The 288358-nt window shown below is 40.5% G+C and overlaps 2 protein-coding genes across 2 annotated transcripts; both read right to left on the reverse strand.

Moving 5' to 3' along the window:
* Positions 1–7599: 7599 nt before the first annotated feature.
* Positions 7600–144668, reverse strand: lypd6b (LY6/PLAUR domain containing 6B). Its single transcript, XM_052026849.1, has 7 exons — positions 144617–144668; positions 144136–144533; positions 141607–141739; positions 16126–16277; positions 13427–13525; positions 9611–9741; positions 7600–7782 (listed from the first exon to the last, which is right to left on the reverse strand). The coding sequence occupies exons 4-7, from the start codon at positions 16253–16255 to the stop codon at positions 7612–7614; spliced, it is 531 nt and encodes a 176-aa protein (XP_051882809.1). The 5' UTR covers positions 16256–16277; positions 141607–141739; positions 144136–144533; positions 144617–144668; the 3' UTR covers positions 7600–7611.
* An 11504-nt stretch (positions 144669–156172) lies between these two features.
* Positions 156173–272325, reverse strand: LOC127576242 (kinesin heavy chain-like). Its single transcript, XM_052026728.1, is given in 27 exon segments — positions 156173–159201; positions 172370–172487; positions 173426–173642; positions 176711–176815; positions 178967–179038; positions 179859–179919; positions 180751–180852; positions 183097–183206; positions 184093–184169; positions 185873–185990; positions 188512–188700; positions 192277–192423; positions 194190–194396; positions 194694–194762; positions 197072–197244; positions 204663–204786; positions 204789–204813; positions 206388–206536; positions 209420–209524; positions 212827–212951; positions 216770–216857; positions 220336–220391; positions 222508–222556; positions 224044–224148; positions 227553–227626; positions 230648–230738; positions 271805–272325. Coding segments are annotated over 27 exon segments (2886 nt in total). The 5' UTR covers positions 271934–272325; the 3' UTR covers positions 156173–159200.
* Positions 272326–288358: the final 16033 nt, after the last annotated feature.

A 288358-nucleotide genomic window follows, 5' to 3' on the forward strand; every position in this document is an offset into this window, starting at 1 on the left:
TTTGCAGGAAATACCAAATTTGGGGGAGGTAGTCAGTGCTCAGGAGGATCACAACAAAATATGGGAGGGAAAATGACAATTAAAAAACTGCAGATGTTGGAAATCTGAAATAAAAAGAGCTGAAAATTCAGCAGGTCAAGCAGCACCTGTATACAACATCTGTATAACTTACAGGACGACTTCTGGAGGATGGGCAAATAATTGGCATATGAAGTTAAACACATAAATGCGACACAGTTCACTTTTGCAGATGGAACAGTGAGGACGCATTACTTGGAAGGTGGAAGTCCGGCTTAGATAGAGGAACAAAGAAAGGGATCTAAGAGTATAAAAACACCAATTACTAAAACCAATGGAAGTGTTGACTCTGTTTCTCTTTGCACACATGCAGCTTGACCTGCTGAGTATTTCCAGTATTTTCTATTTTTGTTACCAATTACTAAAGGTTGGCCACATCATTAAAAACAGCAATCCAAGCACTCAGGTTTATTTCTAGAGGGATGTAATGAAAAGTAGGGAAGTTGTGCTAAGTACATATTGAACTCATGAGAAAAGATGACACTACAGAACTGTTTCTGATAGATTTTGATGGAATAGATGCAGGGAAAATGTCTCCACTTGTGAAAAGAGGATAATTAGAAGCCATCAGTAGAAGATAGCAACCAAGAAATCTGATTGGGAAATCAGAAGAAAATTCTTTATCCAAAGAGCAGATAGGATGTGGAACTACAGGGAGCAGTTGAACGGAACAGTATGTATGGATGCAAGGGAAGACTGGACAAGTATATGAGGGAGTGGATAATAGGTTTATGCTTATAGATTTCATGAGAAAGGACAGGAGGAGACTTGAGTGGAGTATAAATGCAGAACTGGACTGGTTGAGTTCAATACCCTGGTTCTGCACCATCTATCCTATGTAATAAGCTATTCTCTTATACCTGGTTGTACCTTCTTGCAAGTATGCTACAGTAATGAACTACGTGATAGTGTTTTAGAGGGTTATTTGCCAAAGTGTTGAGCTAGATCTTCATTCCTCTGCCCTTCTATCTCATGTCCAGCTCTGAATCATTTTCCCTTCAAATAGGCCTGACATGACAAAATAACAAAGGTCATTGCTTCTCTTAATTCTTGGCAAACCTTTGAAGTTTTTGTCCTCTGTGAGATACTCTCCTTTAATTGCCTGCATCTTTTTAAATATAATTTACCAACAATATTCTTCCCCTACCAACCAAATCATTGCTCGAGTTCATTCCTGGGGAAGTGAATTATTGTACTCATTGAAATTGATTCCTACTCAGTTTTATAAAAACAGTAGGATTAAATCATACCTTGTCCTGTTGTCAACGTAAAACTGTTGCCTGTTAAGAAGACAAAGTCTCTTATGAAGGACCTTCAATCTGAAATGTTAACTCTGTTTTTCTTTCCAAAGATGCCACTTGACGTGCTGAGTGTTTGCAGAATTTTCAGCATTTGTTTCAGATTTCCAGCATCTGCAGTTTATTGATTTCAAAGCTAAACTAACGTTATCCAATGAGAGGATGAGATCCATAAAATTCAAGTTCTTCTTTAGTGAGGAAAAATGGCAGATTAGGAGCATCTTGCAAAACTCAAAATGTATTTTAGGGTAGAATAAAACATTGAAACAATCAGCAAATAATCTAACTCCAATATCAATTAAATTTTTCATCATTGAGAGGATTTTTCAATATACAGCAAATAACTCTTTCACTTTTAAAACGTTATAGAATTTTCATATTGGCACATATATTCATCAAAATGCACAGATGTGTATAGATAATACACAAACATGCAACACAAATATGCATACATTTTCCATGTTTCATCAAATTTCCACTTGTCCTGCTCAAAGTGCGGGAATACACCATGTAATAAGGATCTCAGTTATATTACATAAATCATAATGTATGATCCTGGAAAGTGTAGATGTGCATTTCTCGAGGGCCACAAATTCAAATAGAATTTTACAATGCTGTTGGGGTTCAGAGTTAATTGAAAAACAAATTGAATTGAATAATGTGAAACAAATCACCAGAATAAAAAGTCTTTAAAATTCAAACCCTGCTTAACCTATTTGCTTAAATAAAAACAGAAAATGCTGGGAATATTCAGCAGGTCAAGCACCATCAGATGAAGTTCTGATGAAATGTCATCATCCTGACACACAGAAGCAGTCAATCGCTGCAGATTCTGCCTGACCAGCTGAATATTCTCATAATTTTCTGATTTTATTTCAGATTGCAGGTTGTTACTTTTTAATCATTTATTCTCCTGCCTTAAAGAGATGATCTGGTTTTTCATTTGCTTGATTTTTTTGATATGTTATCTATTCCATAATCTATTTGTCAGCCTTTGAGTTTCTCAGGTCACTGGTATAGTTTTCCAGTCAGCACACATTCTAATATTAGGCGACCATTTAAGAATTCATCAGTTGTGGGAGAGTCGCACACTATACTTCTAATATCTTAGAAAGCTAGAGAAATGCACATAAAATACAACCACTAATTCAAGCATGGTCAGTAGTAATATAAATTTCCTCACAGCGCTCTGAAAGTGAAGGTCTCACCCAATGCATGGAAAAATAACTTAGTTTTTGTTTGCCTTAGCCCTCCCATACATCTTGAACTTAGGGCTCCACAGGCAATGACAGTTGTAAATCCAGGATAAAGCTTTTGTTCCTGGCAGGCTTCTCATCCCAGTGTCTGTTGTCTGTGTCACGATAATCTTGTTCAACAATATCTCCCACTAGGATGGGATCATCCGTGACCCAAAGGGAAAATCTCCATGCTTTAATTGGCACAGACAAGAGTATTTTCCTTCTATCATACAATGTTGTTACCCTTATCTTTGGACTGAAGACCACAATTGAAGAGATTATTTTAATTGCTGCTTCTGAGAAAGGTCATGTATACTGATAGAAGTGACACTAATGTGATCTCGTAGATGTCAAAGATCTCATAGCAGCACATAAAGCAGGACTGGAGCTCAATATTGTATCCTCAAGCTCTTGAACCAATATTTTTATGGGTTATCAGTTTGCATGGTATACCTTCATGGAAACAATGGGTGCATAACTTGTCTAAGTGATTACATCACCCAGTCCAAATACAATTTAATGTGTAAAATGCTACTGAATGTGCTTTAAACCAGCTTCCCCTCCATGGACTCTGTCTACATTTCTCACTGCCTCAGTAAAGCAGCCAACATAATCAAAGACACCTCTCACCCCGGACATTCTCTTTTCTCCCCCCTCCCACTGGGCAGAAGATACAAAAGCCTGAAAGCACATACCACCAGGCTTAAGGACAACTTCCATCTAACTGTTATAAGACTACAGAGCAGATCTCTTGTACGATAAGATGGACAATCTACCTTGTCATGGCCTCACACCTTATTGTCTGCCTACATTGCACTTTCTCTGTAAATGTTACACTTTATTCTGCATTCTGTTCTTGCTTTTCCCTTGTACTACCTCGATGTACTGATGTGATGAAATGATCTGTATCCATGGCATGCAAAACAAAGTTTTTCACTGTACCTGTGACATATGACAATAATAATAAACCGATTTTAACCAATTTACCAATTTAAAACCAATATTCTTCCTATGTATCTATCATCAGATACAAACTTAACTTTTAAGTATAATTGCTGGAATTATAATTGAAGCCTTTGGTCAACTCCAGCCATGGTTCTTACATTGTTTAGCTACATCCCCAATCTTCCTTCAATTATAACATATTGTCAAGAAAATTATTAGTCTCAGTTAACTGGTTATAAAGGTTATTGCTTTTGAGTCTTTTGTATCGCCAAAAGAAATTTACTACTATCCAACAAATTCTTGCTATCGAAATATATTGTGATCAGTTCTGAGCAAATTGAACAAAATTGAATAATAGAACTGGAAATGCATGTACAAATACCAGAAAATAATTGCTCCGATGATCTGTGACCAAATAGTTTGCAGACATGCATCACCAAGGTGCATGCACAAATTATAACTGGGTGTCAGAAAGCAATGTCACCATAATGTTTACCATGCAAACAAAGCACCATTTTCAACAAAGGAAGCAAGGTAATTGGGACCTTTTTTGGGGGAGGTATGACCTATTCACTAAGGATGGGTTACACCTAAACTCCAAGGGGTCCAATATCCTGGCGGGAATATTTAATTTAGCTGTTGGGGAGGGTTTAAACTAATCTGGCAGGGGGATGGAAACCAGGATGTTAGGATACAAGATGTTAGGGTAGAGGAGGAGGTTTATAGAAACAAGTCCAAGATAGTGTGCAGTGAGGATGGTAAGAAGGACAGGCAGGTGAAAAGTCAGGATAATTTGCTGAACATTAGAAGTACATCAAAATCAATAGCAGATACTGGACTAAATGTACTATATTTGAATGCACGTAGCATTAGGAACCTAGTGGCACAACTACAGATTAATAAATACGACATTGTGGCAATCACCAAGTCATGGCTTTATGATGGATGTGATTGGGAACTAAATGTCCAGGGGTTGTGTATAGGAAGGATAGGCGGGTAGGCAGAGGGGGTGGTGTGGCCTTGATGGTTAGTAATGATATAAAATCAATAGGAAGGAAGGACATTGGGTCAGAAGAAGTGGAATCCTTATGGGTGGAGCTAAGAAATAGCAAGGGTAAAAGGACAATAGTAACAGTTATATATAGGCCCCCTAATAGCAGTCAGGATGTGGACTATAAGTTGCAGTTAGAAATAGAAAAAGCGTGTCAGAGTGACAACGTTAAGATAATTATGGGGGATTTTAACATGAAGGTGGATTGGGAAACCCAGCAAGGCAGTAGATCTCAGGAGAGTGAGTTTGTAGAATATCTACGGGACGGCTTTTTGGAGCAACTTGTTGATGAGCCCACCAGGGGATCGGCTGTTTTGGATTGGGTGCTGTGTAACAATCCGGAGGTGATTAGGGAACTAAAGGTAAAGGAACCATTAGCAAATAGTGATCACAATATGATTGAGTTCAATTTCAAATTTGAGAAGGAGAAGCTGATGACTGGTGTATCGATATTTCAGTGGAACAAAGGAAATCACAGTGGCATGAGAGAGGAGCTGGCCCAAATTGATTGGAAGAGTAAGCTAGTTGGAGGGACGGCAGATCAGAAATGGATGGAATTTCTACAAGAAATAAGGAAAATGCAGGATAGATATATTCCAAGAAAAAAGGTTTTGAATGGAAAAAAGGCACAAATGTGGATAACGAGAGAGATGAAGGCTAAAATAAGAGCAAAAGGGAGGGCATACAAGGAAGCAAGAATTAGTGGGAAAACAGAAGACTGGGAAACTTTTAAAAACCTGCAGAAAGAAACTAAGAAGGTCATTAGGAAAGAAAAGATGAATTATGAAAGGAAGTTGGCAGATAACATTCGAAAGGATACTAAGAGTTTTTTTAAATATATGAGGAGTAAAAGAGAGACACGGGTTGATATAGGACCAATCGATAACGGTGCAGGAGAGATTATAATAGATGATAAAGAGATGACAGAGGAACTAAATGAGTATTTTGCATCAGTCTTCACTGTGGAGGACATCAGCAATATACCGGATAGTCAGGGGTCTCAAGGAATGGAACTGAGTTCAGTTAAGATTATTAGAGAGAAGGTGCTAGGAAAGCTAAATGGACTAAAGACAGATAAGTCTCCTGGACCGGATGAGGTGCATCCCTGGGTTCTGAAGGAGGTGGCTTTAGAGATTGCAGAGGTACTGGTGATAATTTTCCAGGAATCGATAGACTCCGGCATGGTTCCGGAGGACTGGAGGGTCGCAAATGTAGTTCCACTGTATAAGAAAGGTGGGAGGCAGCATAAAGGAAATTACAGACCTATTAGTCTGACATCGGTGGTGGGAAAGTTATTAGAATCAATCCTCAAGGATGAGGTTATGGAATATCTAGAGGTGCAAGGCAAGATAGGTCCAAGCGAGCAGGGTTTCGTGAAGGGAAGATCCTGCCTGACCAACCTATTGGAGTTTTTTGAGGAAATCTCAGGTAGGGTGGATAAGGGAGAAGCTGTAGATGTTGTGTATTTAGACTTTCAAAAGGCCTTCAACAAGGTCCCGAACAAGAGGCTGATTAATAAGATGAGAGGTCATGGAATTACAGGTAGGATATTGGAATGGGTGGAGCATTGGCTGGTAGGCAGAAAGCAAAGGGTGGGAATAAAAAGATCCTGTTCTAGTTGGCTACCGGTTACTAGTAGTGTTCCACAAGGGTCGATGTTGGGGCCACTTCTTTTTACTTTGTACATTAAAGATTTGGATGATGGAGTAAATGGTTTTGTGGCTAAGTTTGCAGACGACACCAAGATAGGTGGAGGAGTAGGGAGCATTGAGGAGACAGGAAGGTTGCAGAGACACCTAGATAGTTCAGAATGGGCAAGGAAATAGCAGATGAGATTCAATGTTGAGAAATATGCAGTTGTACACTTTGGAAACAGAAACAAACAGGCAGATTATTATCTAGAAGGGGAGAAAATTCAAAGTACAGAAGTACAAAGGGACTTGGGGGTACTCGTGCAGGATACCCTAAAGGTTAACCACCAGGTCGGATCGGCAGTAAGGAAAGCGAATGCTATGTTGGCATTCATTTCGAGAGGTAAAGTGTATAAAAGTAGGGAGGTGTTGATGAGGCTCTATGAGTGACTAGTGAGGCCTCATTTGGAATACTGTGTGCAGTTTTGGGCCCCATGTCTTCGGAAGGATGTGCTAATGTTGGAGAGGGTTCAGAGGAGATTTACGAAGATGATTCCCGGAATGAAAGGGTTTACAATATGATGAGCGTTTGTCGGCTCTTGGACTGTACTCACTGGAGTACAGAAGAATGAGAGGGGACCTCATAGAAACATTTAGAATGTTGAAAGAACTGGACAGAATAGATGCGACCAAGCTGTTTCCCTTGGTGGGTGAGTCCAGGACCAGAGGGCAAAATCTTAGAATTAGAGGGTACAGGTTTAAAACAGAGTTGAGGAGAAATTTCTTTAGTCAGAGGGTAGTGAATTTATGGAATTCTTTGCCACGTACAGCAGTGGAGGCCCGATCATTGGAGGCGTTTAAGGGGGAGATAGATAGTTATCTAATTAGTCAAGGTATCAAGGGATATGGGAATAAGGCCAGAAATTGGGGCTAGAAAGGAATAGTTTTTTTTTGCTCATGAACATTCCCCCATTTTTCATTTCTCTTTTCTTTTTCCCTTTCTCTTCTTTGGAGCAGACTCGATGGGCCGAATGGCCTACTTCTGCTCCCTTGTCTTGTGATCTTGTGAAAAAAAGAGATTTAATGCAACAAAAAGGAATCTGTATTTATCACTTCCATTGAATATCCTCTGTCCTTCCTCATTTGGCGATTAGGAGTCAGGGTCCGTCAGGACAGCAGTTTCTCCCATTAGATCAGTGCCATCCAGTCTTTGAATGATGTTAAGCATACAAGATGACGTCGCATCCCATCAGCACCCAGGTGCAAATGCCTAAGAATATTTTGAAGATAGCACTTTCTTTCTGCAGCTGGCAGCAGACAATGTGGCTAATGTATTTAAAGAACTGAGTTAGACCTGACTTTCCGTGGCATCATACCAGCAGAAGAACTGGAAGAGGTGCTGTGATCCAGATTATGTTCTGCATCCTAATGCTGGCAGATGAGGGCAACCTGTGCTGCTGTTTAACCATAAATACTGCATTTGTGTGGTTCGTTGGCACTTCAATGTTGCAGATCATCCCTTCACAACAGGAAATGCACTCCTGAAACAAAAACAAAGTACATCCTGATTAAGTATTCCCATTGAAGTCACACTCCTCTCCAGTGCATATGGGATCAGTACAGGAAAATGATGCTGAGGTAAAAGATTAGCCACAATCTTATTGAATAGTGGAGAAGACAATGAGGGGAAATAGCCTACTTCTGCTTCTATTTTTCAGAATCCCATAGCACAGGAGACCATTCAGCCCAAACCACATGTTCCTACCTCACTATCGCCAGCACGTTACTTGTGCGCATATTGCCCTTACCTCTGCTGACTCTTTTAACTCTCCTGCAAACCGCCAAAGCACAACACATACATGCCAACACAATTAGGCTCTACTGAGAAAATGCACAGAATCCAATTGATCTCATTTTAATTGCATCTATTTAAAACTGGTCAAAGAGTTTGTGCATATTTCTGGCAATATCTGATTAGAAAAGGCAAGTTAATAAGTTGGAGAATGTTTTGTAAAAAGGGTTGTCACCAGGTGTAGACAATGACTGAATTTTTGGCTGTCTCATCTTTCAGGCTGTGCTCAAGTCCGGGTTAAAGGGAGGGGAAAGTGCAAGGAGAAAGCTGAACAACCCATTGATAATGTGGCCCACCACATTATAAAAGCAGTTACAAGAGACAAGAGCAAATTCTTTATTCCTTAAATCTTGCACAGGGCAACTAAAGTCAAAAGGAGGATGTGAAGAAAGCCATTAACTGTAGAGTCTAAACTGAAGTACATCAGTGACCACTGTAGGAAAATAATAAAAAATAAGTCTTATTTGGCAATCATAATCACAGATACGGCTATAGTGGTGCATATGAGAGATTTGCCAATGATAACAATAAAATTGAACTTGAGCTTGTATCAAGGGCAAAGAAGAAAGAATTTTACTGTGTACCTAAATAAGCATCATTCTGTTTTCAAGCATCAATGTTCTTAGATAAAGAGAGAACATAACATCATCCTTTACTTCCAATTCTTTGGGGACAAATTTTCCTCTCTAATATTTATGATAGAGTACATGTGAGCAAAAAAGTGACCCTGCTTCATAGTTGTTCTAAATTTCAGACTAAAATTAGGATATGGAGAAAAATATCACTCTGGCCACATGAAAGGGATCTTCATTAGGCCCCAGAGCATCAAATGTATTAAATTACAGCTAGGATTTGTTACAGTTAAGTATGTTTGAAAGGGATGGGATTAGGAACACATCCCATGCATAAGTGTCCATTTAACAGTGTGACACTCTACCAGGACATCAATACCATTTTGCACCATTTTAAACATATTGCTTTTTCTTTCCAGATGTTGGTGAAATTTATTTCTGGTTGTATTGATTCGTTACATAACAAGGAACACTGGCAGGCCTATTCCTTATATTGACTTGAGCACAAAAATCTAAGATGACAGTCCAGTGTAGTGCTGAGGGAACGTTTCGTTGTTAGATGAGACATTAAAATCAAGGCTCATCTGCTCTCTCATGGGTTCAAGATAATCCCATGGCAATACTCAAAGAAGGGCTGGGGAGCAATCCAATACTTATTGCCGATGGCATTTCTGGACGGATTATTATTCATTATTAGACTGCTGTCTTTGGAAATTGCTATATATGTATTAGCCACCTTGTTGGCTACATTACAGCTGTGACTACAATTCAAAAATATTTTACTGGCTCTAAACCAGTATAGCATGTTACAAGAAGGTGTGAAAGGTGCTATATAAATGCAGATCTTTCCTCAGTTAATGCATGGCGCTATTGGTTACATATGTCATTATATCCCATAGCACAGAAAGAGGCCATTCAACCCAAAGTGGCTATCCCACGACTTACCATATAACCAAATTTCCTGAAATGATGGCATCCCACAGAATGGCATTCCTCCTTTGAAACACATCTCTTTGAAACTGATTCACTCCTGCCGTGACTTGTAAATCTGTGCACCGTAAGGCAATACTCTGTGTCTGTGCCATAAAAACACAACAATGTTGTAAGACTTCTTTGCAAATCACTCTGAAACCCATAAAAACAGGTTGTCCATTTTTTTTCCCCCTGGAATTCCTTCTCTCTATATAAATATTATCCTGTCCATAAAAGAAGGCATTTAGTTGCTCACAATTTTTAAATTTGGTCCTTTTAGCCAAATAAAGGGGAGCCTAAAACACAAGTGGAATGACAATTATACCTTAACACCTGACTAAGGCTGTTACAATGTCACCAAGTCACATACCTTCATTCTTTGGTCGTGACATTTTCTGCATTTTTCTTCATAAAGTCTTTATTTTATGAAAACAAACTCCCTGTCTCTTGACAATTTTAATGGAAGCACTTTAAAATATAATGATAAGTTCCAAGCGAGGAACATGATGTGACAGCATTAGACCCTTACTGCTATATTACCAACAGTAGCTTGGGTTCTGTAGTGAAAATGAGACCTTTGGGTGGGGTGCTATCTACTTTGTGGTAAGTTTCTTATTATAACATTTGCTTTTAAAGGCTTGGTATAAAATTGCACCCAAGAACATCTTTTCTTCTGAATATTTATGCACCTTTTCTATAAAGATTGTATGGATTTTGCTTTTACAGCTGTTTCTGGGTAGGCAATTTGGAATGGTTTTTTTACGGGTTTAGCATTACCAGTATGCACTGCAGAGATGAAGCTAATTGCATGTCTTGGGAGGCCCACCAATATTAAAGAACATGAGAAATAGTTTCAACCAGATGTGTTTCAAGAAAGGAATGCCATACTGTGGGCTGCTATCACATCAGGAGTTTGATTATGCATTAAGTCCCAGCGCAGTCACTTTGGGTTGAATGGTCTCTTTCTGTGCTCTGGGATACTAAAAAATAGCAGAAGTAGGCTATTTGGCCCCTCATGCCTTCTCCAGCATTCAATGATTATGACTCATCTTTTACCTCAGTGTCCTGCATTGATCCCATAGCCTTCGATCCCCTTAATATCTAGAAATCTTAATGTCTATCATGAAGGAAACTTCACTAGCATCTACCTTGATCTGACTCTAATGTCCACAGCTATTCACCAAGGGCAAAGAAAAATAATTCTAAAAACTATTAATTCCACTCGGAGTCAGGATTTTAAAAAAAACTGAAACAACAGTGGCGCCGTTAGAGGAGCTGCTGTCTCACAGCACCTGAGGCCTGAGTTTGATCCTGACCACCGACGCTGTCTGTGCGGAGTTTGCACGTCCTCTCTGTAACTGTGTAGGTTTTCTCTGGGTGCTTCAGTTTCCTTCCATATCCCAAAGATATGTGGGTTTGTAGGTTAATTGGCCTTTGTAAATAGCCCTTAGTTTGTAGTGAGTAGTAGAATCTGGGAGAAGTTGAAGGGAGAATGGGGAGAATAACATGGGATTAGTGTTGGATTACTGTAAATGGATGCTTGGTGGTCAGCATGGACTCAGTGGGCTAAAGGGCCTGTGTCCATGCTGTTTGACTCTAGATTCCATATACATTGAATGGTCTGTCCTCTGGCGTAACTTTGTCTCAGGTAATGTAACTCTGTCTCAGGTCTTCGCTCACGTTAGCTCCCCTGACTTGGAGCTTAGGGCATGCGACATGAAACAAAGCAAAATCCTGGTGGAAGCAGGTTGTGCCTGGTTCTGCTCAACCCCCACCACTGGACCCAACTGGAGAACCATGCCCATTACCCATCAGACAGTCCCCGTGCTAATTTTAACATGATTTTTTTATGGTTAATCAGACACATTTAATCTTGCGGAGACATGAAAAATGCATTGGTTAAGGTTTCTGAGAGGATGATTTCTGTGTGAATTTTAACACCACAATTCTGAAATCAGAATTTCCGATGTTAATTTCTAATTTAGAGTGAACAGAAATCTTTGGCTGCAACTTTTAATTACTTTGCCAAAAATAATTACTTAAATATACTAATTATTAAATGCACCAAACATTTAAATAATTTTTAGTTTCACCATCAAGGAAAACTAAATAAAGTAGATTAAAGTATTGTCCAATATGCACTGGTTCCCTTCTCCGTTCTAACAACTAAGCAGCTATCAAAGCATCCAATTCTTGGCTTTACGCATCAATATCTTTGCCACCCCTCCAGCCTTACTAGCCTCTGAGATCATCTGCTTTCCTTTAATTTAGGTCTTTTGATCAGTTCCTATTTAATCACTCCACTATTAGAGGCTGCGACTTCAGTTGCCAGTGCAAAGCTTTGAGATTCCCTTTCTGAACCTTTCTGCTTCTGTACTTCTCTTTCTTCCCTTACGATGCTCCTCAAACCTATCCCTTTGACCAAGAAATTGGCCATTTGTCTTAATAGCTCATGCTTGAAATACTCAGCAGGTCAAGCGGCTTCAGTGGGGAGAGAAATAGAGTCTGACAAAGGGTCCTTGACCCAAAATATTAGAGTCATAGAATAATATGGCATGGAAACAGGCCCTTCGGCCCAACACATCCACTAGGCTAGTCGCGTTTGCCCATGTTTGGCCCATATCCCCCTAAATCCCTCCTATCCATATATTTATCCAAATGTCTTTTAAATGTTGTTATTGTACCTGCCTCTGTACTTGACTCTGTTTCTTTCCTCACTTATGCTACATTACCTACTGAGTGCTTCTAGCATTCTCTGTTTGCATTCTGGATGTCCAACACCTGCAGTTTTGTTTTGCTCCAGTGCCAATGAGCAACTTGTGTGACTCGGTGTCAAGTTTTATTTAATTATGTTCCTGTGAATGACTGGGATGATCTTTTACATTGATAGTACTATGTAAATTGTTCTTATTGTTGTATAACAATAACATGCTATACATGCTACTACAGAGAGCTCTGTAGTGGGACAAGATCACTGGTTGGGCACATAAAACAATTCAAGTTCCCTTGAAGAATTGCAACATTTTCACCGATTCCTGGGAATCTCTGACAGCCAGCAAACCTGGATCAGACTGCTCAAAGTGGAGAAGGAGCATTCGGATGATATTGAGAACCTTGGGAGCACACAGAAGCCCTATGTAAGTCCTATGGAAGAAATGTACCATCTTAAAAATTACCCACTCACCCATCCCATCAGCTACCTCCTGCCCCATCTGTGGAAGAACCTGTGGTTCCCACTTTAGCCTCATTAATCACCTCAGAACCCACAAAATCATAGTGGAACCAAGTTATCCTCAATTCCAAGGATTGCCTAAGAAGAAAATGAGAGTTGAAGCAATGAGGTAAGTTGTTTAACCTGCCTAACCCGTCCTCCTAACACAGGGTTAAAACTGCAAAAGAAGCCAATGGTAAAAATAAACAATCACACTTTATAATTAGAGAAACATAGAGATAATTATTTTTGAATGGCCCAAACAAATATTGTGGTAACATTTGTCACAGATGGTTCAATGCAAGTCTTTAAACACTGAGAGAAATAAAGGGGTAAAGGACAGAACCATACTTTATTCTTTGATTTATATCCCAAATACTATGTAAAATTAAAGCACCCAGACATACTGACTGACCTTTTACAGCTTTTTCAATTGTTCAAAGTAAAACAAGAGTAAAACAGTCAACCCTATTGAAAAGGTCTGTTTACAAAGAAGCCTTCACACCATAAGCTGTAAATTTCACATAAAAAGCCTGTTGAATTGAGCAACTACATCCCTTTGGCTATAGGGTACTCACACTGAGGGCACCATTTATCTTCAGCCCATCTGTTACACTCATAATTGTCCAAAGCATTGTCGCAAGTGAAGCACTTGAAGCTGTTTGGAAATGGAGTTGCTGTAAATAGAGAGAAAAGGCTCAGGAAATGAGGACCAGCTAATCATTCCATCGAACTGACGAGGTAGCTAGGGCACTGCATGAGAGAATCATAGATTTGTTGCAGCATGGAAGGAGTCCACATCGGCTGCCTGTACTGCTGTCTATTCAATCCCAATCCCCCACTCTTTCCCCAAAGCCCTATAAATGTTGTTCCCTCGTGCTTATCCAATTCTCCTTTTCACTGAGATGATCAATAAATTTTTATATTACGGTGATATAAGTATAGATTGAATAGCACGTACCAATGTTTCCTAGCACTAAGTTTATTTGAAAAAATACATTCTTAACACTACAGTCGCAAGTTAAATGGGAAGTGCTGTGCATTCACATCACAACTTCCTTCAGAACTGGGTTGAGGTAGTTTCTTTTGCATTGTCATAGCTGTGGTATAATTGAAGCCTGAATCTAGAACAAAGGCCTGAACCAACACTAAAGCTATGGACAGTGACATTTCCAGCAGGAGTCCATCTCTTTCTGGCAGTGTCCAGTTTTGATAGGCAAAAATGAATTGACTCTAGGAATGTCCTTGCAGCAGCTGATCATGTAGTATCATAAAATAAAAAAAACAGAAGATACTCAGCGGGTCAGACAGCATCTGTGGAAAGAGAAACAGTTAATGTTTCAAGTCCAAACCGTTTCGTCAGAACTGGGAAAGAAATTTCTGAATTTACAGCATCAGCAGTTTTTTGATTTAAATTTACGATTGACAACTCTGTTTCCCAGTTCAGGTGGTGTTCAACCTAAAACAGTAGCTCAGATTCCCTTTTCATAGATGTCCCCTGTCCCTGCTGAGAGTTTTGTATTTTCATTTTAGATTTCCAGCATCTGCAGTTTTTTTTTTGATTTTTGAACATGTAGTCACCTCTTCTGTCGCGTTCAGCAGGTTAAGGCATGAGTTTCACTGTTAAGCAAAGATTATCATAGTGAATGAGGTGCAGAGAATAGAAAGTGAACATTCATTGAGGACATTATCAAAAAACATTCACCAATATCATGGCGTTATTGCACCCAAGATTACACAGAATTCACATGTTCCTTCCTCGCAGAGTTCTTGAATACATTGATCTGCATTTTCTGCTTGATTTCATCCATGTTTGGCAGTTGTACACCTCATGACATCCCAGGTTGGTGCAGTGCAAGTTTCTACCACTGCCTGCAGAAATAGGAGTTTCTGGGAGCTACCTAAAACTTACACTGTTACCTCATGGAGAAATTAGGAACACATGGGGATCAGAAACGAGACAGCACTGTCACATCAATGTTTTACAGACAGAATCTGCCAGTCTTGGTGTTCAATGGGCAGCATTATGGAAATTAATTCACTAGACCTCCCTTCACTGATCACAATCTCTTTTAACTGAATCTATTGTGAGATGCGTCCTGTGATCTCTGACTTCCTATCAGCTCACACCAGATGGTAACATAGAGCTTGGAATTGCTCAGTCCAAATGATCAAGTGCAGGATACCCACATGCACTGGAGTGTACCACCCACCTCGCATTGTCCCTCTTCTCCATGACAGTCTCTGGATGAGTTGGGTCAAAGGGCCTGTTTCCAATGCTATATAACTCTTTTCTATCACTGAACTGTGGCTGCCATGTGCAAGGTTCTTAGGCACTGACGCACTTCCCAATGGCCAGTGTGGTAACCTTTACATACAGCTCCTGACAGGAGCCACAGTGTTTCAGTGCATGAACTGGTGTGCTCCATTGCTCAATTTCATGACCTTGTCATGAGATCAGACTGGCTGTTAGCCTATGCGTATCACATGTTTAGCACACAGAAGAGGGAGAAATTCAATTTCTAGGAAACTGTGCAAGAAACAGGCCCCACCCTTTCAATATGGTCATGACCCCAGGGCCAATTAATTGCCATTGGGAGTTCCTGCTAATTTTTGGGTGCTGTGTAGGTTTCAAATATTTTCCTAGTACTTTTGGGTGCAAGGACACTAAAAGGTATGTTTTGATATTTTCTGCTTAGATTCACTAGGGAACCGAATGGCCCAATTAGGTTGAACATAAATTTATAATATTTTTAGAAGTCATCTTCAGTACTTTAACATTAGGGGGATTGACAGTGATTAAAGGTGCCTCATTTCTACAATAATCCCACTTACAGCTACACTGATGAAACTTTATTAAAATACCAATCTTAAAGAGAGCAAGGAATTTTTCTAAAGCAATTGCCTCAGTTCATGGTAGACTTTGGGCAGGGTAAGTTTGAGTAGAAATTCAGAGAAATGTTTTGATCTGGATCCAAATTGGAAACTCCACCCAACTACTTAATAAATCCTGGTCAAGATAAATGGTATTCCATTGTAATTGATATCAAAAGATTAATAGTGGTTTCATGGTTTCCTGCACTCCTGCTTCATATCAGTAAAAAGTAATGCTTTGTGAACATGTTAATTCCAACAAGAGTACATGCTGCTAATGAACCTCAGCCACTTGACACAAGTGCACATTGTAATGCAGTAAGAGATGACGAGCAGTAATTTACAACATACAGAGAATAACAACAGGAACAGTTGTCTATGTGTGATCGTTAGATTTACTTACGAGACATTGGCGGCCTCACGTTATGAAAGTTGACATTTTTGCTGAGCCCACAATCTACTATAAGGATGAGGAGCTGGAAGAGGACAAGTGCTGCAGGATGGTGAGCTACAGGCATAGTATCTGGCAACATTAAGGATCAGCACCAGCTGCACCTAAAGGAGCAAGAAAGCAGCATTTTAATGGAGAAGTTTATTATCGTAAATAACATATTCAGTTTTCAAAGAGTTACCAGCGCTTTTTTTAAATTGTTAATTCCTATGTGAAGCAGTCTGTGCCAGGTAAACTCATCCCATCAAATACATGAAGCAAGCTGCACATGCCAAATCCAGCCACCCATGATGGCAGATTGCTAAATAGCTTTCTCTCAATAGCCAAGGCACAGGGTATGATGAGAGCTTATGCTCAAGCTTTATAAGATATTGGTTAGGCCACAGCTGGAGTTCTGTGCATGGTTCTGGTAACCACACAATAAATGCACTGGAGATTCACAAGCTAGTACAGAGGAGATTCACAAGCACGTTTCCTGGAACAGACCATTTTCAATTATGAGGAGAGATCAGACAGGCGAGGTTTGTTTGGAGTGAAAGAGACTGAAGGGGGACCTAAGTGAGACAGTACGAAATTATGAGGTACATGGACAGGGTAAATGGTAGGAAACTTTTTCCCATAACAGAAATGTCAATAACTAGAGGACTTAGGTTTAGGATAAGGGGACACAGCTTTGGAAGGGACCTGAGGAGGAGTTTTTTCAATGAAAGAGTGCATGGAATCTGAGAGGGCAGATACTCACACATCATTTAAGAAGTATTCAGATGAGCACTTGGATTGCCAAAGCACAGCAGGCTATAGACCAAGTGCTGGTAAATGGGATAGTGTGGATGGATAACTGATGGTCAGCATGGCCATGGTGGGCCATGGAATTATGGAGTTATAGAGGGATACAGCATGGAAACAGGCCCTTCATCCCACCAACCATCAACTATTCACTTACACTAATCCTGCATTACTCCCATTTTGTTTATTCTCATCAACTCCCTCAAGATTCTACCACTAACCTACACACTAGCAACAATTTACAGTGGCCAATTAACCTACCAACCCACAAGTTTTTGGGATGTGGGAGGAAACCAGAGCAACTGGAAGAAATCCATGTGGTCACAGGGAGAATATACAAACTCCACACAGTCAACACCCGAGGTGAGGATTGAACCTGGGTCTCTGGTGTTGTGAGGCAGTGATTCTACTAAGGTATGCCCAAAGGCCTATTTCTATGGGCCAGAGTTCCCCAGGAGTCAGTGGGGATGTTGCACTTCTAGGAAGATTTGAGCACATTTTTGAATTGTTTGCTCCTCACACAACAGAGCTTGGAATAGAGTGTCTATATCAGGAATGTGGTATTGGGCATATGAGTGACGTGGCCTGCCCAAGGTAGCTGATTGAGAGTAATTAGGGCCTCATTGCTGGGATATAAACCTGGGAGAAGATGTTGACATTGTTCAATTATCCTTCCAATGAATTTGGAGGCTCTTGTGGAACTCTGGTAAGACTGTACTTGGAATATTGTGTACAAATCTGGTCTCCCTACCGAACAAAGGATCTAGTTTCCATAGAAGGAATGCATTGAAGGTTCCCCAGGTTGGTTATAATTAGGAAAGTTTAAGCACTCTGCACCTAAACTCTTCTGCACACTTAAATACAGGACAGATGTTCTGGATTGAAAATATATTCAGGGGGTTGGACTAATTGATTGCTCATTTCATTTGTCAAATGAAAGAAACCTATTTCATTTGTTTACATGTCATTAGCCAATTTTCAAGCATGTTACAGAAAGCACGGTGGTGTATAAGTCATTGCACTTCAAGAATTGAAAGTACAGGCAATAAAACACCTTGGGGTAGCACAAAAGATACGGCATCACTGGAGCAAAGTAGGTGGAGGAGACCCTCTACGCTGGAAGCGATCAGCAACCCAGTGCAAGTTTCACCCAGCCTTGCTGAATTCCTAGTGTAGGGTTATGGTTTAAGTTTCTGCTTATGCTCTTTTGTCTCATATGTATAATTGCCCATAAATAACAGAAAATGTAATAGTTTATTTGTCACTCTATATTTAGGAGTGAGACTTTAAAACGTTAAACAAAATATATTGGACCATTTACTAGTTTTAATCATGCAGATCAATCAGCTTCTTAGTTTTTCCTCTGAGTAAAAGTAATCATTTTTAATATTTAAGAAGGTGCCTTTTAGTGCCCTTGCTCAATTTTGAAATTAATTGATTTAATTGGAGGGGTGGCCAGGTTTGCAGAACTGGGCGGACTTCCAGCTTTTTAGAATCACCACAAGATTGCAGAAGCTCAATTTACATTCACCACAACTTGTCACTTACGATTTTTCATTATTTTGCACTGGCTCGGCCATTTCAAGCGGATTGCACTCATAAGACTGGCACTAACTTATGGAACTCTCTTGCAATATGTTGGTTTTACTGCATTTTGAGTCTGGCTACCTACAGTGGCATGCAAAAGTTTGGGCACCCCTGGTCAAAATCTCTGTTACAGTGAATAGCTAAGCGAGTAAAAGATGACCTGATTTCCAAAAGGCATAAAGTTAAAGATGACACATTCCTTTAACATTTTAAGCAAAATTACTTTTTTATTTCCATCTTTTACAATTTCAAAATAACAGAAAAGGAAAAGGGCCCGAAGCAAAAGTTTGGGCACCCTGCATGGTCAGTACTTAGTAACACCCTCTTTGGCAAGTATCACAGCTTGTAAACGCTTTCTGTAGTCAGCTAAGAGTCTTTCATTTCTTGTTTGGGGGATTTCCACTCATTCTTCCTCGCAAAAGCCTTCTAGTTCTGTGAGATTCTTGGGCCGTCTTGCATGCACTGCTCTTTTGAGGTCTATCCACAGATTTTCAATGAGGTTTAGGTCGTGGGACTGTGAGGGCCATGGCAAAACCTTCAGCTTGTGCCTCTTGAGGTAGTCCATTGTGGATTTTGAGGTGTGTTTAGGATCCTTATCCTATTGTAGAAGCCGTCCTCTTTTCATCCTCAGCTTTTTTTACAGACGGTGTGATGTTTGCTTCCAGAATTTGCTGGTATTTAATTGAATTCATTCTTCTCTCTACCAGTGAAATGTTCCCCGTGCCACTGGCTGCAACACAAGCCCGAAGCATGATCGATCCACCCCCGTGCTTAACAGTTGGAGAGGTGTTCTTTTCATGAAATTCTGCACCCTTTTTTCTCCAAACATACCTTTGCTCATTGCGGCCAAAAAGTTCTATTTCAACTTCATCAGTCCACAGGACTTGTTTCCAAAATGCATCAGGCTTGTTTAGATGTTCCTTTGCAAACTTCTGACGCTGAATTTTGTGGTGAGGATGCAGGAAAGTTTGGAGAAAAAAGGGTGCAGAATTTCCGTCATGGGAAAAAGATATTGCTTGTCCACCCTATCTATGCCCCTCATAATTTTATACATACAATAACTGATGATAGAATTGGCAAGCCTGAATGATTGGGTGGCAAAAACAAAATCCGTATTCATTTTCAATTAGGTTGAGATATATAGCACTCAATAATTAAAGTTTTTGGCCGAATATCCCAGTTCAACTCTCCTCCCCCACTTCAATGTAGTCATAGAACATCAGGCTCAGACAATGCACCAGGCACCATGACTCAAATACTGTCAGCATAATATAACCTCACTCTTGTTTACAATGCAAGTTGCTTATTACAGGGTGGTATGTGCGTGCCTGGCCAATTTATCCCTGTTGTGATCAGTGGCAGCTGTGTAGCGGGGAAAAGGCACACGCAAACCTGAACAATTGGCATTAAAAATGTGTTTAGGCACCCTGATCAGCTGCAGAAAGCCTGTGGCACACAGCCTGTTGAACTCTGGCAACTTTTCAAACACATCACAGCTGGTCATAGAACCCCGCTACATACAGCGAATATTCATTGCTCAACTAAAACAGAATTTACAAATATTAAGTAATTTTAAAAAACCCTACTGGCTTGAGATTCAAATTCTTATACATTTTAGTGAGTTTATTTTTCCCCACGTGTGTGTTGGATGTGAGTTAACTATACCTTAAATTCTGTTGAATATTTTGGACTTTTTAAAACAATATTTGAAAAGAAAAGTGACCCTTGCTTCAACTTGGGAAATCTGTGAGTGAAGGAGACTTGGGTCGAGAGAACAGTGGATGTAACGAGCAAGTCAGGTGACCAATGGGTCCGATGGTTGGATTGGCAAACTGGGTGTCTGGTTTGGTGATTGTTGGGGAAACAGGTGGATCAGTTCAGATTCAGGAGCTTGTGGTGGGGAGCACAGGGATGGAGTTAGGCAGTGGAGGGGTCAGTCAACATCATGGGTAAAAGGGAACCTGCATGAGTCAGGTTCTCAGAACCAACCTTGAAACCCGCTCAGGGAAGACTCCGTTAAGTCGCTCAGAAGCAGGTTTGGCAGACACTGTGAAAACTTGTTCTGCTTGAATAGCCTGCAGATGGCACAGCCTATTCTAACCATGAACAAAAATACCATATGGGTTGGCTCTGCTGTGCATGTCCAGGGTCCACTGTTCACTGAGAGAAACTGAACAGAAAAACTGTGGACTTCACAATCCATGCTATAATGCCTTGATATTCACTCACGTTTTATTTCTTCTAGAAACTGAAACATGTAGCACATAAAAACACAGCATGATGTGATCAAGCCCCAGATCTTTGATGTTATCAAAACAATCTCAGCAGGTTAGAGACCCAGAATCCCACAGTTGACAGGATAAAGCTCCATCTGCCCCTAAGGTAGAATAGTTTAATAAGGCAATGTTGAGAATGACTTGATTATTGACATCATTTTTTAAAAAATTCTTTCATAAAATCAGCAGATAATAGAGTCAAAGTCTAGTATTAAATCAAGAAGTTCTAATGATGGTCTCATGCAGGTATGCAAAACTGTCAAATCTGGCCAACTCAGAGAAACAGGTAAATAAAAAGTAATAAGACTATAATATTAATATTAGGTGTGGGTTTATGTGAAATCAGAAGTGTAATGTTAGGAAAGTCAGCAATATCAGGTAAAAGAGAAAAGAGTAAAGTAAAAGAGAAATAAATATTAGTGTGACAACTGAAGAAACAATAATAAAAGCAATGGTTTTCTCAGCAGCAATATATATGGATGTGAAAGAGGAATACGTTCAATTTATGTGAAATGTGGAGCTAGGGAACATTGCTCAAAATCTCACAGACAGCAAAAAGAATCAACTATCAATAAAGCCAACTTGTTCTCTTGAAAATTATATCTTTTGGAAAATGATGTGGACAAGCAACAACATACAAGCAAAGATCAAGATTTGATAAATGGATGGATAAAGAAAGACAGTAAAGAAGGTGGATAAATGGGATCAAGGAAGCCAAGAGGATGTCTTTGCAGCAGCTTCCAGGTATAGATGGAGATTGGGGAGAGCTGGTCTGTTGGGCCATTGGGTCTCCTGGAATCAACACCTTGATAGCATTTGTTTCATACACAACTACGTGCAGGTGTGATATAATAAAAAAAAGTTCACTCTGCTTCAGTAAATACTATGAGGGCTATAATTTAAATATATTTTAACCATACAATCACAAAAAAGTAGGCCATTCAAATTACTATTCTTTTGTTGGGTCTTTGAAATACAATTAGTTTCACTCCCGTTTGCTTTCTCACAGCCCAGGCATCAAAAGTTTCCCCTTGAAAACTGCTAGTGAGTCTGCTTTATACTGTCCATTCTGAAAGTATACTCCAGGTTATAAAAACTCTCTTCTCTAGCTTTTGTCATCAATTACATTAAATCAAATAAAAATGAGTGGCAGAAGAAAAAAGATAAAAAGTCATCACATTATTTTTGGGAGTTAATTATCAGTTTTTACTGGACTTTATTTTTATGAGAAAGGGAAAACGTTTTTAACAAGCAAACAAAAATGTTGGGCAACTGCTTAAGTTGACAGGATGGAACCTGAAATAATATGGGCACCCCAAATGCATTCTTGTTTCCTTGACTCACTGGTGAAGAAATTGCAACATATTCCAACTGTTTTCTAAGCTCAAAATGCAGTCAAAAGCTTTAATTTTGTTGGACCTTCCTGATTATTTTGGGTTGCATGGCTGTAACTTAATGGGGTGCCACAGGAAGTACTGATGAGTGGCAGCGTGGATTGTGAGGAGGATGCAGTGAGACTTCAGAAGGATATAACAGACTCAACGAACTAGTGAGAACATGGCGAATGGAATACAATGTGGGAAAAACCTGAGGCCATCCAATTTGGTAGAAAAATAGAAAAGTGAGGCATTCTTCCCACCATTGACCACCCCCCTGAAAGTTGCGGCACCCTCCACGTCAACCCCGTGATTTCCACTGAGCCTAGAGTCATGGCCTAACCCTTTGTCAGAACTGGGCAAAGGTAAATTTCTTCTGGGGCTTGTCAGGTTGGATGGAGGGATGATATTTCCCCTGGCTGGTGTGTCCAGTGTCAGGGGAGTCACTCTTTCAAAATAAGGGGCTGCAAATCAGGACTAAGATGAGAAGAAAATTAGTGAGTAATGAACCTTTGCAATTCTTTCCACAAGACGGAGGTTGATAGATCGAGTCACAGAGTCAGAGTTGTACAGCATACAAACAGGCACTTAACCACTTTGCACTACAATGGACTTCTTTTTGTTCTAATTGTGTTCTTTCTTATAGAATTTTGTATAATTTATGTTTTCCTTGTGAATGTTGTGTCTCTAATGCTATGTGCCTGTGATGTTACTGCAAGTAAGTTTTTCAGTGCACCTGTGCACACATGTACTTGTGCATGAGACAATAAACTCAATTTGACTTGACTTCTCTTCAGACCACCACATCTATGCCGATCATCATGCTATCTCTACTAATCCCATTTGTGTGCATTAGTTCCATACCCCTCCATGCCCTGCTCATTCAAGTACCGCTCAAGATGCCTCTTAAATGTTGTTACTGTTCCTGTTTCCACTACCACCTCTGGCAGCTCATTCCAGATACCAACTCCTTGTGTGAAAAATTTTCCCCTTAGGTCTTCTTTAAATCTCCTCCTCCTCACCTTGAAGCTGTGTCCTCTAGTTTTAGAGCGCCCTACCATCCCTAACCTGTCAGTAGCTACCTACCCTATCTATGCCTCTCATCATTTTATTATGTATTGTAAATACGGGATTGGGGTAGCACCCTAGGGGGCCACACAAGTGGCATCGGTGCTGTGCTTTTTATATAAGAAGGTAACACTAATGATTGATCTGAACATGAATGTAAAGGTTTGCACTGTTTTATTGTTGTATATAGTTTGTTTTTTATGATGAATAAGGTTTATTTTGGAATAAAAAAAATATATACCTCTATCACGTCACCTCTCAGCATTCTTTGCTCTGGGAAAACAGACCCAGCCTTTCCAATCTCTTCTTATAACACAAGCCCTCTTGATAGATTTTTAGATATTTTATGGGGTTACTGCCAGAAAGTGGCACAAAGATGAAATATTAGCCATCATCGTATTGAATGGCAATACAGGCATGAGGGGCTGAATGGCCTATCCTTGTTTCATATGTGTTTATGTTTTTATGACATGTTCCACAGCGGAACAGTGCCTGAAGGTTATCTGATTCCAAAATTGCTTGTGCAGACACTTCAGGATGATAGGCAACCACCAAAACAAAAGCATCTGATCTTTGGAGCACGCTCACGAGATCCCATCTTCATCCTGTTCTGAAATATGAAACAATGAATACACTAAATACTGGGCATGATCTATCTAGTCCTTCAGTAGCTAAAATTAAGCTGTGAAACAAACAGTGGATTTTTACTTATTTACTTAGCTTGAAGAGGAGCTAAGGGGGATTAGAGTTTGGGCATGTCTGAACACTTCATCCTGCCAGAGGTACGAACACAGTTGGACCAAATTAGTTAGCAATAAATAAGCAAGTTGCTTTTGAATAGCAAATTGTCTCATCCCAAACTCTTTGGAATCATTCAAATAAGGTGTGGGGCCAAAGTGGGGCAAGCATCTGCCCTCTGATGTGTACTGAATCCACCAATCCCTAAAACCCTACCACCTTTGTACAGTGAATGTTTTATTTTTACTTATTTATTATGTCTATCAATGCAGAAAGAAACTACACCATCCCAGCACTGTAAAGCATCATATTAGCCATGTGATTGGAACATGACTCAAATATTCATGAATTGATTTTACAAAATATTTGTGAGAATCACCAAAAAAAATGAAACAGTGCAAGACTAAGAACAGCAATGAGGGGATTGCTTCCAGCAGTCTCTGAGCAATCCCTATTTTCCAGAATTGTGTTATTTCCCATCCCCAGAGTAAACAGCATTGATGCCTTCAGTCAGCTGGCAAATTAATGGTGCAGATTTTAAGCTTCTTTAGCAGATTTACTGGTGACTCGGTATCTTGTCACATTATGTTACATCTTCCTTCGCCAAGCTGGTTAAGTATCTTGAAAAGCCTTTTTCTATCTGACAGCGCTGCCCCCACTGGTCATTAAGTGTCACATTCATGACTGAGCTTTAAGTTTGCATGAATGATAAGGCACCAAGTCAAAGCTACTTTTAACAATGAGCATTAAGAAAGGGTCAAACATTACCTGTGAGTCAGATTTAATCCAGGTGCAGTTAAGGTGTTCTGACCTCAAAGAATACAGTTGTTAATTGACCCTTGTGAAAGTTTTTCCATGGATTACACTTTGAAACCACTATGATTTAAACAGCAACAATACTGCTGATAAATGAATCCCATTTGATTACACTTTCCTTCTTTAGTGTGAAACCAAATAAAGTTATACCCAATCCAATACATCTCTTGTAAGCATATAGTCATAGAGAAATACAGCAAGGAAACAGGATCTTCGGCCCACCGAGTCTGTGCTGACCATCAAGCTCATAATTACACTGATCCTATTTTATTCTCCCACATTCCCAGAGATTCTGCCACTCATCTATAGACGAATAGTAATTTTACAATGGCCAATTAACCTACCAATCGGCATGTCTTTGGGATGTGAGAAGAAACTGGAGCACCCAGGGGAAATCCATGAAAGGATAATGTGCAAATTCTTCTCAGCCAGCACTGGAGGTCAGGATTGAAGCCAGGTCCATGGAGCTGTGAGGCAGTGAGGCAACAGCTCCACTACCTGTACCACCGTGCTGCCATAAAATGGGCAAAATCATGTTGAATCTGAGCTGCTGCCTGGACATGCCACCTGGGCTCTCCAGATATGTTGGTGGAATCCCTGTGTTGGGTGGTGTCAACGGTGAGTAGGTGACAGGCAAAATACAACTGAGACTCAGCCCTCCAATAGGCCTTGACAGAAGGCAAAACTTGGACCAGGGTTTTGCCTTGTGTAAAGTTGTCAAAAAATCTAACAATTTCAATGAGTCTGATATTGAGACTCAAAGACATAAAATTACTATAAATTACAAAATAAATACAACTACAAATTCTGTAAATAATAAAAAAACAGGCAGAAAACATCATACATTAAAACACATAATATCGCTTGCAAATTATTAAGAACAGTAAACTGAAGTAAAATATATTTTTTTAATTTTTAAAAAAATTTTTATTTACAGCGTGGTAACAGGCCCTTCCGGCCCAACAAGTCCGCACCGCCCATTTTAAACCCAAGTTAACCTACCCTTACATCTTTGCAATGTGGGAGGAAACCGGAGCACCTGGAGAAACCCACACAGACACGGGAGAACGTACAAACTCCTTACAGACAGCGACGGGAATCGAACCCCGATCACTGGCGCTGTAATAGCGTCGCGCTAACCGCTAAGCTACAGTGCCTTCCTTATTCCACAGGATGAGAATCCTCATTAAAATGATTCTACACCAAATCGATCTCACATATGCATCGGTCACTTAGTAAATTTGAACTAATAGAGATCTATGTAAATCCGGGACATATTCCAGTGCAGAAAGTAGCTGTTTCAAAGGCGACCTGTACAAATCAGCCCATTAACTAAACACTATTCCTTAATATAAATTGGTTTCAAAAGATGAATTACTCAATTTCACTATGTTTTATAATAATAGCCTATTTTTGCATTCTAATCGTCATAAAAATCAACCACTTCATTCCCTTGATATGGTACCAAAATCACCATATTGAGATACCACCAAAGATAATAAGTAACCCACACTGTGAAATTTAAAAAGAATAAAAAGACATAATGGTTACAGCTAAATTCTTCAGTTTGGAAATTTAAAAACTATTATTGGAGCACAGTTATAACAAAAAATGTTAGAAGCACACAAATGGCCAGACCGTCATGGTTAATAATAATGGCTTTCTTTTTTGACACTATTAATGCTATTTCGGCATTTTTTATTTATACGATTTATGGGAGGCACAAACAAGTTTCATCAGGTATGGACAAAAATGAACCAAATGGGATTTTATAAAGAAACTCATTAATTGTTTTGAACTATTTTTAATTGATGCATGGGAATACAATCATCTCAATGATTCCCTCCTCATCACACACAATCCAACTGGCAATCCAGCGGCATTCCTGCTCTGGTACAAGGTCAGAATCCTGGAAATCACCTCCTAACAGCATTATCAGATCACCTGCGGCATACCAAATGCAGCATTTAATGGCAGCTAGAGTTTGGCATGAAACAGCCGTCTTAAAGGACCTCTCACTTCTCAAGAATGAGTTTAAAGAATAACATAGATTTGGATCATTATTGCACAACTAGTTTACAGGTAGGTGGGTTGAACCTCACAAATGAAAAGTGGGAGAACAGCTTTCTCTGAGAGACTCATGCTGCAATATAAGAGCAGCTTTAATGTCACAATTCCAGGCTTTCCTTGTAAACTTCGGGTAATGACAGGTCATTCACTCTTATTTAATTGTGAGAAGGGACCTTAAATGGTAGGCAGCAATTTATTGTGCATGTAAAAGGAATGGGTGCCTTTGAAATAGAGTACCTTTCTCAGAAGGAATGAATATTTGATTCACAATTCCTTGTAAAATCAAATTTAGGGACCAACATAAAATTAAAAGTTCTTACAACATGTGGCAGGAATCCTGCTTTTAAGATTCAGAGTGTTGACTGATGTTGTTAAATGTTGCACTTTACTAATTTGTAAGGATCAGAAGACACAGGCTTACATTACAGACAAGTTTTATTACATGTTCCAGATTACTTTCCACTCTTACATGTTAATTAATCCTTTAAATTTCCGGGGACTGACAGTGGATTTGAAAAGACAATCGTATAGAAATTGGATTGCACCCATTTTTGGTGAACTAAATGCCAGGAAGTGGACTCAGGCTAGAGAAACAAAGGACTGCAGATGCTGGAAGCTAGATGAAAAACACAATGATGCTGGAGGAACTCAGCAGGCCAGGCAGCATCCCTGTAGAAAAGCAGGCGGTCAATGTTTCAGGTCACAAAATGTTGACTGCCTGCTTTTCTCCACGGATGCTGCCTGGCCTGCTGAGTTCCTCCAGCATCATTGTGTTTTTCTTCATGTGGACTCAAGCTACCTTGGAGGTGAGGTCAAATGGAGTGGGGATGGAAGAATGTGGAGGGAGGGTAGGGAACAGCGCAAGCATCTTCTGGAGAAGACCCCTTTTGAGCATGGAGTAAGGCCAATTGGATCCCATGACTGCAGGTATATGAAGACCCCATGATCAGTGGCAGCCATCTGGTCACAGATGGAGGAATTTTTGGGCTGCAGTAATCAAAATGCAGAAGACGGAAACTGTACCCAAGGCCTGTCTACAACCACGTTTCTTAGAAGTAAAAGTTATAGGAGATAAATTTCAACACATGAAAACTACATCCCAGTTTTTGAGGTGCATTATGGAAGGGCAGTTGTTGATTGCCATAATTTCACTGCTTTCAGTATGATGCATTAATTATTAGACATTTTATTAAAAGCACAAGCCATAATTCATAACCTTTTAATCCAATTTCTGCCATTAAGTACATTATACATGCTGCATGCAGGGAAATGATGTCAGCATTAATGTTGGACATCGAGCCTCAATGTGTCCAGTCCAACTTCCCGATGCATGGGAATTCACAATGTGTGCAAATGCTTCAAAAAAAAAATCAGCCTAATTCATACAGTATACATTATTTACACATAAAAACAAATGCAAATGAATTTTCTCTTATTCAATTTCCATAAAAGGTTATGGACAACTTACCATTTGCATCAATTAAATGGTATAACTGGACTGTGGTGTATTCGTTAGTGCAATTTAATTTTCACAGGCACCAGAGAGAAAATAGTATCATGGTGATAAATTTCTCCACTGTTACTACATTGCTCATTCTCTCAGTTTAGTTTTCTGTTTGTGTATGGGGGGGGGGAGGTGATGATGGGAGATACTTTTAATTTGTTTGCAATTACGCAACAAGGTGGTTTGCAATTATGCAACACAGGCTTAACGTATGAGGGTCTGTACTCGATGAAGTTCAGATTGGATGGGGGGGGGCAGGAATCTCATTGAAACCTACCAAATACTGAAAAGCCTGGATAGACTGGATGTGGAAAGGATGTTTCCATTAGTAGGAGAGTCTAGGATCTGAGGGCACAGACTCAGATTAAAGGGACGTCCCTTTAAAACTGAGATGAGGAGGAAAATCTTCAGCCACAGGGTGGTGAATCTTTGGAATTCATTGCCACAGGGGGCTGTGGAGCCCAAGTTATTGGGTGTATTTAAGGAAGAGATTGATAGATTCTTGATTGGTAAGGGGGTTAAGGGTTACGGGGAGAAGGTGGAAGAATGGGGTTGAGAAAAATAAATCAGCCATGATTGAATGGCGGAGCAGACTCAATGCGCCAAATGGCCTAATCCCACTCCTATATCTTATGGATGTTCCTAATATTGGCAAACAACATTAAATTACTTCACATGACACTGCTCCATCAGAAAGAGGGACTGGAGAAACATGCATTGAATGTGTTTAATTTTTCATCATCTTTATAAGGGAAAGTAAATTTCCAGGCTAAATTTATCCTTTTAATTTAATAACGAACTGTTTCTCTGATGTTTTTCTTATTTCCCCAACCAAATAATATCATACACAGGCCTTAAGGAGCCTTGGATTCGTGTCCTAATTCTCTGCTAATAAGTGGGATGGTGATCCCATTGGGAATGTAGGTCACAGATTGGCCAGTGGCATTCTAAGTATTGTTCCACTAAGCCAATGCTCATTGTATGTTTGGGTCCCCTATGGGAGTGAGCAACATTTCTCTACTGTGTCACTTCAAACCAGAAGATTTTTGTGTAGGAGAAAACCGTGCATTGATGTTTGGTTTATTATTTAATAGAAAGGCACTTAGCAAGTGATTTCCATGGAAACAGAGTTCAGAATTATATAGCTCACTTACAGTTCTTTGCAACCAGAGTTATAATTCAAATGGTCAAAGTAAATAGCATTGAAAAGCAAAAAAATAATTTCAGATGCAGAATTTGAAATTAAAACAGAAAGTAGCACAGGCGGCACGGTAGCATATTGGTTAGCGCGACGCTATTACAGCGCCAGCGATTGGGGTTCGATTCCTGTCGCTGTCTGTAAGGAGTTTGTACGTTCTCCCGTGTCTGCGTGGGTTTCCTCCGGGTGCTCCGATTTCCTCCCACATTGCAAGGACATACGGGTAGGTTAATTTGGGTTTAAAATGGGCGGCGCGGACTCATTGGGCCGGAAGGGCCTGTTACCACGCTGTAAATAAAATTTAAATTTAATTTAAAATTCTCAGCAGGTCAGGCAGCAGCTGTGGAGAGAGAAACAGATGTCAGCAAGACCAAAGAATTGATTGTGGACTTCAGGAAGGGTAGGTCGGGAGAACACACAATAGTCTTCATTGAGGGGTCAGCGGTGGAAAGGGTGAGCAGATTCAAGTTCCTGGGCATCAACATCTCAGTTGATCTATTCTGGGCCCAACACATTGATGCAATCATGAAGAAGGCATGCCAGCAGCTCTACTTAATTAGGAAAAGAGGCAGCAGAGGGCTGTAGACTCAGCCAGCTCCGTAACAGGCACAACCCGCCCAGCCATCAAGGACATTTTCAAGAGGCGGTGCCTCAAGAAGGCAGCATCCAACATTAAGGACCCTCACTACCCGGGACACGCCCTCATCACGTTATTACCATCAGGGAGGAGGTACAGGAGCCTGAAGGCCCACACTCAACATTTTAAGAACAGCTCCTTCCTCTTCGCCATCAGATTTCTGAACAGTCCATGAACACTAGCTCGTTATTCCTCTTTTGCATTATATACTTATTTTTGTGACATAGTAATCTTTATGTCTTACACTGTGCTGCTGCCACAAAACAACAAATTTCACAAGATATGTCAGTGATAATAAACCTGATTCTGATTCTGAGGCTCCATGGTCTTCAACCTAAAACGTTAACTCTGTTTCTCTCTTCAGAACTGCTGCCTAATCTGCTGAGCACTTCCAATGTTTTGCTTTAATTTATATACTATAGAGCCCATTTAATGGAAGTGACCTTTTTTTGGTAAGTTGGCTTCTTGTATCTTCTAGCCAAGAGGCATTTCGGTGTAAGTCACAAGCTTCTACTCAATAACAAAAGTTGAGCAACAGTAAAGTGGCAAAGGTAGTATGGCTTAATTTTACCAGGGGTGGAAAACAGAACTAATACTTGCTTTTAAAAATCCCTGACCAGTTTTCTTCTCAAATGAGTTAAATGGGGGAGAAACATCAGAATTGAAAGTCAGTTGAGGCATATAACAGGCATCAGATCTGATGCTGCTAAATTTCTACCCCCATTAAAGTAAAAATTACCGTCAGAAACTCAACAATGTACAATCCAATGGACAATCCACTTAAGAGACAGAAGAAGGCCATTCAACCCATTGAGTCTATTCCAGCTCCCAGCAGTGCCATTCCTCCTTTCCTTATTTCCTTGTAGCCCTGCAACTTATTCTCTCTCATGTGCTCACTAACTCCCCTTTGATTCTTTTTATCACCTATGATTCACAGTAACCAGTTAACCTACCAGTGCATCTTTAGGATGTCGGAGGAAACTAGAGCAACTGGCAGAAATCCACAGTCATGGGAGATCATGCAAACGCCACACAGACAGCATTCCAGGCCAGGAATGAACTGGGATCCCTGGAATTGTATGGCAGCAGCACTAACTGCACCACTACTGTGTCATTCCTGCTCCTGAGGTGGTTAGTGTTGACTCACGTTGAAGTGCATAACTTTTGCAGTTCTGCCAAATTCCCAAAAACAAAAAGTGAAGGTGTCGAAATTTGTTTTTCCCTCCCATTATTTCAGTGGGACTCTGTGCAGTCAGAGTTGAAAGCTAATTAACTTTTTGGGAACAATGTAAAGCCTGAACAAAAGCATACAAAATGTGCTTAAGAAACTCAGAAATTTTGGATTGAAATACTTAACTTGGGATTCCTGCAAGTGAATCAGAAAAGGTGGGTATATACTACATAGTTTAGTATTATCATGATGAGGAGTTGCAATAAAATTTAATTGAGAATGTTTCAATTGATGATTAATGCAGCAGTAATGTGAACCTATTGCAGTACTAAATGATGATTAATATCGTCCCTTATAGACTTCAGTACAATGATGTCTGCCTTTGCAAGAAGGTTTGGTTGCCTTAGCAACATGGGAATCTCATGCCAATGGCAGAATAGAAAGAGCAAAAGCTGTCATCCATTGTCAAACTCAGTTTTTGTGAGTTAATCCAGGTTTAGGTATAGAAAGCCCAAAGACAGGACAAATACAACTATAAACAGGTTCAAGTGTCTCTGGAATCTCTCAAAGTGCTTTAGCTGCTAGGATGACTTCATTTGCTGAATTCCTATGAAATCTTTTTATTATTTGATGTAGCTTACAGACACGTATGTGATTTTTGGGTCTCTTCCCTTCAACAGCAGACCTTCAAATTCAAATTCAATCGAAGTAAACCTGTAATGAGCAACTGCCAGTACAATATTCATTCCAGCTAGTTTGCAGATAGGTCAATCCTCAATCAGCACCCCTCACCAAACCGCAGCTGCATAGTATTCTTAGTTCCCCACCACAGCGTATCTGGAATTTATTACAGCTATTATTACTTGATCTGTTTTCTCTGGAGCATCGGAGGCTGACGGGAGACCTGACAGAACTTTATAAAATTATGAGCAGCATAGATACAGAGTCTTTCTCCCCCAGGGTAGAAATGTCAAATAATGGAGGATATTCATTGAAGATGAGGGGGAAAGCTTAAAGGAGATGTGCGGGACAATTTTTTTACACTGAGAGTGCCTGGAACGGGCTACTACGGGTAGTGGTGGAAGCAGATATGATAGTAGCGTTTAAGAGGCTTTTAGATAGACACATGAATACACAGGGAATGGAGGGATATGGATCACATGCAGGTAAAAGAGATTTAGTTTAATTTGACATTGTGTTCAGCACAGATATCGTGGGCTGAAGGGCCTGTTCCTGTGCTGATGGTTGGATAATCCCTCACAGATCCACCCCTCCCTGTTCTATGTTCTATTATAGCTTGAAGATAAAAAGTAATTTCTATTAAAAAATGGGAGAATATTGATTTTTCTCTTCTTTTAACAAATTTGTTGAATGTATAGGCTTTGACATTCCCGAGAATGAAATATCATTAATTAGTCATTCAAGTCACTAATTAAAAGTCATTCTCTGTTTCTTTCATTCTTTCAAGAACTCTTTTGTGGATCCTTAACAAAGCCAAGTTCCTAATGTTCAACTCATTTTACATAACAACACATTAATACTTACCTGAACCATCCTAGCACTTGATACAACTGTTAAAATTATTTACTATGCCACAATACACACACAAATATATTCTATTCAAATCTAAAAATGGAGCTTTCCTGCCCAGTCAATGGTTGTCTGATGGTTGGATAATCCTTCACAGATCCACCCCTCCCTGTCTTTACAAGGTTTCCACATACCTTCAATTTTGGCCTTATACAAATGCCTAGTTTTGTTCACTATATCATTAATTTTACCACTCTAACCACTGCTAATTTTGCCTCCAACTCTGGAATTCCCTCCCTAGACCTCTTATTCTTTAATTAATTTCTTAAAATTTATAACCTAAATCATCTTACCCTAATATCCCTGTTATGTGGCTTGAAGCCAAATTTTATTTTATAACTGCACCAGTGGAACATATTGGGACATTTACATGTTAAAGATGATCTATAAAGGCAAGTTGTTGATATCACATATTTAAAATGCTTGTTCTGGGAGAAGTATGCCATGATGTTCTTGACTATCTAACAGGATACAGTAACTTCCTAATTATCCAACTTCACCACACCAAATCTAGATTCTGATTGGATACATCTAAAGTCCATTGATCTCAAGGAACCTCATAACAATATTATAATGAGTCTATCATCTTTGTTACAGTGAGGGTATTTTGAACAGGTCAAGCAGTATGGTCTACACTTGCATCTTCAAGTTCCACAGGGGGTATCCCAATCCATGGTTCAGCTCAATCCATGATGGAAAGCAGTAAGAAAATCACAGCTGACTCTTATATCTCCTCCTGAAATTTCTACGGGATCTCAGTAACTATTATGCAAATTCCTCCTTACAGTATTTCAGCTCCTCAGCCACAGGAGAAGGCCATCTAACGTGTCTCATCTGTCCTAGCTCCATGACGTGAACTATAGAGTTCTGTACGTGCCATTTGCTACTGCTTGTCGGAAAGATCTGAATTTGGCAATTGCCTGGGCAAAGCTGTTGGTACAGAAATACTAGTTTAGGCCTCCTGATCTATCCATTAATAAAATGATTTTAATGACTGGAAACTTAGGACTCCTGCCCTTCTTTTCATCTGCACATCCAACAGGCTCTGAAGTCGCCCGAGCCTCACCTTGTAAAATGCATCACTGCATAAGTATAAATAGTATTTGAGTCTCACGAAACCCCCATTTTACATCTTCTATGAAACTTTGGGAAAATCTTCAACTGCGAATGAAAATAATTTAAAAACTTGAAATATTAGCTCTGCTTTTCTTTCCACAGATTGTGCCTGACCTGTTATGTGGCTAAGTGTTTCCTGCAACTACATAAACCTTGGCAGCTGAGAATACTTGACATACAAGTGGAAAATTAAAAACTCTCCAATATGCAACTGTGTCACACTGAGAACAGACTGAGGAAGATTTAACTACTCAATCTTCCACTTGCAATTTACATCTTAAATAGGGCCTTCATAGTCAGCTACTTCTTATGTAGCTATCTGACCTAACCTAGAGCCAACAGTACAATGGGAGACACTAGAGACTACAGATGCTGGAATCTGGAGCAAAAACAAACTGCTGGAAGAACTCAGCGTGCCAAGTAGCATCTGTGGAGGCAAAGGAATAGTTGGGACACTGCATCAGTACAGGGTCCCAACATGAAACAACAACTATTCCTTTACCTTTACAGATGCTAATTGACCCCCTGAGATCCTCCAGCAGTTGGTTTTTCGCTGCAGTACAACAGGAGTGTGTTCAGCAGAAGGCAGCTTGCTACCCAACTTCTCAAAGACAAATCAGTTGGACAATAAATACAGGTCTTGTCAGCAGCACCCATATCGCATGTGAAAAAATACTCACTCAATTATAAAATTAGAATGTTTGCCCTACATCTACATCAGCCTTAAGGTAAGATTGGTGAGCTGTCCTCTGTACGTGTGGTTAAGGAACAGAATAAAATACTGATTGAGCACTGTAGGTATTAGGATCAAACCAACCTGTGATACAACCATGTCATAAGTTAACAGTCTTCATTCTTTACATCTCAGCAAACTGCATACCCAGAGATACAAATGATGATGTAGAATACACAATTATTTTGTCTGGTTTTTAAAAAACTCTAAATCAGTCCTAATCTGATGTCAGGAGAGCAAAGCCTTCCTAAAAGCTTAGACTGAGTTCATTCATTTTAAGATCATGGTTTTGTGATGATGCATCACACTAGGAGTAGCATTATTGCTCCAAACTAGTGCATGTCAAATGAGCTGGCATCCAATATTTGTTTTTTTTATGCGTTCGCACCATGTTCAGTGCTTCCTTTTAGCCTTGTGTGAGACTGTATCTGAATCAGCTCTCTACTTTTCAGGGAAATTGAGACGACTGGCAGATCTGAAACCCCAGTGACAGATTGTTGAAGGGTTTGTGCATTACCTCTATAGATTTACTGACCTTCTGAGAGCTACAATATCAGCTTTGTATTGCACCATTGAATATGATGAAAGAAACTATAAACAACTGACTAATGTCCCTCATCTGTTTTAAGGCAATATTGTAACTGATAAAAATTACCTAGTTTTCGATATTCAGAGAAAATTTTGCCTCTTAATGGTCCTATATTGGTACCGAACTTCCAATAAATTATTTTTCTGATGCACATTATACAGCAATTATTAGAAAGATGCAATTTAATGGATATATATTTTCTTGTATTTTCAAGAATCATTATCCTGGCTATTATTTATATGCCTAAAGGTACCTCTTTCATACTTGGAGTCATATATTCAAATCTTTTGGTCATGTCTTTTAAGACTATAAAGTCATTTCTAATCTGCATAAAAAATAGCAAAGGAGTATATCTTCTAATGTGTAAGATATCCTATGACATTTAAACCTTGAACCTACAGGATGTTACAGTGATTAGAACATTGAAGTAACAGGCCAGATGACATACATCTCCCCCTTAACAACAAAATAGCAGATTCTATAAACATAATGTGTAGAAAGTTCCTGTACTTACATTTAAAGACTTCCATAAGCAAGATCACAGGAAATTATCTAACCTTACTTAAGAAACTATTTTTGAAGTATTTTACTCTTGATATTTCTTTGTGTTGTTGCCTTGTTACTAAGGAGGGAGGGAGGGAGGAAAGAGAGAGAGGGAGAGAGAGAAAGGGAGGAGAGAGAGAGAGACAGACAGACAAACGGAGACGTAGTCATAGTGTGTAGCTAATGGGATCCATTGATAACAAGCAAGCGCCAGCCTTCAACCTAATTCTATTGTGTCCTTTATTGATATCACAGAACCCCAATCTTCTATTGATATTACAAGCAATCATCAGCAATTGAACTCATCAGAATACACTTGTACCAACAAAGATCGCTATCGATTAGAATGACAGCTGAAGGACATTTATGTGGGCTAAAGTACTCGACACTTGACAGACGTACGTTAGCGGCACAGTAGTTTAATTATCAGACTGTTAATCCAAAGGCCTGGACTAACGATCTGATTTCAAATCCCACCAACGCAGCTATGGAATTTGAGAAAAAAAAACACTAGTAATTGGGAACAATGTCATTAAAAAAAGCATCTGGTTCACTGATGCCCTTACCTGGTCTGGCCTACATGGCTTCAGAGCTACAACAATGTGGTTGACTCTTGAAGATCCTCTGAAATGACCTAACAAACAACTCTGTTCAGGGGCAATCAAGGATAGACAATAAATACTGGCTTTGTCAGCAATAGCGACATCCTCAAAAAAATCTGTTCTCAAAAGTAATCGTGGTAAACATTCAAAAGTTCCAGTGAATGAAATCCCATTCTTCCAAGTGTATAATGTTTACAGATATTCAGTATTTCAACAGACAACAAATGCAATATGACCACGGGGCATTCTGGGATATTTGGCCTAATGTACAAGGAACATATTTGACCACATTGAGAGAGATGAGATAAATGGCTGAGTTAACAGGAATCCACATCAACACTTTGAGAGGTGCATTGAATCCCTTCGCCAGGAAAGACTGTTGAGATGAGATGTGGGAAATAACAGGTGTGAAATATATAGGTGGTTAAGAACACCCATTGACAAGAAGCAGACCAAGTATGAATGATGCGGGCAGTAGGAGCACAACCCACTTGAGAACTAAGATATCTGGCATTATTGTAACATGAAACTACCAAGAGGGACCCTGAGGTGAAAACTTATGCACAGAGCTGTGTGAGGTCCCAGTTAGCTGTCCGGTCCATCAGCTTCACCAAATAATGGCTACGGTCACACATAATGGGCTGTGAACCACCCAGGACACATTAACTCTCCAAAATGCATTGAAAAGAATGTATTTTAATTCTCAGGTAGACTCTCTGACCTGCATCACCTATCTGCACATTTGTGCGGAGATTAAATAAAGGTTTGTTGCATCTACTTCTGTAGTCCTTGAGAGGTTGTTCAGCCACAACACCTGGTTCATCCAAGGTTAAGTTCAATGTCAGACTTAAGGAAAATGAATTAAAGTGCTGGAGTGAATTATCAGAGATAAGGAACAAGTAGTCTGACTGCCTTTCCTTGTGACATTAATTCTTGATTGTATGCACAACAACGACACAATGTTTTACTTTCCAAATCCTGTTTTTTTTTCAGTGCTGGGTCAAATCACGGTCTATGGCTGAAGATATCAAATTGAAGCCTCTAGCAATCAGCCAATCAAACTGAAAGATGTCCCAGTTCCCTACTCAAGAACACCATGGGAGTACTTTCACCTGGAGTTCAAGAAGGTGGATCACCACCACTTTCTCCAGGTCAGTTAGGAATTGGCCTTAAAAGCTGGCCTTGCCAGTAATGCTGCAAAAGAATTTAAGAAAAAAAATTGAGTACATGCACTCTGAAACACAAAAGTTTGGGAATGGCTGATGGATTCAGGGAATTATTATTCGGTTCCTATGCCAATTCAGACCAAGAAGAGGATCTAAATGGGGTATGTAGGGCCCAGGTGTTGGAGGCCATGGAGAAGGCAAGTTATTTCTTCAAAAATTATTTCACATTCCGTTAATGTTTTCAAACTGATGTTATGCATTTTAGTTAACTTTATGTCTTTAGTTTATTGAAACAAAATACAGGTATTGTTTTAATGTCAACTTTTTAAATATCTCTGAATGACAGGGGTGTATCAGGGGCAGTACCTTGAAACGGTGCCACCCATATTCGAGTCAACTCTGGATGACCAGATGCGGAGGACCAACATGTTTGTTCCTCCTGATGTCCAGGTAATCATGGACATCCAGAGCCACAATGAATGATTCCAGGCAGATGATGGGGTCAATACAACCTGGCTCACTATTAACACAAACATGTAAATAGCATTGTGCAAGATGCACTTAAGATCGTAACTTCAAAATTACCCCTGGTGTTAAAAATGTATATTAACTTCAGCATGTCCTGAAGTGCTTAACAAGCAATGATTTAATTTTGAAATGTAGTCATTATTTTATATAAGAACAATTAGGGCAGAACTGATGCTAGTGGAAGTGTTCACCAAACCATGTCAATTGCCCCCTTTTTTAAATAGCATTGTACATTTATTTACAGAACTATAGCAACCAATTTCTAAACTTATCCAAATCCACCATCCTAAGAACAAAGATTTGTAAAATCAAAGGAATCTTTGAAACTCGACAAGGCTTAATTGGTCTGAAATTACTGGACACAAACTTGATATGCTGGTCATGAAAGGAGCTTTGTTGTCATATCTGAGACTTTCTGACAGGTTTAGTTCCTAGAGTAGGTTGTTATCGGCAACATGTTAAAAGTGCTGTGTAGGGTGTCTGTACAAGTTGACAAATCAATAATGAAGTGAATAGCTGTGGACTTAACTTTTTTTTAGTAATGTTTAATAAAGTTAGCAAATACTGTTTAATAATTTAGTTCTTGGTGATCTATTCATTATGTTGGTTCTTTTCCTGTATGCAATTTCACAGAATTGGGATACTTTTTTATCCATGAATTAATGTCTACAGTGTAACATCATCCAAGTGCTTATATCTCACAGTGTAATTTCAAGTATTCCAAAAAAAGGTTAATGGGCTACACTGCTGCTTTCTATAGTTGATTAGTACTTGTAACTCAAGGAGGAACACCTTCAATGGTTCCATGCATGGTGTATGTCTTCTGAAACATTTTTATACAGCAACAAATATGGGAACGGTTGAAGGGAGTAAAAATAGAAAGACCATCCTAGCCATCATAATGTAAAGTGAACTACAATGGCCTTCTTAGCTAACAAGAAATTCTTGATTTTGGATATACTGGGCAAATCTCAGTTACCAGCTTGAATTTAACAGGGTGCATATTGGACCTGAGTGGCAATGGTGCTTGGTACATAAATGTGTGCTAACACTACTAATGTATAGAACCAATAACACTGTGAATCTATAGAATGAACAACATTGCAAATGTAAAGAAGCATGCACTGTGCTTTTCTCTTGTACTTGTATACATTTTTTTATCATGACTAAAGTTTATTTTAGAAAAAATACAGGATGAATAGTGCACAAAAGGATGGCTTGTACCAAAAGGCAACCTGGCCTAAAATCTCTACATGGTATTGACATGAGGTCTTCTCATTCTTCTTGGGCAGTCTGTTGGCTTGCTTTCACTCCAATTCGATGGGTTCTGTGACGACTGATGAGATCAATGGTGGGACCCACAAACTCTGTGAGGTGGTTGACGGGGTGGGTAGGTAGGTAGTTTGTGTGCAGATTGTTCCTTTCTTTATTTACACAGTACTTCTGTGTGCTCCAGATACATGGACTCAAGGTGCCATCCCATATGTTCCATCATCACTATGAGTCTCCATGGAAGTGGATTCCCAAGAGTAGATGGGGATATTGCAATTTTTCACGGATGCTTTAATATCACCTTCTCCCCTATTCTTCTGGCATCTCTTGCTATGACAGATGTCAGAACAAAGTGTCTGTTTCAGAACTCTGGTGTCGGGCATGCCCAACAGAACGAAGTGAGTGCAATTAGTGCCTTAATGCTGGGGATGCTGGCCTGAGCGAAGACGTTGGCATTCGTTCAATTATCCTACCAGTGGGTTTGGAGGAATTTGCAGAAACACCAATTATGGTACCTCCTCAGTGCTTTGACCTATTTGCTGAAAGTAATCCGACACTCAGAAGCAGTTAGGTTTAACTACTGGATGGACCCCTGTAATTACGTTAACCTTTCAGAAAGCTCCAAGACTTTTGTTATTCCCTTCAAACTATTGCTGAATAAATACTCTCCTCAAAAACATATATTTTTGAGGAGAACGCAGGCTGCTTCCCTGTCACGTTGGGATGTGAATGAACTGCCCACAAGACACACAGAACTTCCAGCACATCTCTCATCAAGGCCTGTTTAAACAGAGATACATCTCTTAAACTGAGTGCATTGCCTGCTTTGATTTTTGTTTCTCCAACAAAAAAAGGAATGTTGACACCAAAATGTGTTGAAAGGTTGTTCCCTTGACCTTGGCAACAATTCTTTTACCCTCCTTCCCCTACTGCTCCCAGCAATTCTCTCCCCCTCTATCAGATCCTTCATCACACACTGCCACACCTCTGCTTCTCACTGTAAACATTCAATTCTTTCCGGCTAAAAAATAATCCCACTATTTTTTTCACATGCCATGTCATCCAGCATTCCCACACCACATCACTTTACTCACTCTCGGCAGTACATTCATCACCCCCCCAGCCACACCCACTACCCTGATACCATTATGCTTCTTTTGCATTTATTTACACAAGCTCCAAACACCTTTGCTTAACTTTTTAAGAGCCACTCACGAACTCTCACCCTCCCTTCCAGCAAGGCAAGACTACACAAGGAGAGGCCCAAGACGGGAGGCGGAGACACCAACATCAACCCTTTCACTCAAGCAGAGGAAGACGCCTTGCAGATCTGTGCCTCCCACAGGCCCACAAGCTTCTGCGAAGGGGAGGCAGCTGCCCATCTCAGCAGGGCGTCTGGGTGTGGAATTTAACATTTAGCAAATATACAGAAAAATTCCTAAATGAAAGTTGCCGGCAGTTCCACATTCATCTGAACCTAGACACTCTTCACTTTCTTCAACATGAATGACAGAAAAATAGGTGGCTATGTGGGAGGGAAGGGTTAGGTAGATCTTGGAGCAGGATAAAACGTCAGCACAACATTGTGGGCCAAAGGGCCTGTACTGTGCTGTAGTGTTCTATGTTCTAAGTTGCAAGAGGTGACTGCAGGGGAAACCTCAGAGGTGGACAATCTCCCCGCGGATGCACTTTCAGTCACTCCTCCCTCCCGACAACAGCAACTTGCATTTATATAGCGTTTATGTTAATGTAGAAACTCCCGACGATAAGGCCAAGACAACTGGAGGCAATAATGAAGTGAAGAAAATCAGCGATGCGCAGGAACAGACCAGAGATTTTGGAGGGTTGTAGGGCTGGAAGGAATAAAGAGATGGGGCTGGAGAATCTCTGAAGGGTTGCTAAAACACAAGAACACAAGAAAATAGGAGCAGGAGTAGTTCACCAAGCCCCTCAAGGCTGATCCGTCATTCAACATGATCATGGCTGATCTATGCTGGCCTCTTCTGTGCCAATACCTCATAACCCTCAATTCCTCTACTTTTCAAATATTTATAAAATATAGAACAGTACAGCACAGGAATGGGCCCTTCAGTCCACCATGTCTGTGCTGACCATGTTGCCAAGTTAAACTAATCCCATCTCATGGAGTCCCTTCAGCCTGACTCATCCATGCCAACCAAGATGCCTCTCCACGTTAATCTGATTTTCTGCATTTGGCCCATATTTCTCTATTCCTATTATGTAATTGTCTAAACATTATTTAGTATTAGTTTTCTTTAGTCATTGGTTACCTTTGGCTTCAAAGTTTTTTTTTAATTTTCTGGACTGATTTCATTCAGAAATGACAGGTAAATGGGAACTGTTAAAATTGAAGCCTGCACATGTCTGAGTGACAGTAAATTTCACTGAGATGGGCTTCAGCGGAAACCAAGAGTGAGGCAAAGACTGGATCTGTGGGATTGTAGCAGACTAACAATCACAAAGTGACCAGAGAAAGTGAAGAAAGAGAAACAACTCTTTTGGCAGAGTTGGCCTCAGAACCTGCAGATCACAGATTCCAAGTGGTGAGCAAAAGAATCAGGAGTGAAAAAGGAAAACTTGCCACATAGCAGTGAGTTAAGATCTGGAATTCACCAAAAAGGTTCAATCAGAGATTTTGGAGGGGAGTGCGATAAATATCAGAAGGGAATAAAATTGCAGGGCCAGAGGAAAATTGCTGTGGAATGGGACTGACTGGATTATTCTTGCAGAGAGCCAGCATCCACTCAATGAGTTGACTAGCCTCCTTCCATGCTGTGATAATTCTAAGTCCAAGACCCTTAACGAGACAAAGATGCATACATTTGAGAGAAAAGGCCTTGAAGGACAGCTTTCTACAATATCATGATGAGGAATTAAACAGGGATTGCGTAAGTGGCTGAAAGACATTTTCTTCAGTATTTTAATTATTTGTATTTGGTTCTCCTGTTTCTGGTTGGTTGCTTTCTTGTTAGTCATGAAATCTGACCTTGTCCAAATACCTCACACTTTGCACATAGATATACCTTGCATGAGTGCTGTAATTGGATGATGCAGAGTACATTCCGTTACTGTGATTGTGTTGCAGAAAAATCTAACAGTTTCTCCATAAATCTTGAAGGCACAACCTTGATGGTGTGTTTTCACTTGGGGTCTGTAAAACCTTTCCCCAGAAATCCTTGAATCCTTACACTTCCAAGCGTGATCACATTTACAATGGAATCTCTTCCACAACCAGCAGTTAGCCATTTGTCCACAGTAAATCATGTAGTTAAGTATGTTCAGAAACAACAAAAACCTGGTAAAATGCATAACAGAAGTAGGCTTTCATGTGTTTAATTTAGTATGGACACAATCATCCTCAGCTTTACTAACTGTATTCTAACTCAAACCCAGGGTTGTTCACCTAAACCCTTCTGCTTACTGACATGCACTGATTTCTACTTCAGTAAGAATACAATTTAAAGTTCTCATCCTTTTCAAATTCCTGCCCAATCTCTATAACCTCATCTGGTCCTGCATACTGTGGGATGCCTGGGATCCTTGAATTCTGGTCCCCCTCATTCCCAAGTTTAATCAGTCTACAAACAGTGGGCTTATCTTCAGCTGCCAGGGCCCTAGACTTTGTAATTCATTTCCCAAAACCTTATTACCCCTTTACCTCTCGTTCCTCTTGCCACTTTGACCAAACCTTTGATTATAAGCCTCTAAGTATCCCAATGTGTGTTGATGCCAATTTCTTTCTTGATCTCTCTTCTTAAGTAGTCTGTCAGGATTGAGGATGATCTGCTTCTACTCCAGATGCATAGGTTCTGATGTGGCTGATGAAGCCAGTGTGGGATCTGCAGTTTCTGTCACTCATGGGACAGAGGGTGTTTGACCTTTGACGGGTGAGGGGAGGTCGGGTGGTGGGGGGGGGGGGGGGGGGAGGATGGGGGAAGGAGGTTGGTGAACAGTATAGAAGTCAGTCAGGAGCTGCAGCTGGACATACTTCCCACAGGTATAGTCACCAGGCATACTGGAAGTTTCCCTGAATGTAGCGGTTCGCTTCACACTTTACAGCACCAGCGACCCGGGTTTAATTCCAGCCGCTGTCTGTAAGGAGTTTGTATGTTCTCCCCAGGTCTGTGTGGGTTTCCTCCGGGTGCTCCGGTTTCCTCCCACATTCCAAAGACGTACGTGTTAGGAAGTTGTGGGCATGCTATGTTGGCCCCGGAAGTGTGGTGACACTTGCGGGCTGACCCCAGAACACTCTACACAGAAGATGCATTTCACTGTGTGCTTCGATGTACATGTGACTAATAAAGATATCTTATCTTATCCTGCAGGAAGAGCATACTACTGCCCTGACTGCCATCTCTAAACCACCAAGACCACAGAGGAAAGTAAAAGGTGTTCCCTTACCTTACCACTGCTCAGACTCCAAGCCAAAGACTCCCAAGACAAAGCCTCAGCACTTATACCTGGAACACAGCACTTCAACCTCAAAACAGCCACTCTCAAAACTGGTCAATGGCCCTTCATCAGAACTGGAAATGTGGGAAAACAAACGTGTGAAGTTGCAGAGAGTGAGAGGACAGAGGGAAGCAAAGTGGTGATGTTAACAATTACTTTTAAAAAAACAGCAGTTGAAGGCAGAAAAGAAAGAATGAAACAACTTTGAACAGACAGGTACAGCCAATTCAGTGGAGAGAGAAAAAATTCCAATTTTTTTCCCAAGTCTTACTTCTTCATGATGCTACTGTTTCCAATATTGTAACAGTGCTTCAAAAGTACATAATTAGTTGTAAAGCATCTCGAATGTCCAGAAAAAAATACAGAAGCAGATGTGGGCAGATACACAACTGTATCATGGCATTTTACTTGAATGTATCACCAGTGCCAAAAGCATGACAGGGACTGCAAATGTGTTTATTGCCATGTTTCTATTACCCAATTTTAAAAGAAGTGTGATTTCCTATTCATTTTAGATGCCCATTGTGTTATGTGATTTGAGTGTCACATGAATAACAAACAATGTCTATCAAACTGTAGTTAACCTCGGTGTTAAAACATTATTTTCACTGCTCTGACATGGTGCCAAGTTGGCCGAGTTCAACAAATTTGTTCTTTATCCTTTATTGCCAAACATTGACAAGTGAATTTAATTTAAGAGAGTTTTAGACTTTGACCATTTAAAGAGTTCAACCTGCACAATTTCTCTGACATCAATGTAACTGCTCCAACAGTTTTTGGACTTTTAATTGCCAGCTTTGTTCAGTGCAGTTCAAATTTCTGCATTAGTTTTAGAGATACAAGGATGGACCAGGTCCTGCTGACAAACAAGGCCACACTTCTCAGGGTAAGTCAGTCATAATGTCTAATTACACTTCATTTACAGACCTGCAGGGTGGCTCTAACAATTGGCTAGGATCTTTTGAGAAGAGCCTTAATACATTTTACTAAGGAACCCTAATCCAACAAGAAAATAGTCTTGCATGTATTTAAAAGGCTTATTCAGCAATTTTCAGTATAGTTCCTCAGAGTGCATTGAGTCTGATTTGATGTGGCTATTTTTTGTGACAAAACCTGATGTGTAAACAGTGGAAGATCACTTTCAATGGAAGGAGAAGTTAAGGGTGCAAGTTAGCGAGAGCATCATTCTCCAAAACAGCAGCGTTGGCAAGAAATCACTGCATTCCCATCAGCATCATGATCCACTGATGAGCAAACCTCCTGATGGTGTTCAAAGCCCTGTGTGATTCATCTCATGAACATGCACACAACATTTTGGTGCACTAAGGGTGCTAGAGATACCCAAAAAACAGGTAGTCATGAGCTAAATTTCTCACCGGACCTCATCAAATGAGCTTTTGGTCAGAGGTTTCAGTACCTCATTATGTTGCCCTGTGCTAAATTTTGTTCACAAAGCTTGTGATGAAGCAAATAATACCGGATTACTTAGATCACTTTGCAAAGCCCATATTAAAGAGCTCAGCCAAATGCCGACCCACTGGTTTTGTTAAATGCTTTGGAAGTACTCCAATTGACCAAATGACATTACAAATTCTTAACAGCACTTGTCATATTTTCCTTAAAAGGATTGCTGAAGCAGTACCAGTAAGTAATGCTGACTGAGGGATAAGCATCAGGCTCTGGGATGGAATAGTTTTTTGTTATCCACTTGAGAGAGCAGAGGAGAATCTTTCACAATGCAATACTCAGTTAATACTCACTCCTCTTAGCATTGAGGATGATTTCCATCCATGGGGATGTTGCAATTTTTCAAGGAGACTTTGAGCATGTCCTTGAATCTTTTCCTCTGTCCTTCGGCTAATCTCTTCCCATGGCAGTGCTGGGAACAGAGGGTCTATTTTGGGAACCTATTGTCGGACACATGAAAGGTGTGGCCTGCACAAAGTAGCAACTGTGTGTAACTAGGGCCTAAATACTGGGAATGTTGACCTGGGAGGGGACAATAACGATGATTTGCTTATCTTTCCAGTGAATTTGGATGATTTTGTGGAGGCAGTGTTGGTGATATTTATCTAGTGCCTTGAGATGTCTGTTGTAAATAGATCAAATCTCAGATGCATATGGGAGGGTGGGGATCATTGCTGGACCATCAGTTTTGTGTAGGTTCTAAGATCTTAATCTTCAAATACCCCTTTTCCTCAATTGACCAAAGGCTGTGCTGGTTCATTGAAGGCAACGCAGAATCTCATGTCCCACTCCTCCCCTTACCTCTTCACGTTGGCTATCTCCCCTCTACTATTTCAGTCCAGATGAAAGGTCTTGACTCAAAACATCGACTGTCCATTTCCCTCCACAGATGCTGCCTGACCCGCCAAGTTCCTCCAGCAGCTCATTTTTTGCTCCAAATTCCTGCATCTGCAGTCTCTTGTGTCTCCATTTCATCATCGATGTCTGCTTTCATTGAGAGGGGAGTCCTAAGACAGGAGAAGTGGTCCACGTTTTTCCAAAGCCTCACCATGGACATTTTTTCAGAGAGCGATGTTGTACACTAGAGGCAATTTGGCAAAGATCTTTGTCTTGCATATATTAAGTGTGTGGTCCATTTGATGAAGAATGTTCAGGAGTGAAGTTGCCATAGGTTGAATACCTTCCCATTAGATCCAAAGATTAGCTCCATTCCAGCAAGGTTTGTTGGAAGTAAGGTGCTGCATTATAGTGAGCAAAACTGAGAAGTGTCCAGGCAATGACAGGGCCTTGTTTGACTCTGGCCTTCACTGAGAATGGTTCTACCATAGATCTATGGGATCATGCTTACATAGAGTCATAAAGCAAGCATAAGGTGGAGACAAATTTCTGTGGGAAGCATCCTGTCTAGTGTGCCTCTAGATGGACAGAATCCACATTGTGATTTAGGGAGCAGCTCTTCGTCCACTGCAATGAATTTCCCCATGACAGACAGCAGGGAGACTCCTCTGCAGTTAGACATCTCCTTTCTTGAAGATGGTCATCATTATGGCAGCCCTGAAGTCCCCAGGTACATCCCCCTCTTCGCAGATCTTGACCATGAATTTGTGACTGAAGCTCCACACTGCCGAGTTTCAGGACTTTAACACAGGTATAATCTGCTCCAAAACCTTATTTTTCATTTGGGGTATGGCCTTTTTCAACTTCTTGTTGAACAGGGTTGGTGGCAAGGCTGAATCAAATAGGCTGTTATAAGATGGAGTCAACGGCACCCTTATCTAGGGCAGAATCTCAGTTGAGGAGCTCTGTGAACTTTTTCTTCCAATGGGCACTTAATGCTTGTCTGTCCTTGATATGCTTACCTCTGTTTTTGGTTCTTGATGGGGTGGGGCCCTGAGTCCTTGACAGTGCTGTAGAACCCACATATGTCATTGCTATCAGGAGATTCTGAACCATCTTCACTCTTTCCATTTGCCACCTGCCCTCAGTACTACACTGCAGAGTTCGTCCAGATTAAAGTCATAGAGTCATACAGCATAAAAACAGGCCTTTTGGTCCGCTGAGTCTGTGCCAATCATCAAGCACCCACTCACACCAATCCTGCACTAATCCCATTCATTGTATTTTCACCACATTCTTATCAACTATCTCCAGATTCTATCAGCCACCTCCACACTAGGGGCAATTTACAGCGGAAAATTAAACTACCAACCAGCATGTCTTTCTTTGGGGGTGTGGGAGGAAACAGGACACCTTAAGGAAACCTAAATGGTCAGAGTGAAAATGTGCAAGCTCCACACAGACAGCACCAGAGGTCAGGATTGAACCAAGGTCACTGGAGCTGTGAGGCAGCAGCTCTACCAGCCGCACCAGATAACTCCAAGAAAAGCTTATACAAACTCAGAATACCCCATAGGATTTTATAACGAACTGCTTTCGAACTATAGACTGTTGTGGGATGCCAGAATGTCAAATAGTCCATTGCAGGATCTCACAAGACACAATATAATAATGTCCAGAAAATCTGTTTTGAGGAGACTGATAATAAAACATTAAATGAGGCTTAGTCTGCCCTCTCAGGTGGACATAAAGTATCCCATGGAATTTTTCCAAATAGGAGCAAGGGAGTTTATCCTAACCTCCTGGCTAATAATCATCCCTTAACAGCATCTGAGTCCATTTTGGACTTTTGCCTTTCCATACATATGCATGTAAGTCTGAGACATGTTGGTGTTCAAGCAGATGATAGCCAGGCTAGAACTTCAAAACTACTGAACTAGCCAGTTTCAAGCACTTTTGGAATTGGTTTATTATAGTCACATGTACTGAGGTACAGTGAAAAACTTGTCTTGCATACCGTTCATACAGATCAATTCATTACACAGTGCATTGAGGTCGTACACGATAAAATAACAGAATGCAGAATAAAGTGTCACAGATACAGAGAAAGTGCAGTGCAGGTAGACAATAAGGTGCAAGGTCATAACAAGATAGATTCTGAGGTCAAGAGCCCATCTGATTGTACTAGGGAACTTTGCTCCTAAGGTAAGACCAAACTTTGACGATCAGTGTGAACTTATGAATTAGCCTGTCTAGCTTTGTACATGAGGAAACACAGCTGTATGGGTGTAGTGTGGGTGTTGGTACCTTTTTATTTTTCAACATTCTCTTCCTCTTTATCAGTACCCTCCAATAGCTCTCCCCTATCCCTTTACCCTTCTCTAGCCCTCAACTTTCTGATCTCTGGCTGACTTCAGTTTAGTCCAATTTTTCATCTCTAATTCCCTTTGCACTTGCCTTCACAATAGTGGCTATGTTTGGGCTGCACAGGTTCTAAGTTGGGCATTCCATAAAAAGTGGGATGAACGTAGGATTAATGTAAATGGGTGGTTGATGGTCAGCGCAGGCCGAGTGTTTCCACACAGTATCTCTCCATGATTCTATGACTCTGTAAGCAAAAAAAGTTTGGAGAGTCTGTAGAAGCAGCATATCTACTTACAATCCTGTGGCCCAGTTATTTAAAAAAACAAATGTTTAATGACAGGAACGTAGACTTTACAGCATTTTCTCACAGCTTTTCTCTGCTGCTCTTAACTGAAAATCCCATTTTATTTGCGTACAGGATTCTAATTCACGACAAACAGAAATTACTTCCACACAAATTACTAAGGAAATGCTCTGGTGTTGTTGTGTTACTTGACAATATATGCCCTGCTGTGATTTAACAATAATCCACTAAATCTTAAGTGCCTTCAGCCAGTCAACAGCTGCAGTCTGCAGGCCAACCTGAGCTACAGTACCAGACTTTATCCAAGAGTCGACAAATAAATGGAGTTTGAAATCTGCTTGCTGGTTTGAAAATAAATATTAAAGTCCTTTGCAGGTGCTGAACCTAAAAGAGTAAAATGCTGGAAATACTCAGGGATAAATATGAAGAGGTAAGAGGTTTAAGAGGGATCTCAGAGGAAGAATTTTTTCACCCAGAGGGTGGCTGGAATCTGAAATGCACTGCCTGAAGGGGTGGTGGAGACAGACTCTCACAACATTTAAGAAGTATTTAGACAAACTAATGAATCACTAATGCATAGAAGGCTACAGACCAACTGATGGTAAATGGGATTAGTATAGATAAATGGATTAGCATGGAGTGTTGGGGCCAAAGGGCCTGTTTCTGAGCTGAATAACTCTATGTGCCTACGACTCTATGACTCAACAGCTGAATCAACATCTATCGAAAGAAACAGTGTGTTTTAAGTGAAGCTTTCACCTAAACTGCCCACTGAATGCTCAGCTTTGTCCTTCAAAATGGACACTGAAGCACAAGGGAAAAGTGCACAAAGATTTACAAGGGAATGACTGCATAAACTGTTTTGGCAAAGAGAAAGATGAGACTGGATAGAGGTATTTAAGGGGGTTGACAAAATGTATCCAAGTGTCCAGAACGTGGAGATTATTAATGTGGAAGCCAGTAATAGATCAAATTAAGTAATTGTGGTGAAATTTAGAACATAAGCATAGAACATAGAATAGTGCAGCACAGGAACAGGCCCTTCAGGCCACAATATTCTGCCGAACTGTTTAAACTAATGACACCTAATCCTTTCTGCCTCCACAAGGTCCATATCTTTCCATTCTCTGCCTATTCATGTGCCTATCTAAGAGCCTCTTAATCACCTCTAACTAATGAGACCTAATCCTTTCTGCCTCCACAAGGTCCATATCTTTCCATTCTCTGCCTATTCATGTGCCTATCTAAGAGCCTCTTAATCACCTCTATCATATCCGCCTCCACTGCCACCCCAGGCAGCGTATTCCAGCCACCCACCACTCTCCGTGTAAAAAATTTGCCCCACACATCTCCTTTGAACTTTCCCCCTCATCTTAAATACATTTCTTCAGAGTGGTGAGAATGTGGAACTCTGCACTGCATGAATGGGTTGAAGCATCATTGCTGCACTTAAGGAGAGACTTTGATCTATAGATGACAGAGAAGGAAATATACTAGAGGGATGTGGGGTGGGGGAGAGGTAATTAGAATTGTGTGGAGTTTAACCACCACCATAAAACCAGTTTAGCCAAATAACCTGTTTATCTGGAATCTATGGAATTCTGTGAAATACTACAATATCCTTTGTAGTTTATTAGATGTGGAAAAGATCTAGCCTAGAAATTTAATCATGCAGCAAATTTAAGTCTCTATAAAGAGGGACCCTTGTTGCAAATCACCACAATAGTTCATGATAATAACCATCAGAATCAACAGGAAACCTACCCATTTCCCACTGACATTCAACAGTACTACCACAGGAATATCTTGGGGGAGGGGTGATCACCATTGACCAAAATATTAACTGAACCAGGTTACTGTGGCTGTAACAGCATGAAGGAGGCTGTGAACATCACCTTAAGGAATCAAGCTCCTTATCTTACAATCCATGTTCCACCATCTGAATACCTGAAGTCTCTACATTCCCAGAAACACTGAAACACTTTTCTAAATCATTGTTAGTTAAACAGGGAGGCAGGCAAGTTTAGATTAGCTTTGTGTGCTCAAGCTAGTTGAGCATTAGATTATTTAAAAAGGAGGATAAGGTTATGTAAAAAAGAAAGAAGCATTTATTTAGCTCTTTTTTTACAACTTCAGGATATCCCAAAATAGTCCCAAGGACCTTTGAACAGTGGTCACTACTATAGTGTAGGATATGACTTAGGGTGGTTAGGTACTTAAGTTAGCTAGATGGATAGTTAGGATAAGTAGGTAGGTACATAATTTTAACTACAGGCTGAGATCCAAGGAAAGGCAGGAAAATAAAAGGCAAAACAAAATCTTTGATGGACTATTATCAACAAGCCAGAATGGTGAGTGAACAGCTGCCAATCAACGAAATACTCCCTCCCTGTTCAGTCCTTCAAAAGGAAGAATACAATTTCAACAAGACAGAAGAAAAAGTGCCAGTTGTTACTGGGCTTATCTGCAAATTCTTGTACTCAATCCCTACCATTAAACACGATCCTGGAGTTTTTCCTCAAACTCAGCTGGTGGCAAAATGCTTGCAAATACTTGTCAATAATTTGGCAACAGTTTGTGATTTTGCCAAAGAACAAAATCATTCTCCAGCTATCTGGCCATTTAAATATGTTAACAAGCAAAGTGGCGTCATACACAGGAGATGGGGAAAACATGATTAAATATAGCAACAGCATAGAATAGTCAGCCAGATCCTTCAACTGAAGGGCTGAAGTATTCCAGTACCACACACCTTCTCAGAGAAATCTTGGCATGAAAATTTGACTTTCTTTGAAGATTTTCTTCCATTTGCTCTCTACTCTCTACCTCTCTTGCTTTCCAATACTCTGTAACCCATAATAAAACATAATGGCTTTCAAAATAGAGAGTATCTCCAAAATGTTTAGTTCTCCCATATTGATATACATTTGTTTTTAAAAAAAATTGTTCCCATTATTCAAACTTTCCATCAGGGTCAGTGGGCTACAGACAGAAAGGAGCCACACTCACTCAAAATGATTTATTTTGGAAACAATCCACTGTATTTCTGCCGTGTATGTCATTTTAGATTGGCTTCCCTGTCCTGCAGGTCCACAGCTTGCAGCACATTAGAGAAGCAAGTCATACATTTTAAACTGGAAATAAAATTTCACAGGTCATGCAAGACAAAATAGCAGTATAAATGGACCCAGATAATTTGTTTTTTTTCTGTCTGCTTTATTTTGAACTTTCATTAAGCACAATCATTGAGCATAACATAGAGTTAATGTGTTACAGTATTCCCGCTACCCTACTGCTGGAAAGAAATGAGCCAAAGTATACAGCTGTGTTTATCATAAAGATCTCAGCCAAAATAGGTGGTATTATAAAGGGACCAGGCAGCAATCAGAAACAATAAATGAAGCATCTGATTGTCTGTAGCATTAACAAAACTCTGCGAGCGTTAGCATCTGTCAGAATCAGCCATGTGTTTCTCATAGGTTACCAGCAGGACATTGTGAACATTACTTACAAAGCTGGTATTTTTATTATCCATCCTTGATTGCCCTCCAGGCTATTGCAGAATCACATACCGGGCAAGGATGGTTGATTTTATTTCCTGAAGGAGATTATTGAAGTGGATGGGCTTATACAACAATTTTCATCTATATTTAGATCATATTTATGCAGCCATTTAGAATGGAAGTATCCATGCATGGAAATACACCCACCTTCAGAAAAAGTACTGAGACACATGACCATAACTCTGTATGTTTGCAAGTTATTATGAAGCAGAATAAGGATAAACCATACATTAAAGTCTTGGAGGGTGGTGGGGGTGGGGGGAGGAGGCTGATTGCAACATTACAAGATGGCACCTGTCAAAGTGAACTACTTGCAGGTAGGTCTACATGTGGCAAGCAGGAGTCATTCAAAAATGAAACAGAAGGAGTTCAGGGTCAATGTGATCCTATAATGGTGGAAGGTAAGGCCAATAAACTTAAGGAATCCTGGATGTCAAGGGATATTGAGAGTTAGATAAAGGAGAAAAAGCAGATAAGGCAGGTTTAGAGAACTGAAACATGGGAAACTTTACAACAATATAGAATGTGTAATGGAGGATACTTAAAAATGGTTAGGAGAGCAAAAAGGAACATGAAATGGCACACATGGGCCAGATTAAAGAAAATCACAAAGTATTTTATAAGTATATTAAGGGTAAAAGAGTAATCGGGGAAAGAGTAAGAACTATTAAGAACCAAATGAACAATGTGTGTGTGGAGCCAGAGAACGTGGGTGAGATCTTGAATGAATAGTTTGTATCATCCTTCACCGTGGAGAAGGATGATGTAGTTGCAGAATTCACCAAAGGGCTTCTGGAATTCTAGAACAATTTATCACTAAAAAATAAAGCATTAGATGTCTTAGTGGGCTTAAAAGTGGATAAATGCCCAGGACCTAATGAGATGTCTCCCAGACTGCTATGGAAAGCAAGGGAGGAGATTGCTGGGACCCTGACAGATTTTTAAAATATTTGTTGGCCAGAAGCGAGGTGCCAGATGACTAGAGGACAGCAAATGTGATTGCCTTTACTCAGGAAGGGCAACAGGGATTAGCCAGGTAATTAATTATAGGCCAGTGAGTCTAACATCAATGGTAGGAAATTACTGGAAAAAGGTCTGAGGAATAGGATTAATTTGTACTTGTAAAAGCAGGGATTGATTAGAGATGGTCAGCATGGGTTTGTTAATGGGGATTCCTGAATTACTAATTTGATTAAATTTTTCAACTCTATGATCAAATACAAGATAAGAAAAGATATCTTTATTAATCAACCGTACATCGAAACTCCCAATGAAATGCATCTTTTGCGTAGAGTGTTCTGGGGGCAGCCTGCAAGTGTCGCCAACAGAGCATGCCCACAACTTCCTATCCCGTATGTCTTTGGAATGTGGGAGGAAACCGGAGCACCCGGAGGAAACCCATGCATGTACAGGGAGAACATACAAACTCCTTACAGGCAGTGGCCAGAATTGAACCCGGATCAGAAATGAACCTAGTGCAGTAATGTGTTGTGCTGTTGATCTAGTCCACATGGATTTCAGTAAGGTCTTTGACAAGTTTCCATATGGGAAGCGAGTCCAAAAGGAAAGAGCCCATGTGATCCAGGGCAATTTGGCAAATTGGATCCAAAATTGGCTTAATGATAGGGTGAAGTCAAAAGTTGTTTTTGTGATTGGAAGCTTCTGATCACAGGAATCATTGTTAGGATTCTTGTAGTTTGTTATATACAATAATAATCTAGATATGAATGTAGGAGTTATGATTAATAAATTCACCGATGACACCAAGATTATTGGTGTTATTGAAAGTGAGGAAAGTATTCAGCTTGACCCACTGAGTTCTTCTAGCAGATTGTTTGTTGCTCCAGGTTCCAGCATCTGCATCTCTTATGTCTCCATTGTGCTTCTCACACATCTTCTTTTGTTAAGGCAGCTTGAGAACACATACCACCAGATTCAAGGACATCTTCTATCCTGCTGTTATAAAACCCTTGAATGGACCTCTTGGACGATAAAGATGAACTCTTGATCTCTCAATCTACCTCATCATGGCCTTTGCAGCTTATTTGACTACCTGCAGTGCACTTTCTCTGTAATTGTAATGCTATATACTGCATTCTGTTATTGTTTTTCTTTTGCACTACCTCAATGTACTCATATATGGAATGATCTGTTTGGATGGCATGCAAACAAAACTTTTCACTGTATCTTGTAGATGTGACAATAATAAACCAATTACCTAACATCAATATGCATTTGAATTGCACCTTTAACCTTAAATTATCCAAAGCTGTTTTACTAAGATGTTAGAAAAAGATGGACACTCAATGCAAGCCGAGATATGAAAAACCTTTGTCAAAAGAGTGGATTTTAAGAAGGGTCTTAAAGGAGAAGAAAAAGGAGGAGATCCAGAGGGCTTATGGAGGGAATTTTAAAGCTTGGAGCTTACGTTCTCAATGGTGAAACAAAGCAATTAGGGACGTGCAGAGACCAAGAAGTTCAGAACTTGGACAAGGGAAATTGTTATCCTGGAAAAGGCAAGAGAGGGTGCCGCAGTGCTATGCTAAGTTAAACACAGGGTTGAGAATTTTTAACTCATGGGTGTGGAATTTACACAGAGGAGAAAGACTTGGAATGGCACTGTAGGTTACCGGTGGAGTTTCGGATCAGTCTAAGTTTTGAACAATAGGAAACTGGAATCAAGCCATTTTTGTGGTAGAGGGGAAGTGGGGATCAGCAGTTCAGTTTAGGGTCAAATTAGAGTCACCAAAGTTGAGAACAGTCTGCTCAATACAGTACTGTTAGTAAAGCTGATTCAGGGAAACCTGCCAAATCAATGTAAGTAAGCCAATAAAAGGGGGTAAATAATTGCAGTATGCTGATGATCTTAGCTACCGTGTGAGGAAATTCTCCAGGAACTCGTGACTATTCCTGCTACAGCTTTAGCTTCCCTGCATGACTTAAAACTAAGGGTTAATGCTTTAGGAAAAAATATATAACGTACAATTACAGAAAGAAATGGGTGACTGTTCAGAAATTATCAACCATATCGGTTTGATAATTACTGGTCTCCAGTCGTCATGGCGCCCCTTCCAAATGATGAACACTTTGGTCTGTCAGTGCTGTGTGGTAGCTAGTGTGCAACACCTACCCCACATTAGAAGAGACCGGGCACAGGCACATTCCACTCCCAACACCAGACTCCCAAAACAGACACTCCACTCTGAGCTCTGTCATGGGAAAGGAATACCAAGGCAGAGAGAGAAAAAGATTCAAGGATGTGCTTAATGCATTCCTTGAAAAAATTCAGCATCCCAACTTAGCCTTGGGGATCCCTGGCCCACACAAACTGTTCTAAGTGGAGATTATAAAATGTATAGCAGTTACACAAAAATCATAGAATTTAAAGCTGCAACAACAAAGGCAATGTCATAAAGGAACAAATTGTCCTGGATCACACTGTACTTAATTCCAAAATATTTCTTTAAACATACGAAACAAAATAAGGCATGGAATAGGAGGATGGTAAGATAAGATACCTTTATGCGTCACATGTACATCGAAACACACAGTGAAACGCATCTTTTGCGTAGTGTTCTGGGGGCAGCCTGCAAGCGTCACCTTGCTTCCAGTGCCAATGTAGCATGCCCACAACTTCCTAACCTGTACATCTTTGGAATGTGGGAGGAAACCGGAGCACCCAGAGGGAACCCATGCAGACACGGGGAGAATGTACAAACTCCTTACAGACAGTAGCCGGAATTGAACCCGGGTTGCTGGCGCTGTAATAGTGTTATGCTAACTGCTACACTACCATGCCTGCACAATGCAGGGTGCATTGACAATGAAATAAATTGCATCATATGAGGAAGAGACTGTTGTGTTAATCAGGAAGACAAGATCAGGATATGCTGAGTCTGCACTGGAAGCATCCAGAAGTTCAATGGAAACAGGAGAGCACCACCTGACAAATGAACCACCCCGCAGCCCACCCCATCAGGCACCTCCTGTGAGAGAGTTTGCAGTTCACACATCAGATGCCTCAGGACTATTCAACAAGGACTGTAGTCCAATTAATGGGAATCTAGTTACAAAGTGAAAATGGGATTAGTGTAGGATTAGTGTGAATGGGTGCTTGATGGTCGGCACTGACTCAGTGGGCTGAAGGGCCTGATTCTGTGCTTTATGACTCTGTGACTATGATTCTACAGCAGAGCTACCTACCATTACACTGTCACGATAGCAAGTATATTCTTTTTTAAGTAAGGAATCCAAAACTGCACACAATACACCAGGTGCAATATCATCAAGCCTCTGTAAAATTATGGTAAGATATCTTTATTATTACAAAAAAGATCAATATATCATTTGTCTTCCTAATTGCCTAAGAACCTGCAACTTAGCTTGTAGTGACTTATGTTCAAGGATGCCCAAATTCTTTTGAACATCAAAATTTCCAGCATTTAAAAAAAAACTGAATATCTCTGTTTTCCCTTCAAAATGCATAACCTCACAACTTTCCACAATACAGTTAATCTATTAAGTTATTACCCATGCACCCATATTGTCTGCATCCCCTTGAAACCTCTTTCCATCCTTGTCACTATTAACATTCATACTTGGTTTTGTGTCATCAGGAAATGTTACTTTTGGTCCCCTCAACCAAATAATTGAAATTAATTTTGAATCATTGGACCACAAGTACCGACTCCTGAGGTTCTCCATCAGTAACATTCTGCCAACCTGAGAAAGACCCATGTATTCCCTATTTCGTGTTCTCTATTTGCAAACCAACTCCCGATCCATACTTGAATATTCTTTGCATTTCCAGCTGCCTGTTCATCACCTCCAGTGTGGGACTTTACCAAAAGCCTCTGAAAATCCAAATAGACCACATCTATCATTTCCTCTGATCTATTCTAGTCAATACTCCTTCAAAGAACACCAATTTGAATAAATATATGGTTAGGAAAGATATAGAGAGATACTGGTCAAATATGGGCAAGTGGGACTAGCTTAGGTGGGTCTGACAGTGGGGAGGAGCTGGGGCAGTTGGCGATCACATTATGGAGGGTGGCAGAGGCTGTCAGGCAGAGATTAGTGTGGAAGACATTTGGATAAGTAAATGGATAGGAAAGGTTTAGAGGGATACGGGCCAAATGGTCAGCATGGACAAGTTGGACCAAAGGGCCAGTTTCTGTGCTGTATTACTATATGACAATATATTGGTCAAACATGATTTCCCTTTCATAAACCCATGTTGACTCTGTTTAATCAATCATTTTATGATTTTCCAAGAGTGTTGATTTCTTTTTTTTAATTATAGGTTCCAGCATTTTCCCAGCTATTGACCTCGGGCTAACAGTTCAGCAGTTCCTTGTTTTCTCTCGCTCCTTCCTTAAATAGTGAGGTCACATTTGCGACCATCTGATATGCAGGAATAATCTCAGAATCATCACATTTTGGAAGATGATAACCAGAGCATCCTCTGTGTCTATAAGCATTTCTTTGAAAACTCTGGATGTAAATCATCAGGTCCTTGGGATCTATCAGCTTTCAGGTTCAGGCAACAGCAACAACATTCGCACATTGGCTCTTAGGAGATGGGTCAGCACGGTTAAAGTGATCGCAGAGGGACAGGGGTTGGTGGGGTGAAAAACAAAATCACAAAAAATCAGGGTGCGAGGAGATAACGCCACATGGGTCTCCCTGGAGAGATCGCTGGGCATGGAGTGGGTCGATCAGAGTCTATGACGATGGGCAGTCCCATCACCCCATACCTTGCCAGCAGCCATGAGTCCATACCCAGTGTTTTCTAGTCATAAAACTTACAAGGGGTAATTTTCAAGCTGGGAAACTGGTATTCCAGGACACTAAGATAAGATTTCTTTATTAGTCGCATGTACATCGAAACACACAGTGAAATACATCTTTTGCGTAGAGTGTTCTGGGGGCCAGCCCGCAAGTGTCACCACACTTCTGGCACCAACATAGCATGCCCACAACTTCCTAACCTGTACATCTTTGAAATGTGGGAGGAAACCAGAGCACCCAGAAGAAACCCACGCAGACATGGGGAGTACGTACAAACTCCTTACAGAAAGTGGCCAGAATTGAAGCCAGCTCACTGGAGCTGTAATAACATTACACTAACCGCTACATTACTGTGCCTATTTTGAATTACAAAGATTTCATTGGTTTCAGTTTGTTATAATTATTGTTCAACTTTTCAGTTAATTACAAAGGTCATTGATCGCAATTATTGATCCAATTTCTGTCATTATATAAATACTCAGTGTCATAGACACTGACAACATCATCACATGTGGGAAATACAATGGCAAATTGAATCCACACTGGGGCAAGTTGTGCTTGGTGCAATATTCCAGTGGTTCTCTTTTCTTTTAGAAAGATAAGGTTGAGAGTTGACCTATGGGAATACTTAACATTTCTGAACATCCCTGGCTAGACCAGGGATGTCCCAACTACTGGAGATCGATATTCCACCAGGCATGTTGACCAAAGTGTGATTTGATGAAATGCAGGCCCTAACTCCACAACCTCCTGCCACTGCAGAGATTCTTGAGGGTGCAAATTGAGGAAAGGACTACTGAGAAAGAGGGAGATAGGGGAGGGAAATTGAGCAAGGTTGTGGGAAGGAGGTGGGGCCGTTGGCAATCACACTACGGAGGGGGGCAGTGGGGTTGGCTCAGTGATGGGGAGGGGAGGGTAGAGGTTGTCAGGCAGGAGGTTAGCATGGAAATTTAAACAAGACATTTAAACTCTCCAGCAATAGCCCAGGTAAGGTGTATCCCTCTTTAACTCTCATCAAAGCAGGTCTCAGTTAAGACCCTAACACACAGAACTCTGGGCAAGTGCCCTCAAATGACAGCTGTAAGCCAATTGACCACTGTGAGTTGGTGCAACATGCACATGAGGCTTTCTCACTCTTGCATGGTGGAATATTATTGCCTTCAATGGTCCGGGCGTCCCTGGTCATTAAGATCTCTAGTAGTCCATCTCTCAGCCAGCGATGTGTTGGCTTTCCAGTCATCTGCTGCAAACTGAATGAGCCACCACAGCCTGGGATGGACACGGAGGGAGTATTCATCTCCACTTATGAGGATAATTAAAACTAAGGCTAGCAAAATAAGACAGTCACCAATAAATCAAATGAGGAATTCAAAAGATTTGTCTTCAACCAAGAAGCTGAAGGAGGGAATTTTTGAATATGGGTCTCAAGCTATAGAAAGTAGTTGAGACAGATAATAGAGATGCAGATAAGGGGAAGCTGAATATACAAAAAAGACAAAAAAAAAACGGATTATACTGAGAGAATTAGATGAGGAAGTGTGGAAGGAGGTTCAAGTGGAGCATTATTGCTGTCATGGACCATTTGGGCCAAATGGCCTATTTCTGTTTAGTCCAGTTCTGTGTATTCACTGCAATTACCTTAATCTGAGTAAGCTTGAGCATTCATGCCAGGCACTGCTCAAAGCTCAGGTGTATTAAATGGACATACCAAGTCTCAAATTTCAGTTCAAGTCCTCAGGAGATTCTTTAGATACTCAATGAATAAATAAACCTCTGGTATGGTATTAGTACAAGCAGATTTGTGAAGAAACCACTTTCATCCTCAGCCTTTGCAAGGATGACTTACTTTGGCTAAGGTAGTGAAAGGCACACAATCATTGTGATTTTGCTTGAAGGCACTGAAGCTTATCATTCAGGTCTTGAACAGTATATGAGCTGGCAGAGCAAACTCAATTGAATTATTCTGCTGCAATAAAACATTAACCCTCACCACCTGGGATCATGTGTGAAGATAACTGCTCTTTATTTTTTTGTAGTGATGACTACAGAGAAATATCCAAACTACTTTATGAGTGAGACCCCTTTTTTGACATTGGTCTGGAATGTGAATGGGTGACAACAAATTGTAACAAATGCCTGTTTGATGTTGGTTGTGAAAGCTAACCTGATTTTTTTTAATTCCAATGACCTGTTCTGTTCTCAGAAATGCCTACATTTCCTACAATTAATTGAAGTTAAACACTTGTTCAATCCTGCCTTCCAACCTCCGTAAAGACTGCATCTCCTGAGTTTACTGCTAAAACAAATTGCTTTTAATACACATGCTAATTAGCTCTTGCATGCTCAAGTGAAACCTCTTGAATGACATACGAGATTCCTCCCTTAATGTAATTTGCTCCTGTTTGCTAACAACTGCTTCATTGCACAAAGAGAAATTATGTGTACAAACTCAGAATTAATGTTGGATTAAGGACATCTGGCACTGACAGTGCTTCAGGATTGGAACTATAAACTGTAATGCTCGGCACAGCAGTACAGCTAGTAGAAATGTTGTTGCCTCATGGCTCCGGTGACCTGGGTCAGTCCTGACCTCCTGTGCTGTCAGTGTTGAGTTTCCACTTTCTCCCTGTGACCACGTGGGTTTCTTCCAGGTGCTCCGGTACCTGGAGGAAACCCAAAGCCACATATGTTCAAAACACTAAGGTGCTGGAGGAAATCAGAAGGTCAGGTAGCATTTATGGAGGGAAATGGACAGTCGACATTTTGGGTGGAGACCCTTCATCTGGACTGGAAAGAGGGGAGTTAGCTAGTATCAAAAAGGGGAGTCTCGACCTGAAACATTGACTGTCCATTTCCTTCCATTGATGCTGCCTGACCTGGTGAGTTCCTCCAGCACCTTTGTGTGTTGCTCCAGATTTCCAGCATTTGCAGTCTCTTGTGTCTCTAGTTTGGTAGGTTAATTAACTACTGTAAATTGTCCCTAGTGTGTAGGTGAGCAATAGAATCTGGAGAGAGTCAATGAGAATGTGCAAAGAATAAAATAGGATTAAGTGCAGAATTAGTGTAAACAGATAATTGATGGTTGGCGCAGACTCTGAGCTGAGGAACCTGCTTCCATGCTGTATGACTCTACCACACTCTCTGATCTTACCATGGAAACCAACTTGGGCCAGTTCATGCAGTAAGCGGGGATAATAAAAAATGGGATTAATGCAAGATTAGTGCAAATGGGTGCTTGATGTTTGGTGTGGACTCGCTGGGCCAAAGGGCCTGTTTCCATGCTGTGTCACTCTACGACTCTGAATTGACCTTCAGCTAACATTTACATAGAGAACTAGCAGCTAACTTCCGTGAACAGGCCAGCTCTTTCCAAATTTGTACTACAAATGGTCGGAAACAAGCTGGAGGTCAGATGCCAGTGTGTCTAACCTTCAGTCTATTGCTGGACTCAGCACCGTCCAAGGACAGAACATGATTGTCCCAAACTGTGAGCCAAATGCACTTCACTGATATTCTGTGGATGAATAAATTAAACAAATAAATAATCACTGCCAACCACTCTGTCACTCAAAATTAAAAATCAAAGGGATGATTTTAATTTCTCTATCAGTTAGAAATGCAAGACTTTTATTATCATAGGAGTGATGATCTACCTCTCGGGCAAAAGGTTCAAACCAGCTCTCGACAGTCCCACCAGGTGGCCATAGCACCTGAATTCTGGCTTGACACTTATGGTGTGAGAGGCCTACCTCCATGATATGGATATTAACCAGCTTGCTGACATTCAACGTGCAACCTGTCGGATAATTAAGCAGTCTGTGGATGTCAGCTCTGACTCAAAAAGCAAACTGCTGGAGAATTCAGCTGGTCAAGCAGCATCTGTGCAGGCAAGGGATAGTCAAACGTTTCGGGTCGAGACCATGCAGGGCCTTGACCCAAAATGTCGACTATCCCTTTGCCTCCACAGATGCTGCTTGACCCGCTGAGTTCCTCCTGATGTTTGTTTTTTGCTTCCAGATTCTAGCAGCTGCAGTCCCACTTGTGTATGCTCTGGTTCAGTTGCACTTGAGTCAAAATTTGTTGGTTCAAGTTTCATTCTGAGATTTGAGAACAACAATCTAGGTGGACACTACCACTGAGTATTGTGGTGTACTGCAGTGCCAAATGCACTGCTCTTTGATTGAGGTGTTAAACTAACATCCCATTTGCTCTATGAGGTGATTGGCAAAGATCCTCAGAGAGGTGTAGGGAGTTTTTCTGGTGTTCCGTATATTTCCCCTTCACTCATCATGAGTGAAAGATATCTGGTCATTCTCACATTGTTGCTTGTGCGAGACATCTGTGTACAAATTGGTCTATGTGCTTCCTATATTACAGCAGGGCTTGCACTTCAAAAGTACTCTATTGGCTAGAAAACACGTTGGATGTCTTGAATAAGGCATGAGAGACACCACATTGATAAACATCTGTCATTTGTTTTGTAAATCTTTCCATTATTATTCAGTGGAAAAATGTGAAGTTGCATAAATAATAATTAAACAGTGTGATATTTTTCAGCCTACCTAGCCTCTCCTGGTAGCAACAACCTCTAATTAACTTAACAGTGATGCATACTTCACCCAATTTACTTTGCCTCCTCATTGACAACTGCCTGCTAACTAGGTCCTGGTCTCAGGAAGTCACTCTCTTAACCTCAGAACTCCAAAGATTCACAACCCTCTGAAAGAAGAAATTCCTCATCACCTCTTTCAAATGGGAGATCCCTTATTCTTAAACCATGCCCTTTAGTTCTATTACAACCCCAAACCCTCCACAAGTCCTCACAGAATCGACCCTGTCAAGCCCCCTCAGAACCTTATAGGTTTCAGTAAGATCACCTCTCATTCTTCCAAACTTCAGTGAATATAGGCTAAATTTGTTCAACCTTTCCTCATAAAACAATCTGTTTATTCCAGCAATTAATCTGGTAAATTTTCTCTGAAGGACCTGCAATGGGAGTCCGTATCTCCTCATAACCCAAGTGTGTGTTAAAAGGTTTGAACATTTCATTTAACTTCCATTTATATAAAGTAGTAATGTTTTATGATAAAGAACTAGATTTCCCCATTTTTAATTATTTAACCATTTTGGTTATGAACTACACATATTAATTAGCAATAATAGAAAAAGTGCAGCAGCCAATTACAACACATTTGTAATGCATTTAAAATAATGATCATTTAATGCTTTCATGTCAATCAGTGAGTTACTTCGTGCAAAGATCAAAGCAGTTGTAGATAATGGATCATCACTCAACAGCAGCCTAAGAAATTGCATGTTCATGGTAATCTCTGCAATGGGTTGTTGGTCACGCACCTGAGGGTTGAGGAATATCCCGTGATCGAGTATAGGAAATTGTTCACTGATTGAATAAACTTGGTGTGACTTACTGCCCAAAAGATCCACCATCAATTATGTAAAATAGAAAGCAAAGCACAAAGGTGGAATGTAACCATTAGTGTGATGCAGCTGCACAGGATATATATGTGATTGAAAATAATTTTTTAAGAGACAGTCCATGCAAAACGTATAGTAGTTACACAAAAATCATATAATTTAAAGCTGTAATGACAAAGGCAATGTCGTAAAGGAAGGAATTGTCCTGGATCACACTGTACTTAATTCCCAATTTTTTTTAAACAGAAAACAAGACATGGAATAGTAGGATGGTGCATTGACAATGAAATAACTTGCATCATATGAGGAAGAGACTGTTGTCTTCATCAGAAAGATAAGATCAGATCAGGATGTGCTGAGATGGAGACTGAAGGGTTGCACAGAATAATGTAGTTTACCATATTAATCATCCATGTTATGTTATCCATCATCATGCAATAATGCAAACCACATTACAATGCAGCACTTATTCTGCTAACCATTAAGCTGACCAAGCTCTCCCATTGCCTACCCTCAAAATTCACTCTTAACCGCAGTGAGTTCCTAGATACAGTTCTCCCCTAAGAAACTATCTCTTGACTGATTGGCAATGCCTAGCATAATACAGGGCCTTTGCAGTGTAAGGACCAGGTCCCACCTCCAGAATTGCTTTGATTGCATGCTAAACCAAGCTTATTGTTGGAACTGCTGGCTTTAAATTGGAAGATATGGGCCAATATGTTAGTACTGGGCGCTCAGTTAAGTAGAAATCTCTTCAGTCCTGATTTCTTTCCCCAGTTAAACCCTTAACTTTTCTTTATCCCCTTTCTGTGCAGTATTGAATATGAAAGGTTGTTTGTAAGGAGTTTGCATGTTCTCCCCATGTCTGTGTGGGTTTACTCCGGGGGCTCCGGTTCCTCCCACATTCCAAAGACACACGGGTTAGGAAGTTGTGGGCATGCTATGTTGGCGCCGGAGGTGTGGTGACACTTGCGGGCTGCCCCCAGAACATTCTATGTAAAAGATGTATTTCACTGTACATGTGACTAATAAAGATATCTTATTATCCATGTGTTAAGTATCTATTTGTAAATTACTTTGAGCACCTAATACAACAACCTTTCATATTCAATACTGCACTGAAAAGGGATAAAGAAAAGTCAAGGGTTTAATTGGGGAAAAAGAAATCAAACAATTTACAACAAAGTAGGGAGCTGAGCCAATTTTAAAATGGAAAGAAAAACTGGCAAATCGATATATCAGTAAGTATGTAAAGAGCAGAAAGAAATTACATAAATCAATGCCAAACAGTAAAAGGAAAAAGACTATCAAAGTTATTACTTTTGAATCATTTCTTTTTAAATAATAACCTATGATACCTGTTCTTCTCCATCTGTTAATTCCATTATAGTAATATCCACCTCTAATGCCAAATTCAGCAATACATCATTTGATCCAATTTTCAGGGCTGGAAGCAATTTACTTCTCTATCCTTCATGGAAGAATGGCCAACTCAGTAATCACTATAAATGAAACAGCTACAGTTAATGAGTATGTGTGGTAATGTATAATGCAAGTCACAGAGCACTACAGCGTTCATCCTCCTGCCTTTCTGGGGAGGATATGTGGGATATAGCCACAGAACGGAAAAGATTTTCTGTTCATTTCCTTGGCTAGCCACAACTATCTAGACATCAACACACAAAAGCATACTCTGCTGAGTATATTCAAGGCTGAGATTGATAGGTGTTATGATGTTAAGGAAATCAGAAGGCAATGGGATCAAGTGGGAATAATGATTTGAGGTATAGGATCAAACACTGAACAGCTGGGCAGTTCCAAGGGCCACATGACCTACTTTGCTCCTAATTCTTAGGTTCTCATACATTGGATCAGAGGATACAATGAATCACACAAGAGTGATTCAACAAAAACATCTTAAAAAAAAGGTAAGTTCATTTTGAATCTAATGAATTCAAACCAATATGGAATTCAGATTGAAGACACAAGAGACTGCAGATGCTGGAAATCTGGAGCAACACACAAGGTGCTGGAGGAACTCAATGGGTCAGGCAGCATCAATGGAGGGAAATGGACAGTCGATGTTTCAGGTCTAGACCCTTCATCAAGACTGGGAATTCAGATTTGCTTGATGCCTAAATCATAGATGAATTCTATCCAATTTGTAGCTCAGCTTCAGTATTCAGCTCCCTGCTTCTAATGTCACATGAAAAAGTTAAAGATACCCAGAGTGTAAAAATATTGCATTAATAGTTATTGTCACAGGCCCACAATTACATGTTCTGAAATTCCAATGGCATGGCATCAATATCTTGAAGAATCTATGTCGTCACTGACTTATGTTGAAACCATTTTTCAAACACTCCAATTCAAATTTCCATTCACTGGCTTAAATCCCTTTATGGTTTAAAGGCCATCTCTGTAACCTCCCAACATCCAACCCTTCCACTATTTCCCTGGCTCCAAAGTTCATTGACCAAGCCTTTGATCATCCATATCCAATACTCCTTGTCCATATCAACACAAGTCTGATTTGGTCTCACTTAACTATCTGAGTTCAACAAGGCTGGATAAGCAATCCATCAATCTCCCTTATGGAAAGGGGCATTTTAGATCCTTAGGAGGTTAAAGAGGTTCAGCTTGTCACCGAAAACTCTAACAAGCTTCTACAGATGTACTGTTGAAAGTATCCTGACTGGTTGCATCATGGTTTGGTATGATAATTCGAATGTGCATTTCTGCAGGAAGCTGCAGAGCATTGTGGACTCTGTCCAATACATCATAGGCACATCCCTCCCCACCATCAGTAATATCTACATGAGGCTCTGCCTCAAGAAGGCAACATCCATCATCAAAAATCCCCACCATCCAGGCCATGTTATCTTCTCCCAGCTACCATCAGGCAGGAGGTACAGAATCCTGAAGTCCTACACCACCAGCTTCAAGAACAGCTACTTCCCTTCAACCATTCAGTTCTTGAACCAACCGGCACAACCCTAATCGCTATAGTTTAGCAACACTATGACCACTTGATCACTTTGCACCAAAATGAACTTTGTTATTTAAGATATCTTTATTAGTCACATGTACATCGAAACACACAGTGAAATGCATCTTCTGCGTAGAGTGCTCTGGGGGCAGCCCGCAAGTGTCGCCACACTTCTGGCGCCAACATAGCATGCCTACAACTTCCTAACCTGTACATCTTTGGAAAGTGGAAGGAAACCGGAGCACCCAGAAGAAACCCACACAGACACAGGGAGAACGTACAAACTCCTTACAGACAGTGGCCGGAATTGAACCTGGGTCGCTGGCGCTGTAATAGCATTACGCTAACCGCTATACTACTGAGCCTGCCATTTTTTTGTTCTAATTGTATTCTTTCTTGTAAAAATTGTGTATAATTTATGTTTTTTCATGTGATTGCTGCTTATATAATGCTATGTGCCTGTGATGCCGCTGCAAGTAAGTTTTTCATTGTACCTGTGCATATGACAATAAACATACATGCACTTGCGCATTTGAGAATAAACTCGACTTTGAGAAATTGTCCAGGAGAATGAACTCAGAATCATGGGAGCTGATGGTTTAAATAATTCTGTGTAGCCCAATGATTTCAAACTGTGCCATTGGTATACTATTTCCTTTATTAACATGATCCTATTACTATGAATAAAGAAGAGCACTTTGGGTGCATTTCCACATCCTGCCATTACTTTTATCACTAATCAGCAGTTGGTTAAAGTTGTCAGTTGCTGGCCTACATTCACAGCATTTCAGAATTATCCTAAGTGAGATCTTGAAACTGCACCTTGAACAAACATTGTTTGCACAGAGGCTGGTCTGTTATAATCATTTTATTTTCAGAAGAAGCTCTGACTGGGTGGGATGTTCTCCACTCCAAGAATTAAAGGAAACCACTTTTTACAATAACAGTATTAGGAATGATTTTATCTTCCTGGATTCATGCAACAATGGACCCCTGGTTTTTAAAGGTCAACTACTGGTCATAAAAAGACAGGGATCTTAAAAGCACTATCCAAGCTTTTGCTGGATTATTTATTCAGCATGTAAGAATGTACTGCTGCAAAATATTTTTCCAGTCATTCATTGACATCTTATGAGCATTTACAAAGTGGACAGTAGATATATGAGGAACTTTCAACCCCAGGTATTTATTTATCACTGAAGCTGAACACTTAAAACAATCCTCTCTGCCTTCATCTGAATTCAACCTCCAGCAAAAACCCTGCTCTGTGCCTTTGTCACCATAACACCTAATTTGTCCAAAACTTGGCAGACTGCATCATCTCCCAACAAATAGCTCAAGTTCACCTATCTCTGCTCTTTAATCTCCAATATGGCAAATACAGAATCCTTCATTCTGCCCTAGATTTGCAATACTCTCCATCAACTGTGGTCTCCTGTACTTCTAGCACTCCTTGCTTGCTCCTGGAGCATTCGATTGCCTGGTTCCACTTTCTGGAACACACTCACTTTTCCTTTGCCTTTACATGGCTCAAAACATACCTTTTTGACTGTCAGTTGATCTGCTGCCACTCAAGTCTGTTCTCTCATAAGTGTGGGACCCCAGGGCATTGTATTCAATTAAAGGAATACGCCAACATAAGTTGTAGTAATGATTAATAACTCAGCAGCATTGTCATTAACACATATTCCATCTGAAACCTGTTGCAACAGCAAATCACAATAAAGCTTGCATAATTATTGATTTAAAGCACAAAGACATTATTAATCTTTTTGATGCAAGGAAAGCAACAGAACTTACTGCATTAAATTTTCCATCAGAGTTCCTTAACATGTAGTTGTTAATATTTCAATAATATTAAGTCACTATCTCACAACTCTATCTGTACAAGAAGACTACCTTTAAAAACAAATGTACCACCTTTGGTCCCAAAACAACCTCTAAATGGTAATATCCGTGGGAAATGTCAATACACTGTTAGCTGAGTCAGCTCTACGCTAACTAGGTTGGATGCATTCCTGAAGCTTTCACCACATGACCTCCGTCTCCACACTCCTGCCTTTGGCTGCTCTACATGCTCATCTTCATTTTTCCCCACAAAGAGTGGAAAACAGAGTCTTCTGCACCAAAAAGAATGATTTTATTTAAAAGTCAGCCTTTTTGCCAATCTCCCATTCTATTCTAAGTAATAAACAGTTCAACATAAATTAAATAAAGCCCTGAATATTTATCTCCTGGATTAAACAAAGCAGTGACTACGATATTAAGCTTTAATTCCTAGAAATGCCAGGACAATTCCAGAGGTTGGCAGCCCCTAATATTAATTGTGAGCATTTACTGTTATTGTAATCCGTTGCAGCACAAGGGTATATCCTAAAACTCTAAGTATTTGGATTACTAAAGTGCTTCAATCATACTTATTTTGTTTAAAACCTTAACAGGATTTCAGTATTAATAAATAAAATGCAATTCTGATTCCTACCAGTTCATTTATTAGAAATGTGTTACAGGTCTTCATGTCTAACCAGCATTTCATAATGGAAGATTGGAGATGGCATGTTAATTTCTCTCACTATTTTAATACACCAATAGTAATACTGACTCAAGTCTACTATCCAGATCTAATTAAGAAAATAATGAAACCATTAGAGATTGTCATCTGTTGTGATGACAGCCATATGCCTGAAATGCCACACACCATTTCTCTTAATAGTAACTGACTTACGTGTTACGTATTCTCATATTTTTCAGAAATTTCATAATGGCGGTCTTGGAAACTTCTACCAGTTTGCTTCCCATGGAAATGCCTTTGACTTCTTTAATTTCTTCCTCTACAACAAATCAACAGCTACAACACATGTTAGTATCCCAGCTTTAAAGTCCCAGCCACCATCCTTGCTGATTTATGTCAGACTATTTCTTAGACAGTCCAATTCAAAATTTACATTTAAATCCCTTCAAAAATCCATTCCAACCTCTAAGTCCCAATCCTCCAACCCTTCCACTCTCCCCATTATTCCAAAGTTCATTGAATTAGCCTTTGGTCATCAATTTTCAATATTCTTTGACTCACTCTCAATTTAAATCTGATTTGGTCCCTCTATTGTATCAGAGGAATTGGGGCTCAACCACCAAGACTAAATGTTTGATAAGGAATCTAATGGGATAGAAGCTGTGGAGGAGTTGAGAGAATTAATGGCAAGTACTATGGCCTATTTTGTTGTAAAGAGTTGGAATCTGACCTAATCATTTGGATGTCTTCGCTAAAGAATGGCATGAAGCAGACATTGGAATGATTATTTCAGGACAATGATGTGGGTTGGGTGAAAGAGAGAAGCCAATGCTCGAGAATGCACTAAATGCCACTGATAACAGAATAGTCAGACCAAGCAGGAGGACTGCAACCAACCAGAAAACCAAAGAGCCATCAGAGGGCAACAGTGTGGTCAACTAAGAGAAAGGCTGGTCAAGAGGAGGTCACAAACAATAAAGAAAGATGCTGTACCATGATCAGTTATTTGTGCCTTTGATTTGGGTTCTTTCAATGCTGCAGTAGGAGAGAAACTGGTTAGACAGATTCAAATAGGGAGTTAAAGGAAAGACAGACATGACAACACCCAGCTCAAGGGTTTAGAGAGGAAACGAAGGCCAAAGATGGGGGCTGTAGTTTGCAAAATGGGTTAAAGACAGGTCTTCTTTTGAGGAGGGGTTGATGACTCTATTTAAATAGAGGAACCTATTCAGTTAATGCATTATCTTATTTGCAGTTTGGAAAGCAAAATTATAACTAGATTGTAATCAGTCAACAATGCAACATTGAATTTTAAATGGAGACAAATCCATAATCCTGACATGCAACATCAGATGTAGTGTGCTGGAAACAAACTCATGGCAGTCAATCCCCAATCCACCTGACCTCACTCCCTCATTCTGATTTCAATATCTTTTAGTCAAAATTATTTGAGACAAAGGTTTTGCATGATCTCATATTTGCAGATACAGTAATGACCAGCATGAAATTACTGAAAACCAGCATTACTTGATAAATAAAGTTCAGACAATTAATAGGATAGGTTCTCTTTCCAATGTTGCTTTCAGAAGTCTTTCCCAAAACAAGTAATTTTAAAGAGCATGTCATTTGTACAAACTCTCCAGAATAATGAATCAATGGCAATAAAAATAGGAGAGTACCGTGTCCTAAGAAAATACAGCTCTCTGAATATTGAATTCCATTTTTTTTAAAATGTCAAATTATATCTATATTTCCTTTCACTGTTGCCAGGAGGATCATTAGATAGATTTAGCACTCCGCCTCACTACTGGATGTACTCTGGATATTGTCTGTCATGGAAATTCCATAGGAAATGGTCATCAATTAAACAAAGTATTTTTTCCCCTTGAAGGGTGTCACATGGCTTGTGATAGTTAAAGTTTACATCCTAACATATAGGTGGCTCCTGAAGTAAAAGTGTGGCATTTTCACATAATTACAATAAGGTTTCTTTCCTTAGAAACAAATCTGTTACAAACTCCTTTGGCTTAGCTGTAAAATTTAATCAAACCTCAGTCATTCTTTTTTCTAAATTCTCTGTTGTATCACTGATTAAGTAATGCAGCTGCCCTCAATGTCTCAAGTAGTGCCTCATCATAAAGAACAGAAATTTTAATAATTAGCAATGTAAAAATATGGTGTAATACATGATGTGTGTATTTTGATTTTAGACAGGAACACAGTAAACAATTTGATCTGAAATTATTGAAGCGCAGAATTCACTGATCCTAATTCAATATCCAGATGTAGAAATGTGTGCAACATCCCAAAAATAAAGAGTATTACACATACAAAAATCACATTAACGTGGATTTCACCGATTTTACACACATTTCTAAGGGACTCAACCTCAGCAAGACCAAGGAATTGATAGTGGACTTCAGGAAGGGGAAGTCAGGGGAAAACACACCAGTCTTCATTGAAGGTTCAGCAGTGGGAAGGGTAAGCAGCTTCAAGTTCCTGGGCACCAACATCTCAGAGGATCTATACTGGGCCTAACAAATTGATGCAATCACAAAGAAGGCATGCCAGTGGCTCTACTTTGTTAGGAGTTTGAGGAGATTTGGTATGTCATCAAAGACCCTTGCAAGTTTCTACGAATGTATGGTGGAGAGCATTCTGACTGGTTGCAACACCACCTGGAATGGAGGCTCCAATGCGCAGGACCGAAAGAGGCTGCAGAGGGTTGTAGACTCAGCCAGCTCCATCAGGGTACAACCCTCCCTGCCATCGAGGACGTCTTCAAGCCGCAGTGCCTCAAGAAGGTGCCATCCATCATTAAGGATGCAATCAGTGAGGATAGGCAGCAATACCTCTGGCATGATTATTCTCAACACTGATGCCCCACAAGGCTGCGTCCTCAGCCCTCTACTCTACTCCCTATACACTCATGACTATGTGGCCAGATTCTGCTCTAACTCCATCTACAAGGTTGCAGATGATACCACCATTGTAGGCTGTATCTCAAACAGCGATGAGTCGGAGTACAGGAAGGAGATAGGGAGCTTAGTGGAATGGTGTCATGACAACAACCTTTCCTTCAATGTCAACGAAACAAAAGAGTTGGTCATTGACTTCAGGAAAGGGGGCGGTGAACATGCACCTGTCTACATCAATGGTGCTGAGGTTGAGAGGGTTGAGAGCTTCAAGTTCCTGGAAGTGAACATCACCAACAGCCTGTCCTGGTCAAATCACGTAGATGCCACAGCCAAGAAAGCTCACCAGCGCCTCTACTTCCTCAGGAGGCTAAAGAAATTTGGTTTGTCCCCTTTGACTCACCAACTTTTACTGATGCACCACAGAAAGCATCCTATCTGGACGTATCACGGCTTGGTACGGCAACTACCCTGCCCAGGACCGCAAGAAACTGCAGAGAGATGTGGACACAGCCCAGCGCATCACAGACACCAGCCTCTCCTCCTTTGACTCTGTCTTTACCTCTCGTTGTCTTGGTGAAGCAGCCAGCATAATCAAAGACCCCACCCACCCAGGACATTCTCTCTTCTCTCCTCTTCCATCGGGTAGAAGATACAGGAGCCTGAGGGCATGTACCACCAGACTTAAGGATAGCTTCTACCCCACTGTGATAAGACTACTGAACAGTTCCCTTATACAATGAGATGGACTATGACCTCATGATTTACCTTGTTGTGACCTTGCACCTTATTGCACTGCACTTTCTCTGTAGCTGTGACACTTTACTCTGCACTGTTATTGTTTTTACCTGTACTACATCAATGCACTCTGTACTATCTCGATGTAACTGCATTGTGTAATGAATTGACCTGTACGATCGGTTTACAAGACAAGTTTTTCACTGTACCTCAGTACAAGTGACAATAATAAACCAATACCAATACCACCCGTGACACACCCTCTTCATGTTACCACGATCGGGCAGGAGGTACAGGAGCCTGAATACACACACTCAGCGTTTGAGGAACAGCTTCTTCCCCTCCGCCCTCAGATTTCTGAATGGTCCATGAGCCCATGAACACTACCTCGTTGTTCCTCTTTTGCATTATTTATTTATTTTTATAACTTATAGTAATTTTTATGTCTTAGTCTTGCACTGTACTGCTGCCCCAAAACAACAAATTTCACAACATATGTCAGTGATAATAAAACTGATTCTGAGTTATTGCCAGTTGTTAATAAGATAGAGACATTTTGGAGGCAGACTTGTGTAAGCCCGAATGGCATCAACCACAGTGCAATACCCAGAAGTGCTTCTGGTGAGATTTTCAACCACATAGGTCTGCAGCACCATTGGCAGTTCTCTCACAGAGAGAAAAAAAAATCAACTTCGAGCAACTCTGAAGGCTCAAACTGAGTGTTACTTACAACATCAAGCGCAAATCTCCCTCAGTTACAAGCTGAGTGCTTCACAACTCCCTGCCTGACCAAACTCAAGTACATTGACCAAATTAGTGAATTCCACAAATTCCCACTCAAAATTAAGTGGCTGGATATGCTGGAATAAATCTTTTCTACAAGTGGCTCCAGGTATAACATATCAGCAATGAGTAAAATACATCAGAAAGATATCAGACGAAAGAGGTGATACTCATGATGGGAAGTTACTAGGGATTTGTCTGGTAAGGGTATGGGTGCCCTCTTGAGATACTACATTTTTGGGAGACTTGCACTGCAGCCAAATGTCTATTCCAGTTCTAAATGCAAAATTTGCATCTGTTCAAAATGTACGATTACCTAATTTACCGATGGAGCTTATTGAGATTTCTACAAGTCTGCAGTGAGCAACAAAGTGACATATGTAGCATTTCTTAGGAGTGACTGCCTGCAAGAATTCTGAGGGAAGGTTTCTGAGAGCAAGTGTGACGATTACCTTGCCTTTGAAAGCTGTGCAGGTAACTCTTTGTTTCCTTGCTGTTCCAGAGCGGTGGTACACAAAGCAGCCCGTTGGTACTATTTTGGAATAGGCACAAACAAATTTCACAATTCCGTGTTGAGTTTTTTCAAATAATATTAGAGAGATTGCTAATGCTGCTTTAACACTGGAAAATTGGCACAAGCAGACTTCAAGGCCTAACTGATGTATTTGGAAAGCTGGAAGAGTGATTTACCATCTTCTAGTGAACATAGAATCATAAGCCTCACGAGTTTATAGATAATTTAAAATTGCCATAAAAAGCTTAGAAGGTGTTCCTCACTCCCTTCCACTAGTTCCACATTGTGAAACACTGGACAGTTCATTGAAGAACTGTAATGCTGACATCCCAACAACCATCCCAAGAAGAGAAAAGCAAAATACTGCTAACCTAAAGCAAAAAGAGACAACTGAAACATATAGTCGGTTCCTCAACTTGGGAAGGAAAAAGGCAAGCCAATATTTTGGACTGGGCCCATCTTTTAGAAATGAAGATGGACCCAAAAACAGGCCGACACCTGCAAATTGCTATAATAAGTGATCTGTAAGAGAAGCTATACCTAGAAAAGCCACCTACGCCTGGTTCTACATTGAAGATACCAAGATGACAAACTAATTAGTCATATATCTGAAAGGGATAAGGTGATCTTAAAAATGGATTCCGGTTCTCTTGTAACTCGTCAATATTTTTCCCATGCATTTTTGTTTCTGGACATTGTTTCACTTGTCAATTGATCTGGAAATGTGCTATTCATATTTGGATTAACAAAGGACAAAATGGGGCTCCTACATATTGTCAATTAAGTAGTTATCTATGATTGAGTTTGACTGATAGGCCAGACAACACTAATTCATATGTGGAATATAGATATGGGTTTAAATCTGAAGCAGATCTCAGACTGTTCAAACTACCAGGCTGATGTGCAGAAGGAGGGATAAGAGTAAGGTGGGAAGTCTGAACAAGTGGTTTATTTCTTGCTGTACATTTCCATGCAAATTCACTGATTAGGCTTGGAACGGTGGTGGGAATGTTGATGCACAGTATGCTAATCGAAGCCTGGCAAGACCTTCAGCTAATAATTCACTATCAAATTTAATTATCCAAAATATAACCACTGTATGAATTAACAAAATTGAACTAGTTAGAGTGAAGATTCTACCTTGGTTTTCAAATGAAAAGATCTTATGTTTCAACTCACCATTTGTATCACTGAGGAATGTCGATTAGCATAATGTAACTCCGCAATTAACTTCCAGTAATGGCACAGAGTTGTAATTGATAAGAAAATTAAAGCTTCAAAATTGGCACTCCCCAAAAGATCAAAAGACTGAGCCATATATTCAGATACAAAACATAAAAGCACTTTTAATATTACTCTACACTGTGGCATCATGTGAGCTGGCAGTGTTTTAATGAGGCAGATAAGTTTCATCCACAAAGACAACTGTTGAAATCATGACACTGCGAGAAAATGATTTCTAATAGTGAGCTGTCATATTCTTGGTGATTTCATGAAATGCTTCATATCTTCGATTATGCCATCCACCTACCACGCTTCATGTATGCATTTCTTCCCAGCAAGACAGATTTTTCCCAGTATTTATTCAATATTTATATACATTCAAATAAATGAACTGATGAAAAATTATACCAACACTTTTAAAAACTCTGCTTATCTTCAATTCTCAGAGACCCAATGTACAGACATTTTCCAACCACATAGATTCTGATGTACATTTTAAAACAGCCTGCAAAACATTTACAAATGATGAAATGTAACTGTAAGATTTGGATGCGTTTATCACTTCAATAGTCAATTGAATGCCACAATTTACTTCTTAAAATAATGCAACAGTACTACTTCCTCAGGAGGCTAAAGAAATTTGGTTTGTCCCCTTTGACTCTCACCAACTTTTACTGATGCACCACAGAAAGTATCCTACTTGAATGTATCACGGCTTGGTACGGCAACTGCTCTGCCCAAGACCGCAAGAAGCTGCAGAGAGTTGTGGGCACAGCCCATCGCATCACAGACACCAGCCTCTCCTCCTTGGACTCTGTTTTTACCTCTCGTTGTCTTGGTGTAGCAGCCAGCATAATTAAAGACCCTGCCCACCCGGGACATTCTCTCTTCTCTCCTCTTCCATCGTGTAGAAGATACAGGAGCCTGAGGGCACGTACCATCAGACTTAAGGACAGCTTCTACCCCACTGTGATAAGACTATTGAACGGTTCCCTTATACAATGAGATGGACTATGACCTCACGATCTACCTTGTTGTGACCTTACACCTTATTGCACTGCACTTTCTCTGTAGCTGTGACACTTTACTCTGTACTGTTATTGTTTTTACTTGTACTACATCAATGCACTCTGTACTAACTCAATGTAACTGCACTGTGTAATGAATTGACCTGTACGATCGGTTTGTAAGACAAGCTTTTCACTGTACCTCGGTACAAGTGACAATAATAAACCAATAATGTCTAGCCACAGATAGGTTTATGTCAATGTTATGTAATTTGTAAGACAAACAGCCTATAATTGTTAATATTTTACAATATATACAATCCAACCAGCAAGGAGATTTGGAGGCACACAAGTAACCTTGAACAGTTACATCTTAACATAAAAATAAGGAGAAGGCTGAGTTTTATCCTTTAGAAAGTTTATTTATTCTCGTCAAATCTGCTGAGTGCACATGTTGGCAAACACACCCTTACAGATGTCAACCAAAATGGCACCTGCCAAAGATCAAAACTCCCAAAACATCATGATCCCTGTTAGCATGGAGGAGAATAATTATTATATTTTTGCTCCACCCCTAAACAAATCCAACATTATTTAACAAAATCTTTCAAATACACTGGAGATCTCCTCCCTCTGGTGAGACTTCACTTGAAGCAATACAAGATATTTTGCTGTCTGCTGTCTGAGTTGCACAGTACTCATGGGCAGAGTATCCAGATGATCCAATATTAGCACCTGGTCATTCATTCATCAACAGTTGTCTCTGGAACTGGAAGATTACTGAGAGTATTTGCATTTCCATGATGTCTGTTTTGAAAACAACAGTATATTGGTATTGGTTTATCATTGTCACTTGTACCAAGGTACAGTGAAAAACTTGTCTTGCATACCATTCGTACAGATCAATTCACTACACAGTGCATTATACATATGTTCTCAAGAATAAAGCTGATCTCTGAACTTTTGGGGAAACCATGTGAAGCACTCTTCAAGGAACAGAGAAATCAGAGATTTGTGATCTGTGCAGATGATAAATGGTGTCCGTAACTGCAATTATGGAACCACTGCACTTCAAACATGATGGCTAAATCTTCTTTGTCCAGCTGAGAGTATCTCATCACTGCTACTATCAGCATTCCTGCCATAAACCCAATCGGTTTTTCTGAATCATTTTCCATCTGATGGGCAACACCAACATCATATGGTGACATGCGACAAGATTAACTCTCTGCCTCTGAATAGTGGACCAGCACATCAGAAGATTGTAGCAAATCTTCTGAAGGCACAAAAGCTTCAGTCCATCTCCACTTCATACCTTTTCACAGCATTTAGTGTAAAGATAAGATCGTTGCTAGATTTGTCAATTTATTATAATAATTCAATACCAGAAATGCCTTCAGCTAGGTACATTAGTTGGGGCAAGAGCATTGGTAATCACTTTAACCTTCTGATGAACTGGGTGTAGTTCTTTAGTATTCATGGAGTATCCCAGGGACAGTACTTAATTCACCTGGAATGTACATTTACTTCTCTTTAACTGTCTTTTCCAGTCTGCTCAATATTTCTTCCAGATTCTGCAGGTGTCCATCCCTCAAGGCTTCTGTAACCAGGGTATCTTCCAAGCATAAAACAATCCTGGGAATGCCCTGCAGGAACCTCTTCATGTTCTCTGCAAAATAGCTGGTGCGGTTGAAACTCCGAACGGTAGTGGTCTGTGTGAGTAAGCCCTTGTATGTGTTGACAGCCAAAATCTGCTGAGACTGCTCCTCTAACACTATTTGTTGATAGGTATGACTTATACCCACGTTAATGAACTACTGTCCTCCAGGCTTCTATTCTAGGAATGGGATACCGTTCCAGAGATGTGACTTGATTTACAGTCAGCTTGTAATCCTCACAAATCCTAATGTGATAGTGTTAAAGCCCGATTCATCAGGCTTTAACACTATCACAAGAATGTTGCCCATTGAGAACATTTAACAGGTTTAATTATTTTCTCTCTGAGAAATCTGTCAACTTCTTCCTCCAATTTTGCTTTCATTGTGTAAGGCACTTAACTTGGCTTGAAGAAATATGGTGGTGTGTCGGGAACAACGTGAATTTTAGCTCATCAGTACACTTAGGTTATCTTTGGAAACATCTTCATACCTCCCTAGTGCCTCCTGCAATGTTCCAGCCTCAAGAAATCTCAATGTAATTAATGATCCTTCAATCCAGAGGAACATTTATCACCCAGCCCCTTCCCAGAGTCTACAACAAGGGAGAAGAGGAAGGTGGTAGTGAAAAGGGACTCAATAGTCAGGGAAACAGACAGGAGGTTCTGTGGCAGTAAGCATGAATCCCGGATGGTTTGTTGCCTCCCAGGTGCCAGGGTCCGGGATGTCACTGATCGGGTCCACAGGATTCTAGAGCGGGAGGGAGAACAGCCAGAAGTCGTGGTTCATGTTGGTACCAACGACATAGGTGGGAAGAGGGATGAGGTCCTGAAAAGTGAGTTTAGCGAGCTAGGCAGAAGGCTGAAGGACAGGACCTCGAGGGTAGCGATCTCGGGATTGCTGCCAGTGCCACACGATAGTGAAGGTATTAATAGGAGGAGATGGCAGATAAATGCGTGGCTGAGAAGTTGGTGCAGGAGGGAGGGTTTTAGATTTTTGGATCATTGGGATTTCTTCTGGGGAAGGTGGGACCTGTACAGAGAGGACGGGTTACACCCGAACTTGAGGAGGTCGATATCCTTGTGGCCAGGTTTGCTAGGGTGGTTCAGGAGGGTTTAAATTAGATTGTGAGGGGGAAGGGAACTGGAGGAGTAGGTCAGAGGAAGAAGGGGATGGGGAAAGGTCAGATCTAACAGGTAGAGAGGCTTTGAGGAAGGAGAAGCAGAGTACAGGCTACAAAAGTAGTAAGGTGGATGGGCTAAAGTGCATTTATTTGAATGCGAGAAGCATCAGGAATAAGGGAGATGAACTGAGAGCTTGGATAAGTACATGGGACTATGATACTATGGCTATTACAGAGACATGGTTGACATCGGAGCAGGAATGGATATTGAATATTCCTGGTTTTCAGTGTTTTAAAAGGGATAGGGAGGGGGGGAGAAGAGGAGGAGGGTTGGTGATACTGGTCAGGGACACAGTTACAGCTGCAGGAAGGGTAGATAATGTAGAAGGATCCTCTCTAGAGTCAATATGGGTGGAAGTTAGGAATAAGAAAGGGGCAGTTACCCTCCTGGGAGTATTCTATTGGCCACCCCGGTAGCAGTAGGGATACTGAGGAGCAGATTGGGAGGCAGTTTTTAGAGAGATGCGAAAATAACAGGGTTATTATAATGGGAGACTTCAATTATCCAAATATTGATTGGCACCTACTTAGTGCCAAAGGTTTAGACGGGGCGCAGTTTGTTAAGTGTGTCCAGGATGGATTCATGATGCAGTATGTTGACAGGCCGACTAGAGGGAATGCCATATTAGATCTAGTCTTAAGTAATGGACTGGGTCAGGTGACAGATCTATCGGTGGGTGAGCATTTGGGGGACAGTGACCATTGCTCCATAACCTTCAGAATTGTCATGGACAGGGATACGAGCAAAGAGGACAGGAAGATATTTAATTGGGGGAAGGCGAATTATGAGGCTATAAGGTGAGAACTTGGGAGTGTAAATTGGGGTGACATTTTTGAAGGGAAATGTACTATGGAGATGTGGTCGATGTTCAGGGATCTTTTGCAGGATGTTAGGGATAAATTTGTCCCAGTGAAGCAGAGAAGGAATGGTAGGGTGAAGGAACCGTGGGTGACGAGAGAGGTGGAACGACTAGTTAGGAAGAAGAGGGCAGCATACATAAGGTGTAAGCAGCAAGGATCGGACAGGGCCCGTGAGGAATATAGAGTAACAAGGAAGGAGCTTAAGAAAGGGCTGAGGAGAGCAAGAAGGGGACATGAAAAGGCTTTGGCAAGTTGGGTTAAGGAGAATCCTAAGGCTTTTTTCTCGTACGTAAAGAGCAGAAGGATGGCTAGGGTAAAGGTAGGTCCGATTAAAGACAAAGGTGGGAGGATGTGCCTGGAAACTGTGGAAGTGGGTGAGGTTCTCAATGAATACTTCTCTTCAGTATTCATCAAGGAGAGGGGTCTTGATGATGCTGAGAACAGTGTAGGTGAGGGTAATGTTCTAGAGTAGGTAGATATCAAGAGAGAGGATGTGTTGAAGTTGTTAGAAAATATTAGGACAGATGAGTCCCCGGGGCCTGACGGAATATTCCCCAGGCTGCTTCGTGAGGCAAGGGAGGAGATTGCTGAACCGTTGGTTAGGATCTTTGAGTCTTCGTTGTCAACGGGGATGGTACCGGAGGATTGGAGGGTGGCAAATGTTGTCCCCTTATTCAAAAAAGGTAGTAGGGATAGTCCAGGGAATCATAGACTGGTGAGCTTTACGTCTGTGTTGGGTAAGCTGTTGGAAAGGATTCTAAGAGATAGGATCTACGAGCATTTGGAGAAACATGGACTGATTAGGGACAGCCAGCATGGCTTTGTGAAGGGAAGATCTTGCCTCACAAGCCTGATAGGGTTCTTTGAGGAGGTGACCAGGAAGATTGATGAGGGTAGTACAGTGGATGTGATCTACATGGAGTTTAGTAAGGCGTTTGACAAGGTTCCACATGGTAGGCTTCTTCAGAAGGTCAGAGGCCAAGGGATCCAGGGAGGCTTGGCAGTGTGGATTCAGAATTGGCTTGCCTGTAGAAAGCAGAGGGTTGTGGTGGAGGGAGTGCATTCGGATTGGAGGGCTGTGACGAGTGGTGTCCCACAGGGATCGGTTCTGGGACCTCTACTTTTTGTGATATTCATTAATGACTTAGATGAGGGGGTAGAAGGGTGGGTTAGCAAGTTTGCAGATGACACAAAGATCGGTGGTGTTGTGAATAGTGTGGAGGGCTGTCAAAGCTTGAAGAGGGATATTGATAGGATGCAGAGCTGGGCTGACAAGTGGCAGATGGAGTTCAATCCGGAGAAGTGTGAGGTGGTACACTTTGGAAGGCTGAGTACAAGGTAAATAGCAGGATTCTGGGCAGTGTAGAGGAGCAGAGGGATCTGGGGTTCATATCCACAGATCACTGAAAGTTGCCTCGCAGGTGGATAGGGTAGTTAAGAAAGCTTATGGGATGTTAGTTTTCATAAATCGGGGGATTGAGTTTAAGAGCCGCGAAGCGATGATGCAGCTTTACAAAACTCTGGTTAGGCCACACTTAGAGTACTCTGTCCGGTTCTGGTCGCCTCATTATAGGAAGGATGTGGAGGCGTTGGAAAGGGTGCAGAGGAGATTTACCAGGATGCTGCCTGGATTAGAGAGTGTGGATTATGAGGAGAGACTAAAGGAGCTAGGGCTGTTCTCATTGGAGAGGAGGAGGATGAGGGGAGACATGATAGACGTATACAAGATATTGAGAGGAATAGATAGAGCGGACAGCCAGCGCCTCTTTCCCAAGGCACCAATGCTCAATACAAGAGGACATAGCTTTAAGGTATTGGGTGGGAAGTTCAAGGGTGATGTCAGAGGGAGGTTTTTCACCCAGAGAGTGGTTGGTGCATGGAATACGCTGCCTGGGGTGGTGGTGGAGGCTGATACATTGGACAAGTTCAAGAGGTTGTTAGATAAGCATATGGAGGAATTTAAGTTAGAGGGATATGTGGGAAGAAGGGGTTAGATAGTCTTAGGTGTCGTTTGAAGGGCAGCACTACATGGTGGGCCAAAGGGCCTGTATTATGCCGTATTGTTCTATGGTAACTACCAATCACATTTTAACCCGCCTTTGGCATTTTACTGCTAAGCCATCAATGGTTTCACCTGTATTGGATTTCTGCTTCAGCTGTGCCTTTTTAAGTCCAGATGTAACATTTTCTTATCACCAAGCTGCATATTCAGCCTGATCCATCAGTATAATGCTGCACCCAGTGCACAAACTCAAATGTTAAGTCTCTGTCGTTTACCTTTATGACAACAGTGTGGGATTTTTTTTAAGTCAGCCCCTTTCTCATTAAACATTGTATGCACTCCCTTTATATCACAGTCTTCACTTGGAAACCAGAAATTTTGAGTGCCTTCCTTTAAATTCTTATTTTCATTTTTTCTGTTCAACTTTATGACCATAAGGCTGAAAGAAGTCGGAACAGGAGTAGGCCAATCAGCCCCTCAAGCCTGCTCCGCTACTTAGTGGGGCCAATGCAAACCCAACGTTCCTCGGGTCCACCTTTCTATCCTTTCCCCATAACTCCAGATTCCTTCACAGATTATACCACCGTAGCTCCTCAGCAGTCTTCTACGTTTCAATAAAATTGCCAGTTCTTCCAAACTTCAATGAGTAGAGTCCCAACCGGTCTAACCTTTCCTTTGTTGGACAACCCCTCCATACTGGGGTTCAAGTGAACATTTTCTGAACCACATCCAAAGAAATAATATCTTTCCTTAAACAGAGGACCAGAATCATCAACAGTACTTTAGATGTTGTTGCACTTCCGTCTGGCTTAGTTGCAATAAGACTTCCCTACTTTTATACTCCAAACTCGTTGAAATAAAGGCCAACATTCCATTAGCCTTCCCTATTACCTGCTGCACTTGTGTGCTGGCTTTCTGTGTTTCATGCACATGGACTCTCAGATCCCTTTGTGCTGCAGCTTTCTGCATTTAAATAATATTCTTTTGTTCTTCCTTCCAAAATTAACAACTTCACATTTTCACTCATTATACTCCATTTGCCAAATCTTGCCCACTCATCTAACCTATCAATATTTCTCTGTAAACTGTTTGTAGCCTCCTTGCAACTTGCCATCTCAACTATTTTTTTACCATCTGCACATTTGCCAACTGTATATTTACTTCTTTCCTTAATATATTGATTTTCGGATACGTGGGAAGCTTATCATCGTGCACAATGACAGGAGTGCAGTCCCAGCACTGATCCCTGCAGCACCACATTGGTCACCCATCGCCAACATGAAAATGTCCAACTTGTCCCTATTTGCTGCTTCCAGCCTGTCAGCCACTTCTCTATCCCACTCCCACTCTGATCTATCTCTAGCGTTCTGCACTGTTACAATGAAACCCAATGCAAGCTTGAGAAACAACAACTCATCTTCCATCTCAGCATGTTGCAGCCTTCCAGACTTAATATCAAATTTCCTAACTCAAGGTAACTCACTTTTTCTTTCTGTCAGTCTCAGAACTGACCATTTCTGCCCATCATCCATCTAGTCAAATCAAGTCGGTTTTATTGTCATGTGCACAAGTATGGTGAGGTGCAGTACAATGAAAAACTTGCTTGCAGCAGCATCATAAGCACGTAGGCACAGACAACACACAGAATGTAAATTACACCATGCAGTACAAAAAGAAGAGTGCAAAAAAAATCTATGATTTAGACTCAATTTTTCTCTGCTTATTGGTGTAGCGTGGACTGTTGGGCATAACCCACAGCTCTACTGTTAACAACATGTACCACATACATAGAAACATAATGTACTTCTAACTGCTACACTGTTACTTGGTCTCTCCTTACCAGAGATGCCTCCCCCACCTTCCCTGGTACTGAAAACTAACCTGTTTTCTCTCTTTCTCAGTTCTGACAAAGCATCTAGAATCTGAAATGCTAACTCTGTTTCTCTTTCCACAGATGCTGCCTGACCTGCAGAGTGCTTCCATTATTTTTGGTTTATTTTCTACCCATGCTAATGTATTACGTCCAAACACATGGGCTCTTGTGACTTATCTTTTTGTGAGGCACCGTGTCGAAGTCCTAACACAATACGGCTACTGGTTGCTCACCATATATTCTGGTCAACACTTTCTCATAAACCATCCGTTAAATTTAATTCCAATTTAGTTGCACAACTGGGTTTGTGTCCTGCTTCAACATCATACTAATCCATTGGATGCAGTAGAATTTCTAGGTATAGACCATCCCGAGTAATGAACGGGATTCATTTTTACAGACGTGCTCAAGTCGATTTTGTCCATAAGTCAGAAAATACAAAAAAAGTCACTAGATATTGTTGCCATACCTCCACAGTATTTTGATGAATAACGTCAAAAATACATAAGACTGATAAGAAAGAACAACTACTAAAATAGGGAGAGAGAGAGACAGAGAGAAAACTAGTTCTGCCATTTGAAGGAACAAACATAAGTACGTACTTTTGACTTCTGAATTTAATAATATTATACGAGCTCATTCATACGTAGGTGTACTCTTAAGTCAGGCATTCATAAACCAGGGACAACCTGTCTCTCTGTCTCTGAAACTGGCTCCCTCTGTTGGGCCCACATACAGTTACATAACTTCAGCAAAGGAAAGAAAATATTTCAAATCTGGTCGATGGAATTCAATGTGAAAAATTGTGAAGTCATCCACTTGTGACCCTAGGAGATCCCTCTGAGTAATTACTAAATGGTAAGGGGCTGGGAAATTTGGATTTTAATACAAATATCTAAAAAGCTAACAGGTTAAAAAAAATTGAATGGTAATGTTGACCTGATCTAGTAGTGCTAGAATACAAAGGGGTAGAGGTATGCACCAGAGCTCTAGTGAAATCCCTTTTGGGAGGTGTGTATTCAGTTCTGAGTGTTGCACCTCAAGTATGTGATGTCAATCATGACTGGGCTGCAAGTTGGACATGTTGTGATATCAGGGCTGAAAGGGTTAAATGCTGAGCTCTATTTGCAAAGACCAGGTTAATATTATCTTGACTATTGAAGATTAAGAGGGTAATCTAATTCAAGTGTTTAGAAAAGAGCAGATAGAGACCAACTATTTCCTCAGATAAGACACCTTACAGTTCAGGAGTTAGAAAGGAGAGTGGGATCAAAACACCTTCCCCCAAAAAGCTGCTGCAATTCAAACAGGGGGAAATTTCAAAATGAGATTGATAGACTTTTGTTGGGCAATAGTCTTAAAAAATATGGCACCAAAGCAGGTAGATGGGGTTAAGATATTCACAACCTAACTGAATGGGGGAATAGGTTCAAGGGACTGAAGAGCCTTCTTCCTGCTTCATTGTTTCATCTTTTAGTTTTACATTCCCATGCATATCTGAAGCAAAATAACAAAGGAGAACTTTCAAGATTGTCACATTTCTTCTGCATATCAAGAAGTATTTGCATTCCCTGCAACAGCAACTAATAAATCTTTATGCTCTGTTTATCAAAGGCTGGAAAGTCAACAAGAAGTGTTTGAATAAAGTTTGTAGGAAAAGTAATTGATCAGAACCATACATAGAGACAACTTTAAACACAGATGCAGGGAATATTTCTCCACATGAAAAAAAATCAGGAGAAAGTAGCTTTTATTTTAAACTCAACATTTCAAGCCAAGGATTGTCAACGTTAAACTATTTTCTTACAGACTTAATGTTTGAAATATGCAATTTTGTGCAACTTCACACTTTTGCTTCTCCAAATGAGGTCAAGTGTTTGTTGGTTTAAACCTAAATTGTTATGGAATGAGAAAAGAACAAGGTAGAACTCGGTATTATTTGTGTCAGTTATTCAGGCTTAACCCTGGGCAGTAATGGTGAATTTAGCAGCAGGATAATTCACACCCAATGTGCTTTCATGTTGTCCTACTGACCACCTAACTCAGGTGTCAGGCTCCTTATCGATGTAAATGAGGAACCTAACATCTAGGCTGTAGGGTTGTGGGGAAGTAAACAAAGGAATAGTTTATTTTTAGTAGTTGTGTCTTATTTTATGTTTTTAATTATCTAAATGTTTTAGCTGATTTTTAAAAAATCATAACTTTCACTTTAAGTTATCAAAGCAATTCAAAAACATTTAAAAACCCTGACACTTAATGACCAGCAGTCAAAGGTCTCCAGGGGAGTTTTGGGGTACTTTTTCAGTGCACCATTTGAAATTCTGTTGGCGCTTGAAGCTCTTTCTTGAAATCTGGGACACTACAGGCCAACAAGATAGGGGCAGTGTATCCAGACCAGATAAATTCAGGCATGTGGTGAGCACAGGTTGCAAATATAGCAGCAGGCCCCTGCCAACGAAATGTGGTCAATCAATGTCCATTTTTGCAAGAACTTACATTATGAGTTGCAACACAGAAAAAGGCCAAATACCTCTGTTAGATGGTAAGCTTGGAACACTGCAGCTATAAAAAAAGGACCATTTAGAGGCTTTATTTTGCAACTTTAACATATTTCAGTGCTCCTCTCCCACTCTGCACAAGGCAAAGAAGTGGCCCTGGTAAAAGGCATACAATTCCACGTTTCTACTTCACAAGCAGGTCCATGCAGTCATTCACTAATCCACACTGCGACTGGAATATAAATTCCAACCGGGAACAGTACTGAGACTGGTTATCTGATGTGATGGAAGTTTGATCTAATCTGTGAAGCAGTTCACTGCACACACATAATGCAAGCTGCAATTAAAGCTCCAAGTGTTAAGGATTATGTAATCGGAGTCTGGGACAGATGGATTCAGCAACATCATTACAAGAAGCGAAGAACCAAGGGTCAAAGCATTTAGAAGCCAAGGTTGCATGCACTTTGGCCCTTACTGGAGGTCCTGGTATCAGATCATTTTTTGGTGCTGTGGAGTATGGGGTTTCTTTCAACAAAGTGCTTTGTGCAAACCTGACAAAAAAATGTAGCTTGCTCAATTCTATTATGGCTGAAGCAAACACAAAAGGCTCAGGTATCACTGCTGAAATACCAGTGCCAGAAAGAAGCTTTATTGCCTCTGGTGGCATTTTTCCAGGTACTATAATGAGAGCCAATGGTGGCATTCACTATCAAACTATTGAGCACAGACCAATGTACGGATGAGAACACTACCATAATCCACTACACAAAGTTCCCCACCAAAATAATCTCTGTGCCACATGACATTCCATTGAAGGCACATATCTGAACAGAGATTGGTTATTTAAGCTTTGTCTGACTTTGTACCCTTCCACGTGATCCGTATTAAACAATGGACAATAAACCTCTCTTGGTTACAAGGAAATAAAGCCATGAATGAGGGCCAAAGCAAAGCGGAGAAATAGGATAAAGCCAATGCAGATGTAGCCATAGATCTTAACAAAAAATAACAATGCTCAATAGTACAGGGTCACTTTTAGTAAATAGGACTGAGAGATAAACCCTTTAGCTACGAGAACAAACTAGGCCATTCATGCTACTGCACACCTGATGCAAAGATTAGGTTGTACAGTGACAAAAACCTTACTTAAAAACAGTGAATATGATTCGACAACACACCTGTGTTAACACAGGAAGGATAAATGCATTGTCAAACTTAATTCAAGGAATATCTTTGTACTAAAATACACCTTGAGAAAAGATCTTACTTATGTGAGGTAAACTACAACATACAATTTTTTGGAAAGGAGACTTGCCTATTTGCAGATCTTCCCTGTGTTCCATTGGTAACATTCTCAAATCTAAGTGAAAAGTTTGGGGGTTCAATTCTCATTCCTGAAACTAGAACACAAAAATCAAGTCTGGCACTTCCATGCAATATTGCAGGAGTGTTGAATTATTGGGAATGAATAATAAACCAAGGACTGTTCTACTCTCTCAATTGGACATAAAGGAACCTGTGGCACTATTTCAAAGAAGAGCAGATAAGTCACCTCCAGTATTTATTGCCCAATATTTATTTCCCAACCAACAGATGGCACAGCAGTTACTGCTGCTGCCTTACAGCTCCAGGGAGCCAGGCTCGATCCTGACTTCAGGTGCTGTTTGTATGGTGTTTGCACATTCTTCGTGTTTTACCTCACAGCTCCAGTTCAAACCTGACCACAGGTGGTCTATGTGGAGTTTGCAGGTTCTCTCTGTGACCGCATGGATTTCTTCTGGATGTTCCAGTTTCCTCCCCGCAACCCAAAGATATGTTAGTAGGTTAATTGGCAACTATAAAAATACCACTTCCTGCAGTTTAATGGTTAAAGAAAAAGGATTCAAAGTGGAGTTGATGGGGCGTGTGTGAGTGAGAATAAATTGTAGAGGTAAAGGGAAATAAAAAGAGGAATGAGACTGATGGGATTGCTCCCCTGAAAGCCAAAATGAATCTGATGGGCTAAATGGCCTCCTTCTACATCATTATACTTAAGATACACTAGTGGGGCCCATGTGACACCACCCAAGCTTCTCTTCATTCTGGCACCATAGCACTTCTCTTGTGAGGCACTGCCATCCTTGTTTTGACTGACATGGTATGTACAATTGTACTCTGGATGGCTAGTAACAACGCTCATTAACACAACCTTATCTCTATCTACCTGCAAATGTTAGGGCTTTGTCCAGCTCATGGATTATAAGTAGTATTCCCAAAGGGATTCTCAACCTTCCAAGATCTGGCCTTTTGCAAATACCTGATTTTCATGAGTACATCAGCTACCTATGCCCTGAGCTGTGGTACTCCTTCCCTCAGTTACTCATTTCTGCTTTGTTGTTGTTATTAACTAGATCTTCTGTATCTGTGATGATGACAGTTGTGTTAGAAAACAATTGCAAAGAGTATGATTGATATCAGATATAGTAAAAAGTACGGCAATCATTACCAGCAGCCGTCATTTCAAAAATGAAAATAACTTCCCAATGCCAGAAATCCGAAATATTTTTTAAAAGTTTTCTTTCCAGAAAGGATTGATTTCCAGAAAGCAAATAAAAACTGACCTACGTAGAATGTTTTTTTGATCACAACACTGTGTAAAGTACCATGCAAAAGTTTTACAAAATAGCACTCAAAATCTCTATTTCTAAACATTAATGACACAATATTTTTTGATATCGATGCAAATAGGTTATCACAACTGAGATACATCTGTAATAAGTTACCTTCTTTCTGGGTACAGTTTTAACTGTCAGGTTACTGAAAGTTAGGAAGTTTCAAAAATAGTGATATTTTTCAAAAATAGTCCTTCAGGGTTTGATGCAGTAACAGGCCAACATCAAATCAATTAACAGATCAGGTCCATATACCTCAAGCTATCAAGCTGAATCCTATTAAGACCCGTGAATCATTACACATTGAGTGTCAATTCTTGTGCTGTTTAGTGAGATATCCTGCTTCAGGGAGAAATCTTATGCTAGTTGAAACAAAAACAGCAATTTCATCTATCCATCACTGCACAATAATATTATTCTTGAACCTGTAACAAGCAAGCAAGTCTGAATATCCTACATGGCATTACATCTTCAAGTTCTAGTGTACCTGGGCATGGTGTTAACCTGCAGTTCCCAACTATAGGAAAGCTGTAGGTGGGCATTGTCGAAAAACAAGCGTATTATGCAAAGGCACTTTCAGAATTTGAAGCAATAGTCACCTGCAAAGGCAGTCAAAAAGGTGTGAGAACAGGCAGAATATTCCCTTGTTATCATTCACCAGATGTGAAATTATGATGGACTAATATAAACTGCTCTTGTCATAAATCTGCTGTGAAATTTTTGTAGCTATAAACTAATATCCCTGCACATTAGTCAAATCTAAACTGGCCTCAACAAAATCCACTGAGAGCACATTATAGAATTAACACAGCAAGTTGAGCAAGTTAACAACACCAGTGGTAGATTTTCCTCTCTCTGTATACAAGATTGAATTTTAGTTTTATCCATGTTGAGTGGCACTTCTAGTGCTGCTTAGTGAGATGACTCTGACTGAACATCTCTTCCGAAAGGCAGAACTCTCAGTCTGTGGCACACAGGCATTGTCAGCTGATACAAAAGATACTCATCTCTGGAGTGGAACTTGAATTTACTGCTGATTGAAAGACAAGAATGTGACAATTGGACCAAGGCTGACATTCAATTTAAGCAACATATAATTTTAAAAAATAGGTTGTTACCACAACGTCAACCATAGAGATCACACTCAAAGATTATATGGACATAAAATCCCAGCACTGCTGGGATTTAACACACCGTTCATACAAAGGCTTTCGAAAATAGCAAACATAAAATTGTAAATAATTGCAGAGCCATTACTTTATCTCTATTTTCTTTCAAAGTTGTGTTGCCATCTCACCTCACCCTAGGCCCATTCCACAATGTCAATGATCTGAGTGACCACTAATCAGCCAACAGGTGTAATCTATGACTCTCCACTCTTCAATGTAGTACATAGAACACTACAGCAAAGGCCCTTCGGCCCACAATGTTGTGCTGACATTTTATCCTGCTCTAATATCTATCTAACCCTTCCCTCCCATTTCTCTATCATTCATGTGGCTATCTAAGAGACTCCTAAATGTCCCTAATGTATCTGCCTCCACAACCTCTACTGGCAGTGCATTACACACACCCACCACTCTCTGTGTAAAAAATTTACCTCTGACATCCCCCTTGTATCTTCCTCCAATCACCTTAAAATTATACCCCTTCATGTTGGCCATTTTCGCCCTGGGAAAAAGTCTCTGACTGTCCACTCGATCTATGCATCTTATCATCTTGTACACCTCTATCAAGTCACCTCTCATCCTCCTCCTCTCCAAAGAGAAAAGCCCTAACTCACTCAACCTATCCTCATAAGACATGCTCACCAATCCAGGCAGCATCCTGGTAAATCTCCTCTGCACCCTCTCAAAGTTTCCACATCCTTCCTATAATGAGGTGACCAGAACTGAACACAATACTCCAAGTATGGTTTGACCAGAGTTCTGTAGAGCTGCAACACTGAACTCAGTCTTGAACTCAATACCCCGACTAATGAAGCCCAACACACCATGCGCCTTCTTAACAACCCTAGTAACCTGCGCAGCAACCTTGAGGGATCTATGGACGTGGACCCCAAGATCCCTCCATTCCTCCACACTGCTAAGAGTCCTGCCATTAATCTTGTATTCTGCCTTCAAATTCGACCTTCTGAGGTGTATCACTTTGCACTTATCCGGGCTGAACTCCATCTGCCATTTCTCAGCCCAGGTTTGCATCCTATCAATGTCCTGTTGTAATCTACAGCAACCTTCTATTGGTATTGGTATTGGTTTATTATTGTCACTTGTACCGATGTACAGTGAAAAGGTTGTCTTACAAACCGATCGTACAGGTCAATTCATTACACAGTGCAGTTACATTGAGTCAGTACAGAGTGCCTTGATGTAGTACAGGTAAAAACAATAACAGTACAGAATAAAGTGTCACAGCTACACGATGCACAACATCACCAACCTTCGTGTCATCAGCAAACTTACTAGCCCACCCTTCCATATCCTCATCCAAGTCATTTATAAAAATCACAAAGAGCAGGGGTCCCAGAACAGATCCCTGCGGAGCACGACTAGTCACTGACCTCCAGACAGAATACGCTCCATCTACCACCGCCCTCTGCTTTCTATGGGCGAGTCAATTCTGAATCCAATTCTGATGCACATCACTGAATTGCTACTTTTTGACTCTTGACAGAACCTGTGACACAATTGGCAAATGCCACAAGAATCCATAATTCAAAATGCAACAGCGATTTAAAGTTAGAACAGAATGGTGAAATTGTTTGCAGAAAAATCTTATTTTTCTAGTAGTGGAAATCAGAAGCAGAGAAGTTACGGTAAAGCTTTTAAAACTATAATTAGACCATTGTTGAAGTACTGCATGCAGTTCTGATTATCACACTACAGGAAAGATGTGATTGCACTGGAAAGGCTGGAGAGGAGATTCACCAGGATGTTGCCCAGAATGGAGCATTCAATTATGAGGAGGAACTGGATAGGTGTTTTTTTTTGGAGCAGAGGAGACTGAGGGGGGACCTGATTGAGGACAAAGTTATGAGGAGTATAGAAAGACTAGATAGTAGGAAGCTTTCCACCACAGCAGAGGTGCAAGAGGCACAGGTTTAGGGTAAGTGGGAAGAGATTTAGAGGGGATCTGAGGAAGAATTTTTTTTTCAGGCAGAAGGTGATTGAAATCTGTTACTCACTGCCCAAGGAGGTAGTTGAGGCAGAGACTCTCACAACATTTAAGAAGTATCTAGATGAGCACTTAAATCACCAAAGCATAGAAGGCTATGGACAAAGTGCTGGTTAATGGGAATAGCAGAGATGGGTACTTGATTGTCAGCAAGGACACGGTGACCTTAAGTCCTGTTTTTGTGCTGTTTGACTCTGTGACTTTTAGGACTCCTAATGGGTATTTGTCCATCGGCTTTCATTCAGTAAGTTGTAACCAATTCTTGTAGCTGTGCCCTATTTCACATTGAGCTGGATCATGTTGGCTGATAGCTAACAGTTCCAAAGGGAATAGCATCTATGGATATCTCGGACAGGTGCACATCCAGAGCCAAATGCAGATGTCTGAAATGTCTTGAAGGTCAAATGCCAGTGCATATAACTGTCCACTCTATCACAGGACTCATCTTTGAGCCTAGCAGTGCAATATTAGCATGAAGGCATGAACCCACTTTGCACATAGCACTCAGCTTCATGCCAGCGTTTGATGGCGTACAGACAGCAACCCCTCTCACTTGAAAGTTGCTGACTCTGTGAAAACAGCTAAGAGCATGTAAGTGCATGACTTATTTGTTTTACTTTCATATTTTATTTGTTTTTTAGTGAATTTAATTAACTTTACATTAGATCATAAAAGTGTTATTCATGGGAAATATCAAAGGAAATTCAATTAGAATACAGAATCCACTGAAAATACCTCTCCATGAAACATGTACATAGGCTGCTGAATTACAGAAAGCAAGTTCATTACAAACCCCTTCCCCACCACCTTCCCCAGCTAAACAAGATTTGCATTAATACAGGTCCTCCCCAGCTTACGAACACCAGGCTGATGTACGGCCTGAACAAACAAACAAGTGTTTGGGAGACCAGTGGTATGGATTTCCAGGCTGGTGTGGGGCTGCAGGCATCCTGGAAATCCATACCACCTGGGAACTTGGTTCATGGCCACTTTTCAGGCGTCTCGAGGCATTTTGCACTGACTGAAATCCTCGTAAATTGTAGTCACCGTGGTAGTGCAAGAAATTTGCCACAGCAATGTGATACAGACTGATCAATCTATTTTTGATCAGTCATGTTGGGTGAGGAATAAATATTAGCTAGGTCACCAGGGATAACACCCTGATGCCTTTACTCCTCCACCACCCCTACCCAAACCCCAGGGTCCTGATCCTTAGGCCATTAAACTGCACTGCCTTTCCATCAGGATCTGATTTAAATCCCATTTTCACAGATCTGAATGAAGGGTTATGTAGGGTGTATAACTATGTTGTAGATAACACTTTCAGTATAACTCCATAACTTGCATATATACTCAACAAAGCCAAAAGAATCCATCTGTCCATTCTACAGTTTTATACATCACCCTCATCACTGTTCATCCTTCAGCTAGCTATAATAAGTCTGACTGATTGTATAAGGTCCAATTGGATCATCAATGATGGCTGAATCATTTACGTGGGTCTCTGTAAGGACTATGATCATAAAAGTGAGGTCATTTAAATGTTGGCACACTATCCTGGTGTTTAAACGAATCATTAAATACTTAGGGTCTGAAATTAAAATTTGAAGAATGTTGATCTTCTCATTGTAAACAATGAATGTATAATTTTTGCTAATATGTCAATGGATTTCCCCTGCAGTTCAGGGTGCTTTAAATTTCTCCTCTGGGGTACAATAAGGAGTTCTAGGTTGTGCTGCTCAGTGTGGCTTGACTAGTTTTAGTCCACCTGGACAGATTCAGACCAAAATCTTAAGAGCAGCCGTGAGTGCACCTACAGTGCAGGGAGATAAGCCAGTGCTCAATGGAAAATAATATTTTTTTTAATAAGGTGAAAGATGAGTAAACATTGACACTTTCTAAGATTTGGTAGTCCTTGTTTAATCGAAGAATATTAACACATGTAAACTAAACCATAAGGAAGGCAAATGGTAGATATGTAAACGTTTATTGCTAGGGTTGATGATTATAAAGTTATTGGCCTGAAAGGTTAACTCTGCTTCTCTTGCCACAGATGCTGCATGACCCAATGAGTATCTCCAGCATTTTCTGTTTTGTTTATTGCATGGGGGTTGCAGTAAAGAAATCTTGCTACAATTATACAAGACTACAGCAAAACAAACTGAGTGCAGCCTTGGGGACACTTAACCTAGAAGGATGGAATCAAAGTTAACTATATTGAATCCTGGTGTGAAAGGGGTATCCTCTGGGGAAAGATTCATAGAATAAGTAGGATATATTCATTGTAAAATAAAAATATATACATTTCTTAAGAGAGCATGTCAAGGGAAGTGCTGAAAGGCTGTTTTGTCTGCTGGGAGAGATGAGAAGTCAGTCACTGAGGGATAAAATGAGATGAAATGTTTTCACTCAGAGATTATGATCTTTGGAATTCTTCAATCCAGAAGGCTGTGGTGGTTCAGTAAAGGCAAGAAGAAGGATTATAGATTTATGGGCGTTAAGTGAAACCCTGGCTTATGGGAATAGGGCAGGCCAGTAGAGGTGATGTGTAAGCAGACAAGTTCTTATTGAATGGTTTATGGCCTTGATGGATCAGATGCTGACTTCCACTCCAGTTCCGTTTTTATTATCTACCATAAAACATAGCTTCCTTTTGTGGAAAATAGAAAATCAAGATAGTTCAATATCTATTCTGGCATGTTTGTTAGTGCCTACAGTGGCAAAAATAGTCAAAGAACCAAAAGAAACAGTTTTATTCATTAAGTAAAGGGATTAAAATATCAGTGACAATCAACCATTTGACATTGCCTCAGGTGAGTCTTTCCTCTGCAAAACTCTTGTCAGATGAATCAGGAGATAAATAATTACTGGTTGCATTGTGGCATTTTCCACTGTGATTGGCAATCTCAATCACAGATTGACTGTTGCCTTTCTAACATCTTTCCAGCCTGTGTCAGTCCTGAAATACATTTGGTCTGGAGCAGAGAGGGCAACAATGAAGGGCTTCTCATAGGGAGTGCTCAGATATGTTAAATGCTGCTTTTACACTGCTGCACTAACTGCTTACAGTTAGCAATAATATCAGAGGCAACTTCCAAATTTCTTAAAGCTTCCACCTGGAAAACTCCAAACCAGTATTTGAGAAAGCAACTTACAAGTTCAGTTTGTCACTTAACTCTCTAACAAACTTCTACAGATGTACTGTTGAAGGTATCCTGACTGGTTCCCTTATGGTCTGGTACAGCAATTCTAATGCACAGGAATGCAAGAAGCTGCAGAGAGTAGTGGACTCTGCCCAATACATCACGGGCACATCCCTCCCCACCACATAGTAGCATCTACAGGAGGCACTGTTTCAAGAAGGCAACACCCATCATCAAAGATCCCCACTGTCCAGGCCATACTATCTTCTCACAGCTACCATCAGGCAGGAGGTACAGAATCCTGAAGTCCCACACCATCAGGTTCAAGAACAGTTACTTCCCTTCAACCATTCGGTTCTTGAACCAACTGGCACAACTCTAATCACTAGAGTTTAGCAACACTATGACCACTTTGATCACTTTGCACTAAAACCGATTTTGTTTATTTTTTGTTCTAATTGTGTCCTTTCTTGTAAAAATTATGTATAATTTATGTTTAATTTACGTTTTTCTTGTGAATGCTGCTTATATGATGTTATGTGCCTATAATACAGTTGCAAGTAAGTTTTTCATTGCACCTATGCATACATGTACTTGTGCACATGACAATAACCTCAACTTTTACTTTGACTTTAGATATAGACCATTGGATAAAGACCAGTTGGAAATATGGGCAGAGAAATGGCAGATAGAGTTTAATCCAGACAAGTCTGAGGTGTACTTTGGGAGGTCTTATGTAAGAGGAAAGTATACAGAGAGTAGCAGGATCCTTAAGAGCATTGACGTACAGAGGTATCTTGGGGTGCAAGACCACAAGTCCCTGAAAGTGGCAACACAAGTAGGTAGGGTGATAAAGAAGGCATATGGCATGCTTGCACTTATCGGTCAGGGCACTGAGTATAAAAGTCAAGAACTCATGTTGTATAAGCAACTGTATAAAACTTTGGTTAGGCCTAAAATGGAGTACTATGCGCAGTTCTGGTCGCCACATTACAGGAAGTATGTGGAGGCTTTGGAGAGTGTGCTGTAGAGGCTCACCAGGATGTTGCCTGGATTGGAGAGTATTAGCTATAAGGAGAGGTTGGACAAACTTGGATTGTTTTCTGTGGAGCATCAGAGGCTGAGGGGCGATCTGATAAAAGTATATAAAATTATGAGAGGCATAGGCAGGCTAGATAAGCAGTCTTTTTCTGGGGGGTGGAAATGTCAAATACTAGAGGGCATAGATTTAAGTTGAGACAGAGAAAGTTTCAAGGAGGCTTATCAGGCAAGTACATCTTTATTACACAGAGAGCGGTAGGTGCCTAGAACGCACTGGCAGGGGAAGTGGTGGAAGCAGATACAATAGCAACAATTAAGAGGCAATTAGAGGGATGCATGAACAGGCAGGGAATTGAGTTTAAATTGGCATCATGGTTGGCACAGGCATTGTAGGCCAAAGGGCCTGTTCCTGTGCTGTACTGTCCCATGTTTTATGTTCTAGATTAAATAGGACCTAACCAATAACCAATTTTAAAATCATTTGTTCCAAATTTCAGTCAACATTAACCAACAATGAACTCAAGATCCTGCATGCTGGAACATTCACATTTCCTTACACCATAGAAGGAGGCCATTTTGCCCATCGAGTCAGGGAGAATGTGCAAACTCCACACAGACAGCATCAGAGCTCAGGACTGAACTCAGACTGCTGGAGCTGCAAGGCAGCAGCTCTACCTGCTGCATTACTGTGCCACCCAGATCAAGAAAAACAGATGCCTCAAAGGACCTTGCTAATGGGAAAGGGCTGCAGTGGATATCACGTCTGGGGAAAGGTCAGAAAACAAGCAGCCAGGACAAGTACTGAAGCCTTGGAGGGAAGAGAAAAGGTGGAGCAAATTGGAAGCATGACAGCAACAAAATGCTATAGAGGAGGTCTGTAATACAGGACTGTTCTTTTTTTTTTGCAGAATCATAGGAATTCATTCAGCCCAACATACTGGTCAAATCAACTCTTTGTCGATTAATTTCCTTTTAACCAGAAGTAAGTTTTGCTTTTATATAAACACAGCTCAAGAAGCTCATCCCAAAAATTCACAGGCAATAAGGCATTGAAGTATACTTACCTTTGTAATGTGGCGGCTAGTTTTCATAACGTTCATATTAGGCAGTCCCTTGGGATCAAGGATCACACCGTTTTAAGGAGGGTTCTGATGAGGCCAATGAAGTGGCTGCAGATTATTCCAGAGATGGGGCAGGAAGTGTCCGATGAGGTGGGTGAGATGATGCAGGTTTCTTTGTGTATCCAGTGCATAGCACAAGGTTCCCAGTCCCGACCCAAAATACTCCTTCTCCACTTTGAGTGGTCACAGGCCAGAGATTCCCAGGAGTCCGTGAGGATGTTGCAGTTTTCAAGAAGGCTTTGAACAAATCCTTGAACCTTTTCTTGTCTGCCTGATCATCTCTTCCAATGACAGACTTCGAAATGTCATGTCTGTTTAGGGAGAATCAGACAGCAAGAAAACAGGCCCTCCAGCCCATCACGACCACGCCAGTGATCAATCAGTTTGCAGTGACTACACCCTAATCTTGCAATTATGTCTCTTCATTAATGACTTTCCCACTAGTGGAAGCATCTCGACATCTACCCTGTCATGCCCCCTCAGGAAGCGAGTTGTGCACCATCCTACCTTGGAAGTATATGATATCTTTATTGGTCACATATACTTCGAAACACACAGTCAAATACATCTTTTTGCGTAGAGTGTTCTGGGGGCAGCCCACAAGTGTCGCCACTCTTCCGGTGCCAACATAGCATGCCCACAATTTCCTAACCTGTACGTCTTTGGAATGAGGGAAGAAACCAGAGAACCTGGAGGAAACCCATGCAGACAGGGGGAGAATGTACAAACTCCTTACAGACAGCGGCGGGAATTGAGCCCGGGTCGCTGGCATTGTAATAGTGTTATGCTAACCGCTACACTATTGTGCCACCCATATATTACCATTCCTTCTTCATCACTGGGTCGAAATCATGTTCTCCAACAACGCTGTGGAAATATTTTCACCAGAAAGACTGGAGCAGTTCAAGGCAGTACCTCACACCACCTGCTGAAGAGTAATTGGGGTGAGCAATAAATGCTGACCTTGCTAGCAACACCCATATCCCAGAGATCAATTTAAAAGAAGTTGGTTGAGCACCCAATTACATTAAGTAATACTCTCAGCATTTATTCAACATTCAGTATGTTCTATTAAGATCACCCCTCATTCTTTTAAATTCCACAGAATATGGATCCAATTTCCTAAACTGTTCATGATAGGACAATCCTGTCATCCCAGGAATTAGTCTGGGGAATCTCTTTTGGACTGCCTCCAATGGCAGTATGCCATTTCCTACATAAGGGGACCAAAACTGTACATAGTAGTCCTGGCATGACCTCACCTGCACACTGTTGACATAACCAACAACCCATTTTATTGGAGGAGCAAGCACAAGATCTCATGGCAACCACTGGGCTGAGCACTGGCACCTGATAGATTATATAACTGTCCAAGTGTGGGACAACAAAGATGTCTGCATCACCCACGCCATGGCAGGTACTGATGACTGTTGCAGTGGTCATCGTCTAATCTGCTCTACAAAGCTGTCAACGATTCCATAAAGGAAGAACCTCAGAGACAACTCAATCAACAGGAGCCACAAAGTGTCCACAGCACATGTTTTAGAAATGAGAGTTATACAGCACAGAAACAGGCCTTTTGGCCCAACTGGTCCATGCCGACCAAGATTCCCCTCTAAACTAGTCCCATTTGCCCATGAATGGCTCATATCCCTCTAAACCTTTCCTATCCATGTACCTGTCCAAGTGTCTTTTAAATGTTGTAAATGTACCTGCCTCAACCACTTCCTATGGCAGCTCATTTCATATATTGAACATCCTCTGGGTGAAAATGTTACCCCTCAGGCTCATATTAAATCTTCTCCCCCTCACTTAAAACCTATGCCCTCTAGTTCTTGACTACCCAACCCTGGGAAAAAGACTGTGCACATTCACCCCATCTATGCCACTCCTGATTTTATACACCTCTATAAGATCATCCCTCATTCTCCTATACTACAATGAAAAACATCCCAACCTGCTCAACCTCTCTCCATATCTCAGTCTCTCAAGTCCTGCCTTCATCCTCATAAATCTCCTCTGCACTCTTTCCAGCTTAATGGCATCTTTCCTATATGTTCATTTACGGATATTCAAAACACAGCAAACGTCATAATGTCATTAATTGGCCATTTTCTGCTGGAGAACAAAACAACACTCACTTTCATGGGGGGATATATCTGCAGAATTCTTGACAAAGATAAGATTGAGAGGCACATTTGAGCCTTGTCATCAAATTTGGTTTCTAAAGTAGAACTGTAGCAGTTGTCAAAAATGTCACACTAATCAGAGAGAATGGAGTTTCAAGCAAAATGAGGGTGTTCTTGTTCTTAGCCCGCCAAGCAAATGAGAGACACGAACCAATCCAGAGGGTTGCAGAAGCATGTGATATTTGATTGAAACTAGGGATAGAATTTGAGGTGTTTGTGTGGATCATATGGTTTCTGCTAGAGATTAACCAAGTCCGGATGTTGAAAGACTTGATGGTGAAGTTGCGTCCAAGTTGGAGCCAGTGCATACTTCAGGAAGTGATGTACCAAATCCAAAGTGATGAAACAAACTAACTTTGAGATCAGATCCAGAACCCAACAGTCCAAAAGTTAGTTCAACAGCAAAAGTTGTAAGAAAAATCAGGAAGACCCCGAATACTAGATACCAGACCAAATTTATAGTTGCTGTTCATTAATTGCAAATGATATTGTAGCGACTGCTACCATGATGTGAAAGCAAGACACTAGTCGGTGGGCTGCAGAGCAAAAACTGATTTATTTTCCCGCCTTGCGTGGGCCTTTTAAGAGGAATGGTTCCCGCCCACCGAAAACGGAAATGACATATGCGTTACGTCAAACTTTTCCCACGCGCGGGTTCTCCTCGTAGCTTGGGGAAGACGAAGGCCCAACGCCATGTTGGGCCTCGCCCCTCCAACAATGCGCGACCTGACTGCCGTGCGGGTTCGCTTGCTTGGACGGTGAGTCGCTACACAACCACCACCCCCCCCCCCCCAGAACCAGCAATATGGTCCCCAAGGTTCGCAGGCTGTGCTAGCCGTTGCTTAGGAGGTCGGCCTCTGCATTGCAGTGTTGAGATCTCGACAGGTTGTTGTAGATCTAAATGGGCCAGTTTGAGGCGGTCTGTCGTGAAGACCTCTTCCTTGCCCCCAATGTCCAAAATAAAGGTGGATCCGTTATTCCTGATGACCTGGAATGGCCCCTCGTATGGTCGTTGCAACGGTGCCCGGGGTCTGCCCCTGCGAACGAAAACTAACTTACAGTCTCGTAGTTCCCTGGGCTCACAGGATGGGGCTTGACCATGCCGCAGTGGGAATCGGTGCCAAGCTGCCAAGCCTCTTGCGCAGTTTTTCCAGGACTACCGTGGGTTGTTCCTCTTGGCCCCAAAGGGCGGGTATGAAATCCCTTGGGACGATCAGGGGCGCACTGTACACGAGTTCAGTTGATGAAGTGTGGAGATATTCCTTGGGGGCAGTGCGTATGCCAAGCAGGACCCAAGGCAGTTCGTCGACCCAGTTAGGACCTTTCAGGCGGGCCATCAGGGCTCATTTCAGATGGCGGTGGAAACGTTCCACCAAGCCGTTTGATTGAGGGCGGTATGCCGTGGTGTGCAGCTGTGTCCCTAGCATGTTCGCTCATGCAGACCAGAGGCTGGAGGTAAACTGGGTGCCCCTGTCTGAAGTGGTGTGGGCCGGAACACCAAAACGTGGGATCTAAGTTGTGAGCAGCGCCCGGGCGCAGGAATCAGTTGTGATGTCGGATAGAGGGGTTGCCTCTGGCCACCTCGTGAACCGGTCCACGATGGTAATGAGGTACTGGGCTCCTCTTGAAACTGGCAGAGGACCAACGAGGTTGACGTGGATGTGGTCGAACCTTCTACAGGTAGGCTCAAACTGCTGTGGCGGGACCTTGGTGTGTTGTTGGATTTTTGATGTCTGGACCACTCACTGACCTGTTTGCGCGGGCCATGCCATACAAACTTGCTGGCGACCAGTTGAACAGTTGATCTGACGGACAGGTGCACCAACCCATGTACCGAGTTGAAAACGCGTTTCCGCCAGGCTGCAGGAACTATAGGGCGGGGTTGACCTGTTGCAAAGGAGGGTCTGCTGACCTGGACCGACTAAGAAATCTTGGAGCTGCAGGCCCGAGACTGCGGTTCTGTAGCTGGGCAGCTCGTCGTCGGCTTGCTATGCGTCAGCCAGGGCTGTGTAGTCAATACCCAGGGACAGGCTGTGGATGGTAGGTCCGGAAAGCGCGTCAGCAACGACATTGTCCTTTCCAGAGACGTGTTGGATATCCGTTGTGAATTCGGAAATGTGGGACAAATGTCGCTGCTGACGAGCTGACCAGGGATCGGAGACCTTGGAGAAGGTGAAGGACAAAGGCTTATGGTCAGTGAAAGCGGTGAAAGGCCTGCCTTCTAAAAAGTACCGGAAATGCTGGACCGCCAGGTACAGCGCTAGAAGTTCCTGATCAAAAGCGCTGTATTTCAGTTCGGGTGGTCTTAAGGTGCCTGCTGAAAAATGGCAAGGGTTGCCAACGGCCTTCAATTAGTTGTTCCAGTACTCCACCAACCGCGGTGTTGGATGTGTCCACCGTGAGGGCAGTTGGGACGTCTGTCCTAGGGTGTACCAGCATCGCAGCGTCTGCCAGGGCGTCCTTGGCCTTAACGAATGCAGCCACAGTCTCATCGTTCCAGGCGATGTCCTTGCCCTTGCCAGACATCAGCGAGAACAAAGGGCGCATGATAAGGGCTGCTGCAGGGATAAACCGATGGTAAAAGTTGACCATCCCCAGGAATTCTTGCAGGCCTTTGACCGTGTTGGGACAGGCAAAATGGCGGATAGCGTCTACCTTGGCAGGTAGGGGTGTTGCTCCTTCGCTGGTGATGCCGTGGCCCAGGAAATCGATAGAGTCGTCGGAATTGGCACTCGGCCAGGTTGATAGTGAGGCCGAAATCATGGAGACGGGAGTACAGTTGGCAGAGGTGGGAAAGGTGTTCTTGGCGGTCACAGCTGGCGATTAGTATGTCATCTAAGTAAATGAACATGAAGTCCAGGTCTCGGCCTACCGCATTCATCAGCCGCTGGAAAGTCTGCGCGGCGTTCTTAAGGCCGAACGGCATTCGAAGGAATTCGAAGAGGCCGAATGGAGTGATAAGCGCAGTTTTGGGGATGTCGTCAGGGTGGACCAGGATTTGGTGGTATCCCCGGACGAGGTCCACCTTGGAGAAGATGTAGGCCCCGTGTAGGTTCACGGTGAAGTCCTGGATGTGAGGGATGGGGTAGCGGTCCGAGGTGGCGGCCTCATTCAGCCTGCAGTAGTTGCCGCAGAGCCTCCACCTGCTGGTGGCTTTGGGGACCATGTGCAGGGGGGAGGCCCAGGGCCTGTCTGACCTGCAAATGATCCCCAGCTCCTCCATGCAGCGGAACTCTTCCTTTGCCAGGCGGAGCTTGTCTGGAGGTAGTCGTCGTGCTCGGGCATGAAGGGGTGGCCCTGTGGTAATGATGTGGTGCTGCACCCTGTGTTTGGGCATCGAATTTGTAAACTGAGGTGCCAAAACCGATGGGAACTCAGCTAGGAGCTTGGTGAACTCGTTTCCAGACAGGGAAACGGAGTCCAGGCGCGGGGCTGGTAAGCTGGCTTCTCCCGGGGGTAGGTTTGGAAAGTTCTGGAGTGCACTAGCCGCTTCCCTCGCAGGTCGACTAACAGGCTGTGGGCCCGAAGGAAATCGGCTCCCAGGAGTGGCCCGGCGATGGCGGCAAGGGTAAAGTCCCAGGTAAAATGGCTGTCGCTGAATTGTAATTGAACTGTACGGGTAACGAAAGTCCATATTGTTGTGCCGTTTGCAGCATTGAGTACAGGACCTTGTTGCCTGTTACGAGTGTCGCAGCCGGTCGGGGGCAAAATACTGACCTCTGCTCCAGTATCAACGAGGAAACGACACCCAGACTGCTTGTCCCGAACGAATAGGAGGCTGTGTTGGCGGCCAGCCGTCGTAGCCATCAGCGGCGGCTGGCCCTGGCATTTCCCTGAAACTTGCAGGGTGGGCGGCATCGACGGGCCTCTGCGCCCCACCTCTGATGGTAGAAACACAGCTGGTCGCCAGTGTCGTCGTCTGTGTTTCTGGGGTGTGGTCGCTTGGTTGCTGGGACTGGTTTAGGTAGGCGTTGGGCTCGCAGCCTGGCGATTTGGCCGACGGACGACCCACTCTCGCGTTTGGCCTTCCACAGGACATCTGCCTGGGCAGCTACCTCATGTGGGTTGCTGAAATCGGCATCGGCCAACAGCAGCTGAATGTCATCGGGTAGTTGTTCGAGGAAGGCCTGTTCGAACATTAGGCAAGGCTTGTGTCCCTCAGCCAAGGCCAGCATCTCGTTCATTAGGACCATTGGGGATCTGTCCCCCAGGCCATCGAGATGAAGCAGGCGGGCGGCGCGCTCGCAACTGGAGAGGCCGAAGGTCCAAATAAGTAGGTCTTCGAAAGCCGGGTACTTATCCTCCTCCAGAGGAGACTGGATGAAGTCTCCGACCTGGGCGGCTGTCTCCTGGTCCAGAGAGCTGACCACGTGGTAGTACTTTGTGGAGTCGGAGGTGATCTGCCGAAGTTGGAATTGGGCTTCAGCCTGGTCGAACCAGACGCTTGGCCAAAGCATCCAAAAGGTAGGCAGCTTGAGTGCCACTGCGTTGGCTGCTGCATTGTCGTCCATTATGCAGGTCCAAAATCCGTTTGGACAGTCGGGGTCACCAATGTAGCGGCTGCTTCCATGATGTGAAAGCAAGACACTAGTCAGTAGGCTGCAGAACAAAAACTGATTTATTTTCCCGCCTTGTGCGGGCCTTTTAAGAGGAACGGTTCCCGCCCACCGAAAATGGAAATGACGTGTGCGCTATGTCATCAAACTTTTCCCACGCACGGGTTCTCCCCATTGCTCGGGGAAGACGAAGGCCCAACGCCACCTTGGGCCTCGCTGCTCCGACAACGCGCAACCCGACCACCGAGCCGGTTCACTTGCTCGGACGGTGAGTTGCTACAATGTTAGATTTCAAGGTGGCTTTTTTGAAAAAAGGGAAGCGGACTGCAGTGCACCTTTAAACATGGATTATACCATTTTCTCTGTATCTCTGCCTGTTTACTTTGCAATTCTATTGTCACATGGTGTGCCCACTTCTCAAACAATGAAAGTTTCACAGTCAGTCTAAAACATTCAATTTGTAGCAAGTTTTAAAGTCTCAGCATGTTAATAGCTAGTGTGATGCCTTCCAAACAAACACTACCTCTTTGAATATGCATTCTGAAGATTTGGCATCACATTGTTCATCTGAGCTATGATGAAATATTGTACTCACATGTGCCACCTCCTACCCCCCCTCCCCCCCATCCCTGATTGCAGGTTATTCTGTGATATTCAAAGCTAATTTTGGTACAGTTCTTCAGGAACATGGGCCTGGACTTTCCGTTCATTCAGCAGCCAAGACAAAAGTCACTGATCTTTTGCTTCAAGTTGTATGCATTCCATGGGCGCTCTGCTGCATAGTTGTGGTTTGGCAAGGAATGGTGAAAAATATTTGCCATGAAAGGAAGGTTCCCAACAATAATAACACAGTTCTGGTAGCCTTGTACAGAGAATGTGGAGTAACAAGCTGAATAGACAAGACACCAAGTCCAAGGATGATCAAAATCTTTGAAACATCCCAGACCACCTTTCAATACAATTAGTACAGGGACAGAATCAAGTCATACACTGAGGCTTAGCCAGAAACACTCCAAGAAAAGCAGAATTTATTTGAATTGATATGCCAGGATTTTGAGCTTTGAGTTTGGTTGCTTGCGGTGGTTTGGAAATAGCCCTGTAAATCAATTCTATTATCGTGACTAGAAAAAAAACACACACACACATTAATGAGTGACTGATGGGGACAATGTTCTAAATGTTACATAGAGATGAGAATGAAAATAAGATAGAACCAGCACCATCTGCACTAAAATTGGGGAGTCGAGCATTGATGGGGATCTTTCAGTCAGCAGCGAGGCAATGGTGCTCTCCAGTGACCACAAATTGAGTGTCCTGTAAATATCTAGCAACCTTTGTGACACAAACCCCTTTTTAAGATGCTCTACCAGTCCAATGTCTGACCAACAGGATCTCTGGTTACAAGTAGCTATAATGTCACTGAGGTGTTCAGGTACTGTGTTTCCCGCAATGACTAACCCACCTCTCAACTCTCCAAACTATCCATAAATCAGGAGTGTGATGGAATACACCTCCCTTGCCTGGATGAATGCACCTCCAACAATCACTGCAACAGGGCAGAGTAACCCACTTGATCTGCACCCCATCCACTACCCTAAGTAATCATTCCCTGCACCACAGGTGCTATATGCACCATTTATAAAATACAATGCAGTTACAACCCAAGGCTACTTCAATAGCACCTCCTGAATTTAATTTTCTATCAAAAGGAAAACAAAGACAGTTAACACATAGAGACACAAAAGATTCTGCAGATGCTAGAATCTGGAGCAACACACACAAAATGCTGGAGGAACTCAGCAGGTCTGGCAGCATCTATGGAGGGAAATGAACAGTCGGCATTTTGGTTTGAGACTCTTCATCAAGATTCAACACAGGGACATCAAGGTTCTTCTGCAACTTGTGCACCATACTACCTTGGAAATATATTACCATTCCTTCATCATCACTGGGACTAAGTCATGTAATTCCCTCCTCCAACAACACTGTGGAAATATCTTCACCAGAAAGATTGGAGCAGTTCAAGGCAGTACCTCACACCACCTTCTGAAGAGTAATTGGTGGGGGGGGGGGGGGTGGGGGGGTGATAAATGCTGACCTTGCTAGCAATACCCATATCCCAGAGATCAATTTAAAAGAAGTTGGTTGAGCACCCAATTACATTAAATAATACTCTCAGCATTCATTCGACAAGCTATAGTATTTTCACAGTGAATAATAAAGTTAAAGTTCTCAGCAATTTGCAGATTCTACTTAGTTACATCAGATAGAGGATCATCAAAAAATACTGGACCATTCCTTCAGCCCTCTTGTTGTGTGTATTTGCCCACATATTTTAATAGTCTATGCTAATGATCTAAATACAAAGACCCCTCGCCTCTCCCGGTCTCTGCCTCTGCATCCTTCGGAGCAGGAAGCTGCTGATGGGCAGGTAGACAGGAATACAGAGTTGAAGTTACAATCAGATCAGTCATGGTCTTTAGAATGGCAGAATAGGTTTGAGGGGTTAAGTAGCCTTACTTCTGCTTGCAAGTCCTGTGTTTGTATGTTTATATAACTGCAATTTCTCAATTTCCACCTTTAACTACATACACAGTCAAGAAGTAGCTATCATTTTCAAAGAGTAATGACTGTTAAACAGCAACTGTTTTGCTGTCACAAATTCTAGTCCTATGACTCACATTAAACAACACCCAGTGAGCCAATCCTTGGCTTTGATCCTTGGCTCCTTTTGCAATGTCTTGCTTTCCAGAGCAAATTACAGTAGCTAAAAGCAAAAACACTTTGTTCTTCAAGTAAACCTTTGAATCTATAGAAATAAATACAAGAATAATTCTGTAGTGCTTAAGTCAGCTAAATATCCAAAGCATAGTTAAAACAAAATCAGCAGCAACATCAAATGATTAAAGAAATTGAACAACTCAACTGGGATTTTTCAGTGTTTACACACAACAGTAGTTTGAACCAGAGTCATCTTCTGCCATTGCCTGGTCTTCGATTATAGAAGCAAGATAACAAAATAGATGGCAGTGCTACAACCCTACAGTCACAGACATGTCTAAGTACAGTAGGCCCACACTAGACACAACATTAGGATAATTCTGCCTCACCTGGTTACTCACTTTTTCAATGTTTAAGCCTGAGGCTTCAGTTCAAAACATGCTGCTGCATATCTGTGCTCCTCTGTTAAAATGAGAAATAGTATGCTTAATTGGTATTTTTACATTAAGTATATTTCTGAGTAAGTGACCATCAACATTTATTGTCCATCTCCAGCTACCCTAAGAAAACAGTGGCTTGAGGTGCTTAAGCACCCCACTGGGCTTCTTCAGAAGATAGTTACGAAAAGACTAAGGGTAGGACTGGAGCCACTAATGAATAGTGATTAAGTTACTGCTCAAGCATCCAAAGACCTGGACTATTAATCCAGAGGCATCAGTTTAAATGCCGTCATGGCTAAGGAATTTAAATTCAAGCAATTAAGTAAATTATTTGTGAGGGTGACCAAGAAACTACCAGACTGTCACACAAAAAAAAATCACTAAGTGTTCAGGGAAGGAAAAATGCCGATATGTGACTCCAGACCCACCACTGTGGTTCACTTTTGACAGTGCTCTGGCTTGCGAGGACACCACTCAGTTCAGGGCCTATCAAGGATAGCAAATAAATGCCAGTGGCATACACATCTGCTGAAATAATAAAAAAAAGCATATCAGTCATATCAGGTAAGGAAAACAGTTTTCTTCATGGAAATTACCAATTAATCAGTTGGGTTTTTACAACTGTCAGACAGTTTTGTAGTCACATACAATGAAGCTAATTTTTGAAGTGTTACATTATTAAAAACTACATTCAGTTTTCAAAAACTGCCCTGCTGGCATTTGAACATGATCTACTGGACTATTTTGCCCAGTAACATAAGCAATGTATACAATATATACACAGATAACTTAAATAAAAGCCTTTCAACTGGAAGATAAATGAAGGGTTAACCATTTCTTTCCTGTTAAAGGAGATATTCAGGCCTGGGTTGTCAAACTGTGTTCTTCTTTAATCACAAGATGTCAAACCAATTTTCAAAAGCTCTGACTAACTTCATCAAATAAAGAGATAGCTAGAAGCAACTGGAATAACCATCACCGTTTGCTCCAGATTACCAGACTGACATGTTGAGTCTCAGGGGTGAATTTATCCAAAGATGCTCATTATATTGAAAGCCTCAGGCCCCAACAATGTCACTCTCTGAAATATCCATTATTCTTCTTTAAGCTGTCTGGAATCTGTTTGACATGTACTGACAAATTCTTTCAGGAGTTAATTCATCCACATATGTTTTTTAAAATGTTGGTGTCCAGTGGGTACCACAAAATAAATGGGCAGAATATTCTGAAACGGCAGCCAGGAATAAGCTGTGGGATGGCACTACTGGTGTTGATGTATAATGGAAACTCACCTACATTCAAGTAATAAACCCATTTACTATATGGAAGAAAGGCAGCAAAACTGAGCCGACAGAGACAATTTGTACAGAGACAACTTTGTCTTCAACTAGACAGTGATGGTGTGTATTTATGTCAATTTTTAAAAAAAAACATTCTAGCAATAAAGCACTACACAAACCATACACATTCAGACTTAAAATAGATATACCATCCAAATGTCAAAAATGGAATAGGTTGACAAATGTATTAATATTTAGGTGAGTGAGTAACAGTGTGGAGATTTTATTTGTTAATTAAGAGGCAGTGGAATCTCTCTAGAGCACAACAGGGGAACAATAATAAGGGAGTTGACTGCCGATGTCCTGATAGCAGCAATAAATTAGCAGGATGATTAAATCTGGAAATGGGATCATAGAATCATATACCACAGAAGAGAGCCATTTATCCCACTGTTGCCTGCACCAGTCAAGAAAAGTGCTAGCCAGTTTATTCCCACCTTCCCAGAGTCCGTAACCCTGCAGATCATTGTAATTCGAGTGCTTATCCCAGTACCTTTTAAAAACGAGGGTTTCTGCTTTACCATCCTTTTAGGCCGTAAATTTTATTCCCCTAGCAGTCTCTAGGTGAAAAAACTTTTCTTTATCTTTCCTCTAGTCCTTCTACCTATTCCTTAATTCTCTGTCCCCTGATTTTTGACAATTCTACCAAGAGGAATAGACATTTATAATTTTATACACCTCAATTAAGTCATACAAATGACACCAACAACTTCTCTTATTGGCCCTTTCTGTTATTTCATTAAAAAATGCTATCAAGTCAATTAGACCTGATTTATCTTTAACAAATCGATGCTGGCTTTCCCTAATCAACCCACACTTGTCAAAGTGACGACCAACTCTGTCCCTGATTATAGTTTATAGAACTTTCTCCACCACCAAGGTTAAACTGACTAATCTGTAATTACCAACCAAAAACTTCACCAAAATTCACCATGCTTCCATCTCCAGCCTTTTACTCATTTGATCATCCTCTCTCCCACCATAGTCTGTGAAGTATAATGGGTATGGTCTATCTAAAGCTTTGCATAGGAGGTATGTGTTCTTGACCTCTACATCACTGTTTGTCAAACCCAGTGCTGTGTTGTGGAATACTAGACACCGAGTTGCTTGGATGTTTGAATGGAAATTGGCATAAGGGTCGGTGTTGCAGTAGAGAAAGCTTGAGGATCGGTGGCAGAGGAGACAAGGTGTTACAACCTGACCTTACCTCCTTGAACCTGTAGTGGAGAAGGTGGGGTTTGGCAGCACTGAGCCCATCTATCCGCAGACAGCAATATCCAAAGCTTCTCTGGCTCAGAAGCAGAGACCCAGTGTAGGGGCCAAAGGATCTCAGTAAGCAAGGAGCAGAGCTTATGAATGCTCGTCCAGATCTTCGGTCACCCAGGATGTGAGCATCACTGGCAACACCAACAGTTATTGTCTATCCCTAGCTGCTCCAGAATTAAGGAGATAATTAAGGATCAGCTGTATTGGTAGGTCTGGAGTCACATATAAACCAGACTGGAGAAGGATAGCAGATTTCTTTAACTGAAGGACACTAGTGAAACAGATGTTCTTTTTTACTAAAATCCATTTGTTTATGGTTTTCAGCACTCAGACCAGCTTTCTTCTTGTAATGATAGATTTTATTTAATTGCTTATGTTGCCTCATTGTTAACCACTTAACTGGACAGACACCTGGGATTCTAGAACTAAGGCTGAGATCCAGCCTTGTGCTAGGCTAGGTGTTGACTCAGATATATCTACACACCTTTCCTCAGATGTCCCAGTTATTAGACCCATTGAAATCAGTAGGAAGAAACAGCTGCCACAGAATGGTAAGTATATCTAACTACATTTGTGTGTATGTGAGTGTATGTTTTTCTAAACTTCTTTTATAATTTGTAATTTTGGTAATGGCATTTTTATTTTTAAGTGGCTGTCGAATCTATTATTGGGCCAGAACAACACTTGCACTCAGAGAGGCTGTGAACTACACTGTGTTACAGACTCAGTGAAAGTCCCTTTAAGATAGAGAGTGTGTGTGTATGTGTGTGTGGGGCGTGCTTACGTCAATAGAAGATAAAGGACGTAATGACGTTGTTGAAGAAGTCAGAAGAAGAAGAAGAAGGAGAGAGAGAGAGAGAAGGGAGAGAGACACCAGCCTGCTTGTTTTCTCTATCGATGGATGAGAAACAATAACTGTGTTTGCCACTGAAATCCATGTATGGAAGTTGGAAGTAATCCGGTGGAGTTCACTTTGTTGCTGACCTGTAGAAGGAAACAGGTATTTGTGTGTGGACGACCACGATTCGGATGCTTTTCGGGGTGAGGAAGTCACTACCGAGTAAACACTGAAGTGTCGTTTGGGGTTCCATCGTGGAACATTTGGATTTCGTATGTACTCTCTCTCTGTTTCTCTACATCTACGTCTTATCTTCAGACAACGGTGGTTGTTGAAGAAGCCCTTGCTCATGTTTCACCTTATGGCTTGCGGAACTGAACTTTAAGAACCATTCCGGAACTGGGAGTTTTGGACTTTGCCACACACACACACACACGACGAGTTTAGTTTTGGGGTTAACGTTCGAGGTTTAACATTTTTGAATTCTAACATACTAACATTTTTACTTTTATTTTACATATTATCATAAGTAGTAATTAATAAAATAGTTTTTAACACTGAATCATGCTCAGTGTGTTTCTTTTGTTGCTGGTTCGTGACAACTGTGTCCCCCAATCAACTGAGACTACACGGAAGAAAGAGTAGGCTCCAAGGTCGATGACCAGTGACCTTGACCACCTTGCCAGCCAGAAGAAGATTCAGCCACCTCACACCCCTCGCACCAAATTCTGCTTACATTTCTCTCCCACCTTTGCTACCTCATCCTGGCTCCCTATCCCAAGTGCCTCCAAATTAAAATTCTCCTGGTCACAGTTTAAATCCCTTCATGGACTTGCCCCTCCACCTAAAACTTTGCCAAAACTCTTTATTCTTCCACTTCCAGTCTTTTGCCCAATTGTTCATCCCATTATGTAGGTCCACCTTAGAAACAGTCTTATTCCAGGTATACCTCTATGTTCAGTAGGAAAGGGTCACTGACCTGTGGTGCTCGTCTGTGTGGAGCATGCGCATTCTCCATTCAGTTAGACTGTGCTGGACTACCTGCCCCTTTTTTGTAAACTTCCTTCAGAAAGAAGCCATCGGGCAATGGTGAGCACAGAACATCCTGCAGGCCCTGTGGGAGAAGGCCATGATGGACCCTGTGTGATGGTTTCCTGAGCATACTGTCATAGTCATTTGGCAGAATGCCTTATCGCCAGATGCCACCAACAAAATCTAACTTGTTGAGAGAGAGGACTGTCCTGTCAGATCCTGCCTTCACGGCCAGAGTCTCACTCCCAATGTGACAGCTGCAATGAGGATGAGATTATTGTCCAGTACTTTGTAGACACTGCAGTTGCTAAGAAGATCTGGAAAAGGATGCAAGGGTCCTTGTCAAGGTTCATCCCCAGCAGCTGCACAAGAGAAGACTCTCTGATCTGCATGGGCTGTTGATAACCTTCCAGTTGCATGTTTGCATACCAAGACAAACATCAACTGCAACTGGTAGGTTATCAACTCGATGAAAAAAAGCACTTCGATCTGCCCAAAACTCGCTGGTCTTCCTGTGCAACAAGATATCCATATGGGAATGCTGCTGACTAGCAAATTCTAGGCTGCAGGAATACGTGCTAAGAGACACACTAAAGCTTGGTGCAGCCAATGCAAAGGCTTTGCAGGAAAGGACTACAATCCAAGGTCCTACTACTACTGGACAGTGAGGGGCTAGATCCTGTGTAACAGCCTCTCAAACACCTGATGGGTGTATTGTTCAAAGAGGCCATATGGCTGGCATTGATGCTTTGTAAATAGAATGTATTACCTTGATTACACTATGAATGTATTGAATTTGTGACACTATATATGTAACTAAAGACATGTACTCGGTTGTCTGTTGGTAGCGCTCGATGGACTAAGTCACAATTTGGCTTTGGTCCAGGCACTTTTCAATCTATTATTTACCACCCTTTAATAAGTCTTTTACAATACTGGCACAAGTTTAATCTTGATTTTTAACTGTTAAAATGACCACCAGATCTAAAGCCCCTGCTAATGGTAAAGGTATTGGAGACCAACCTACTTTGGAAGCTATTTCTAATCTGGATAGAAAGTTCAATCGGAGCTTTGCCGAATTGAAGTCTATCTTAAAAGACTTTGAAGACAAACAAGATACTCTTATCCAGGAGAATGCCAAACAAATGCAATTAATTGCTGAACTCGACCAAGCTGGTAAAGAGAGAGATGCCAAACTCCATTCACTTGAAAAAGCCTTAATTACAACCAAGCAAAACCTGGAAAAGCAACAACAGAGGATCATCAACCTGGAAGGACGCAGCAGGAGGAAAAATTTAAGGATCAGTTTTCCAGAGAACACCGAGATTGGTAACCTTACGGAATTCTTTTCTAACCTTTTGGTCAATGTGTTTGGTTCTGAAATGTTCCCTGTTCAGCCCATTCTGGATAGGGCTCACAGAGCATTAAGATCTAAACCTGCTCCGGATCAAAAACCTCGGCCAGTAATACTGAAATTCCATTATGTCAGTGTCAAGGAACTCCTGATTCATACCGCTCATAGACGTGGAATGATTCAACTTAAACAAGGGAAGTTTCGAATAGTTGAAGATTACACCCCAGAAGTTATGAAAGAAAGGCTGACCTACAAACCAATTATGGCTCGTCTCTATCAAAGCAATTATCATCCTGCATTATTGTTCCCAGCAAGGCTGAGAATTTCATTACCTGATAAATCTCGCAAATGGTTTAACTCATTTTCTTTTGAATTAGCTATTAATTTTAGAAGCTAAGAAATGCGGAAGAGACACAGTTTTTCCTTTGATTTACTACCTACTTGTTTTATTATCCAATTAATTTTTAGATTTAAACCTTTCTTTTTTCTTCTTTTAATATTTTTAATGTTTTGTTTTAATAATAATTAAGAATTTAACAAAATGACTGATCGTTTGCTTTCTTTTCAAAATAATTATTAAACTGTATTTTTTAAATTGTCGGCTGTTAACGCCCTTTGGCTCTGTTTCAATCTCACAACTATGTTGTGAGTTCGATATCTCTGTTTGTATTATGTTGTTCATTTTTAGACAAAACATGGGTGGTTTATATATTTTTTCAATTTGGACTACTGCCACCAATAGAACTGGGGTTAGTTCAATTAGAGGGTAGCTTTCTGGCTGCCTATTGGCCAGTTTTCGGGCTGTTGGGGGAGGGGGTGGGGTTGTTTTTAGTTTTTTCTCTTCTGGGCTAAACTACAAATTTTTCTAAATTGTCGTCACATCCGTTTCCTCTTTGAATTTTTTTTACTTCTTCCTGTTGGTAAGACTCAGATATACTAAGATTAACCCTTTACATAACATATGTTTTTTAATCTGTTAAAATGGATAAGACTATTAAATTTTATTTCATGGAATGTTAACGGCTTAAATAATTTGCTTAAGCACAATAAGATCTTTAAATTTTTTCATAGATTAAATGCTCAGATTATTTTCGTTCAGGAGACTCACATCAGGAAGAAAGATAATCGTTTTTTTAGATTTTGGAGGGGTCAACAGTTCCATTCAAATTCACAAGCAAAGGTGAAAGGAGTTTAAACTTTTATAGACTCCTCAATTTCGTTTGTCCATCATGAGACAATATCAGACCCAAATGGTAGATTTTTATTAATTACTGGTCTGCTTTATAATAAAAAAGTTGTTATGGTTAAATGTTTATGCACCCAATGTAGGTCACCCTGAATTTTTTAAACATCTGTTTGCATTTTTTCCTAATTTAAATGAATACACTGTGATTATGGGTGGAGATTTTAACTGCTGTCTAAACCCTTCAATGGATAGATGTGTGTCAAATCCTGCACTTCCAAACAAATCCACTGTCTTTATTAATTCTTTTTTAGTTGAATCCGGAATTTTAGATGTTTGGAGATTTCTACACCCATATGATAAAGAATTTTCATTCTTTTCTCATGTCTACCATAACTACTCGAGGATTGATTATTTTTTTTATTGATGCTAGATTAGCTCCACTTACTATGGACTGTAAATACAATGCAATTGCCATTTTTGATCATGCACCACTGACTTTATCAATTAAATTACCAGATGTATCCTTTGATGACAGACAATGGCGATTTAACACTTCTTCTTTATTACAAGACTCAGATTTTGTCCAATTTATTAAAGAACAGATTTCATTTTTCTTTTTAACTAATTTTACTGAAGAAATTTCCAGTGGGATAATATGGGATACTTTTAAAGCATATATCCGTGGTCAAATTATTTCATATTCCACTGGATTGAAAATACGAACTAATAATGAAATATGTATATTGGTTGACAAGATTAAAGAAATTGATAAAAAATATTCTGATACTCTGAATCTGGAGCTTTTTAAAAAGAGAACAGAACTCCAATTACAATAGTTTATTATTAACATCTTCAATTGAAAATCTACTACTTAAAAACAAAAGTCAATTCTACATACATGGTGACAAATCCGGTAAATTATTGGCCAACCAATTGAAAGCTACTTTACCTAAACGTCAGATTAATAAAATTCGTAAACCAGATGGTATCTACACGATAGATCATGTTCAAATCAACAAATCCTTTCAAGAATTTTATTCTTCTTTATGCCAATCAGAATCCCCTGAGGCTCCTACATTAATGTATGAATTTTTAAGAAATCTTCAGAAAGATTCCCCAACTATCTTTAAATGAATGTTCTATATTAGATGCTCACATTTTGGAGGAAGAAATAAAGAAAGTAATATTTTCAATGAACTCGGGTAAAGCACCCGACCCTGACGGATATACAGCTGAATTTTTTAAATCCTTTTCTGATATTCTTGTTCCCTGGTTAGCCAAAATTTTTAAAGATGCCCTATCAGTGGGTAAACTACCACAATCTTTCTATGAAGCAACTATTTCTTTAATTCTTAAAAAGGATAAAGATCCCACTGATTGTGCATCTAATAGACCTATTTCTTTATTAAATGTAGATTCAAAAATATTTTCCAAAATATTGGCCTTTAGACTGGAAAAGGTTCTCCCACAAATTATCTCTGAAGACCAGACAGGATTTATTCAGAATCATTATTTACCTTTTAATATTAGAAGATTAATGAATATTATATATACCCCTTCATCCCAAATCCCAGAATGTGTTGTTTCACTAGATGCTGAAAAGGCGTTTGACGGAGTCGAATGGGAATATCTATTCACTACACTTCAAAAATTTAATTTTAGCCCTAAATTTATATCTGCCATTAAAATGATTTATTACACACCTATGGCTTCAATACTTACTAATAATCAAAGATCTCCTTTGTTTAGGCTTTTTCGAGGTACTAGACAAGGTTGCCCGTTAAGCCCTTTATTATTTGATATTGCTTTAGAACCCTTGGCTATTGCACTCTGGGACTCTTCAAGTGTATGTGGCATTACTCGCGGACAGAAGATTCATAAGATATCTCTCTACGCAGATAACCTGTTACTTTATATTTCTAATCCGGATGAATCTATCCCCGCAGTACTATCACTACTAGATCAGTTTAGTGTTTTTTCTGGCTATAGATTAAATCTTAATAAGAGCGAACTTTGAACATTGAATATGCAAACACCAATTTATAGCCAATTACATAAAATAGTCAGTTACCAATCTAAAAGGTATTTAGGTGTTAAAATTACCAAGAAACATAAGGACTTATTTAAAGCTAATCTATTGCCTTTAATTGACCATGTTAACCAATTATTTACTAAGTGGTCTCCACTGTCTTTATCATTGGTAGGCCGAATTAATGCGATTAAGATGAATATTTTACCAAAATTTTTATATTTATTTCAAGCGATTCCAACTTTTGTCCCGAAATCTTTTTTTGATACTATTGATTCTAAAATTCTTTCATATATTTGGCAGAATAAAAACCCAAGGTTAATTAAGAAATATTTACAAAAACTAAAAAAGGATGGTGCTATGGCCTTGCCCAACTTTAGATTATTATTGGGCAATTAATATCAGATATTTAATTTTTTGGATACAAGATTTAGATGTAATTCAATGCCCCAAATGGGTACACCTTGAGCACCAATCAGTACTTGAATTTTCATTAGTTTCTATTTTAGGAGCTTCACTCCCTTTTGCAAATACCAAATTAAGTAAGCATATGAGTAACCCAATTGTTAAACATACAATACGAATATGGTTTCAATTTTGTAAATTTTTTGGTTTGAATAAATTTAACTTGTCAAGTCCCATTCAATCTAATTTTTTCTTTCATCCATCAGAGTTGACTCAGCTTTTTCCATATGGAAAAGGAAGGGAATAGTATGTTTTCGTGATCTATTCATTGATAACTGTTTTTCATCTTCTGAACAATTGTCTAACAAATACAGTTTGCCTAGATCACACTTTTCTCAATATTTGCAGATTAGAAATTTTTTGAAAGCTACTATACCCTCTTTTCTGACACCTCACAAAACTAAAACTACGGAAAAATTTTTAGGTCTTAACCCTTATCAGAAGGGCTTGATAGCAATAATCTATGATTTAATTATGAAAATACACCCAGAATCATTGGATAAAATTAAGAATGAATGGGAAAGTGAACTCCAGACATCTACACCTACAGAGACTTGGAAGAAAATTCTTCATTTAGTTACTACATCTTCAATGTGTGCCAGACACTCGTTGATACAGTTTAAGGTAGTTCACAGGACCCACATGTCCAAAGATAAGCTAGCTCGTTTTTATAACCATATAAATCCTATATGTGATAGATGTAAATTGAATGTGGCTTCTTTGACACATTTGTTTTGGTCCTGTCCTCTTTTGGAAAAATATTGGAAAGACGTTTTTAACATTATTTCAAATGTACTGAAGATTGATTTATAACCTCACCCTATCACTGCAATTTTTGGATTACCAAGGATAGAGTCTGGCCATTTATCTGCCTCCACTAACCATATGATTGCTTTTGTTACATTAACAGCCAAACAATCCATTTTGCTTAAATGGAAGGATCCAATACCCCCTACTACTTTTCAATGGTTTTCTCAAACTATATCATGTTTAAACTTGGAAAAAATTAGGAGTGGTACTGTTGATCCTTCACTTAAATTTGAAGATATTTGGAGTCCATTTATTCAATATTTTCACATGACGTAGATCCCCTTTCAATAAGTTTCCAACTTAGAGGAATGGAGTTGATGACATAATGTTGCTCTGTTTCTACGGAGAAATTTTGGCCCAGTCTTTTTTTTCTTTTTTTGTTGTTTTTTAAATTTTTCTGTTTAGTTTAGTTTATATTGTTTATAATTTTTCTTATTGATTTGTTTTTTTTCCTTTTAAAATTTATATAATAAATCTTTTTCTTTCCTTTCTTTCAAATTATATTCATTTACTAAGAGATCGTTGAATCTACAGATTGTTTTATACTTTATTGTTCTCTATGATTATCTAGGCCATGATTGTTATCCTGATCTCTTTGTATTACATGCATAAACATTGATGCTATATATCAACCTGTATTAATTTGAAAACTAATAAAGATTGAAAAAGAAAGATGTACTGATTGTATAGTATTTCCTGCATATATTTTTGAATAACGTTTATTTTTGAAATGAAAAAAATAAAACAGAGGACTCTCTGATCTTCTGCTGTTCCAAAGGGATGCAAACTGAGACAAATATCAATGCCGCTGGAAGATCATCAACTTGGCGAAAGAAGCACTTTGGTCTGCCCAAAACTTGTTGGTCTTCCAGTGTGATAAGATGACCCTAAGTGAATGTGTGAATGTTGCCACCTGGCACATTCTAGGCTGCAGGAATGTGCTGAAGAACACCAAAGCTTAGTCCAGCCACTGCAAAGGCTTTGTGGGGAAAAGCCATAGGCTAGGGTCCTGCTGCTGCTGGACACGAAGGGACTGGGTCCCATGTAACAGCCTCTCAAACACTTTGTGGGTATATTGTTCAAAGAGGAAACATGAGTGGCATTGGTGTTTTATAAGACCATGGACAGGTTTGATGGCACAATGAATGTATTGGTCTTATGGGGCAATGAATGAAAAGATAGACATATTGTATTTCTTACATATATTTTTATGAATAAAGCATATTTTTTAAAATGAAGACTAAAAATTTCTTTCATTGTTAAATCTTAGTGTGTTGCATGATATGATAATCCTATTGCTCTGAGACAGTAATATCACAGAAACTTTGTATGTTTGAATCTCATTTTGAGCAATATCACTGAATGTCAACCAGAAACACACAATAAAGAAATACTGAACTGTCCAGTTTGAAGCACAACAAATAAAAAAAATCTGCATTTTCCTGTTAAATCTGTCAATGCAACAAACAAACACTTGGTGTGGAGATTGTTTGAGGATATCAATTGGCATTCATAGACTCTGCAAGATTAATATAACTTCAGTAGTATAGCTTCCCTTTGATAGGCAAGACAGGCTAATAGAATGTAAAAATGGCAATTATGAACTATGACTGATGGGATCTAGGCAGGTATTCTCTAATACCAGTGGGAAAAGTGGCCATTTGATCTCTGGTGCGTTCCAAATTTCTCCACAAAATACATAAATGGAAAGCTCTTTGTGTTTTGCTTTGTTTTTTGTTTCTCAAAAAGTTTTTTTCTGTAGTTTTGACACTGCAACCAATTCATCATAAAAGCTCGCTGACACAGTGCTTTGAATCTGTTTCTTTAGATTTTGAAAACTTCATCCATTAGCCACCAATCTCACCATCTGTCAAGTATTTGATCTCAAATGTAAGCAGAAGCCACACTGGAAACAATAGAGCTCTTTTGTCACTCTGATGGGTCATTCATCATTCCTTGATTTGCATAAATTTTCTCTGGTACTTTGGAGGATCCAGTGTTAACTTCCCATTTTCACATAGTAGAGTCAGAGAAAAAACATTGTAAATTAACTGTGATTTTGGCATGTCAGTTTCTGGTATTCCAGAAAGATATGAATGTCTATCAGGCTTAGTACAGATATAATATAATTTCTATCTGCTATTAAAATGAGGAAATAGAACAGTACAGCACAGGAACAGGCCCTGCAGCCCACAATGTCTGCACTGAACACGATACCAAATTAAACTAAATCTCTTCTGCCTGTACATGGTCTATCTCTCTCGCACATTCATGTATCTATCTAACAGCTGCTTAAACTTTACTATCATATCTGCTTCTACCACCACCCCAGCAGCCTGTTCCAGGCACCTACCACTCTCTGTGTAAAAAAAAACTTGCCCCACACATCTCCTTTAAACTTTCTCCCTCTCACCTTAAATGCATGTCCTCTAGTATTTGATATTTCTACCTTGGGAAACAGATTATGTCTACCCTAGCTAAGACTCATAATTTTATAAGCTTCTATCAGTTCTTCCCTTAGCCTCTGATGCTCCAGATAAAACACGTTTGTCCAACTTCTTCTTATATCAGGTACCCTCTAAATCATGCAATATTCTTTTAAAAATTGACACAGAATTGGCAGATGGGAAGTTTTCAACTAATGAAGGTACATAAAGAACCCAATTTTCCTATCCATTAAGTCATGGGAAAACCAACTGTTTATTTAACATAAACATAACTGCATAAGAAATAGGAGCATGAAAAGGCTATTTAGCTCCTTGAGCCTAGTCCACCTTTCAACAAGATCATTGCTGACCTTCAACCTCAACACCATTTTCCTCCCTTATTCCCAAACGATCATGTTTTATGCTCCATTTTACATTTAAATTCCACCCATCTCCACTTATCTGACCCATAAAACCCTGCGGGCAAGTTACTAGTAGAAAGGAGGTGGATAACTTTCAGAAGTACTTCAACCAATTAGACAAATGGGCAGAGAGTAATGAAAAATAGAGGATAAGAGGCATAGATACTGATGGCAATAACATACACATAACATGAAAGGGTCTTATTTTAATGTAGGTCAATGGAACTGTTGAACTGGGCTTAACTTAAAAGATCTTAATTAACTTACAGCCCACCCAGATTGTTATTTTTAACAAATAAACCTGGAGTATATAACATGCAGTGTAGGGGCCACATTCAGTCCACATCTGGGCCTGTCCAGCCAACAATTGGCATCCAAAGGGTATCCAAAGCCAGGCTTGGTCTCCCAGGGCCCACCTGACAACAGTTCAGGGAGCATGGACCCAGATACTATGTCAGGCGCAATCAAATCTTCTGGTCCACAAGTACAAATCTGTATTCATTCTTCCCTTATGTAGGAGACCATTTCTGTCCATCAAGACAATGGCGGCTCACAGAAAAATCTGATTCTCCAACTACTTTTCCCTGTAATTTAATCTCCCCACGTTCCCATCAACTCTCACAAAATTCTACTACTCAGCCTCAGTGGGGGCAATTTGCAATGGCTAATTAACTTATCAATCCACACAGCTCTGGGATTTGAGAGGAAACCAAAGCACCTGGGCAAAACGCCACACAGCGACAGGGAGAATGCGCATGCTCCACACAGACGGGCACCACAGGTCAGGACTGAACACAATCTCTGAAGCTCAGACAGCAATTCTACTAGGTGTACCACTCTGCCACTTATATTCAGCTCTAAACCCAAGGCGGCCCAAAGCATAGAATAGGTGCAATACAGGTGGGTACAAGTTTGTCACTGTATAACAATGGGGTAATTAGTAATTGGTTTATTAATGTCATATGTAGCAAGGTACAGTACTGGTAGGCACAGGTCTGGCAAAGTGGAAAGCAGCATTAGAAATATAGTGAGCAGACCAGCAAGGGGTAATGAGTAGGACAGCAAGAGAGCATCAAGGAAGCAAAAGGTTGAGCAGTGAGTGAGGAAGCAAAAGGTTGAGCAGTGAAGCGAAGCTGTGAGCAAGCAGTGACTGCAGCAGCAAGAATTATAACACTATCTTTATGCACGAGTAAAAATAATTGGTACAGTGGCATGCAAAAGTTTGGGCACCCCAGTCAAAATTTCTGTTACTGTAAATAGTTGAGTAGAAGATGAACTGATCTCCAAAAGTCATAAAGTTAAAGATGAAACATTCTTTTCAACATTTTAAGCAAGATTAGTGTATTATTTTTGTTTTGTACAATTTTAGAGTGAAAAAAGGAAAGGAGGACCATGCAAAGGTTTGGGCACCCCAAGAGATTTAAGCTCTCAGATAACTTTTACCAAGGTCTCAGACCTTCATTAGCTTTTTAGGGCTATGGCTTGTTCACAGTCATCGTTAGGAAAGGCCAGGTGATGCAAATTTCAAAGCTTTATAAATACCCTGACTCCTCAAACCTTGTCCCAACAATCAGCAGCCATGGGCTCCTCTAAGCAGCTGCCCAACACTCTGAAAGTTAAAATAAGTGATGCCCACAAAGCAGGAGAAGGCTATAAGAAGACAGCAAAGTGTTTTCAGGTAGCCGTTTCCTCAGTTCCTAATGTAATTCAGAAATGGCAGTTAACAGGAACGGTGGTGGTCAAGTTGAGGTCTGGAAGACCACGAAAACTTTATGAGAGAACTGCTTGTAGGATTGTTAGAAAGGCAAATCAAAACCCCTGTTTGACTGCAAAAGACCTTCAGGAAGATTTAGCGGAGTCTGGAGTGGTGGTGCACTGTTCTACTGTGCAGTGACACCTGCACAAATATGACCTTCATGGAAGAGTCATCAGAAGAAAACCTTTCCTGTGTCCTCACCACAAAATTCAGCGTCAGAAGTTTGCAAAGGAACATCTAAACAAGACTGATGCATTTTGGAAACAAGTCCTGTGGACTGATGAAGTTGAAATAGAACTTTTTGGCCGCAATGAGCAAAGGTATGTTTGGAGAAAAAAGGGTACAGAATTTCATGAAAAGAACGCCTCTCCAACTGTTAAGCGCGGGGGTGGATCGATCATGCTTTGGGCTTGGGTTGCAGCCAGTGGCACGGGGAACATTTCACTGGTAGAGAGAAGAATGAATTCAATTAAATACCAGCAAATTCTGGAAGCAAACATCACACTGTCTGTAAAAAAAAAGGACGGCTTCTACAACAGGATAACAATCCTAAACACACCTCAAAATCCATAATGGACTATCTCAAGAGGCACAAACTGAAGGTTTTGCCATGGCCCTCACAGTCCCCCAACCTAAACATCATCGAAAATCTGTGGATAGACCTCAAAAGAGCAATGCATGCAAGACGGCCCAAGAATCTCACAGAACTAGAAGCCTTTTTGCAAGGAAGAATGGGCAAAAATCCCCCAAACAAGAATTGAAAGATTCTTAGCTGGCTACAGAAAGTGTTTACAAGCTGTGATACTTGCCAAAGGGGGTGTTACTAAGTACTGACCATGCAGGGTGCCCAAACTTTTGCTTCAGGCCCTTTTCCTTTTTTGTTATTTTAAAATTGTAAAAGATGGAAATAAAAAAGTAACCTTGCTTAAAATATTAAAGAAATGTGTCATCTTTAACTTTATGCCTTTTGGAAATCAGATCATCTTTTACTCGCGTAGCTATTCACAGTGACAGAAATTTTGACCGGGGTGCCCATACTTTTGCATGCCACTGTACCTGATTATGTACAGATGAAACAGAATATGTTTCTCATGAGTGGCCCTCAGAAGTGGTTTTAATTGCAACTCTGGCTTTTCACCAAAAAGGCTGTGGTTACATATGATGTTTAAATGCAGATTCTCAAGCTACCAAATAAGAAAAATAAGCACAGATAGAATTCTGCCGCTTAGGCTTCACGGCCTGGATTGGCAATGTACCTTCAGCCTTGTGCAAGCCCCTAGTTAAAAGTATAAAATAAAAGCAGAAAATCTTTGAAACACTCAACAGTACCTGTGGAAAGTCAAACAGAGTTTCAGTTCAGAGATGGGAAATTAGGTAGGCTCTGTTTGAAAGATGAAGGAGCTTCAACCTGAAACATTAACTCTGTTCTTCTTTCCATAGATGCTGCCGGATCTGCTGTGTTTCCAGCATTTTGTTCTTATTCCAATTTCTAGCACCTGCAGATTTTTGCAATTACCCCAGTATAAGATAGTGGTTATATCTGATGTTGGAGTGCTCTGCATAGTTAATGTCAGGCAATAATGGAAGGATATTTTTATCTTTCAAGCGATAGATGTATGGATTGTAACAAAATACTATGAATCAGGTATTTCTTTTTGGGCAAAGTATGCATTCAGAGTCAGAGTAATAGAGCATGGAAACAGGCCCTTCAGTCCAACTCGTCCATGCCAACCATAGTTCCCTCCAAGCTGGTCCCATTTGTCCATGTTTGGCCCATATCCCTCTAAACCCCTCCTATCCATGACTTATCCAAATGTCTTTTGAATGTTGTTATTTATTTACTTCTGAAAAGAGACTTCTTGATCTGTGGCCCAATTAAAAGTTTGAGAGACAGTGAAGATAAAGGTAAATTTTCAAGATCAGGATTTGGTCCAGGCAAATTGTTCAGCATTATAAGTGAGGGTTAGGATGAAGAGGAGGGAATGAGAAAAAAATTGTCAACCAAAGGTCTGTTATATAGAATGACAATGAATGCATAGCACAAAAAAGCCATTCAACCCAACTCATGCAGGCTGGTGTTTGTGTCCTCTCCAAGCCTTCCTCTAATCCCATCAGCATACCTTTCCATTCCTTCTCCATCATGTTTACCTTGCTTCCCCTTCTTGCTTTGTATGATATGAAAAGCCTTACACTTGAATATCCAGTTGATTAAAGTGGTCAGGCATTAAGGTATCTCCAGTCTCAGATCCCAATGGCAGGCAGATGTGTTCCATCATTTTGGACTCCTGGCCACAATGGCATTTTGAGTTGGCTAGTATCTTGTATTCATGGAGCAGGTAGCCACATTGTATATGGCCCCTGTCTATTCTCTGGAGGGCTGACCACTGCCTTCGAGGTCGAAGTGTGGGATTTCAAATATGGGGTCAGCAATATGGTTTTTTTTTCTCCGATTTGAATTAGAAGCTGGCTACCTGACACAAGCCCAACAGAACCTGATTAGGAGTGGGTTAGGTATGAAAAAAGCAGCAAATCTTCAAGCTTGTGTAAGATCGATCCAGTCCTTCAGAGGTTAAAGACATTCATCATGAAATATTGATCCTTTGTAAAACAAAGGGTGATTAAAAAAGAAAATCAAATTGAACCATCACTTCGAATGACCTCCCACCCTCGTCCTCACTCCCACTTGCCCGAGAAGGTCCCATGCAACTCAAGCCTCCACTGCAGAGTAACATTTGTGCTTATTTTTATTTGGTAGCTTGGCAAAGGCATAGGACCCAGCCAGAATGTCCTTCTTTCAGCTTATTGGTCCACTGGGTCAAGAAGTAGTGCCAAAAGCGAGGCCAGTTCCTATTATGGGGTGGTCAAATGAAAATCAAAAACTGCAGATTCTGGAAATATGGAATAATGCTGGAAACACTCAGCAAATCAGGCGGCATCTGTGGAAAAAGAAGCAGGAATAATGTTTCAGGTCAAAGAAGTTCTGAAGAAGTCGTCAATCCAAAATGTTAACTCTGTTTCTCTTTCCAGAGATATTGTCTGACCTGCTGAGTATTTCCAGCATTTTCTGTTTATGACTCAAGGTGGTCAGGTAGCAGGGCTAAGTAGTGACGTGTCATTGGTTCATTTCTCTGCTCTCTTTCCTCCTGCCTCTATACTTGCTTAAACGTAGTTAACACTTGACAGAAGATTTTAACCATGTTTCACCATCTGCAGATGTTCAGTCTTCTGTTTTCGTTTCAGATTTCTAGGATCTGCAGTACTTTATTAAGCCAGAAACATGCAGAGATAAAATTAATATACTGTATTCCCATTTGTATTGTTAAAGGAATTCATCTCAGTTATAGGTAGACACAAAGCCCAGTGAGATATTGCATGCTGTTGCCACTGTACATTTGGTCACTGCTTCACTTCACCTGGCACTTTGCTTCACAGGCATGTAATAAAGCAGCTGTCAGCCATGCTGGAGTTCTGATTAGCTGAGAACAGCTAATAACCTTCTGAGTGCAGTGGTGGATTGGCAGGGAATCCCCATGTTGTCACTATAGTGATGCAGCGACCGACTAGATCGAAGCCTGGCCTGGGAGTTCAGAATAGAATGTTGCCTGGGGATTGGCACCTGGAATCAATGCGCAAGACACTGCAGTGCTCCCAAGGCTGAGTGGAGGATGCTTATCCTTTGACACACACCAGCAACACTGTCACATTCTCAGATATTACTTTGGTGTACAAGAGTGACTGCGTATTTTTGAATATCGCTATTACTGTCACTCTAACCTATATCTGTTTGTCTATGCTTATTCCTCACACAACTGCAATAGAAATTATAAACTGTATGAGGAATAAGCAGTGACGAGTTTACATAAAGGTCCCACATATGAGGTTAGGATACAAATTTAAAGCACATTTGACTGGGGGCAAGTTGCTGATGTGGATAAAGAACTGACTGACTGACAAGAAACAGAGTAGGAGTAAATGGGTCTTTTTCCAAATGGCAGACAGTGAGTAGTCAAGTAACATGGGGATCAGTGCTGGGAATTCAGCTGGTCACAATATACGTTAATGATTTGGATGAGGGAATTAAATACAATATCTCCAAGTTTGCACATGACACAGATCTGGGTGGGAGGATAAGGCTCGAGGAGGAAGCAGAGAAGCTGCAGGTTGATTTGGACAGATTAAGCAAGTGAACAGATACATGACAGATGCAGCATAATGTAGATAATTGTGAGGTTATCCACTTTGGTGGCAATGACCAGAAGGGACATTGTTAGCTGAATGACGACACAAGAGACCGATGATGCTGGAGTCTGAACCAACAAACAAACTGCTGAGGAACAGTGTGTCTAGCAGCATCTAGGGAGACATAGGGATAGTTGATGTTTTGGGTCAAGACCCTGAATCAGGACTGAGAGCATGGAGGGAAGATAGCCAGTATAAAGAGGTGACAGGGAAGGGTGAGTCAGGACCAGTAGGCGATAGGATGAACCAGGTGAGGTGGGAAATGATGGGCAGATGTAGCCAAATGGGGGAGGGGGAGTTTTGAGACAGAGGCTGGTGAGTGATAGATGGAAACAAGCAAGGAAAAACAGCTTGGGCAGATGGAGCCAGGTAGGAGGAGGGGAGGGGAGGGGAGGGGGAAGGCAGAGACGGAGGCTGGAAGGTGGCAAGTGGAACGAGATAGGGGAGGAATGCAATGCAGATGGAACCAGATGGGAAAGGGGATAGAAGAGAGAGGCCAAGGGGGAAGAAACCCAGGTGGATGGGTGTGTGGGTAATGGACAGATGGAACCAGGTGGGGGAGGCTGACGTGAATGGCATTAGATAGGGAAAGGGGGAGTTACAATGACACCTTGGCATGCATCTGGCATTGGAGGCAAGTATGCATGTGTGGCAGGTGAATAAGAAAGCAATTTGTATGCTGATCTTCATAGGGAGAGGATTTGAATATAGGGATATCTTACTGAATATTTCATGGCACCTTCAGTAATGTGTGCAGTTTTAGTCTTCTTATCTGAGGAAGGATGTTCTTCATGTAGAAGGTTCACCAGACTGATTCCGAGGATAGCAGGAATGATATATTGAGAAAAATTGGGTCAGTTAGATTTAGAGTTCAAAAAATGGAGATGGAATCTCACAGAAACATACAAAATTCTAAAAGAACTGAACAAATTAGAAGCAGGAAGGATAATTCTGATGGCCATAGGACCAAGACCAGGGGTACACTATTTAAGATGAGATGAAACTGCTTCTCTAAGGGAGCAGTGAACCTGTAGAATTCTCTGACAGAGAAAGCAGAAGCCAAATCATTAAATATTTTGAAGTGGACTTTAGTGCTAGAGGGATCAAGGGATACGAGGAGAAAGCAGGAAAAGGGCACTGAACTTGGATGATCAACCATGATTGTGTTGAGTAGCAGGCCAGGTTCAAAAGGGTCAAACAGCGTACTCTTGTTCCTATTTTTTGTATTTTTATGCTTAAGATACACACAGTATTTATTTTAATGACTGCAGCAGTGAAAATGTACTTCTGTGGCCTATGCACTGTTGAGACAACTTTAACATAGAGCTTGACGACCCGACCCAAGATCGACGGAAATGTTTATTGATCCGACCTTATCTGGACAGTAAAGTTACAAGTCCTTGGGCTTGGATTGTGCTCATCAGGTTTTAATTTTATACCCGAGCAGATCTCTAGAGTAAATGCATGCTACAGTTCCTTCCGACTAGAAAGCGCCCATATCCATAGCACAGATGGTGGCTGTTGTCTCTCAGAAAAGCCTGCATGATTTTAAATACTTTAGTGGTGCTTTTATCAAGTCTTTGCAAGCAAGGTTGTTCATAAATGCTCCTTAAGTACCTGCATTCTATTCACCTTAATTACTCCATACATTAGCAAGTTCCACATTCAAACCATCTGCATAGAATTATGGAGGCATAGAGGACGGAAATAGGTCTTTTGGCCCACAGACTGTGCTGAACATCAACCATCCATTTACAGTAACCTCATTTTATTCTCCCCACATTCCCATCAATACTCCACCTACACACTGGGAGCAATCTACAGTAGTCAATCAACCTACCAACCCGCATATCTTTGGGATGTGGGAGGAAGCCCATGCAGTCATAGGGAGAACATTCAAACTCAACACAGACAGCACCCAAAGTCAGGATTGAATCCAGGTGGCTGGATCTGCAAGCAATAGTTTACTAATTGCACCATTGTGCCGCCCATTTCTCTGGATAAAAGACTTCTCGTGGCTTCAGTGGTGCTACTCAGTTCTTTATGCAGGCTGACAGCAAATCAAAACAAAACCAGACAAGCTTTGATTAAAGTCTTTTTGCTTATCAAAATTCTGAATCTTCCATTCAGAATAGCAATCCAAACCTAGTTTCCAGATCAACTTGTCTCTGTGCATTGTTGCTCACTGTTCGGTTAACCTACTCCACATTTCACTATTTCCATAGGCTGGTGTCATTTTTACAAGGGCAATGTCTTGCAAAGTTTTATTGCTGGTTAAACTGTGATCCACTTCAGTGGAAAAATGAGGAGAGAAGACAAGCAGTGAACAAAATACAAAACGGCAGGGTGCTAACTTTTAATTCTAAGGGAAGTAAGCAATTAAGAAAGTTGTGCTTTTATTGCCCATTTCCTGAAGTACAGTTCACGCTTGAAATGATTCAGCACCCACAGTGATTGTTTTGTGGGCAGGTCAACTACAAAATCTTAAAATGCTGTAAAGTGAAAACCCATCCTTTGTAAGTCAACTTGCTTAAAGCTGAAGTAATCTTTACTCTAGAACACCATTCCAGTACAACCTTACAAGCATTTGGGAGATGAAGAGTAAAAACTGGCAAAAAGGATATAAATGAAATGGAAATGAGGGAAAATTAGGAAATGGGTGAGTCAGCAACTTAATGGATTCACATAAGTTTCTTAAGAGTTAAGACTGGATGCAGTAAACTTTAGATTCAATCAAATTTCTTCAGGAACCTAGAGACATCTGTGGACAGATGAAGAAACTCAAAACACAGAATAGTCAAAATGTATGGAAGCACTAGAAATGAGAAGAGCTGCTGCAATTCTACTTATGAAGTGATACAAATTGTGAAATTGTAAACTATTTATCCTAACACTGCTACTTCAGAACAAGCACAAAAACTATCAGTGTTCCCTTACACATAAGCAATAGGTAATGTCTCCCTAATCTTCTGCAGTTGCACAGAATGTAACTAAATTAGTCAGCAGCTACTCAGCAGAAAATTTAGTTGAATTTTCACCAAGTATCTGATAAGGTTCCACACTTGTAACTTTTAAAAGGGTCAAAGGCAAACATTGTTAATGATAAATTACCTCTGTAGCCGAAATGCTAACATGACAACAGAAAACTCCAGGTAATAAGGAAGAAATTTGCTTTGAGTGGACTTCAATGAATTGTTGATAATGGATACAGAGATGGGCATTTTTACCACTAACAGCATTAAGCACATAGCCAGTAAATTGGAGCCTGATAACAAGGGTTTATAGCGTTGTTCAGAAAACCTCCAACCACTTGGATAGCAACATCAGAGATATCTTGTGTTTCCTCTCACACCCTTCATGAGATAATTCTTTATCCCCAGTCCCAGCAATTCACACCATTTTCCTTCCTTCGATGCTGACATTCTCCTCCACTGCTGGCTCCTCTCTGATCTTGCTGCTACTTGGCAAGATCTCACTCAGCTGTCTTGCTTCCTTATTGAGCTGTAAATTTTTGATTCTTTAAACAGAAGTAACCATATCACTGTGCAGGAAATAGATTCAGCCATGGAGGAGGGAGAAGTGAAGCACAGCAGAACCACCAGGAGGCTATCAGAAAGGTCCACTTCAGGGAAAGTTGCTCTTCTGCACCCCCCCCCCCCCCCCCACACTCTTTTCTCCAGTTTAATTGCAAACACTGATTTAAAAAATTTTGATTTTATGATTCCTAAATCTTCTACTTTGAAGCTGTACATGTGCAATAATCCCAAAGTTGCTGTGAGTTTCACAGAATAATGGTAGTAAATGCCAGACATTTTTGACACGAATACTAGCACAGAACCTGGGCAATATCTATGCAGTTGGGTTATTATTCTGTGAAACTCACAGCAACTTTGGGATTATTGCACATGTACAGCTTAAGAGAAAGATCTGAAGGTCACTGTCAGTGATCCAATACCCCTTCACAGACTGCATTGTTTGCTGCCTTCTCCACTGCAACTAAGTTGAACACACTTTGGCTCAGAAGAATTTAAGCTTTTCGTTTTACAGTCAAGTTACAAAATACCCTGAAAATCTTATACTTAATCACTAAGTGCAAGCAGATTTTTAATGAAGTACCAAGCATAATTACTGTACACAGAAATCTCCCTGCCAAAACATTAATTTTATATGATATATATTTATAAACTACAACATGAAAAATGTATATTATTTAAAGTTTAACTTTAAACTGATGTTCTAATCTTTATTTAGAAGTTAATTAAAATATAGCCCTTAGTTTCCTGTCTTTAATGTGATCAGCTTCTATGCCAGCCAATGACATCACAGCTGCCCGGACTCCAGGGATCCTTTTGGATTGATATCGGATAGGAGCAGACATCTGAAAAGGGAACTTCCACCACAGAGATTGTTAGATTGTTGTGGGGAATTTTTTTTTGTTACCAGCGGGAAGCATCATTGCTTAGCCACAAGCAGCAAATTCTGGACATTTGCTGTAATGCCTGCAATGCTTAAAAAGAGCAGCAAAGATGAACAGCAGCCCAACTATTCACATCAAAATATAACTTTATTTAGCAGCTCCTCTGATTTCTTAATTCTTATTGATCAACTGAACTTTATATCCAAAGTTTTGAGGCATTAATAGCTGCTCTTATTAAATAATCTAATATTTCTCACATTATGGGATTCCGGCCCTAATTTTGACCTCGTCGCGATGCTTCATCATTTGCAAATCAAGACAAGAGTCAATTGCATTAATGCCATAGATTTTCTTCCACACAGCATTTCCCTTCAGATCATTTAAACCCACCTCATGCTGCAATGACTGTGCCAATGCACCCTAGGCACTATCATTAGCATCTTGTGTTTAACAAGTGATGGAGTCATAGAGTCAATGACTCATGCAGTACAGAAATAGGCCCTTCAGCCCAACTGGTCCATTCCGACCAAGATGCCCATCTAAGCTGGACCCGTTTGCCCGTGTTTGACCCACATCCCTCTAAACCTTTCCTATCCATGTACCTGTCTATGTGCCTTTTGAATATTATTAATGTACCTGCCTCAAACACTTTCTCTGGCAAAACATTCCACATACTGACCACTCTGTGTGAAAAAGTTGCCTCACAGGTTCCAATTAAAGCTCTCTCCTCTCACCTTAAATCTATGCCCTCTAGTTCTTGATTCCCCAACCCTGGGAAGAAGACTGTGTGTAATCACCCTATCTATGCCCCTCATGACTTTTATACACCTCTATAAGATCACCCCTCATTCTCCTATGTTCCAATGAATAAAGTTCTAACCTGCTCAACCTCTCTCTGTAACAGTTCCTTGAGTTATGGCAACATCCTCGTAAATCTTTTCTCCACTCTTTCTAGCTTAATGGTATCTCTCCTATAGCAGGGTGACCAATACTTCAAATGCAGCCTCACAATTCACAAGATCACAAGGCAAGGGAGCAGAAGCAGGCCATTCGGCCCATCGAGTCTGCTCCAATTACACAAGTTAGTAACAGTTAGAAAGACACTGGCCAATAGGTGAAAGATACAAATTAATGACATACCCTTTGCCTTCATGGCTTCGCATTCTTTGGTCTATGAACCTTTAAGGTGACTGGCAGCATTAACAATGAAATCAATCTGAGCATTAAAGCATTTCACAACATTTGTCCGTTTCTTACTACAAACAAGATAAGTTATCTTCTACCTAGACCAAAGCAAATGAATGCTAAGCTACCAGTCTTTGCACTGGTACCAAAACCAGTTTCCGTGGGTGCCAGCATTAGTTACTGCAGGTACAAATATCATCAGGATCATATCTCACTCTGAACGCAACATTAATTACAATTACGCAGCTTAGATAAGGAAAGAATACCAGGTCGGGCAAACGTGTGCGAGCTGAATCCAAATGATGCCCACAACATACCATTGTCCCCAGGTGCTACATCTACATCCAATCTGTTTACTCCTTTCTTAAGTATATTCAGCATTTTAGGGAGATGAGCAGACTCCCAAAATAATTCATTCTCTCTGAGATCATGGTCAGATTTGTTAATGCAAAAGATTGTATAAATTAGAGTTGTGCTGAATGTAATCAGTGCTTTTGAACCGGATGCACCAAGTTCAGGTGAATGGCATGAAAACTTCATCCCCAGAAGATGAATTTTGTGAGAAGAATCAGCACAGTGCAACTCTCTGGAATTGTAATTACCATTAATATAGCCACAGAAAGACAGACTTCCATATATATAAGTATAGGCAATGATGTATAAAACTATGCAACATAGGAATGATCAGAATGTATCTCAAGATTAAAAAAATAGACAAGCCTGAATTCACATTACCTTGGAAGTTAAACATTACAAAAGGTCATGGTACTGTGCTATATATTTCACTTGAAACCCTCAAATTTAAGCAGAACTTACAACCAAAGCACTTTAAACACATTGGACAAACATGAAGCGTATTATCACAGCTGTGCTAAGCAATAATGAGTCACTAAAGTCATTAGAATGTAAATCTGTGGGTTTACTACCAAGCTTCAAATAAATTTACCAACTGCTATCTCCTGTACATATCCAGCTGCAAGTAAGTCAGCTGGAACACAACCAATCAGGGGCTCCCAAACTAAAATAATGCCAGACCTGCTTCCAGAATCAAGGTGCAAAACACATTTACAAATTCAACAAATAAGAAGCACAAAGTGATATTATTTCATCCGGTGAATGGTGCATTAACATTGAGAGGTTATTAGATACTTTCGCTCCATTCCTCTGCCTCAACTCTATTTCAGCATTCTGCTGTGTCATTGACCTAAAGCAGTAACCCTGTTTCTCTCCCTATAGATGCTACATGACCACTCTTTGTATTTCTGTTTCAGCATTCCTCAGTTAGGTAGAGCACAAAATGCAAATCAAAACATCCTCCCAATTTGTCTAAAAAATGTATGCTATCCACAATGAGAGAACATGCTAGAATATTTTCTTTATTCACCACGTGCTTCTGCGAGTTCCCTTACATAAGCCTGTCAATTTAAGAGTGTACTACATGGACTGAATAAATTTGTTGCAAATTCCATAAAGAGAGATAACTCTCAGCCCATTAATTTTGAGCTGGATATAGTTTTATATCCCAGAGGCCAAAGGATAAAGCAAGATGCCACTAGGTGCTCAGTGGCCGTAGCATCCAATATATTCCTAACACACACCACTGAAGAACAAAACACATTTAAATTTCCAGTCACCAGTATCTTGGCCACTATATGTATTACAACAATAGGTCTCACACAAGAAATAGCAAGTTCAAATCCCAAAGGCTATTCAGTTGAATCTTTTCCACAGGAGCTTGAGTGGACAGTAAGTTTTCCACAGGGGGTGTACATGAGAGAAAAAAATTATAACAAATCAATTAACCTGTGTTCATTTAACACTTGTATGCTCTTGGTGTAGAAAGTTGCCTTTATTTTGTTTAATTTCCAGATTAGCTTATTTTTAGCTTCCATCTGCTAAGGTCAAAGAAGAAAGTTTGTATCTGGATTAATTCAAATCATAACTAAACATACCATCAAGACTGATGTGATAATAAATTATTACTTATATCTTCAGCCTATGTCTTGCACAATTGAAAACAATGATTCCCAAAAGATCAGTAATCAAAGTATTAGCAATTCCTGACTGCATTTTGACTGTCCTGAAGAAATGTTAGTTAACCAGAAGAAAGGAACACTCAATGTAGGAGGGATGCATTAACTTAAAGAATCCACAGAGAATTAAGCACCAGAGGTTGTACTGGGACTTTGCAGTGACCTTGCAAAAGATCCTGGACCTCAGCTGAAGCTGTGATAGTCCCATGGGGGACAGAGGCCATGACTTTAAAAGAAGCTGAGGGCGGTATAACAGCATCAGCAGAGGTCCATGCACTTTCATCTCACATCTCCAGGGGTGTTTGGGGCCATCATGTGTGCTGAAAGATGACAACAGCCCAGTGAAATGTTCCTTCTCCAACAAGATGATTCTGCCTCCTTCTTAAAAACAAAATGTGTGTCAAGACCCACCAACCCACTCAAAGAGGAATAGGAGAATGCCATCTCCTGACATCAAGCAGCTCTGGGAAAGCAGGTGAAGATTCTCACAAGGTGGAGAGGTTCAGGGTGGGAATGTCTGGGCTCAGCCGCAGGTCTCACGTGGCATGGCTACCAAGACCTGGGGTGGGGGAGATAGCGGTGGTCCTGATGACTGGGAGAGGCTGCAGTCAGGGGACAGCCTCACTCTGGAATAGACTGAGCAGCCAACAGCTAGAGGATGGAGAAAGTAAAGAGAGGGTGGCAGGGAAAGGGAAGGAGTCATGTGTAAGGAGCAGAAAGGGAGAGTAACCAACATGGGGTGGGAGGCTGACAGTTAAGGAAGGGCAAGAGTTGGGAGACCAAGAGAGGGTGGAAGCCAAGGAAGAGGGTGTGGACAAGATCACGTATGCGTGTGTGTGCGCGTGCACGCACATGACCACGCATGTGTATACATAGAACATTACAGCACAGTACAGGCCCTTCAGCCCATGATGTTGTACTGACCACTTAACCTACTCTAGGATCAATCTAACCACTCCCTCCCACATAACCTTCCATTTTTCTATCATCCATATGCCTATCTAAGAGTCTCTTAAATGTCCCTAATGTATCTGCCTCTATCAGCACCCCTGGCAGCGCATTCTACACACCCACCACTCTGTGTAAAAAACTTACCTCTGACACAAATCTGAGAAGATTTGAGAGGATATTGCCAGGACTCGAGGGACTGGGTTATGGGGAGAGGTTGGGACTTTAGTCACTGGAGTGTAGGAGAATGAGGAGTGATCTTATGGAGGTGTATAAAAGTCATGAGGGACATAGGTGGATGGATGCACTCAGTCTTTTTCCCAGGATTGGGGAATCAGGAACTGGAAACCGTGGGTTTGCGGTGAGACAGGAGGAATTTGATGGGAACCCAAGGGGCAACTTTTTCACCCAGTGGTCCGTATATGGAACGAGCTGCCAGAGGAAGTGGTTAAGGCAGGTACATTAACAACATTTAAAAGACACTTGGACAGGTACATGGATCAGAAAGGTTCAGAGTGATATGGGTCAAAAGTGGACAAATGGGACTAGTTTAGATTGGTTGGCATGAACCAGTTGGGCCAAAGGGCCTGTTTTCATGCTGTATGACTATGATGATTCCCCCCTGTACTTTCCTCCAATCACCTTAAAATTATGCCCTCTTGTGTTAGCCATCTCCACCCTGGGAAAATGTCTCTGGCTGTCCACTCAATCTATGCCTCTTATCATCTTGTACACCTCCATCAGGTCACCTCCTTTGCTCCAAAGAAAAAAGCCCTAGCTTGCTCAACCTATCCTCATAAGACATACTCCCCAATCCAGGTAGCATCCTGGTAAATCTCCTCTGCACCCTTTCTAAAGCCTCCACATCCTTCCTATAGTGAGGTAACCAGACTGAACACAATATTCTAAGTGTGGTCTAACCAGAGTTCCATAGAGCTGCAACATTACCTCGCGGCTCTTGAACTCAATCCCCTGACTAAAGAAGGCCAACACGCCATATGCCTTCTTAACAACCCTATCAACTTGCTCGGCAACTTTGAGGGATTTATGGACTTGGACCACAAGATCCCTCTGTTCCTCCACACTGCTAAGAATCCTGCTATTAACCTTGTATTCTGCCTTCAAATTTGACCTTTCAAAGTGAATTACTTCACATTTTTCCAGGTTGAACTCCATCTGCCACTTCTCCGCCCTGCTTTGCATCCTATCAATGTCCTGTTGTAACCCTCGACAACCTTCTACACTATCCACAACACCACCAACTTTCGTGTCATCTGCAAACTTACTAACCCACCCTTTCACTTCCTCATCCAAGTCATTTATGTGTGCCAAGTCCTTGTAGCAGAGCGCAGTCTTCAACCATCTTGGCCCTTCTTCCCATTGGAAGAAGACCTCAGTCTATCAAGACCACATTGTAACTGGTGTACAGCTGCCACCCCACATTAAAATAATTCATGCACAGGCATCTTTAGCTCCTCAGAACTGGAGTGGAAGTCATCCTGAGGGAAGGCTGAAGACTTACGTCTATCCAGGGCCTCCTCTACTGTCACGTTGAGGCCAGACGCAGGTTGGAGGAACAACAACTCATTCCTCCTTGGTAGTCTCCAACTTGATGGCCTCAACCTCGATTTTTCTAACTTCCGGTAACCCCTCCCTCTTCTCCCCCCTTCCCCCACCCCTTTGTCTTCCCTCATTCCTGTGGCCCCGCCCTCACCTCTTCTCTTTCCCCTTCCCCCACCCTCATGACCTGCCCATCTATTCCCCACCTCTTTCTTTCCTTTTATTCCACGGTCCACTTCCCTCTCCTACCGGATTCCTGCTTCTTCAGCCCTTTGCCTCTTCTACCTATCATCTCTCAGCTTCTTACACCTCCCCCCCCCCCCCTCCACCTACCTTCCCCCTCTAACCTGGACTCACCTATCACCTGCCTGTGTGTGCTCTTCCCCCTCCCCTGACCTCCTTATTCTGGCTTCTCCCTCTTCCTTTCCAGTCCCGATGAAGGATCCCGACCAAAAACGTCGACTGTTTATTTCCCTCCATAGATGCTGCCTGACCTCCTGAGTTCCTCCAGCACTTTGTGTGACTTGTGCAATTACCTTGAATCACATTCACAGCTTCAGCTGCACAGATGTCCCATAAGGCAAACATTTGTTTTTATTGATTTTTCCTGTAACATCCATTGACAAGTAGGTATTTGGCTACCTCATTTTAAGATAAACCGAGCAATTCATCCTCAGTCTGTGGGATACAGAAGAAGATCAAGATGATGCAGAAGAAGGAGAAGAAGAAGAAAATAATGATAATGATAATGATTTGGGCATCTGGATCTGAGAAATAGACTATTTCTTTCTCCCAACAATGGCTGGTTCCATCTTTAACATGGAAGGATAGATTGTATTCTGTGCAGAATCTCTGGTAAAGCTCAAAATTAACTTAACAAAATGACATTGCACAAGTATCATTTTCATTCAGCAGTAAATAGGAAAGCATTTTCATTTCATTGAATCAACAGTACAATTAATGTACTGGAACCACAACAAAAGCTGCAATTTTCACCCAAGCCTGAAATTTTAATTTATTTATTTGGACAATCTCCTGATGTTCCAATGAATTTTCCTGTCACTTCATTAACTTCACATTCCCTCATTCTAGACAATATTTGCCCGTGTTTATTTCCAGGACAATAATTTCTACCTCAAAACCTCAGTCCCAGCTCGCTCCTTTATTGCATTCTTCTCTAGTAATTAAGCATCGATTCCTGGCTCAGATACAAGGAGAACGTGACTGAATTCAGACTAGATGACCTAACTTTTGAGTGGAATCTAGTCTAATAAATTGAACCAGAGGCCTAAAGACCCCTTGAGCCATTTCTGTCATGTTGTAAGATCATTTCTAAACCTTTGCCTCATTCACTTGAACTCACCCAAACTCACCAATTCCCTCTAGCATCTAAAATAAATTCTTAAACTTAAATATACTTTATAACTGAGCATCAAGGTTCCTCAGAAATGCCAGAGACACACCGAGGAAAGAAAATTGTCATCCTGTTGGAACTAAATGCCCAACCCCTTATTGTGAGGTGATGCTCCTTACTTCATTAACATTTTAAAATCTTTCTCATTATTAAACACATCGTTCTTTGTCTGACAATGATATACATGGCTTTGTTCAACCAATCTAGCTTCTGTAGAGAAGCCTCTTATTCCTGAATATACCAACAGAAGACAACAGTGCCAATGTTTTAGATTCACACTTGTAAAAGAGCCAAGTGTCAGCTTGGTTGAGTTGGCTGCACTGTCACTAGCTTCAGATGATCAGAGCCAGAACTTAAGTGTGGTCCTGGACGACTGCTGCATTCAAATGAGGATATTAAATCAAGATTCAATCCATCTGTTCAGGTGAGTGGAAATAAAGATCCCATGGCATTATTTGTAAACCAAGGAAAACGACAGATTTTCTGGTGATCTAGCCAACAGCACAAAAACCATTCAGTTTGTTTCCTCATTGTGGAATCTTGCTTTCCACATGGTGCTTTCTGACAATGTTGTCAACATCATACTGGATGTTGACTTTGAAAAGTGCCCTGTGAATATGACGAGTTATAAGGAAATGCAAGATCTGTCATTCTTATAATCATTTCACAGTTGTCCAGCAATATTGACAGCAAACCAACATTACCACTGGCAACTACATTGGGCTTTTTATCTTACTCTCAACAAAAAGCGAAACATTTAATTGTGTTTGCAAACAAGATTTACTTGTCAGATGATAGAAATCCTATATCTAGCTATTTTAGTGTGACTGTTTAAAGAATTAAAAAATACCTTGGAGTAAATGATTTAGAAGTTGAGCAATCAGGTATGGTACGTGATAACATGATAACGTGATGTAAACAAAACTACAGATACTAGAAATCCAAAATAAAAACAAAGTGCTGGAAATTCTTAGCATGTCAAGCCACAACTGTGGGAAGAGAATCAGTATTAATGGTTCAGGTCAACAACCCTTCATTTCAATTGAAAACCAGATGGAAGAACCTTGTTAAACTGCAGGAAGGCTGGGGGAGGGGGGAGGTCTCCAATAGGGTAAAACCAGAGTCACCATGAGGGTAAGCTGTAAACAAAGTTATCTGGTCAATGAGTGAATGGGAGTAGCTATAGAGTGAGAAGATAGACAACAGATTGTAGTAGTTGTGAAGAGCAGAGAAGGAAACCATACACAGTAGGTCAGACTAGCTGCCACTTCCAAATAAGCTGAGCCAATACAAACAACTGATACAAATAGAGAAATCAATATTGAATTCAACACTTTCAGGTAATTTGAGACCAGAAAGAAGGTTGCAACGTGCCCAGGAGGATGAGGTGCTGTTCCTCAAGTAAATCACTTACACACATTCATTGCAACTTGCGCATGTTCATTTACACTTCCAATCTGGAGTACTACATCAGGTGTTCACAACGTGGTCTCCTCTGCGCAGGAGAAACCAAACACAAATTGGGTGACTGGTTTGCACAGCACCTGTGTTCAATCCACAGGGGCGAGCTGAGCTTCCATTATCTGCTACTTTAATTTGCCATCCCACTCCTACTCTGACCTATGGTTCTCTGTCCTACACTGTTACAATATTTAATATTTATCTTACAGCTTGAGGAACAGCACCTCATCTTCTGTCTGGACACACTGCAGCCTTCTGGACTCGATACTGAAGTATATAACTTCAGGTAACTTGATTTCTGTCTGCATCAGTCATCCATCTGTTATATTTGCTCAGCTTGTTTTTTTCGTTTTTTTCCCCCTCCTCTGGGAGGACATGCTCAGCCTGACCTGCTGGGCCTATCTTCCCGCTCTGTATTTTGCAACTCCTACATACTTTTGTCTATTTTCTTTTGTTTACGTTCTAACTGTTCCCGTTCACTCATAGACCAGACAACCTTGTTTCCAGTTTATCCCCATCATCACTCTGGTTTTACCCTATCAGAGATATCCCCCACCCCACTCTCTCTGCAGCTTAATGAACTTCTTTTCTCTCCTTCCGACAAAGGGTCTTCGACCTGAAACATTAACTGTTTTTCTTCCCACAGATGCAGCCTGACCTCGTGAGTATTTCTGGCATCTTCTGTTTCCATTGAGCCGTTGTGATCCATTTAATCAGGAGCTACTTGTCAAATCTCTAATCATTAACAAGCAGCTAAACTTCATTGCCTGAATAAACACACGCTGCAATAAAATTGATAAGAAATGGTTAATGGTAAAACCTGGAGACCTGACTGTTGTTTGACAAGTGTTAACGATAATTGAACTATATTGTTAGGGATTGGTTTACATCACAATGCTCAAATATATAGTGCTTTTAATATTTATCTCTAATTTCATGGCGCAAACTGAAATCGATAAGAAATTGCTGAGTCGTAAAGATTTAGAAGATATGGAATGAAGAGCAAATCAGGATTAGCAACTGGCATACAGTAAAATGGAAGACCAACCAAGTGAAATGATTACATATGGCAACCTGCACAGTAAATACCAAAAGCAGACTGAGGACAGAGCTTTGTGGTGTCACAATAAGTGGGATAGAGTGAATATCATCACCAGCCCATTCACACCCTTCAAGAAGGGCAAATGGGTGGACTTGCAAGTGACAGATGACAGTTCCATGGATATCATGCAACTTAACCAGAGAGGAGTCTGACAGGAGTGCTTAACCAGCAGTGATGAAGCCTTTGCCACATAGACTTCCCCGTGCATGTAGTTCCACTGTAGCAAAATACGGAGGCTGCAGGATAAATGACTGACTGGACGCAGAGTGACATACTGCCTCACAGCTCCAGTGACCCAGCTTCCATCTTGACTCTTAGTGTTGTATGTGTGGCATTTGCATATTCACGTGGCTATGTAGGTTTCCTCTAGGTGCTCCAGTTCCCTCCCACATCCTAAAGACATGCACTTTGGCAAGTTAATTGGCCACTGTAAAATTATTCCTACTGTGTAGGAAAGTGGTAGAATTTGTGGAGAATTGACGGGAATATGGAGAGAAACAAATGGGGATTAGTGCCAATGGGTGGTTGACAGTTGTCACAACTCAGTGGGCCAAAGGGCCTGTTTCTCTGCTGTGTAAGTCTATGACAAGATACTTCGACGGCATTGGAATAGGCAACATCATGATCACTTGCCAACATCACCAAGATTAGAACACTAAAATAAACAAGAAAATGAGTTCAATTGAGAAAATAGTTTTGTAAAGGTTTGTTAAGAGAGAAAGAAACAGAGAGACAAAGGGAACTAGGAAGTAGGTACCAGAAAATGGATCCAAGGGTAGCTTAAGCTGCTGCCATCAATGTTTGGGTGAAGTGAGGCAAATGGTCACTGAAATGAATCACCACACGTGCTCCCTGCATCCACCGCAGAATCAAAAGTTCATGCATGTAGTCTGCAGAGATACAAAGTCACGATTGTAATTAGGAACATAAATATTTTGAGAATTTTGTGGCAATATTACGGGATGATGGACCCAATCCCACTTCCACACACACCCAACCTCTCAAAAAACAGAATACAGTGTCAGTAAGTTACATTCAGGGTGTTGCTGCTACATTGCAATCAAATGGATGTTAGCAACATTGCTCTTTGAATACACCTCAATCCTGATTTCTCATCTACAAGTGAATGACCCAGAGGACAAAAAGGAGATTTATCATCTCTATTAAAAATTAGAACCCTTTTTGAGGTGCTCACTGTCAGCATTCCTAGACTGTTTTGTTAACCATTTACTAGAAAGCCACTTATTCATGATGGGACTCACGTCTGCTGTATGGTAGCAAAGAAAACACAGCAAAAAACTATTGATAATCCAAAAACTAAAACTGCAGATACTGCTAATTTGAAACTTAAAAAAACAAAATGTGCTGGAAATATGGGTCAGCCAGCAACTCTGGAGAGAGAAAGAAAGCTAATGTTTCAGGATGATGATCTTTCAACCCATTGAGTAATTGTTCAGTTCAGGATATATATCCGAGTATCTGTGGTGAATGGGCATTGTTGTCAATTTTATAACACTTGTCATTTTTAGAATCCCACTGTTCAGATGCATTAAGTCATATAAATGCTGCAGTGTTTGTGGATGCACAGAAATTGAAAAAGACATCAACATCTGTAATCAGATCAAAAATTGGAATACGTGTCAGTAAACTTGGCTGTGATGGGAAGGGAAATGAAGGAAAGGGCACAGCCTTCCACTTTTGGAACCAACACCATCATTCATTGTTCCCGAGGTTAGCCCAAGCAGCCGGATAGAAAGTCTAGTTGCAACCCAAAATTATGGCTGAACCACATCAGTAAAAATACTTCTAACCCGGTCTCTGTGAGATCGTTAATTTATGCCTAGTTTGGGGTGTATCAGAACCAAATTACATGCCAGACGCATTCTGCAGCAAGTAGAGAAAGAAGCAGCTCCCACTCATCCCTGGCGGATTCAAAACCAGACCATTTAAGTGCCACTTAATCCATTTCAAATAAATTTGATGCAAATAGAATAATTGCTTTAATCCGCCCATTTTAAGTGTAATTTTCCAGTAATATCGGCACACTGAGATCTAACATTGATTGAGTCGCCTCCTCTTAATAGTCAGATCATTGGTTCTTGTCCCAGTGTAGATCCTAAGCTTATGTGCAAGATGATTTATCATTGATTCAATTAAATACTTTGATCTTCCAAAAAGGGGTTCAAAATTACTTATACTTTCCTTTTATCACCTTAAGTCAGAACTCTTGGTATCTATTCGCCTTCCATTCTTTAACAATCCGTCCATTAGTTGCCGTCCCGTCAATCATTGCACGGCTGCATCTGTTAACCAAACCTGGTTAATTCTGATCGTACTTATTTATCTTGTGTCCTTGATCGCTTCACCAATCTGCCGTTCATTCCAAATATTTTTAAATAAAAATTATCCACTACGCCCTCAAATCTGATGACATCGTTTTGCCACTAACTGAAGCATTTTGCAAGTTGATATGTGCACTAAATAAAAACATTTACAAAGTTTCTTATATGTGAGACATCTCACAAGTAAATTCTCAGAGGAACGATTGTTAAATGAAAGAATAAACTTTCAAAAGGTAGTACCTGAAGTCTATAATACGAATGAAGAGGCAGAAAGGTGGGGCTTGGGACGCTAACTGCTTTGGAGAATATAGGGCCCGTTCCTGTGTGGGGGACTCCTTCCCTTAAGCTTGAGGCTGCATCGTTATATATTCATCCCAGTCCCAAGCTTCAATGTGAACCAGCGGTGGCAGAAGAACTGGGAAAACTCACAGCCGTGAACTCAGTTCCCAAACAATAACAAAGACCCACTTAACCCGGACGCCAAAAACAAAGCGAGTGTGCAATCCGTAAAGCGAACTCGCAGATGGTGATAAATGTGCTAACGTTACAGGCATTTTCTCTCTCTCCCTCTCTCATTCCCATTTAAAACCCCAAAATAGGTTTTAAAAAAAGCACAGGTATGGGTTTGAGTCCAACAGGTGTTACAACAAGCAGCATACCTCCCCTTAAACTACCATCGACCAACTATGACCGAGGCAGATATACATCGCTGTGTACGTAGTCTGCAATGTAGTCCATACAACGCTCAGTCCCATTTCAAACTGTACACGGCTAACCAAAAATCAGTCTCATCTGCACATCCAGTACTGCTTACTTTTAACTGCAATACAGCATGAAGCATTTTTATACACGCAATTTAGTGGGTTTTGATTGGTCAGGTCTGAAAACATGAAATCCATGGAGTCGCAATCATTTTCATTGCAGCTCAGCAAAACGAAGCTCACCTTATGCTTCATTGATCGCTTCGTAAAGCAACGGAATCCAAACAAACGTGTCCCCAGAGGAATCCTGGACTCCCCTTGTCGTTAACGTAGCAGCGGAGCAGAGGTGCTTCGCCGCAGTTGTGCTTGAAACACGAACTCAGAAGCACCACTAACAGGTGAGGTTGTATCTGCCCAACCCCGCTGTTTTATTTGCATATTAGACCCAGGTCGGAAAAGTTGCACTGTTCCCGCGCTGTCCTGCCTGTTGTTCACGGCCAGCTTCACGTTGGTTTCCTGCATTATCTCTTTGAGTTCGCGTGGATCCAGTTGAGCATCCGATAGGATCCGAATGCAATCTTATTTTGCGTGTAAGTGACTTGGCTGGTTTACTTCAAGCAAAACTATCAGCCTGCTCCCACCTGCGAAAAGAAAGCAAGATCATCACATCCTCGTCACGACAGCCCTCAGCCGGGGGCAAGCAGATGCAGTGAACGGCACCGACCTTCGCTTTCTCCCACCTCAGAAGAAATGGTAATAATATTCATGGAGTCCCGGTAGGGTTGCTAACTAGGACATGCTGATGAACTTTGGCATGTTGCTGACCCTTGACCTTGTTGGCTCCCTCAACAACTTCCTCCGTCTGCACGGGTCCTGTACTGAATCCGTGGAAGACCTGGGGGGTCTCCGCCTACATTGGTGGTGGTATCCTGTCAACTGCCCCAGCAGCTGCTTGCCAACTCCTCTCCTCAACGACATGATCTTGCATTTGAATAATGCTCTTCAGAGGCGATTTTTCCAACAAAATAAAATGACACAGAGCTGCTGAAGGAGATATGAGGACAAATGACCGAAAGCAGGATCAGAGGTAGGTTTTGAAAAGTTCCTTAAAGGAGAAAGGGTTGGTAGATAAGCTGAGAGGTTCAGAGAGAGGATTCCAAAGGCATCAATGGTGAACTAAATTGTAGAATGATGAAGAACCCAGAGTTAGAAGTGTGTTGACCTCTTAAAGGTTTGGAGAGCTGGAGGAGGTTGCAGAGAAAAGTTAGGGTAAGGTAATGGAAGGATTTGTAATATTGATAAGAATTTTAAAATCCACGCTTTGGTTAACCCAGGACTAAAAGAGTAAGTGCAATGGAACTTGGTCCACAGTGTTGTTAACTAAAAGCAAAAGTTTTGAAAGAAAATTTAAATAAGATAACTTTTGATATCCTAAAAATTTACCTTGAGTAACATGTAGAACTGTCCTGAAGTTCTATTTTAAATTCAAAAGCAAAATACCACAACTACCGAAAATCTAAAATAATCTGACTTTCCGATGGAAGGTTATTAATGCAAAACATTAACCCTGTTTCTTTCTCCATGTAGCTGCCTGATCTGCTGAGTATTTTCAGCATTTTCCCAGGACAAATTTACAGTGTCATTCTAAGTTCATGATACCAAAAACAACACACACACGGTAAAATTTGATATAACATGATTATATGGATGCATAGTTTTAGCTGACTTTGAAGGACTTTATCCTACTTTAGCTAATCATATATCCAACATGCATGTTACTATCCAATTCCCTGTGTGCAGCAGTTTACACTAGTATATTTATCATCCATTGTTGGACAATTCTCACCAGTACTGCGTACTCCATGAGCATATAGTGGACAGTGAAAAAGGTTAGGAAAGTGGGAAAGGGAATGGCAGATGACATTTAACTTGGGGGGAAAAGTGCAAAGTCATGCATTTTGGGAAGTTAAGGCAGGCAGGACATAGGAGGAAGGGCCTGTTTCTATGCTGTATGACTCTGTGACTCTGAAATGAAATCACCAGAATGACAGCATAGCCAATTGTGCTAAATTATAAGGACAGCTTCCAGAGTCAACATTCATAGAATCATAGAAATGTACAGTGCAGAAATGAGCCCTTTTGGCCCACCTTATCCTTGCCACTGTGACATCTATCTACACTAATCCCACATGCCCACACTAGATCTATATCCCTCTGTGCCTTTCCTATCCAAGCACCCATCCAAATGCCTTTTAAATGATGTAATTGTACCTGCCACTTCCTCCAGCAGCTCGTTCCAGATAACCATTACCTTTGTATAGAAAAAAAACTTACCCCTCAGATCTCCATTGGTTTCAGTAACTTCAAATCATAACCACAGCTACATTGTTTTGTACAGAGGGACTGATCATGATTGTGCTGTTGCCTTTTACCACGCCTCTGGAACCATCCTCTGTTTCTCACTTCCTTGCACTGTCATTCCTTTTGTCCTTCAATCACTCCTGTCTTCAGCGGCAAGAGTAATTTAATTTCTTCCTCATAGGATGTATTGCTAATATTTCCATTTTAACCCATTTGCACTCAGTACATTGGTCACCTTCTTATCAATACACTGTACCAGTCCAAATCAGCTTACTTTCACCTCTGCCAGCCTTCCATCCTATCACAGACCTTCCTTTTTATTCCTTTCTCCCTGCCCACCATGTTTAAGTACCTTGACCACAGACTCTGCCTGACCAGCTGAGTATTTCCACTTTCCAGAATCTGCAGTATTTTGCATTGGAGCACAAACTAGTTTTGTATTCTTTTGAGTATAGAAGATTGAAGGATAATAAAGCTGAGGAGTTTAAGATAATTAACAGATTTCATAAGGTACATACAGAAAAACTATTTCCTCTGGTGGGTGGTGTCTTTACCAACTGTCCAGTCCAAGTATTACAATACCACATTAAAGGAAGCAATTACTGAAAGCAGTAGCTTTACCTTAGTTAACGTTTTTGCTTATTATTGAAAATGTTCACATTAAACCCTCACAGGTTTCATGGCTGGTTTCAGAAGAGTGTTACTTAGAAATGAGAGTTAGGATGTTCAAGGTGTTCTCAGGATACATTTCTTTACACAAAACATCATGGGAATCTGGAACTTTGCTTCCACAAAGCTGTTGTTGGGAATCAATCTAAAATTTCAAAAGTAAGATTTTTCAGGTTTGTGAAGAAAGAGAATTAGGGGTTATAGAACAAGATGGGTTTATGGAGTTAAGGTATTGAGTCCCTTTGGAATAAGCTTGAAGGGCTGAATGGTCCAGGTGTGTTCCTATGTTCTTGAAATAAGACATTGGTAAGATCTCACTTGGAGTATTGTGTGCAGATTTGGCCTCTTATTTAAGAAAGGATGGGCTGACGTTGGAGAGGGTTCAGAGAAGATTCACTAGAATTATTCCAGGAATGAGAGGGTTAACATATGAGGAACCTTTGACAGCTCTTGGGCTGTACTCCTTGGAGTTAAGAAGAATGAGGGGGGAACCTCATAGAAATATTTCAAATGTTAAAAGGCCTGGACAGAGTAGATGTGGCAAAGTTGTTTCCCATGATAGGGGAGTCTAGTACAAGAGGGCACAACTTCAGGATTGAAGTGCACCCATTCAGAACAGAGATGCAGAGAAATTTCTTTAGCCAGAGAGCGGTGAATCTGTAGAATTTGTTGCCACTGGCGGCTGTGGAGGCAATGTCATTGGGCGTATTTAAGGCAGAGATTGATAGGTATCTGAGTAGCCAGGGCATCATAGGTTATGGTGAGAAGGCGGGGGAGTGGGGCTAAATGGGAGAATGGATCAGCTCATGATAGAATGGCAGAGCAGACTCGATGGGCCGAATGGCCGACTTCTGCTCCTTTGTCTTATGGTCTAAATGTCATTTGGACTGGCCACTGAAGTTGCAGGTGCATTGGTCAGAAGGCAGTATGATTATTTCAGTGGTAATTGCTGAGATGGATTTATTGTAAGAAATTGTGTAGCAGCAGTTTAGGCATTAGTTGGTGACAAGAGATTTTAAATTATTAGTTGGAGGAGTGGGTTGTGGGGAAACAAAAAATGAAATTACAGCTAGTGTTACAGAGGTGCATCTTTCTTCATTACTCCTAAATGCAGTTTTTCAAAATGCACACAAGTACTTCAAAGGAATAGTAATCTGTACAGATCAGAAATTAGTGCTGACAAGTCTTGTTAAGTCTTGCTGGTCTCGCCTATTGACAAGCATTATATTTTCTAGCTATTTTAATTATGCATGAAAGAATTCCCTGCATAAGGCACCAACACTTGGAATTTCACTGCAGGTTTAAGTTTCCCTTTAGATAATAACAGTTCTTAAAGTATAGTTAATAAATTCAAAACGATAATATCAATTTTTAATGGCATAATTATTTCCTATTTTAAAAATATGGTACTGTTCTGAGTCTGTAAATTTTTGGTTGAACAGTAATGTAATATTTGAGGGAGAATTATCTCCTAAAGGGTGCAGCATTTTCACAATTAAAGCGTTACAATACCACATTAAAGGGAGTAATTATTGAAAGCAGCGGCTTTGCTTTAGTTAATGTTTTGGCTTATTATTAAAAAATTTCAAATTAAACCCACACAGGTTTCATAGCTGGCTTCAGAAGAGTATTCCTTGAGACAGCTTTCATTTTTTCATTTCTTGAAATAATTATAATTGGCTGCCACATTCAGGGCAGGCACACCACCCTTCCAACCATATACTGTATGTTTTTGACATACAGTATCACAAGCAGGCCCTTCAGCCCAACTTGTCCATGCTGACCAAGATGCCTACCTGACCTAGTCCCATTTGCCTGCATTTAGCCCATATCCCTCTTAAACCTTTCCTATCCACGTTCCTGTCTAAATGTCCTTTAAACATTGTAATTATGCCCACCTCTACCACTTATTCTGGCAGCTCATTCCACATACGTACTATCCTTTGTGTGAAAAAGTTGCCCCTCAGGTCCCCTTTAAATCTTTCCCCTGTCATCTTAAACCTAGGTCTCTAGTTTTAGTCTCCCCTACCCTGAGAAAAAGGACTGCGACCATTCACCTTATGATTTTATATACCTCTGTAAGTTCATCCCTTAGCCTCCTATGCTCCAGGAAAAGAGTCCCAGCCTATCCAGTCTCTCCTTACAACTCAAGCACTCCAGTTCTCGTAACATCTTTGTGAATCTTTGTTGCACTCTTTCCAGCTCAATGATATCCCTCCTATAGATGGGCGGCCAGAACTGTACACTCCAAGTGCAGTCTCACCAACGACTTGTACACTGCAACATGATGTTCCAGTTCTTGTACTCAATGCCCTGACCAATGAAGGCAAGCGTGCCAAACACCTTCTTCACCACACTGTCTACCTGTCTCCAATTTGAGAAACAACCCTCCCCTACCTTCTAACTCCTACCACCAAACCAATTTTGTATCCAATTGGCTAGCTCACCCTGGATCCCATGTGATCTAACCTTCCAAACCAGCCGACCAAGCAGGTTCTTGCTAAAGTCCATGTAAACAACGTCTACCATCCTCCCCTCATCAATAATCTTAGTCACCTCTTCAAAAAACTTAAATTCATGAGAGACAATTTCCCAGAAACAAAGCCACACTGACCATCACTAATCAGCCCTTGCCTTTCCAAATGCAGGTAGATCCTATCTCTCAAAATTGCCACCACTGAAGTTAAGCTCACTGGCCTGTAGTTCTCTGACTTGTTCTTGCAACTCTTCTTAAATAAAGGCACAACATTAGCCACCCTCCAGTCTTCCAATACCTTACCCTTGGCTAACGATGATACAAATAACTCTACCAAGGCCCCAGAAATTTCTTCCCTAGCTTCACACAATATCATAGGATACACTTGGTGAGGCCCCTGGGAATTGTCCACCTTTATGTGCTTTAAGATCACCGGCACCTCTTCTTTTGCAATGTAGATATGTTTCAGGATATCACTAACCTCTTCCCTGAATTCCCTCACTTCCCTCACTTCCATGAACTTCTCTAGGGTAGATATGGATGAGAAATATTCATTAAGACCTTGTCCATCTGCTGTGGCTCCACACATAGACAGCCATATTGATCCTTAAGGGGACCTATTCTCTCCTTAGTTAACCTTTTGCTCTTAATGTACTTATTCATCTAATATTTACTTAACACATGATTATGGACATGCGGCCCTATAATATTTTAGGACATTCTAAAACCAAACAAATTTAAATTTTTGCACATACTGCTGTGCCCATTAAACAGAGGTAATTCATTGGCTGTAAAGCTCTTTAGGTGGTCCTGGGGTTGTGAATGGGACCCTACAAAATTTAAGATATTTCTTTCAAGAAAGTCGTTAAAAATCATCATACTTCAGCTAAGATTGAAATTATAGTTCGGGAATTGCTGTCATGTTGTAGAGTTGGCAGAAAGTCAGGTTATGAGAAAACAGCTTTTTTTCATAAATGGGTAGCCTGAAGTTTGGAATATGTTCATCTGTGTATTGCATTCTTCGCATTTTTGGAATTTTGATTACCTTGCATGAAACTTGTATCTGTTGTGCGATTAATTAGCTGGCGTCATGAATGAGGTTAAGCAAGTCTGAAGACCAGCCTTCAAGGTAGTTAGTATATGTCAGATTGTCCCAACTTTAAAGAATTTCTAAGATTTAAACAAATATGGAATTTGCTCTATCAGCTATGAAAAAATTAACAGAGGAAAATCCTGTCTATCCTGAAAGTCAAATTAAAAACAGAAAGTAATATACAGAGAGGAAGATAAGGTACATATTGCAGGTTGTAATGGTTCCAGTGTAAGAGATGTTATTGCAGATTTGCTTTAAAAGCATTCTACCATGAAAATCAAAATAAATAATGCAAATAGATCCTATTAAATTCAAAACGAAAACCCCACATTTTACCCAAGGTTTCTAAAGGTTATTTTGTCTTACAAGTTAATATCCTCATCGCTATAGGTGGTGAACATTATCATGAGGCAGGATAGTGACGGTTCAGTCCCTATCAGGAAGAATCAAAACTGAGAGTGTGCAGAATCAAACACAAACACGATATGGTGGATAATGGAAATCTGAAAAGAAACAAAGTATTGGAGATAATTTTACAGTATCTGTGAAGAGCGAAGCAGAGTTATGGTTTCAGGTTCGTAATCTTCCATTGGTACAGGGTAAAAAAAAAGAAGAGAAATGTTTGTGATAGGTGGCAGGAGGGATTAAGTGGGGAAAAAGAGTTTTTGTGCCATTGGAAACATTTTACATCCTCCTGTAGTGGGAAGGGTAAGTATTACTGAAGGCAGGAAAAAAGGCTGGAACAGTGTTTACATGTATTCCTTACAGCTTCTCAACACTGTAAAAGACCAACTATGCAAAAACATGCCAATATGTAATTAAGCAGTGGGTTGTTCTTGCTGCTGCATGTTTATTCATTCCAATGTTAGGTTATTATTAAAATGACATCAAGATCTGTTGAGGCTTTAACACAAATCTGTAATATACCATCAGCTAATATCATAACATAGTTTTAGTATATACGACTGGGAAAAATATATCTGCTTTATAAAAATAATCAATGAACAATTAAGGAGATAATATGACATATCATCCATGATCAAGAGCAATATGCGATATGGAACACAACCAAGCATTATGAAAGTAGCTGCCAAGAAATTTTAAATGAAGGCATCTTTCAAGTGGATTCTTTCCCTGAAGTTTGTTGTAGTGGCCTCAAAACTCTGGCACCTCAAGCTCACTGAACTGTTCAATCATTGGAAAGGCCACATTGAGAAACAATTAGCACAGTTTTATTTTAAACTAATAACTCTTTTTGTGAAGCGAGGTTGATGTGCAAGATGGCTCCATAAACAACATGGACCAAGCGCACTGTTGTGATGAGTAAAAGCAAAGACCCTGTTCATGGACTCACTGAGTAACAGAGCAAACAACAAGGAGCTGTATGTATGGGAGCAACATGTCTCCATTTCAGGTGAACAGGAGTTAATGCTGAGTGGAATGTTTCTTGTGTTATTCCTATTTAAAGTTGAGATTGCTGGATCCAAAAATCCACATTTTGTTTTGAAATGTTTTGTCCTTTAATATTTTTAAACATGTGCTGAAGTACTGGAAGGTAATTGGATGAGCAGGGAGAAGGGAGGATAGGGAGTGGCCAGGTTTCATTCTCTGAAATTCCAAGAAGTTCAAATCTCCAGAACAAATAAATCTTCAAAGCAGCAGAGGCTTAATATTCTTCCCAACACAGCTGTAGTTGCATGGTTATTCAGATTGAATCAGCTAGAACAAGAGAGGCAGTATCAGACTGACCACCCACGTGCACGACACTTGATATTTTATTCCATTGTCATCTATGGAAATAAATTCCAGGCACTTTTGTTTACTAGATGGACAATCTGCTTCCACTGGCTTTGTGCCTCTGCCAGATACAGATGTCCCATCCAATCTCTTACAGGTGCGATAAGCTTTGTTGTCTCAATCGAATAGTTAAATAAAAACAATACTGGATGAGTTTTGGAGGTAGGACAGTGCTGAGAATGTCCTTGATAGTAACCAGTTCAGGCTTTTACCAGATTATCAGAAAGGAAAAGAGAAATATCAAGTGATTTACTTTTTAATTGCAGAACACAAATGAGGTTGGTGGAGCATTCATTTTCAAGTCAAGAGGTTGGATTAGGGATTCTTGATACAAAAAAAAGAGAAACACGGCTTTATTTAAAAACATGTTCTTCACATTTTGCTTTAAAGAAGTACTCTTACACTATGTAAAGACCAGACAGATGCCCTTAACTGAGGAGAGCTTTGATGCAACTGGAGTGTCATAGATCATTTGGCTTGGAAACAGGCCATTTGGCCCAACAAATCTGCACAGACCATCAATCACCCACTTGTATTAATCCTACACTAATCCCATTTTATTCTCCCCACGTTTCCATCAATTTTCTCTAGATTCTACTACTCACCTACATACCTGGGGCAATTTAGAGTGGCCAATTAACGTACCAACCTGCACATCTGTTGAAGGAAACCATATCACCTAGAGGAAATCCATACATTGACAGGGATAACATGCAAACTCCACACAAACAGGAGGTCTGGATTGATCCTACGTTGCTGGAGCTGTGTGGCAGCAGTTCCACTGGCTGCACCACAGTGCCATTCAACGTTTTGCTTAGTGTGTGGTGTCCAGTGTATAATATGAGTTGCAAGCTGTTTGGATCAGATGACAATTATCCAAGCCAAGTATGAAGAGTGGAACTTCTCATGACTCTGAATGACTTATTGGAATACTGCCATATCAGTCGGCAGGGAAGGAATAAGAGTTGCCACTAACCTGAAATGAAAGCAGTCTAGAAAGATACAATGTCCCTGTTTTTGATGAGCATTTTAGTTTGGCACCAACTCTATGAACGGAGATGACCAGAAACATCAAACCAATTGTTGCATTATGCTCTACTAATGTAGCCATTTTTCTTTAAATAATGTACACCTTGTCATATTCTGTGGGTACTCAGTGAGTTATGTTATAAGATTACTGTAGAGCTACTCACAAGGCTGAAACATAGCCATCCTCCACTTGGACCACAGCATGAACTGGAAATTTGGAGTTTAAACATCCTCCCTGTGACCATGTGGATTCTTCTGGCTGTTTAGATTTCCTCCCACATGCCAAAACCATGGGGTTTGGCAGGTTAATTGGACACTAAATTGTCCCTGGTGTGTAGGTTAGTGGTAGACTCTGGGAGGAGTTTGTGGGAATGTGGGGAAATTAAAAAAAGAGATTTGTGTATGATTAGTGTAAACGGGTGGTTGATGGTCAGCAGAGACTCTATGGGCCGAAGGGCCTGTTTCTGTACTCTATGGCTAAATGCTTGGAAGCTACTGTAAGATTACAAATCGCTTGCACTAATTAAGATTGAAGAATTATCACAGACAGCAAACCAAGAGAAAAAAAAGTTTAATTAATTTTATTTTGCTTTATCTGAAATGATTAAAGGTTAGAATATACATAGAATTAATATGAAAACCATAATCTCACATTTAAAAAAGTCAATGGAACTTTTAAATTGTGAAGGAGAGAGAATGAACATGTATATTCTTAAGAATAGCTTTCCAGGAACAGAGACATTATTCAACAGTAAATATACCCTGGTACACCAGAAAGAGGTCAGCCCATTCAATCTCTGTCTGCTCATGGCTGATTTCTTTTTAAATCTCAGTGCCATTGTCCTGCACTAATCTCTTCTCGATTGTCTCAATATCTAAAAAGTAGTGTCTCACCAGAGTTCCATACAACTGCAGTAAGATATTGCTACTCTTGTACTTGTACCGATGTTGCTCTAAAGCCCCTCTTCATCCTCTAACAATCCACACTACCACTGACCTTCAGCAAACATGATCCCCTCATCCAAATCACTGATATAGATTGAACAGCTGGCACCCTACTGTTCACAGCCTGCCAATCCAAAGATTACCTCTTTATTCCAACTCCCTATTTTCTGTCCATTAACTAACCCTCAATCTGTTGCCTCCAATGTTCAATGGTACAGTATGTTATCTCTTGTTGTCACAGAGCATAAACAGGACAGTTAACTGCTGGATTGCCAGAGAGTAGAGGTTACTTTTTAATTACTCACCACACTTGCAATGCATTGTCAGTCATTTTCATTGTTGCTGTGCTCTAATTTTAATTATCTCTGTGACATCTTATCACAGGCCTTCTGGAAGTCCAAACACACCATATCATTTGTTCACCCTTATTCTGTTAGTTACAGCCTCAAAATATTCTAACAGATTTGTCAAACATGATTTCCCTTGCATAAATCTATGTTGACTCTGCCAATCCTATTATTTTTCAAGTGCCCTATTATCACTTAATAATAGATTGTCAGTTTCCTTAGCACTGATGTCAGGTCATCATAAACTCTTGACATCATTCTGCCTGATTTAACATTTACAATGGTTTTGTAATGAATCTGAATGTCTAAGGATGTCAAATCACTATTTATTTCTGTGAATCTCTAAAGCCTGCAACAGCACATCATGTGGAGGCGCAGGCTATTACTGATTTCTACATTTGACTGCACACGTGGGCACCTAAAGTTGAATGCATGGAGCAACAAGAGCCACTATACGTAGCGTTCAACTCTCAGTGAAGAGACTGGTATCAGAAAGGCTGTGTCATTGCCAATATTAATCTTTCTCAAAGTTGGAGGTCACTTCCAATAAAACTTTCCATGAGCATGGAGCTAATCTTCAGAATTAATAGGAAGCTGTTCAGCCTATGGCCATTACACTCCAGGGCCAAGGCCACACAGACCTCATTAGTTAAGCTGCTGTATGGTGCAGGTGGTACTCTCATTTGCATATGCTGAGAGGCCAGGCTCCTATAAATCATCGATTCAGTCACTGAAGCACGAGAGGATGGATCTTACACTCAACATCCACAAGACTAAGGTCCTCTACCAACCTGCCTCCGCTGTCCTCCAACAATAAACATTCATGGTGAAACCCCGGAAAAACATGGACCACTTCCCATATCTTGAAACCAGCTCTCGGCGAAGGCAGATGTTGATGATGAAAGTTATGACCTCCTTCAATGCACTAGCACTGCCTATGGTCGATTTGAGGAAAAAGGTATCTGAAGATCTAGACCTCAAATGTGACACAAAACTCAAGTGTCTCAGGCAGGAGTCATCCTTGCCCTTCCTTGTGCTTTTGGGATCTGGATTACCATCGAATCAATCACAGGCATCTCAAGCCATTAGGAAAAAATACCAGCAATGCTGTCTCTGCAAAATCCTCCAAATTCACTGGAAGGATAAATGAACCAATGTCAGTGTCCTCTCCCAGGCCAACATCCTTAACATCAAGTCTTTGTTTTAAAATAAAGCCTGGACCAAAATTGGATGATGGTTTGAACATTGCCTCTTTGCCCTGGCTGCTAACAGTTTATAGACACTGTTTAGTATGCAGACTAACATTTTTGCAACTCTACAAAATAGTTACTTCAACCTTTCCAATATTGGACTGTACTGGTGTCTCAGTAGCTTTGAGTCATCATCAAAACTTTTACTGTACATAGCTGTAATAGATCAGAGTAGCCAGAGCTACCTTGCTACTATTGATTCTAATTTAGTAGTCACATTCTTAATGTTAGATCACAGATCAAGTGCACCATATCACTAGATAGCTTCAAATGTTATTACCATTTCAAAAGAAGAAAAGTTGAATCTTTGGGGTTTAAATCAACTTTATTTCAGCACTTTCATTAACCATTTCAAGTAAATTATACATCATGCAAGTCATTTCATAGCAGATTCTTATACCTTACAGGACAAGAATTTCAGTGAAATTTTAAAGACTGCCCTCAAACTTGATCTTATGTTTTATTTAAATACCTCACAGTATTCATATGCTGACCATGAATATTCATTTTTATACCATTTGAACAAAATAATTGTATAGGTTTGTTTTAATAAATATAGGTTGCCCTAAAATGAACATATTTAAAGACTACTGTACACACAGCCAGATAAGAGAAACACTTCTGCAATACATATACACATCTTACAAAGTAGACACAAACTACAGATAGCCTCACATCCCAACATCTATCAGGTCATTAGATACCTCAATACATCCCGGAGACAGACAATGGACACTGAACAATATGAAAGATTTTTTTTCTCCCCAAGCTGGTCAGCTATTTGGCAGGCACACAGCATTAATATGATGTATGGATCAATTATTCCCTAGATATACAGGCTAAACACACAGTAGGAACTAACCCTGTCAGGTTACCAGTATCCAGTGGTTTCAAACATACAAGCAGGAAGAGTAATGGAATGAAAGGCAAGAAGGTGTTCAAGAGTAAATTGTAACTTAAAAAAGTTAATGAAGAAATAAAAGTAGGCACAACTGCACTTTAAGTTCTTGGATGATCTGGTTAAAATCTACAGCAACAGCCTTGCATTAGGTGCATGCTGAAAGCTAGATTGACTGATTTGCTGATCAGAATCTAGGAGGAAAAGGCTAACTGCAAGACCATCACTGAGCAAATTCTGATTGGGTTAATTAACAGAATACTTTGCATTACTCCTGGCACTGACATTGTTAAATCCGCAGGCTCCTCCTCTGTGCAGTAGTCTTCTCATGTGAAGGAGCTAGAAATAGTAAAACCCACCCTCTTTATGGAGTTGTCTTCCTCCTTAGGCTTTTAACGTTTTTCAAACATGTCAACAAACCCAAATTTGATTGGCTCTATGAATTACCTTTAAGCAACAATCTATCCAGAAGTCTTTGGGATTATGCAGCCACTTTGGTGGTCTGCTCCCATCCTTCTCGAAAGAACTGAGGATACCAGACAGCCTAATTTTTGATCCACACCATCCTAAAATTTAGTACAATCATAAATATGTGCAGAAAATGAGTGATCTGTCACTTCAAGAGCAAGGGTAATTTACACAATTATCTATTCTTCAAGTCTGGTTGGAGGAGGGTGGAAAGTGTGTGTGTGTGTGTGGGGGGGGGGGGGTGGTGAGGGTAGCAATCAGTCTTTGTTAAAATGCTTACAAGTAGTGGCTGCTGGTTTCACTTAACCCCAAAGATTTGCTCAATTTTAATGGAACCAAATGTGCTGAGGTGAGAATAACTGCTCCCTAATAACCTCACTTGTGTTTAGTACTAGTCACCAAAAGATTTATTTTTACCCCCCTCTGCAATCCCTTAAGAAATCAAGTGTAAACATTAAATTTAATGTTCTGCATTAAAGGAACAATCCCACTGGCATTAAGGCAAAAAAAAATATTTTGAAGTGTCCAGAGCCAATTGAGAAGGGACAGGTTTCTGTAGAAATGAGAAAGATTAAAGACAATGAAAAATTGTGACTTGTTAACAAGGCTGGCTTTCACAGTGACAGTCTTCTATAAAGTTTGGAAATTTCACAGGTCTGGCACTAGGTGAACTGACTGGCTGATCAGCACCTAGTTATATGAAGGATCCAATACCGAATGAAAGATGGTCACTGTGATGGTGGAGCTTTGTTAATAACAGTGTCGTGGGCATCAAAAAAAAATCATCCCAGCGGCCACGATTAGGCATAATGCAAATTATAAACATACAAAAATGTAGCAAGTACATGCAGTGTAAACTTTAGTCGATGCAGACTCTCCAAAGGATATCTAGGAACATTTGGACCACCATATAGTTAGAGGCAGCTTTCTTTTTAATGAAATTGAAGATTTGCTATTGCCTCAAGAGATCATGCTGCCTGTAAGACCAAACGTTCTTCAGAAACCAGTACAGTCTCTACACTGAAGCTACCTGTGTTCAAATGGCATGAAACCAGCAGTTGAGTTATGGTAGACATCAACAGAAATACCCATGAGTGAACATACTTTGTTTTGCACAGTTCTGCTCATAATAGTCAGAACAAGTCTTTCTTATTTCTTCAGTAAGGTTAATGGCAGCTAACAGACCAAAGTTCTTCTTGAAGGTCTGAAGAGATCAGGTGGTTGGACAAGTTACATCTGCTTCCAGTTTTCCAGAGTTGCTTGCACAAGAATATAAACTGTCTCTTTTCTGAGTACTAAAGGCGACCATGTTTTCTTTGGACCCAAAATAAGGCCAATTTGCATTGTTTACGTCCTTCTTTGAAACCTTCAGCTTTCCATTCCGACATTCTCAGTGATTCAAGTGAAGTGTAAAAATCAAACAAGTGTAGCATAGTTAAAGGCTTGTAGTTTTTGTACTAAAAGGCATTCTAGTCCTGGGTCACCGCTGTCCAAGTTGTTCACTTTGATAAGCTACACTGACCAGGTTGACCAATGCTGCCAAAATGAGTTTTTTTTTCTTTAGAAAATTCTACAAGCACAAATTTGACCTTTTCACTCCTTTAAAATTTATAATTTAGCAGCAATGTTTGCCCACCCACAACCCAAAAATACAAAATAAAACATTTTATCATACAGAAAATCAAACTCACAATACAAGGTAATATTCTTCCTAAGACACTGCGATACAATGTATAATTTTAGCTTAGCACAGTCCTGGAAAAGGCTGGGAATTAATTTTCACGCACAAACACATATGATCCGTGAGGCTAGGTGATATGGGATGAATGCAGTTCCATACATACTTATCTTGACCCAGGTAAAGCCAATGTACTATGACTACAGTTCTGAAGAAAGTATATGATTAGATGTGGTTTCTTCTGAAGGGTTTTGAGTTGGTCTTGAGTCATTAATGCATGCTTGACTGAAGCCCCAATCTAGGAAACAAAGAAGTAAACATTAGTTCATGCAGTATTTTTTCCAGCTAGAATAAGTTATGCAACTGAGCAGAAATTTCCAACATTATCAAGTGGCCTTGAATATCGAGTTAATTAAGATTCTCAGTCTTGCTTCTGTATGAAACATCTACACTTTTATTAAAGGAAGGTTAATATTGATTAGTCACATCAAGCCCAGCTCAGCTGATGGTTCTCATGTTCACACAGGAGAATAAGGTCCACCTGTCACTCCAGGGTCTTGACAAGATAATGTAGGAAAGGATCTAAAGCAGCACTGTAAAATTATTGCACTTTGAGATATTTGAACAAAGTGTTAATCAAAGGCTCCATCTCCCTGGTCAGGCGAAAGCAAAAGATCCCATCACATGATGTGAACAGCAGGAGTCATCTTGGTGTACATCAGGACAGATTACATGGAACTACACAGAATCTAAACTCAGAAACAGCTAAAACAATCAATGCTGATTGTCCAGCCAAGCTTCCTAATGTTCACTGCCTCCATCTTCCTCCCTCTAATTCTTTACCAATCCTTTATTGAAATGAATCAATGGCATCTGCTTCTACCATTCCTCTTGCATGAAAAGCACGTCAGCCAAATTTATTTACTTCATTTGTCTGTGTTATATTTATACCCTCTTGTTTTACACCAACACAGAAAAGTTTCTCCATGACCTGGCCTTTGAGATACACCATCATTTTGAAGTGTCCTATTAATTTCCAGAATAAAAAGAATCATTGAAATTGAAAGATGTGTTAAGACAGTCAACCAATTTTACACAATTGCCCAAACTGCCTCAATACTTTTGAAATCAGTCTGTTTATTCCTGAACTGTTCGATTTCCCCACAGTGTGTGTGTCTCTCACTCTGATTTACAGACTTAGACTTTAGAAATTGCAGAAATAGATGACTAAGTCAGGTTGAAAGCAGTCACGCATTAGGTATTCTCAGCTGGCAGTTTCACCTTTTCTACTTTCCAAACAGTACGCGAGCCAGCCAAAAAAACCTGGATGTAGAATCCAGCATCTTTCCATTGGCCCCTTGACACAATTGCAGTGTCTTGACAAGCTCACTGAGTTTTCCCAACTTGCTCATTCTTGCTGCAGACTAGACAGGTTGAAGTCCGCCAGCAAAGCTACCTTGTTACTCTCGGCCACTCTTCCACTATTGTGAAAAAGCAACAGTATTCAATACATCTTTTGTGTGCTGCTGTTGAAAATCCATAAATGCTGTGGTTTTCTTATTGAACACAACTGTTGAAAGAATTTCATCTCATGCTTTTGCGACCAGGTTGGCTCCAGTATCTGAATCTTGAATATTTACTGAAAGTAATATAGTTTAGATGGCAGTAATCATGCGCTGTCATTATGATTTATTTTCTGGAAAAAAAACCCTTGCTATCAAAATGTCTCAAACTGGTGAAGCCCCCAGGCAGGTATTGTACTCAAAGGAAAAAGCTACTCTTACAGAACCTATACAATAGCTGGCTGCGAGACCAAAAAGTGTAATTAAATCTTAGAGTTTTACTTTGAATGACGGACTTGGAGTAAAGCAATGACTTGAATTTTAGACTTGTAACCATTGCTAGGCCATTGTCAATATGGAACAATTCACACAAAAATTATGCTCAATGTTCAGAAAAGCCTGTTGACAGACAACAAAATGATATCACATACATAGTCTTCTGATATCTGCAAGAGTTGTAGGCATCACACCAATATTAAAGTACATAAAATACATTACGGTTGTTCACATCAAAGAACTATGCAGTGAAGGTTTAGTTGTAAAATGGGAATAAATTCAATAGAGACTTGAAACTACCTCCCACTAACTTATGTTGTAAATTTGTTGGAAGCTGACCAATCAACTTCCAAAGAATTTTCATAGCATCAATGCAAACACTTATGCTTAAGTTGGTTGGTTAAATGATATCTTACTACTAAAATGAGTTAATTTATTGTAGTTTATGCTAGTGGTTAGTGCTCCTCACATTTACAGATTTCAGATCATATCTTTCTGAGCTCCCAGTAACGTACATTCATTAACCTCCCTTGTCACAATAAGGTTTCCTGGTCCAATCTACTCAAAGTCTCATCCAATATCTGAAAAACAACCAGGCCTCTGGAGCAAACAAAATACTTACTGATATAAGAGAATGTGGAGAAGTACTTCTGGTCTGAATGTTTGTTCTCATCTTCTTAATCTGGGAATCATGTCATCTTCAAGAAAGGAGGCAAGTCAATTGTGTTAATTACAGAGGAGCCTCCCTGCAGTAGGCAAGAGATTGAAAAGGCAATGCAACAGCTGAAAAAACAAGGTCTCTGAAGCAGATAAAAGACCTGAAGTTCAGAAACATGACAGAGAAGTCATGGAATCTGGTAATCCATGAGCTAATTTCCCTCATCTGGAAAGAGAAAAGCATGCCAACTGATCTTGAAGACATGATAATCATAACCAATTTCAAGAAAGGAGACAGGTCCAATTGTGATGATTACAGAGGAATCTCCCCGTTGTCTGGCCCAGTCAAAGTTGAGTTTATTGTCATGTGCACAAGTGCAATGAAAAACTTACAGAGAAGGTCATCCCAAGGATCCTCTTCAACTGACTCCTCCCAGTAGCTGAAAAGCTCATTCCAGAGTCACAGTGTGGATTCCATCAAGAGGCAAAAATGGAGATGATCTTTACTGCTTGATAAATCCAAGAATTATGTAGGGAATAGCATCAACCATGGCAGTGTCCTTTTTGACCTTGTTTTAGCAAGGTAAAGTGAACCAACATCAGCATCATCTCCCAACCCAACATACCTATCAATGAGGTCCTAATTACACTCAGTCAGCTCCGTTGGGCAAACTACATCAACTACTTTCCAATATCAGACTCCGAGATCAGTTTTGAGCTCTGACAAAGTTTCAAGGATGTTTGCTAAACCTCCTTGGAAAAGTGCAACACCCCCATGAGTCTGAAAACTCCTGGCTCATGACTGCTCAAGAACATTTGGAATGGAACGGATGACATCGAGTCTAATTTAACAGGACCACACAGAAGCCCAGTGTTAATGGCAGAGGGAGCGTGCCACCTTCTAAAGTACCCACCACCAGTCCTCCCAAGACCCTCCTGATTCACCTGTAGCAAAATCTGTAGATTCAATATTGGCCTCAGTCACCACAGAATTCAAGTGGAAGCAAGACATCCTCAACTCCAAGGAACCGCCTGAGTGGAGGAGGAGTGGATGCAATTAATCTAGATCTAAAATATAAATCTAGAGAAGGTACTCTCTAATCAACTAATAAGGTCAGAATTAGGGGCCAACTTAACAGAATGGTTACCAATAAGCTTCAAGACAGGAAGTAGAGAGTGGGAGCTAAAGGTAGAAGAAGGTAGTGAGTATTATCCCACAAGAATCAGTGAGAGACCATGACAGTTCACAGTGTACATTGATTTAGACTTTAGAATCAAGTAACACTTCTATATTTGTGGATGATGTCAAATTAAGGGGCTTGGAGAAAATGGTCAATAGTGGAGGATGACAAATTATAGGAACAAAATAATAGTTGTAAAAAGAAAAATAAATGGAAAATACAGTTCAGCATAGATAACACTAAGGTAATACATTTTGTGAGGGACAAAGGGGAAATCATTTATTACTTCAAAGATGCCAGTGTAGATGAGATAGATGAACAAAGGGATCTTGAAGCAAACAAAAAACACCGATCGCTAAAAGTTCTGCCGTAGCAAGTTCATGAAGAATGCAAACCAAGCACTTGGGGTTTATTTCTAGAGGAATTAGAAAGTAGGTAAGCTATGCTGGTTTGGTCCAAAGTATATGGATACTAGGGAGAATGTAGAGAAGATCAAGAATGATAGCAGAAATGCTTGGCATTTGAGGAAAGGGAGAAAAGATAGGGAATTAACAAGACATTTCTTGCCTCAAAGTTTGGGAGAATTTGGAACTTCCTACCAGATGGAGTGGCTGAAGACAATAGTAGAGTAAAGACACTATTACAATGCTATTTTATTTCTCTTCAATGCTAATCTCAGTGCTCTTATATCTGATGAGCTAATTTTACAATCGCCACTACATGCAAGCACCAGTATTGCCAAGGGCATTCAACAGCACGTGATGTCTTAGATGAAACCTTGGAAGCCAGAAAGTAACTGGACCAGTCCACACAAAGATAATTCAGTCCCTATTTTCAAGACTTTTTGTATGACAGTTATACATTTCTTAAATCCTTATGATGGCCTTGAAATTTTGATACACTGTAATTAAACCCTTCAAGTTATATTGCAATGTTCCAATGGGCTGGGGTGATGGAAATACAGAGGGACCAGTTTTGTCCGTTACAACATTTGGCAAAGAATGTAAAATCATGTAAAAAGTTGGCAAGAGTGTGTGCACCAATTTAAGATTATTGCAATTAGGAGACAAATTGAACTTGATTATGCATTTACAATCCTTTACCTCCACAAAAATAGGTAAATATGGAAAGCAGATTATGCATTTGAACAGAGCTATTTTCCTCCAATCTTAGGATAATATTCATCATTCATGGAGTGCAGGATGATTGCCTAGTTTGATGGAAGGCATGTGGCAAATATAAATTTTTAAATGTTTCACGCTGGTGTCAAGCTTGCCCGACAGATGTAAAAGTGTTAGCTAGCTGCCCAATCTGGTGGCAAATTGGCCTCCTGCAATTGAGGCCTTGATCTCATACAACAGGGGCAGGCAAATTGTGTGGTGCCAAACAGGAGCATTGCTGCAGCTTGCAATACTGTTGTAGAAGCCGACGAGCCAGAGAAGGGAGGATTGCACTTGCACAGTGTGGGAGATTCCAGCAAACCAGATTATTTTTGTTTCAGCTTCTCTGGGGGGAACCACAAGAGTAATTTACAATGCACCCAAGACAAACCTTTCCTATTGTCCATGAAATTAATCAGAGTCTGCAAGGGACACACTTGAAGTAGGAGTTGGGGTGCTATTTATGTCACAGGAATATTGGTTTATTATGGTCGCATGTACTTAGATAAAGTGAAAAGCTTTTGTTTACATGCCATCCAGACAGATCATGTCATCAAGGTAGTAGAAAGAAAACAGAATGCAGAATATAGTGTTGCAGTTAGAGAGAAAGTGCAGGTAGACAAAGTGCAAGGGCCATGACAAAGTATATTGAGAGATCAAGAATTAGTCCTTTAGCGAATGAGGGGTCCGTTCAAGAGACTGATAATCTGATTTCCTTATTAAAATGGAGCCCATTAGGCATGTCTTTTGGACACCCAGCAGTGGGCTATTTTTAAAATGGAATCTGTCTCTTTGCCACATTAACAAAATAGTACAGATACCGATCCCACTAACTCCAGAAGGTAGCATTCAAAATCAATCTCATAATGCTGGGGACTACAAGCCCAGGAACACATGAATTAAGCCTCCAAGTGTTTAGAACGTAGTTAGCAGGAAAAATACCAAAAGTTTATAGTCACCTCATTTAAAGCTCTTTTCTACCAAATATTACTGCAGTCACATGCAAAAATCATTCCCAAATCCAGAATGATAAATTTGAATCTATTTTATTTAAAAATCTGGCAGGGAGACCTGACAAAAAGGTGAGCAAGACTGACACTACATTATTACCCTTTTGTTTTCAATGAGAATTAACCTACCAAGAAAATAAGCTTCCCGAAGGTTTAGATTACTTGGTTAAACTAATTCCAGACCACAATACATTTGGGATACTTTCTTTTCCAAGTACATACTAAATGCCACCTGGTGGTCATTATGGACATTACCTTATATGTGCCATCCAACAATAAGAATCAGATTTACTATCACTGACTTAGATGATGTGAAATTTGTTGTTTTGCAGCAGCAGTACAGGGCAAAGACATACAATTACTATAAATTACAAAAATAAATAGAGCAAAAACATGAATAATGAAGTGGTGTTCATGGACTGTTCAGAAATCTGATGGCGAAGGGGAAGAAGCCGTTTCTGAATCGTTGAGTATGGGTCTTCAGGCTCCTGTACCTTCTCCCCAATGGTAATAACAAGGCCATGTCCCGGGATGGTGAGGGTCCTGAGTGATGAATGCCACCTTCTTGAGGCACCGCCTTTTAAAGATGTCCTTGAATAGTGGGGAGGGTTGTGCCTGCGATGCAACTAGCTGAGTCTACAACCCTCTGCATGCTCTTGCGATCCTCTGCATTGAAGCCTGAGTGCCAGGCTGTGATGCAACCAGAATGCTCTCCATCATGCATCTATTCCAGTTACTGTGCGAGGCTGGGTCTTCCGAAGCAGTTGCCGCTGTAACTTCTGTATTTATGGATTCTTTGAATCAGAAGTTTTTTCCATGCCTTCGCGCCCCAACTAGCTCCACAACATTGGCTCGGCAGTGATCACACTACACTAACTTCTCCAATAAACTCAGCAGGCTAGTAGTATCACACTTGGACTTGGTGGATGGCCTCCCCCACACTATTATCAATCCAGACATCCATTGTGAAATGGAGGCTGTACAGGCAGACTAGGTGGAAACCTTTAAGGCAGCATTGGATTGATATTTGAGTGGGTGTATGATTGAAAGGAACGAGTTGTTGCAGACTTCCTTGGACAAGCGTTTTACTGTGATCTACAAGTATTGTCAATCTCTGCAAAAATCGCCAAAAACATTAAGAAAGTGAAGAGGACTATGGACATCTCTGACAGTTCTGCCAGTAGTGTAACCTATTCTCCATTCTATAATGGGAACAGATACTGAGTTGTTTAGCTTTAAGATATCTTTATTAGTCACATGTACATCGAAACACAGAGTGAAATGCATCTTTTTGCACAGAGTGTTCTGGGGGCAGCCCGCAAGTGTCGCCACGCTTCCAGCACCAACATAGCATGCCCACAACTTACTAACCCGTATATCTTTGGAATGTGGGAGAAAACCGGAGAACCTGGAGGAAACCCATGCAAACATGGGGAGAACGTACAAACTCCTTACAGACAGCAGCTGGAATTGAACCTGGGTCACTGGCGCTGTAAAGCGTTATGCTAACCCCTACACTACCGTGTCTGAGAAAACTGAGATTAGGAGGAATTTCATCTCTCAGAAGGGATGAGAATCTTTGGATTTCTTTATCCTAGACAGCTGAAGCAGCAACTCATTGAGTATATTCAAGGCCAATATGAACAGATTTTTGGTCTATAGGATAGTGGGCAGCACGGTAGCGTAGCTGTTAGCACAACGCTATTACAGCGCCAGCGATCGGGGTTGAATTCCTGTCGCTGTCTGTAAGGAGTTTGTACGTTCTCCCGTGTCTGCGTGGGTTTCCTCCGGGTGCTCTGGTTTCCTCCCACATTCCAAAGACACACGGGTAGGTTAATTTGGGTTTAAAATGGGCGGCGCGGACTCGTTGGGCCGGAAGGGCCTGTTACCACGCTGTAAATAAAATTTTTAAAAAATTAAATTAAAATTTCAAATAGTCATGGGTTATGGGGAACAAGCAAGTGAAGCATCAGATCAAAGTGGTGGAGCAAGGTCAAGGGCCCACATGACCTACTCCTGCTCCAATGTTTTATGTTCTTCTGAGCAGTGTCAAAAGATTATTAAAAAATCAACAGTAGCTGCACAGCCAGTGTTCAGTGCATTGTGAGTAGCTGTTAAAAAGCCAACATAGCAGTTGCAGGCGATTAGCTGATTAACTATTAGCTGATAGGATTTTCATGACACAAACTCGTAGATGAAACAAACAGTTTGTCATCAAATAAATCTTTCACCAGCCACAGGGAATGCACTTTGTAGGTTTCTCAAAAGGAAACTATTTAGTGATTATAATGAATGTAGAGAGAAAAAATTATTACTACCAAGATAGGCAAGGCAGTCAAAACTGTTCATTGGTAGAGTGGTAAAGGAGCATACTTCATTTAATCTGTATGAAAATAAAAATCAGTGAGCATCTACTAGTCCCAGAGCAAACCACAATTTAAATACCTGTACGAATCCAACATGCAGGTAAAGCACCTGGAGAGGAAGCAGTAACTAATTCATGGGCATTTCTTGCTACCAGGCTGGAAAATGGGGTTTATGATGCAAATAGGCACAGTTGTGTGCAGAAACCCCATCACAGCAAACAGTTTCTTTGTCTGTCTCTCACGGCTGCTGGCAGCATGGGGGGCAGTGTAAAGTTAAAGCTACCATTCCCACCTTTAAATTGTGCAAACCCACTGAATTGACCCAACTTAACTTGCATATTTTCTGTCTCCTGGTGCAAATGTTCAGGATTTGAGCTTTCTGAATTTGGCCAATATTTGAATATGCTACAGGGAATGATCTGGCTGGTCATTAAGTACTTTTATAAAATCTTATGCTGAAATAAGTTGCTTCCAGATGTGGTTAGTTTGGTCCTGCTTCCTCTGGTTACTGAATATGAAGTAGATTGAAAGAGGGCCACACAGAGATGGACAAGCTGTTGAAAGAGGGAGAGGGTCCCTACCAGGAGGCCAAGGGACTAGAGGGAGTAATCCTCTTCCTTCAACAAGCAATGGTAAAAAGGCTGCAAGTGAAAGTTGCCAACTTTTTCATTAAAGGAGGAAAAGGACAGCATTGAACATGTCACTTACTTGTAATGCAGTCTGTTCCTGGGATGGAACATCTCTCAAGCTGCCATATATTGATGTACAATGGAGGCCACTGAGGGTCTCTTTATACAAAGGGAAACCAAACAGTATCACCAAACAGTAGTAGCCAGAGCACGGAAGATGATTTGCACAAGTTTCAGGGTGTGATCGATCTCATCCCTCTTGCTTACGTAAACACAGACATTTACACAAAGCAAAAGGAATTTTAATCCCCCCATCTTCAGCTGTCTTCTGAGCCACCACAGCATGTCAAAGGCTGGCTACTGAGTAGTACCCACGGACCTGGACACAGCAAGCCAGAAAGGAAGATTATAAAGCACACTATTGGTATTTCAGGCAATGCTTCTGCTACCTGGACTGCTATGGAGAACACTCCAGTGGTCACCCAAGATGATATCAAGGGTGATGGTGGTATACTATGTGGTGATCAGGAAGTGGCCCTTGTCACCACCTATGAAACAAGAAGCTGAACAGGCATAATCACAAGAAAGAGGAAAAGGAGGAGCAGGTGGCAGAAACTGCAACTAAAAGTGGAGAAACAGGAAATGGAAGGGAGGCTGCAACATGGATGCCCCTTTCTCCTTGGGTTCCAAGCTATCTGATTATTCCCCAGCACACCAGTAACACTTCCCCACTCTGCAACAAGGCATTCGATACACATTTCCTTCCTGGCTAACCTCAGTGCGTTTCTGCCTATTCTTTGCTCAGATGTGCTTCCTCAATGGCTGCAGCATCAGCAGTAATAGGGCAACAAGATGTTTCCCTTCATTCAAGAAAACTGATCTCAGAAGCCCTTTGAAACCCACGAGTATAACAACTCTGCAACAATCAGGCCCAGTTTCAGACTGCAGCAGTTTGATTTGGGCTATAGTAATTGACAGGCAGAAAAGCAAGGCAGCAGTAGGAGAGAGATTGCTCAGGGTAAGATTTCAGACACCATGGAAGCACTTCCACTATCCCACAGCAATTCTTGGTGGCACATTGCTCCCCCTTTCTCTCTAGAGTCACATCTGAGCTTACAAGGCAACAGACTGAGCTCCAACTGCTGAATGTGGACCTCTAATGGAAGCCATTGGTGGTGGAATGGCAACTAATTATCACCTACCCAGCTCCACATCACGTCATGCTCCACAGGCGTGCTGATGGTAGGGTCCACAAGCTCCAAGCTCTGCACTGCCCAGTAGGAGATGCACTATTCCATGACCCTTGGCATTATATTCAGACTTTCTGGCAGGCTTTCCGGTGCTGTCTGCCATCAGACCTTCTCTGTACTCTGGGTTCTCAGAGTTCTTATCCAACCCCTGCATTGCATATCCAGTGGATGACCTTCCACCCCCGCCACACACACACACGTTACAATTTGCTCAATCCTTCCCCTATCTAGGCAACTGTGTATTTGTGCCTAGTGTCTCATTGCTTCCAAGTATGTTGAGAGTAAATCCCTTAAGCTAGTTGCTTAGAAATAACACCTCCACTGCCATTTTCCTCTTCTACCACTCACTGGGAGGACTCTAGTTCTTGGGTGTTTAACATGATAAAAGGGAGGAGAAAATATGATGCATGTGCTTCTTCATCCACAACTTCAGTCGAAAGAGATTGTGGATGAGAAGTGGGAAGAGAGGAGGAGAATTAAGTTTGTGCATAAGAAACCACATCAATCTCTCTGGTGGCCATAGCTTCAGACATGGTCCTTCACATGATAGCTAATAGTATCATCTACACTATGGGGGTTAAAGCATGCACAGAGATGGTCCTCTGACTCTTGTGTTTGCTGTTGCTGCTGCTGTGTGTAATCTTCTCCTACAAGAAATCATTTAGTGTGTCACTGAGTGTGGGAAACATGAAGGATATGGCCATGGTAGTTTGAGAGCTAAGCGTTGTGGTTGAACCAATGCTAAGGTTGTGTGGGTGGGGTAAATCATATGAATAAAGGCGCTCGACATTGATAAGATAGATGGTGAGGATGTAAAGAATTGAGCATTGTATAGGGTGAAGTTATTAAAAGTACTATTTCAAGACTAAACTCACTCACCTTTACACCATTAATTAGATTAAGCATCAGTACTGCATCCCTATTCTTGGAGCTACAACCTTAGCACTGATTTTTGCCACTACTTCCCACAGCTTCCCAAGCATGAAGATCTATCTGCTCCCACCCCACCTAAGATCAAGGATATCTCCCTGATGATGTAGCAATCTCTTCGTGCAGCTTTGGTCAGTCAGCCTGAATGTTATCCTCAAGTCTCTGAAATGGGACTTGAAACCACAACTTCCTGACACAGGGACAAGACTGTCACCACTCAGTCATGGTCAACATTTTACAATTCGAAGATTTTCTGAAATAACAACTGTTCTGTGAACTCTTTTTTTTGGTGGCATTGATTGAAGGATAATGGGAGAATTGTCGATGTTCATTAAATGGTCCCATGAAATTTTTTACATCCTTGGAGAGCAGTCAGGATTCTTTTCTCATTTATTCACAGGATGTGGCTGCTCCTGGCAAGGTCAGCATTAATTGACAAATCGATAATTACTCTCAGTTTTAGTGACTTCTCTGGCCATTTCATAGCACAATTAGGGACTAACATTGCTGTAGAACTGTAGGGAAAACTAGGCAACACAGGTAGACTTTTCTACTGATGTTGGTGGATTAAATGGAGTTTTATTACAATACACTTTATTTAATTAACAATTTAAATTCCCCAGCAACCATGGGAATTTAACTCATTTTGATGGGTCTTCAGTCCAGCTTCTAGAGTACAGGACCAGAAACATGACCACTGTGGTCCCATTGCTCCCTCTCTCCACCAAAGGACAATGGAGTCCTCTCATAATATTGCTCCAGCCTGCACTTTCTACTCAAGTCTCTACGGATTGTTGCCCAAATGCATCATGTTTGGACTTGGACAAGAACTGACACTGCGCCAAGGCTGACTCAATCGGCAAGATAACAGAAGAAAACCAAGATCAACATTTTAGATCTGGAGATATTGTCCATCCGTGAAGTTTGAAACACAAACTTCTGTTCTGAGGATTGCTGTGTGTTACCAACATTCTCCATTTCTCATAAAGGACTTTTAACTTTGAGGAATTATGGGTTTAATTTCAGACACTAGCTCTTTTAATATTGATGAAGCATCATCTGTGGAAGAGACATTTTGTAGCAGTGCTGCTAACATGCAGATTAAGTCAGTCAATGGAACAAATACAGCTTTCACTAAGTCACAAATGATGGTTGCCAATCCAATCAGATTACATTGTGGCTCTTCTCTCAAAACCAACAGGACTGTATGCAGACAGCAATTTCATATTTAAGAGATAAATTACCGCAGTGCAGACTCATAACTCATCCAAAGGACATAACAGTACACGTGGGCAATAACAATGGCCTTTGGCTGGCATATTAAGTCAGCATTATTGCTTTCTGCATCAAGCTGCTTGACTCAGACAATTGATTGCTGCCAAATGAACAAAAAAAATCTAATGTGCCAAACAATATTGATCAAATAAATCTGCAGACTGTACAATTTACTAAGGTACACCCTGTCCCCAAAATACATTTCAAGCACAGTCTGGAGTTTCATTATGTTTATGTCACTGGTACCGAATTGGAAATGTTGTTGAGGGAATGAGATACACTTGATAATGGCTTGGTCAGAGTCACATTCCTTAAGATTACATTGTATAAGGAACATCACAGGAGCAGAAGGATTCTTCCCCAGCACTGTGGCTTTCTAAAAAAGATGTTTTGATTGCTGGCATAACTGGATAATCTATGGATGACAAGTTGATACTGTTCAAGAAATAGTTGAACAATTAGCAGGGACTGTGGTAACCATAGATTTTGAAATGCTAAGTTCCAGACTGACATATATAAAAGCAGCTACAACCTAATGCACAGAAGCATTTCACCTTATGTATAGATCCCCACTCATCACAGACAGAAGGCAAGCAAGCAAGCATTTCTTCTTGTTTGTTCATTGGGCAACCTTCAAAATTCTTTCCATCCCCTTCCATAACAAGCCAGGCCCAGAATGTAAATGTCAACACTGGACACAATCTTCCAACTAAAACAAATTCAAATCAAACCAATCAGTGCTGAGAACAGAACAACTGGTGGGCACGCTTGAGTAACGAAGAAGCTGACCAAACACAGCAATGGAAAGCTCACACTTTAAAGCAGATTTAGTTTTTTCTGAGCAACAGAAAACACTGGAAGATGGATTTATTGGCAAGCAAAGTTGAGGCCAACCATATTAATGTAACATTAGGAACTTACTGGTTTTAACAGTTTTTGAACTAAACTACAATGGCAGACAAAAACATCACCCGCATTTAGTAAGCATTCATCCGTTAATATTGCCAGAAGCAGTTTCTAATTTTATGTAAGCAAAGAAATTAATCTTTCAACACCAAGCAATTCTCACATCTTTTTAGAAGCACATCCTACATGATGAAAACTCCAAACAAGTTTAAGTCAATCCACAGATTTATCCCCTCCATTTTGAATGGGCTGTATGCTACTTACTACTTGTCCTTGTTCTGATAGTAACTAGGGTTTGAGGTCACAGATACTCCACCACCACGGATAGCATGAAAGGCTGTTGGAGAGGATGCAGGGTAATGGCCAGGACGAATAGGTTTTGCTAAAATGAAACAAAATGGTAGTGTCAAATTAATTATATTCAAATATGGTCTAAAATGTAACAAAGTCATTTCTCCTGCAAATCACCTCTCTCCATTATGGAGGCACCCAACCTTGTTTGCTGAATTAAAGGAACTGAGCACCAGTGGTGCCCTAGTTTCCTCCCAACAACATAAAAGGAAGTAAAATCAGGCATTCTATATCAGTAACTTCCTGCCTAGCACTTTATGCCAGAGCAGTTTTTCCCAGCCATTTCAAAGAAAACCAACTTGACTGGAATGGTATCAGAGTAGAAAAACTATTATCAACAGATACAAAAAAACCTTTGCTGGAAGTTTACAAAGTTCTAAGGGCAACTGCACTTCTTACTATTTGGGAGAATGCAAAGTACCATGGATCACTGCCACTGAATCATCTTTTGACCAAGATCGACATTCAAGTAGCTTATATTCCTAAGAGATATGGTGCATAGCCATATTTCTAATATGGTCTGTATACAGACAAGTGTCTAATAAGTCTTATACATGCAAAGCCTTGCTAGCTACAAACCATTTTATCTTGCTCACTTTAATCCTTTCAAAATGCCTCCTAAAAAATGTGTTCAGTTTATCTCCTCCCCCACTATTTCTCCATTGTTTCTGCTCAGCATCCACATCCCTACTATGTCAATTGTGTTGGGACCATATATGCAAGGAGCACAACATTCATGTAAATCATTCTAACGTCAAGCATGATTCAATTTAGTAGTACTGCAGCTAACAGATTAGTTACTGCAGGTTCTGCTTGCTTTTACATTATATTCATTTACACAGTCAGAAACATTGAGCCTTTTCAGGGGAACACTTTTCTGGCAATCTTTGCTTTAATAAATCCTCCAACCCAAGGATGCAGAACCCAAATACAAATCACAGGTGGCACAACTACAACAAAGCCTCTCACCAATCTGAGCTGAATGTGCCCGCCTGGCCATGTTTTTGGCCCGTACTGCTTCCTTGATTCTGTCGACCTCCTGATGATAACGCTTGCGTTCCCTCATTGCACTCTCCTTGGCTTCCTTCAATGCACTCTCCAGTGCCTTAACTCTCTCAGCTGTAGCCCGAAGTCGTTTTTCCAGCTTAGGAAGCTCACAACGAAGATCTGCATTGTCACGAACCAGCTGGAAGGGAAACAGAACGAAGTAGATGACAATGGATTACAGGGTAACCATGGTCAATCTCTACTCTGGCTGATGGTATGAAATGGGCATGGGTTGTTCAGCCTCGTAGTGCACTTCTGTCCTAATGTTCATTTCCAGTCAATGGAAACAAAGCAAAGATTGAGATTAAAATTGTTCATTTGCCGTTACATCCCTTAAAGTCAAAATTAGCCCCAATTAGTATTATGAATAGGAACACCTGGAATAGCACAGTATACAATAAGCCAATGGCTTTTAATAGCTAAAATTCTGTATCATCATAACAGGTAACTTCAAAATTCTGATCGATGAACTTAACTCTCAGTCACAATGTGTGAAAATATTGCAATCATTCATCAGTATATTGTATACACCAATAGTAAATTTAACATGCACAAAGAAGAGTCGGGATAACAAGGAAAGAAAAACAGAAGGTCATGAGAAAGCTTTCATAACAACAACTTCCATTTCTACAGCACCTTTAAGGTAGCAAGTTGCCCTGAGGCACTTCACAGAAGTATCAGACAGAAACTGACATCAGGTCCACATGAGGAGATATTGGAGGGGATTGAATTTCCTCTGAACGAACCATCAAGCTTCCCCCCCCCCCCCCCCCACTTCTACAGCAGCCACAGGACACATATTAACGTTTGTTGCCACGCAGCTCCCATAATCCTGTCGGCAGGCTGCTTTGTTTATTCCACAAAATGCAGTGGACTTCTAGTGCAACTAGGCCACAGCTGCTAGAAAGGCCCAACCCATAGACTACTTTGATGACCTCTGAAAACTCAGGCTTCCAGATGCTCTTTACACTGTCTACAAATGTCAATGATCAGAGGTATTTATAAACACCTGAAAAATTGCAAAGTAAAAAAACAAAAATAAGCAATACAAATCAACTCAAAGTGCATTTAATCAATGTATATTGAATACTGTACAATATAAAGAAAGGAAATAAACTGCTTATCTTCACTTTTCTGTTTAAAATGAAGATCGGTGACCCCTTTCAAATGAATGGGGCAGTGCCAGATATGGCAGCTATGAGGAAGGGCCAGATCAATCCCTTAGCCCGGGATATTATGAAATGCCCCTGCACTCAACGGGTAGTCCAGGAATGGAGCAAGAGGACAGATGTACCTGCATTTCTGTGCTACAGTGCACCACTGCAGATGTTTGCAATGTGCTGACATGCACACCACAGATTAGCAGCACATTCTGGCTAATTAGTGCACAAGATCAAAAGCCTGGACAGAGAGGTAACTTTTAAGGAGCATCTAAATGGAAGAAGAGGCAGGGAGGATCACAAAAGGAGATTCAGACCCAGAGCCGCCACTAGTAAATTGATTAAATTCTGGTAAAATCAAGGGGCCAGAATCAGGAGAGTTTTAGGGCTGGAGGAGACCAAAGGGGCAAAACCAAGGAGGAACTTCCTAACAAGGCTAAGAGTTATTGGTATTGGTTTATTATTGTCACTTGTACCAAGGTACAGTTAAAAAAAAACTTGTCTCGCATACCATTCATACAGATCAATTCATTACACAGTGCATTGAGGTAGTACAGGGTAAATACAATAACAGAATAAAGAGTAAAGTGTCACAGCTACAGGGAAGTGCATTGCAGGTAGACAATAAGGTGCAAGGTCAAACAAGGTAGATTGTGAGGTCAACAGTCCATCTCATTGTATGGGAACCGTTCAATAGTCTTATCACTGTGGGACAGAAGATGTCCTTGAGCCTGGTGGTATGTGCCCTCAGGCTCCTGTATCTTCTGCCTGATGGGAGAGGAGAGAACAGTGAATGACCTGAGTTGGTGGGGTCTTTGGTTAGGCTGGCTGCTTCACCAAGGCAGCAAGAGGTATAGACAGAGTCCATGGAGGGGAGGCTGGTTTCTGTGATGCACTGGGCTGTGTCCACAACTCTCTGCAGTTTCTTGCACTCCTGGGAAGAGCAGTTGCCATACCAAGCCGTGATGCATCCAGATAGGATACTTTCTCTGGTGCATCGATAAAAGTTGGTGAGTGTCAAAGGGAACATGCCAAATTTCTTTAGCCTCCTGAGGAAGTAGAGGCACTGGTGAGCTTTCTTGGCTGTGGCGTCTACATGGTTGGACCAGGACAGGCTATTGGTGATGTTCACTCCTAGGAACTTGAAGCTCTCAACCTCAGCACTATTGATGTAGACAGGTGCATGTATACCACCCCCTCTCCTGAAGTCAATGACCAGCTCTTGTTTTGCTGACATTGAGGGAAAGGTTGTTGTTATGACACATGTCACTAAGCTCTCTATCTCCTACCTGTACTCCAACTCATTGTTATTTGAGATACAGCCCACTATGGTTGTATCATCTGCAAACTTGTAGATGGAGTTAGAGCAGAATCTGGCCACACAGTCATGAGTGTATAGGGATTAGGGTAGAGGGCTGAGGATGCAGCCTTGTGGGGCACCAGTGTTGAGAATAATCATGCTGGAGGTGTTGCTGCCTGACTTCACTGATTGCAGTTTGTTGGTCAGAAAGTCAAGGATCCAGTTGCAGAGGGAGGTGTTGAGTCCTAGGTCTCGGAGTTTGGTGATGAGTTTGCTTGGAATTATAGCATCGAAGGCAGAGCCATAGTCAATAAACAACAATCTAATGTAGGTGTCTTTACTGTCCAGATGCTCCAGGAGAATTATAGATATCTAGTCCACAACTACAGGTAGCTTTTAACACACAAAGTCAATAAGAGAAAATTATGCAAAGAAAGATCAAAAAGATAAATGAATAATAAAAGTGAACAATTATGGTTCAATTTCAATAGTAAATGGAAATCATCTGCTACATAAAAGTACTGTTTTTAGAAGGTACTTCTGAATGTTGTTTTAAAAAAAAGCAGTTGCAGCTATAATTAGGTTAATACTTTGACTTGCTGAAACAAAATTTATGGCAGCATGTTTTGAGAACCTGGACATGGAGGAATTTAGGCAAATACACTGTTTTCTCAATCAAAAAGCAGCTTTGATATTGGAGATGGAAATGTCAACAATTTCAGAGTGTTGTACAAATCATCCTCGTACCTGTTTGTGAACCTTTGTAAGCTGCTCCAGGTTGTTCTCAAGAAAGGATATTTTCTGTTTTTGTGCAGCACTCCCCCCTCCATCATCTGAGTCCAGTTCAGTGCTCTGAGGAAATGCAAAGCAAAACCATCAATCTGCAGCAGCTGCAAATCACGTGATTGGAAGGAAACAATCAAAATTATAGCTTCAACCTTCTGACCCAACTTTACAGCTGAGGTTTAATTTAGAAACACATCACCCATGTTTGGGAGTAAGACTAGTATAATTAGAGGGAGATACGGTTTTTAAACCTTTACTGAAGCATCTCTCTCAGCATAAACTGTATTGATATTCATTTGTAGTCACATGAATGATAGAAAAATGGAAAAAGTGGAGGGCTATGTGGGAGGGAAGGGTTAGATAGATATTAGAGCAGGATAAAATGTCGGCACAACACTGTGGGCCAAAGGGCCTGTACTGTGCTGTAATGTTCTATGTAATATTATGTGGCCAACGGAGACGTGGGACACAAAATCATAGCTCAACAGCTCAAAAAAGGTGCTGATTATTGAAGAAGTTATATGATTCTTCTACAAACCATCACTGTTTATGGAATTAAAGGGAAAATCAGAATTAAGAGGGTAGCTTGACTTTAGTCTTGATTGCATGTTCTAAATGCAGAATCTAGGGGCAAGTGCAATTGACTAACAGAGTTTGCACTTTGAATTCAGTTTCTGAAATTCACTTCTACTGGAATTTTCTACCTGATCGAATTGTACAGTACAGAGGTCATCTGGCCCACTGTGACAGGTTCTGGAAAAGCTGGCCAATTAGTTTTCCCACATAACCCCACAATGCTTTTCCTCTTAAGGTTCAGTCCAATATTAGAGTGGCTACCTTCCTTTTGAAAATTACCATTGGATTTACTTCCATGTTCCTTAAAGGCAATAGATTAGCAATCCTAACAACTTGCTGAGTTTAAGAAATTATTTTCCAATTACCAAAAATAAACAACAGTCTAAAATTCTTACTGATCAACCTCATCTTGGCCCCACGAGGTGGTACCTTGCACTTCAAAATCTTGGTATAAAACAGATACAAGTGGCATGTGGGCTATTGTTGAATCTCACATTAATACAAGAAAATGAACCTGTTTTTGTTGGGCATACAACAGACAGAAACCATACCAATTTTCAGTGGGACAGCCTTGCCACAATCTGAAGCATTGGTCCCACTCCAAAAGGCAAATACCTCGATTTTGATTAGCTATCACAGGGTGACACCCAAAATGGGCATTAGGTTCCCTGATTGTATCAAGTAAGGTATTTTAAAAAAAGACAGCTCTCAGAAAAGTCCCACACCACCAGGTTCAATAACAGCCGTTTCTCTTCAACTATTCAGTTCTTGAACCAACCTGCAAAGCCCTAATCATTACAGTTTAGCAAGACTATAACCACTTTGCACTAAAATGGTCTTTATTTTTTTTTGTTCTAATTGTGTTTTCTTGTAAAAAATTGTGTATAACTTATGTTTGATTTATCTTTTTTTCTTATGAATGCTGCTTATATGAAGCTATGTGCCTGTGACATTGCTGCAAGTAAGTTTTTCATTGCACCTGTGCATACATGTACTTGTGCATATGACAATAAACTCGACTTTGACTGAAGAGAGTGGAAGATCACTATGAGTACTGAACATTCTCAAACAAAGAAAAACTTTTTTAAACAAATTATATCCCTGTAGGAACTGAAATGCTTCCACAACTCCACAGGAGTCACAACAGCCACTGATGCCATCCTCCTTTGCCCAAGATTAATAAGAAGACACTGCCATCCAGTGGACTGCCTGTGGAGGTGATCCAACACTGGATAATTATTGGGATTCAACCTAATTATTCTGCTGTGATCTCAGGACCAACTGCTATCAAGTTTTGGGCCCACTAGTTCAGATGCACGTTGCCATCTTATGCCCAGAGCCAGAAACAAGTTCAGACAAATTTGCCACCTTACAAGTTTCCATACAGTTGTTTCAATGATTGATAACTTAAAACATTAGTATTTAATACTCTCTATGAAAACTACTCCTAAAATTCACATTGTATCCATTCTGGTTTTGATGTAGTTTCTGAATGTTTCAGCTTAAACTTGAGGAAAATAAACCTGGTTCATTAAAGATAACCTTTGTAAACAAGTCCAATACCAGTACCAAGTCCACAATTGACTTGTACAGAATACCATATATAATAAAAAAAACAGTGCAATACATCAGTCAACTTACTTTCTTGACCCTAGTGGTGAGGTCCTGAACAAAAAGTTTTCGGAGGTTGTGGAGTGTTTGGAGTTCTTTTGCCTTTTAAAATAAAGTAGATTTTGTTGAGAGAACAGATTTAAAATAAACTTGTTCTTCCAATCATTAATTTTGCACATGTACAAATATTCAAAAAATTCAAGAACATAAATGCCAACAACAACAAAGACTTGCAAATACAGCTGAATAATGGAAAATTGTGTAATTTAATTTGGGTGGAGTGGGGGGGGGGGGAGGAGAAATAAAAATAAAATCACGGTTTGACTTGAGCCATATCCAAGAAAAACATCCATTTGTTTAAAAAAAAGTTGCAATTATAATATACAATGGAGCAAACAGCATTTGCGGAGCAGAACAGGATCTTGGTCTGTTGTACAGAAAAATTATACCCCACCCCACCTCTGCTATCACAAGAAATTTAGTAAGTGACGGGTCAGATGTTTCTGTTGGGAAGACATTACTGATGATCACCAATGAACACTTCCCTTCTCAAGACACCCACTTTCCAGTTACTGTAAACTACACAATGTTTCAATTTATCAACAGATTGCATTGTAGTTAAACTGGTTGAAGTGGAGAAATGCACCACTAGGCAATTGAAATTGCAGGGTTTCTTTCAAAAAAATGCTAACAATGATTTCATGCTGCGCTGTATTCTGTGTACATGCTGGGAATCATGGATTTAATATTGGGAAAGTTGTAAGTGGAAAGAGATTTTACAGACATGACATGCACATGGTGTAGTCTTTATTCTATAGAAACATGGTCTTAAACTTTAGTTAAGTTACATAATTGGGGAGGGGGCTAGTTTGTTCTGAAGTGAGTCCATTAAAAATCCAATACGTTTCACAATGAAACTTACAACTGTCTCCTCCAGCCCCTTGAGGTCCTGTTTTGCTTGCTCTCTTTTGTCATTAAGAAGTCTAAAAGCAGGACATAAAAGTTATTTGGAGTCAGATTTCATTTGAGATTGACAGCCTATTAAGAAAATAATTTCATGCTTTCATGTCTTACGATTTACCAAGATAGAGGTAAACAGATCACATTACAAGACATCAGTCTTCAAGTAACAAAAAGCCAAATAATAATTAATTATAAAGGTCCTTTAACTGTCATGCTATTACTGTAAGCAGACTGGTGAGGGTATCAGCAGTCAGCCTCTGAGCAAACAAGAAGTCCAATACAAACTGTACACAACAGATACAAAAATTGTTATTGCAAAAGATGTACAGACAATCACACATCACAACTAGAACAGAAAAGGGAATGAGAAGACCAGAACTAGGATGTTTTGCCTGGACAACATGAATTATTTTTTGATTTAAGTAATGACCAAATTGTTGCTGAGCATCGTCACATCTATGACCGAATTAGGAATTCTGTTTTAAAAAATGTCTCTTTCTAAGATGCTCACGATGTCCCAAGCATGCCCGAGATGCAGGTATTTCCCCAGGTAACACATTACACACAGAACTAACAACTTTATACATTTTCCCTCCCTCTACCTTTCAACTCTCTTCTTGGGAAATTGCACCTCTCCAAGCAAGACACCTAAAAACTGCTGACTACTGACAGCTGGCAAAACACAGCCAGTGTGGATAATAATGACTACTATTCATGACAGCGAGAGCTCCAGACCAACTTCTGGGTAACTTGGTATCAAGTGGAAACTGCAGGTTACATGAAGAAACAGCAACCATTAAATAACAGTTCTCATGGTGTGAAAAAGATATTATGTAAAAAAAAAGTCTTACACAAGTTTCTGCAGCTCCACACTTTTTCCCTGCTCTTCCATTTTTAACTTTTCAAAATCAGAGTTCAATTTCTCCTGCTCCAGCATCAATTTTTGGTTCAAACTATGATATTTAAAAGAAGATAAACATTGTTAGTTTAGGTAACTATTTATCTAAAATTCCTCGGGTATTATACTATTGTATAATTGGTTAATATTTATTAAACTCAAGCAACTTCAGGGTCCTGTCAAGGTTATAAAAATCAACACACCATTTCCAAAAAGATTATGCTGCAGATTCATCGTCCTTTTTCTAATCAATTGCATTTCTTCCCCACAAACAAATTAATGTCAAATCAACACACGTAAACCGTTCCATGTGGAGCAAAATGTATCGAAATACAATCACATGTGTTTGCACAATGAACAAAAAAACACTTGCTTTCCAGGATTAATGTATAATTCTGCAGAAAAAGATATCGTCCTAACAATGGTCACAGTAACAAAAGTAATCACAATAACCACTCAGATGGAGACATTTGTGAAAAACCATTAGCTTCAACTAAAAGTAATTCCATATTTTTACCAATCTCAAAATCCTATGGCCATTTTAACACTGGAATAGATAATAGTCTTGCGACCGATATGGACAGATCAATAATAAGCCCAATGATGGCACCTTTGTCTATATGGTCTAATGCAAATGCTGTACAATTGTTAAAACACCATCAACTGAAGGATTCAACATAGGGCCAATGGTAGAAATTCTGCCTCTGAATCAGGAGGTTAAAATCTCAGACCCCTTTCCAGAGAGTTAACATAAAGACTTAGAAATTCTAGTGCACCCTAAAAAATGTGGTTAATGGACATTGCAGTAGAGGTGCAATTGCCTCCTACAAGCAACCAGATGGATGTTGTACATACTCTTGATTCAAAAGGTGCCACATGGTTTATTGGTCCCAGGCTAGGGTTAGACAAGTGTGGAAAAGTCAATGGCTATTAGTCCAATCAGGCCTATGATTTGTCATAGGGAGACTGTGTGTGGGGGAAGGAAAGTTACAGCTTTTTGCTACAGTGGGGATGGGATGGAAAGAAAACAAGCATTTTGTCCCCGAGACAAATGACCATTTAATTTGTTTAATTACAACTGGAGATAAACACAATTCAACACCTGTAAAGCTTCGCTAATCTTCCTTGGATAATGAAGACAGTGGATACAGATATTTATATCCACCTTCTCCGAACATCATTCAAGTGAAAGGTGAAATATTTAAGGGGAATCTGAGGGGTAACTTCTTCACTCAGAGGGTGGTGCGAGTTGGAATGAGCTGCCAACGGAAGTGGCAGATGCGGGTTCAATTGTAACATTTAAGAGAAATTTGGATAGGTACATGGATGGGAGGGGTTTGGAGGGATATGGTCCAGGTGCAGGTAGATGAGATTAGGCAGAAGATCAGGTGGCATGGACTAGATGGGCCAAAGGGTCTGTTTCTGTGCTGTAGTACTCCATGACTCCAAGTATCAGCCTAGATTTTGTCTTCACTCCCTGCAATCACTGCTAAGGCCTACAACTTCGGTTCATAAGGGAGTGCCAACACTGAAGAATGGTACAAGAGAATGAGGAAAAACTGAGGACAGTTGATTTTTAGATAAACATTTAACAGAGAGCAACAAACAAGAAGCTGAAAGAACTCATCAGGTCAGGCATCAGTCTTCATCAGTCCAGATGAAGGGTCTCGACTCAAGGCATCAACTGTCCATTTCCCTCCACAGATGCTGTCTGACCTGCCAAGTTCCTCCAGCTTCTTGTTTCTTGCTCCAGATTCCAGCCTCTGCAGTCTTGTGTCTCCAGTTAACAGGGAGCATTTTATGGGACCAGAAAGACAACAGATTAGTTAGGGCCACTTTCTATGCAGTAAACTTCTGTGCGTCCAAATAATCTAAAAGAACAATAAATACCAATTCCAAATAATAAATATAAAAAAGACCACAGGAAGGTCTTTATTGAGTAATAAACATCCATAATAATCCACTAAACAGATTATTGGATGCTAAAGCTGTGATACTGTTCAATGCACAGCATATGCTGTTATGGGAACAATGTAGAAGAGCCATAGAGGGATGAACATTGATGGGTCAAGCCTTTTCTCATTTAGTAACCTTCTTACTTGGTTGGATAATTTATCTTATTTCAACACCACCCACAGCAAAGATGCAAAAGGATATTTGTGGATAAACTGGAGAAGCTGGGGTTATACTTCCTCAAAGCACACAGAGGTCAAGAAGATTTGATGGAGGCACTTGCTAAATATGGAGCTTAGTGCATCACACATGGTAAGCTTCATTCTGAAGTCCAGTCAATACTCACTCTCTCAGTTCATCAATGATTTTTTGCTTTTCATCAATCTCATCCCTCAGGCGAGCCAGTTGTTTCTGGTGGGCCTCTCGATGGCTCTCCATTTGCTCTTCCAAGGTTTTCTACATGAAGACACCAAATAATTTAGAGGTCACTGAATTCCTGCTGCCTACTTATGTTTGGACTCTTGGTTCCCTACATACACCGAATACTCAAATAGAATCTGTCGGGTTTTTTTTTTGGGAGGTTTCAATTCTCACATCCTGATCCCAAAAGCAACTTATGTGCAGGGATTTTCCATCCCACATCTGATGGTAATGTTGCCAGTTTTGAAGCTTGGTATATCGGAGTTACTACTCAACCCTCTTTTGTTAACTATGTAAAAAACTGCTGAGAAATACTTCATTTTGCTTAAAGGGCCTTTCTTAGAAGCTTAACAATGAAAATGCTTGTTAACCATCCCTGTCGTCATGGTTAGAGGCAAAAATATTGTGGGGTCACAAGTCTAAAGGCTTTCTCTGAATTCACTCCCAAAAGGACAGGTTATAATTTTTTTTAGGCTAACTGCCCTATCTCAGCCTCTCCATCAAGAAGAAATAGTTATCATACAAATTAAGCCCTGGCTAAAAAAAACAGCTGAGATGTTTGCCACCAAAGCAAGACATCCATCTTTGCACCTGGGAGTTAAAATTAAGATCACGGTCTCCATAAAATGGCACCAGTATATCGTCTGTTTCTCTGGCACTGATAGCACGAGCTATTTTTTCCTGGAGTGATGCAGATGTCATACGCTTTACAGAAAATGAAGATTGCTAGGCTAGAAGAAAAAGGAATCATTTTAACCAAGTAACATATTCCTTTATCAATTAATTAGAGGTTAGTAATGACTTCATGCATTGATAAGGTGTACAAAACATGCACAGATATCATATTTTCCTTTGTCTGCTTCCAGTTTCATAATAAGGAGCCACAAAACATCTACAGCAATGCACCAAATCAATGTATTACCTTCATTTCATTGGCATCTTGAAGCAAGGTCTGATGTTCTTTTTCTTTGTCCTGAAAGGTCACTTCGTGCATCTTTTCTATTAAGCAATTTTACAAGACAATTAACTGCGCACATGCATTAACAGCTTATAAGCACCATGTGCTAGATATTTTTAAACTATCAGCTGCAATGAAGGAAAATGTATTTTAATCTATTTCCAGGTTTATGATTTCAAATATGATTTGAAAAGTGTAAGTGGGCACCTTTACTCTGCTGAGGCAATTAAATCCAGCAAAGCATAATAAAAGCTGACATAATGTCAAAGATTACTCAGTAGAAAGGAGTTCACTTGATTAGGTCAACTTGATAACCAGGTTAAACATGAATATCAAGTTTACACAAGAGTAAATGAAAATCAAAAAAATGCAGATGTTGGAAACCTGAAGTAAAAACAGAAGATGCTGCAAACACTCAACAGGTCAGGCAGTATCTGTAGAAAGAGAAGCGTTTAATGTTTTAGTCCAGGACCCTTTATCAGAACTGGGAAAGGGAGAAAATGAGTTGGCTTTCAGCAGCAGACAAGATGGAGGGATGGATAGAACAAAAAGAATATTTCTGATAGAATGAGACCAAATAGGTTAACGAGAACAATTAGACTAACAGTTACAAGCACAAAGTTACAAATATTCTCTTTTCACAGATGCTGCCCAACTTGCTAAGTGTTTCCAGCATGTTCGGTTTTCATTACACTCAAGTCTGTCTTCAATTACTAATTTCAGTTAGAGTCATACAGCACGAAAACAGGCCCTTCGGCCCAACTGGTCCACGTTGATCAAGATTCCCAGCTAAGCCAGTTACATTTGCCCGCGTTTGGCCTATATCCCTCTATACCAATCTAATCTGTGTACCTGTCCAAGTGCCTTTTAAATGCCTGCCTCAACCACTTCCTCTGGCAGCTTAGTCATATATGGACTACCCTCTGGGTGAAAAAGTTGCCCCTCAGGTTCCAATTAGTAAATCTTTCCCCTCTCACCCTAACCTACATCAAGTTATTGATACCCCATCCTTGTGAAAATCTCAGCACATTCACCCTATGCCCTCATGATTTTATTCACTGGAGCACAGGAGAATAAGAGCCTTTGCAACTTAATGGCATCTTTCCTACAAGCAAGGTGACCAAAACCAAACACAATATTCCAAATGCAGCCTCACCAACGTCTTGTACAATGCATCGTAACATCCCAATTTCTATACTCAATGTCCTGACTGACAAAGGCCAGCGTGCCAAAAGCCTTCTTCACCACCCTGTCTACCTGTGACGCCATTTTCAAGGAACCATGTACTTGTACTCCCAGGTCCCTCTTGTTCCACAACACACTCCAGGGCCCTACCATTCTCTGTGGAAGTCCTACCCCAATTTGTTTCCCCAAAATGCAACATCTTGCTCTTATCCGAATTAAACTCCATTTCCCAGTCAGGTATAGTAATGCTATGGTTCCTTTCTCCTTTTCTCTGAAGAGTTAAATAATTTTCTTCCACCTTTGCGTTCTCGTGCAAAACTAAGTATTCGACCCCACCTCTGCCCACCCCTGATCCCCCGAGGCACTGGGAGGAATTTTAAAACTTCTAGTATCTTTCAGAAAGGTGCTTTCCTAAAACAAACAGTATGTTTTTGTCTTGATTGACACATGCATCATGATGTATAATAATCAGAGACAGAATAAAACTTGCACTATCCTGAGATAAATGATCAAGTGGATTAAAGTATCTGAATTACATAAGCTGCAGGCCAATGCATACCTTGGGCGCGAAGTTTAGCTAACTCTTCATCCAGTGCATCATGAGACTCCTCCAGCTGTCTTCGCTTCTGTTCCACATTCTGCATGTAATCTGTCAGTGATTTTATCTTGGCTTCATGCTTTTAAAAGATTAATAACACAAAAGGTGAATGTAAGAGGCATGCATTACCACAATCCACCAGCTGCTTTGAACCCCTTAGTAAAATCCTGGTCCCTAAGTAAGAGCTCAACCTGGATCTTGGACAGAGTTCACTGTCAGAGTTTCATCCATTGTGTGTAATAGAGACTCTACCTATCCTATCTACATTACACTTCTCAAAATGCCCACTCGCATGATACAGTTTTTCAAACAAATGGAAGGCATGCTGATGTACAATAGCATTTGCAATTCCTTATACTTCCAGCACAATGGCAGATCTGTTGTAATTTCATGTATTCATTTACCAGGAACTTGATAGCTTGCAGATTAGTCCAAGCACAATTGCCCTTTTGTCAATGCACTACTTTGACTTTTCCTTTTGTTAAGGGAAGCCACCTTTTCACCGAAGTAATTCACTCCCACTGGTACGATAGCAGCCAGCTTTTCAAACAAACAACAAAAACACTGCCTCACCAAATAGCAAATCTTAGTGGGGAGACAGACTGCTTCCTCCCTTCCCCCACACAGCACTAAGATCTTATAAGAACATGGAATAGAAATGGTAGGAGATCGTACAGTCTGTTACCACTGCTCCAACGTTTAGCAAAATCCTCTACCTAGTCCACATTCCTGCCCAGACCTTCCATTTCCCAGATCTCCCAAGTCCCCAAATGTCTGCCTCACCAAGGGAAGCAGGAACTTGCATGTGCCTGTCAATGGAGTGGGGAAGTTAATAGCATACAAGGAATACAAGAGAAGAGGGGAGAAGATGCCATGAATTCTTTGAAAATACACATCAACATATTTCCCAGGGGGCAGATCCAAAATAATAAATATTAGGAAAACAAAAAATGAGCCCCCTCAAGGCACAACGCTGCAAATCCCAGACTTAGTGACCTTCTTTGAACTCAGTAGAGTTATTATTTTCTTAATAATCAACCAAAAAAGCCCAAATTTCAATAAGATGCTTGCTTACCCTCCTCAGAGTGACATGCACAGAGATCTTTGGATATCTGCAAGCCTTTTCACAGGTTAATATGGAGAGGGCATACAGGGAAGAAAGTAAGGGTCGAGTGTGAGGGGACAAAGAGGGACCATCAGATAATAAGGGAGATAAAAAGGAGAGGGGTGAAAGACTAATTGCCAGAGGTAGCAGCTGGCATTTGAGATTCTTCATAAATATATTTAGCACAGAAAATGGATCTGAAAAAATCATGAATATCTAAGTTGTGTCTGTAACATTTAGGTTAAAAAGCAACTGCAATTGTAATTAAAATTTCAATGCAAATAACCCCATTTATCTTGTGTTATATGACATTCATGCCTTCATTATGATGCACTATTGGTAGAGACAAATAAAGCAAATACTTTAGACACATTAACATTAATGAGACCCAAATTTTGATAGCTTCATTTGTAGAACCAGCTCCAACAGTTTTGCAATTTAACTATTTAAAATACATTTAAGTTATCATTGAAGCTCATCTGAATAATAGAAGGAATTAGTTAACTTTCATACAAGTATTAGTGCATGAAACATTGCATCAAAGTACTGAGGGGCAATTTAAAAAAAAACAAAGGGAAACCATCCAACAAAGAAGTCAGCAGAAATATCTGATTACTCATTAACAAATGTTCCAAAGTGCACTGATACATGCACCACAGACTGGTCAATTATAATCAAATCCCTTACACTACTACTTCATGAAATTTGCTCTGGGGTGACATCCAGCAAAAGTCAGATGTTTATAGGAGAGAAAATGAGCCGTCATCTCCAGCCCCTTTCCAGACATATCCTAACACGTCTCCATGGAGTACTGGCAACCACAGCACACAAAACATTTGGCTGCAGCTGTTGAATTTGCTCAAAAACTTATTTAAAAAACTAAACTTCCTTAATCTCTTGCAAATAAAGCATTTAAAACCACACTTACAGAGCCCAGTTCTACTGAACTCAATCATACATTTAGCAACATGGAAACATCCCAGAATTTATTATTAAAGACATGCTAACAGGGATCATTGAAAAAAATATCATAGAATGGATATGTACATGTAGCTTTTAACAAATCTGTGAAAAGTTTTCACAAGGGTGTAAACAGGTGGTGTATTTAGATTTTTAGAAAAGAATATCTTTTTCTTGAAGAAAAGTTTATAGGATGGGACGTTGCTGGCATATATTGTTCACTCCTGAGACAGGAGGAGTCTGGAGTCACAAAGGTCAAAATGGGCAAGGAGGCAGATTCCTTCACTGAAAGAAGTGAGTGAACCAGGTGGGCTTGTTGCAGAATCGTTTTATGATCAGCACCACAGCACAATTTTGTTTTATTCCAGATTTACGTAATTATTTGAATTTAAAATCATCAACTGCCATAGCACTATGCAAGCGACTGTTTTCTGATCAATGGTCCAGGCTTCAGGACACTCCATTTTCACCAAACCCTTACATTCTAAATCCTGAACCCTCTGTAGAGCTGGAAACAAGTGGCAAGTTTCCTCACCTGTGACACTAAGAGTTGACATGCTGCTAACTCCCGCTCATTCTCAATCATTTTTTTATTGCAGTCCAGCTGTGTGCTCTCCAGCTGTTTGGCACGCTTCACCAAGGTCTTGACTTCAGACTTCATTTTGCTTACATACAGACGAGCAACCGTGAACTCTTCTTCCAGCACCCCATTCATTTCTGCCATCTGGGAGACCAAGGTGGTGGTTAGATGGTTTGGCTTTATTAACAACATAGTTAAAATCTTTCTGCCCCTCCCAAATTCTGGTTGGGAGATAAATTCCTTTCTGTCACCTTAGTTGTCCAGTCTGGACATCATTTATTAATATTTCTCAATAAAGCCTTTTTAGTGGTTCAGTGGGTCGAGAGTAATCAGTCACCAGAAGATCTCCAAGATGACCTCTGACCCCTGCGGTGTAAGTACATTTCATTGCAACAGTGGGATGCTACAGTGGCCTTGGGATCCTCAGACTATGACTCATGAATGAAAGGAATGGAGTAAAGAGGGTAGGAAGGGAAGGAAATGAGGAGGAGAATGCCTTACTTCACCCTCTGCTGTTGCATACCAATGGCCTGAAGCAATGCAAAATTTAAATGAAGTGCCTCATCTGGAGTATGGGAGAGAAGAAAAACAATTTTAGAGAATGCACAAAACTGCTCACAAGTGTTATTAATAAAATATTCATGATGGAACCAGATAAAATGTGGAAAGTTTCAAAAGAATTATTGCCAAAATATCTGTCAATTGAAGTTGCTATTATAAAGATTGAACATGGTGGTATTAGAAATGAAGACAAGTTATTTGTCAATTAGGAGAGCAAACTGATTTGAACAGAATTAGCATCGAAGTGCCCTCTCTTTAAGTTTATCAAAAGGGGATAGTTATACTTCACCTTCAATTCTCAATGTAGCAAGTGTGCGGGAACTGCTAGGTTTATTCTGTTGAAGATAACTTTAGTTCTCCAGCCACTAACAGATATTTTCAACACACTAGGGACAAAATTTATGTTAAAAGATCCCATTGCATTTTTTCTATATTTAAAAAGAAATCAGGTTCTGTGTATGTGCGAATACTTCTGGGCATATATTCAAGAGAAAAATCCAACTGCAGCCTCAAATAAAAGGCAAGTCTAAATGCTACCAGTAGAGGGAGCAAGATACTGTATTTATTTAACATAGATTTCCGATCCATTTTAATGGAGATAGTAAAGAACATACAACAGGTTTAACATCTTTGCTCTAAATATAGCAGGAATCTGAACAGTGATCATTATCATTCACTTATGCAAATTAAGTATCATAAATCATCCCCATTCAGAAGCACAATTTACACCCATCTATGGAAGTCTGTCACTGCAAAGTAAAGAGTTACAGCAACATTTTGTTCTGCATATGTTTAACTGCAGATATCATAATGTTATGGAAATGCAGCAATTTGATTTCCTTATTTTATTCTCATCTCTAGAAGTTGAAGGTAAATTGCAAAGTAATGTGCCTGAAAATAATAATAATAATAATAATAATGTTGGAAATACACATTGGGCATCATGATGCTCTCAGGACTTTGAGCACTTCCAGCATGATTTTTTTCCCCTCTTTGGTTTTCCTGGATCTGCAGAATTTTCTTTTGGTATTTACACAAGGAATGTCATCCTCGAAGAATGCAACATTCCTTCACTTTGAAAAACACAAAAGCCTCCATTACCAGCAGTAACCTGGGTAGGAAGCAGGGAAATATTGTCTCCATTCTGATGAGACTTGAGCTCAAACCTCAGAAGCGCTCTCAATGAAGTAGGGATGTCTCCCCACAACACCATCCCTCCACCCCAGCTAACCCCACCTGTAGATCCAAAGCCACGTGCTGACAAGCAGACCTTGGACAACCCTTAATAGAAAGTCTTACCGTGATTCTGTTCCAAAATTTTCTGGTTTATTCTTTTCTCTATTGTTTGTGACCTGGAGGTTTGGAAAAGCCTTTCCTTGCCACTGATATAGTTAAAGCTATTACAGAATATCCATAATATGAGCTGCACAATTTACTGGCACCATTATATCCAGCTAAATCGCCACTAACTCATATCCCCAGCACTAGATACACCATCCACACCCAGCATGGTTCTGAAAGAGCAGATAGCCAATGGAGTCTTTTTTTTATTCATACACAGGGTGCCGGCTGCTCTGACAAGTCCAACATGTATCGCTGATCCTCAAACTGAGCAGTTTGCTAGGCCACTTCAAAGGGCAAGTTAAGTGCACCCCCAAGTAAAGGGCAACCCCTCTGCATTGGGGTTGGAGTAACATTCGGGTCAGATTAGCTGATGACATTAGACGTCCTTCCCAACAAACGTCAGTGAATCAGATGGGTTTTTACAACAATCTGCAGCCACCATTAGTTTTTTTTTATTTTTCAGATTTTATTAATTAACCGAATTTAAGTTAAGCAGTAGTAGAAGAGTTGAAATACACGACAAATTCTTTAATTGTTAACATGATCTAGCTGAAAACCTTTCAATTGGCCTCCCCCACCAATGCAATTGAATTCTTTCACAGCTAGCCTTAGCTAATCCATAAAAAGATTTATTATTAAAAATGTGTTTCTGGTACTGGATGCATATCAGGAATTCAGGAGAGTGCTCATTTAATTAATTTGCCCTAAAATCACCCCAACAATTCCAAGTACCAGATTTCAAAATTCAATTGCAAACATATCAAATAAAGTTTGTAGTTCCTGCAAAAAAAAAGCCACAAGTTGTGATAGGCATGCTGAACGCAGCTAGCGTGGGTAAGGCTCACTGAGCCAAACTGCCAGTCTCATTCTACAAGCTCAGTGAATGAACAGATGGCTCAATATTTGCCATTGTAACTCGAGTACAATGGAAGCCAGTTACAGAGCGACATGTTCAATAACCCAAATGACCAGAGTAAACAAGTGATCAATAAAGGCAATTCCAAACATCTGTTGGACTATTGAGCAATGTTCTCTGCTTTAAACAGCTGACTAGCCTGTCTCTCCTACTACTGCACTACTCAGAACACAAACAGCCTTAATGTTGCTCCTCTCCTTCAATTAACCAACTTTAGGACAAAATTCCAGTTTTTAAAAATGTTCTCTACCACTCCCGTCCCCCCCCCCCAACCGAATTTACATTATTTTCCAGATAATTTGTCATGAACTACTACTTCCAAAAAAAATTGCTGTAATATATCAAAGAATACTTATTAAGGCATGATAATATGGTGCAATCTTATTAATTCTGCTTAAAATGCTTTCATCACAAAATAACTTTTTATTTACAAAGTCAATCCAATATCACCATTTTAGCCAATTTTAAATAACTGGAAAAGGCACACAAGTTGCAACAATCTGCTAGTTATGATGTGAAAGTCAGTTTTTTTTTAAAAAACCACATTGAAAAGTTTTTTTTATATAAACTGTCTATTGTTGTCCTTGCACCCAGTAATGGAACTTAATTCGCAGAACATCCTCAAAAAGGTCTTCAAAAGATTAGCGCAAACTTGCCAAGGTTATTAGTTCACCTAGGGCATGGTCACTTGATCAAGCTAATTTCCTGCAGAACATTTTCTAAATGAATGAAAAAGATTATGGCTACCTAATTTGCATATAAAGTTCTGCATTTGTTTGCTTCTTATGTGGACTACTGTCATATTATGCCAACAAGAAGTGTGGTGGAGGATCAACTTATTACATTCTTATATTGTGTCAATTCATTCCTGCTTGGACCAAGATTTCCAATTGACCTACCAGCTTTACTTCACTGTTGCCAATGATTCCACTGATTTCTCCCAGGTCCTTCAACAAGACATTCAGTATCTCAGTTGCCCTCTTCTTCTGATGGTTGCTGAGCTCCTGGAGTTGGTTGAGTTCTTTCTGAAAAACTATTAAAGTACTCTACAGAAAAAAGTTTAAATGTAAATCTGCAGGTTAAAAAGAGAATGATGTGACACTCACCATTTTAAAATGACTAGTTTCAGCAACAACCTAAATGATAAAGAACAACTTTTTTCTTCACAGAATCATACAATGCGGCACAGGAGAAAGCCATTTGACCCATCAAGCCCATGTTACCCAGTTAATTTATCTTCCACTTGTGCCCCATATTCCTGCCAGCTCATCTCCTTGAAGTGTTTATCCAATTTTATTTAGAAGGCTACTTTGAATTTGCGATTACCATCTTGGCAGACTGGCAAATCTAGCTAGTTGATGCAGAGAAAGATTTTCCTCACGTTTCCTCTGGATCTTTGCCAATCAGCTTAACTTTGTGCTTTGTGGTTATCAGCCCTTCGGTCACTGAAATTTGATTACACTGGAGAGAACGCAGAAGAGATTCACCGCAATGTTGTCCAGATTGGAGAACTTGAGTTGTAAGGAGAGATTGGAAAGGCTGGACTTATTTTTTCCTGGAGCGAAGGAGGCTGAGGAGTGATCGCAGAGATGTATATGAAGTTATAGGAGGCATAGACAGGGTGATCAAAATCTTTTTCCCCCACTGTAGAGGTGATGAAAACAAGAGGGCATAGGTTTAAAGTGAGAGGAAGGAGTTTTAAAGGGGATTTTGAGGGGAAAGTTCTTCTTAAAAACACACACGCAGTGGTTGATATCTAGAACCCACTGCCAGAGGTGGTGGTGGAATCAGAAACAATTGCTATGTTTAAGAGATATTTAGACAGGCACTCAAATATGCAAGGCAGAGAAGGATACTGGCCTAATGTGGACGAATATAATTAGTGTAGATGGGAAAAAAGGCATGGACATGGTGCACCAAGGGGCCTATTTCTGTGCAGTAAAACTCTATAACCATGATTTACTCAACTCAGCCAGACTTTCAGGTTTCACCATTTTGGCTCCCTAATTGGCTATAGCATTCCTCCTTAACCTTCCTTTAGGAGACTCTTGGATTCCCATTTATTCCATCCACAAATCTGTTCTCTTCACTTTCCCTTCTCATTTCCTTAAAACTTTGCATTACTGCATATATTTAGCCCAATTCCCCTATCTGTCATATGATTCACAGCTTTATCCTTCGCTACAATAACACTAGCTCAGGTTTTGGTTGCTCTCCCTAATTTCACTTAATAGATTCCTGCTCTCTCTCATACAGCCCCATTTACTATCTATCATTCTTGCGCTCTTAGTAATTTCAAATCTCAATTTAACCTTGGATCTTAAAGCTTAACCTCAAAACTGCTCCCTCTCCTCATCTGGTGCCTTGTCAGATAAATCAAGGAAAATAAAAGCGTATTTACTGTTCTTAGTGCCAATGAAGATTAAACTGTACTGCCAGCCACTCCAACCCATGCCCACGACAAACCTACATGGCACCTACCTTTGGTAGATCCACCACAGTCAGCTTACTGCCATATACCAGCCCTATCTTTGATGGCAAGGTCCTGCCTGACATAACATGAACCAACTGGGAAACAAACTGTGCAGTCCTTTGTCTCACAGTACCAGGCTCAGAACAATACTGCTTTGTAGTGTTGCAGTCCTCATTGGTATTCAATGATAAATATTGGTTGAGCGTGATGCACCAAGTCTTCTTAGCAAAACTTAAACTTATAGCAGACGTCTTGCTTACCTACCAAGATCTAAACTAAAGCTGAGCAACTGCTCTCCTCCCCCAAACAAACAAATGCACGAAAAATTGTAACAATTACCGTCTTTTGAGCCAATTCATCAGTCAGCAGTTCATTAGCTTTAGACTTGTCCTCTACTTCTTGGGATTTCTGGTCGTAGTTGACAGCCAGTTCCTCCAAGGCCTGCAGTACTTCCTTCACCTCATCTTTGGCAGCTTCATTTTCCAGTTGCAGACGATTCAGTTCCTCTTGGATCTTCTCATAATCCCTCCGTGTGGAGACCAACAGCTGAAAATAGCCATGCATCTTAATCTCAAAACCCTCCAAGAAATCACATGGGATTCAAAACATTCCATGTGACTAATAAAGATATCTTGTAGAAAGAAAGCTAGTTATCCAGTACCAGTGATAGCAGCAAGATGGGCCCACTTTAAATGAGCATTTCTTTTCACCCTTCCTCAGATTAGCGTGTGGCAATTGATTCAGACCCAAAAGAATCACCACTGTTAAATCACCGCTTCTGGCCATTCTTGTCACCTTGGATTAAAAAGCCTTCAACATTTTCATTTCTATATAAAAGCTCACCTCCTCTTGATCCAGCATCTGTTGCTTTAAATTCTCTGTCAGTTGGCTCTGCTGATTTATTTCTTCATCCTAAACAGAAAATGAGAGAGAAATTCAACAGGAAACAATGGCAACATCCTAAATTCTTAACTCAGGAGTTTTTCTGGGAATAATTTAATAAATACAGGAAATATTTCCACTTTGATGGCTGCATTGGCTCACAGTTAAAAGCACGTTCGGTTGTAAAATACTCATCCACGCTCCATGTCTCTCCAATCTCCTTTGGTCCTAAAACCTGCTCTGCTCCAGTTCTGGCCTCTTGACCACTTCCAGATTTAATGACCGTGTTTTCAGTTGCCAAACCCTATGCTCTGGAGTTCCTTCCCTAAAACTTTGTCTCCCTCTCCTTTAAAGATGTTACTTAAACAGAATGTTTTCTTTTAAGCCTTTGGTCTGTCCCAAAGTCTCACGTCAACACTCCTATCAAGCACCTTGGGCTGTTTTTTGCCATGTTAAAAGTGCTCCATCGATGGAGCTTGGTTTATACTGTGGGAAAAATGTCAGGTTATCCACTATGGTAGGAAAAACGGAAATAGAACCATAGAAACATAGAACACTACAGCACAGAAAACAGACCATTTGGCCCTTCTAGTCTGTGCCAAAATGTTATTCCGCTAGTCCCACTTACCTGCACCCAGTCCGTAACCCTCCAGACCTCTCCCGTCCATGTATCTATCCAATTTATTCTTAAAACTCAAGAGTGAGCCCGCATTTACTACATCAGATGGCAGCCCATTCCATACTCCCACCACTCTGAGTGAAGAAGTTCCCCGTAAACTTTTCCCCTTTCACCCTAAAGCCATGTCCTCTCGTACTTATCTCTCCTAATCTAGGTGGAAAGAGCCTACTCGCATTAACTCTGTCTATACCCCTCATAATTTTGTAAACCTCTATCAAATCTCCCTTCATTCTTCTGTGCTCCAAGGAATAAAGTCTTAACCTGTTCAATCTTTCCCTGTAACTCAACTCCTGAAGACCTAGAAACATTCTAGTAAATCTCCTCTGCACTCTTTCAATCTTACAAATATCCTTCCTATAGTTAGGTGACCAGAACTGCACACAATACTCCAAATTTGGCCTCACCAATATGCCAAGCATTTTTTCTTCAAATGATGAGAGACTGGAAAAAGAGTTGATGTTCAGTGCAGTGTCCTTGTATACAAGTCACTGAAATTTAACATGCAAGTGGAGCAGGCAATTAGAGAGGCCACTGGTCATAGAGTCAGTGTCGAACAGCACAGGAACAGACCCTTTGGCCCACCACGTCCATGCCCATCTACACGAATGCCTGCATTTGATCCATAATCTTTCTAGGCCTTGTCTAGTCACCTCTGGCAGTGTACTCCTGATATCAACCGTTCTCTAAGTAAAAGCAACCTTTTCCCTTAAATCCACTTTAAAACCTCTTCCTCTCCCCTTAAACCAATACCCCTGCCCATGGGAAAATGATCCTGACTATCTATCTATACCTCACATTGGGTTTATTGTCAGAGGATTTGAGTACAAGAGTAGAGATATCTTGGGCCTTAGTGTGTACAATTTTGGTCTCTTTATTTAAAAGAGGATATAGTCATAGCATGGAAACAGGCCCTTTGGCCCATTAAGTCCATGCCAACAAAACTGTGTGCAGTTTTGGGCTCCTTACTTAAGGAAAGGATGTGCTAACATTGGAGAGGGTTCAGGGAAGATTCACTAGAATGATCCCAGGAGTGAGAGGGTTAACATATGAGGAATGTTTGACAGCTCTTGGGCTGTATTCCTTGGAATTCAGAAGAATGAGGGGGGAACCTCAGAAACATTTCGAATGTTAAAAGATCTGGACAGAGTAGATGTGGCAAAGTTGTTTCCCATGGTAGGGGAGTCTAGTACAAGAGGGCACAATTTCAGGATTGAAGGGCGCCCATTCAGAACAGAGATGCGGAGAAATTTCTTTAGCCAGAGAGTGGTGAATCTATGGAATTTGTTGCCACAGGCAGCTGTGGAGGCAAAGTCATTGGGTGTATTTAAGGCAGAGATTGGTCGGTCTCTGAGCAGCCAGGGCATCAAAGGTTACGGTGAGAAGGCGGGGGAGTGGGGCTAAATGGGAGAATGGATCAGCTCATGATAGAATGGCGGAGCAGACTCGATGGGCCGAATGACCAACTTCTGCTCCTTTATTTTATGGTCTTATCAAGTCCTCCGTTTACACTACAACATGTACCATTTCCTCTGCACAAACTGCCTCATTTTATTTTTAAAATGCTGCGATCACGGTGTTGCTTATTTGCATATTCTGACCCACTCCCACATGGAGGCGGAATCTGTCACCACACAAGGTCCATCTGTCTTCGAATACAAACCTTGTCATCAAGCTGTTTGTACAAATTGCTGATCTCTTCCTCTAATTTTACCCTCTCCCCTGCTGTGATTTTGGGTGCTGCAACAACATTGTCAATGGTCGTCTGGTTGTCACATGGCTCCAAGGTCTTCTGATCCTTTGCATCGATTTGTTCATCTTCAGGCACAGACTCACCTGCAAGGAGAGCAAGGACACTACACTTAGAAGCAAGACAAACTGATGCCCTGGCAACACAACCTGCCTGTGCTCTTGCAATACATGCACAAAAAGAATAGAGGAATTCTCATTTAAGGTTACTGCCAGCAATGAATGAAAGGCCCTCACTAAATTGAAACAAAATGATCATATTCAAAGAATTTCTATGGCTTTCTATTTTAAAACTGATTTAGTAGCACTCTTTCTGGGCAATTGACTTTATTTTTTTTAAACAGCACGGTAACAGGCCTGTCCAGCCCAACGAGTCCGTTCCGCCCATTTAAACCCATGTTAACCTACCAACCTGTACGTCTTTGGAATGTGGGAGGAAACCGGAGCACCGGGAGGAAACCCACACAGACACAGGGAGAACGTACAGACTCCTTACAGACAGCAGCAAGAATCGAACCCCGATCACTGGCACTGAATAGCGTAACGCTAACTGCGACACTACCGTACCACTTTGAAAATAAATGTGATGAATCAAGCTTGTTAAGGCCTCCGGTGTTTTGACTCAGTAAGTCAAGCCAGTTTTTCAATAAAACAGAGGCTGCAAGGATAAAAATGGACAGTTTTTGATGCAGATTCTGTGCATGCCCTGGAGATGTGCTACTAGTGCTTTGAAACTGTTTTCAGCAGCCACAGCAGCAGAATATAATGTTAATATACCCATTAAGGTCCTTATTATTCCACTGCTAACCAATAATATTGAATACCAACAAATTAAATCCCTTTCATTCCATCTAAACAAACACATTATACATTATTGATGCACTCCATCACAATCGACATGACCCCTACTGCTCTGCGGATTCCAAATTGCACAACAATTTCTCTAGAAGTTCAAAATTCACATCCTATTCTGACAGAATATTACACAATGTGCATATCTTTACAGATTGGCAGATCTTCCACTGCATTGTTCACACTAAACCAAAAAGATACACCTACTTCACAATGAAAGGAACTTCATGTATGTAAAAAAAAACAAAAGAGTAAACAAGAGCAATCATTACTAGGAAGGGTTATTGAGACAACACAAGTATATTTCCCTAAACGATCTAGCTACTGACTGGAATGTACTGTAAAGTGACACATCATGAGGTACTATTAAAAGCCATTGGAGTTTGCTTCCAAATTAGCAGTTTAGTGGGGTGTGACAAGTATTGTGGGATATTACATTTCCATGACACTGATACAAGACTAATGGCCCCAACAGAGAAACAAAAGGACTGCAGATGCTGGAATCTAGATGAAAAAACACTATGATGCTGGAGGAACTCAGCAGGCCAGGCAGCATCCATGGAGAAAAGCAGGCCGTCAACATTTAGGGTCAGGACCCTTCTTCAGGACTGAAGATAGGAAAAAGGGGAAACCCAATATATAGGAGGGAAAAGCAGAGCAGTGATAGATGGACAAAAGAGGGGAGGCGGGGTGGGCACAAGGTGGTGATAGGTAGATGCAGGTAAGAGGTAGTGATAGGCAGGTGCGGGGAGGAGGGGAGAGCAGATCCACCGGGGGATGGGTCAAAGGCAAGGAGAGAGAGGGAAAAGAAGGGTAGAAAAAAAAGATAGGCTAGAAGAGGGAAGAAGACAAGAAGCATGGGTGGTGTGTGTGTGTGTGTGTGTGTGTGTGTGTGTGTGTGTGTGTGTGTGTGTGTGGTGGGGGGGGGGGGGGGGGGTGGTGATTGAAGTGGGAGAATTCAATGTTCATGCCATTAGGCTGCAAGATTCCAAGACAGAAAATGAGGTGCTGTTCCTCCAGTTTGCACTTGGAATTCTCCTGGCAGTCAAGGAGGCCGAGGACTGACATATCAGTGATGGTATGGGAGGGGGAGCTGAAGTGACTGGCAATGGGGAGATGCAGATCACGGTTACAGATAGAGCACAGGTGTTCTGCGAACCGGTCACCTAGTCTGTGTTTGGTCTCACCAATGTAGAGGAGGCCACACGGAGCACCGAATGCAGTAGCTGATATTAAGGGAGGTGCAGGTGAATCTCTGTCTCACCTGAAAGGACTGTTTGGATCCCTGGATGGAGGTGGTGTAGGGACAGGTGTTGCACCTATGGCAAGGGCAGTGGTAAGTTCCCAGGGTGGGAGCAGGATGGGTGGGGGGGGGGGGGGGGGGGGGGGGGGGGGGGGGGGGGGGGGGGTGGGGGGGGGGGGGGGGGGGAGTGGAGATGGGAAAATGGAGTCAGAATGAATGTGAGGACGAGGGGGACCCTATCCCTGTTGGGGGTGGGAGGGGTGGGGGTGAGAGCAGAGGTGCCGGAAATGGCAGAGATATGGGTGCGATGTTTCTCGACCACAGTCAGGGGGTGGGGGTGGGAGGAAGCCCCGGCTAGAAAAGTTGAACATCTCAGATGTCCTGGCTCCACCTCCATCCAGGGACCCAAACAGTCCTTTCAGGTGAGACAGAGATTCACCTGCACCTCCCTTAATATCAGCTACTGCATTCGGTGCTTCAAATGTGGCCTCCTCTACATTGGAGACACCAAACGCAGACTAGGTGACCGTTTCGCAGAGCACCTCATATAGACTTAGGTTCCTCTACTACTTGATCCCCAGCACATCATCTCAGGTGAGGCCTGGTTATATATTCAGCTGAAAGCATAAAGAAGTGACTGGCTCAAGATTGTTTGAACTAAATTTGTTGTTGATGGACAAACAGCGTGTTTGAACAGTGTCTCCAGCACTTCAGCAGATTTCCCAAGGTTGCCTTAAATGTGTAACCGAAAAGACTCTGCCAGATTAAGACAACATTCGTGTTTTCTTTTCACCATGTTAACTAGAACACAAATCTGCTGTCGACACTCTCTTGCACTCTAGAAATGTGTCCCTAGGCAAATACTAAAGCGGACTTCAGATTGATGGATTGTGGATGAGATGCCTTCAAGCCTGCATATATTACCCTTTTCATTTTTGAATCTCATCATACTTAAATGTTCCCCTTAAATTGGAATCCAAATAAGAGATTCCTTTTTGCAGTTTTTCCAGAGAACTATTTATATCCCAAAGCTCAGTGATATTAAATTACGGTTTGCAGCAATCAATGTATAATCAAAATACGACACCCACCCCAGCAACTGCCCCCTCAACCATTACCCAGTTTCATCACTCTCCTCCACCCACTCCATCTGTCCATAAGCCACAATCCACAAACTCTGAAATACACTTGCATTTCTAGTGTCATCAATGTAAATCTTCTCTGCATCCTCTCCTCTGCACTGCCTCAGTTTGTAAAACCTACTGAAGACTGTATAAAATCTCAAGTCCCAAGATATTTCACTCAAGGAATTGTTCCTATAACAATATAGCAACACTAACACTAAGCTAGCAGATTCCATGCAAATGTCTTCAGTTATCCTAATCAAAATCCTACATTTCACAAATGTTACTGGTACTATAAATGCATGTCACTTTATCTAAAGTCATGGCTGTATTAATAATTTGGTCAATGAAATTTTCAGACGTATCCTAATGATGAATAGCCAAAATAACTCTACATTCCCAATAAATTGAAAGCAAACCATGTAACTTTCCTCACAACAAATATGCACTATTAAGACTCTCTCTCCTCCACCACCCCGCCCCGCCCCCCCCCCCCCCCCCCCAGATTATCCGCCTGTCATTCTTAAAACTCTACTTAACAGGACTCCCTCACTATCCTGGTTAACTAAACTTCAATATGTATTTAGCTTGAAAATAGTTACAATAAAGGAAAAGGTACAATAAAGCTCCTTCTTCTCTGAATCACAACCTAGTGAGGATTACTTACATTTTTACTTGATGCAACCAGGCATAGAATAGCTCGGGGCAAAGATTAAAACAACACCAATAAATGGAACATCGATTTTCACGTAATATAAAATTACTCTGGCATCACCAGATCAATCAGAAAAAAAAAGCACAGGCTTCACCTCTAGTTGATGCAACAAAGGAGTTTTCAGAGAGTTCAGGGAATTTAACCCATAACATGGAAGCAGCAATAAAGGTGGATCAGATCTGTGACCTGCAGCTTCCTCAGCACCAGGCACCAGTTTGAAATCATAGCTCGTGCAAACCACCTTTTTTTGTAAATTCAGATCCATTGCTCTGGAGATTAAGCTTCCAAGTTCACATCCAAATACCTTTCAAAAGTGATGAGAGTTTCTGCCTTTACCACCCTTACGGTCAGCAAGTTCCAGATCCTCTGGGTGAAAACATATCCTCATTGTCCTACTTCTACCAATTACTTTGCACTTTGACCCCTCTAGAAAGAGAAATGGGCATTTTCCATTTACTACTTTTAGGCTTCAAATTTATACACTCAATTAAGTTAGAGTCACAGGTATACCCGATGGAAACAAGTCCTTCAGCTCAACACGCCCATGCCAACCAAGGTGCCTACCTGAGCGAGTTCCATTTGCCTGCGTTTGGCCCATATCCCTCTAAACCTTTCCTATCTATGCACCTGTCCAAACGTCTAAACTCTAAACTTCCAAAATGTTGTAACTGTACCCTCCTCCACACTTCCTCTGGCAGCTCGTTCCATATACCCACCACCCTGTGTGTGTGAAACTTGCTCCTCAGGTCCCCTTTAAATCTTTTCCCCTCTCACCTTAAACCTTTTCCCTCTAAGTTCTAGACTCCCCTACCCTGGGAAAAAGACCAACAATATACCCTATCGATGCCCCTTATGATCTCATAAACCTCTAAGGTCAATGGTGCTTCAGCCTCTTGTTCCAAATAAAATCATTGCAGACTATCCTGTATTTCCTCTTAGATGAAACTTTAGTACTGGCAACATCTTCATAAATCCCCTCTGTAGCTTCTCCAGTGCAATCACATCTTATCCTCTAATGTGGTGATTAGAACTATACTTACCATTCAAACTATAGTTAATACTGTATACAGCTCTAACATAACCTCTCTGCTGTTACATTATGTCTCAGATAATAAAGAACATCCCTTCTGCCTTTTTTTAAAAGAAGAAACACAGTATTAACATGTCCTGGTAGTTTTTAAGGATCTGCAGACATATACTCTTTGGTTGAGGAGTTTTTTTTTAAGATAGAGGGGAGATAGCCAGTAGAAGAGGTGAGGGGAAGGGGTGATGCAGGAACTAGCCGGGGAAAGATGGATCCATATAAGGAGGGGTAACAGGCAGATGGAGAAGGAAAGAGGCTGGGAGGTGAAAGGTGGAGGCAACACAGAGCTGCAGATGATGGAACCTAATAGGAAAGGAAGGTGGAGTATGGAATCAAATAAGGGAGGTGGGACCTAGTGGAAGGAGTGTGTGGCTGATAGGCAGATGGAATGGGTAGAGGGGAAAGAAACAGGGTAATAGGGGGCTGGGGTCGGTGTAGGAGGAACGGGTCCAGAAAGGTCTCGACCCAAAATGCCGACTGTCCATTTTGCTCAATAGATGCTGCCTGACCCACTGAATTGCTCCAGCATCTTGTTGGATACATTCTGGTCAATCTATTCCTCCACACTATTCAATATTCCCCCATTTACTGTATATTCTCTTGTCTTATTACATCTCCCCAAATCATTAGCTTACACCTCCCTGGATTACAATTACATTTGTCACTTTCTGCCCAACTGATCAGACTATCTAAACTCTCCTCCCTGCTATCAAACACAGGACCAATTTTTGTTTCCTCTGTCAACTTCTTTATCATGCCCCATATATTTTAAAGATTAACTCATCAATGTGTACTACAAGAAAAAAAGTGACTGTGTACTGGGTCCAATGGAACCCCACTAGTAACAGCTATCCAATCACAAAGTCACCCTTTGTTTCCACTACTGAGTCACTGTGAATACAATTTGCCAATCTCCCTTGCACCCTATGGGCCTCTACTTAATTTGACCAGTGAGACATTGTCAAAAACTTTACTGAAATCCAAGTAGCCAACATCAAGTGCTCTGCCCTCATAGACCTTTGAGTTTTTTTTTGAGGCGTTAACAATCTGCTAATCAGACTTGACCTCCCCTTAACAAATCCACCCTAAAAATTCTTGATTAATCTCTTCCTTTTAAAATGAAGGTTTAATTTGAATGGAATTGTGGAAGTGATTCCAATAATTTGCCCATCACCCAAGTTAAACTAACTGACCATGTGATCAATCCATTTATCACTTCCTCCCTTTCTCAGCAACAGTAACGTTAGCAGTCCTGCAATCCCCTGGCGCTACTCCCATAGCCAAGAAAGATTGAAAAATAAATGGTCATAGCCTCCATACTTTCTTCTCTTGCTTCTTTTAATAGCCCAGATGAGTTACCCTCCTCCAAAAACACCAAACCCCTTGAATCATTACCTCCAACTTCTTTTATCCCAATATTTCACACTCTTCCTCAACTATAAAATGGCATCTTCCCCTTTTTGCTGCTAAATTTAGCACGTCACAAAGCACAATAACCAAGGACCTCCAGGAAACAACTCAATAGAAATGGAGGTGCAAGAGACTGCATATGCTAGAACCTAGAGCAACACACAAGATGCTGGAGGAATTCAGTGGGTCAGGCAGCATCTGTGGAGGCAAATGGTCAGTCAACATTTTGGGTTGAGACTCAGAAATGTCATCTGTCCATTTCTCTCCACAGGTGCTGCCTGACCTGCTGAGTTCTCCCAGCACCTGTGTCTTCAATGGAAGTGGCGCTGTTAAATCAAAAGGCATAAAATATGGAGCATTATGCAATTGTGACAAAGACCTTCCTCATCCTTTTCAACCTGGCAGGATTTTCTAAAGTCGGTTTCTGACCAAGCTTCTAATCATGTGCCCTTCTGGCATAAATGACACATTGGATCACACCGTCCCTTTCCAACTGCCCTTGCCCGTCTTTGTATTTGGTCAACCAGAGAATCACCAGTAGTGGCTTCTCTTTCCACACCACTACTTCTGCCAACCCCAAATATCAATCCTTGGTTTATCACTCCAATTTTCTGTTCCTGCATAAAATCGCAAGGCAGCAACATCGAGAATTAATTTCTACATGGAAATTGATATCGCCCACATCCAACTCATTACCGTTCTCTTGGCTTCACTACTTTTCGATCCTTAAATTGTCTATACAACACCCGGTAATAGATGAGCAGAAACTCCCTCAAACAAAGATCAAAGTCATGATCTTCACTCCTTCCACCGTGAACTCCATTGGCTCATCCTTCTCCCTGGTAACTCACTAAAACATTAAAATTCTCACTTGTTTTCAATTCTTTCCGGGTCTTGCCCTTCCCCACCTCTAAATCTCTCCAGCTCCATAATCTTCTTGATCACCACAGAATGCAATACGAGTTACTATACATTTAGGAATCACCAATTAACATGATTTTGGTAAAACCCATACACTCCTTCAGATTTGTTGCTCATAGTAATAGCCTTAAGTTAGATGCAGCTTTGATAACTTACCATTTCTCCATCTGTTTAGCTCCATCTCCAGGTGCTGAAGAGCATTCTTCAGGGACTTGTTTTTCTCCTTTTCCTTCTCATATTTCTTCTTCCATTCCTCTGCCGTCAACTCCAGGTTGACAGATTGCCGTTGTTCTTTATGGTCTTTGCTCTGTTAGATGGAGAGATTTACCAAATGCAGTCTATTCTACTGCTGCTTATAACCTTTCCTAGCCAGCTTGCTTCATTGAGTGAATAGGGTAGGTGAAGGATTAAACAAGACCCATCATGGAATGGATAGTTCGCTGCAGCCTGATATCTAGAGAGGAGATGGGCACCTGCTTGAAGAAATCACCCATGATTCATGCATCACAAATGATTCACCTATGAACAGCAATTCAGCCAACCTCATGACTGTTGCTAAGGCTAGGGTGCCCTAACCACTGCAGGAGACTCTGGAGTGACTTTAATTCAGCACGGAAATCTGAATTAATTTGGAAAACATGCCAACTCCTGATGAACTATCCAAGTGCATTCCCTCATTTTCCAACAAAGCATCTTAAGCTGACCTACATTCTTTGTTCTATAGCCTGATCTCCCTCATACCATCCCCACCTCATCACCTCCCACACTACTCAGAGTCTATTCCAATCCCAAACTGCACACAGATCAACTGTGCATGAGTTGATCTGTGTACACAGTTATAAACTCTGATCTGATTTTGAGAGGAGTGAAGACCAGATTCCCAACTGCAAATTTATTGATGGTATACCATTGAATACTTGGAAGCATCAGTGTCCCAAAGATGGTTATATTTTTGAATGTGTCTGTTAAAAAGAAATCTCAATAATTAGCTGCATGATGGACCAGCCTACAAAATGAGTTAAAAAATCAATAGTCAATGGCGAAATGCAGCTGGAGAGCCAGAACTGATTTCAAACTGGCCACTATTCAATGGAACAGATGACAGTGTAAGGAAATTCACATTTACTCAGAAGGCAATAAGAAATCCTTCCTAGAAGGAATCAAGTAGCGGGGAGACACTGTTTGAAACTAAAGATCACTAAGCCTTCCACTTGTCCAGGCATTTGTTCAAAGAGAAAAAAAAATCAATTTGTCCAACATAACTTGTCTATAACAGATTCACTGCGCCAGTTCTTGACTTGAAATAATGCATCAAATTTACTTTGTACAATGAAAATATGTTCAGCTTCACAATGCCCAAGAGTTCCAGGCCCTGAAATAACCCCTTGAGACATATTCCTAAAGTCTCAACAATATATTGTGTGTTTTTGAAGTCAGGATAACCTGCAATGATTTGTGTAAAGTTAGATTAAGTTTCTTTGACTTATGGTCTAATGCCTGCAAGGTAAATCTATTGGATTAGCTTTGCTGATGAGGCCTTCAACATTGATTAGAAACATAGAAGAGTCGATATTTGCATCTAAAATCTTCATTGATTTTCTAACAAATGTGACAGCAAGTCCATACAAAGTGCTATTAGTTTTGAACTGCCAATCTACTCCTAGTCTTAAAGCCCACATGAAATTTGCACCTAGAATTTTAATGGCTTTTAAATAAATAATTACTTTATAAAATGAAATTCATAAAATTCTCATTAACTATGTTGGTAGCACTTTAGTAAACATATATGTCAGTTAAATGATCCTGTGGTCATGCTTAATTAATTGTTTATCTCCTGTGAAATTACTGTAAGCACCATGTTGGCTTAGATGAGATTCTTACCTCTGGCCAAACATCAGAGTTGTTTTCGATTCAGCATCATTAAAACTGGAGGGCGAGCAACAAATAATTATGGTAGTTCGGCAGTTGCCACCGAGGGAATCCTGAAGAATTCGAGTCATCTTACTGTCACGGTATGGAACATGTGTTTTCTGTAAATAAAACACATCCATAGAAATTACAAAATGGTGCAGCACGGAAGGCAGCCATTCAGTCCATCATATTTTGAAAGAACTATCATATTAGCCTGGTTCCTTTGCAACTTCCCCACAGCCTGGCCACCTTCTCCACTTTGTGTGTCATTAGTAACTGAAACGCAATTCACTTGATAAATGTTAACAAATTCATTGGTAACTAGCCACAGGAGCAATTTTGATCTTGTTCAAACTAAATTATAAAATTTGAATGTTTCAAGTATGTTACTCTTGAGGCTTTTATTCAGCTTTCTGCTGAAAACTTAGATCCAAGATACCTTTTCTACCCCAACAGAAAAACTGAGTGAATAATCAAGGCTTATAACTGCTCAAATCTCCATAAAGTACTATGGAAAACCCCATTGGTGTTGTAAAAATGCAAGTTTGTGCATCTCCCATTATACTTTGGAAAGCAAGTCAAATCAGTGTTTGCCTAATTCACAAGAGCTAAAACACATCATCAACCACAACAGGAAATAGACAAAGAGAGAGAGAAAAAAGTATTCAATGTATCCATTCAGCTTTCATTCTCAATAACCTCCTCCCACCTCCACCTTCCCCCCACCCAGCCCCCCCCCCCAAAGATTTTGACTGATTATACATCTCCAAAAGATGTTGTTCTTGGTTTCAATATTTCCAACATTTAACGACATTTGTACCTCCAACTACTGTTTTTGTTTCAAGATGTTCTTCCTTGCTCTATTTATGGTATTAATTCCTTGGATGCTCTCCTGTAGATTTCTTAAGTGGACTTTTTCTACATGTGTATCATGTTAAATTGCAATGGGCTACTCATCGCTGGAGGCAATAACATAAAGCCTAATCGTATTCTCATCCAAGCACCTCATTAAGACGAGAAGGGAGAAATTTAAACTATTAAATCTTTCAGGCAGGTCTTTCAGAGTGGTGAATGTAGGGAATGAGCTGCCAGAGGAGGTAGCAAAGGCCGATAAAATTATAACATTTAAAAGGCATTTGGACACGTACTTGGGTAGGGAAGGTGTAGAGGGATACAGCCCTAATGCCGGCCAATGGGACAGTCATCATAGATAGGCATTATAGTCAGCATGAATGAAGTGGGTCGAAAGGCCCCGTTTCTGTCCCGTACACTTCCATGATTCTTTGAATTTCCACAAACAGTGAAACAGATTGTTGGGGCAGCCTTCAACTTCCTAACACAAATATATGATCAATTCTCGAGATACCATTATCACTAATTTAGATCAGCTAACAACACAATTTTGAGATGTTAATTCTGCTTCTCTCTCCACGGATGCTACCTAACCTGCTGAGTATCCCCAGCACTTTGTTTTTATTTCAGATTTCCAGAACCTGCAGTGTTCTGCTTTTCAAAAATAACATTTAAATCTAGCTTGGGACTTCTCTAAACTGTTCAAGTCAGCTTCTCATTGGAGAACTTCTACTGCAGCACTGCGAAAAGATTCCAAGATCTTACTTACATTAACTCCTCTGAGACCCACATGACAGTGAGATGTACAAGTAAAAAATTCACAAACTGAAGCATTCAAGCTCTCTCATGTGTGATCCTGCCTAAGCAAACCCATCAATGTCATTTCTTTTTATATATAAATTTTTTTTTTTTTTTTTTTTTTGCAAAGGAGCACTGTTAGATGTGCAAGTGGGGTTAGGAATAGACCAGTAATACAGTAGCTGTAACTATCTAATGCATGTTTGTTGCTATGGAATTATGCAGTATATAGACTTCTGTGGAGACCATCTTTTGAATTTAAAGAATTAAAATATCACTCTTGATGTTTAATTAAATAGTGAGAAGTGTTCTTTTATATGAAAAGAAATAAAATCAAATTGATGAGCAAAAATGACAGGTTCCCAAAACATTGTTTACACAACAGAACTACCAAGTCTATGACAGTCATGTTGGTTTTATTGCAATTGAACTCATGTGGAAATTAAATTAGATGAGTAAAGACAGACACTAATTTAAGTTCTCTGTCACTGTAATATCTACTTGAAACAGTTATTTTTAAAATGGTACATCCCTTCCATAAACAATTCAGGTTGCAGACTGCTGCCACCATACTGTAACAAGACAAATAACTCCCATCCTTGATATTAAGAGCATATGCCAGATAGATTTTATCCTCATGCCATTCTTAAAAAAAATCCAGATTAAAGTACCAAATGCTTCATTATCTGGAATCTTCCATATGGCATATTAGGTCCAGATTAAGGCCATTTCTCAGATCAAATCTACCTAGGACTTGTCTTCCAATTATAGAACTAATTCAAAGAGAGTTGAGTGCATTCACAAAAGCCATAAGGATATCACCTCAACAAATGTATGGGAAGAAATGCAAATTAGGCAGAAATTTCATAACGTCTCACAGCTTTATCACTAAATACTCTTACATTTCGCAATGCTCTATGACAGAAACTGAACTGTACAAATTATCCACCAGACATGGTTAGATAATAATTCTAAACTCAAGCCAGTTTTGACCTTTAAATTTATCATTCCATTAATCACATAGTCACTGGATTTACAGAACTTTCGATAGGCTATATTAAAAAAAACCTACACAGCTTTTCATTATTTCTTATCATTTTCTTCAATTACAAATTGAAACATTGTGAAGTCTTATAGACAGCCCTTCAAAAGGTATAAGGTTAAACAGTTTGTTTCCTGGACTGCACATGGAATTCAGTTTAGTTTTCCATCTCATTTATGTCATTAATGCATCATCAATCAGATGATAACATTCAAGTATTACATAATTAAATATTAGCTTGTGATAAAAATCCTGGAAATACAATGTAAACCAGAATTTCTGCAAGCTATAAATCATTGAAAAGACTTACAGTTCCCTCAGCCAGAGCAGAGATCACATTCCCCAGAGCAGAAAGAGACTTATTGATATTTTTAGCTTCATCAAGGACAGCTCCTTCAGCTCCAGTTTTGCTGACCTGTGATAAACAGATACAGACAGTTTGTCACAATGATATTCAATAACTAGTTCACATCTTTCTTACACTTGTATATTTAAATGATTGGATTGAGTCTAGTCAAGAAAAATCTGGACAGTTTTTAAAAACACAGAACCAGAAAGGCTTTCAGTGTTTTTTTTAATTGTTAAATCTTCAGTACAGTTTCTTCTTTTCCTCAATATAGCTGATCTTAAGGCAATTGACATTATTGGGAATGAAAACTGAAGTGTGAGTAACAAATGGAACTCTAACTAATTAAAGCATTGGTCACAGAGGCTGCCAAACTGACCCAGATCTCAATTCCTGCTCATTTTGCAGCGGAGGTTACGACCTGCAATAAGGAATGAACATTTAGGCTTGAATTTCTTTCCCATTTCTATCCAGGAACAACTTGAGCATCATTACCCACTGAAGAGCCCATGCTGTCTCTGGCTAGGAAATCAAGTACTTAGACTTAAATATTCTAAGTGCCAAGTACTTGATCTTGAGGAAAGTCTTGAAAAGTCCTGGTCTGGCCTGATGGGCACATCCCACAGCCTTGCTATTAGAAACATTTAACACATGACCTCCCTGTGCCACACTATTTCATTGGTCTCACCCTATCAGAGATATTTCCTTTGTTCTACACTCCCCTTCCCCACCTACTGAAAGCCAACTTGCTTTCTGTTTTTCCTAGTTCTGATGATGAATCTTAGACACAAAGCATTATGGGTAGAGTCAAGATTAGAGAAAGGAGCTGCAACAAAGTTGTACATTTAGAAATGCACAAATTGTGAACATCAATGAGGGCCAAGTCAGCTGCAATATTTCCTGCTGTCTATCAAGGAGCTTTTAACATTAATTATCCAAGATCTCAGAATAAAAATCAACACTTAAGTAACTTACTACATGCTTGTAATTATCATGCAACAATGCACCAGTCTGATCCAGCATTTTATCAAAAATGGGGCAAGGAAATCCTGGGATAATGAAGAAGTTATCCTATGACATTGATCAAACACCTTTAATGTATACACAATGAGAGGTGATATCATTATGGCATTCAAGATTCTGAGAGGGAATTACAAAGTAAATGCTGAAGCCCAGCAATTAGATTGTGCACCCTTTTTCGTCCAGCACAATGCAATCCAAAATTTTACATGGAAATGACTGCTAATGAGACCTACTCCAGGTAGCTCAATGCTCCACACAACTATAAACGTGGCAGAACTTCAGGAGAACTGTGAGCACATCATGCTGCATTTTTGCTTTGAGGTTTAAGGGCAGGGCACATTCTGCTAGCATTGGGACACTTTGCCAGGCAACTTCAAAACACACTGGAGTCTGCTCATACACATTCCAAAGTGCACAGTCTGGGCTCAAATTTACAAGTATTTTTTTTTCGGCATTGGCAACTAATGAGAAAGTAAATTTTATGTTTACCTTGTACTTTATAGTATAAACACACTTAACTATCTCTCATCCCGCAGGTGATACAAGCATGCAAGTACGAATGACAGGCAGCTCAAGGAGGGTGGATCAACCTGGGAGAGTGGTACATAATTGTGAAATCTCTCTCCCTGCAGCTTGGCTTTCCCCACTCTGAGCTCTTCTGGTGACTGGCTGCCATGGGAATTGTGCTCTCAAGGGTGGAATGGTGGACAACGTGTTGCAAAGACACTGCTCCCCTTGGGACCCACGCTGGCCACAGCATCTTTTGAGGTGCAAACAACTCTAAAGTGGTCCACATTTTTTTGTGACCAATTTTGTAATCTTTTTGGGGGGGAATCTGATATGACATAGTCAACACAATGTTTCAGCACACCAAAAAAGGTTGTGGACACAGCCCAGTGCATCACGGACACCAGCTTCCCCTCCTTGGACTCTGTCTTTACCTCTAGTTGTCTTGGTGAAGCAGCCAGCATAATCAAAGACCCCACCCACCCAGGTCATTCTCTCTTCTCTCCTCTTCCATCAGGTAGAAGATACAGGAGCCTGAGGGCACGTACCACCAGACTTAAGGACAGCTTCTACCCCACTGTGATAAGACTATTGAACGGTTCCCTTATATAATGAGGTGGACTATAACCTCACGATCTACCTTGTTGTGACCTTGCACCTTATTGCACTGCACTTTCTCTGTAGATGTGACACTTTACTCTGTACTGTTATTGTTTTTACCTGTACTACATCAATGCACTCTGTACTAATTCAATGTAACTGCACTGTGTAATGAATTGACCTGTACGATTGGTTTGTAAGACAAGCTTTTCACTGTACCTTGGTACAAGTGACAATAATAAACCAATACAAGTGGCTGCTTTCTCAGCCTAGAGAACCAGGGCATAATCCCAGGGGTCATCCACCAAAAGCTCAGTTGAGAAGTGTCTTCACATGAAGGAATGCAAACCTCTGAACTTCTCTACTGCAAGGGGCTGCGCATGCCCATTCACTTAGAATATTTAATTCAAAAGATCAATAAATTTTTTGCACACTAGAAAAAAAATCAATGATTATGCGGATCAGACAAAGTGGACTGAGGCATCAGATCACAGATAATGTAATTAAATTGCAGAGACAGTTTAAGGGATTGTAAAGAGTACTCCTGTTTGTTTGCCGAGTTCTTGTGAAAGTGAAAAATCATTGCCAAAGTTTCTAAGTATAAAAATTTTGATCATTTAAAACTTAGTTAAATGTGTTTTTACTATTCTGTTAGGAAATACCATGGCACATACATACCTAGGAGAATTTTATTTACTGATCATTTGTTCCCTTACAAAAGGAATGTATGCTAAATAAATAGACAAATTTGAAGTTTGATTTCTTTTCCACTCCAATCTGAAACATTCCCTAGAAGTAAAGCTACAGAATATACCCTTCTAATGATGGAACAATGGAATGATAAAGGCCGCAACTGAGCAAACTGAATTTTTCCACAAAACACATCACATAATTTAAAAGGTTATGGAACTGAACACTGCCTTTGTTAAAAGATTACATGTCCACACTAAAAATTTTAATCAAATTTAAATATTCACCCAAGAAATTGTGCAAATATATTGCCTGTGGTATCACTTGCAGTAATGAGTTCAAAGAATTAATCAGATGTTTGTTCTAATCTTTCAGCACTGGCTCCATGGACAGGAGCAGAATAACTGCTGCACTAACTTTTCATTTTAGACTAATTATATTATGACAAAGAAAAAATAATTTTTGACAGGATCTTGCTGATGGTTCCAATTACCCTTCACAGCTGATAGTTAAATCGAATTCACCAAAGAACCAAAATAATTATATCTTACCTTTTCACTACCAGCTAAATCCACAAGGTAAAGCTTTCCAGAGAGTTTCTTTCTCAGTTCAATGTTCTCCTGCTTAATGTTAATGAGGAAAATGCTGTGGCTTCGGGAGCTGTGTTCATTCATGTCTGCACAGGCAAAAAGTCAGTCAATTTGAAGCCTAGTTCAATTAATTATTGCTTACATATTTAATACTTGAAGGGAGGAACTGAGGGAGCATCCAGGCCTCCTCTGCCACTGTGCATCCCACAAAATGCAAGAGAAAGAGCTGAATTAGAGATACAAAATGCAATCATTTGGCATATTTCAATGTTTTGTGCTTTATAGGTCTCAGCTTGAATGTGCCTGTTTTGCAGAACAGTATAATTTACTAGTGATTAAAATGAAAACAATGCAATTCCAAACAGTTAGCCCTTTGGCGAAGAGGAGCAAACATCTTTAAAATAATTCACCACTCTAAGAATACATGTTCCAACTAAATTTGTCTCTTGAATTTAGTTGCCATTTGAGATTATTATTTTTTGGACAGACACAAATAAAATTACACTTAGAAGTATTTGCCCTGAAGATGATATCTCAGACATTTAAGGACAGTTCCTTGGCGGACTGAAACAGACCATTTCACTAAACAACCCACTTAATTCAATGAGCATGAATTATAACATTGCTGTGTTTTTCCACAGCAGCAGCTCCTCTCTTTGGATTAAAGATATTTTTCTCTTACAGTCCCAATATTCTGTCAACTTATTTGACACATTCACTTCAAAGAACTAATGTTGCAAGGAACTTTCTTGCCTGCACATTTCCTCTCAAAATTCACAGCCAGAAAAATTGAAAATTCTCAAAAAAAATTGTTGCCAATTGTGGTCCAAGAAATGCTTATTATTTAAGAACCATAGAACAATACAGGCCTTTCGGCCCCAATGTTGTGCCGACCTTTAAACCACGCCTAAGACTATCTAACCCCTTCCTCCCACATATCCATCTAACTTAAATTCCTCCATATGCTTATCCAACAATCTCTTGCACTTGACCAACGTATCAGCCTCCACCACCACCCCAGGCAGCGCATTCCATGCACCAACCACTCTCTGGGTGAAAAACCTCCCTCTGACATCTCCCTTGAACTTCCCACCCATCACCTTAAAGCCATGCCCTCTTGTATTGAGCATTGTTGCCCTGGGAAAGAGGTGCTGGCTGTCCACTCTATCATGTCTCCTCTCATCCTCCTTCTCTCCAAAGAGTAAAGCCCTAGCTCTCTTAGTCTCTCCTCATAGTCCATACTCCCTAATGCAGGCAACATCCTGGTAAATCTCCTCTGCACCCTTTCCAACGCCTCCACATCCTTCCTCTAATGAGGCCGACCAGAACCAGGACACTGTACTCTAAGTGTGGTCTAACCAGATTTACTTCGTGGCTCTTAAACTCGATCCCACGACTTATGAAAGCTAACACCCCATAAGCTTTCTTAACTACCCTATCCACCTGTGTGGCAACTTTCAGTCATCTGTGGATATGACCCCCAGATCCCCTCTGCTCCTCTAAAACTGCCCAGGATCCTGCCATTTACCTTGTATTCCACCTTGGAGTTTGTCCTTCCAAAGTGTACCACTACACACTTCTCCGGATTGAACTCTATCTGCCACTTGTCAGCCCAGCTCTGCATCCTATCAATATCCATCTGCAAGCTTCGACAGCCCTCCACACTATCCACAACACCACCGATCTTTGTGTCATCTGCAAACTTGCTAACCCACCCTTCCACCCCCTCATCTAAGTCATTAATAAATATCACAAAAAGTAGAGGTCCCAGAACAGATCCCTGTGGGACACCACTCGTCACAGCCCTCCAATCCGAGTGCACTCCCTCCACCACAACCCTCTGCTTTCTACAGGCAAGCCAATTCTGAATCCACACTGCCAAGCCTCCCTGGATCCCTTGGCCTCTGACCTTCTGAAGAAGCCTACCATGCAGAATCTTGTCAAACACCTTACTAAAATCCACGTAGACCACATCCACTGCGCTACCCTCATCAATCTTCCTGGTTACCTCCTCAAAGAACCCTATCAGGCTTGTGAGGCAAGATCTTCCCTTCACAAATCCATGCTGGCTGTTCCTATTCAGTCCATGATTCTCTAAATGATCATAGATCCTATTTCTTAGAATCCTTTCTAGCAGCTTACCCCCCACAGACGCAAGGCTCACTGGTCTGTAATTCCCTGGACTGTCCCTACTACCTTTTTTGAATAAGGGGACAACATTCGCCACCCTCCAATCCTCCGGTACCATCCCCGTGGACAACAAGGACTCAAAGATCCTTGCCAACAGTTCAACAACCTCCTCCCCCGCCTCACGAAACAGCCTGGGGAATATTCCGTCAGGCCCCGGGGACTTATCTGTCCTAATATTTTCTAACAGCTCCAACACATCCCCTCTCTTGATATCTACATACTCCAGAACATTACCCTCACCAACACCATCCTCAGCGTCATCAAGACCCCCCTTCTTGGTGAATACTGAAGTGAAGTATTCATTGAGAACCTCATCCACTTCCACAGCTTCCAGGCACATCCTCCCACCTTTGTCTTTAATCGGACCTACCTTTACTCTAGCCATCCTTCTCTTCACATACGAGTAAAAAGCCTTGGAATTCTCCTTAACCCTACTCACCAAAGCCTTTTCATGTTCCCTTCTCGCTCTCCTCAGCCCCTTCTTAAGTTCCCTCCTTGCTACTCTAAATTCAAGAGCCCTGTCTGATCCTTGCTGCTTACACCTTATGTATGCTGCCTTCTCCTTCCTAACTAGTTTTTCCCTCTCTTGTCACCCATGGTTCCTTCACCCTGCCATTCCTTCTCTGCCTCACCAGGACAAATTTATCCCTAACATCCTGAAAGAGATCCCTGAACATCGACCATATCTCTATAGTACATTTCCCTTCAAAAATGTCATCCCAATTCACACTCTCTTCTCACCTTACAGCCTCATAATTCACCTTTCCCCAATTAAATATCTTCCCATCCTCTTTGCCCCTATCCCAATCCATGACAATTCTAAAGGTTATGGAGCAGTGGTCGCTGTCCCCCCAAATGCTCACCCACCGATAGATCTCTCACCTGACCCGGCTCATTACCTAAAACTAGATCTAATATGCCATTCCCTCTAGTCGGCCTGTCAATATACTGTGACAGGAATCCGTCCTGGACACACTTAACAAACTCCGTTCCGTCTAAACCTTTGGCACTAAGCAGGTGCCAATCAATATTTGGGAAGTTGAAGTCTCCCACTATAATAACCCTGTTATTTTGCATCTTTTCCAAAATCTGCCTCCCAATCTGCTCCTCAGTATCCCTACTGCTACTGGGGGACCTATAGAATACTCCCAGTAGAGTAACTGCTCCTTTCTTGTTCCTAACTTCCACCCATATTGACTCTAGAGAGGATCCTTCTACATTATCCACCCTTTCTGCAGCTGTAATATTGTCCCTGACCAGTATCCTCACCCCTCCTCCTCTTCTCCCCCCCTCCCTATCCCTTTTAAAACTCCATTTATATTGAAAAAATTAACAGCCTCTTATCCAAGCAATCCATTTTAAGAAAAAAGTGCTTAACATAACATCAGCCAGGATCTTACAGGCCAATGTTGGAGAAAAATAAAACCATTAAAGGGAGGTTTAAGGCAGGCAATTCAAAATCTAGAAACTAGTTACACAATTTGATAAAGAAATCTTACATTAGTTCTCAGGAGGAAAACCTGGCCTTCATCTCCTCAGAGGAGAAATTTACCAAAGCAAACCCTAAAAAAACTAATGTTTTTTTTATGTACTGTATAGGAATTAAGTTTTTAAAATTTTCTTATGTTAACTTAATTCTGCAAATAGACCAGATCCTGCAAAGCCTCCAAACCAGCAGAAAATGTTACTGAAGCAATAATAACAAAATACTTACTGGTAACAGCTACATGACGATTCGCCTTTCCTTCGTCAATAACATCCATCACCTCTTCAGGACTAGAAACAAATCTCTCTGTACAGCCCTTTTAGAAAATTATTAAATAAAAAATTATTGGAAACTTTCCAAAGAGTTGCAAAACTAACGGAGCAAATAGACGTTTTAGCTAACAGTTAGAATGCAGGTGATATTTTCATAACTTTCTTTAGCACAAAATCACACACCTAAATAATTTTGGCCAGCAGCTGTTATTTCTGACTAACATTTGAAATAATATCCAAAAATGAATTCATGGTGTAGCTCATACATAGAAACACTAAACCAATTCCTTTCAGTTCTGCACTTACCCAAATACTCCCAAATTCTCAGGTTTTTCCACAATTACAGACACATAGGAGGACCAGGAGGAGGAGGAAGAGGAAAGAGCAGAAGGAGGAAGTTCAGCTCCTTGAGTCTAGCCTGATATTCAATAAGATCATGGTGGACCATTGATCCACATCTAGAAGTTCATCATTTCACCATTCCCTTAACAGCTGTGGTTAATAAAATCTATCACTCTCAAATCTGAAGTCAACAATTGGCCTAGCATCAATTGTCATTTACTTAAAACAATCCCCAATTTCCACTAACTTTGCATATAGGTGTGTTTTCTAACTTTGATCCTGGAAAATCTGCTGCTAGTTATTAAGATTATGCCCAGTCCTGGTCCTAGATTTCCAAATCAGCAAGACAGTTAATCCTTATCTACTCCTACTTTCCCTTACTACTTCAAAATCATCAGAGTTCCTTTATCTTCCAAATTCAATGTACAACTGGAATGATATTACCTCATTGAGCCTTGAGAGCTAACGCACCACTCCAGTGCATTTTCAGTGCACTCCATCTGAGGCCAACATGTCCTCCCTCAGTTATAGTGCACAAAAATACTCAAGGTCTGGTTAAATGGACCGTTATAGAGTTGCAGAACAACATCTATTCCCTTGAGTGGGGGATAAAATGGGATTAGTGCAGGATTCATGAAAATGAGTGTGTGATGGTCAACGCAGACTCAGGGAACCAAAGAGTCTGTTTCTATGTTATATAACTCTATTTTAGTCCCTATGATATAAAGCCAATGTTCCATCAACCTTTTAAAATACGTTTTATAGCTATCAATGGTCTGTAATGATCCATATTTATGGTTGCATTGGTCTCTTCGGACCAGTACTGCTTCTGGATTTTCACTATTAAAAAGGATAGGCGTAATGTCTAAATGTCCAAAATGGATGATCTTACGTTATCACATTTTGAAATCCATTTACCAGAGTTTTGCCTATTAATTTAATTCATTGTTTCTTTGTAATTTATAGCTTCTATCCAAAGGGCTCAAAGTGCTGCCCCTCTTTGCGTCAGTAACAAAATTGGATATGTGGAATTCTATTCCTATATCTAAATTATTTATAAATACAGTGCTATGGAGACAGATCTGAAAAGACTCCATTAGTCACATGCTGCTGATTTGAGTATTTGCTGTCACTTAGCTGATTTCCTAGCCAAGTCAGTTCATTGGGTGCCTTCCTTCCCAGAGCACCTTGTTCAGAAATTGGCAAGCAGCATATTGGTAAGGGAAAAATTAGTGAAATTATTTTACTCAACAGGTTTCTATAATCTGGAACACATTGCTTGAAAGGATGACGAAAGCAGGATTTACTAGTAATTTACAAAAACTAAAGACATCAAAAGAAGAATTTTTCAGAGCCATGGGAAAACAACAAGAGAATGTGAATAACTTAATAGCTCTTTCAAAGAACTAGCACAGGTGCAATAAGCCAAATAGTCCCTTTGTTTTGTTCCTCTCATTTCAATGTTTGATTTGGCATCAGGCTCCCATGAAAGATGCACATATTCTGGGGCTATCAGATCAGTTTAGCCAAATCCAAGCAGCAGTACACCACTGAGTGAATAAGTATGGGTGTCTCTGTTTTATATGATCAATATGATCCCAGTCCGTAATATCTTGCAAACCCCTCATATTGATTTTCCTTCATTACTACAGATGAACTACTGAAGGAATAATTAAATAGAGTTAACCTCAGACTATGCTTCTAACAGTTTGAATTTGAGACCTTAAGAGTGGTTTAAATGTAGCCTAGTAGTGTCAACTAAATAATACTGCACAATGACATACAGCACCATTAACTATAAAATAATTTTGATCCAAATCTCTAAGTATCATCACAGGAGATTCGCTGCTTTCTTAAAATCCACAACTGGATACAGAACCTATTCAATGTGAGAGTGCTTGTAAAACTTAAGAACATATTCAATTTTGTTCTTTCAAATCTCATTTGAAAGCTTTTCATTGTCAGCAATTTCTATTTTTGCTTTTATATTGCATGGAATTTGCAACAATGATTGTGTCAAATTACAAACAGAGACATGTCTAGAAAACTTACCTCAATAGTTCCCTCCAAAAAATGGTGCCATATCAATTTTTTGGGATTTAGGGTACTTAATAGCCTGTAGATAAGTGGGACTTGAAATACAATGTCACATGGAAACAGAAAAAGCACTTTGAAAGCTCATCCTCAGAATTTAAATCCTTCCCTCCTCTCCTGGTAATGATTACTTTGCAACACTGTTAAAGTAAGGGTGCATTGTGTATGTTCTGATCATTTTTGAACCAATTGCAATTTAACTTAATGTGTTACAATCTTATGAAGTTCAAGAAGATTGCTATCTTTAGTGGGCTAACATCGACTCAATTCCAGGAAATGTAGCTTGCATGAATGCACTTACAATTCACCAGCCACAATACTAGTTCAAGACTGGGAGGAAGCAATGATTGAGGTGGGGAACAGGTATTGTTTTAACAGCAGGACCTGCAACAACTTTCATATCTTGGCTGCAGCAAGTTTGAGAGTCCAGACTCTCCAGACAGGGTGCTCACCAGACTGGTCTGAGTGTGGAGAGGCGTCAGGAGGAGGAATTGGATGGTGGGGATAAAAAGCAATTGTGGAGTGGCGCCTTTGGCATTGAGGTCAGAAGGGTTATGTTAGTAAAGGATGTGGATTTGGATAGAGGTAACTGGTATTCTATCATGGAAAAGGGCTGGGATGTCAGAACGGCACTGGGGGAAAAAAAGTCTGCTCATCCACCAGGCCTTTAGCTTGCTGGTTTCCTGGGGCCCAGAAGATTTTGGTTTAAAATTCCCACCTCAGTTGCAGTCAATTTTAGCATGTTTGCCAGGACAGACATTTCTGGATCACCATTCATCTACTGATTTACTTGCAAGAAGAGTTGGAAAATTTTGGGGTTCTCTTCCAAATTAACAGATTTAAAGTGCCCTCAAATTCCAAAATGTACCCATGAAAATGAGATATTTGCAGTATTACAACATTAATATAAAACTCTTTAATCATTCATTGAATAAAACCAAAATAAGGCTGCCATTCCTTGCAGGTTTTGGCAGATTAAATGTAGGTTGGATGGCTACATAATGTTAACACTGGATTGAGCTAAGACACCATCATATTCTTTGTTGCAACACTGAAGATTGTTGAATATTTAGAAATAAATCTCACCTTAACAAAAGGAACTCTGTTTTTATCCTCGTGTACTGAAAGATTTGTTTTTGAAACTGTAACAAGAAATGAAACAAATTAATTTAGTTTAGAATTTAATCAGCTGATACTCAGTTGAAGTAATGCATCCAATATAAAGGTTTCCTGGTGTTACGGACTCAGTGAAAGTCCCTTTAAGATAGAGAGTGTGTATGTGTGTGTGGGGCGTGCTTACGTCAATAGAAGATAAAGGACGTAATGACGTTGTTGAAGAAGTTAGAAGGAGAGAGAGAGAGAGCGAGAGAGAGAGAAGGGAGAGAGACACCAGCCTGCTAGTTTTCTCTATCGACGGATGAGAAACAATAACTGTGTTTGCCACTGAAATCCATGTATGGAAGTTGGAAGTAATCCGGTGGAGTTCACTTTGTTGCTGACCTGTAGAAGGAAACAGGTATTTGTGTGTGGACGGCCACGATTCAGATGCTTTTCGGGGTGAGGAAGTCACTACCGAGTAAACACTGAAGTGTCGCTGGGGTTCCATCGTGGAACATTTGGATTTCGTATTTACTCTCTCTCTGTTTCTCTACGTCTACGTCTTATCTTCAGACAACGGTGGTTGTTGAAGAAGCCCTTGCTCATGTTTCACCTTATGGCTTGCGGAACTGAACTTTAAGAACCATTCCGGAACTGGGAGTTTTGGACTTTGCCGCACACACACACACACACACACACACACACACACACACACGAAGAGTTTAGTTTTGGGGTTAACGTTCGAGGTTTAACATTTTTGAATTCTAACATACTAACATTTTTACTTTTATTTTACGTATTATCATAAGTAGTGATTAACAAAATAGTTTTTAACACCGAATCATGCTCAGTGTGTTTCTTTTGTTGCTGGTTCGTGACACTGGTCAGATGTTCTGTTGCTTCTTTTGTGAACTAGACAATCATTTGGAATACATGCAATTTGTAAAAGAAAGACTTTACTTTTCGTTTTGTAAAAGGACAATCAATTTATAGACTCCACAACATTATTACAATTAAGATGGATGGAAATATATGCAATAAGCAACAATAAGCATGTTCTTGTATAATATAAGTCGGTGAGAAAGTTGCTTCATAGCCAAATAAAAATAAAACAGATGAGTGAGGTTAAAATTACTGCTCACCCTTAACTGCCTTTTCTTCAAAGCCTGGCCACATTCTGTAGTGATGCATCATCTAAAATCTGCACCATAGTCTTGTGGGGAATTATCACTAACACATTCTACCAACAAAAAAAAATGCATTTTTCTCTTCATCCCCCAATCTTTCTCTATTCATGTGGCTACATTTCCTTTCATACCCCATCTATTTTAAAGTGTGGCAAGTCTCACCCCACACATTACCAGTGGAGCAGTAAAACAGAGACATAAGAGTCTGAAAATGCTGGAATATGGATCAGTTCTAGACCCAAAACATCAACCATCCCTTTGCCTCCACAGATTCTGCTCGACCTGCTGAGTTCCTCCAGCAGTTTGTTTCTTGCCACACATCAGCAAATGTCTTCTAAAGATTCACTTTTACAATGTTCGCTAAATTCCCTTTCTATACTCTTAGGATTCTCTCAAAAACACAACAACATTAGCCAAGATAGACCTGAAATTTATAAATACTTGATGACTCCCTGAATGATCCCGGGTCTCTTTAAACCTTCACGAAGTTTGTTCCATCATTGACACCAGCAGGCCAGATTTTTGAATAGCCCCATTAGGAGTTTTTCTGCTTCACCAGAGAAATATTCTTCCCTCAACCAATTTAATTCTCCTCCTAATTTATCTCACTGCTGTTAACAGAATCTTGAAGTGTGCAAAAATGACCAATTCATTTGCCTCCTCAAGAGTCCCTAACCTTCACTATATGTACCTATCATTACCAAGAGTGTTTCAGGTAGGTGATAAGACACGATATAATTGTGATGCAACACACAAATGCTGGAGAAACTCAGATCAGGCAGCAGCTATGGAAAGAAATTAACAGTCGATGTTTCCGGCTGAGACCCTTAATCAGGTCCTGTTTGTTGCTCCAGATTTCCAGCATCTTGCAGTCTCTCCTGTGTCTCCATATACAGTTAATTGTGATGCATTTATTGGGTTACTTTTATCAAAACATTAAACTCCCTTCAAAAAGGTAAAAACATTCTCTTACCATCCAGCAAATCCCGAATTTTGTCTAAATAGATCTCAAAATAGGAAACCTGTAACAAAACACAAGGTATTTTAAATAAGATCATAACCTCAAAGAAATCTCATTTAATTGAAGATAAAGCAAGTTTCCTGCCAGCATTACAATGTCACTTGTTTGCTAGTTTTTGCCACAATCATAAAGATCAGTTATTTTATATAAAAATATCGAAAGATAACGAGTCCTGTTGCATTTGGTGACTGCTACCTTGCTCTTATCAGGCCAGTGTATGTTCCCAATTATTACCTACAATCTCATTTCTTCGGGAGATTTTTCCCATGCAACGTCATGTTGCAATTACATTTTGATTGCAAAGTAGAAATTATAATATGTGTTTTTTGATGCGTCTGATAACACATACTGCTTCAGGAATTTTATTTAGTGAATTTATCTTCTGTCTCCGTTTACTTCTGTTTTTAGCTTTAGAACTATTACAAGGGAGTATAGTGTCTGTTCTTTTCTGTAGCAGTACATCACAGGTTGTGTGCACTGGCCATTTATAAGACCTGCACCGTAATGCTAACCAAAGAGTCACAGCAGAATATCACAGAAAATGTTGCCATTTTGATACCTAACATAATCTGGAAGTTCACTATAAATTGTATTAATTTAGTGCCATTAACATGGTAAAATGTGCTGAAGTACTTCGCAAGATCGTTATAAGAGAAAATTTGACACCAAAACATCTAGGAGATAACAGGGCAGCTGAGCAAATACTTGGTCAAAGAAGTTGGTTTGAAGGAGCTTCTTATAAGAGGATAAGGGAGCAGAAACGAAGAGTTTTAGGACAGAAATTAAAGTTACAGCCACCAATGAAAAGAATTGGGGATGCTGAATTTGAGATGCCAGAGTTTGAGAGGGGAGAAGCCATAGGAGGATTTAGAAATGGGGAAGAAAAATTTAAAATTGCATGTTACTTAACATGGAGCCAGCATAGATCAGCAAGTAAAGGGCACATTAAAAGTTAGGACAGCATAAACTCAAAATTTATGGAGGGTGGAATTAGAGAGGGTGGCAGAGTGCTTTTTAATAGCTCAAGAGCTGACAAAGGAATGGACAAGCAAATTGAACACCATTGCACATGTGCTGGCTTACCTTTTTCCAAATGTCCTTATTTAATTCAATAGTTTCAGCCTCACTGTCTAGTGAGTGTGTGTATAGTGGCACTCAAAGGTCCCACAGAGAATGAATTACATAGGAGGTGGTTACCTGGTTGCATATGCAAAGATGCACAAGTGTAAGCAGAAGGAATCAACACTATCAGTAAGTGAAAAGAAAAACTCCAAAGATCTGGGCTGCCTTCTGCTATTACGCAAGAACCAATATTGTTCAGACTGCTAGAAGACAATACTAAATTGTTATTTTCATACCCAATTGATGCCAACAGAAGTACAAATTCAAACACAAGCATGGCAAACAAACAGGTCAACAGATTGTCACAATGAGATATAAAGACATAATTACTGAAAGAGATCACAAAAGCTGCTACTCTACATTTACCTTAATGTGGAATTCTAGATTCTCATCCATGGAATAGATGTGATCAAAGATGTCATGAGCTATCCTTGGAATAATGCCCATCAGCTGAGGATTATGAAGCTTTCCCTGAAGATATAAAAATCAACAAAGTCCTCAAGATGTGTTGCAAATTGTCCTATTATTTAATGAGGAAGAAGTCATTTTCCTGTCACTGCATATTAAAACAAATTAGATTCACTTCCAGAATAATAAATCACCTAAACCATTAACCTTTAAAGTATATTGGAGGCACAAGAGACCCACTGAGTTCCTCCAGCAAATTGTTTATTGGTTAAAGTATATTGAACAGCTTTATAATCCTGTAAAATAATTTAGTCAATTACAAACAGTGTATTGACTGGTTTCACCAAAATGTCATCCTATCTTTGATAAAGATTAATATTTCATGTACATCTGTGTGTGAAACAGAGTTTACTAATTGCTGAGAGAAAGAAAACAGTTCCCTAATGCATCAAGAAAAGCATCAATAGTGTGTCGGCAAAGGGTGGTGAGAAATCAAGGCCAAGAAAGGAGAGGTACTCCTTCAGTGCCTAAGAGGTTCTCCACAATGTCAGCACATCTGGGGCCATTAGTTTTGTGAACTCACATGCCAACTATAATTTCACATTAAACACATTATTGAGGATTCTGACCTAGCCTAATTATTTCCAACAAGGGTCAAGCCAATCATCTCCTAGGAGATCCAGAGCAGGCCAATGCATGCCTGCTGCTGTTTACAGAGCAAGCCATCCTGGAAGGGACAAAGGGAACAGCTAAGTACATTAATTCCTGGTAAAACCACAACATAATAAATACAAAATACAATTTAAAATGCTGATTCTCGTGAAACTATGAAGACTTCTACAAGGAATGCATTTATTATCTTGGTACAAGTACCGAACAACTATATTCTGTTTAGTACTCAATTTGAAGAGCAGATAATTTACAATGAGAGAAAAACATGGAATCTGAAATAACCAGTTTCAATGAAGTCAGCATCCGTACAATTAAAGAAATAGACTGCAGTATTGAAAAGATGCCACTTAGAAGGAACATCTTAGCCTCTCAAGGAAACAGGAATCTGATTGCTCTGCTGCAGATGGACAACTATAATTCCAATGTGACATACTAATCATGTATTTAGGAAATAAAGTAAATATGCAGAGCAGGAAACAGCATTATAGCTCCATAAGCCTGTTTATTAGTTACTCTACTCTTACTTCTCACCTTCCTCCATTTATCCTGCAGACCCTTTTCTCAAAAAAATCATAGTGATCTCAAGCTATTTACAATACTTGTTTCAATGGCATTTTTTTGCACCTTACCTCAAATGCTGTATAATGCAGCCCTAATTTCCATTTGATCTTAACTTTGGAATTATATCCTCCTTTTTTATTTAAAAACAAAAAGGAATATTTTGATATTATCGGGTCTCCTAAATTTCCCCCTATAAATATGAAGATAGTTTTTGTCATCTCAATGTCTCCATTTTTCCAAAACAATTCAAGCGCACCTTCCTCTGGATTCATAAGACCTGATGAGGTGGATATTCTGAAGGTGATGTAGGTCAGGTGGGCACTTAGTAATGAGGTAGGTAGGTAGGTGATGTCATTTCCAACCCCTGACCTTTCATTCTAATGCAAAGGCACCAAAAGGATTTTTGGTCCAAGCTCACCAGAAGACTGTAATTGAGCAGAGGTCTTGGAAGCAGACAGCAATCATTCACCCAGGACTTTGTTGTGAACAGTCATCAGAAAGTCACAAGATGCAATTGAGGCCCAGGTTAGCTGCAAATTCAATGGGCCAAAACATCCTTGTTGACCATTCCACAGATGACCACCAATGATGTCTGCCACCCAGGTCAGCATGACATTGAAGATTACACTTAAACTGAGCCAGCACATCCAATAACCCCTTCCTCCACCCCCTCTCCACTGTTGGACTGAGTCCAGGAGTAGAGCACAAATAAACCAAGCTGAGGGGCCAGATGCACTACCTTCTCAACTTTAAGTCAGTAATTTGATTAAAAAGACAAGTACAGTTAACTGGCTTATATTTCTTCATTTTATGTTCTCAGTATTTTCTAGTAACTTAAGCCATTCAAGTAATTTTTCTGCCATTATTTTTTTATTATTTAGTTCTAGTCAAGTTGCTTATTTGCAACAGATCCAATATTAATTTCCTAATTTTTGCAAAATGTACAAGATATTTCTTTCAACATACTGGGCAACATCTTTTTTTCCTGCTTGTGCACATAACATTATAAACTAAGTCTGCTTTTGGATTAGGTAGTAATGGGAATATAACTGTTCACAATTTGTACAAAAATTATAAATGCATTCTTTGCCTTCCCTTCATGAACAAGAATTTTGATGTCAACTCTAGAAGATCTACCAGGGTTAGGGCCAGCGTGAGTTCGGTATGTCTGGTCAAAGCAAAAACAGTATCTTCAGATGAACTTGCTGGTGTTGTAACCTTGGCAGAGGAGACCACCAGTGACAAATGTTGAGATGGTTTGGTCTTGGTATTGCAGGAATTACTAGGAATAGCTGGTTGAACAAAGCAAGTCATTTTGTCAAAAGCAAGACAAATAAATGAAAAATTGGCATATAAAAAAAATTAAAAGATAACTCGTGGCTACCAACTGCAATGAGGCACTAGCTTGAATTAACCAAATCCTCTCACTGTGGTTCTCTCTCATGATTAGGGTAATTCTGAAAAGATCACTGAACAGAATCAAGCAGCAAGATGGTGCAATGCACAACATTATACTCAAATGTAGGATAGGTTGAGTGAGCTAGGGCTTTTCTCTTTGGAGCGAAGGAGGATGAGAGGTGACTTGATAGAGGTGCACAAGATGGTAAGAGGCATAGATCAAGTGGACAGTCAGAGACCTTTTTCCCAGAGCAAAAATGGCTAACACAAGGGGGCATAATTTTAAGGTGAGTGGAGGAAGGTACAAGGGTTTTTTTTTACATATATATATATATATATATATATATATATATATATATATATATATACATACATACACACACACACACAGTGTGGTGGGTGTGTGGAACGCACTGCCAGCAGAGGTGTGGGGGCAGATACATTAAGGATATTTAAGAGACTCTTAGATAGACACATGAATGATAGAAAAGTAGGAGGGAAGGGTTAGATAGATATTAGAGCAGGATAAAATGTCAGCACAACATCATAGGCCAAAGGGTCTGTACTGTGCTGTAACTTTCTATGTTCTATTCAATATAATTTCAGGTGTAACTCCATAAAGATAACTAAGCATACACCACAGAAGGCTCTCAAAGGTACGAGTACTGAAGGGATCAAGGGGCAACCAGATGCACTTACGCAGACAGGGGGGAAAAGAGCAAAAAGTGAAAACTGAATTTAGTTTCCATATTTGGCTATTCATGTCAAAAGTATTTTCAGAAATGAATATTTTCTGCTTTTGAAAGCACACCTCAAGGCATACATCAACCACTCACCTCCATGGTATGCGTTTTCCCAGAGGATGTTTGACCATAAGCAAAAATAGTTCCATTGTAACCATCAAGCACATCTGAAATAAACAGAAAACTAGTAGCATTAATTATGTAAGCAAGTGTAATCTTAATCTGTTACAAGTACGTTGGGTATGCGTTTTCCCAGAGGATGTTTGACCATAAGCAAAAATAGTTCCATTGTAACCATCAAGCACATCTGAAATAAACAGAAAACTAGTAGCATTAATTATGTAAGCAAGTGTAATCTTAATCTGTTACAAGTACGTTGGTGCTCAAATTAAACTCTTAAACTACTGCAGCTTAATCCGCACAATGAATGACCATTCCGCTTCAGAAATAATTCACCGGCCAGGAGGAGGATGCTGGCATTTTGCAAAAGTAATCCAGTTATTCTGCGACTTCTCCCATGCTAACTCTTTTTTAAACAAAACTTCAATTACTTGTGTAATTCCTCTGGAAAGCTGCATCCCACATGGTGAATTCCAGATAACAACTATTCATTTCTTTAATGTTACCCCAAGTGTCCCTTTTTGTTCCTTTGTTTTCTCTGGTTCTCAACACTTCCACCGTTTCTCTTTATTCCTTTGGTCTAGCCCCAAAGTCTATCATATCCTCTCTCAGTTTTAACACCTCTACCACAAACTGCCAGCTTTCACGCCACTAAATGCAAGCTTTAAACCTGCAAAATGCAACCAAGTTCAGGACACAATGCAGCCTAACGAAAAACTCACTGACAGATTCTAGCTGGTGAATCTATCAGTATGCTCCACCATTGAACCAAGAGCATGCTGACTATCAGCAGTGTTTACACTGGGCAAATCTGCTCTCAGATTCTCTGCCATGTTGGAGTAGGCACAACGTCTGCGAGCCCAGTTACTTCAATGAAGAATGTTACTTGGTTTAATCATTTATTTTTTGAAGTGAAGTCTTTTCAAGTAGTTTTTAATTTTTAAAAGATTAATTTTCAATATATAAATAATTAATGTTTAAATAGTTTTCAAGTGCTCCTCAAAGTTAGATACCTTTCAAAATCTTGACAATTGCACTGCAGGGAGTGTCTCAGCTCCAGTGACACAGGTTCTATTCTGACTTCTGGTGCCGATTGTGTGGAGTTTGCAAGTATTCCTGTGACCTCATGGCTTTGCTCTGGGTTTTCTATCACATTTCAAAGGTGTGCCAGTTGCTATGTTAATTGGCCACCGAAAATCATCCCATGCGTTGCTGTGAGATAGGAGAACTAGTGGGTGTTAATATGCATAGTGAGAGAGCAAGTTACAGGGAAATGAATGGGGAATGTGATTGATAGGAATGCTTTGAGAGCTGGCATAGACTCAATGGGCCGAAGGCCACTTTGTGTTATATGGAAATATTAGTATGACCTGTCACCTCAGTAATTGGGTCCAGAGTACTCTTTCCCAGCAAGTTCAGCTTTTTCGACCCAAACCAAGTGACTACAGGGCAATGAATGGGGAAATCAATGTGGCAAGTGCAAGCATTCAACACTTGTGAAAATGCGAAAATGCGAAAATGCAACTATGACTATGGGCAATGAATAGAAACATATATACTTCTGAATGTTGCTACCCAGTGCCCCAAGGATCAGTTCTTGGCCTTCAATGGATTTACTATATACATTACTGAGCTGAAAGTGGGAGCAGAGAGCAAGGTATCCAACTGGTAGGCGGACATGTTGTGATGAGGATGTTTGGAATCTGCAACAGGATATGGATAAGTTGAGTGAGTGTGCAACAACTTGGCAAATGGAGTTTAATGTGGGAAAGTGTGAGGTCATGTGCTTCGGTAAGAGGAATGAAAATGCAGACTCACATCTAAATGTGAAGAACTGCAAATGAGTGGAGTACACAGGGATCTTGTGCACTAATCACTAATAGTTAGCAAGCAAGTGCAGTGAGTAATGAAGGCGGCGAGTGGCACGCGAGCCTTTGTTGCAAGGGGATTGGAGTACAGAAATAGGGAAATAATGCTGCAGTTGTACAAGGTGTTGGTAAGGCCACTACCTGGAGTAGTGTACATAGTTTTAGTCCCCTTAAGTATATACTAGCATTGGAGGCAGTCCAAAAGAGATTCACTAGGCTAATTCCTGGGATGAGAGGATTATCCTGTCGCGAGTGGCTGAAAAGGTTTGATCGATATTCTGATCTTGTTGAAACATACAAGATCTTTGGGGGTTGGGGGAGGAGGCAACAGGATAGATACCAAGATGTTTCCACTTAGTGGAAGAGTATCGAACAAGGGGACATACTTACAAAATATGGTGATGGTCATTTAAAGCCGAGATGTATTGGAATTTCTTCTCTCAAAGGGTGATGTATCTCTGTAATTCTCTACCCTGAGGGTTGTGGAGGCTGGATCACTGGAGGTACTTAAAGAGGTGGTAAATAAAATTTTGTAAGATCAGGGAACTCAGGGCTATGTGGACTGGCACAGAAGAGGAAGTGAGCCAATGATCATTGCGAATGGCAGGGCAGGTTTAAAAGGCCCAGCTGACCTACTCCTGCTCTTACTTTCTTGGTGTACTCCAAAACCTAGGACATCACATCTCCAGGAAGTTCCAGCGACATTCCCACAAAGTTACTGAATCTTTACATTTCAAACTATGCACACAGGTTAAATACTTCTTCAAAAACTTTGATTTCTACAAGTGAGTTTCAGATTTCTCCCCATTCACCAGACAACAGGGACTTGAAAAAGTTATTGTTCTTTTCACTCAGGGTTAGGGTTAACCCTGAGTGTCCTTCGGTTTCGGATGGCCTCGTCTATGGCCATGTTTACCTGTTCTTTTTCATCCTCCAGTCATGCAATACTCTGCGCAAAACACTTTTGAGGGAAAAAACTGAAATTCCACATTTGGAACTACAAATATTACTTTGCACAATATATTTATACAAAGCAAAAAAATGCTGGCATATAATATTACTGAAAGACTAGAAAGAAAAATTTCTGGCAAGAACTTCTGCATTTGGCAGTGAAGACAATTGTTCCCAATTGTGCTCTCTCTCTACACCTCAAAATGACTTAATATCAGCAACTTGAAAGCAATGGGCTGCACCACCTACCTTTAACAATCTGCTTGGCACATGCATTGTAAACTTGTTCCTGGGTTGTGTTCGGAGAAAAAACTTTGTCAAATATGAAAGGTTTTCCTTGCTGGAAGAGGAAAAAGAAAATTCACGTTGCAAAACTCTTCGAAATACATGGGTTTTAAATGAATGATTTACTGCTTGAGACCACATCACCCAAGTGGCTCTGAAATTGATCCAAATGCACATTTAGCAGGCAAGAAGATAGACTCTCAAAGATTGGAAAACTGGTAGCTGTGCCCAAGATTTCTCAGACTGCACTTCTAGACCCAAAACTCCTACCCCATAGAATGTCAACAGACACAAGGGAAGTGCATGGCCTGCAAGCTCAGCAAGTAACATCAGGTTTGCTTGGAATTTTTTTTTTGCAATTCTTCCATCAAAGCTTGGCCATCATCCCAAAACTCCTTAACGTAACAGCACAAGGGGAGTTTCTCCAACACATTAACTACAACAGTTCAAGTAAGCATCTCACCTCCAGTTTCACAAGGGCAGTCGGGGTAGCCAATAAAGGCTGACCTTTCCAGCAACACCCATATCCCACAGAAACATCTGCACCCTCGGCATGCAACAATGCAGCCTGGGTTCTTGGGTAACAGAACAAAGCTGAAATTGAAAACCAAAGAAAGCCTACAAATGCTGAAAATCTGAAATAATAAAAAACAATATTTGAAAGAAAAGAGAAAGAGCAATCAAGTCAATGACCTTTTAGTAGACCCTTCCTAATGCTGATGAAAGGTCAGTGACTGGAAGCATTTACTCTGCTTCTTTCCCCAGGAAAGCTACCTGATCTGCCAAGTAGCTCCAACGTATTCTTTTTTTATTATTAGGGAATCACATATCCTGTTTAACATTCATTTATTTCAGTGCGTACAGTCAATCTCATATCGTCCCTCATACCAATAAAATAAAAGCCCTAAATTAAACAGATGGAACAAATTGTACCTTTTGACAGAATCATGAAATATAAACTCAAATTATTTACTTCTCCCTAAAGCTTTCCTCTGAGGTTGCAATTCTGCAATCAGTCTGTTGTAGCAGGTTACCTCGGAGCTGCTTGTGCTATTCTATTGATCCAGGGAGCTGGAAGTCAAGATGGGTGACCTCCTGATGCACCTAGAATATGGCACGAGTGCCTAGAAGGTAATTTCTGTTTGGTAGCTGTTTTATTGATCCAGATAACTTAAATATTTTGCAAATGCAACTCCACATTGTGTTCTTGCTTTAAAAACAGATGGATGTCCTAGTAGGAAAATATTTGCATTAAAAAAAAATCAAGTTAAAAATAAAAAGTCTTAGAAATAACCACCTGCACAATTACACGATTGCACATTCAACCTCTTCCCTACAAATGGTGCACTACCCAATTAAAATGTAAACGTGTAGATGAAAGCCTAAGTATCAGGAAGGGACAATAAACCACAACAGTCAAATTAGATGTCAGAGCTACTGCTCTCCATGGAAAAACAGCTATAAATGGGTCCGTCAGCATTTATACCTCGAGCTACATGGAGAAGCATCCGAGTGAAAGCTGCATTGTTGAACTGCTTCCAGCCAATCTGCAGTCCTCAAAATGCTGCAGTTGCCTGGTGACTCCCACATTGCACACTGCACAATTGCTGGTTACCCTGGTCTCCTGACGGTTTGTTTACAGCTGCAAAACCGACAAAGTCTTCTGAATACATCTAATCTACCCAAACATCAGCATCTTTCATTATCCTTCCATTCTTTATGAATTAACTGTGTTCTCATATTACTTACTTTGTCAATTAGATATTTGGTCATAAAAATATTTAAATGTATCATCCAAGTAGAAGAGCACTTAATAAGTTTATTCAAAAAAAATATTGAACACGCATTGCAGTGATATAAATCATTCCAGGCACATCACTTCACCAGCATGTGACATGAATAAAATAACAATCAGCACCCTTTCCTAACCACCACCTTGGTCAACATTTTCCACATAGCCTCTTTTGGAAAGCTTTAGCAGACTACATGCTTTTTTGCTTCACAAGGATTCGCAGAAGATGTGATGTACAACAAACAAAAACGGAGAGAGAAGATTTTGGTCCTGTTTTGTATTCTGCTCTGAGTGCAGCAGGTTTACGTCAAGAAAATTCCCAAGCATAAGCAGATAGCTTCTTGCAGCCTTACAGATTAATATACTGATGCCTAACACACCATAAAAATAATTACTTCTTAGGCACAAGCCAGCTGAGACTGAGTTTTGATCAAAGTACAAGCATTAAACAAAAATTTGGTAATTAAAGGGAAAGCATTTAAATTGATCACAACTGCTTTTTCACGATTAGCATATTAAGGCATACTAATTGTTACTTGCCCACTTGGCAGGTACAGCTGCTACCTTTAGTATAGCATTTACTACAGGGTTTTAAGCAACACAATTCTGAGAAGTAATTATTGATCAGATCTGCAAAATTGATGAGATCAAGGCTCGGATATGGCAAGTATCATTTGCAGATGGTGTCCAACTTGAAATGGTAAAGGGGTTAGTAGTTGATTTGGGTAGCTAAAGACACTGATGAATTGACAGACACATCAGGTCCTGATACAGGGTTTTGACCCGAAACGTTGACAATTCCTTTCAGTTGCTGTTCGATCCACTGAGTTCCTCCAACAGATTATTTGTTGCTCCAGATTCCTGCATCTGCAGTCTCTTGAGCCTACAAGGGAGATGGACATGACTGCAGAAATATAGTATTGTACTCCAGATCTGGGAATTACTGTTTAAAATTAAGGGATCACTTATTGAACTCAGAGAGAAGTGACTTTTGTTTCTTTCAGAGGGTCAAGAATCGTTGGAACTCTCTTCCTCAAAGGGTGGTGGAAACAAGAGTATTTTTTTAAAAAGGAAAAACTAAATAGATTCTTGGCAAGCAAGGAAGTGAAATGTTGCCAAGGGTAGGCAGGAATACAGAGTAGATCAGCCGTGATCTTATTAAATGGCAGAGCAGTCTTTGACCTCACCATTTCCCCCTCTTCAGAAAGGAATCAGTTCTTAAATCCAAATTTGCTTTGCTTGGAGGATGTCTGCCCAACTGTAACATAAGTGTTGGAAATACAGGAGGAGGCCATTTGATCCTTTGCACTTGCTCCACCATTCAACAAGATCAAAGCTGACTGTTTACCTTAAGCACCACTTCCTACCCTATCCCTATATCTTTAATGCCTTAACATTCAATAATCTATTAATTCTGTCTTGATATATCCAGTTGAAGAAATGTATTCTCATCTCAGTCCTGAATGCCTGATTCCCTTACTTTAAGACTTGACCCCTGGTTCTAGACACTGCAGCCAAGGGAAGTGGCATCCCTGCATCCACCTTGTCAGAGTAAGAATTTTGTAAACTTCAAGAGAAAAAAAAAGCACATTATTTCAAAATTCTTTTAAGACCAACCACAGACACCAAAAGACTGAATTCTAGAGAACTGCAGGCAAAGATCACAGGCAAATGGAGGAAACAAATGTGGTGATTACCGGATATTAATACCTCATGTAGAACCATAGAACACTACAGCACAGAAAACAGGCCATTCGACCCTTCTAATCTGTGCTGAAACGTTATTCCGCTAGTCCCACTTACCTGCACCCAGTCCATAACCCTCCAGACCTCTCCCACCCATGTATCTATCCAATTTATTCTTAAAGCTTAAGAGTGAGCCCACATTTACTACATCAGATGGCAGCCCGTTCCACCACTCTCTGAGTGGTTCCCCCTAATGTTCCCCCTAAACCTTTCCCCTTTCACCCTAAAGCCATGTCCTCTCGTACTTATCTCTCCTAATCTAAATGGAAAGAGCCTACTTGCATTAACTCTGTCTATGCCCCTCATAATTTTGTAAACCTCTATCAAATCTCCCCTCATTCTTCTACGCTCCAAAGAATAAAGTCCTAACCTGTTCAATCTTTCCCTGTAATTCAACTCCTGAAGACCTGGCAATATTCTAGTAAATCTCCTCTGCACTTGTTCAATCTTACTGATATCCTTCCTATAGTTAGGTGATCAGAGCTGCACACCATAGTCCAAATTTGGCCTCACCAGTGACTTATACAACCTCACCATAACATCCTAACTCCTATACTCAATACTTTGATTTATGAATGCCAGGATGCCAAAAGCCTTTTTTACAACCCCGTCTACCTGTGACGCTACTTTCAGGGAATTATGTATCTGAACTCCCAGATCCCTTTGTTCCTCCCACTCCTCAGTGCCCTACCATTTACTGTGTATGTCCTCCCTTGATTTGTCCTTCCAAAATGCAACACCTCACACTTGTCTGCATTAAATTCCATCTGCCATTTTCTGGCCCATTCTTCCAGTTGGTTCAGATCCCTCTGCAAGCTTTGAAATCCTTCCTCGCTGTCCACTACGCCTCCAATCTTAGTGTCATCAGCAAACTTGCTGATCCAATTGACCACATTATCATCTAGATCATTGATATAGACAACAAACAACAATGGCCCCAGCACCGATCCCTGAGGCACACCACTAGTCACAGGCCTCCAGTCTGAGAAACAATCATCCACTACCACTCTGTCTTCTCCCACACAGCCAATTTCGAATCCAGTTTACAACCTTTCTATGGACACCTAGTGACTGAACCTTCTGAACTAACCTCCCATGTGGAACCTTGTCAAAAGCCTTACTAAAGTCCATGTAGGCAACATCCACAGCCTTTCCTTCATCTACTTTCTTGGTAACTTCTTCAAAAAACTCTACTAGATTCATTAAACACTATCTACCACACACAAAGCCATGCTGACTATCCTTAATCAGCCCTTGGCTGTCCAAATACTTGTATATCCAATCTCTCAGAACACCTTCCAATAATTTACCTACTACTGATGTCAGGCTCACCGGCCTGTAATTACCTGGTTAATGTAGAAAACTATTTACTTCAAGCAGAGTTAAGACTTTTTCCTCCTTTCTCTAGGTGTGACTCAATGTCGTAAGGTTAGAGTTAAATCTGAAGAATACATGCACAGAAGTCTGCTTAGTTACAAGTATTTTCTAATGGAAATGGCAAACCAATAACAAGCATAACAATAATTGGCCAAATAGTTACCTGGCTGGAGAGATGGTAAAAGCATTTTAAAATGAATGTGATTATGCAAGTTACTTCCACTTTGGAATAGGATAAGGATGACTGAATGGCACCAATTATCTTTACAAATAGGTGCTTGGCAGACTTCTCACTCAAAAATGGGCCTCCTGTCTTGTAAAATCAGGTTAATAAGAACATACTGAGAGTAGGCTTGCCCAGCCATTTAATAAGATCCTTTGCAATCATGGCCTCCAATTCCACTGGCATTTAAAAAAAAATCCATCAATCTCAACTCTGAACATACTCAGTGATCCAGCATCTGTATCCCACCAGAGATGGAGAATTCCAAATATTTACAAACTTCTGTATAAAGAAATTTATCCTCTCAATCATAAATGGCTGATCCCTTATGCCAAGACCCATGCCAATTCAGCTACTCTGTCAAGCACTCCCAGAATGCAATCAGCTCTCATTCTGCTAAACTCCAGTGATACTGCCTTGACACGCCAGATGTGAATTCTCTGCTGGAGGGGAGAGCTAATTGATCTGTGTTTAAAGAAAGCAGATGGGTGGTGAACCTTCCTGCTTGATTGACACAAAATGTTCTCATCAGGTGGTCTACACAGGAGGTATGACATATAAATGCTAAGTCTCAAAACAAAATGCTATCCCAGAAATTGCAACTTGTACCCAGTTAAGTGAGTTAAAGAACAAGTTTAATCTATTTCCTTCTTAAACCACATCATGGAAAAGTGAATTGGAACTTAATATTCAGGCCAAGGGTATCAATTTTGGCATCAAATTTATTTCCACTTCATTGTCCTATGTACTCAACTCTCACCAAGGCAGATGTAACTTAGCTCCTATTTGCCAGAACCATTCCAGGTTATCTGTTTGACAAAATAATCTGAGGCTCAGTATCAATCAGCAGAATCAGAAACAAGCACAAAAACTAAATCAATCAAGTCCTATTAACCCAGCCATAGAATGGTTTTGCATAATAATGGCAGACCAAGGTCACTTTAATATCCAAGATTGGTAATATATCATAAAAATGTTATCATTGTGCTTCCACTGCTAAGCATGTCAAATGCAAGTACATAATGTCTCTTGTATGGCATGCTATTATGCCACTAGGCAATTCCATCTTATCCTGAAATATTCTCTTTTGTTAATGCCTTTGACAAGCAGTCAACTGTATTTCTAGCATCCTCCTTTAGTTTTAGCTAACTGTGAGTGAATTATAACTCTGATGTATTAACATTGTGTTTTTTGACCTTATTTTAAAATCAAGGTTGTTAAATTAACTTTTGAATTAACAAATTAATTTTTCTGAAACCTTCTAATCTCATATCCAAACACCTTCCTGTACCTCCTTTGAAAGCTCTTGAGCATTCCCCAAATATTTCTGTTTTGATTGCAAATGTGTTCCATGACTCGCACACTAAACATCAGATCTTTAAAAGCAGTAGGAGCAGTCAGTTGACCGCTTTGCTGGTCTGCACTTCAATAAGATGATTATGGCTGATCTTGAGAGACTGCATAATCTACACCTGCTCCTTTTACACCAGGTTGATTTTAAATTCAAAATTACCTAGTTTCTGTCAGATGAAACAAGTTTAAATCTCTCTTCCTTACTTATGCTCAGGTGGAACAAGACTGAAAAGATGACAATAAAGCATTTGGGCCTAAATTTTATGTTTATGAAATCTGTTTTCCTGAGAGAACGCTCTGTCTTGCAGCATAGCAATGCTGTAATAATGCTGAAATAGCAATAAAACTAAATTGCCTATAGCACAGTTATAGGCAGAGGTGTCTGTACACGTGCATCGAATCCCCTGGAACTTCTCCACAATAGAATTCTACAGTAAAATTCCCTGTTCACAAAACATGCATTAGCTTGCCACACATCACTTATCAATTACACCTTTCTGGTGCAGAAGAGTTTCTAGGTTACTGTATAACGGAGACGGGTCATGGCAGGCGACAAGAATCGAGGGTGATGAGGACAATGACTGCATGTGCAATTTGAGGGACTGAAAGGGGAGAGAATAGTGTACAGAGTGAGTCAGCTGGGGAGGATGGCAATTGCTCAGTTTAATATTAAGAGAAATTAAAACATTTATTCTTCTGAGCCACTTTAGTGTAAATGCAACCCTTGTTGAGCATTCTACATTATTGGAAAAAAAGAGAGGGAAAAAATATGGAGGGGGCCACAGGGCAGTGTGCTGTCATTTTACTCTGAAGATCAAGTTAAATGTTTACCCCCTAGTGTTTCTGTGCAGAATTAGGGCGAGGACACGATGTTGAAATGGGCTTCAGTCTTTGAGTGCTGGGCCTGGAGTGGGGTAAGAGTGTCTCTTGAATTAACATCAAAATGATCAGCGGGAGTGGTGGGGGGTGGTGTGGGAAGCACACATGCTTATTATCTGCCTAAAATCTATTTGGGAGAAACATCGCTAGAAGAAGTTTTATTCCGATGTAGATTTTGAAGCAGCTTCCTGGTATAAATGTAATGATTGCAGGGTAATGGGGGTGGTTGTGGGGGAGAGCAGAGGATTGGTAGGGCAGCTCTTTTCCTGCACCCCTCAATTCCTTTAATGTCCAGAAATCTACTAATCTGTTTGACCAAGTCTCTGCAGTCCTCAGGGGTAGCAAATTCCAAAGATTCACTACCTTCTGCATGAAGAAATTTCTCATCTCAGACTTGAATGGCTTGTACCTTAATCACTGGTTCTCAGGTCCTCAGCCAGGAGAAACATTCTCTTCCGTGCAGCACATCCAATCTTGTAAGAATTTTGCAAACTCCATTGAGATCTCCTTTCATTCTTCTAAGCCCAAGAGAATACGGGCCTGGTCTACTCAACCTGTCATCTATGCTGCACCTGCACGCTGGCCTTCAGTGACTTGTGTACAAGAACACCATGGACCCTTTCAATCTAAATGGTGCACAAAACAGAAGTATCTGCCATATTCTTGCCTACTCACTCAGCATGTCCATATCCCCTTGAAACTTCTTTATGTCCTCATCCCTACTCACAATCCCACCTTGTTTTGCTTCATCAGCAAATTTGAAAATATGGCGTTTGGTCCCTTCGAACATATCACTGGTGTAGATTATAGATAGCTGGAGGTCAAGCACCAATTCCTGTCATGTTTCACTAGTCACAGTCTGAAAAATATCCATTTATTTCCACTCTTTGTTTTCTATCTAATGAAAGTACTCCTAATCCTTGTGCCCTAAACCTGTTGATCAACCTTTTGTTTGGGACTTAATGAAAAGGTTTCTCAAAATCTAAATACACTACACCTACTGGTCCCCTCTTATCAATTCTCATTGTCACATCCTCAAAGAACTCCAGTAGATCAATCAAACATGATTTTCTTTCATAAATCTATGCTAATACAGCTCAATCCTGCTACTCCTTTCAATGTATTCTGTTATTATTATTGATTCCAGCATTATCCCTACTATTGACATTAAGCAAACAGGTCAATAGTTCCCAGTTTTCTCGATTCCTCCTTTAAAAGGCACAGTCACATTTGCTTCCCCCACTTCCTCGGGAATAATTTCAGAATCGATAGAACTTTGGAAGGCGAGAATCAAAGCAATCATTATTTCTGTAGCCTCATTCAAAATTCTGAGATGTAGACCACTGAACCCTTGGGATTGACTGCTTTTAATTTCACCAACCTCTAATAGGTGTTTTAAAATAATGCTCATTTCCTTCAGTTGCTCATTCTCACTAAATGCTTGGTAAGGGTTTTGCATCCACAAAGCAGACAAAGTAGCTATTTGATTCCTCTGTCATTTGTTGCCTCATTGATTCTCCCATCTCTACAAGAGACCCATATTTGGTATAGCTAGTCCTGTTGTTTTTACAAACCTGCAGAAGCTCTTACAGTTCATTTGTTTCTTGCCAGTTTACTCTCATATTTCATCTTGCCTGTTTTTATCAATTCCCTGGTCCTCCTCTGTCAAGATGCTCCCAATCCTCAGGATTACTACTATTACTGGCAACCTTATAAGCTTCTTCCTTGGTTTTAATGCCAGATTTATTTTCCCTTGTAACACAACAGGCTCATTAGGGTTCACTTTGGCATCACTTTGAGATTATTCTTCAGAGGAAGTTGAATCCATATCATTTACCCTAACGGTGCTCTGAAGAGAATTTAGTGCACACCTCTACTCTGCCAAACAACTAGAGTAATTCACACTATTAATCTGATTTGTGCTGGATATGTTTACAGAAGTGTTATGGACTCAGTGAAAGTCCCTTTAAGATAGAGAGTGTGTGTGTATGTGTGTGTGTGTGGGGCGTGCTTACGTCAATAGAAGATAAAGGACGTAATGACGTTGTTGAAGAAGTCAGAAGAAGAAGAAGGAGAGAGAGAGAAGGGAGAGAGACACCAGCCTGCTTGTTTTCTCTATCGATGGATGAGAAACAATAACTGTGTTTGCCACTGAAACCCATGTATGGAAGTTGGAAGTAATCTGGTGGAGTTCACTTTGTTGCTGACCTGTAGAAGGAAACAGGTATTTGTGTGTGGACAACCACGGTTCGGATGCTTTTCGGGGTGAGGAAGTCACTACCGAGTAAACACTGAAGTGTCGTTTGGGTTCCATCGTGGAACATTTGGATTTCGTATGTACTCTATGTTTTTCTACATCTACATCTTATCTTCAGACAACGGTGGTTGTTGAAGAAGCCCTTGCTCATGTTTCACCTTATGGCTTGCGGAACTGAACTTTAAGAACCATTCAGGAACTGGGAGTTTTGGACTTTGTCACACACACACACGACGAGTTTAGTTTTGGGGTTAACGTTCGAGGTTTAACATTCTTGAATTCTAACATACTAACATTTTTTTTTAAACTTTTATTTTATGTATTATCATAAGTAGTGATTAATAAAATAGTTTTTAACACTGAATCATGCTCAGTATGTTTCTTTTGTTGCTGGTTTGTGACAGAAGGAGCAAAAACGGCAATGCAATTTTTTTGGTTGCACTAAAATCTCTTCAATGATTTGTTCAAAAGCCATTAGATGCTTTTGCAACTATGGGTTAAGAGATCAAAGATAGGATGTGGGACAATTAGGACTGAGATGAGGAAACATTTCTCCACTTATAGGGATGCGAATCTTTGCGATTCTCTACCATAGAGGACAGTGGGTACTCAATTTTGTATATGGGATTGCTTGACTTCTGGAATCCAGAGATAGAAGGATCAGGCAGGAAAATGGATTTGAAGTAGGAGAATAATTATGATGTTACTAAATTGGCAGAACTGGTTTGAGCAGATAAGGTCTTGCTCCTATCACTTGTGTTCTTATCACAGCACAACATAACATTTTTCTAGGACCAGAGGTAAGATTCCAAAAATTTACATATTCTGCCTGTTTCAGATACATGAAAGTATGTTAATGATTTTGAACCTCTCCCCCCAAATTTTCAAGGGAGCAATTATCCTGCAAATATGGGCTGCGGATTATTCACAGGTCATTCCAAAAGGATGCGCGAGGTAAAGGTTTGACTGGGACTTACAGACAAATCAAAAACAGTACAAGACTAGCAAACAGCCCAAGACTAGCACCATTACAGTTATCCCACTTACATATCAGAGGTTTGTCCTGCAAATCGTCCAAACATAAAAGAATACATCAGAAAAGACTAATCCTCTTTTAGCTTTCAACTAAGCCAGTTTACCAATAATGTAATATATGGCTTTGCTTGGCATCCGAAGCATATGATGAACCCACAACAGAACCTGCACATAATAATAACCCACAGAACATCAGTTACATCAACAATATATTATGCTTTGTAGCCAAGTCACCTGAAACTTAACTGGAAATTCACAAATACTATACTGACAATAGCAGGTCAGAGGCTCAGTATTTTGAGGCGAGTAATTCATCTCCTGATTTTCATATTTTTTCTTTAAATTCATTTATGGAATGTACTATTGTTCCATTGCATGAAGTGCCATTGAGTCATTGCCAGAAGATTTCCTCCTAACTTAAATAACAAAAATCAAGGGACACAATCTCCATAGAGTCAACTATATCTCAGAAGAGACTTCAAATGACTGTGCTTACTAACTTTTTCTCTCCATACCCATTGAAGTGATCCATTATCGTCTTCAAACCTCACTGTACTATCCACCACTTGAATCTTTCCCCCTTCTGGAATTTGGTATCAGATTACGATTGAATTGTTAATTCTCAGTTCTCTAAAAGCAGATCAACCATACAGTACAACTTTATCAAAACTGTTGCTGTTCTCCTTCTAGATGATAGAGGTCACATTGTTTGGGAGGTTCAGCTGGAAGCACAAATCAGCAGTGATGGAATATACTTTTCTAACCTAGGTGCCCAAGATTCTTTTCATACAGAATAAAGTAACCAGCTTGATTGGCACAGCAGTTACTACCTTGACCACTTACTCCCGGTAAGTGGTCAAGGTAGTAACTGCTGTGCCAATCAAGCTGGTTACACAGAGGCTGTAGTATGCATCCTTTATATAGGCCAAAGCTTCTTTGATTTGAACATCCCAAACCCAAGACCTTCTCCACCCAGAAGATCAATGGCAACAGATACAAGAGAACATAGCCATCTATATATTCCTCTTCAAACAGAATGTTGTGCATCATGATCCAGTCTCTCAAGTCTGCTCCACCATTCATCTGTTTGCAAGTTCAACATTGCATTGTCTACCTGGTAATGTTTCCTTCTTTTGTTTTACATCAAGAGCCCATCTACTTCTACCTTAAAAATATTCAAACATCCTGCTTCCACCAACCTTTGAGAAGACAGGGTTCCTCAGAGAAAAAAAAATCCACCTCATCGATGCTAAGTGGGTGACCCATTTAAAAAATAGTAGCCTCTAATCCTAAATCTTCTATTTTCCTTTGTAAATCCACACAATCAATAATCCTCAGGATCTCCTATGTTTCAATCAAGTTAGTTCTCACACTTTTAAACTCCATCAGATAAGTCTAACCTTTCCTTATAAAACAACCCACCCATTCCAGTGATCCCACGAGCAAACTTTCTCCAAACTGCTTCCAATGCATTTATAACCTTCCTAAACTGTACACCACACTTCAGACGAAATCTCACAATGCCCTATAGAACTGAAGCACAACCTTTTTGTTTGAATCCCTCCAACGATGACATTCTGTTAGTTCTCCTAATTATTTGCAGTATCTGCATACTAGCCTTTTGTGACACCCACATCCCTCAGCATCTCAGAACTCTGCCATTTCTCACCTTTATGATAATACTTTTTTTGTTAATTTTTACTGCTAAAATAGACAGAAGATCATACAAGGTTTGTATACGGTAAGTTGAGAGAAGTTGTCCATCAGGAACAGAGGACACAGATTCAAAGTGCTGGGCAAAGGACACTGGGGAGAAAAAAAAATTTTAAACAAAAACCTAGAGTGGTTTTGATCTGGACCTCAACTCTTCACAAGGGTTTTGCCAACAGTAAATCAGGCATTGCAAAATGCAATTTCTTCCCCTGGCTTTTTCAGTTATTTATTCTAAGTCAAGGGGCCTTTGACTATTTTCCCTCAACTACAATCTTGGCATATTCCAAGTGGGCAGCCTTTGGCACTCCATCATTGCCTCTTTCATAGTATGCTCTCAGTAGGGCATTATCTTCCTTCAGTACCCAAACCACTTCATTTTTTTTTAAATGTGCTCTCATCTCGAGATGTAGCACACTCCTTGGGCATTTCACTTTAATTGCCATTAGTTTCTTTTTGTGCTGTGATGTTCAAAACCATGTCCAACGCTAACACCAACGATTGATAGGAAGACTGCTTGTACAAGGTTATTCTTGCTGTTGTTGTTGGGTATTGCTGACATTTGGCTCATTACTGGTTTACATTTGTGCACTTGATCTCTGATGTAATGGTTAGAGAAGCAATAAATCCATCCTGGAAACAGCACCCCAAAACATCACCCAGGAAAAAGAATTCAGTTTTCAGTATTCAGAACTAGATTCAATATTCAAAATGCAATCAGATCAGAGAATCATCTTCTGATAATGATCTTTTGCATATCCTACCACTTAAGCTATAGTTAAATATTTTTTTGCTGCGATGCTGTTGTCCTTGAACATAATTACCATTGTCTACTGAGATTCCCATGTCTCTCAATATTATCTACAATTATTTCAACAGTATTCAAATTGCATGTGTAGATCAACATTTGTCTGCAGTACATTTCATCTGGTCAGATTATTCAATATTTCTGGATGTGCTTCTGCCATTTCCCTAACCTTTTCCAGTGATACTAAAGTGTCTGTTCAGGAAGGAGAACTTAATGAAGTCACATTGAATATGACAGCAGACATGAGTGAATTATGCTTCACCTAATGTAGTATTGATGGCACCCTCTGAAATGTCATTATAATTTAAGAACAGTAATCTTCTACACTCACATTAAGTATTTCTGTTGATTTGTTTCCAGAACACCAAGAAAATAAAAACAAGCAATATGAGCTAAGAACATGGGACTGGGTCTAACTGGATTACTTTTTTCATTACATTAGATGAGCCGAATCGTCTCCTTGTATGCTCGACTATTCAAGGTTTCTATGGGAAGTTACTATTTTTAAGCTGATCAGGACAAGGAAATTCCCATTTGAAGACAGTCTGAGAACCCTGCAGAAGCCTTCTCAAGCAATGCTGACACAAGTGTCCGCCCCAACCTTCTAACCCGAATTTTGACCCAGTGTCCCAGAGCATTCTGCTTCTAATTAAAGTTTCAATGTTCAGTTAAATGAAAATATAGGCTTTAGAATATCAGCAGAGATTTCACAAAACCAACATGATGATAATTTGGTACTGAGATGTTAAAAGGTGGCCAAAACATTAGATTTTCCCTAATTTATACAAGGATTATAGGTACACATGAAAAATGTGGACTAAAGGCAGAAGATAGTTAAGGAGATCTCTCCCCAGCACATACCCTGACCAAGGATGACCTTTCTAAATAACTTCTGATAATTTCTTCTTTCATATTGGACATTGAGAAGATCCTTGATGTAGAGGAAATTGCATACAACACTATGTTCTGGTCTGTATGTTATATAAAGCAAATGGACTGGACTTTGTATTGGGCATTTGGCTTCTGTACTTGATGTCTTGGTTCACCCTTTCTCTTCATCCTATTTATTGAGAAATTCAACACTTTACCTTCCTCCTCCAATTTCAATTTGTAAAATTTCTTACTGGTGCATATCAGTTTACCTTCAGCTGTTTGCTTTGTTCCAATTTATCATCAAGGTCATGATAACTATATGTTGTTGTTGGCTACTAACATGAAAAACAGACATTTTTGGTTTCATTTCAGATCACAGGACTAAAAAAAAAGGTCTCCCATTGCAGCAAGTCAAGTCACTCCCTCACCATCAGTAACTGTTTTGCACAAGTGCAAGGAAGCATCTGATAAAAGAATGGTTCAAATCTTCTGTAGATCAGCTTACTGTCCCGACTCGCAGGTCTCCTGCCTAATATACCCACTATAGAACAGAGCAGGGTTCTCTGCACCATCTTCCTCATGGTTTAGCTGCCAGAGATGATCAGCATGGCTCTGCACAGCACAGGGCCTCTCCAATTGTAAATGGCAAGCCATACTCGTGGAATTGCTTTTGGCTGGTTGAGTCAAGGACACTTGACTGATACTCAAACAATCAAAAACATTCAAACTCCATTAAAGTTTTAATTTGTAATTTTTATTTATTGTTAAGTGTTTTAATTGTTAAATACATTTAAATAAACCAAGTGAATAACCTTGTACTTGCCCTTGTCCATTCAAATGAGCTTTGTTCCTGTGCCAGTCCAATCCAACACAGGAACAGATTCCCCACCCTCAAAGTTCTGGGAAATCTACAGAAGTTCAGGCTCTACCACAGACTTCAGCAGGATATCAGGGTTTCTGCACTGCAGTTATGGAGGTGTATGCCAGCGATATGTCAATGAAATTGAATTGCTTGAGGTAAATGGAAGAAAACAAAAACCCCCAATGGCAAACAATGCAGTGAGAACAAGCAACGTCAGTTTCTAACTCTAAATTCTAAATGAATTAATCCCAAATTTCACCCTTCTCATCTTCACCTTCTTAACTCCAGCCCTACTCATAGAACAGTACAGCACAGAACAGGCCCTTCAGCCCACAATGTTGTGTCAACATAGCTAATCCCTTCTCCCTACAGAATGCCCATATCCCTCCTTTTTCCTCTCATTCATGTGCTCATCCAAGCCCCTCTTAAAAACCCCCAATGAATTTGCCTCCACCACCCTACCAGGCAACACATTCCAGGCATCCACCACTCCAAGTAAAAAACTTACCCCTCACGTCTCTTCTGATCCTACCCCTTCTCACTTTAAATGCATGCCCTCTGGTATTGGATCATTCAATAATAGGTAAACGATATTGCTTGTCCACCTTATCTATGTCCCTCATAATTTTATACACATCCAACAGATCACCCCTCAGCCTCAGCTGCTCCAGAGAAAAGAGCCCAAGTTTGTCCAGCCTCTCCTGATAGCACATGCCCTCTAATCCAGGCAGCATCCTAGTAAACCTCCTCTGCACCCTCTCTAAAGCCTCGACATCCTTCCTGTAGTGAAGTGACCACAATTGCACGCAATATTCTAAATGCAGCCTAACCAGAGTTCCATAGAGATGCATCATAACTTCTTGACTCCTGTACTCAATACCTTGATTAATGAAAGCATTCCATAAGCCTTGTTTACCACCCTATCTACCTGTGTAGCCACTTTCAGTGAGCCATGGATTTGCACCCGAAGGGCTCTACTCAGATCACTTCTCCTGCTACTTGGTGACCAAGAGGCTGCTGCCTCCCCCTTTGATCTTGAGAGTTTCAGTCACCATGTTCCCAATTTCCACCCACATTACCACTTTCAAACTTTCCTCAGTTGAGGGTCCCCCTCCACATTCATCAGCGTGACCTATTTCTAGCTCCATCAAGTTCTCGTGCTTCTGCTCCCAACCTTCCCATTTCCAACTGTTAGAGGTTCCTGGCTGTCACCTCCTACCCAGCTGACCCTGCATTCGCCAGATCACGTTTCCCTGCATAACTCTGCTTTCTGGAGAGATTGTTCTCCCACAACAGCCAAAGTCTATTTTTGCTTCAATATCTTCTCATGGAAAATGCAGGAAACACAACAGCAGTACATCCATATCTGCTCACCCCTTTAAAAAGACTTGCCTTAGTGAGCTGTACTTTGCTTTTTGTGGACTAATAATCAAACTGTGTTCATTGAGCAACATCCTGTTTGACCCATGTTCCATTATCAATCTATATATGCAAGTAATTAAAAACTTTCCACTGATACTTTATTTTTCATGCTTCTTCAGCCATCTATTATGTAAAATCCCAGTCTTTACTATCTGCTCCTTTGAAAAACATTCCTGCTCCATCCTAAACCATTCTGGGCAACGCACTTTTGTAATTCATTCAGCTGTGTTCTATACTATAGATTTCTTTTATGCCAGGTTAAAAGGCAGATACTAGAGCAAATTTGTCAGCCAGACTGCCAATTCAGAACTGGCTAGTAACTGGGATCCCACAATAATTGTATTGTTAAATTTGATATTGTTTTTAAAGTGAATGCCAACAATAACATGGTATTATAAACTGCTGCAAGGTTGCAGTGGGACAATCTCAAATGGCTGAATGATTTCCTCCTGCTCCTATTTTCCCCAAGTAAATTTAATTGGAAGACTATGCTTAAAATGTAATAGGAAGAGTGGGACCCTTTTATACTTGGCACGAAACCCATCACATATCCAAACCAGTTGCAACTGGTTCCACTATACAAACTAACTTGTAAAGTGTTAAAATAGTTATTACAATATTTTAAGGAGTGTAGCAAATATCAAAAACAGCTCTAATAGGTTTTTAAATCTAAGAATATTCAAAGCAGTTTGATGGAATTACAACCTCTCTAAATACGTACACAATTGAGATCACAAAAATATGATTCAGCAACTGTAAACCAAAAATGCAGCTGTAGGTTTATAAACTACTTTGGAAAGGTTAGGGTTATGTTAAATATTCTTATGGCCACGGACGCCACGAAAATTAAGCGCCCCTACAGACCTCTCACATAGTGCACGAGACCACCCCCATTTCTGCCAAAGGATTAAAGCAAAGAGTTGATACCATGTATAACAGTTAAAGAAAAGACTGTAAAGAGAGACCTGGCATACCAAGAGTGGTTATGGAAATATATATCATTTCGTATAAATTTAAACTTCTAGAACAATGGTCTGAAAGAAAGGAGGATTTTTCAAGTGGTAAAGTTGAGTTATTTTAATGGAATCAGACACTGCAGAATTTGATTAAACAATTGACTATTGCTTCTTGATACAGTAGACTAGGGATGCTAACAGTAAGTGGCAGATTTTGTTGTAAAGCTCCAAATAATATTGTGATAAGGCAAGGCAACCTTAGTAAATCAAATCTATTAGAGGCTGAACAACACTATCTTAATACTCGATTTTATACTGTTAGCAGAAATATTCCTATCTCACAGATTGTTTTTCTTTTCCATGCTCTAACCCACTTCTGCTTCACCTCTTTTTCCCCCTCTTGCTCTCTTTGATGATAAGGCCAACTTTTTTAATTCACTGTGATCACGAACACCCCAGAGCTTGAGTTCTAAGCTTCTTATATTTATGCTATAATTTTTCTACTCAAAAAGCATTTCAAAATTCACTTTCACGTTAGAATTAATTCAGATTCATCTCTGACAATGCATTTTTAATGAAAGTCTTTGGTCTTTATCAGGTTGGAATTACTTTTCAGACTAGTAAGCTCCTTCTGAATCTTTCTTCCCCCACCCACCCCCATCCCCTTTTTTATTATTTACAAGTTTTTTCTTTTCCTGGTTCATTTTCTTTCTTGTCCTTACAGCAACACAGTCCAATTCCACAAGTACAAGCTTTGAGCCAAAATTTATTTGCCTCTCCTCAAGAGAAACATTAAGTATAAAGAAAGCCAAATGCAAAGGATGGTAACCCACCAGGAACCAGCATGTTTCCTGAAACCTATTTCATGTTGAAAGTCTGTCCCTCTGGATATAATGCATCAATTACAAGATGACAAATACATGGTCGTACTGCTGTTGCCCTGTTCACTCTCCTCCCTAACACTTACATTTTGTAGCAAGGAGCTACAAGAACAAACTTCTTTTGAGTGAGAATGTGGGAAATGAAAGCTGACTGCTAATTTAACCACCTCCGCCTCCACACCCCCAACAGATTTTTCACAACTGAGCAGCCTTGGTTTAACCAGCTGCCTACACACAACCACAGGTCCCATTGTTCTAAGTCAGCTGAGCAGCTGTGGAATGATCACAAGCGTCTGCTAAATCAGTGACAGGGCAACTCTCCAAAACAGGTCAAATCTGTTCAAGGAAAGATACACCACTACGGATGGTGAGAATATATAACCTTCCCTGGGAATGCTAAACGCTCCAGGCAGGCACTTCAATACATTATACTCTGCCTCACAGATGATTTTCGTTGAAGTGAACGAGGATGAATTTGTTGACTACAGAGGCATCCTGTTCTAGGCAAGCATGCATTTGGATCTTGTATCTTAACCCAATGCAGGCTGCTATACAGAACTTTCTGGTGAAATTTACTACATTGTACTTTATCTGCAATTTGTTAGTACCAGTTGAAGGTGTTTTGCAAGCTTCTTTTCGGTTAAAAAAAATCATCTTACACAAGTCAATGAATAACCTCCTAGAACAAAAGTAAATATTATGTTCTACAATTATTTAAGAGCACTGGAGCCATGCCTCATGTCCTGATGAACAATTACCCCTAACATTGTTGTGAACAAATTAGCTGTCCCATTTTCTACATTACAATTTATTGGTTGTAAAATCCTTGGGAAATCTGTAGTCATGAAAGGGGCTGTATAATTGAGAACCTCTTTTCAGATGCTTTCATGTTAGAAAAAGGCTCTTTTAGCTGCTGCATGATTTAACCGGATAAGCCTTACAAACTGTATAGATCCAGATCCCACTAGCATTTGTTATTAGCTTAGTAGCTTGGCTACATTTAGCATCACAGCAAAAATCAATCCTGCCTTTGCAAAATGGCCATATAAAATAAAAACCCTGTTCTTTGACAGGATCAGTGATGGGATCCAGTGGTATTATTGGAATTTCCCAATTTTTTTTAAAACACAAAACATTCCCAATTTCAAAACACCAGCTCAAACCTCACAGTAATTGGGGATGGTGGAGAGGCTGTTAATCTAATCTGCTGGTTAGGAATCTGACAAGATCAGGTGTTATACAGCTTTTACACCTCCACCTGATTTTGCCCACCATCTAAGTAAACAGAAGGTAAAGTCACTGGTGCAAAAAAACCAGTGTTCCCCGATCTCACAGGCTCTCAAACTGGGAGTTAGGTTCAAATCACTCCTCCTCTATTCAGAATATCATGAAGCTGCTGCAGTTAAAGGGCACCTTTCCACCACATATTGTCAGCTCATACTGCTGAGACAAGCATATCCTGTTAGAAAATGAAATGACAACAATAAATAGGAAACACCACTGATATTGCCAGATGGAGTCAGTTTAAGCCTCAGTAATACTATTAAAGATAGCAGCAGCATTTTTGCAGAAATTCAAATGGTTAGTTGCTGTCTACGGCATTTTCTTTTTAACATTTGATAAGTGATTGCCTAAAGGCAAAACATATGGAGAGATATCTACCCCTCATTCTCACCTATGTTAAGAGTTCCAACATCTTCAAGTGAGGGACTGATGAAGCATCACAACCCATCGATAGGCCAGCTGGAAAGGCTAGTATTGGAGTGGGGGGGGGGGGCTCTGGGAATATTGGAGCAGAGCAGAATCTCACACCCTTGTGCATTAAGTACATAATTGTATAGATATTGTAATACATTGATCTTGATTGTCAGGAGGTTAAGCACAAGAACTGTATTTAATAATGGAGAATTCAGTGGCATGTTAATACTGGGGTCTACCCTCAAGCTCTTCTATGCCCCAAAACTATTCCTTCCTCTTGCTGGATTCTAGAAGCCTTTTCCCAAACATATGGATACCCTGAAAGCTCTGCTAGACATGGAATTCATTCAAATACTATCAGCCCCTGATGTTTCATCCAACCCTCTTGGATAAATCACTGATATCATTCTCACTGATAATTGTAAGTAGCACAATTCACTCCTATAAAGTTTTATATTCAGTATAATTAATGACCCAAGAGTTCAGAGTTCTGATTCAATGATAAGGCCATTATATTGCAACTTAATTTGGCAAATTTTTGCTGACTGCATGTTAGCAAAATTGGATTGGTAGTGAAAAACTTAAATGAGTCACTAACACATTATCCGATTTCTCCACTTTCAGTGGAAGTTTACTTTCAAATAGTCTTAACCTGAACAATACATGTAAAATAAAGCTTCATCTTCAGATTAAAAGACAAAGTAGAAACATAACAGAGATACTTCAAATGAATTGGCACACTCATGTGAATGTAGGTATTTAGAAATGGTACATTTAATTCCTTCTAACAGTCTGAATTCAGATATACAAAAATATATGGCATTAAATTAGTCCAGATTAAAGAATCCAAAGTTCTTGTTTTGTAGTGATTCGAAGTCATGACACAATAAACAGTTGTGCTAATTTAACTAGTGAGTTTCTGAGAAGCAATCCAAAAGCAAGAAGCTCTAAAGGAGGGAAATCCCTTGGGACTATATTTTGGGGAAGGAGGGAATGTCTGGACGAAGAGTCCAAAATACAGATGGCACAATCAGGAAATGTTTGATAACATTAAGTACAGTTGGACGAAGCATAATGAAGAAAGGAAGGATGGAAGGGAGATTAATATTTCCTTTGAGTCTGGATTTAATTCTCATAATAAAAAAAACTTACCCCTGGCTTGATTAACTTGTTAATTCGTTTGAAGGAAGGAAACTAATTCACTCTAAAAATCAAAGTAATTTTTCCATAAAGTTCATCCAAATTAACGTAAAATGTTATATTTTGTACCTTTTGGAGCACAGGAGCCAACTGACAAATTGTAAGAAAATCATTAAATATCTTTCACCTTCCACTTGCAAAGAAAGGACCTTATCAAGTAGCTTAATGAATTACAGTGCATCTACCTTCATAGATCATTTCACAGCTGATTAAAAATTGATACAAGAATGATTGTCAAGCAAAATAAGATGCAAAGCAAATAAAATTAAAGTGTAGAGATAGTAAAGGTACAAAATAGTATTCATATTAAATTCATATTAAATGGATAGGAGGAAATCCAAACACCTAAACTCCTGTAATTAGACACTTCAACATAATGACCTTTAGGTGCACATTTATCAACACCCAAAGGCATCACACCTCTGGAAATCTTCCTAACTGCTGATATCATTCACTAAATAAACTAGTACCACCATGTCCATCATTGGAAGGCCAAAGACATTGACCATAAACATAAGTAAAACAACACCTGAAGATTATTCTGTTCATTGAATTCAAATGCTACTAAAGACTCCCTTTCCAGCATTTACAGGATCCATATGTTAGTGCATGCAAAGATACAGAACTACGTTATCAGATGATTCTTAAATTCATGTACTACATTTATAATCCAGATTTGTGAAAAGATGCAAAAGTCAAAGACAAAAGCTAATGTCTAGGTACCAGTCTAGGAACTGAGTCTAACCTGATGGACCACAAAGCTTTGGTCACATAAAATCCCAAATAACTTTCTTTTTGCACAGCTTTCTACTTATACTTTACAGCATCCAGGATACAATCAGATGGTTCCTTAGTATGCATGGTTGAAAATGATGTTTTGCACACAGAGGAAGCAAAAAAGTAACAAAGTTTATTTGCATTTAAGAACGATATATTTTGTACTCATGAGGTTAAGATGTCAGTTTACTTCATACAAATTTCATGTCATACAAGTCAGTGATAATAAACCAGATTCTGATTCTAAAAAGACCAATTCAGCCGTACATAACAAACAGCTCCTGTCATAAGAACACAAGAACTAGGAGCAGGAGTAGGCCATCTGACCTGTCGAGCCTGCTCCGCCATTCAATAAGATCATGGCTGATCTGGCCCTGGACTCAGATCTACCTATCTGTCTTTTCCCCATAATCCTTCATTCCCCGATACCCCTACTGCACAAATCTATCTAACTGTATCTTAAATATATTTACTGAGGTAGCCTCTACTGCTTCCCTGGGCAGAGAATTCCACAGATTCACTACTCTCTGGGAAAAGCAGTTCTTCCTCATCTCCATCCTAAATCTATTCCCCTGAATCTTGAGGCTATGTCCCCTAGTTCTAGTCTCACCTACCAGTGGAAACAACCTTCCTGCATCTATCTTATCCCTTCCGTAATTTTATATGTTTCTACACGATCCCCTCTCATCCTTCTGAATTCCAGTGAGTATAGTCCCAGGCAACTCAATCTCTCCTCATAGGCTAACCCCCTCATCTCCAGAAGCAACCTGGTTAACCTCCTCTGCACCACCTCCAAAGCCAGTATATCTTTCCTCAAGTAAGAAGACCAGAACTGCATGCAGTACTCCAGGTGTGACCTTACCAGTACCCCGTACAGTTGCAGCATAACCTCCCTGCTCTTAAATTCAATCCCTCTAGCAATGAAGGCCAACATTCCATTTGCCTTCTTGATAACCTGTTGCACCTGCAAACCAACCTCTTGTGATTCATGCACATGCACTCCCAAGTCCCTCTGCACAACAGCATGCTGCAGACTTTCACCATTTAAATAATAATCTGATCTTCTCTTTTTCCTTCCAATGTGGATGACCTCACATTTACCAACATTGTAGTCCATCTGCTAAACCCTTGCCCACTCACTTCTATCTATCTCTCTCTGCATCCTCTGCACAATTTGCTTTTCCTCTAAATTTAGTGTCATCGGCAAACTTAGATATGCTACACTCGGTCCCCTCTTCCAAATCGTTAATGTATACCATGAACAGTGGTGGCCCAGTACCGACCCCTGCAGCACCCCAGTCACCACTGATTGCCAACCAGAGAAACCCCCATTTATCCCAACTCTGGTTAACCAATCCTCTATCCATGCTAATCCATTAGCCCCAACTCCATGCACCCTTATCTTATGACTGTTTACGGCTTAATGTCTGTTTCACTTGCAAAAGGCTGAGTCTCATTTTGACAATTCACAAGGGATTGATCTGTGTGGTACATAGATTAAAAGATAAGAAAAAGATCTGTATTGTGGAAGCACTTAGAAATGATACAGTACAAGGAATTTTTTGCACCTGTCTCAAAGAAGAGAAAATAAAAGTAATGATACAATTATGGCTGTTTAAACATTCATTCTCAGAGGTATTCAAGTATGTCTACGCTTTCTCCATTTGCTTAGAGAGTTTTTATATTTTGTACACAAGAGGAGTTCATTATGCCTAATAGTTGTAGCTTTATACTTTGGGCAAAAGAAAATATTTAATAAGAAGATATTTCTTCAAGATAATGAAACCAATCTGGTGAATTTATTGGCCCCCTTCATAATCTTGCCAGCAGCTTCAAGGATCTAACAGTGAAAATCCCAGGTAGCAAAACAGCTCAGCACACTGACTTCAGCATTGCTGTAGCCCAACTCAGTCAAGCAACACCATCAAGGGCAATGTTCATTTTGTTTTCCCATCCCTAGATTAATAAAGTAACCTTTTGTTTTGTGATGGTAGCCAACAATTTCATACAACTGTGTTATTTCTATAGACTATACAATGAAACTTCTGGTTTAATATGTGTTAATTATTTGAAAAGATCTGCAACAGCAACATGCAAGTAGTGATGCCTCCTGTCGCAAATTTACGAACGCTTCCAAATTTTATGTACTATTGTGATAATAGTCAGTAAGCATTCATTTTAAGGATAATACTGTTTAATTTTCATGAACAGAGAGAAACTACACAAGAACAACAAATCACTTCTATCAGGTTTTTAAAAATCCATCTTATGCATTCCCCATACTAAAACATTTACTTTTGTTGATACAAAATATACCATCTTCAGGAGTACCAGTACTGCCTGGTTCTAGAGGTCTGTTAAAACTAGTGAAGCCAGAATCTCCCTACTTGTAATTCAATAGCTCTGCAAATGTAGTTTTGTAGATTAAACTTCAGCTGAAGTGCAGCTGAGGACAACTGTTAGAAGGACAGGTGTCTGATGAATTTGACCCCGTGGTGGCCAGGCTTCAGAATGTCTTTCATTAACATTGCTGATGCTGGAACTCTCAAGTGATTTCCCACCGTCTTCAACATCTCTGGTTACCTTCTGTTTGGAAGAAATTGGCTAGACTGATGAACCTTTGACAGAAACTGCAGCATGAGAAGATTCACTTATGGAACAGTGAAACACAGGAGATTATCTGGACCATTGTGCCTGTGCAAGCTCTCTGAAAAAGGAATCTAATTAATCCTACCCACCTCCTCTCTCCCCATAACCTAGCATTTCCCCCACCCCAGCCCATCAAGCATTATATCCAATTCCTTTTGGAGAGTCACTATTGAACCTATCTTAATATAACCTCAATGAACACAGCTTGTCTTCCAAATTTGCACATTGAACCCCTCAGGATTCAACAGTCAGATAACCAGCCTTTCCAAGTCTGTCAGAATTGGCCAGTTTCGCTGAGTTTCTCAAATCAGTTTTTTCTCTCTCCGCAGATGCTCCCTGACCTGCTGAATATTTCCAGCATGGACTTTTTATTTCAGATTTCCAATAACTGCAGCGTTTTGCACCTAACAGTTAGAACAGTGTTTAATTTTCCCCGTCTTCTATTCTCATTCATTTGCTCCAGACAGGTCACCTGCAATTAACCAACCATTCTGCCACCCTCTCCCAGTCCGCCCCACCACTTCTTGTATCATTCGGTCACTTCTGTTCTCCACCCTGTCACATACTTTCCCTTTGTTCTCTCCATCGGTTCCCCTGCTCTGCAATTAAAACAAAATTTGATTCCTAAATCTACCTGGTTCTAATGAAATACCATTGATCTGGAGTTAACTCAGTGTCTCTCTCTCTCTCTACAGACTCTCTCAGCACTTCCCAACCTGTTGAGTTTTTCCAAAACATTTTTTTTAATATAGGGTATCTTTTAGTCACGTACATTGAAACACACAGTGAAATGCATCTTTTGCGTGGAGTGTTCTAGGGGCAGCCCGCAAGTGTCACCACACTTCTGGCGCCAACATAGCATGCCCACAACTTCCTAACCCGTACGTCTTTGGAATGTGGGAGGAAACCAGAGCACCCGGAGGAAACCAATACAGTCACGAGAAGAACTTACAAACTCCTTACAGACAGCAGCCGGAATCAAACCCAGTCGCTGGCGCTGTAATAGCGTTACACTAACCGCTACACTACCATTCTGTCATTATTTCAGATTTATACAATCTCTAATTGTTTGCTTTTCAGATTAGTCTGCCTTCCCCCACCCCTTCAAGCATGGAATGAAAGATCACTAAAAACTCTATGAAAAAAGATTCACATTCCCTTTTGTTTCCACTGACTGACAGGTCACAGGAAGAAAATATAAACCATGAGAAGGAACAGAAAACACGCCCCCTCCCACCTCCATCTACCCTTAAGCCTGCTCCACCATTTAACAGTATCATGACTAATCTGATTGTAACCTCAACTTCACATTCCCATCCAGCTTTGGTGACCTTTCAACCCCTTGCTCATAAAGTATCTATCAATCATTGCCTTTAAAATATTCAAAGGTTCTGCTTCCACTGCCCTTTGAGGGTGACACTTGCAAAAACTCATGAGCCTCAGAAAAAAAAATTTGCTTCCTGTGTCTTAAATGGGACATCCGTTGTTTTTAAACAGTGACGCCAGTTCTAGATCTTCCCATGAAAGGAAAGATCCCCTGTCAGAACCCCACAGGATCTTGTGTTTCAATCAGGTTGCTTCTCATTCTTCTAAGCCCCAATACCTAGAAGCCTAGCCTTTTCAACCTTTCCTTATAAGATAACCTGCCCATTTCAGGTAGCAGTCTTGTAAGTGTCCACTGAATTGCTTTCAGTACATGTATACAATTTCCTAAATAAGGAGACCAATATCATACAGTGCTCTAAATGTGGTCTCAAATATCCAATGCAACTTAAGGTTACCTCCCTATTTTTGTATTCAATTCCCCCTGCAATTAATGATTCTGTTAGCTTTCCAAATTACTTGCAGCACCTGCGCACTCACCTTTTGCAAATCATGCACAATGACACCCAGATCCCTCTGCATTTCACAATAAAATAAAAACAGGAGTAGGCCACTAAGCCCCTCAAGACTGATGCACCATTCAATATCATGGCCTCAATTCTTCCAAAGTGCCAATTACCCATAACTATCAGTTCCTTGAATCTCAGGGTTCTGCAAACTAAGATAAGGCAAGAAACAAATTATTTTCATTTAGTCCATCAAAATTCTCACATTTGCCCACAGATGGTGTGTGTGCTTCACTTTGTTTTAGAATTTAATGTCCTGACAACCCATGATTCATCTTTCAACACTAAAGGATAACTTAAGCACAATCAATCAACATGATACGTTCCAGAGTCAGACTTATACAGACCTAATCTTCCCAAATGATTAAGTTTTAAACCAATGAAGTCAACAATTAGCTTTTTCCTGTCTTGTCAAAACACACTGCATTTTAACATAAAGTAAAAATAGAAAAGGCTGGAGATACTCAGCAGCATCAGGAGAAACAGAGTTAACATTTCAGATCATCCTTATTTTTAACATCCGTGCTCAAATATGGGTTTTGTGCAATTTGTACTAGCAATGGCGATGAGTTAGACTGAGTTTTCCTGAAGATATCTGAACCCTCGAAGCCATCAATTCAAAGAATTACTGGCAAGATATCTTAGGTTAAAAGGTCGGCACAACATTGTGGGCCAAAGGGCCTGTACTGCGCTGTAATGTTCTACGTTCTAAGATAGCCTTGATGTTCTGGCCAATGCTGACCCTTGTACCAATATTTCTTTAACAGTGTATCTGCTCACTAATGCTGCATTCCCTCCATTACAACAGTGGCTACACTTCAATTAGGAATCTGGTAATGTTCCAAAATGGATGTGAAAGGCACTATGTAAATACGAGTCTTTCTTTTACTTCCATGTGCAATTCCAACAATCAACCCCATCCTACTTTCCCAAAATGCAAGTTTGAGCTTTTGGAACTTAAAATACTGAACAGAGGTGAGCAATCTTTTACTGCATGATAAAATACAGTGCAATTATAGTGCAAGTTTCAATACTATACTTGAAAGTTGGCTCTGATTCATTAGGAGTTTGAGGAGATTTGGTATGTCACCAAAGACTCTCGCAAATTTCTACAGATGTACGGTGGAGAGCATTCTGACTGGTTGCAACACAGCCTGGTATGGAGCCTCCAATGCACAGGATCGCAAGAGGCTGCAGAGGGTTATAGATCAGCCAGCTCCATCACAGGCACAACCTTCCCCACTATCGAGGACATCTTCAAGAGGTGGTGCCTCAAGGTGGCATCCATCACTAAGGACCCTCACCACCCGGGACATGACCTCTTCTCATTACTACCATCAGGGAGGAGGTACAGGAGCCTGAAGACCCACACTCAACAATTCAGGAATAGCTTCTTCCCCTCCGCCATCAGATTTCTGAATGATCCATGAACACTACTCATTATTCCTTTTTTTTGGCACTATTTTTGTAATTTTGTAGATTTTTGTGTCTTTGCACTGTTTGCTGCCACCAAACAACAAATTTCACGTCATATGTCAATGATAATAAATCCGATTCTGAAATTGATGAACCTTCAGTTCAAGGAAGAAACAGAACATATTTCCTGTTTCCAAAATAGAAGCACAACTCAGATGACAAGTTGATCCCCTTGATTTTATATTGAATCTTCACACCTAAATTAGATTTCTCAATATTTTAAAGTTCTTCATCTGAGCTTAAGAACACAATATTACGGTTAATGTGCATGAGTTGTTCATTATCCACCGCACTTTAAACCAATTGACTTGAATAGCCACTATCATACTGCACTTGTACTGTATGGATATCATTTTATGGGAAAAGAGGTCAATATTCTTTGGCTTGCAGCAAAGTGCAGCAGAACTTTTTGTTGTCCTCTGCAGCAAGAGGCAGCTCACTGGTTCATTTGTTGCATAATCATCATGGATATGGAGGAGTGGCTGAAGGTCATCCTCATCCTGTGAGGGGTCCCAAGCGAAGGCTCACTCAAATACTTACTCAGAAATAAACAATGGAAGTACCATGTAAGATTTCTAGATCAGGTTTATAACTCCAAGTACAGTTTCCATAATCAAGATATTATCATCCTAAGGTGGGCTAAATAAAGTTATCGTGGATAAATAAATTATTCACAATGCTTCTCTTAGCAAATGTTAACAGTTGAACAGGATCAATGAGCAATGTTACTGCATTAGCCCATTAAGCATTCCCTCCATTTTCCATTAAAATGTCTTTCAAATTTCTTATTAAATATATATTTCAAATATCCCATTAAAGTGGTTAGAGAAGAACATTTTGTGGACAGGAAGTATTTTATGGCATCATCAGCAGGATGTTAGATTTTACACAATTTGGCAAACTGGATTAGATGAGATTTTCAGCAGGAAACCAGTTTATGAGCAGCCAGTCCAAAGCAGATCTGCTTAAAACAAAAATGCAGCAACATCCATGCACACAAACCATTTTGTATTAAACAAGGTTTCAGTAAATAATCTAGGCTGCTGACCTGGTGCTATACATGCTGCTTTGACAGAGGTGCTGTAACTAAAATGAGGCATTGAAGCAAATTGCTCCCTGTTCAAGTGGATGCAAAAGATCCCAAGGTATTATTCAGATGACAGAAGACTGATTATTAAATTACATGGAACTGTTATGTGAAGTGAAATGGAGTTTCAACATTCCCCGTGAAAAATATTAATATACAATCCCACACTCACAGCTCAAAGCACAGATTGTGGAAGTAACTCATATTTCTAAATTCTTATTCACTGCAATTACATGCCTATTGAACCAATCGTTTTTACTAACACCAACATTGCAACACTGGTTTTGTCCAGTCGAAACAAAAACTCTCAGGTCAGCTACATTTTTCATCAGCCCTTAGTAACTACTCTCAAAGGACTTTTTTTTCCCCATTATTTTCCTACATCTTATTAAATTCAATACCAGTTCATCCATTCAGTTTACAGCAAACAATTCCTCCTTTGTGTTTACCTTTGTGCCTGCTGCCTATAGCGATGGATTCCCCTTGTTCTGCAAATCAGCTTCAGTTCAACTAGAATGTCTGCTCACACCTCAGATGTAGCTCAATCAGCAAATACTATAGTTGTCATGGCAATTTCATAGAAGTTGAAGATGAGCAGAAATCAATCTGGGCTCTATGGATCAATCTATGCATTTAAAAATTCAAAGACCAAGCTACCACTGGAAAATGCAGAGGACTTTGTATAAAACTGCCTTAAAGGGGGAGGAAATTTAAATGGAAAGAGACAAAGGAAAAATAAAGGATGGAATCTAGATTTTTGTTCTAAAAAGAGAATATGATTTTTTGTTTTACACTGTGTTTAAACTAAGAAATAGTAAGAAATATATAACATCACATTAAGAAGTTTCACCAGCATGGTGTTGTGCAAAACAAAACTAATTTCACCTTAAGACAAAGATTTTTAGGAAGCAGGAAATAAATGAATAACTTATAATTTCATCCATTAATAATTACAGGATCACACAGTAGCATAGCAGTTAGCGTAACACTATTACAACGCCAGTGATCAGGGTTCAGTTCCTGCCATTGTCTGTAAGGAGTTCATACATTCTCCCCGTGAATGCGTGGGTTTTCTCTGGGTGCTCCAATTTCCTCCCACATTCCAAAGACGTACGGGTTAGTAGATTAACATGGGTGTAACTGGGCAGTGCTGGGCTGAAAGGGCCTGTTACTGGGTTGCACAAATAAAGTTTTAAAAATAAATATGCTCCCAATTTATCCTTTGGTAAGTCTCTATACCCTCTGCAGACTGTGAAAACACCGCTAAGATTTTAAGAGAACCAATTGATGAATTAAAGAGAAAAATATACTCTTCCTCAATCACCTCAAGACTCAGTTTTGAACTAGTAGCTCCCAAATATGGGTAACAATCTTGCAGCATTAAGTTCAATTCAGACATTGTCATTTTGAAAGCAGTAACAAACAGTGATCTCAGCCTCATTTGCAAAAGGACACATCTTCTCTATATCCAGCTCTCTTAAATGTAATTAAACACTTCAAATTTTAGAAGTTCCCTAGTGGCCATTGTTGAGACCTGAACACATTTAAATCTAATTAACTTTGTTCAGTAATTCACCCTCCAGGTTGTCATCATTGGCTGCTGTCATAAAGAAACAAAGCAATAAGGTCTACTGTCCCAAATGCAATGAAAAGTACCACTATTGGCCAGGTATTCTGCAAAAGGTGTTGACCCTCTGAGCATGATGGGGAGAGAAGATGTAAAAGAGGGGAGGCATTGCAAGATTAATTAAGAAGGCTATTATTCCTCAAATGAGTCTCTTTACATGCTGCCTTGAAGCGACGAAGGATGAGGGGGGACCTGATAGAGGTATAGAAGATGATGAGAGGCATTGATCGGGTAGATAGCCAGAGGCTTTTTCCTAGGGCTGAAATGGTTGCCACAAGAGGACATAGGTTTAAGGTGCTGGGGAGTAGGTATGGAGGAGATGTCAGGGGTAAGTTTTTTTTTACTCAGAACGTGGAATGGGCTACTGGCAACGGTGGTGGACGCAGATACGATAGGGTCTTTTAAGAGACTTTTGGATAGGTACATGGAGCTGAGAAAAATAGAGGGCTATAGTTCTCCAAGGTAGGGACATGTTCAGCACAGCTTTGTGGGCCGAAGGGCCTGAATTCTGCTGTAGGTTTTCTATGTTTCTGTGCCATATGGATAGAGCTTAAAGAGAGGAAGATCAGTTTATCAGGAGCATATATACTTCCAAGTAGTCAGTAGGAGGACCATATAGGCAAATCATTGCGAGGTAAAAGAATAGGAAGGTTATAGCAGAAGAGGGGTTTCAATTTCCCCAATACTAACTGGGATCAACCTTGTGTGAGAAGTATAGAGTATGGATTTTTGTTTAAAATTGCATCAAGAGCTTTCTGAATGTAGATAATTCAACTAGAGAAAGCTAATCCAACTAGACCAAATCTTAGGGATGTAGCTGGCCAAATGGCTAGAGCGTCATTGACAGAGCATTTGAGATAAGGACCATTACCGTTGTAAGTTTCAAGGTAGTTATGGAAAAGGGGAAGAATGGTCTGGAATGAGCAAAGGCCAATTTCGATATTATAATTAGGGACCTGGTGAAAGTAGACTGGGAACAGATACTTGCAGGAGATACTTGGATACTTGCTGGAAGTCAATAAATTGGAGTCAATCAAAAGTGAGAATTCAGGGCCAACATGATCCTTGGGCCAAGTCCAAGCATTGCTGGGTGTCAAGGGATATTGGAGGTTTGAATAAAGAAGGCATATAGCAGGCTTACAGAACTGAAAATGGGGAAAGGCCCTTCAGAAGTATAGAAAATGCAGGGCAAGGAGGGGAGTACAAGATATCACCGGCAAACAGATTTAAAAGAAAATTTTAAAGCAATTTATAAGTACATTAAGGGCGAGTAAGGTCCATTAGGATTAAAGGGACAATCTATGCCTGGAGCCAAAGGACATTGGTGAATCTGAAATGAATACTTCTCTGAGAAGGACATTGTATTGATAAGTTCAACAAGGAGTGTAATTCTAGAACAAGGTTACCATTAAAAAGGATAAGGTATCAGATGTCTTAGTGGGCCTCAAGGTGGATAAATCCCCAGGGCCTGGTGAGATCTATTCCAGGCTGCTCTGGAAGAGACTGCTAGGGCTCTGACAGAGATTTTCAAATCTTCAGTGGCCACAAGTGAGGAGCCAGATGACTGTTCAACAGTGAATGTGGTACCTTTATTCAAGAAGAGCAGCAAGAATAAGTCAGGTAATTACAAGCCAATGCATCCAATGTCCTTGGTAGGGAAGTTAATCGGAAAAATTCTGAGGAACAAGATTATTCAACACTTTGAAAGGAAAGAATTACAGAAAAATAGTCAGCATGGCTTTCTCAGGGGGAGATCCTGTCTACAATCTAATTGAATCTTTCAAGGAGGTAGCAAAGTATATTGAGGGCAAGGACTTTGACAAGGTCTTACATGGGAGACTGGTCCAAAAAGCCAGAATACATGGGATCCAGGGCAAGTTGATAAATCACATCCAAAATTGGCTTGGTAATAGGCAGCAGAGGGTGACTGCAGAAGGCTGTTTTTGTTCCAAGAAGCCAGTGACCAGTTGTATCACAGGTTTTGCTGCTGAGTCACTCAAGAACTTATTATAAACATTAATGATTTGGAATTGAATGGAAGGGTATGATTAGTAAATTTGCAGATGACAAATATTGGTGGTGGTGATGATGAGTTGGTAAGATAGGCAGAGCAAGGGCAGATGGAATTTAATCCTGTTAAGCATGGGGGAGGGTGCAGAGGAGATTCATCAGGATGTTGCATGAAATGGAGTATTTAAGTTAGGAAAGAGAGACTGGATAGGCTGGGTTTGTTTTCATACAACACAGAAAATGACCCTGTAACCCACCATGTATTTACCTATCCTAATCCCATTTGTTCAATAGACTGCAATGCCTTGATGATTCAAGTGCTTGTCTAGAAGCTTCTTAAATGCAGTGAGAGTGCCCGCCTCCACCTCACCTTGAAGTAGGGGAGCCTGAGAGGAGGCCTGACTGAGGTATACAAATTATGAGGGACATAGATAGGGTAGATGGCAAGAAACTTTTCCACATGGCTTAGGTGTATCAATCCAGAGGGCTTAGCTTTAAGGTAGGAGTTGGAGAATTAGAGGGGAACTGAGGAAGAGTCTTTTTTTTAAAAAACCTAGAGGGTGGTCAGAATATGGAACACACCACCCGAGGGGATGGTGGAGACTGAGACTCTCATAACTTTAAAGTAGTATCAAGATGAGCACTTGTATGGGCAATACATAGAAGGCTGTGGGCCAGGTCCTTGAAAATGGAATTAGGATAAATGCGTACTCAATGCTCAACATGGAAGGCTGAAGAGCCTCTTTCTGTGCTGTATAACTATGACTCTAAAACTGGCAAAATCAGAAAAGATTGGCAGGATGTTTTTCCAATGGTATATTGTTATAATCAATGCCATCAGAAAATATGGTTAATGCAGAAAGAACTGAAACATTCAAAATGGACAATTGTACATAAACTTGGAAGGGCAGACAAGTTGCAGTGAAAGAGCAGGACAGTGTGACTAATTGGTTAAATCTTTCAAAGAGCAGTCACAAGCCAGTTGAGAAAGCTGAAAGTCCACCTTCTGTATGATTCTCCAATTCAATGAAAACTTGAGTGATGATAGCTCTTCAATTTCTGCAATAATTTCACCAATAGACGTGAAGATCTGGTTGTCTCATCCAAGACCTAGCACTTGCTGCAAACGAGAAGATCAGTTTACAGCCATCTAAAGCAACACAGTGTCAGAGGATGATTATGAAATAAATCAAGCCAGATGCTTCCAACCAATTTTTTTTTACATAAATATTATAAAATGGTTATGTCTCAGTGCAAATTTGCCTCAGCAGGTGACCAATACAAAATAATTGCAGAAGTTAGACAGGTTATTCTTCTTGGAATCTAACCAAGTCACAAAAGCAACACACAAAATGAATACTCACATTACACTTCAAATTAACTAAGCGCAAAGTTGAAGGCATGATAAATTTCAAACAGAGGACCATTTCTGGCAGAAAACAGAAGCATCTGATAGCACAATCAATGAGGCATGTTCTTGTTCATTGTAATTCTGAGTTTTAAACCCCATGTATCGTTACAAAAAAATGTTAGTACAAGTGCAGGGTGTCTGGAACAGTTGTACACATTCTCAGCAGCAACAATGACGCTGCTGTAAAAGAATACCAATGGCTAGACCAACATTATACACAGCACTCATCAGACGCAATTTAAACCTTGGTAAAGGTCAATATATAATCAGCTTTAAGTAGCAGGCTGCTACACAAGGTTCAATTTGGCTTTAATGTACATGCAAATTTGATATATTTAACTTCCACAAATTTTTGATTTCTCCTTTTCCTTTGTAATATTGATCCGCAAAAGATGTTCATTATTAAACAATACTTTAACAGCTTAATCAGTGGATTATTTCCAAAACTTATTTGAAATGCTCAGTAGCGCTTCCGGACTCAAAAGCCATTAAGTTTTAAAAGGATAGCATGCCTCAAGTAAGAGCTTTGACAGTACAAAGTGTTAGCTATCCAACCAATAATTTACTAAATATGCAATTCAGATGATGCAACCAGAACTAATATCACTTTACCTCAGCCATTTATGTTGCCATTTTTGGCTGTACATTTCTAACTTTTTGTTCTAGCCAGCTGCAGTATTTACCCCAATGCAAATCAGTTGTAGACACCACAGTCTTACCATTACATTTTATTCATTATCACCCAAGGCAGTTGATAGTTAATAAGGGGCAAGGTAAAAGCGAGTGAGCAAGAGTGAGACCATGTATTTTTCTGAAATAGCTGTGATTATTTTTGTATTAATTCAGTAAACACTGTTTTATTTACAAATCAAAATTTCCTGATGTACATACCAGAACTTAGACAGCAAAATAACCAGGTTCTGGAAATAATTAAAACGTGCATGTTCATATAAAGAGACCAAGCATTGGCAACAATACCTGTAATTATTTTGACTATTTAACCATCATAGCATTTGTAAACACATTTAATTTTAATCCCCAGCAAAGTCATACCTTGAATCTTAAATTCAAATTCTACACTAACAAAGGTTTAGTAGATTTCCAAAAGTACTTATTTTGTACTAGAATATTCAATGCAGATTAGGTAGAAAATATTTTGTCTAATTAATCTGTTCATTGTAATCCAAGAGCAAATACTGTTGTTTGTACTTTTATAAAAGAGCTTCATTTGAAGATGAATATTACTAAAGAGTATTACAAAGTCATAAAGGAGTTACAGAAGTTACAATCATAGGGATACTCATCCTTTACAGAAAGATTAAATTTATATGTGCACTAAAGCCAAACTGGACCTCATATTACAGCCCATTTATTGGATAATTGTATTTGGGGAGCTCTATCATTTTAATAGCTTTGTTACTTAGAGTAATGTAATCCCATAAACAATATTCTGAGGCAAATATCCTTAATTTTGCTGTAAACTCCATTCTTGAATGAGAAATAAAAAACTACAGATCATGGAAATCTGAATTAAAAAGAACAGAAAATGTTGTCAGCAGCTGAAGGAAGAGAAATAACATTTCAGGTCAAAACATCAACTTTTTCATCCTCCACAAATGCTGCCTAACTTGCTGAGAATTTCCAGCATTTTGTGGTTTTTCTCCATGTTAAAATGAGATGGCCATTTCAGCAGAGTTAATGAGGTGCAGACTGGAAACTTCCATTACATCGAGGTGGATCTTCCAATGATCAGAAAGCCTGCACACCATTGGAAAGGTGCCTTTTCCTAACACATGCTCCTGGGTGCAATCTCCCAACAGGCGCCCTGCAGCCAACTGATCAGCAAGGCCTTGCTTAGTGCAAGGATTTTATGTAATCGAAGTGACTGTTCTAGCCTTGATTTTTTTTTAAATCAGAGGTGATGGCTGGGGATAGGCCATGGGGATAAGATCTAAAGGACAGAGGGAAGCTGGTGCTAGGTTTATTAAAACCAATGCTTTTCAAATGAAGGCCAAGCTTTTAAAAAAAAATCACATATCATGCAATAGAAAACAAGCATGTAACCCCCATGGTCATTCACTCACTTCACCATTCAGTGCAATCTCCAGTCTCCACAGCAACAGCATCATATTGTCACAAGCATGCTGTGAGGTTTTATTCTTTACATTCAAACTCAGTCTTTTCAAGACACACAAAAGGTGCTGCAATTTTGTTTTTTTTAAATAGATTAGTCAGCTTCAGATAAATTGTCAGAAGGGGAGGGGCAATTTCACCTCAATGATGAGCAATTTGAGGCTCTAAGTCACAGTTCTACTTCCACAATACATCTATGATTCCACCCCCACCCCCCAATGAAGAAAGCATAGCATAAAAAAAAATTTGTCTGTTGAATATTCTGATATGGAAAGACAGCCTGGAGACAAAAAAAAAATACAACAATACAAAATACTGAAATTATAACGATACACCTATTCCCCAAGAATAATGTTCCAAATTATTTTATATATTCTTTTGCAGGATAACTGCATTTGATTACTTTACCTGCTATTTGGTCTTTAAGTTTGCCTTTCAAATTGCCTCCATTACATTCCAAAAGACCTCAGCATCAAATTTCCTCTTGCTTCTCCAAACTGAACTGCCTTTCCTAGTTTATGCTTTTAGGCTTCTAATTTTTTTTAAGCTTATCCACTCTCTTCCCCAAAGGTCCAGGATCGTAATTAGAGAACAGTTTCTCAAATAGACATGAGTGTACAGCAGGAATGATCGAATGGCAGGAAGCAACTAATGGAGAACCATTGTACATGTGATTTTAATAGAATCATTAAAAAATAAAAACACAGGGAGCCCTTCAGATTCAACCCTTTGTATCTGTGTTGTTCAAAACAACACTACCCTTGCCTAATCCCACCTTCCAGCACCAAGCCCAAATCTGCAGGTCATGGATGTTCAATTTTATATCCAAGCGCTTTTTAAACATTGTGACATTCTGTCTCCACGACCCTTTCAAACCGTGCATTCCAGACCTCTATCACCCTCTGAGTAAGAAAAAAAAATCTCTTCCTCATTGCCCCTCTGGTCTGTCTACCAATTCCTTTTCAATATCCCCTGATTTTTGACCCATCGGCTGAGAAAAATAGGTTCTTCCTATTTACACTCTCTAGGTCTACTGTAATTTGAAGCACCTCAGTCTCTTCTCAGCTTCATCTGCTTCAAAGAAACCAACCATGACTTACTCAGTCTTTCTTCATGGCAACAACTTTCTGCTGCTGGCAACGTCATGATATATTTCCCCTGCAATCACACATCCTGGAACATGGTGAGCAGAATTGTACACCGTACTCCAGCTCAACCTAACTAGTGCTGTATACAGTTCTAGCATAACCTCCCTGCAATTTATCCATTTTCATGGATGCTAACCCCCTTTATTCCATACTTTTATTATGTTTATTCCATTCAATATTTCACACTTGTCCTCTTTAATTACTATAACATCTTCTTTTGCAAAATATTTAGGAAAACTTAACCCATATCCTCTGTATCCACTGCTTGCTTTTTCCATCCCCAATAGGCTCTTCTCCAAGTCGTCATCTTTTTTTTAAAGAAAGCACCTTGGGACTTTTTGAACTTACTTGCCAATGCTTTTCATACTTTCTCTTTGCTTTCCTAATTTCCCTTTTAATTTCACTCTTACACTTGGATACATTCTATTCTGTTGCATTAAGCGCTTTATTTCTGATGCAAGCTTTCCTTATACTACCTTTTCTACTTTGTCCCTTATATCCAAGGGACTCTGTGAGTTGGCAGTCCCACTCTTTGTGACATGTTGACCCTGAGCTCCTTCTTGAATGTCCATCTTAAACATTTCCCACTGCTCTAAGACCAATTGACCTTCAAGTAGTTGTTTCCAGTGCTCTCTACATCTTTTACACAGACAGTATCCTATTTAATTGTTGGCTAATTGACATTTCCCAGTTACTACATTAGTGCTTTTCAGAAATTTGCCAAGTTTGCTCTTCTATCTTCCAGTAATTTAAGGGATAACAATGTTTCAGATTTCTAGCATCTGCAGAATGTTGTTTTCAGAGTAATGTACTAAGCACTGGGGCTTTGCCCTTTTCATTCACCTCTTAAACCCTTTCTCAATCTCGGCCATGAGCCATAGTCATTCATTTGTTAGTCTACAGTTAGTATGTTCAACTCCAAAGGACACACTGCAAACTTCCAAATCTGGCTCAAGACCATTCCAAGCTTTCCCCCCAGCCCCCTTCCTGCTGCCTAGTTCCATTTAGGATGTGGGATTACTTGGTTGACTATTTACTCTGCACAAGTAATTAAAATGTTAAATTCAATCACAGAATTTGTTCCACTGCTGGTGCTCATGCACTTTGTTTCACAACACCTTATTTTATTTGTGGTATGCATTTGATTCTTGAGTATACAGATTTAGATTTCAATTTTTCCAACAGTTTTTCAAAATTTACTAATTTAACCAGAAATCAAAGTCAAAAAGCTCAAAAAGAAATGTAATGAAAATCAAAAATAAAATGTTTTTCCCAGTAACTTCATTTGAAGATTAAACTTTTGAAAACTATTATTAATTATTATTAAATCCATTATGGACAGAAGATCAATTATGCAGCAATCATTTCCCACCAGTATGACTCACTGAGAACAGTTAAGACAGCAAAAATTAAGAGTTGCCAACTCCATTCTTATGAAATAAATTGGAAAATACTGTAGCTCAATATGCTAACATGAAAAATCATAGTGAAACTGGTCATGTTAGTTAAACTGTTTCAATGGATGTCCTGGGTTCCCATTAAACTTTAAAGTTTGAAAACAATCAGTTGTAGTGATTGCAGGAAGTACAAGCCTGAAAGGAGTAAGCTGTGTCCACAGCATGGACATAGATATCAACCTGTACTTAAAACAGTCATCAGAAATTAGTTATATGGTGCTCTGTATATTCCATATTTACTGCAATAGTACTAGAATAGCAGTTTAATAGCCTGCCGGAATTTTAGAATTGTTAATTCAATTCAAACAATATTGAACCCTCTGGCTTGTCCAGTGGAACTTTGCTGCAAATCCATGTATAATGACATTAAATATGGTAAAGACACATAACTAGTCAATATGGATTTTCCTCACACACCATCTTACACTTTGTTTCCTCCTTTTCAATCATTTTGGAATTACACTTCAAAGAAAGTTGGTCCTATTTCAATGCAATCAGATTTAATTCCGGTCCAAGGAGTTCTTTGCTTATATACAGATTGTGTTCATCACTTCTCCTAAATAAACTAATAGTTCTAATAAACTAATAGAGAAAAAAAAACACCCAGCTTAGAAGTGACAACCCAGACCAAATTATTCAGATCACTGAATCTGCATTCATGGAATAATTCAACCTTATTAATATCACACAAAAAATAAAAAAGATGAAATAAACTGAGGAAGCATTTCAGAAAACTTTAAAGAATCAAGGATCTTCTTGAGAACAATGACTTAATAGGAGATCAAAATTATGAACTGGTTTTACAAAGCAAAGGTGCTTTCACTTTTGAGGGGGAATCAAAAGCAGGGGCCACAAGTAGAATACAGTCACCAGTAAATCCAATGGGAAATTTAGAAGAAACTTCTTTCCCCAAAGGCTGGCGAGACGTGGAGCTCACTGACAACACACAAGCAATTGAAGTGCATTGCATGGAAGGGTTAAGAGTAAACAAAGGGAGAAGGAAGGAATAGAAAGATATGCTGATAAGGCAGCAAATGTGGGGAAATTCACAAGGAACATGGACCAGTTGTGTTAAATGGCCTTTATCTGTGTGTGGACCCTGAGTAACACAGATAAAATTTACTAATATTCTACAATATACCAATACCAGAAGACAACCTGGATGTGGTAATGCATTAGGTGGTGCACTTGCAGTTAACTGGTTTGACTCATGCTGCTAAGATGGCTGGTGTCAGTACATACAATAGTTTGCAAGGCTCCCTCCCTTGGCCGGGAAGGCACCCAAGGCTTGAGGGGAAACGGTGGAGGAAAATGAGTCTCACTCTCCAGCCATGATCACGGTGCACTGCTGTAGACCTGAAAGTGGGTGTTTTAGAACGGACTCCACAATATCATTTATGCCAAACAGCCAACTCACAATCTGTTCATAGGCAACATGCTGGAGTGCAGGCGCCCAAGCAGCAGCAGCACCCGGAAGTGGGAGGCAGACAAATCCGTCAAAATTAAAACCAATTGAGCACGATGCAAGTCAGATTACCGCGAATGGGTGGGTTCCCCGGGAGCAGTGCAACTGAATGCCAGAGGAGGCAGAACTGCGCTTGCTCCCTCTGCTGAATGACATCATGTTGATCAATCTCAGGCTGCACCAGCACCAGAAATGATGGAGATGTTTGCAATGGTCCTTGCAAAATACTGAAGTAGCACAAAAGTAACAAAATATACAGTCGCTTTATCACAGCACCAAAGAATTCTCAGTAACTAACCCGAGTGAAATATCCAATACCTTTATATTGGAACACGGTGGCCAATGGTAATCTCCCGCTCCCCTAATAATAGATTATAAAGAAGCAATAGAAAATGTGACGTTCCCAGTAATTTGACTGAAGAATATTTAAATTACTCTTTGCTCCTAATGCATTGTTCATCTTTTCTGGATGGTTTCATTACTAATGAGGATATTATAAATTCTGATTTCGTTTCACAATCTCTCGTTTAAAATAGTTGCAATTGATTTTAGTTATGGCGTTACCTGGAGTTAGGTTTAACAATGAAACGTTATAGATTAAAGGTTACCTATCTAAATAAAAAACGCGCATAGATCATCTGTAATCAAATCTTGTTAGGTTACAGTTTAAGTGAACAATGTAAAAAAACAGTGAATACGAAACACAAGGCGAGCGTTGTTCAGTTCGTGCCTAATCACATTGGACATTTCATTACGCCCCAGACACACCGATTGTGCATTGACAGCAGAAATCAAGATTGAATTAAAGCGATTGTCCTGCTAACAATGCAGTGTAATCCATTAAATCCTACAAAAAGAACTTTAATTGCAACAAAAAAACCTTTGAAGGGGTATTTTTTTTCCAAATAAAAAAAACCTACCCCTAGAAGACTGACTGTGTCGTCGCCCTTAAATTTCGGGATGAACTGGTCTCCTCTCAGGATTTCTGCCTGATTCAACGGCCTGAATCGGCACATTACTTTAATGCTGCATTCAGCTGGGTCCGCCATCTCTCGCCTTTTGCCAGTAACAATGCAGGATCACCAGCAAACCTCCGAGGAGGTAAAGGAAATAGATCCAACGCGGAGAATGCAGGAGGAACCCTTCACCTCTAGCTGAACATGGCAGCAATCAATGCACTGCAATCCTCTTTAGTCACTAAAGGATGCTACGGTTTCTGAATCAAGATGTGCAACTACAAATACAACATTAAAAAGAAAATAAACTGATACTGGCGAGAAAATAACACTTCAAGACCGATGCATTAACTTCTCAAGGTCAATCAGTGGGTGCTCCTGCAGAAAAGACAACGGTTCTTGTTGGTTTAGCATCTGCATTCTGGGCTCCTCGCTGCCATCCCGCATCAGCACCAGGCACCTTCTCCTCGGCTCCAGCTCCTCGTCTGTCCCCGGGGCGCTGTGACGTCACACCATTACCTCACCGCCCCCCGAAGCCGGCTTCTCTCGCGATACTGAAGGTTATGGGAAATGCAGTCCCGGCGAATGGCAGCGGCGGTCGCGGTTGCTGGGTGAACGTCTCGCCGACCCGCCCGCCCAGCAACAGCGGCGGAGGGAGAGACCGCGGAGCCGCTGGGGAACACCGAGAGCTCAGCTCACCAGCTGCACCGTCATCTCCTTCACTTCTCCCCTCCTCCACTTCCTCTCCCTCCCTATCCTCCCTCCCTCTATCCTCCCTCCCTCCATCCTCCCTCCATCCTCCCTCCCTCCATCCTCCCTTCATCCTCCCTCCACCCATCCTCCCTCCACCCATCCCTCCATCTTCCCTTCATCCTCCCTCCCTTCATCCTCCCTCCACCCATCCTCCCTCCCTTCATCCTCCCTCCACCCACCCTCCCTCCCTCCATCTTCCCTCCACCTCCCTTCATCTTCCCTCCATCCTCCCTTCTTCCTCCTTCTCCCTCCCTTCTCCCTCCCTCCCTTCTTCCCTTTACCCATCCTCCCTCCATCCCTCCCTCGACCCATCCTCCATCCCTCCCTCGACCCATCCTCCCTCCCCCTTTACCCGTCCTCCTTCCCCTTCACCCTTCCTTTCCTCTTAATCCTTCCCTCCCTTCATCCTTTCCTCCTCCCTACCCCACCCATTCTCCCTCCATTCCCCATCCAGCACGGTAGTGTAGCAGTTAGCATAACACTATTACAGTGCCAGCGACTGGGGTTCAATTCCCGCCACCATCTGTAAGGAGTTTGTACGTTTGCCCTGTGTGTCCGTGTGGGTTTCCTCCGGGTGCTCCGGTTTCCTCCCACATTCCAAAGACGTACAGGTTAGGAGCTGTGGGCATGCTATGTTGGCGCTGGAAGAGTGGCGACACTTGCGGGCTGCCCCCCAGCACATTCTCAGTAACGCAAAAAAAAGATGCATTTCACTGTGTGTTTCAATGTATATGTGACTAATAAATATCATCTTCTCTCCATCCCCCTCCACCCATCTATCCCCTACCCCACACCCATCCATCCTCCCTCCCACCCCCGCACCCGTCCTCCCTTTCACCCTCCCCACTCCACCCTTCGTCCATTCCTCCCACCCCCATACCTGTCCTCCCTCCCACCCCACACATCTACCCTCCCTACCCATCCACCCACCCTCCCTCTCTCCTCCCTCCCCCTCTCCTCCTTCCCCCCCACCCTCTTCGCCCCCCCCCAACTTCCCCGCATTCATTCTCCCTCCCTGCCTGTGCCTTTCCTCCTCTCCTGGCCTGCCTTTGCCCACTCTTACTCTCTCCACCGGCCGAACCCTCTTCTCCCTCCCACCCTCCATTCTAGCTTCTCACAATCTCCTTTCTCCCTCACTGCCATTATCCTCCTTCCCTGCCTTGCTCTACCCCCACCCCCCAGTGTTGCCCACATTCTCTCCCTTCCTGCCTTCACCCCCTCCATTTCTCCCTCCCTTCACATTTCTCCTTGTCCCTCCTTGCCTTCTCCATCCCTTCCTGCTTACTCCACCAGCATGAAGTAAACTAGCAAATAATATAAAAACAGACAAAAGGAGTTTCTACAGATAAGTGGTTCCCTAGAGGTTGGGAACAGGCAATTAATAACGAGAAATGGCAGAGATTCTAAACAATTACTTTGGATTTATCTTCATGGTACAGGACACGAAAACCATCTCTGATAATAGATAATCAAGGGACTTCAAGCAGGCATGTACTGCAAACAATCTCTACCACTAAAAAGTTAGTTGGCTAACAGAAAGCCAAGAGTCAGGGTAAGGGTGTTCATGGTGCATGAAACTCAAAGGACTAGCATGCAGGTACAGTAAGTAGGAAAGTAAACAGAATGTTAATCTTTATTGCAAGGGAAATGGGGTATAGAAGTAGTGACGTTTTGACGCAATTTTACAGGCTGCTGTTTGAAACCGTGCCTTGCTTCTGTGTATTGTTTGGTGTTCGTATTTGAGGAAGGAAATGTTTGCATTGGACACGGTGCAGAGAAGGGTGGGTGACCTCTTCGTCGAGCACCTTCGCTCCGCCACTGCAAGAGCAAGGATCTCCCAGTGGCCAGCTTCTTCAATTACATAACCCACTCCCATACTGACACATCTATCCACGGCCTCCTCTACTGCCTCGTTGAGGCCAGACGTAGGTTGGAGAAACAACATTGTGGGCCGAAAGGCCTGTACTGTGCTGTAATATTCTATGTTAACACCTCATATTCCACCTTGGTAGTCTCCAACCTGATGGCCTCAACATCGATTTATCTAACTTCTGATAACCCCTACCCTCTTCCCCCCCCTTTTTGTTCTCCCCCCTTTGTTTTCCCTCATTCCTGTGACACCCCTTCTCTTTCCCTTCCCCCGCCCTCATGACCTTCCCATCTATTCCCCACCTCCTTCCCTTTATTCCATGATCGTCTGTCCTCTCCTACCAGATTCCTCCTTCTTCAGCCCTTTGCCTCTTCTACCTGTCACCTCTCAGCTTCTTACACCTCCCCCCTCCCCACCCACCTACCTTCTCCCTCTCACCTGGACTCACCTATCACCTGCCAGCCTGTGCTCCTCCCCCAACTTTTTGTCTGGCTTCTGCCCTCTTCCTTTCCAGTCCTGATGAAGGGTCTCAACCCGAAACATCAACTATTTATTTCCTTCCATAGATGCTGCCTGACCTGCTGAGTTCCTCCAGCATTTTGTGGAGTTTAAAATAATTAGAGGTGATCTTATTCAAATATATATAATATTGATGGGGATGCTGAAAGAATGTTCCCCCTCCTGAGGGTATCCAGAACTGGGGGGCATGGTTTCAGAATAAAGAATCGCCCTTTAAGATGGAGATGAGAAGGAATTCTCTCAGATGGTTGTGATCCTTTGGAATTCTCGAGCCACAGAGCTGTGGATACAAAGTCATTGTATGTACTCAACGCAGTGGTAGGCAAGCATTTGAATTGCAAGGGAGTCAAAGGCGTTGGGCAAGGAGCATAATAGTGATGCTGAGCCAAACTTTTCAACCTCACTTCATATGTCAATCCTCTCATCCCAGGAATTGGCCACAATTTTATCGAGTGGCAGAGCAGACTAGAGGGCCCAATTGGCCAACTCCTGCTCCTTATGTTCTTTTTGTTTTACCTGTCTCTTTCCCTGTCTTCTCCCCCTCCCTCACCCCACCACTACCTTTCCCATCCATCCTTCTCTGCCTTGTCCCTCCCTCTCTCCATCCATCCACTGCTCCCCTCCCCAGCCCCAAACAGTCTGTAGCCTCAGCCTCTTGCATCAGATGATTGCATGAATCTGATGAATAATTCAGTGTCCTTCACCTAATGCACAAGACAATCATTGATAGGCATTTGAAGGATCAAAGGGAAATAATGAAAGAATTACTCATTGCAACTCAGTGCCTTTAGCCTTCCTAAGATTGATTTTAAAAGTGCACGTGGAAGTGAATAGTATGGATTTGAAGGATTCTTTATGTTGATGACTGTTCACTGCAGAAGCAGCAATGTTTTCTTTGTGGTCCAAGTGCACAATATTTGAACCTTGCCCACATGCAATCTTCCGATGGGTTTTGATTCAGTAAAGATTTATGGGACATTATTGTTGAGGTGACAGGGATAAGTTTGGCCACACCTGGAGTGGGAGTTGAGCCCAATTAAAATGCCAACAAGGGGTCTAATGCATGATTTAGAAGCTGACCCATAAATTTTTTGGCTCTGATTGCAACAAACGTGGAGTGTGTTGTGTTTTCAGCATTATCAGTTTGACATGTGGGTTAAGAGTGGTTCTTAGCCTGACTGCAGGTTAGGCTTCAGTTAAGTAGTTAAGTTTTAAAAAAAATGTGTGTCTGTGAAAGTGCAGCTGAGAGAAGAAGTGCTGCCCCTGGGTCCACATTAGAACTTCAAGCTCCTGTATGTCAGTAACCACTCGGTCCCCAGTGCAATTACGTTCCTTTTACCCCAAGGTTCAGGACTGATTGCTGAGGAATGCACTGAAGTTTGGTGCAACTTCCTCAAGGCTCAATAGAAAAAGGCAAGAGTTTACTGCACTCCTGTCATTATACATTAAGGAGTTGGAATCTGTGCAGAATCCAATGTAAGGGAACTCTGAGTAATGACATTTCACTGTAATGCAAATATAAATTAAATTTTGTCTGTATGTAAAGAGTGAGTTTGTGACATGGCATATACTGTGACTAATCAAGATAATCTGTTTACATGATGACATTTGGATATATCTTTGGAAAATTTTGGAGACAAAAGAATAATATTCCTATCCATCCGAGCACATTTGCCTCAGTCCCACCCTAGTCTCATTTTATATTCTTGGCTAGCATCCTGCCAACTGGTAGGCTTCAGTTCACTGGTATTAAATCAATCAGTGGACCATTTTTCTCTGCCATCAAATTTATAAGGCACATAAAGCTTGGTCTGCTCCCAAATCCAGCGTCAGTTTGGGCTGGATTTACTTTCCAGACCTTGCCCCAGCCTGATCAGGTGTAACATGGTTCACACTGAAGTTAACTCTCTCTTGCAAAGACACCACAATTTATACAGTAGCCAAGCAGACAAGCAGAACATGTAGCACCTTAAGGTCAAAATATTAATCTGAGTAACACTACAGTTTACTACAATCTGCCTCCACCATTATGTCTCTATTTCATAAATCTTGATCCATACATAACACTTCATATTTATCAACATTGAATTCCATCCTCCATGTATCTGATTATTGTATAACTGATCCACGTCCTTTGTACGTTTTTGATGCATCTTCTATCTCTTTTTTTTCTGTTTGTGTTGTTAGCATATTTACTCTCCAGTTGTGATCTTTATGTGTGCTCCTTGACAGGCTGAGGTTTCAGTGAGGGACCACTTTAGCACCAGTGACCATAATTCTATTAGTTTTTAAGTAGTTCAGGAAAAAGATAGGATGGGTCTGCAAGTTAAAATCCATAATTGGGGCAAGGAAAATTTTTTGAAGGCATTGGATAGGAACCTGTAAAGGTTGATTAGGAGAGGCTGTTTGCAGGTAACTGGATGCCTGGCAAGTGGGAGGCTTTTTAAAGTGAGGTAGGGAGAGTTCAGGGACAGCATGTTCCTGTTAGAGTGAAGGTCAAGGCTGGAAAGATTAGGGAACCCGAGTTGACAAGGGATATTGAGACTCTGCTCAGGAATAAAAAAGGAGGCATGTGTCAGGTATAGGCAGCTGGGATCAAATGAATCCCTTGAGGAGTATAAAAGATGTAACAGTACACCAACGAGGGAAATCAGGAGGGCAAAAAGAGGACATGAGATAGCTCTGGCAGATAAGATAAAGGACAATCCTAAGAGATTCTACAAGTACATTAAGAGCAATAGGTTAACCAAGGAGAGAATAGGTTCCCCCTAAGGATCAATGTGGTCATCTATTTGTGGAGCCACAGAAGATGGGTGAGGTCCTAAATGAATATTTCTCATCTGTATTTACCGTGGGGGTCTTGGAAGCCAGGGAAATAAGGGAAATTAATAGTTATGCCTTGGAACATATCCACATTACAAAAGAGGAAGTGCTGGCAGTGTTAAAGCATATTGAGGTGGCTAAATCCCAGCGGCCTGACCAGGTATATCCTAGGACATTGGGGGAAACTAGGGAGGAAACTTAAGGGGCTCTGGCAGAGATATTTGCACCATCTTTAGACACAGGTGAGGTGCCTTTATTTAAGAAGGGCTGCAAAGGCAAGCCAGTGAACTGCAGGCTGACGGGCCTAACAGCAGTGGTGGGAAAGTTACTGGAGGGGATTTTGAGGGTCATGATCTTCCAGCATTTGAAAAGGCAAGGACTGATTAGGGATAGCCAGCATGGCTTTATGCATGGGAAATCATGTCTCGTAAATTTGATTGAGTTCTTTGAAGAGGTGTGAAGAGGATTAGTGAGGGCAGAGCAGTGGACATTGTCTACATAGACTTTAGCAAGGCCATTGACAAGGTCCCACATGGTAGGCTAGTTGAGGTCTGGTGTGAGCTAGCTAATTGGATACACAATTGGCTTGATGGAAAATGTCAGATAGAGGTAATGGAGGGTTGTTTTTCATATTGGAGGTCTGTGACCAGTGGTGTGCCTCAGGGATCAGTGCTGCATCCACATTTTTTTGTCATCAATATTAAGGATTTGGATGAGAAAGTAGTTGGCATGGTTAGTAAGTATGCAGATGACACCATAATTGGTGGTAGATGGACAGCGAAGAGTGATATCTGAGATTACAATGGGATCTAGATGGAGAAATGGGCCAAAGAATGGCAGATGGAATTTAACTCAAAAAAGTGTGAGGTGTTGCAGTTTGGTAAGTTAAACCAGGGCTGGGCTTATATAGTAAATGGTGGGGCCTTGGAAAATGTTGTAGAACAGAGCAACCTAGGGGTACAAGTACATACTTCCCTGAAAGTGGAGACATAGATTGACGGTGGTGTTTGGCACACTTGCAGTGCATTGAGTACTGGAGTTGGGATGTCATGTTACAACTGTGCAAGTCATCGGTGAGACCACACTTGGAGTATTTCATGCAGTTCTGGTCATCCATTTGTAGGAGAGATGTCACTAATCTGGAAAGGGTGCAGAAACAATTCACAAGAAAGTTACCTGGACTGGAGTGCTTGAGGGCAGGCATGGTAGTGTGGCAGTAAGCGTAACGCTATTACAGTGCCAGTGACCCAAGTTCAATTCTGGCTGCTGTCTGTAAGGAGTTTGTCTGTTCTCCCTGTGACTGCGTGGGCTTCTTCTGTGTGCTTCTCTTTCCTCCCACATCCCAAAGACGTACGGGTTAGGAAGTTGTGGGCATGCTATGTTGGCATCGGAAGCGTGGCGACACTTGCGGGCTGCCCCCAGAACACTCTACCCAAAGATGCATTTCACTGTGCGTTTCCATGTACATATGACTAATAAAGAAATCTTATTTCATAAGGAGAGAATGGATAGGCTGGGACTATTTTCCCTGGACCATAGGAGGCTGAGGGGTGACCTTGTAGACATATATAAAATAATGAGGGGCATAGATAAGGTGAATTGTCACGGTCTTTTTCCCAGGGTAGGAGAGTCTAAAACTAGAGACCATAGGTTTAAGGTGAGTGGGGAAAAATTTAAAAGGGACCCAAGGGTCAACTGTTTCACACAGAGGGTGGTGGGTATATAGAACGAGCAGCTAGAGGAAGCTATAGACATGGGTACAATTATAATGTTTATTAGACATTTGGACAGGTACATGGATAGGAAAGGTTTAGAGGAATACGGGCCAAATGCAGGCAAATGGGACTAGTGCAGGTAGATAATGAGGTCGGCATGGACGATTTGGGACAAAAGACCTGTTTCCATGCTGTGTAACGACATAACTCTATGATTCTGTTCAAGCACAGTGGACAATCCTCACCTAATGTCTGCACATATGCTGCACCAGTTGGTGTTGCTGTATGAGGAACAGAAATGTACATCTGCCAAACTATTTTTGCCTCCTTAATAAGGGCACAGTTTTAGTCAATTCTCTGACTCAACAGAAATAAGGGATCAAATCTTCGATCTTCCTGGACCCCATCAGTCTCCACTCAGCCAATTAATTCACTGAATCATTGGGGAAGAGATGCTGCCTTTTTTTTGTGTCTTACTCAGCAGCATATCCCAGCCTAGATTCCCATGGCTTTCAGTTTAATCAGAAATCTTTCATGTGGAACTTTGCCATAAAGCTTTCTAAAAGTCTAACCAAACAGTAACATAGAAAGTGCCCTTGTAACTATACATAAAGTACTCAAAGAAGATTAAGAAGCATTTAAGTCTGGGAAACAATTTGATTATTCTGCACTAATTCCTATTGCTACAGCAAGTCTTGTTGCACTCAGGAATGCTCTGTGCCCTTATGTTTTGACAACAAAGAATGCAAAATACAAGATGAAGCTATGTGACTGCTAAGACACTGGCTTTAGAAATAGGAAATGTCAGAAATACCAAGCATATCACTAAACACCTACAGATATTGATCCACAGGCTTCTGTTTTGAACACTGACTTCAGACCTTGGCTATTTTACATGTTTTCCTAGCAAATTCCCCCCCAAATATGCCACTTATACTCCTTCAATTTTGGAGCTCTTTACTCACTTTTGAGTTTGAATGTGATGACTTTTGGATATTATGCACCAATTCTCACCTCAATGCAAATAGAAAAAAAATACTCTTTCCAGTTCACAAAACTCAGTTACAGTTCCTCTAGTTTAAAAGATTGTCTTTGATAGACACTTAGATATTAAGGGAATCATGGGATATTGTGTTATTGCAAGAAATCTTGGCCTCGGTAAAAGTTCAACCGTGTTCTCAATGAATGGCAAGGAGTTAATTGGCCTATTCCTGCTTTTCCTTCCTCTGTTCTCTTTCCATTAGTCCTGCATTCCCATTAACCTGGTGACTTCCAAGTCCTTTTTGTCTCCGCTGTTCCTACCCAAGTGAAAGACCTTTGTGCAACAAAAAATGCTGGAGGAATTCAGCAGGTCGAGCAGCGTCTGTGGAGGGAAATGGACAGTTAAAGTTTTGGGTCAAGGGCCCTTCATCTGGACAATGTTCTATGTCCATTTCCCTCCACAGATGCTGCTCGACCCGCTGAGTTTCTCCAGCAGTTTGATTTTTTTGCTCCAGATTCCAGCATCTGTAGTCTCTTGTGTCTCCAGGAAAGATCTTTATGTTTACTTCCAAATATCTCCAGAGTCTCACTAAACTCTCCAACCACTCCCTATCACACACACCCTGACCTTGGTAAATTTCTCCAGGGATAGGATCTGCTGTACTGACATGTGATACTCATTGTACATCTGCACTGTTACTGGCAATGTTCTTTTGGCTATTCCACCATTCTGCCTTCAACTCTCCAAAAGATTCTTTGACTTTCTTATTTGTCTCCCTGTTTTCACAAATCTTCTGCGGACTCCTTTCTCTTCAACTGTTTTCTGCAGTCTTCTACATCTCTATTTATCCACAGGAGTCTTATTCAAGATGAAACACTCCACAATATTTGTTAGATGAAACATCTACCCATTGTTCTATGACAAGCACAAGAATTATATCATGCTATTACCAAAATAACAAAAACAGAGCAGTGCTGTTGTAATTAAATTACAGGACACATAATTCAGAGGCCTGCAGATGTATTAGCTCAAACTCCATCACAGCAGCTGTTGAATTTAAATTCAGTTAACTAAATAACCTAGAATTTAAAAATGAAATTTATTCTCGGAACTGGTGACCACAAAACTACTGGATTGTCATAAAATTCATCTGGTTCACTATTACAGAGAAGGAAATCTACCTTCCTGACTTGCACTGTGTATGTGGCTCCAGACCAACAACAATGAGGTTGACTTTCAGTTGCCCTCTGAAATAGTCCAACAGGCCATACAGTTACATCAAAAGTGCTGCATTATAATGTAATAAGAATAAAACCTGGTAGACTTCCTGGCACAGATTGAGGCACCATATTCAGAAATGACAAAGCCACTCCCAGTCCAGCCAACCTTGCATATAAACATCTGAGTCCTCTATCTAAATTGGGAGTGTTGTCCCGTAGACGAGTCAAACAACAGCCTGACATGACCGTGTTCACAGAATCATACCAGACACGGAAACTTGTGGGCAGGCACGATAGTGTAGCGGTTAGCGTAACACTATTAAAGTGTCAGCGACCCGGGTTCAATTCTGGCCGCTGTCTGTAAGGAGTTTGTACATTCTCCAATGCTCAATACAAGAGGACATCACTCTAAAGTAATCGGTGGGAAGTTCAAGGGAGATATCAGAGGGAGGTTTTTCACCCAGAGTGGTTGGTGCATGGAATGTGCTGCCTGGGGTAGTGGTGGAGGCAGATACATTGGACAAGTTCAAAAGATTGTTAGATAAGCATATGGAGGAATTTAAAATAGGGGGATATGTGGGAAGAAGGGGTTAGATAGTCTTAGGCGTGTTTTAAAGGTCAGCACAACGTGGTGGGCCAAAGGTCCTGTATTGTGCTCTATGGTTCAATGGTTCTGTGGTTCCCCGTGACTGTGTGGGTTTCCTCCAAGTGCTCTGGTTTCCTCCCACATTCCAAAGATGTACGGGTTAGGAAGCTGTGGGCATGCTATGTTGGTGCCGGAACATAGAACACTACAGCATAGTACAGGCCCTTCGGCCCACAGTGTTGTGCCGACATTTTATCCTGCTCTAAGATCTATCCAACCCTTCCCCCCCACATAGCCCCCTATTTTTTCATTCTACACAAAGATGCATTTCACTATGTTTCGATGTACATGTGACTAATAAAGAAATCTTATTTTATCTTATCTGCTGATTAGCACCATCCTTCAGCTGATGAATCAATATTCAGTTGATGTTCAATAAAGCTTGGAAAAAACATTAACAAGGATGCAGATTTTAATCTGAGTGAGAATTTCAAAATCCATCACCAAGACTGGATGAGCAGCAGCACTACAGAGAACATTAATAAAAATTTTCATGATATTTTCATTATCAAAAATTTATCAAAAATTTTCATTATATTTTAAGCTATCGCTCACTACATAATGTAACACTTAATAGAATTTCCAACTCCAAAAGTACAGGCAGGTGGAAATCTAACAGAAGGAAGATATCTAAGGATACAAAAGACTCTAAACAATTATCGGTTTAGTCTGTTATTTTATTTTATTGATGTATTAATGGTAAAGAAAAACATAATCCATGTACTTCTGTCAGAGTGGAGACGGGCCTACAAATTCCATTCTAACACCCAACATGGGAGATGTGATGGCCATAAATAATTCCAACATTATAGATTCATAATGTTATACAGCATGGAAACAGATCTATCCGTCCAACTTGTCCATGCTGACCAAGATACTTATCTGTGCTAATCCCATTTGCCTGTGTTTGGCCCATAACCCTCTGAACCTTTTCTATCCATGTACCTGTCCAAATACCTTTTAAGCATTGTAATTGTACCCCCCTCTACCACCTCCTCTGGCAGCTCATTCTATAAACCCAATACCCTTGGCGTGAAAAACTTAAGAATTGCCCCTCGGGTCCCCTGTAAATCTTTCCCCTCTCACCTTAAACCTATGCCCTTTCCCCTTCCCTGGGAGAAAGACAGTGGCTATCTACCCTATTTATGCCCCTGATAATTTTATAAATCTCTGTATGGTCACCCCCTCAGCCTCCTTGGCTCAATCATCCCAATCTATCCCAACCATCCCAATCAATCAAATCTCCCCTTAAAACTCAAGCCCTTCAGTCCAGGCAATCTTTCTGTGAAACTTTTCTGCACCCTCTCTAGCTTAATCACATCCTTTCTATTGTGTAACAACCAGAACTGCACACAATACTCCAAGTGCTGCCGAAATTAAGGATTTGTACAACTGTAACATGATGTCCCAACTCCTCTACTCAATGTCTCGACCGATGAAGGCAAGCATACCATATGTTTTCTTCACTACTCTGTCTACCTTTGTCACAATTTTCAGGGAATTATGTACTTGTACCCCAAGGTCTTACTGTACAATAACACTCCCCAGGGCCCCGCCATTCACTGTGTATGTCCTGGCCTGAATTAACTTTCCAAAATGCATTACTTCACACTTGTCTGAGTTAAATTCCTTCAGCCATTCCCTTACCCACTTTCCCAAGTGATCTAGATTCTGTTGTAACCTCAGACAACCTTCTTCACTCTCCACTTCACCACCAATTTTGGTGTCATTTGCAAATTTATGAATCACACCAACTACATTCTTTTCCAAATCATTAATATATGTGATGAACTATCACCGATCCCTGCAGCACACCACTGGTTACAGCTCTCCAATCTAAAAAGCAATCCTCCACTGACATCATCCACCTTCTACCACCAAGCCAATTTTGTATCCAATTTGCTATCCTGCCCTGTATTCTGTGTATTCTAAATTTACTTAATTTATACCCATGTATTCTAACCTTCCAGACCAGCCTACTACATGTGACCTGGTCAAAGGCCTTGCTAAAGGCCATGTAGCCCACCACCCTGCCCTCGGCAATCGTATTGGTTACCTCCTCAAAAAGCTCAATCAAATTTGTGAGCCATGACCTCCCATGAACAAATCCATGCTGACTATTTGTAATCAGTCCTTGCCTTTCCAAATCCAAATACATCCTGTCGCTCAGAATCCCTTACAGTAGTTTTCCCATCAGCTTGTTGTTCCATGGCTTGCCCTTGCAGCCCTTCTTAAATAATGGCACATAAGTTATCCTTAGTCTCCCAGTACCTCACTCACATGATTGAACAACAATAACAATAATCATCAGGGTCAGTGACAATTGTCTTTCTTTTTACTTAAATAGCCCTTGTGGCACCAGAATGATTTTCACCCGAACATCCTGCCATAATATTACCTACAATTATGGTCTTAATCCCTCTGCTGAAGCTTGGCATGGAAGCCCATAGGTACTTCCTATACAAGGAAGAGGGAAAATAAAACGCAGATTCTTTTAGCAAGTTGCAAGTGGCTTCCCTTCATAATCGGAATATGAATTCCACTTGCCAGCAACCACATCAGAATGTAGTCTAGTCCACTGCTTTATCTGTTCATACAGAGTTCATCAGCCTTCAGATCACCCACAAAGGACGTCCGTTTACACACTCAACCTACTCAGCCTTGTCCAGCTGACAGCCCAGACTAAAGTATGTTAGGTCCTCATCAGGGAGTTGCTCCATGCTGACATTGTTGTATGGACATCCCATAGCGAGGAAAAGCGACAGCCACTAATGGGAAAAGTTTCTTACACCAATAAAATCAACATTAGCAAGATGAATATCATGGCACATCATAGTTGCTGCCATATCACTGTTGAGTATCTGTTGCTGGAGGTTGTTGACAGCTTCACATGTCTTGACTCCACAATCACCAAAAATGTGTCATTTAATGCTGATATCAATGAATGCATAGCAAAAGGTACAGCTGTTATGTCCATGCTAACAAAAAGTGTGGCCGGGCAGGAATCTCATGGAGAATGCTGAGCAGCAGACCTATTAAGCATGTGTACTTTGTACACTTGTCTCCAACAGTGAGAACCGGTCAACATATGCAAGACAAGAAAACTTGTTTTATAATATCCATCTGAGACATCCAAGCCATTTCCTGATGGTTCTGGAGTGTGCTACTTTCATTATCATGCATTCATTATAAACCAATAATGTTCACAAAGAATCAACTATGTTCACTGGATGGTTGATGGCCATATTCCCATGGGCATTCTGTATTGAGAACCGGTCACTGCATCAAGACCTGCTAGATATCCATACCTTTGCTACAAGCATAAATGAGAAATGAAGATGGTGGACATCAACACAGACATCAGGACCTCTAGGCACTGACTGTCTAATAAATTAAGTAAATTTTGAATTAAAGAAAACTAATAATAACCATGCAACTACTTGCTTGTTGTTTAAAACGCCATCTAGTTTACTAATGTTCATGGCAGGATATCTGCCATCCTTACTCAGTTCTGGCCTATACATTTGACTTTTAACTGGCTTCAGATGCAATTAAGGATGACCAATAAATGCATCCCTAACCATGGACATCCACATCCAATGAATGAATAAATGAAATACTAACAAAGAACACATTTAAGGCAAAGAAACCAGAGGGAAATCAAATAAAAAAACTTTATATATATCATGCAAGTTATTATGATCTGAAATGTGCAGCCTGCAAGGGATTGAATAATTATGTGAAGGGGAGATATTTGCAGGTCCATGGGGAAGTGCAGAGGTGGATAGTTCTTTCACACTCCCAGCAGAGACATGCTGGTACAACTGTGTCACTTCATCTTATGATTCTAAATTATTTAACTGAACTAGGCAGGTTACAATGCCAATTCAGTAAATGGCATTTTCTTTAATAATGCACACTGAGAGAGAATACTGGAAGAAGTTGAAGCAATATTGGCACCAATGTGGAACTGCATGCAGATAAAAAGCAGAAATTAAAGCAGGCCTACAACAGCAAATGGACGTGTTATATTGAAGAGAATGTTGGCATAAATCATTCAGGTTATTCAGTGGAGAATAATCTCCTTAGGGAGAGATATTGAGCTTCTACCCTTGAAGCCAATCTAATCTAAACAGGATTGAGAAGGTGAAGGGAGGGTAATGCCACAATCAGAAACCAGAGACTGACTAATTGACACTAAAAAAAGCTGCTATACTCTGGGAATTGTCTGCTCATAGCAAAATCCCACCACTGAAACAGTTAAATTCTATCATTAAAAATAAAATGGTTAAAAGCATCAAGCTACAGTAATCCTTGAACTTGGCCACAAGAGTTTTTCTTTTGTGACACTGACATTTATTACCCATCCCTATTTGCCCGTGAGAAGGCAGTGGTGAACCACCTTCTTGAACTGCTGCAGTCCTTTTGGTGAACCTACTCCACAATGTTATTGAGTAGGGAGTTCCATGTCTTATGCTCAATGACAATGACAGTCCAGCAACATATTTCTAAATCAGGATGGTGTGCAATGTGGAGGGAAATGTGCAGGTGGTGGTGTTCCCAGGTGCTGTTGGAGTAGTTTGGGGAGCAACTGCTGGAAATTTTGTAGATGGTACACAGGCTATATGGTGGGATAGTTGAGGAACAGTGGAAGATTTTCAAAGAGATTTTTCATGGTGCTCCGCAAAAGTATATTCTAGTTAAAAGCAAGGACAGTGGGGAGAGCCAGCCTTGGATAACTAAGGAAATAAAAGAAGGTATCAAGCTAAAATCTCATGTTGTCAAGAATAGTGGGAAACTGGAAGACTGGGAAAACTTTAAAAAGCAAAGGACCACTAACAAAGAACCACTAAGCAAGCAATAAGGAAAGGGAAGATAAATTATGAAAGTAAACTAGCACAAAATATAAAAACAGACTGTAAAAGTTTTTATAATTATATAAAGCAGAAAAGGTTTGCTAAGGTGAATGTAAGTCCCTTGAAAGATGAGAGGCGGGAATTAATATTGGGTAATGTGGAAACGGCCAAGGCCTTGAACAACTATTTTGTGTCAGTCTTCACAGTGGAGGACACATCTAACATGCCAAAGAGAGATGTTATGAATGCAATGGTAGGTGAGGACCTCGATACAATCACTGTCACTAAAGAGGTAGTGATGAGCAAACTAGTGGCCCTAAAGGTAGACAAATCCCCTGGTCCTGATGGGGATGCATCCCAGGGTACTGAAAGAAATGGCAGAAGTCATAGTAAAGACGTTTGTAATAATTTACCAAAATCCTCTGGACTCTGGGCGGGTCCCAGCGGATTGGAAGACAGTGAATGTCACGCCACCGTTTAAAAAAGGATGTAGACAAAAGGCAGGCAACTATAGGCCAGGTAGCTTAACATCTGTAGTCGGGAAAATGCTTCAAGCTATCATTAAAGAATAAATAGCAAGACATCTAGATAGAAGTGGTTCCATCAGGCAGACACAACATGGATTCAGGAAGGTTAGGTCCTGTTTGACAATTTTACTGAAGTTCTTTGAGGATGTAATGAGCGCAGCGGATAGATGGGAACAGGTGGATGTTGTATACTTGGATTTCCAGAAGGTAGTCGATAAGGTACCACATAAAAGACTTATCCATAAGACAAGGATACATGGAGTTGGGGGTAATGTATTAGCATGGATAGAGGATTGGTTAACCAATAGAAAGCAGAGAGTTGCGATAAATGGGGTTTTCTCTGGTTGGCAATCAGTGGTGAGTGGGGTGCCACAGGGGTCGATGTTGGGCCTGCAACTGTTCACGATATACATTAAAGATTTGGAAGAGGGGACCGAGTGTAGCGTATCCAATTTTGCTGATGACACTAAATTGAATGGAAAAGCAAATTATGCAGAGGATGTGGAGAGTCTGCAGAGAGATATAGGTAGGTTAAGTGAGTGGGCAAGGGTCTGGCAGATGGAGTACAATGTTGGTAAATGTGAGTTCTTCCACATTGGAAGGGAAA

This window comes from Pristis pectinata, chromosome 1 (genome assembly GCF_009764475.1).
Source record: "Pristis pectinata isolate sPriPec2 chromosome 1, sPriPec2.1.pri, whole genome shotgun sequence".
Lineage (NCBI taxonomy): Eukaryota > Metazoa > Chordata > Chondrichthyes > Rhinopristiformes > Pristidae > Pristis > Pristis pectinata.

What these genes read in the sequence shown, in the direction of transcription:
- lypd6b (XM_052026849.1), bottom strand. Translation starts at nt 16,255, where the DNA reads ATGTTGCCAGATACTATGCCTGTAGCTCACCATCCTGCAGCACTTGTC. An exon ending in AGATAAATGGTGCCCTCAGT is followed by an intron (nt 9,742 to 13,426) that starts GTGAGTACCCTA and finishes TTTATGGCACAG; the next exon opens with ACACAGAGTATTGCCTTACG. An exon ending in TCAGGAAATTTGGTTATATG is followed by an intron (nt 7,783 to 9,610) that starts GTAAGTCGTGGG and finishes TTTTTGTTTCAG; the next exon opens with GAGTGCATTTCCTGTTGTGA.